Here is a 270,489-nt window from a genome sequence, read left to right on the forward strand (position 1 = left end):
AGTAAGATTAATGGCATGGTGGATCCTCACTTCTGTAACACTGAAATTTCTTCACAACGTAATAGCTCTTTTGTAATTTTTAAACATGTATATCTGGAAGCAAAGAAAGAAAAAAGGAAGGAAGGAGGACTAACATTTGCTTAGAATCCTCACTAAGATCAAAAAGAACTACATTTGAAAAATAGCCAGGAATCATAAGGCCTTTGTTTTATTTGATGTCTTCTAGACTTGAGCTTATAGGGAAAGCTCTCTAGGCCATTGAGCACAAAGGTTCTTGTAAAGAGCTCAATCCCTCCTAACAGAAAACTCGTGTGGTTTTATGTTGTCATGCTAGTGATTAGGGCATCCCACACCCCTTGGGGAGAGAAGAAAGTGTGACAATTGCTTTAGCCCTTGAAAGAAAAATGGATTTAAATGCAAAAGGAAAATTTTCTCATTTTTTCTTATGTTAATTATTTGAATATATACATATACATGTACATATACATGTATGTATGTATCAGCAGGAACTATCTTCCCTCAGCCACACATGAGAATGTATCCCCAGTTGTCAGAGGTTGCTGGCCAGATCCTTGCTATTCCCAGTGTCTAAAGTTAGGCAGATAAGGGGCCGTGCAAAGTTATACTGAGAATCTGAACAGATGAATGATCCAAACACTGAAAGAAGAGAAAAGGCCAGGGTTCTGGTGGAGGGTTGAAGAGGCAGCCTCTTTTTGCCTCCAACTCCAGACTATGTGACCATCTCATTGTTAGACCTATGTTTCTCATAATATGTCTTGAGGGAAAAAAGTCTAATCTCATCTTAAAGACGAGTATCCTTCTTGGTAAGACTATAATAGTGTATTCAGTCAGCACCCTGACCTTTCTTGCCTTCACCTAGCTGAAATGTGTAGTTGTATAATTAACCAGAAACCAATTAATTTATGCAACTCTTTACCATCACTTTCATTTTCATAATGAAGACCATTCCTACCAATTCTGACCCTCACAACGGCAATAATCAATATTAAAATTACACGGCTTAGCCTGAACAAAGGATGAGAAAAATAATGAAATAAATAAAAGTTAACAAACACCAAAAAGCACAACTTATGTTGTTACAGCCATATTTCTTTATATAACAAGAATCATTTTCAGAATAGCAGAGACTACAGTTTGACAACCCCTTGTGTGAGCTATTGGCCTGAAAAACACAGCCTTGTAATTATTTAAGGGAAAATGGGCATGGAATTTAGACAGAAGGAATGTCCAGATAAGTCCATATTTGGAGAATAAAAACAAAATACTAGATTACACTGTGTAGGTATGATAGACCCGTACTTACCTGGGAAAGGTAATAAAAAGTTGGCACAAATAGGATGCCAACAGCGTAGTGTATCTCAACAATTCTGGAGGCAGGAAATCTTCACAAGGTAATATATTTGATTTGAGCTTTTTCATCAGCTGTACTAAGTGAAGAATCATTACTTGTGCCCAATCATTTAGGAGTCTGGAGTCTTCAAAGCTCAAGGAGTAGGGGTTGGAGGCCCTTTAAATTCTTGCTAATGTGTGATCCCCAGACTAGTAATATAAGCATCACCTGGGAGGTCATTAGAAATGCAGAATCACAGCCCCCATTCCAGACATAAATCAGAATCTGCGTGTTAACAAGGTGCCCAGGTGATCTGAGATGTGCTGCTCTGGATGTTAGCTGGGAGTTGCACTTGCCTGATTTCAAGCACCAGAGCCATGTCTCCAGTAGCTAAATCCCAGCATCTACCCCTATTCCTAGTCTGACAGCCAAACTCTTAGGAGATAGAAGTGCACAATGGTATTAGCTGATGGTCTGATCAACCAACATTTATTAAACTTCTACTGTGTACCCAGCCAAGGGTTAGGCCCTTAGAGAGACAAAAGATGAAGCCCCCTATTTTCAAGAACTGAATCTTCTTGCTGGGGGAAGAGAAGAGAGGCATATCCATATGCCAATCCACTTCCTCACCTTCTCTCCCTTTCTTTCTCCTATTCTAGCCACAACAGAACTGATCCCTGTTCTCCAAACGTGCCCTGTGCTTTTCTGCCTTCGTACTCAATATTCTGTCCACCTGCAACTTTTCCTGTCCACCCCATCTTCAACTACATACACCTCAAAATCCAGCTCCTGCCTACCCTAAATTACTCTGCCTACCATCCCCCCAGAGTGCATTTCTATATGCACCTTCACCATTATCCGGTTAACACTTGGCTTCAAGCTAGCTGAAAAGATTGACGTTTTTTGAAGCTAAAAAGAAACTTCAGGTGGAATTTCCCATTCTCCCAGCTAAACATAATAACCCTCTTAATGCTTGTACTTAGGGTGATCCTAGAACTGTCTCTTCTTCCAAAATGTTTCAGTTCATTGCCAAAGCACTGTTGAGGTTAAAGATTGTTAAAATGTCTCACCTAGCTTAAAATCAAATTTTAGGACTTCATCAAAATTTGAAATGTTTTATTCAGGGATCAAAATATTGGTCCCCAAACACTGGGCTTCTCCCAAAATATTTCTCACTCCCCTACATGGCTTACACAAAGAAACAAACACACGAACACACACAAACTCAGAGGCCCAAAGCAAGTCACCTGCATTGTCAAACACTGGGTGTAATTCTCAGTGAATACTCTAGATGGTAGCATTGTGCATTTTATTCTCCTATTCTTTTCATTGATTTTTCTAATTCATCATTTTATATATCAGGAAAGACATGTGTGGAGGGGGAGAAAGGTCAAATATTAATTTAATATTAATATGAATCTATAATTAGTTGAAAATTAATAACAATATTAAAAACTTTTCCAACATTTTGTTGCCTCTTAGGCCAATTTCCTGACTCCCTTTTCCCTATTGCTCAAATTCTTGGTTGACACCATTGACTGACTCCACTATCTCATATCGCACTCACTTTCCAACCCTTTGCCATCTTCCCTACCCAACCCTTCTAAAATTATTATTTCATTAACCTCCCCAGTGATTTCCTACTAGCTAAACCCAACTGCCTCTTCTTAGGGCTCATCCTAATTCATTTCTCTGAAACATTTGCGAGGTAATTAACTTTCTCCTTTTTTTCCTCGCAATTTTCCCAACTTCTTTATTTTGAAATGTTTCAAACCTACAAAAAATTGAAAGAATACCACAAAGAGCAGCCACATACTTTCACTTAGATTGACTATTTAACCTGTTACCATACTTCCTCCATCCTTCTTTCATTCTCCCTTGCTCCCTCTCCCTCCCTTTCCAACTTCCCCTCTCTCTTTCCAGATATCATGGCACTCTAGATACTTCAGCATACGTTTCCTAAGTTGCAGATATTATTATACTTGAACCTTAAGTTCCTCAACATGCATCTCGGGAATAAGTACATCCTCCTACGACACCTCCTTCTTGAAATTCTTTACTTTCCTTTCCTACCATTGATTCTTCTTCTACCTCTGACAACACTTTTCTAGAGGCCTAAGGTAGAGAGGGTGGAGCAGGGCAATGAGTCTGGCCCTGGTTTAGCCAAAAATCAACTCTGTGATTTGAAAGAAAAAAAAATTTGCTTAATTATAAAAATAACACATGTCCGTTGTAGAAAACAGGGGAAATACAAAGTTTAAAGAACATAAAAACCATCTAAACCTACTATCTAAAGATGATTACTCGAAAAACATTTTTTTAGTCTTTCCCAAAGCATAATCTATTTTATACAGTTGAGCTGGTATGATAAATACAATTTTCTATCCTGTTTTTTCACTTAACATTGAAAATAAGCATTAAAAACTTTCCATAAAACATTTTTATTGGCTGAATATTATTCTATTATTTTGTTCAATGTAATCTTGAAGAAAAGATGAAACTTCCATTTTAAAAATGAGCAAAAGGCTTAAAGAGCAATTCATAAATGAATACAAATGGCCAAAAGTTTATGAAAAAAGTATTTAACTAGTAATAAAAGATAATTTCAAGCTAAAATGACACCATTTTTATCTATCAAACTGACAAAAAATGTTTTTAAAAAAGAAATAATAACCATGGTTGGAAAAAATGAGAGGAAACAGACAAATACTACTGATTAGAATACAAATTAGTATTTTTTTTTGGATAAAATTTGCAGTGCATAATTTTGAAAACCTTAAAAATATACATACACTTTAGCAAATATGTTTGTAGGAATTCATTCTAACAATATAATTGGGCCATTGCACCACAATACATGCACAAAGATGTTCATAACTGTGATTTATTACAGATTGTTTCCAATCTATTGCTAAATAAAAATAATATGAAATTAACTAAGTAGATTATCGCACAACCATACAACATAATACTAAGCAGCCACTAAGCATATTGTTGAATAATAAAATTACAAGAAAACTATGGGCTCGGATGGGTGGCTCACGCCTGTAATCCCAGCACTTTGACAGGCCAAGGTGGGCAGATCACGAGGTCAGGAGATCGAGACCATCCTGGCTAACACGGTGAAACCCCGTCTCTACTAAAAAATACAAAAAATTAGCCAGGCGTGGTGGTGGGCTCCTGTAGTCCCAGCTACTCGGGAGGCTGAGGCAGGAGAATGGCGTGAACCCGGGAGGCAGAGCTTGCAGTGAGCCAAGATCGTGACACTGCACTCCAGCCTAGGCGACAGAACAAGACTCTGTCTCAAAAAAAAAAAAAAAAAAAGAAAGAAAACTATGATTTTTCTGTTACATATTTCTATATTCCTTGAGGTTTTTCCAATAAACATGCATTGCTTCTGTAATGAGTAGAAAACAAAGATTTTTAAATATTGTAGAAATATTTATTAGCATGAAATATATTAACAATAAATTGATGATTGAATAAAACCATTTATAGAAAACATGCATTGTATGATGCTATTTTAATGGCTTTAATAATATAATTTACACACCATAAAGTTCATCCATTTAAAGTGAACAATTCCATGGTTATTAGTATATTTACGGAGCTGTGCAACCATCACCATGATCTAATTTTAAAACATTTTCATCATCGCAAAGAAAGTCCTCTCCCATCCTCCCATCCCCATCTTCAGCCCTAGACTACCACTAGACTACTTTTCATCTGTATGGATTTGCCATTGTAGAAATTTCATATACATGAGATCATACCATATGCAGTCTTGTGATTTCTTTCATTTAACAGTATTTTCAAGTTTCATCCATGTAGTATGTATCCGTAATTTAATTTTTTATGAATGAATGATATTCCATTGTGTGGATATAACACATTTTATTTACCCATTCATCAGTTGATGGACATTTTGGCTTCTTTTCATTTATCAGCCATTATGGATAATGCTGCGAGTTTTTGTGTGAACATGTTTTACTTTTTTGATAACTAGGAGTGGAATTGCTAGGTCATATGTTTATACTAGGTTTAACTTTTGGAGAAACTGTCAAACTGTTTTCCACAGAGACTGCACCATTTTACATACATACCAGCAATGTATGAGGGTCACAATTTCTCCACATTCTCACCAGCACTTGTTGTTATCTATCATTTATTATTGCCATTCTAGTATGTATGAAGTGGTATCACTTTATGATTTTGATTTTCATTTTCTTAATGACTAATGATATTGAGCATCTTTTCACATGCTATTGGCCATTTGTATATCTTCTTTGGAGAAAAACGTCTATTCAAACCTTTGCCTGTTTTTGTTTTTAAAAATTGAGTTGTCTTTTTATTACTGAGTTCTTTACATGTTCTGGATACCAGTTCCAAGTCTTATATATGACTTTACAAATATTTTCTCCCAGTCTGGGAGCTATCTTTTCACCTTTTCAATATCATTTAAAAGACAAAAATTGTAACTTTAATGAAATTCAGTTATCTTTTTTTTTTTAATGGCTGCTGTTATTCGTATCATATCTAAGAAAATGCTGCTTAACCCAAGGTCACAAAAAATTTACTCCTATGTCTCCTTGTAAGAGTTCTATACTTTTACATCTTACATGTAGGTCTATGATCCCTTTTGAGTTAATTTTTGTGTATGGTGTACTATGGGGTTTCAAATTTACTCTTTTGTATATGGGTATCCATTGTCTCAGCACTATCTGTTGAAAATGCTATTCTGTGTTCAGTGAATTGTCATGGTCCCTTTGTAAAAAATCAATTGATCATAAATATTAAAGCATATTTCAGCACTTTCAATTTTATTTCATTGATCTATATCTCTATACTATGCCAGCATCACATCTTGTTATCTTTAAGCTATATTAATGAAGAGAAAAAGACTGAAAATAAATGGATTAAATCATCAAAAATAAAATATTTTATTGCATGTACGTACCATATGTATTTAACTACTTTCCTCTTCGGGGGCATTTTAAGCTACTTACAGACTTTCACTCTGGTAAGTAACACTGTGATGAGCATCCTTCCACAAACCTGCTGTATTTCAAGTTACTTTCTTAAGATAGATTCCAATCAATGCACCCATTCAGTCAAGAGTAAGAGTGTTTTTAAGATTCTTTAGATATATAGATGAGAGAGAGAAAATGAGAGAAAGAACAAGAGGAAAGAAGGAAAGAAACGTGTGTGTTTGTATGTATACATACATGTCAAAATTAATTTACATATAATCTGTACCAGTTTACACCCCCAACAAGATGTATTACTTAGAGAAAGTCACCCATATTCTCTGTGTCTCAGATTTTTCATCTATCCAGTGAAAATTTGTTTACAAGAATGTTAGAAGCATCAAATAAAATCCTTGTTACAGTGGAGCTATAACAAGTTTTTAAAGTTCTGTAGACATATAGGGTATTGTTATTTCCATTTATTTTGTCCAATTATGATCAATATGCATTTAGTGAGCATCTACTTCCTGCAGAGAACTATGAGTGGCACAAAAATAAAGCAAAAATTAATTAAAAATTAATTCATTGACAAGATGGTAAGCTACTTGGAGACAGAAACCATATCTCATAGAGGATATAAGAAAAGCATTATAGTACAAAAGAATATGATAGCTGTTACAACAGATGTTACAAACACAATCATTTGGATTCACAGAAGATGAGGAGATTAATTTCAGCCAGGGAAATGAGAAAGACTTCCCAAAAGAGGTAGTATTTAGGGTAGGAGTGGAAATTTGATGGAGGTTGTCATGTTGGGTTGTCACGTTTCATTAAGAAGAACATTTCTGTAAAGAGCTAATTCTTATGTTTATTCTATTTTTTATTCCATTTCTGATTGGTTTTTCTTATTCTTATCTTTTCCCAAGGTTAAGATTTTATTTACCTAACTATAAAGTTAGGATTATCATGCCATACCTGGAGTGGTTAAAGATACCTCCTGATGATCAAATACTCAGAATACAGAGACTTCGTTGTGCCTTCCCCAGCAAGTGGACCCTAGGTTTTTATGCAATTGAAAAGGCCCATTTTTATAGTTTGATCTCATCCACCATATAAGGAACTGTCGAAATTATTGGCTCAGACTGATCAGATATGTTTTCATTTGTTGTGACCCTAGTCTTATTACTGTCATAATCAAAATATATCTGTTCTTCAATAATATTGACATTGTCTTGGGAAATAATTATCTATGGGTCTCACACATTTCTGTATCGCTTGCAAGCAGAGACAATGATTATTTTCAAAGATTTTTGTATAGCAAAGAGCCATGAAAGATGAGATAGTGTCTCTCTCTAGGACAAAGGGCAAATTTGCTTATTGTTCAGTAAAATATAAGTTTCCCTCCCACTCTGCTCCTGTAGATAAGGTCCCCTAGCCAAACAATCTTCCGTATTGAGGGGATAAGACACACAGTTTTTGCTTATCCCTGAGTGATTGGTTTCAGTTTCCTGCTATCTTTCAGAATTATTGAAACAAGTCAATCACATCCCCCACGAGAACTGGGGGGCACCTTATCCTCTTGATACTACAAAGCTTACCTTCTAAAGCCTCTGGCTGTTAACTCTATTCCCACATGTCATCCCATGTGGCCCTGCATGTCATGTGGTGTCCTTCTCCACTAGGCTGTGAGTATATATGACTAACGAACTGTGGTGGACCTTACCTGTCCAGTGTTGAGTGTTAAGTGTTTGGTCATCTTCGTAACCCTGGAGCAGGAATCCGCCTTTATCAATGGGTTAAACAGGAGGTGGTCAAGACATCCAGAATAATAAAGATAATGTTTCCTTTTAGAGTAAATGTTGAGCATATTTATATGCAGCCAGTTTTAAAAGATTTGGTTCCCTACGTTCAGGATCCCTGGGCTGTGATGCCACTGTGTTCACAGCCTCTATCTAGCCCCCTCTGCATCACCCTGTGGGAGTTAGAGGGGAAGGGCAAGGGGTGCTGACATGAACACAAAGCTCCTGCTGTTTGCTGTGCAATGAGTAATGAAATCCTTTGCCTCTGACCCAGAAGTTTCATATTTTCTCCGAGCATCCATAAAACTGGCATGCAAGTAGAGTAAAATCTCAGACCCTTCATAGTTCTTGACAAATTGTACAGCCTGATAAAATTACCTTGCAATTTTCTTGAGTGTCTCTTCTTTATTAATCAACCAATGTGTAAGTGCATTTTGCAGTGATTCTGAGTGGTGTTTGGTCTGTTTCAGTTTAAGTTAAAGCCTTTGGTCAATCTGGTTCACTGATATTACAAGTGTTCTTTCTTATGGATTATTAAGACCCACAATATTGACATCCACTCGTTTAAAAATATCATTGCTACCACTGGGACACCAATGAATGAACGAATGGATGAATGAATGAACAAGTCACTGAAATCATTGAATCGTTGACTGTTTCCTGTAGTAAAAGAGTCTTAATTAAATAAAGATGGAATTTTGGGGAATGTACACAGGAGTTCTTATTATTCAAATGTTCATTATCAAAGTCTACACAGTATGTTCCTGCAGAGAGCAAAAGTTTCCATGACATATAAAGTGTTTATTAATGAACTAGCCATAGTAAAATTACAGCCCATTTAAACATTCCTCTTTGACTAACACTAGTGTCTATCCCTTGCCATTGCAGCAATGATCTTTTCTTCCTGTAAATATCCAACATCGTGCAGTGAAAATTTGCAAAGTGAAACTGAAAATTTTGTAAAAGATGCAGAAGTATAAAGAAGATAAAAGATGTTGGAGAACTGCTCAAATAACTTACAAAGTCAATGACAAATGATCCCTCGGCAAAGTTAGATAAGTTAACAATTGAAGAAGAGAAAATGAACAAGGATGATGACAGCACTGACATTTCAAAAGAGGACTATTTGAATAATAAAAGCTTAAGAAAGGTCCTTGGAAAAAATGATGCAGCTCTCAAACATTTTTGTAAAAATGACCCTCTAATAAAAGTCAAAAGTGAAGTGAAGGATATTGTTACCATGCTATCACATAAGTTTGCCAGAGAATTATACCCTTAAAAACAACAATTCATTCTTCGTTTTAAGAATTAGAAAATAGCTGAATTAGAACCTATATCAAATGTAAGATAAAATCTCTTTTCATAATTGTTTCACTTTTGAACTAAAATCTCAACCAAATCTTTTATTTTTTCACTGTTTATTATGAAACACTCCCTGTTTCACATACATTCTCTTTAAGTGTCTTTTTTCAGTACTAGTTTGTCCTGCATAATGAGGACTCCCTGTGATTACTTTGCTATATCAGGCTTCCTTTAATCCTGGAGTATATATTCCACTAGCACAGTAATTCCTAAGGGTGGTATTCATACCACTGATAGTACACTAAATGATTTTAAGTAATTTGCAGATAGTCTTTTTTATTTTAATACTTATGCATTTATTTTAATATGTATTACCAAAAATATAATGTATTAATTAACCCAACTTCTCACAAACTATTATGGCTTAAGACAAAGTTAAATTTTAAAAGGCTAATAGATTTAAAATAAAAAATAAAATGTTAATTATCTTTTTTATGCAAATGGTAGGCATATGTGGCAAAAGTTATAACTCATAAATGACTCCAGTTTAGGAAGCACTGCACTAGCATAAAGGTACCAGGCACAAATCTCAAGCACTTTCAAAAGATGACATTTGGTGGCCAAGAATGTGTTCAGCAGGACAACAAAGCCTCACATTAGTGATAGGACAGGCCCCTTCACATCATAATTGTGGAACAAGTCCCTACTATTCAGATACACTTAAAATTCTCCAGGAACAATTAGTTTAAAATAATTAGGGACAAGTTTTGTCATCCCCCATCTCCTCCCTCTATGTGTCACTGCATCTTCCTCTACTTTCTGAACACCCTACCTGTCATCCATTTTTACCAATTTTTTTTTTTTTTGAGACGGAGTTTCGCTCTTGTTGCCCAGGCTGGAGTGCAATGGCGCGATCTTGGCTCACTGCAACCTCTGCCTCCCAGGTTCAAGCAATTCTCCTGCCTCAGCCTTCCCGAGTAGCTGGGATTATAGGCATGCGCCACCACACCCGGATAATTTTGTATTTTTAGTAGACACGGGGTTTCTCCATGTTGATCAGGCTGGTCTCGAACTCTTGACCTCAGGTGATCTGCCCACTTCAGCCTCTCAGAGTGCTGGGATTACAGGCGTGAGCCACCGCGCCCGGCCTATTTTTACCAATTGTTACCTGAAGGCTTGGCCCTATCCCACTTTCTATAGTAATCCAGGCTGGAGGCCAGAGTACTTCAAAAGCCTCAACATTGACCACCTCCAACACCAGGGAAGCATAATCCATTTCCCTTTCAGTGAAAGCATATGTGTGTGCACACACATTTGTGTGTGCGTTTGTGTGTGTGTGTTGTGGAGGGTATTATGGAGGTAATCATAGTAATGGCCTTCTATTTGTTGTCTCAATTCAAATATCTTTTTTAGTAAATAGTTTTTATTTTAATTGATGGAAGAAAGGGAAGCAGCATCTCAAACAGATATTCGTACACCCATGTTCATGTTCATGTTCATGGCAGTATTATTCACAATACTCAAAAAGCGGAAACAATCCAAATGTTCACTGATAAATGAATGGACTAAAAAATGTGCTGTACACATACAGGGAAATGGTATTCAGCCTTTAAAAAGACAGAAAGTCTGACACATGCTACAACATGAATGAACCTTGAAGACATTATGCTAAATGAAATGCAGTTGTCAGGGACTGAGGGAAGGCGAGAATGGGGAGTTACTGTTTAATGGGTACAGTTTTATCTTGTGAAGATGAACAATTTCTGGAGATGGATTGCGGTGATGATCGCACAACAGAGTGAGTGTATAAAATGATTCTGAACTATACACCTAAAATGGTTAAAATTGTTATGTTACATATATTTTGCCACAGTGATGAATAAATAAGAAGGAGAAAGAGAAGAAGAGGGAGAGTGAGGGAGGGAGAGGAGGAGAAGAAGGAGAAAAAAAGAAGAAAGTTGATTTACACTGGAGAACTCACAGGACCAGGACATACAGATACCAGAGTCCTCAGAAAACTAGGGTGAGACATGGGGCTAATATAGGGTGATAAGTTGTTGAAAGTCCATATATAAAGTGGTTGAATGACCACCAGAGATTCCAGGCAATTCACCCACAAACAAAGGTTTACTCTGTGGAGAAACTGAACCAAAACAGACCTAGGGTAAGGCAGGAATAGATGTGGAGTTGGAAACAGGTGGATAAAGTGAAAGTCTACACACTAAATGTGGAACCCCTCAACTCCTGTCCCCTCTCCCCTGCTCCCAGAATGCAAGACACCAAACATCTGCTCCCAAGAAGATTAATTTTCCTCTTGAGAAATGGAATGGCCTATAGAATACAGCCTTCAGATTTTGGCATTTCGGAATCACTCAATAATAACATCAGCATACCAAAAGATTAAAGAAGGAAACAATAAAAGGAAACAGGGAGAAATAGAGATAATGCAAGTAAAAGACTTTTTATCTTTATCATTATTTTTTCAATCAATAATATATTTATATGGTTCAAGGTCAAATAAATATAAATAGGGACACAAGATTGGTCTCATTCCTATCCCTTCTTCCTCATCCACCTTCTTTCCACCCCCCACTCCCCTACAGGTAATCATTTTATGAGTTTATTTTTGCCATTTTAATATTTATTTATGTAAATACAGGAAAATATGAATATATATTTATTTTCCTTTATATTACAAAAGATAGTATACTATATATTGGTTTTCATCTTAAAAATTTTTTTCACTAAAAAGCTATCCTGGTGATGTCTCCATATCGTACGTAATAGTCTTCATTTTTGTTGTTGTTTTAATTTTGGCTTTTTTGCTTTTAGGTTTTTGTTTGATTTTTGTTTGTTTTTTGCCTGACAGGGCACACTATGTATGCATGTCATGGTACATATGTAATTTTGTACATATCTATCCATAGGATATCTCTGGATAGATTCCTCAAAATTGAACTGTTACGTCAAAGGGAAAATAGATCTGTAATTATGGTATATATTCCCAGATTCCACTTCATAGTAGTTGTACACTTTTTCCCCAAGGCCTTATAAGTAGAGTATAAATTTTGGATTTTTTCCAAGGTGGTACATAAGAATTGGTATTTCACAGAAGTTTTAATTTGAGTGTTTCTTATTGTGAATGAGGTTGGGCATCTTTTCATATTTTTAAGAGATCTTTCCCTTTCTTTAAATTGTTAATGTCCCATGTCGATTTTTCTATTGGGTTGTTGGCCTTTTTCTTGACATTTTCTATGAGAGAGCAGCTCTTTGTGACACAAATTGCAAATATTTTATCAGTTTGTCTTTCTTTTTTTGCATTGCTTATGTTGCTTTTTGTCACAAAGACTTTTTTAAAATGTAGTCAAATGCCCTAATCTTTTTCCTTAATGGCTTCTGGATTTTGAATCATAGTTAAAAAGGCCTTCTCCCACTCTAAGACTGTAGAGGAATTGACCTATGTTTTCTTCCAGTTCTTTTGTGGCTTAATTTCTCTTTAAATTTACAACATCAATCTACTTAGAGTTTAGCCTGGTATATGGCATGAGATGTGGATCCAACTTTATCTTTTTCCAGTACCAATTTTTTTTTTTTTTGAGACGGAGTTTCACTCTTGTTGCCCAGGCTGGAGTGCAATGGCACGATCTTGGCTCACTACAACCTCCGCCTCCTGGGTTCAAGCGATTCTCCTGCCTTAGCCTCCTGAGTAGCTGGGACTACAGGTGCACGCGACCACGCCCGGCTAATTTTGGAATTTTTAGTAGAGACGGAGTTTCTCCATATTGGTCAGGCTGGTCTCTATCTCCTGACCTCAGGTGATCCACCCGCCTTGGCCTACCAAAGTGCTGGGATTACAGGCGTGAGCCACCGTGCCCCGCCTCCAGTATCATTTATCAAAAATTCCTTTTTACCACATTGATTTGAAATGCCCTATACTAAATTCCCATATCTATTTACGTCTATTTCAGGACTTTCTGTCCTGTTCCCCCGTCTCTTCATTCACCAGTACCATACTCTTAACTTTTGAGGCTTTACATTTTAATATATTATTTTTCATTTTTAATATATGATTTTTCAATTGCAAAGATTCCTGGCTATTTTTGCTTGCTTATTTTCCATATGAGCTTTAGAATTTCCTTTCAGAAAAGAAAAGATGGTAGTTTATTGGAAGTGCATTAAATTTATAAATTAATTTAGAGAAAACTAACATCTTTATAACGTGAGTCTTCCCTACTCAAGAATAGAGTACATCTTTCCATCTGTTCAAGTATACTTTTGTCTTTCAGTAGTGTTTTCCTCAGATTTTTTGCACATTTCTTCCTAAATGTTTTATCTTTTTTTTGTGGCTATTGCAAATAAGGTCTTCTCTTTCATTGTACCATCTAATAGATTGTTTATACGTGGTAAAAAATATTGATTCTTGTACATTAACTTTATATTCTACCATCCTACTGAATTATCTCTCACTCTCTCTCAATATACAAATGTGTGTGTATATTGGTGGGGGCAGAGAGAGAAAGAAAGATAATTTTTCAAAAAGAGTCTTTTTAAAAGCTATAATTAATATCTTCCGAGAGTTAAGAAATTATTGAATCCATAAAACAAGAGCAAGAGTTTATGGAAAAGGGACAAAGAACAAGAACACACTTTTTTTCAGATAAAAACACGTTTTCTTTTTGTAATGCCACATCATCTATCTGCTCATGTGTGCAAATCTATATATTATATATTTTTGTGAAATAATACATGTTGAGTTTCGCTATAGAAGAGGTAGAAAACTAGCTTAGAAAACTAATTCTAGGCCTGCTTCTGTTATTTATTACCTTTGTCATATTAGGCAAATGAATTATCACCTTTGGATCTTGTTCCCCCAACTGTAAAGTTGTACTCAATTATCTAATTCTATATGGTCTTTCTAAGGTCAATAAATCTATGAATAAATTAATCAGTAAATGATTTGTTTCTTTTAATTTTCATATGATTTTTCTCACTGAGAGTTGTAACAAGTTTGTGACAATAACCTGCTACTTTCACTATAATTTAAACACAGCCAGAGGTTTGAGGATGTTTTTGGCCTTTGAAGTTTGTGAACTGGAAACCGTTACAGAGTGTTTTGAATTCTCTACAACCTGCAATCCTACTCAACAGTATAGGCCACTTATAGTTTCACTTCTTTTTAAAATTTATTTTTATTGTATACATTTAAGGTGTACAACATGATGTTTTGATATATACATACACGTAATGAAATGATTACTACAAGTAATTGAGTTAACATATCCATCACCTTCCTTAGTTACCTCTTTTTTTGTGTTTGTGGTAAGAGCACCTAAAATCTACTCTCTTAGCAAATTTTTAATAAATAATACAATATTATTAACTATAGTCCTCCGGCTGTACATTAGATCTCTAGATTTATATATCCTACATAACTTCAAGTTTGTACCCTTTGAACTACATCTTCCCATTTCCTCACCCTTCCAGCCCCTGGTAACCACAGTCCTAGTCTCTGTTTCAATGTATTTGACTTTTTAAAAATATTTTACATACAAGTGAGATCATGTAGTATTTTTATTTGTGTGTCTGGCTTATTTTACTTAGTTTAATGTCTTTCAGTTTCATCCATATTGTTGCAAATGATAGCCTCTCCTTCCTTTTGTTTTTTTTTTTTAATTTCAGCTTTTATTTTAGATACAAGTGCGTACATGTGTAGGATTGTTACATGGGTATATCAGACCCAGGTAGTGAGCGTAGTACCCAATAGCTAATTTTTCAACCCATTCTCCCTTCCCTCCCTGCCCCCTGTAGTAGTCTGAAGTGTCTGTTGTTCCCATGTTTATGTCCATGTGAGCTCAATGTTTAGCTCCCACTTACAGGTAAGAACATGTGGTATTTGGTTTTCTGTTCCTGCCTTAATTCACTTAGGATTATGGCCTCCAGCTCCACCTATGTTGCTACAAAGAACATGATTTCATTCTTTTTATGGCTGCATATTATTCCATAGTGAATATGTACCACATTCTCTTTATCCAGTCCACCATTGATAAGCATCTAGGCTGATTCCATGTCTTTGTTATTTTGAATAGTGCAGCAACTAACATATAAGTGCATGTGTCTTTTTGCTAGAACAGTGTACTTTCCTTTGGGTATATACCTAGAAATGGGATTGCCGCATCAAATGATAGTTCTGTTTTCAATCCTTTAAGAAATCTCTAAACTGATTACCTCAGTGGCTGAACTAATTTACATTCCCTCCAACAGTGTATAAGCATTCCCTTTTCTCCACTGTCTTGCCAGCATCTGTTGTTTTTGACGTTTTAGTAATAGCCATTCTGACTGGTGTAATATGGTATCTCATTGTAGTTTTGATTTGCATTTCTCTGATGATTAATGATCATAAAAATGTTCTCACATTTCTTGGCCACTTGTATGTCTTCTTTTGAAAAATGTCTCTTCATATCCTTTGTCCATTTTTAATGGGGTTGTTTGTTTTTTGCTTGTTGATTTATTTAAGTCCTTATAGATTCTGTATATCAGACCTTTGTCAGATGCATAGTTTGTGAATATCTTCTCCCATTCTGTAAGTCGTCTATTTACTCTGTTGATGGTTTCTTTTGCCGCACAGAAGCTCTTTAGTTTAATTAGATCCCACTTGTTAACTTATGTTTCTGTTACAATTGCTTTTGGGGACCTAGCCAAAAATTCTTCGCCAAAACTGATATTAAGATGGGTATTTTCTAGGTTTTCTTTTAGGATTTCTATAGTTTGAGGTCTCATATTTAAATATTTAATTCATCTTGAGTCACTTTTTGTATAAGGTGAAAGTTAAGGGTCCAGTTTCATTCTTCCGCATGAATGAATGGGTAGCCAGTTATCTCGACACCATTTATTGAATAGGGAGTCCATCCTCTATCGCTTGTTTTGTTGGCCTTATCAAAGATCCAATGATTGCAGGTGTGCGGCTTTATTTCTGAGTTTTCTATTCTGTTCCATTGGTCTATGTGTCTGTTTTTATACCAGTACCATGCTATTTTGGTTACTGTGGCCTTACTATAGTTTGAAGTCATGTAGGGTGACAGTATCTCCTTCCTTTTCCATTCATCCACTGATGGAAACTTAGGTTGTTTCCGTATCTTAGTTATTGTGAATAATGCTACAATAGGCATGAGAGTGCAGATATCTCTACAAGGTGCTGATTTCATTTTCTTTAGTATATACCTAGCAAAGGAATTGCTGGGTCACATAATAGTTCCATTTTTAATCTTTTTGAGAACTTCCATACTGTTTTTTATAATGGCTGTACCAATTTACCCTCCTACCAACAGTGTGCGAGGGTTCCCTTTTTCCACACCCTTGCCAACACTCATTATGTCTTGTCTTTTGGATAACAGTCAACCTAAACAAGACAGTATGGTACTGGCATAAAGACAGACATGTAGACCGACATAATAGAAAAGAAAGCCCAGAAATCAATCCACACACATATATAGTCAAGGGATCTTCCACAAGGGTACCAAGACTACACAATGGGGAAAGGACAGTCTCTTCAATAAAGGTGTTAAGAAAACTGGGTATCCACATAAAAGAATGAAACTGGACCCTATCTTATGTCATACACAAAAATCAATGCAAAATGGAATCAATTCAAAAAAGCACATGTACTCACATGTTCATCGCTGCACTATCCACCACAGCAAACCACACTAAAGACCTAAGCGTAAGACTTGAAACCATAAAACTTATAAAATAAAACATAAGAACAAGCTCTTTGACATTGGCCTTAGCAAAGTTTTTTTTTTATGACACCAAAAGCTCAACAACTAAAGCAAAAACAAACAAATGGGACTACATCAAACTAAAAAGCTTCTGCAAAGGAAGCAAGCAATAAAAAGCCTATGGATTGGGAGAAAATACTTGCAAATCATATATCTGATAGGGAGTTAATTTCCAAAATTAACCAAGAAACTCACATAATAGGAAAAAATCATAACTTATTAAAAGATGGGCAAAGGACCAGAATAGACATTTCTCCAAAAAAGACAATAGGTATTTTTGAAAAATGTTCAACATCACTAATCATCAGGGAAATGTAAATCAAAACCACAATGGGATATCTTCTCACACAGTATCATCTCTTTACGCTTCTAATATACTTTGGATATTTGTCTCTGCCCAAATCTCATGTTGAAATGTAATCCCCAATGTTGGAGGTGGGGTCTGGTAGGAGGTATTTGGGTCATGGAGGCTGATCCCTTCCTCATGGTCTGCCGTTGTTCTCACAATAGTCAGTGAATTCTTACAAGATCTGGTTGTCGTAAAATGTGACACCACCCCCAACCCTCTCTCTCTCTTACTCCTGCTTTCACCAAGTGACCTTATTTTTCCCCCTTCGGATTCTGCCATGAGTAAAAGCTCCCTCAGGCATCCCCAGAAGCTGAGCAGATGCCTCACCGTGCTTCCTGTACAGTCTGCAGAACCATGAGCCAATAAAGTGTCTTTTCTTTATGCATTACCCAGTCTCCAGTATTTCTTTCTAGCAATGCAAGAACAGCCTCATACAGCTTCCTAAAATGAGATAATTTAAGACATAATTATACCTTAAGCATGATTACCACAGGTTAAAACGTGGAAGAGAGGTCAGATTTTTGTTTTGGAATGCAATCAGAAATATTTATTTTAGAAAATAGTTTTAGCAGTTATACAACATTATGATTTTATTTATCCAAGATGCATTAAAATAATCTTTTTCTTAGTCCTCCTTCCCCATTTTGATTCTAAATCAGACTTACTTATCATGATGACAACTAATATTTATTAAATGTGTATATGTACCAGGCACTAGTCTAAGTAATCTCCATGCAATATTTTTTTGCTTTTATATCAACCCTACAAAGCACAAAATTTTTCTTTAATCTCTATTTCACAGAAACGATAGCAGAGATTTAGAAAGCTAAAGTGATTTGCTCAAAGTCATACAGCTAGTAAAATATAGGCATATAAACTTGTCAGTCTGTCTCTAAAGCCCATGCTCTGAACCACTACGTTTAATTTCCTTTAAAAGAAAAAAGGAAATGAAAAAAAATGTACCTTAAGCGGTACAGCCTGATGAATCAGACTTCCTCAACTTTTAAGTCATTTCATAATGTCCAGATTCACAATCATGACCCGTTACAGACAATAAAAAGTGTGATGTTGGGAACAAAAAGGTAATGGGATATTTTTCTTAACATAAGGCATGAAACTTGAACTACAATAATGTTATCCAGAATTGAGTGAAATTCTTGTGGCAAATGGGTTAGAATTTGGATTCGTTTTAATTTCAGAAACATAATAAAGTATGCATAATATTTACTATATAGCACCATAATGTTTCATCAGCATAAATTGTGAATATTCACATTAAGTGGCATAAACAAAGACTCTAAATAGCATTGTGTTGGTTCAGGTCAGGATTTACAATAAAATTAGTTATAAAGGAGTTTTCCTTTATAGAGCTCTATATATTTTGGAATTGTGGATAAGAACTCATGGACCTACACTTCTCTAATTTTTTTTCTTTTTTAAAAATTTTAATGTATTGTGGTAAGAGTACTTGCCAAGAGATCTACCCTCTTAACAAGTTTTAGTTGTACAATACAGTTTGTTAACTATGGGGACAATGTTGTACAGATCTCTAGAACTTACTCATCTTGCATAATTGAAACTTTATGTCCATTTGACTATTTTTGATACATCATATAAGTGGAATTATGCAGTTTTTTCCTCCTGTAACTGGCTTATTTCACTTGGCATGTTTTCAAAGCTTTCTCCATTTTGTCACATAAGGCAGAATTTTCTTCTTTTTATAAGGCTGAATAATATTCTATTGTATGTATATAGCACATTTTCTTTATCCATTCATGTCAATGGACATAAGATTGTTTCCACATCTTGGACATTGTGAGTAATGCTGCAGTAAACATTGAAGTGCTAATATCTCTTCAAGATCCTAATTTCAATTCTTCTGGAAAAATACCCAGAGGTAGGATTGCTAGATTATACAGTACAATTTTTTTTAGGCACCTCCATACTGCACAAAGCTTCCAATTTCTCGATCTTTGCCAACACTTTTCTTTTTGTTTTTTTTGTTTGTTTGTTTGTTTCAGTTTTTCTGTTTTTATAATAGCCATCCTAACAGATGTGAGGTGATAGTTCATTGTGATTTTTAGTTGCATTTCCCTGATGATTAGTGGCATTGAGCACATTTTCATATACCTGTTGACCATTTGTTTGTCTTCTTTGGGGAAATTTATATTCAAGTATTTAGCCCATTAAAAGCTTTTTAAATTATTATGGATACATAATACTTGTACATATTTAGGGTTCATGTGTTATTTTGATACAAGCATATAATGTGTGATGATCAAACCAGGGTAACTGGGATATCCATCACACCCCAAGCATTTATCATTTATTTGTGTTAGGAACCTGCCAATTCCACTCCTTTGATTATTTTGAAATCTACAATAAATTATTTTTAACCTTGTCACCCTATTGTGCTACCAAACACTAGGTCTTATTCCTTCTAACTGTATTTTTGTACCCATCCACCATCTCCTCTTTCCCCCATACCCCTACGCCACCCCCACTATTCTTTTCAGCCTCTGATAACCATCAATATATTCTCTATCTCCATGAGTTCATTTTTTTATCTCCCACATATGAATGAGAACATATAATAATTATCTTTCTGTGCCTGGTTTATTTCACGTAACATAAGGTCCTCCAGTTCCAACCATGCTGTTGCAAATGACAAGATTTCATTCTTTTTTGCTTAATAATATTCCATTGTGCATATGTACCACATTTTCTTTATCCATAAATTCATCGATAGTCACTTAGGTAGATTCTACATCTTGGCTTATTAGTTTTGGGGTGTGTTTTTTGTTATTGCGTTATAGAAGTTCCTTATATATTTTGGAAATTAATCCCTTATCAAATATGTGGTTTGCAAATTATTTCTCCCATTTCTAGTTTTCCTTTTTCACTCTATCAAGTTTTTTTCCTCTGCCGTGCAGAAGCTTTTTACTTTGACCTGGGCTCACTTGTCTATTTTTGCTTTTGTTGCATATGTTTTTGGTGTAGTACCCATGAAATCATTGCCAAGACCAGTATCAAGAAGTCTTTTCCCTATGTTTTCTTCTAGGAGTTTTACAGTTTCTGGTATTATGTTTAAGTCTTCAATCCATTTTGAGTTGATTTTTGTGTATGGTGTAAAACAAGGGTCCAATTTCATTCTTTTTTATGTGCATATCCACTCTTCCCAGCACCATTTGTTGAATCTTTTTCCCATTGTGCATTCCTGGAATGCTTGTTGAAGATCTGTTGACTTTATACAGGTAGATTTATTTCTTGGCTCTCTTTCCTGTCCCGTTAATCTGTATGTCTGTCTTTATGCCAGTATCAAATTATTTCATTTACTGAAGCTTTGTAACATATTTTGAAATCAGAAAATGTGATGGCTGCAACTTTGTTCTCCTTTTTGAAGATTATTTTGGTTATTTGGATCTTTTATGGCTCCATATGAATTTTAATATTATTTTTTCTGTTTCTATAAAAAGACTGCCATGAGAATTCTGATAGGAATTATATTGAATCTGTGGATCAGCTTGGGTAGTATGACATTTTAACAGTATTAAATTTTAATAAGATTGTTTTCCTAACTTCCTTTTTAGATAGTTCCTTGTGTGTTTTTTTCTTCAACTTTTATTTTAAGTTCCAGGGTACATGTGCAGGATGTGCAGGTTTGTTACATAAGTAAAGGTGTGCCATGGTGGATTGCTTCACAGATCAACTTATCACCTAGGTATTAAGCCCAGTATCCATTAGCTATTCTTGATGCTCTCCCTCCCGCTACCCCTCCAACAGGCCCCAGTGTATTTTGTTCCCCTCCATCTGTCCAAGTGTTCTTACTGTTCAGCTCCCACTTATAAGTGAGAACACGCAGTATTTGGTTTTCTGTTCCTGTGTAGTTTGCTGAGGATAATGGCTTCCAGCTCCATCCATGTCCCTGCAAAGGACCTAATCTTGTTCCTTTTTATGGGTGCATAGTATTCCATGGTGTATCTTTTTAGATAGTTCATTGTTAGTGCATGCAAATTCAACTGTGTTTTTTATGTTAATTTTGTAACCTGTAACTTTGCTGAATTAGTTTATTAGTTATAACAGTATTCTGGAGTGTGGAATGTGTAGGGTTTTCTACATGTAATAACCTGTAATCTGCAAACAGGGACAGTTTTACTTCTTACTTTCTGATTTAGATGTATTTTATTTCTTTTTCTTGCCCAATTGCACTGGCTACGACTTCCAGTACTATGTTAAATAAAACTGGCAAGAGTATTCATCCACTTGACATGTTCCTGATCTTAGAAGAAAAGCTTTCAGTTTTTCACTGTTGAATTTGTTATTAGTTGTAGATTTTCGTATATGGCCTCTATTATGTTCAGGTAACTTCTTTCTATTCATAGTTTGTTAAGAGTTTTTATCATAAAAAGGTGTTAAATTTTGTCAAATACTTTTTCTGCATCTATTGAGATAACCATGTGATTATATTCATTATGTTAATGTAGTGTATTACAGTCATTGGTTTGTGTATGTTGAACCATCCCTGCATCCCAGTGATAAATCCCATTAGGTAATGGTGTATGATTCTTTTAATATGCTGTTGAATTCAGCTTGCTAGTATGTTGTCAACGATTTTTGGGTCTACACTCTTCAGTAATATTTGCTAGTAGTTTTCTTTTCTTATGGTGTCTTTGTCTGACTTTGGTATTAGGGTAATGTTGGCCTCATAAAATGAGTTTGGAAGTGTTCTCTCTTTAATTTTTTGAAGAGTTTGAGAAGAATTGGCATTAATTCTTCCTTAAATGTTTGGCAGAATTTATCAGTGAAGCCACCTGGTTCTGGGCTTTTCTTTGTTGAGAGGTTTTTTATTACTGATTCAATCTCCTTACTAGTTATAGGTCTGTTCAGACGTTCTATTTCTTCAGGATTCAATCTTGATAAATTGTATGTTTTTAGGAAATTATCCATTTCTTCTAGGTTATCCATTTCCCCTAGTTTGTTGACATATAATTGTCCATAGTAGCATCCCATGATCCTTTTTATTTCTGTAGCATTAGTTACAATATCTCCTCTTTCATTTATGAATCTATTGGTTTGAGTATTTTCTCTTTTTTCCTTACCTCCATACCAAAAAAAATTTGGTATAATTTCAATCTTAAGTTTATTAAGTCGTGTTTAGTGACCTATCATGTGATCCATCCTAGAGAATGTTCCATGTGTGCTTGAGAACTTAGTGTGCTCCTTACTTAGTCTAGCTAAATGTTTATCAAATTTTATTGTTTCAAAAAACCAATTCTTAGTTTTATTTTTTTCTAGTTTTTATATGTTCTATTTTTTTCTTCTCAAATGATTATCATTTTCTTCATTTTCTTCTTTCTGCCAACTTTGGGCTTAGTTGTTCATCTTTTTCTATTTCTTAAGGTGTATAGTTCGATTATTCATTTGAGATCTTCCTTGTTTTTAAAAATGAGTGTTAAGCACCTGTAGTTCCAGCTACTTGGAAGGCTGAGGCAGGAGGATTGCTTGAACACAGTAGTTAAAGGCTGCAGTGAGCTACAATCACACCACTCCATTCCAACATGCAGAGTGACAGAGTGAGACCCTGTTTAAAAAAATGTTAAAAACAGGCATTTGTCACTACAAACTTCCCTCTTAGGACTGCTTTTCCTGCATCACATGGTTTTGGAATGTTGCATTTTCACATTTATTTGTCTTACTCCCTAATTTCCTTATTGAATTCTTCCTTGACTCGTTGGTGTTCAAAGGTGTGTTGTTTAATTTCCACATACTTGTGAATTTTAGTTTTCCTTTTGTTATTAATTTCTAGTTTCATTGTGTTTTGGTCAGAAAAAATATTTGGTATGGTTTCAATCTTAAGTTTATTGGGTCCTGTTTTGTGATCTATCATGTGATCCATCCTAAAGAATGTTCCATGTGTGCTTGAGAAGAATGTATCTTCTCCTGATGTTGGGTGAAATGTTCTGCATATGTTTGTTAGGTTTGTTTCACCTACAGTGTTGTTCAAGTCTGCTGTTTCCTTATTGATTTTCTGTCTGAATGTTCTATCCATTATTGAAAGTGGGGTATTGAAGTCTCTTATTATTATTGTATTGCTGTCTATTTCTCCCTTCAGTTCTGCCAATGTTTGCCTTATATATTTAGGTGCTCTGATACTGGGTGCATATATATGTATAATTGTTATGTAATTTTCATAACTTCCTGGAGAATTGACCCTTTTAACATTACGTAATGTCCTTCTTTGTTTCTTGTGACTGTTTTTGACTTTAACTCTATTTCGTCTCATGTAAATATAGCAAACCTCTGCTTTCTTTCGGTTGTCATTGACATAGATTATCTTTTTTTTAATTCCTTCACTCTCAGCTTATGTGTATCCTTAAATTAAAAGTGAGTTTCCAATAAGATACCATCTCATGCCAGTTGGAATGGCGATCACTAAAAAGTCAGGAAACAGATGCTGGAGAGGATGTGGAGAAATAGGAATGCTTTTACACTGTTAATGGGAGTGTAAATTAGTTCAACCATTGTGGAAGACAGTCTGGTGATTCCTCAAGGATCTGGAACTAGAAATACCATTTGACCCAGCAATCCCATTACTGGGTATATACCCAAAGGATTATAAATCATGCTACTATAAAGACACATGCACACGTATGTTTATTGCGGCACTATTCACAATAGCAAAGACTTGGAACCAACCCAACTGCCCATCAATGATAGACTGCATAAAGAAAATGTGGCACATATACACCATGGAATACTATGCAGTCATAAAAAAGGATGAGTGCATGTCCTTTGCAGGGACATGGATGAAGCTGGAAACCATCATTCTCAGCAAACTATCACAAGGGCAGAAAACCAAACACCACATATTCTTACTCATAGGTGGGAATTGAACAATGAGAACACTTGGACAAAGGGCAGGGAACATCACACACTGGGGCCTGTTGGGGGGTGGGGGGCTGGGGGAGGGATAGCATTAGGAGAAATACCTATTGTAAATGACAAGTTGATGGGTGCAGCAAACCAACATGGCACATGTATACCTATGTGAAAATCCTGCACATTGTGCACATGTACCCTAGAACTTAAAGTAGAATAAATAAAAAAAATTAAAAGTGAGTTTGTTGGAGACAGCATATGGTTGAATTTTTGATTTTTATCCATTTAGCCACTCTATATATTTTGATTGGGGGATTTAATTCAGTTACATTTAAAGTAATAATTGATGGGAAAGGATTTACCATTGCCATTTTGTTAATTGTTACCTGTTTGGTAGCTCTTTTCTTCCCATTTTTGCCTCTTGCTGTCTTCTTTTATGTTTCATTGACTTGCATTGTTGTTACTGATATGCTTAGATTCCCTTCTCTTCTTTGTATAATTCCCATAGATATTTTTTGTGTGGTTACCATGGGACTTACATAAAGTATTTCATAACAGTCTATTTTAAGCTGATAACAACTTAATTTCAATCACATACCAAAACTCTGCATTTTTACTCTTTCTACACACACACACACACACACACACACAGAGACACACACACTTTGTTATTACTGTCACAATGTACATTCATTTATATTTTGTATCCTAACATATGTTTAGTTATAGTTACTTTTAATACTTTTATATTTTTGTACTACCATTAAAAGTAACTTTGCCCATCACCATTAAAACAGTAAGTTGTTCTATAGCTGTCTATATATTTACCTATACTAATGAGTTTTATACTTTCTTAAGTTGTCGTGTTACTTTTTAGTGTCCTTTCATTTCAACTGAAAGAACTCCCTTTCTCATTTCTTGTAAGGCAAGACTACTATTGAACTCCTTCAGCTTTTTTTTCTCAGGGAAATTCTTTACCTCCCCTTCATTTTTGAAGAATATTTTGCCAGGTATAGTATTCTCGGTTGACAGTTATTTCTTTTGGCATTTTGAATATGTAATTTCGTCCCCTTCTGGCCAGAAAGGTTTCTGTTGAAAAATCCACTGATATGGGGAAATCCGTTATATAAGACAAGTGGCTTTTCTCTTGTTGCTTCCAATATTCTCGTTGTCTTTTACTTTGATGATTATAATGTATTTTAGTGTGGGCATCTTTGAGTTTATTTTACCTGAAATCTTTTGGGCTTTCTGCATCCGGATGTCTATTTCCTTCCCCAGATTTGGGAAGTGTTCGTCCACTATTTCCTTGAGTGTGCTTTTTCATGATTGTTTGGGGGTTTTGCTCTCTCTTCTCCTTCCAAGACTCCTATTTTGGTTGGCTTAATGGTGTCCCACAAGTCCATTAAGCTTTCTTCATTCTTTTTCATTCTTTTTTCTTTTTGCTCCTCTGACTCAGTAGTTTCCAGTGAGCTGTCCCTGAGTTCACTAATCCTTTCTTCTATTTGATCTAGTCTGTTGTTGAACCCTCTAGTAAGTTCTTCAGTTCGGATATTGCATTGTTCAATTCCATGGTTTTTGTTTGGTACTTTTTAAATATACATTTTCTATTTCATGGTTGAATATGTTGAGAATATTTTTGAAATTCTCACTTTGTTCATGCATTTTTTCTCCTGATCTTGGTGAGCATCTTTATCATGTTATCCATGAAGAATAAAGAATTTTCCATGAGGTAAATTCTATAACTCAAATTTATTAGAGTTATTTTCTGAATATTTACCTGTTCCTTTGTTTAAAACATATTTCTCTGTTTCTTCATTTTCCTTGAATCTATGCCTTGGTGTCTATGCATTATACAAAATATCCACCTCTTTCAGTCTTCACAGATTGGCCTTATGCAGGAGAAGAACCTCAATGATAAGCCCAGTCAGAGATTTGAGGGCCCTTTTCAACCTTCATACTATCCAATCTATGTTCTTTGTTCTTAACAGCCACCAGGCATCTAGCTAGAGTATGCTAATTCTCATTAGCATGTCAAGACAAATTGGTCAAAAGGCAGTTTCTCAGGCAGCCTCCCCAAAACTTGGATCACCAAATGTTCTCTTCAACTTTTTTCCTCCTCAGAGAGAAGATGGGATCTGGGGGTTTTCACCTATTTTTTCTGTACTGAGTCAGGGGTGTGGGGGTGGATGTGGCAACTAGTAGTGTGCTAGATCAAATCACCATCCTTGTTTTCACCAGCCCCCAGGCATCTAGATTATGCCAGGTCCCATCAGAGCTCTGAGATATGCTAGACAGAAGGCAGTCCTCTGGGTAGCCTCCAGAAAAGTTTAGGCATGTGACATGTGGCCCACCTCTTTCCCTCACCAGGGAGAAGCTGAAAGCTGGGGGTTTTGATCGTCTGCTTGCTCTGTGCTGAGCTGGGGGGAAGGACTGTGGGTCGATGGTGACTACCATCCCAAACTGCCATCTCTGTTCTCATTAGCCCCAGATAGCTAGGTCATGCCAGGTCCTGTCAGTGCTCCAAGATGAGAAAAACAGAAGCCAGTCCTCTGAGTAGGACATGGAGAATTTGGGGTATTAGATGTGTAGTGCATCTCTTTCCCTTCCCATAGAGAAGCTGAGCGCTGGAGGTTTTTTCTTAATCATATAGCACTATGACAGAGGTAGGTATTATGGAAACAGGGTTTTATTATTATTATTATTATACTGTAAGTTCTAGGGTACGTGTGCACAACGTGCAGGTTTGATACATAGGTATAATGTGCCATGTTGGTTTGCTGCACCCATCAACTCATGATTTACAATAGGTATTTCTCCTAATGCCCAGCCCCCCACCCCCCAACAGGCCCCAGTGTGTGATGTTCCCCACCCTGTGTCCAGGTGATCTCATTGTTCAATTCCCACCTAAGAGTGAGAACATGCGGTGTTTGGTTTTCTGTTCCTGTGTTAGTTTGCTGAGAATGATGGTTTCCAGCTTCATCCATGTCCCTGCAAAGACATGCACTCATCCTTTTTTATGGCTGCATAGTATTCCATGGTGTATATGTGCCACATTTTCTTTATCCAGTCTATCATTGATGGGCATTTGGGTTGGAACCAAGTCTTTGCTATTGTGAATAGTGCCACAATAAACATACATGTGCATGTGACTTTATAGTAGCAAGATTTATAATCCTTTGGGTATATACCCAGTAAGGGGATTGCTGGGTCAAATGGCAATTCTGGTTCTAGATCCTTGAGGAATCACCAGACTGTCTTCCACAAAGGTTGAACTAATTTACACTTCCACCAACAGTGTAAAAGTGGGAAAGAGCGTGTTTTAAATCTTCTTACTGGCTTTGATATAGGTAGTTTTGTGCTCACCTGGGGTCCAGGAGCTTCTCAACTGTTTCTGCATTTCTCACAAAGGTAAGTTTCCCATGAACTACAGTGTATGTGAAGAGAAGAAAGGTCCAAGGCTTCCTATTATGCCATCTTGCTGATGTCACTAAAGAGTACACTTTTGAAAATTTTTTTAATAGTGATAAATAACATTCATTTTTAGTATCTTTTTTTATACTTTAAGTTCTGGAATACCATGTGCAGAACGTGCAGCTTTGTTACATAGGTATACATGTGTCATGGTGGTTTGCTGCACCTATCAACCTGTCATCTACATTAGGTATTTCTCCTAATGCTATCCCTCCCCTAGCGCCCCACCCCTCAACAGGCCCTGGTGTGTGATGGTCCCCCCACTCCGTGTCTATGTGTTCTCATTGTTCAACTCCCACTTATGAGTGAGAACATGCCGTGTTTGGTTTTCTGTTCCTGTGTTAGTTTGCTGAGAATGATGGTTTCCAGCTTCATCCATGTCCCTGCAAAGGACATGCACTCATCCTTTTTTATAGCTGCATAGTATTCCATGGTGTATATGTGCCACATTTTCTTTATGCAGTCTGTCATTGATGGGCATTTGGGTTGGTACCAAGTATTTGCTACTGTGTATAGTGCTGCAATAAACATACATGTTCATGAGTCTTTATAGTAGAATGATTCCTAATCCTTTGGGTATATACCCAATAATGAAATTGCTGGGTCAAATGGTATTTCTGTTTCTAGATCCTTGAGGAATCACCACACTGTCTTCCACAATGGTTGAACTAATTTACACTCCCACCAACAGTGTAAAAGCGTTCCCATTTCTCTACATCCTCGCCAGCATCTGTTGTTTCCTGACTTTTTAATGATCACCATTCTAACTGGAGTGAGATGGTATCTCTTTGTGGTTTTGATTTGCATTTCTCTAATGACCAGTAATGATAACAGGTAACATGGCTGCCTGTGTAAAAAATTAAAAGAAGGGCAAAAAACCTCCTGTCATGTGACATGATGGCGCCCCTTTGCCTTTGGCAATGATCAAAAGATTTCTGAGGTCCTCACCTAAAGCAGATGACAGCACCATGCTTCCTGTAAAGCTTGCAGAAATGTGAGCTAAATTAAACCTCTTTTCTTTATAAATTAGCCAATCTTAGGTATTTCCTTAAAGCAATTCAAGAACAGACTAATACAATGTGCATGAACAGGAAGGCTTGATATTGTCAAGATGTCACTTCTTCCTAATCTCTTCTATAGATTTAATGCAATCGCAAACAAAATCCTTGCAACTTATTTTATACATATTGACAAACTGATTTTACAGTTTATATGGAGAAGCAAAAGACCCAGAATAGCCAACACTTTTTTTTAACCTTTATTTTAAGTTCAGAGGTACATGTGCAGGTTTGTTACATAGGTAAACTTATGAGGGTTTGTTGTACAGGTTATTTCATCACCCAGCTATTAAGAGGGTATTCATTGGTCATTTTTCTTGATCCTCTCACTCCTTCTCCCACCGTCCAACCTACAATAGGCCCCAGTGTGTGTTGTTTCTTCCCATGTGCCCACGTGTTCTCATTGTTCAGCTCCCACTTATGAGTGAGAACATGCAGTATTTGGTTCTCTGTTCCCGCATTAGTTTGCTAAGGATAATGGCCACCAGCTCCATCAATGTTCCTGCAAAGAACATGATTTTTTTTAATTTAAATTTATTTATTTATTATTATTTTTTAAATTTTACTTTAAGTTCTGGGATACATGTGCAGAATGTGCAGGTTTGTTACATGGGTATACACGTGCCATGGTGGTTTGTTGCACCTACCAACCCATCATCTAGGTTTTACCCCACATGCGTTAGATATTTGTCTTAATGCTCTCCCTCCCCTTGTCCCCCAACCTCCAACAGGCCCCGGTGTGTGATGTTCCCCTCCCTGTGTCCTTGTGTTCTCATTGTTCAACTCCCACTTATGAGTGAGAACATGCCGTGTTTGGTTTTCTGTTCCTGTGTTAGTTTGTTGAGGATGATGGTTTCCAGCTTCATCCATGTCCCTGCAAAGGACATGCACTCATCCTTTTTTATGGCTGCATAGTATTCCATGGTGTATATGTGCCACATTTTCTTTATGCAGCCTATCATTGATGGGCATTTGGGTTGGTTCCAAGTCTTTGCTATTGTAAATAGTGCTGCAATAAACATACATGTGCATGTGTCTTTATAGTAGAATCATTTCTAATCCTTTGGGTACATACCCAGTAATGGGATTACTGGGTCAAATGGTATTTCTGGTTCTAGATCCTTGAGGAATCACCACACTGTCTTCCACAGTGGTCGAACTAATTTCCACTCCCATTAACAGTGTAAAAGCATTCCTATTTCTCCACAGCCTCGCCAGCATCTGTTGTTTCCTGACTTTTTAATGATCACCATTCTAACTGGAGTGAGATGGTATCTCATTGTGGTTTTGATTTGCATTTCTCTAATGACCAGTGATGATGAGCTTTCTTCCATATGTTTGTTGGCCTCGTAAATATCTTCTTTTGAGAAGTGTTTGTTCATATCCTTCGCCCACTTTGTGATTTTTTTTTTCTTTTTGTAAATTTGTATAAGTTCCTTGGAGATTCTGGATATTAGACCTTTATCCGATGGATAGATTGCAAAAATTTTCTCCCATTCTGTAGGTTGCCTAAGAACATGATTTTATTCTGTTTTATGGTTCCATAGTATTCCATGGTGCATGTGTACCCCATTTCCTTTATCCAGTCTGTCATTGATGGGCATTTAGGTTGATTCCATACCTTTGCTATTGTGAATAGTGCTGCAATGAACAAAGCATGCATGTGTCTTTATAATACAATTATTTATATTCCTCTGGACATATGCCTAGTAATGGGATTGCTGAGTCAAATGGTAGATCTGGCTTTTAACTCTTTCAGAAATCACCAAACTGCTTACCACAATGGTTGAACTAATTTATACACTTACCAACAGTGCATAGGTGTTCCCTTGTCTCCACAACCTGCCAGCATCTGCTATTTTATGACTTTTTAAAAATAGTAATTCCCACTGGTGTGAGATGGTACCTCGTTGTAGTTTTTATTTGCATTTCTCTAATAATTAGTGATGTTGAGCTTTTTTCATATGATTTTTGGCCACATGTATATCTTCTTTAGAAAAGTTTCTGTTCGTGTCCTTTACCCACTTTTTAATGGGTTTTTTTTCTTGTAAATTTTTTTTAAGATTCTTATAGAGGCTGGATATTACACCTTTGTCAGATACATAGTTTGCAAAAATTTTCTCCCATTCTGTACATTGTCTGTTTACTCTGTTGACAGTTTCTTTTGCTGTTCAGAGATCTTTAGTTTAATTAGATCTCATTTGTTGATTTTTGTTTTTGTTGCAATTGCTTTTGGCATCCTCATCATGAAATCTTTGCCCATGCCTATGACCTGAATGGCATTGCTCAGGTTGTCTTCTAGGATTTTTATAGTTTTGGATTTTACATTTAATTCTTCAAATGATCTTGAATGAATTTTTGTATATGGTTTAAGGAAGGGCTCCAGTTTCAATCTTCTGCATTTGGCTAGTCAGTTCTCCCAGCACCATTTATTGAATAGGGATTCCTTTTCACCATTGCTTGTTTTTGTTAGATTTATTGAAGATCAGATAGTTGTAGGTGTGTGGTGTTATTTCTGTGTTCTTTATTCTCCAACACAATATTGAAGAAGAATAAAGTCAGAAGACTGACACTACCTGAATTCTTGCTTGCTATAAAGCTACAATAATGCAGTAAGTGTGGTACTGGTGAAAGAATAGATAAATAAGCCAGGCACAGTGGCTCACACTTGTAATCCCAGCACTTTGGAAGGCCGAGGCGGGTGAATCACGAGGTCAGGAGTTCAAGATCAGCCTGGCCAACATGGTGAAACCCCGTCTCTACTAAAAATACAAAAAATTAGCCTGGCGTGGTGGCGGGCGCCTGTAATCCCATCCCAGCTACTCAGGAGGCTGAGGCAGAGAATTGCTTGAACCCGGGAGGTGGAGGTTGCAGTGAGCCGAGATTGCACCACTGCACTCCAGCCTGGGCGACAAAGTGACTCCGTCTCAAAAAAAAAAAAAAAGAATAGAAAAATAGATCAAGTGGGCAAAATACAAAGCCCAGCAAATAGACCACAAAAAAATAGTCAGCTGATGCTTGACAAGGGAGCATAGGCAATACAATGGAGCAACGATAGTCTTCTCAACAAATGATGCTGGAACAACTAGACATCCACATGCAAAAGGAAAAATCTAGACAAAGACTTTATACCTCTCATAAAAATTAACTTAAAATGGATTATAGAGTTAAATGTAAAATATAAACTACACAACTCTGGATTATAACATAGGAGAGAACCTAAATGACCCTGGATATGGCAATGACATTTTTGATTTAGCACCAAAAGCATAATCCATGAAAAAAAAATTGATAAGCTGAAACCCATTGAAATTTAAAACTTCTGCTCTGCTTCAGACACTGTTGAGAGAATGAAAAACAAGCCAAAAACTGGGAGAAAATATTTGTAAAAGACATATCTGATAAAGGATTATTATCCAAAATATACAAAGAACACTTAACCTCAACAATAACAAAAAAACCCTGATTTTAAAATGAGCAAAAGACTCAGACATCTCATCAACGAATACATGCAGACAGAAAATAAACAAATGAAAAGATGCTCAACATCATATGTCATTAGGTAATTGCACATTAAAGAATATGGTGGGATAGAAGCCTCCACTGATTGTCCACCATCACCCCACCCGAAAGGACATCAATTTAATAACTATCTACACCAAAAAAGCACCTTCATAAGAACTGAAATTCAGGCGAGCATTCACAGTACCTGCCTTTAACTTCAAATTGCTGAAATTGACACTGAAGAGGTGGGAAAAACAGTCTTGAATTGCTGATGCCACCCCTCACTGACCTCCCAGCCAGGCAGCAGCTGTGTGGTGCAGAGAGCATTTCTCGCCACTGTGGGAGGGAGAGCACAGCAATTGTGCTACATTGAACTCAGTGCTGCCCTGTTATAGCAGAAAACAAAACTGGACCAATATTAGCTGAAACCTGCCCACAGAGGGAAGATTTAAACCAGCCCTAGCCAGAGGGAAATTGCCAATTCCAGTGGTCTAAACTTGAGTTTGCTCAAGCCCCACCACCACTGCAGGCTAAAGTACTCTGGGGCTCTAAATAAACTTCAAAGGGAGTCTAGGCCACAAGGACTGCAACTCTTAGGTGAGTCTCAGTGTTGAACTGGTCCAGAGCCAGTGAACTGGGCAGCATGGGACCTACTGAGACACCAGCTGGGGTGGCTAAAGGCGTGCTAGCATCACCCCTCCCCATTCCCAGGCTGCACAGTTCATTGCTCCAAAAGAGACCCCTTCCCTCCACCTGAGGAGAGGAGAGGGAAGAGTGGGAAGGACTTTGTCTTGCATCTTTGATACCAACTCAGCCACAGCAAGATAGGGTACTGGTCAGAGTCATAAGGTCCCCTTTCCAGGCCCTAGCTCCTAGACTGCATTTCTAGATACACCCTGGACTAGAAGGGAACCTGCAGCTTTGAAGGGAAGTACCCAGGCCTGTCTAGATTTATCACTTGCTAACTGAAGAGCCCTTGGGCCCTGAATAACCAGCAGCAATCCCCAGGTACCATGTTTAAGGCCTTGGGTGAGACTCTGAGACTTGCTGGCTTCAGGTAAGACTCAGGACATTCACAACTGTGGTGGTATGGGTCAAGACTTCTGCTTAAGAAAAGAGGGAAAAGTAGGCCGGGTGCGGTGGCTTATGCCTGTAATCCCAGCACTTTGGGAAGCCAAGGCGGGCAGATCACAAGGTCAGCAGATTGAGACTATCCTGGCTAACATGGTGAAACCCCGTCTCTACTAAAAATACAAAAAAATTAGCCAGGCGTGGTGGCGGGTGCCTGTAGTCCCAGCTACTTGGGAGGCTGAGGCAGGAGAATGGCGTGAACCCAGGAGGAGGAGCTTGCAGTGAGCCGCGATCGTGCCACTGAACTCCAGCCTGGGTGACGGAGCGAGACTCTGTCTCAAAAAAAAGAAGAAAATAAAAAAGAAAAGAAGAAAAAGTAAAGGGGACTTTCTCTTGTACCTTAGACATCAGCTTGGCTACAGGGAGGTAGAGCACCAAGTGGACTCTTGGAATCCTAGATTCCAGGTCTTGGCTTTTGGATAGCAATTTTGGACCTGCCCTAGGCCAGAAGGGAATGCTGTGCCCTGAAGGGTGAGTCCTAGGCCAGGCAGCATTCACAAGCAGATTGAAAAGCCCTGTGGGCCTTAAGGTAACATGGCGGTAGTCTGGCAGTACTCCCTGTGGGCTTGTGGTGGTGGTGGCCAAAAATTGAGATTCATCTGCCTTTGGAAAGGAGAGAGAAGAGTGGGAAGAACTGCATCTTGTGGTTTGAGTGCCAGCTCACTCTCAGTACAATAGATCACGAGGTACACTTCTAAGGTTTTTCACTCTTGTCCCTGGCTCTCAAATGGGAACTCTTGACCTGCCTGGGGCCTGGGGGAACTCACCACCCTGAAGGGAAGGCCACATGCTTGGCTGGCTTTGCCACAAGTTTATTGTAGAGAACCATGGCAATGAATGAACATAGGTGGTAGCCAGGGAGTGGTTACAGCAGGCCTTGAATGAGACCCAGTGCTGTGCTGGCTTTAGGTCTGACCCAGCATAATCATAGTGGTGGTGGCCACAGGGGTGCTTGTGTCACACCACCCTTAGCTCCAGAGGAATCAGAACAGAGAGAGACTCAGTTCGTTTGGGTGAATGTAATGGAAGAGAACAAGAGTTTCTGCCTGTTAATCCAGAGAATTTTCCTGAATTTTGTCCAAGACCATCAAGGCAGTACCTCTACAAGTCTGCAAGAAGTACAGTGTTACTGGGCTTGGGGTGTCTTCTAAAGCAGATACAGCTTAGATCACAGCAACCAAGTCCTTTCTTTCTTTCTTTCTTTCTTTTTCTTTTTTTTTTTTTTTTTTTTTTTTTTGAGATGGAGTTTTGCTCTTGTTGCCCAGGCTGGAGTGCAATGGCATGGTCTTGGCTCACCGCAACCTCTGCCTTCTGGGTTCAGGCAATTCTCCTGCCTCAGCCTCCCAAGTAGCCAGGATTACAGGCACGTGCCACCACACCAGGCTAATTTTTGTATTTTTAGTAGAGACGGGGTTTTCCATGTTGGTCGGGCTGGTCTCAAACTCCTAACCTCAGGTGATCCTCCCACCTCAGCCTCCCAAAGTGCTGGGATTTCAAGTGTGAGCCACCATGCCTGGCCAAGTCCTTTCAAATATCTTAAAAACCTTCCCAAGAGGGGCAGACATAAACCAGCCCAGATTGAGAAGAGTAAAATAAATGCCTAACTTTTCAATGCCCAGACACAGACTAACATCTACAAGTAACAAGATAATTCAGGAAAACATGACCTCACCAAATGAAATAAATAAGGCACCAGAGACCAATCCTGGAGAAAAAGAGGTATGTGTCCTTTCAGACAGAGAACTCGAAATAGCTGTGTTGAGGAAATTCAAAGAAATTTAAGATAACACAAAGAAAGAATTCCAAATTCTATCATATATGTTTAACAAAGTGACTGAAATAATTTTAAAAGAATCAAGCAGAAATTCTACAACCAAAAGATGCAATTGGCATACTGAAGAATTCATCAGAGTCTTTTAATACCAGAATGGATCAAGCAGAAGAATGAATTAGTAAGCTTGAAGACAGGCTATTTGCAAATACAGTCAGAAGGGAAAAAAGAGAAAAGAATAAAAAAACAAAGAAGCACATCTACAGGATCTAGAAAATAGCCTCAAAAGGGCAAATCTAAGAGTTATTGGCCTTAAAGAGGAGGTAGAGAAAACGATAGGCATAGAAAGCTTATTCAAAGGGATAATAACAGAGAACTTCCCAACCCTAGAGAAAGATATCAATATTCAAGTGCAAGAAGGTTATAGAACACCAAGCAGATTTAACACAAAGATGACTACCTCAAGGCATTCAATAAGCAAACTCCTAAAGGTCAAGGATAAAGAAGAGATCCAAAAAGCAGGAAAAAAAAAAAAAGAACCATACAATGGAGCTCCAATACGTCTGGCCACAGACTTTTTAGTGGAAACCTCACAGGCCAAAAGAGAGTTGCATGACATATTTAAGGTGTTGAAGGAAAAAAAAGCGTTTACCCCAGAATAGTATATCTGGCAAAAATATCCTTCAAATATGAAGATAAATAAAGATTTTCCCAGAAAAACAAAAGCTGAGGGATTTCATCAACACCAAACTCATCCTAAAAGAAATGCTAAAGGGAGTACTTAAATCAAAAAGAAAAAATGTTAATGAGCAATAAGATATCATGTGAGGTACAAAACTCACTGGGAATAGTAGGTACACAGAAAAACACAGAATATTATAACACTATAACAGTGATGTGTGAACTACTCTTAAGTAGAGACTAAACAATGAACCAATCCAAATAATAACTACAGCAAATTTTCAAGATATACATAGTACAATAAGATATAAATAGAAACAACAAAAGGTTTAAAAACAGAGGGACAAGACCTAGAATCTTTATTGGTTTTCTTTTTGTTTGTTTCTGCAAACAGTGTTAAGTTGTTATCAGCTTAAAATACTTGGCGATAAGATAGTGCTTGCAAGCCATGTGGTAATCTCAAACCAAAACATACAAAACATACAAACATGTGGTAACCTCAAACCAAAACATACATAAATAAAAAATAAAAAAGCAAGAAATTATACCAGAGAAAATCACCTTCACTAAAAGGAAGCTAGAAAGAATAGAAATGAGGAAGAGAAGACCACGGAACAACCAGAAAACAAATAACAAAATGGCAGGAGTAAGTCATTACTTATCAATGATAACATAAAATGTAAATAGACTAAATTCTTCAATCAAAAGACATCGAATGGCTGAATGGATGAAAAAACAAGACCCAATGATCTGTTGCCTATAAGAAGCACACTTCACCTATAAAAATACACAGACTGAAAACAAAGGGATGAAAGAAGATATTCCATGCCAATGGAAACCAAAAAAGAGCAGGAGTAGCAATACTTATATCAGACAAATTCCATTTCAAGAGAAAAACTACAGAAAGTGACAAAGACGGTCACTATATAATGATGAAGAAGTAAATTCAGCAAGAGGATATAGCAATTTTAAATATATATGATCCCAACACTGGAACACCTGGATACATAAAGAAAATATTATTAGAGCTAAAGAGAGAGATAGACCCCAATACAATAATAGCTGGAAACTTCAACACACCATTTTCCACATTGGGCAGATCTTTCAGACAGAAAATCAGCAGAGAAACATTGGACTTAACATGCACTATAGACCAAATGGTTCTAATAGATAATTGCAGAACAATTCATCCAACAGCTGCAGAATACATATTCTTTTCCTCAGCATGTGGATCATTCTCAAGGATAGACATATGTTAGCTCAGAAAACAAGTCTTAAAACATTCAAACAATTTGAAATAATATCAAGCATCTTCTCTGACCACAGTGGAATAAAACCAGAAATCAATAACAAGAGGAATTTTGGAAACCATCCAAATACATGGAAATTAAACAATATGCTCCTGAATGACCAGTGGGTCAATGAAGAAATTAAGGACATTGAAAAATGTCTTGAAACAAATGATTATGGAAACACAATATACCATAACTTATGGGATACAGTACCCAAAGTACCCAAAAGCAGTACTAAGAGGGAAGATTATAACAAGTGCCTATATCAGAAAAAAAGAAAATTTCAAATAAACAACCTAACGATGGCTCTTAAAGAACTGGAAAACCAAGAGCAAACCAAAACCAAAATTAGTAGAAGAAAAGAAATCATAAGGATCAGAGCAGAAATAAATGAAATTCCCATGAAGAAAACAATACAAAAGATCAGCAAAACAAAAAGCTGATTTTTTGAAAAGTTAAATAAAATTGACAAACCTTTAGCTAGACAGAAAAAAAAGAATATCTAAATAAATAAAATCAAGGCAAAAAAGAAGACATTACAGCTGATACCACAGAAATTCAAAGCATTATTAGCGGCTACTATGAGCAACTATATGCCAATAAACTGCAAAATATAGAAGTGGACAAATTCCTAGACACATGTAACACACCAAAATTAAACCATGAATAAATCCAAAACCTTAACATACCAATAATGAGTAACAATATCCAAGTTGTAATAAAAAGTCTGCCAGTAAAGAAAAGCCTGGGACCTGATGGCTTCATTGCTGAATTCTACCAAACATTTAAAGAAGAGTGAATGCTATTCTGAAAAAAAAGGAAGAAGGAATATTTACAAACGCATTCTACAAGGCCAATATTACCCTGATACCAAAACCATGCAAAGACAATTCAAAGGCCGGGTGCAGTGGCTCACACCTGTAATCCCAGCACTTTGGGAGGCCAAGTTGGGCAGATCACCTCAGGTCGGGAGTTCAAGACCAGCCTGGCCAACATGGTGAAACCCCATCTCTACTAAAAAAAAAAATACAAAATTAGCTGGGTGTGGTGGCACATGCCTGTAATCCCAGCTACTAGGGAGGCTGAGGTAGGAGAATCGCTTGAACCCAAGAGGCAGAGGTTGTGGTGAGCTGAGATCATGCCATTGCACTCCAGCCTGGGCAACAAGAGTAAAACTCTGTCTCAAAAAAAAAAAAAAAAAGACACTTCAAAAAAAGAAAACTACAGGCCAATATCTCTGATGAATATGGGTGCAGAAATCCTCAACAAAATAGCAGCAAACAGAATTCAACAATACATTAAAAAGATCCTTCATCATGACCAAGTGGGATTTATCCCAGGGATGCAAGGATGGTTTGGCATGAGCAAATCAACTAATGTGATACATCATATTAACAGAATGAAGGAAAAAAACATATGATGATTTTAATTGATGCTGAAAAAGCATTTGATAAAATTTAACATCCTCTCATGATTTAAAAAAAAAAAAAAAACTTGGCTGGGCATGGTGGTTCACGCCTGTAATCCCAGCATTTTGGAAGGCTGAGGTGGGCAGATCATGAGGTCAGGAGATCAAGACCATCCTGGCCAACATGGTGAAACCCTGCCTCTACTAAAAACACAAAAATTAGCTGGGCGTGGTGGTATGCACCTGTGGTCCCAGCTACTTGGAAGGCTGAGACAGGAGAATCACTTGAACCCAGGAGACAGAGGTTGCAGTGAGCCGAGATGGTGTCACTGCACTCCAGGCTGGCGACAGTGTGAGACTCCATCAAAAAAAAAAAAACCCTCAAAAAGCTGGGTACAGAGGAAACATACCTCAACATAATAAAAGCCATATATGACAGACCAACAGTGAGTATCATACTGAATGAGGAAACACTGAAAGCCTTTCCTCTAAGATCTGGAACATAAAAAGGATGTCCCCTTTCACCGCTGTTATTCAACACAGTACTGGAAGTCCTAGCTAGAGCAATCAGGCAAGAGAAATAAATAAGGGACATCCAAATTGGAAAGGATGGAGTAAAATTATCTTGTTTGCAGATGATAAGATCTTATACTTTGAAAAATCTAAAGACTTCACAAAATCAATCACAGCTGATAAATTCAGTAAAGATGCAGGATACAAAATTGACATACAAAAATCAGTAGCATTTCTACATGGCAACAGTAAACAATCTGAAAAAGAAATAAAAAAGTAATCCCATTTACAACCACCACAAATAAAATTAAATACCTAGGAATTAACTAAACCAAATAAGTGAAAGATCTTTATAATGAAAACTATAAAATGCTGAAGAAAGAAATTGAAGAGGACACCAAAAATGGAAAGCTATATTCCATGTTTATTAATTGGAAGAATCAACATTGTTAAAATGTCCATATTACCCAAAGCAATCTACATATTCAATGCAATCCCTATCAAAATACCAAGGATGTTCTTCACAGAAATAGAAAACATAATCCTACAATTTATATGGAACTACAAAAAATCCAGAATAGCCAAAGCTATCCTAAGCAAAAGGGATAAAACTAGAGGAATCACATTACCTGACTTCAAATTATACTACAGAGCTATAGTAACCCAAACAGCATGGTACTGCCATAAAAACAGATGCATAGACCAGTGGAACAGAATAGAGAACCCAGAAACAAATCCACACACCTACAGTAAACTCATTTTCAACAAAGATGCCAAGACATACACTGAGGAAAAGAAAGTATCTTCAGTAAACGATACTGGGAAAACTAGATATTCATATGCAGAAGAATGAAATTAGACCTCTCTCTCTCTCACCATACACAAAAATCAAATCAAAATGGACCAAAGACTTAAATCTGAGACCTCAAACTATGAAACTATTATAAGAAAACATCAGAGACTTTAAGAAATGTAATGTGGAGAGGGAGGAGCCAAGATGGCCGAACAGGAACAGCTCCGGTCTACAGCTCCCAGCGTGAGCGACACAGAAGATGGGTGATTTCTGCATTTCCATCTGAGGTACCGGGTTCATCTCACTAGGGAGTGCCAGCCAGTGGGCACGGGTCAGTGGGTGCGCGCACCGTGCGCAAGCCAAAGCAGGGCGAGGCATTGCCTCACTTGGGAAGCGCAAGGGGTCAGGGAGTTCCCTTTCCAAGTCAAAGAAAGGGGTGACGGACGCACCTGGAAAATCGGGTCACTCCCACCCGAATATTGTGCTTTTCAGACCGGCGTAAAAAACTGCGCACCACGAGATTATATCCCGCACCTGGCTCGGAGGGTCCTATGCCCACGGAGTCTCGCTGATTGCTAGCACAGCAGTCTGAGATCAAACTGCAAGGTGGCAGCGAGGCTCGGGGAGGGGCGCCCGCGATTGCCCAGGCTCGCTTAGGTAAACAAAGCAGCCGGGAAGCTCGAACTGGGTGGAGCCCACCACAGCTCAAGGAGGCCTGCCTGCCTCTGTAGGCTCCACCTCTGGGGGCAGGGCACAGACAAACAAAAAGACAGCAGTAACCTCTGCAGACTTAAATGTCCCTGTCTGACAGCTTTGAAGAGAGCAGTGGTTCTCCCAGCACGCAGCTGGAGATCTGAGAACGGGCAGACTGCCTCCTCAAGTGGGTCCCTGACCCCTGACCCCCGAGCAGCCTAACTGGGAGGCACCCCCCAGCAGGGGCACACTGACACCTCACACGGCAGGGTATTCCAACAGACCTGCAGCTGAGGGTCCTGTCTGTTAGAAGGAAAACTAACAAACAGAAAGGACATCCACACCAAAAACCCATCTGTACATCACCATCATCAAAGACCAAAAGTAGATAAAACCACAAAGATGGGGAAAAAACAGAACAGAAAAACTGGAAACTCTAAAAAGCAGAGCGCCTCTCCTCCTCCAAAGGAACGCAGTTCCTCACCAGCAACGGAACAAAGCTGGATGGAGAATGACTTGGACGAGCTGAGAGAAGAAGGCTTCAGACGATCAAATTACTCTGAGCTACGGGAGGACATTCAAACCAAAGGCAAAGAAGTTGAAAACTTTGAAAAAAATTTAGAAGAATGTATAACTAGAATAACCAATACAGAGAAGTGCTTAAAGGAGCTGATGGAGCTGAAAACCAAGGCTCGAGAACTACGTGAAGAATGCAGAAGCCTCAGGAGCCGATGCGATCAACTGGAAGAAAGGGTATCAGCAATGGAAGATGAAATAAATGAAATGAAGCGAGAAGGGAAGTTTAGAGAAAAAAGAATAAAAAGAAATGAGCAAAGCCTCCAAGAAATATGGGACTATGTGAAAAGACCAAATCTACGTCTGATTGGTGTACCTGAAAGTGATGGGGAGAATGGAACCAAGTTGGAAAACACTCTGCAGGATATTATCCAGGAGAACTTCCCCAATCTAGCAAGGCAGGCCAACGTTCAGATTCAGGAAATACAGAGAACGCCACAGAGACACTCCTTGAGAAGAGCAACTCCAAGACACATAATTGTCAGATTCACCAAAGTTGAAATGAAGGAAAAAATGTTAAGGGCAGCCAGAGAGAAAGGTCGGGTTACCCTCAAAGGGAAGCCCATCAGACTAACAGCGGATCTCTCAGCAGAAACCCTACAAGCCAGAAGAGAGTGGGGGCCAATATTCAACATTCTTAAAGAAAAGAATTTTCAACCCAGAATTTCATATCCAGCCAAACTAAGCTTCATAAGTGAAGGAGAAATAAAATACTTTGCAGACAAGCAAATGCTGAGAGATTTTGTCACCACCAGGCCTGCCCTAAAAGAGCTCCCGAAGGAAGTGCTAAACATGGAAAGGAACAACCGGTACCAGCCGCTGCGAAATCATGCCAAAATGTAAAGACCATCGAGACTAGGAAGAAACTGCATCAACTAACGAGCAAAATCACCAGCTAACATGATAATGACAGGATCAAATTCACACATAACAATATTAACTTTAAATGTAAATGGACTAAATGCTCCAATTAAAAGACACAGACTGGCAAATTGGATAAAGAGTCAAGACCCATCAGTGTGCTGTATTCAGGAAACCCATCTCACATGCAGAGACACACATAGGCTCAAAATAAAGGGATGGAGGAAGATCTACCAAGCAAATGGAAAACAAAAAAAGGCAGGGGTTGCAATCCTAGTCTCTGATAAAACAGACTTTAAACCAACAAAGATCAAAAGAGACAAAGAAGGCCATTACATAATGGTAAAGGGATCAATTCAACAAGAAGAGCTAACTATCCTAAATATATATGCATCCAATACAGGAGCACCCAGATTCATAAAGCAAGTCCTGAGTGACCTACAGAGAGACTTAGACTCCCACACAATAATAATGGGAGACTTTAACACCCCACTGTCAACATTAGACAGATCAACGAGACAGAAAGTCAACAAGGATACCCAGGAATTGAACTCAGCTCTGCACCAAGTGGACCTAATAGACATCTACAGAACTCTCCACCCTAAATCAACACAATATACATTTTTTTCAGCACCACACCATACCTATTCCAAAATTGACCACATACTTGGAAGTAAAGCTCTCCTCAGCAAATGTAAAAGAACAGAGATTATAACAAACTATCTCTCAGACCACAGTGCAATCAAACTAGAACTCAGGATTAAGAATCTCACTCAAAACCGCTCAACTACATGGAAACTGAACAACCTGCTCCTGATTGACTACTGGATACATAACGAAATGAAGGCAGAAATAAAGATGTTCTTTGAAACCAACGAGAACAAAGACACAACATACCAGAATCTCTGGGATGCATTCAAAGCAGTGTGTAGAGGGAAATTTATAGCACTAAATGCCCACAAGAGAAAGCAGGAAAGATCCAAAATTGACACCCTAACATCACAATTAAAAGAACTAGAAAAGCAAGAGCAAACACATTCAAAAGCTAGCAGAAGGCAAGAAATAACTAAAATCAGAGCAGAACTGAAGGAAATAGAGACACAAAAAATCCTTCAAAAAATTAATGAATCCAGGAGCTGGTTTTTTGAAAGGATCAACAAAATTGATAGAACGCTAGCAAGACTAATAAAGAAAAAAAGAGAGAAGAATCAAATAGACACAATAAAAAAATGATAAAGGGGATATTCCCACTGATCCCACAGAAATACAAACTACCATCAGAGAATACTACAAACACCTCTATGCAAATAAACTAGAAAATCTAGAAGAAATGGATAAATTCCTCGACACATACACTCTCCCAAGACTAAACCAGGAAGAAGTTGAATCTCTGAATAGACCAATAACAGGAGCTGAAATTGTGGCAATAATCAATAGTTTACCAACCAAAAAGAGTCCAGGACCAGATGGATTCACAGCCGAATTCTACCACAGGTACAAGGAGGAACTGGTACCATTCCTTCTGAAACTATTCCAATCAATAGAAAAAGAAGGAATCCTCCCTAACTCATTTTATGAGGCCAGCATCATTCTGATACCAAAGCCTGGCAGAGACACAACCAAAAAAGAGAATTTTAGACCAATATCCTTGATGAACATTGATGCAAAAATCCTCAATAAAATTCTGGCAAAACGAATCCAGCAGCACATCAAAAAGCTTATCCACCATGATCAAGTGGGCTTCATCCCTGGGATGCAAGGCTGGTTCAATATATGCAAATCAATAAATGTAATCCAGCATATAAACAGAGCCAAAGACAAAAACCACATGAGTATCTCAATAGATGCAGAAAAAGCCTTTGACAAAATTCAACAACCCTTCATGCTAAAAACTCTCAAGAAATTAGGTATTGATGGGACGTATCTCAAAATAATAAGAGCTATCTATGACAAACCCACAGCCAATATCATACTGAATGGGCAAAAACTGGAAGCATTCCCTTTGAAAACTGGCACAAGACAGGGATGCCCTCTCTCACCACTCCTATTCAACATAGTGTTGGAAGTTCTGGCCAGGGCAATTAGGCAGGAAAAGGAAATAAAGGGTATTCAATTAGGAAAAGAGGAAGTCAAATTGTCCCTGTTTGCAGACGACATGATTGTTTATCTGGAAAACCCCATTGTCTCAGCCCAAAATCTCCTTAAGCTGATAAGCAACTTCAGCAAAGTCTCAGGATACAAAATCAATGTACAAAAGTCACAAGCATTTTTATACACCAACAACAGACAAACAGAGAGCCAAATCATGAGTGAACTCCCATTCACAATTGCTTCAAAGAGAATAAAATACCTAGGAATCCAACTTACAAGGGATGTGAAGGACCTCTTCAAGGAGAACTACAAACCACTGCTCAAGGAAATAAAAGAGGATACAAACAAATGGAAGAACATTCCATGCTCATGGGTAGGAAGAATCAATATTGTGAAAATGGCCATACTGCCCAAGGTAATTTACAGATTCAATGCCATCCCCATCAAGCTACCAATGACTTTCTTCACAGAATTGGAAAAAACTACTTTAAAGTTCATATGGAACCAAAAAAGAGCCCGCATCACCAAGGCAATCCTAAGCCAAAAGAGCAAAGCAGGAGGCATCACACTACCTGACTTCAAACTATACTACAAGGCTACAGTAAACAAAACAGCATGGTACTGGTACCAAAACAGAGATATAGATCAATGGAACAGAACAGAGCCCTCAGAAATAACGCCGCATATCTACAACTATCTGATCTTTGACAAACCTGAGAAAAACAAGCAATGGGGAAAGGATTCCCTATTTAATAAATGGTGCTGGGAAAACTGGCTAGCCATATGTAGAAAGCTGAAACTGGATCCCTTCCTTACACCTTATACAAAAATCAATTCAAGATGGATTAAAGACTTAAACGTTAGACCTAAAACCATAAAAACCCTAGAAGAAAACCTAGGCATTACCATTCAGGACATAGGCATGGGCAAGGACTTCATGTCCAAAACACCAAAAGCAATGGCAACAAAAGACAAAATTGACAAATGGGATCTAATTAAACTAAAGAGCTTCTGCACAGCAAAAGAAACTACCATCAGAGTGAACAGGCAACCTACAAAATGGGAGAAAATTTTCGCAACCTACTCATCTGACAAAGGGCTAATATCCAGAATCTACAATGAACTCAAACAAATTTACAAGAAAAAAAACAAACGGCCAGCCGCCCCATCCGGGAGGGAGGTGGGGGGGGTCAGCCCCCCGCCTGGCCAGCCGCCCCATCCGGGAGGTGAGGGGCGCCTCTGCCCGGCCGCCCCTACTGGGAAGTGAGGAGCCCCTCTGCCCGGCCAGCCGCCCCGTCCGGGAGGGAGGTGGGGGGGGTCAGCCCCCCGCCTGGCCAGCCACCCCATCTGGGAGGTGAGGGGCGCCTCTGCCCGGCCGCCCCTACTGGGAAGTGAGGAGCCCCTCTGCCCGGCCAGCCGCCCCGTCCGGGAGGGAGGTGGGGGGGGTCAGCCCCCCGCCTGGCCAGCCACCCCATCTGGGAGGTGAGGGGCGCCTCTGCCCGGCCGCCCCTACTGGGAAGTGAGGAGCCCCTCTGCCCGGCCAGCCACCCCGTCCGGGAGGGAGGTGGGGGGGTCAGCCCCCCGCCCGGCCAGCCGCCCCATCCGGGAGGGAGGTGGGGAGGTCAGCCCCCCGCCCGGCCAGCCGCCCCATCCGGGAGGTGAGGGGCGCCTCTGCCCGGCTGCCCCTACTGGGAAGTGAGGAGCCCCTCTGCCCGGCCAGCCGCCCCGTCCGGGAGGGAGGTGGGGGGGTCAGCGCCCCGCCCGGCCAGCCGCCCCGTCCGGGAGGTGAGGGGCGCCTCTGCCCGGCCGCCCCTACTGGGAAGTGAGGAGCCCCTCTGCCCGGCCACCACCCCATCTGGGAGGTGTACCCAGCAGCTCATTGAGAGCGGGCCATGATGACAATGGCGGTTTTGTGGAATGGAAAGGCGGGAAAGGTGGGGAAAAGATTGAGAAATCGGATGGTTGCCATGTCTGTGTAGAGGGAGGTAGACGTGGGAGACTTTTCATTTTGTTCTGTACTAAGAAAAATTCTTCTGCCTTGGGATCCTGTTGATCTGTGACCTTGCCCCCAACCCTGTGCTCTCTGAAACATGTGCTGTGTCCACTCAGGGTTAAATGGATTAAGGGCGGTGCAAGATGTGCTTTGTTAAACAGACGCTTGAAGGCAGCATGCTCGTTAAGAGTCATCATCACTCCCTAATCTCAAGTACCCAGGGACACAAACACTGCGGAAGGCCGTGGGGTCCTCTGCCTAGGAAAACCAGAGACCTTTGTTCACTTGTTTATCTGCTGACCTTCCCTCCACTATTGTCCTGTGACCCTGCCAAATCCCCCTCTGCGAGAAACACCCAAGAATGATCAATAAAAATAATAATAATAATAATAATAATAATAAAAACAACCCCATCAAAAAGTGGGCAAAGGACATGAACAGACACTTCTCAAAAGAAGACATTTATGCAGCCAAAAAACACATGAAAAAATGCTCACCATCACTGGCCATCAGAGAAATGCAAATCAAAACCACAATGAGATACCATCTCACACCAGTTAGAATGGCAATCATTAAAAAGTCAGGAAACAACAGGTGCTGGAGAGGATGTGGAGAAATAGGAACACTTTTACACTGTTGGTGGGACTGGAAACTAGTTCAACCATTGTGGAAGTCAGTGTGGCGATTCCTCAGGGATCTAGAACTAGAAATACCATTTGACCCAGCCATCCCATTACTGGGTATATACCCAAAGGACTATAAATCATGCTGCTATAAAGACACATGCACACGTATGTTTATTGCGGCATTATTCACAATAGCAAAGACTTGGAACCAACCCAAATGTCCAACGATGATAGACTGGATTAAGAAAATGTGGCACATATACACCATGGAATACTATGCAGCCATAAAAAATGATGAGTTTATGTCCTTTGTAGGGACATGGATGAAATTGGAAATCATCATTCTCAGTAAACTATCGCAAGAACAAAAAACCAAACACCGCATATTCTCACTCATAGGTGGGAATTGAACAATGAGATCACATGGACACAGGAAGGGGAATATCACACTCTGGGGACTGTGGTGGGGTGGGGGAACGGGGGAGGGATAGCATTGGGAGATATACCTAATGCTAGATGACGAGTTAGTGGGTGCAGCGCACCAGCATGGCACATGTATACATATGTAACTAACCTGCCCAATGTGCACATGTACCCTAAAACTTAAAGTATAATAAAAAAAAAAAAAAAAAGAAAACATCAGAGAAATCTCTAGGACATTGGTCTGAGTGACGATTTCTTGATTAATACCCCACAAACACAGGCAACCTAAGCATAAATGAGCAAATGTGATCAGATCAATTTAAAAAGCCTCTGCACAGCAAAGGAAACAATCAACAAAGTGAAGGGACAACCCACAGAATGAGAGAAAATATTTTCAAGCTACCCATCTGACAAGAGATTAATAATCAGAATGTATAAGGAGCTCAAACAACTCTATAGGAAAATATCTAATATTCAGGTTTTTAAATGGGCAAAAGATTTAGATAGACATTTCTCAAAAAGACATACAAATGGCAAACAGGCATATGAAAAGGTGCTCAATATCACTGATCATCAGAGAAATGTAAATCAAAACTACAATGAGATATCATCCCACCCCAGTTAAAATGGCTTATATCCGAAAGACAAATAATAACAAATGTTGGTGATGATGTGGAGAAAAGGGAACCCTCACACACTGTTGGCGGGAATGTACATTAGAACAACCACTATGGGGAACAGTTTGGAAGTTCCTCAAAAAACTAAAAATTGAGCCACCATATATTCCAGCAATCCCACTGCTGGGTATATACTCAAAAGAAAGGAAATCAGTATGTAGAAGGGACATCTGCGGTCTTATGTTTGTTGCAGTACTGTTGACAATAGCCAGAATTTGGAAACAACCTAAGTTCCATTAACAGATGAAAAGATAAACAAAATGTGGCACATATACACAATGGAGTACTATTCAGCCTTAAAAAACAGTAATATCCAAAGATTTGCAACAACATTGATGGAACTGGGAATCATTATGCTAAATGAAATAAACCAGGCACAGAAAGACAAACATCAAATGTTCTCACTTATTTATGGAATCTAAAAATCAAAACTATTCAACTCATGGAGATAGAGAGTAGAAGGATAGTTACCAGAGGCTGGGAAGGGTAGTAGGAGGTGGGTAGGAGATGGGGATGGATAATGGGTACACAAAAAATAGAAAGAATGAATAAGACCTAGAATTTGATAGCACATGGTGACTATAGTCAATAATAATTTAATTGTACATTTCAAAATAACTAGAAGAGTATAATTTGATTGTTTTTAACACAAAGTATAAATGCTTGAGGGGATGGATACCCCATTTTACATGATGTGATTTTCACACATTGCATGCCTGTATCAAAACATTTCATGTAAACCATAAATATATATACCTACTGTGTACCCACAAATATTAAATATTTTTTAAAAAGAAAAGAAAAAGAAGTAACTTTTTTAAAAAAATAACAATGAGAAACCACTGTACTACATCTGTTAGAAAAGCCCAGATCCAAAGCACTAACAAAACCAAGTGTGGATGAGGATGTGGAACAGCAGAAACTCTCATTCATTGTTGGTGGGAATAAAAAATTGTAGAGTCACTTTGGAAGACAGTTTGGCAATTTCTTACAAAACTAAACATACTCTTACTATGAGATCCAGCAATTATGGTCCTTGGTATATACCCAAATGAGTTGAAAACTTATGGACACGCAAACTCTGCACCCAGATAGTTGTAGACTCTTTATTCATAATTGCCAGAAATTAGAAGCAGTCAAGATGTCTTTCAGTAGATAAATGGATAAATGGACAAATAAATTGTGATACATTCAAACAATGGAATATTATTCAGCAGGAAATAAATGAGCTATCAAGCCACAAGAGGACATAAAAGAATCTTAAATGCATATTGCTAAGTGAAAGAAGTCACTCTGAAAGGGATACATACTGTATGATTCCAACTATATGTAATTCTAGATAAAGCAAAACTATGAATATGGTAAAAGGATCAGTGGTAGCCAGGGGTTAGGGAGGAGGGAAGGATGAATAAGTGGAGCACAGAAGATTTTTAGGGCAGTGAAAATACTATGTTTGGTACTATTATGGTGGATATGTGTCATTAGGCATTTGTTAAAACCCACAGAATGTATCACACCAAGAATGAACCCTAATATAAACTATGGACTTTGGGTGATAATGATGTGTCAATAGAGGTTCTTCAGTTGTAATAAATGTGCCATTGTGGTGTGGGATTTTGACAGTGGGGAAGGCTATGTGTACATAGAGGCAGGGGGCATATGGGTAATCCCTTTACGTCCCACTCAGTTTTGCCGTGAATGTAAAACTTCTGTAAAAAATAAAATCTATCTTAATAAGATAGCAAAAGCAAAAAGATAAAGATATGGAAAATGGAAGAAAAAAGATAATAAAATTTGAGGATCAATCCAGGGGTATAATATCCACCTAGTTTAGAAAAAGAAAAAAATGTACGGGATGAAATTATCAGATAAACAATGTAAGAAAATTTCCCAGAACCAAAGGATGCAAGTCCACAGATTTAACGGGCCTACCTTGTGCTCAGCAAAATGCACACAATAAAAGACTGACCGTTCTGAAGTGATTTGAGTATTGTCAATGGGAGCTGATCTGCAGCAAGATTATGTTATGAAATATGTTGTTCTTTTTCAGTAGCTCTAATTTAAGGCTTAGGAATACATCAAAGTCACTTCAGTGGAGTTTTCATTAGAATTACTTGGCTGAGGCCATTCGATTTATTCTGTTTCTTGGCTAGCCTCTTAGCATTGAACATGAAAGAGGCTGAATGAGAAAGTACAGATGGGTTAACACAAAACCATCCCCAGTATAAGAAAAAACATTCCAAGTACCTGGCCTAGCGGGAAGTTCTGTATCTTCATATATACAAAGCAGCCTCCTCATTTTAGATAACCAAAATGTGCATAAATTATTTTATATAGTGGGTTACTACCCACACCCTAGGCTGGATTTAGGTTTTGAAACATTCTCTGGAAAAGGAAATGATTGGGTTTTCTGTGTTTTTGGTGGTTTCCTAGTCATCTTTATTCACATAAAAATTCAAGCAAAAGCCCAAAAGTAATTTTTCAGGCCAATATTTCCAGGCAAGCAAATTTTATATGCCAGTCAGATTTATTGTAATAGGAATAGAATGAATTAAGTCAGCTGCTTCTAGATGATGTTTGTGATTGATTTTCCAGAACACCTTGGAGACTGTCCGTTTATCTCCTCCTGTTCTCAGTTTTTAAAAAAATTGAAAAGTTCTTTGGCCAGGCACATGCTATTTTCCACCTATCCTCCTTGGCACCTACTACTGCACAGCGCCACATGTTCTTTTCACCCAAATTGCTTGACTTTACCACGTCTCACTGAAGTTTTTTTTTCTCCCCACAGTTACTGCTCTTATGTCAAATTCTCTTTGAATGATATATTTCTTTTCTTGTCTCTCTCTGTCTTTCACACTCACATTCTAATGACTCTTTTGATAATATCCAAGGCGCTTATTTAGAAAGAAAGAAGATCAGCAGGAAGAAAAACATCTTCTCTTACTCCAGATTTTTTCCCATTTTAAAATACGACATTCTATTCATCTTGTAGAATTTTTTAAGTTTTCAGAAGTGAATATTAATCAAGTCACAATGTGAGGCATTGAAGGAATCCATTCACCTATCTGACTCAATCTTATCTTTTATAAAAGGCAGTCACTAAATTGCCCAGAGCTTATACCTTTTGAATAAGTAACTTCTTTTTTTTTTTTTAATCCACTGCTTTCTCATTGGTCTCTGCTTAAGCACTCTGAGTGGAGTCATCCCCGTAAAATGAAAAACTGAGGGAAAAAGCCTCTCCATGATTTGATGAGGGTCACATGGCTGGTCTGTGACATTAAGAAATAGCCTGGTAAACTCAGTACACCGGACAATCTTCCCACTCAATTGTAAATCATTTAAACTCAGATTTAAGTATAATACCTTGCCTTGGTCTCAGTGCCACAGTGGTCATTTTATTGTTTCTGGCAGAGAAGGGAGGAAAAAATGAAAAGTAATATAGTGGTTGAAAGCTAAATCTCTTTAACAGACTAAGCTTTTTTAAAAAAAAACTCACTGTTTTCCTCCAATTCCTTCCTTTTGCACCCCAGACTTGGTCCCACTTCAAGAATGTATAAAAAATTATGAGTTCATCTTCTCTGGGAATAACTATCCCTACCATAAGTGGGAAGAGCCCTGGAAAAGGAATCGTGAGACCCAGGCACTTGTCCTAGCTGAGCCACTAATTAGCTGTGTTACTTTGGGCAAGTTGTTTCATGACTCTGACCTTCAGTTTTTCTATCTGTAAAAATAAGAGGGTTGGAGGAGAAAGTTTCTAAGGTCGTTTTAGTCCCAACTTTCCTTGATGGTGTGGTCAATAAAAGAAAATACACACTGTGAATATACACATGAAGTAAAGAGTGAAGTAAGAAGAGACTAATTGGTCCGGGCAAAAGGCAATGCACATGTACACACACACACACACAAATCCAAAGATGCATGAAGCTGAAAAGTATGAGATGGTGTTAGCAATTTAAGAAAGGATTTAGCTACTGTTTGCTATCATCCATTTTACAGAGAACTTGAAGCCTTGGGTTAGATGGTCATTTTCCACCTCTAAGCTGTCCTTTCTTTTATAGGTTGATGCAGTTGTTAATCCAAAGGGATATAGGATGGTGTCTTAGTTTGGATTGCTATAGCAGAATACCATAGACGGGGTGGATTAAACAACAAACATTTATTTCTCACAGTTCTGGAGGCCAGGAAGTCTTAGATCAAAGTGCTGGCAGATATGGTGTCTGGTGAGGGCCCACTTTGGCATTTATAGACAGCTGTCTTCTGATGGCAGAAGGGGTGAGGGAGCTCTCTGGGGTTTCTTTTATAAGAGCTTTCATCACATTTATGAGGACTCTGCCCTCATGACCTAATCACCTCTCATAGGCCCCACCTCCAAACACCATCACATTGGGAATTAGAATTCCAACATATGAATTTTGGGAAGACATGAATATTCAGTCTATAGCAGACAGGCTGAAAGTAAGGAGTCTTGACCTTGAAAGATGAGATTGTATGGAAGGATGGAATCTGACCAATGAAAGGCATTAGCACCATTCAGTAACCTATAGAGAATGAACACCATTGTTTCAGCCAGACACAGGAGACATCATTGGTAACATAAGGGAAATTTGGCAAACATTTTATGTGGCTGTGCACCCAGGTACGGAAATGTAGCCAAATAAACTCATGCTCAGTGTTTCTTTTAGGTAGGTCTGTTCTCTATTACATTAGGGTAAATGAATGAGCTTAAATAACTGTTAGATGATAATTCTTCCAGAACCATGTTTCTCAAATTAGGTATGCATAAGAATTATCTGTGGGAAGTTGTTAAAATACAGATTCCAGGGTACCATTCCTAGGATTATAATTCAGTAGGTCTGTAATTATGACCACCAATCTGTATCTTTAAAAGTACCTCTGGTGCATTCTAATCCAAGTCAAAGCATTCATTGTAAAAACACTGAGGTAGAGAGAATAGATCAGGCCTCTTCTACCTGGAACCTGCTCATATATGGCCCATTAGAAGAACTTCTTTCAAGCAAAAGAGTTCCCTAGAGTGAATTTTTCACCACATCAAAAGGCATAAGCAGTACATAGAAAATTCAGATATAATCCAAATCTAAAGCTATTATGTATTTGGTCACTGAAAAAAATATATAGGCTACTGATTATCTCCTCTGCCTCTAACATCTTACCATCACCTTTATTGGTTTTGTCCCATGAGTGTTTTAGCACAGTAATCTACCTCAGACATTATTTTAATAAAATTCTCAGAAGCAATTATAGTGTTGCTTTTTCTTTTTCTTTTTTTTTTTTTTTGAGATGGAGTCTCACCCTGTCACCCAGGCTGGAGTGCAATGGCACAATCTCAGCTCACTGCAACCTCCACCTCCCACGTTCAAACGATTCTCCTGCCTCAGTCTCCCCAGTAGCTGGGATTACAGGCATCCGCCACCACGCCCAGCTAATTTTTGTATTTTTAGTAGAGACAGGGTTTCACCATGTTGGTGAGTCTGGTCTCAAACTCCTGACTGCAGGTGACCCGCCCGCCTTGGCCTCCCAAAGTGCTAGGATTACAGGCATGAGCCACCACGCCTGGCTGCATTTATAGCATTTCACAGCCCTCAGATTACTGAATATTTCCACTTTCTTGAAACCCTTTCTTCCCCTGGCTTCCATGACACCACGCTCCCAATATTTAATGTCTACTATTCTGGCAGTGACATATCAGTTTCCCTTGTGAACTTTTCTTTCTATCCCCATTCCTTATTGGATATTGATTTCCAGAACTCTGTTCTAGGTCCTCTTCTTATTCTAAACACCTTTTTGGGGCAAAGTCATTATTTCAAGGTTTTTAAATTACCATCTCTATGTTAACATCCACTAAATCTGAATCTCCATCCCAGATTGTTCTTCTGACCTAGTCAACCATCTACTTGATTTCCCACTTGAATGATGCCCAAGCACCTCTAAATCAAGATGGTTCAAACTGAATTTGCAAAACCCAGGAGATCTACCACAGGATCTATCCAGCACAACTATGGAAGGAAGAAGAAGAAGGAGGAGGAGGAGTGGGGGAGGGAGGGGGAGGAGAGAAGGGGAGGTGGATGGGGGAGGGGGACAGTGGAGGAAGAGGGAAGAGGGAGAAAATAAGGAGAAAGAGAAGGAAAGGCAGAAGGGGAGGGGAAGGGGGAAGGGGAAGAACAAGGGGAATGGGAAGAGAATGAAGAGGAAGAGAAGAGGAAGAGTAGGAGGAGAAATAACAAAAGGCACCAGGTTGGAAAGGAAGAATTTAAAATATATTTATTTGCAAACGACATTATCCTATAGTGAAAAATCCTTAAAAGTCCACTAAAAAATAGAAAAAAATAGTGAAGCCAATAAACAAGTTTAGTAAAGTTTCAGGATACAAAATCAATTTACGAAACCCACTCATATTTCTATATACTATCAATGAATGAATCAGACCTAAATAAATGGAAAGACATCCTGGGTTCATAGATTGGGAGACTTAATTTGTTAATAAGGCAACATTAGCAAAATTGATCTACAAATTCAGAGCTATCATATCAAAATTCTAACTGACTCATTTGCAGAAATTGACAGGCTGATCTTAAAATTAAGATGAAAAGGCAAGAAACCTATAATAGGTAAAACAATCTTGAAAAAGAAAAACCAAGTTGGATGACTCATTCTTTCTGATTTCAAAACGGTACAGTAATCAAGACAGTGTTGCAATGGAATAATACAGGCATATAGACCAATTGAATAGAATAGAAAGCCCAGAAACAAACCTTCGTGTATATGGTCCAATAATTTTTGAGAAGGGTACCAAGATCATTCAATGGAAAAAGGACAGTCTTTTCAAGAAATGGTGCTGTGAAAACTAGATGAATGAATTTGTATCCCTACCTCACACACCATATATAAAAACTAACTCGAAATGGATTAAAGATCTAAATGTAAAATCCAAACCATAAAACTCTTAGAAGAAAACACGGAGGTAATCATTCATGACCTTGGATTTGGCAATGAAGTCTTAGATATGACACCAAAAGTACAAGCAACAAAAGAAAAAAAAATATGTAATGTGGAATTCATGAAAATCCAAACTTTTACAGATCAAAAAACATTATCAAAAAAGTGAAAAGGTCACCTATAAAATGGAAGAAAATATTTACAAATTAAATGCATGACAAGGGACTTTATCCAGAACACATAAGAAAACCTCTTACAACTCAATAATAAAAATACAAATAACCCAATTTAAAAACTCAAGAGATTTGAATAGACATTAAGAAGATATACAAATGGCTAATAAGCACATGAAAAATGCTCAACATAATTAGTGATTAGGGAAACAAAAATAAAAACCACAATGAAATACTACTTCACACCCACTAGTATGGCTATTATATATATGTATATGTATATGTATATGTATATGTATATGTATATGTATATGTATACATTTAGCTTTTCTTTTTCTCCTTAAAAAGAGAAAAAGGCTGGGCACAGTGGCTCACATCTGTAATTCCAGCACTTTGGGAGCCCGAGGCAGGCGGATCACCTGAGGTCAAGGAGTTCATGACAAGCCTGGCCAACATGGTGAAACCCCATCTCTACTAAAAATACAAAAAAAAATTAGCTTGGCATGGTGGTGTGCGCCTGCAGTCCCAGCTACTCAGGAGGCTGAGGCACGAGAATCGCTTGAACCCAGGAAGTGGAGGTTGCAGTGAGCTGAGATCGTGCCACTATACTCCCGCCTAGTGGACAGAGTGAGACTCTGTCTCAAAAAAAATAATAGTAATAATACAAGTGTTGGAAAGAATGTGGAGAAATTGGAATGCTTGTACATTGCCAGTGGAAATGTAAAATGGTGCAGCCACTGTAAAAAACAGTTTGGTGGTTCTTCTAAAAGTTAAACATAGAGTTATCATATGTCCCAGCAATTCCATGCCTAGGGATATACCAAAGAGAATTTAAAAACATATGTTCACACAAAAACTTGCACTCAAATGTTCATAACACTCAAATGTTCATAGCAGTATTAGTCTTAATAAGCAAAAAGTGGAAGCAAGCCAATGTCTAGCTACTAATGAATGATTAAACAAAATATAGTATGTATATCCATACAAGGGGATATTGTTTGGCAATAAAGAAGAATGAAATGCTTATACATGATACAATATGGATGAACTTTGGAAACATTATGCTAAGTGAAAGAAGCCAAACACAAAAGGTCACATACCATATGATCCCATTTCTATGAAATGTCCAGAATAGGCGAATTCATAAAGACAAAAAGTAGATTGGTGGTTGTCAGGGACTGGGAAAATGGAAAACTGAATCATACATGTTTAAATGGTGAATTTAATGGTATGTGAACTATATAGCAATAAAAAGTAAATTAAAAAAACAACAGAATTGGGCTGGGCATGGTGGCTCACACCTGTAATCCCAGCCTATTGAGAGGCTGAGGTGGGCGGATCACCTGAGGTCAGGAGTTCAAGACCAGCCTGGCCAACGTGGTGAAACACCATCTCTACAAAAAATACAAAAATTAGCTGGGCGTGGCAGCATGCATCTGTAGTCCCAGCTACTTGGGCTCAGGAGGCTGAGGCACAAGAATCACTTGAACCAGGGAGGCAGAGGTTGCAGTGAGCCAAGATTGTGCCACTGCACACTCCAGCCTGGGTGACAGAGTAAGACTCTGTGTGAAAAAAAAAAAGAATAATAGAATTGGGCAAATGATATCAACAGGAAATTCACAGAAGAAATATGAACAGGTTTGCAATTTCAATGAGATGTAATTTTTTTCAGCCTCTCAGATTATCAAAAGTGTTAAAAATAGATAATAAAGATTGTTAACCCAACCGAAAGAAATAGAGCAATATAGGTGCTGTCATACACTGCTGAAATAGGCGTGCATTGGTATAACCTCTTGGAGGGCAATATAATGATATTTATTAATGTTTCAAATATGCACACTTAATAGCTTAAAATTTCCTTATGTGAAGATTTGAAATGTGTTCAAAAATATATGTGGAAGTCCTATCCTCCCACCAGGACCTGTGAATGGGACCTTACCTGGAAACAGTGTCTTTGCATATGTTATCAAGTTTAGATGAGGTCATGCTGGATTAGGGTGAATCCTAAATCCAATGACTGCTGTCCTTATAAGTAGAGGAAGATTTGGATATACACAGATTTACACACAAAGAAGGCCATATGAAGATGGAGGCAAAGATTGGAGTGATGCAGCTACACACCATAAATGCAAGGATTGCTAGGAGCCACAAGAGCTAGGAAAAGGCAAGGAAAGATTCTTTTCTAGAGCCTTCAAAAGGGGCACAGCCTTGTCAACATCTTGATTTAGGACTTCTAGCCTCAGGAACTGGGAGATAATAAATTTCTGTTGTCTTAAGTCATCAAGTTTTGGTAATTTAAGATAGATTCTTAGTAGGATTAAAACATCCTACTAAGAATCTATCTTGCAGAAATGCTTGTGGAAGTGGACAAAGATATTTACAATGTACTAGTGGGCTCATTGCAGCAACCTTTATAATTTATAATTTCAAAAAACTAGATATAACCTAAATGTTCATCAATAGGTAACTGGCCAAATAAGTTATAGTACATTCTATTGTATATGGACCTTTATTCAGCTACTAAAAATGAGTTCTCATACTAACAAGGAAGGACATCTGTGATATATTTCTAAATGAAAAGAGCAAGTAGCAGACAAACACATGAATGTGTCTTAGTCCATTCTGGTTGCTATAACAAAATGCCATAGACTGAGTGGCTTATAAAAAACAGAAATTTGTTTCTCACCTATGAGAAACACACATTCACCTGTCCAAACCCAAAAAATGGACTCAGAGACATGTAGAACAGTGGAAGTGAGACTTTTAATGGTGGTCTTGCAAGATCGGATATCTGGTAGGCAGGCACACTGGGGGCAGTTACAGCAGGTAATTTATCTCCTAGCATGCAAGCCCCTCCCCCAGATCCTCATTGGTCAAGTACTATGGGGTTACAATCTTCCCTGACATCCCCTAAGTTTCATTACCCCCTTATAAGGTTATACTCCATCCCCTTCCCCACTTTAGTTTCAATTTCCCAATAACGAAAATTTCTTCCCTTTTATGGGCTGACCCCTCTTCTACATTCTGTTCACTTATCGTGACCTTCTAGGTGCATGAGCCGTACAGTTTGTTACATTCACAGGCTGACTGCCAGTACTTAGATTTATTATGCCTTGAAAATGGACCATTTAAAATTCCCTCCTCTTTTCTATTTACTTCGTTTGGTCTCATTTTCATCTAAACCCTTTTTGTTTTTGAATCACTTTAGAAGTTGTTTACTTTCTTCGTCATAGGAAAGTGAGTTTAATTTGGTTTCTAATAGTAGCAGGTTATTTTGCTGGTAAGTTACGGGCATTTGTTTATTAATAGCTGTTTTAATTAATTTCTGTGCTAGTCCCCTCATACGAGGGGTAATATAACATCCCACTGCTGTTAAGACTCCTGCCACAATTATGAGAGATGCAAGGATTGAGGCTACCATGCCTTTTAATTTTTTAAACCAACCTTCTAGCCAACCCATAAATGAGTCATTAATTCCAGCATTTTCTGTCAGTTCGTTGGCTAGAGTTGTCAGCCCATGTAAAGCTTTTGGGGCAGTATTTTTGGGAAAGTGCAACATTTCCCACCTAGCATAACACATACGCTGCCTTTTTCTGCTAGTATTATGTTCAGCGCAAGTCTGTTTTCCCAGGCCATTTGGCTGGTGGCATTTAACTGTTTAGCCACCCCTTTGAGGGCATCCCAAGTATAACTGATGAATCTCTGTTGATTATAATAGATGCAGTTAATCTAATTCACGTTTTTATTAATAGCTGACCACCAGAAGAGTGCTGACTCAAACCCAGCAGCTATTTGGTTTCAGGCCTTAAATTCATTAGGCACCCCCCCCCCCCCAACAGGGACTCCTATTGAGTTAACATATATATTGGGATTAAAAGAATTTGTCAAATCCCTCCAATTTTGGTGGCCATATGTATTTTCGAGTGTCTTATGGAATGCCAGGATGAAGGGAATGGCCAATTGGACTAAAGCACAAGTCCCGGTCCAATTGGATGGTAACAAGTTATGGCGGTTCCTTTTCCCACAATACTACCAGACATTAGCCCGGAGTATATGGAGAGCTGAGTAATTGCCACTGCCTGACTCACCAGTGACATTTAGGATGTGGGTACAAGTCGAGAGTACTCTTACGGGCTTATTGAACTCTGCCCCCTGCCTAGAGAGGCAAGAGGAGTGGTTCATATTCCCTATAGAGAACGAGGGGATTGCTTGCGGGAAAGAGCAATGACAGACTCTTACAAGTCTCATTTCCCCATGTATTTTTGTCTTGGTATAGAGCCAACATGCAATGCATTCCTGCAGGTTTGGTATCCTATCCTAGGGGAAAAAGAACCACCTGTGCCTGAGGTCATCCCACAGCACATGTGTAGCAGTTACACTTGTTGAGGGCTTGTACTGAAAATTTGACCCATTTGACCCAGGCATTTACATTCTTGTACCCTGTCTCAATTTCTAAGGTTTGCCTTAAATGCTTTACCTCAATTATTTTTACTCTTTTAGGGTTATTATTTGGTGGACTAAAGTTTTTATTAGGGTTTGGGGTTGGAGTAGTCCTAGGCAAATGGCAGGTTGGGTTCTTGGTTAGTTTGAGAACAAATCACCCAAGGGGGTCCTTCTCTGTGATGTTTGCCCCTAACACATATACCCAAGATGCTACTTTTGGTTTTTGATTTAGAACAGCTGGATTTGTTAATGGTGATGAGTACAGGATTGCATTTTAAATTCTGGCAGTTATTTGGCGGGGAGCCCTTGGACAGATGTAGTTTATTCTTTAAGGGTCTTCAGCTTGGAGTTACCCACCCCCTGTTTACTGTCCAACCCTGAAATTGGGTAGTCCACCATACATCATCCCAGTTGGGGCAGAGTAATGCCCTACTGTAACCTGTATCTGGTTTAGGGCAAAGATATTTATCCACCTGTGAGAGCTGTCTTTGATTTTCCAAATTTCCACAAGGTAAGACCTGGCAGGCATTAAATTTTATGGTTTGGGATGCTACCATCTCGGTTACATTAATTACTACCTGATGGGTAGGGAGGAGTACCCTGCCAGTTTCCATTTTGACCTTCTGCTCTTTGTATAGTAGCCCATCCTAACCATATTAACTTCCAAAAATGAGGCCAGCCCATGTTTTTTTTGTTTTTTTGTTTTTTTAGATTTTTCTCAGAGTTAACTTTAAGGGTTTCTCAGGTGACCCGTGCACTTTCCACTGGTCTTTTTTCTTCCCTTCTGGGGTCTCTTTTACTAGTCCCTTGACTGGAATATAGTGAGTCCACCCCCATTCTGCTGTTCACACGGCTGTCTTAGTGATCAGAAGCACTTGATAGGGACCTTCCCGGCTTGGGTGGAGCTTGCCTTCTTTTCAAGTTTTAATTTGCACCAAGTCACCAGGCCAGAAGTGGTGAACTGTGAACTCAACAGGCAGAGTTTGAGTCAGGAGTTCTTTTAACCTAAGGGGTGACAGGGTGGAGGATATGGCCAGTATATAATTTCTTAAGAAATAATCCTTGGTTTGGCGGGGTGCGGTGGCTCACGCCTGCAATCCCAGCACTTTGGGAGGCCGAGGCGGGCGGATCACGAGGTCAGGAGATTGAGACCATCCTGGCTAACATGGTAAAACCCCGTCTCTACTAAAAATACAAAAACAAAATTAGCCAGATGTGGTGGCAGATGCCTGTAGTTCCAACTACTCGGGAGGCTGAGGCAGGAGAATGGTGTGAACCCAGGAGGTGGAGCTTGCAGTGAGCCAAGATCACACCACTGCACTCCAGCCTGGGTGACAGAGTGAGACTCTGTCTCAAAAAATAATAATAATAAAAAATAAAAATAAAAAATAATAATAATCCTTGATTTCCATAGTAGGGAGATCTGTAGCTCTGCCCAAATATGGGAGCCCATATAATAACTCGTAGGGGGACAATCCCAAGTCTTTTCTTGGGGCTGTCCTAATCCTAAGGAATGCTACTGGGAGACATTTGGTCCAAGGCATTTTAGTTTCTAAGATTAATTTGGTGATATGCTTTTTGAGAGTTTGATTTATTCTTTCTACCTTTCCAGAAGAAGGGGGATGCCAAGGGGTATGATAATTCCATTTAATTTGTAAACCTTCCGTAATTCCCCTTAACACCCTTGAGGTAAAGTGGCTCCCATTATTTAAATTAATATTTTTTACCAGGTTAAATCTAGCTACAATCTGTTTTAATATTATTTTGACTACATTCCCAGGGGTGACTGTTGGAAGGGAAAGGCCTTCACCCAGCCGGAAAGGTGATCTATGATCACCAATAAATATTTCAGTCTTTTTACTTTGGGCATTTCTGTGAAATCTACTTGAATGCTTTGAAATGGTCTTAGTCCAGGAGGTCTTCCTTCCATGGCCTGTTTTCTAATCACCTTTTTGATTATTCTTTGACAAGTTACATAACTTCCACATACTTGTTTAGTGAGGGTATAAATCTTTATACACCCATAATTCCTAAGTATTGCATTACACAGAGCCTGGGGCCCCCAATGACTCCCTTTGTGTAATATAGACATTAGTTATCTCATCAAGAGTTTACTTATTATTTCTCTTCCATCAAGAAGCACCTATTTCCCATCTTTAGTTTGAGTGACCTTTATCTTGTCTAATTCTTCCTTCTCTTCTCTGGTAAACTGGGGCCTTAATACTACCTTAGGGATGTCTGGGATCAGGCTAAATCGTTTAATTTCTTTCTCTAGGGAGGCTTGCTTAGCAGCTTTATCTGCAAGCCTGTTTCCTACAGCTTCTATAGTGCTCCCCTTCTGATGACCATTTACATGAACTATGGCTAGCTCTGCTGGAAGGAGGAGGCTTTCTAAAACCTGTTTGACCAGTTCCCCATGTACCAATTATTTTCCCCTGCTATTTATTAGGCCCCACTCTGTCCAGATTTTTCTAAAAGTACGTACCACTCCATAGGCATATTTAGAATTAGTATAGATATAGTGCCTTCTTGGCCTTTAGGAGCTTTAGGGCCTGGTTAAGAGCATATAATTTACAGGTTTGGGCCAACCAGCCATTAGGTAGTCTACTTTTCTTACATAAGGAGTGTTTATTTCCATTAATGACAGCATAACAATTATGTCTTTTGCCATTTATCACTCGGGATGACCCCTTTACAAATAGCCTTATCCCATCATGTAGTGGAGCTTCCCTAAGGACCGATTTAACTTTGGTTTGGTATTTTATGATATTTAAGCAGTTATGATCTGATGTTTCTTTTTTCTCCTCTTTTTTCCATAGGAAATTGGGTGGATTCAGGCAAGTATTTATTGTTATGACCAAATTATTTTTTTCTAGTAATATGGCTTCATATTTTAGAATTTGAGAATCTGTTAACCATTTACTGGCTTTTTGATTTAATATATTCCTGACCTGGTGTGGAGTGCTTACTATTAGGGCCCCACCAAAGGTTAGCTTTCAACTCTCTTCTCTTTTTTTTTTTATTATACTTTAAGTTCTGGGTTACATGTGCAGAATATGCAGTTTTGTTACGTAGGTATACACGTACCATGGTGGTTTGCTGCACCCATCAACCAGTCACCTACATTAGGTATTTCTCCTAATGTTATCCCTCCCCTAGCCCCCCACCCCCAAACAGGCCCCAGTGTGTGATGTTACCCTCCCTGTGTCCATGTATTCTCATTGTTCAACTCCCACTTATGAGTGAGAACATGTGGTGCTTGGCTCTCTTCTACCAGCAGGGCTGTGGCAGCTACTGCTTGCACACATTCTGGCCACCCCAAGAGACAGGATTGAGAAGCTTGGAGAAAAAAGCAACAGGTTGCCTCTTCCCTCCCCAGGTTTGAGTGAGCACCCCAAGGGCCATGCCCTGGTCTACTGTTACAAACAGATGGAATGGTTTCTCTAAAGATGAGAGGGCCAGGATGGGGACTGTAATGAAGGCCTGCTTTAGCTCTTTCACTGCCTGAATTTCCTTTGGGGACAATTGCAAAGGATTGGGTTCTTCTAATAACTTGAGATACAGAATCTTTGTCTTTTGAGCATATGAGTTAATCCATAACCTAACCTACAGTAGCCAGTTAAACCTAAACATTTTTGGAGTTCTCTCTTTGTTTTAGGCAAAGGTAGACCCACTATTCCTGATATTTTCTCTGGCTTTATTCTTTGCTTCCCTTCACTAATCAGGTGTCCTAAATATTTAACTCCTTTTCCTAGAAACTTCAATTTGTTCTTAGAGACTCACAATCCCTTTTCTCCTAGAAAATTAAAGCAAGCTTATGGTGGTTTCTGATATCACCCCAGAAATTAAAAGATCATCTACATATTACAACAACTAGTTTCCCCTGGAAGGTTGGAATTCCTCCATGACTTTTTCTAAGATTTGACCAAATAAGTTTGGGGCTTCCATGAAACCTTGTGGCAGCACAGTCCAGCGGTACTGTTGTTTCTCCCAGTTATAGGATTTTCCCATTTAAAGGCAAAGAGGTCCCTACTCATAAAGTCTAGGGGACACACCCAGAATGCATCTTTTAGATCCACCACACTGAATCACTTATGTTCATAGAGTATCTTTCTAAGGAGGGTGTAGGGGTTAGGCACTACAGGGTGGCAAGTCTGGACAATCTGATTTATAGCTCTTAGATCTTGCACCAATTTATATGATCCATCAGGCTTTTTGACTGGGAGAATTGGAGTATTGTATGGTGACATGCAGGGTTTTAATAGTTCATCTTTAATTAATCCCTCTATTACCGGTTGGAGACCTTTTCTCCCTTTAATAGAAATGGGATATTGTTTTCTGCAAACTACTTCCCCTGGTTGTTTTAGTTCAATCTCTAAGGGTGTGATTTTTAGTCCTCCCCTGTGCCTTCCCTAACCCACAAAAGAGGATTAATTTTTCTCTCCTCCTCCTCTGTTAGGAGGCCCATTATTACTTTTATTTTTCCTTCCTTTATTTCTAATCCTAAGCCCAATCTCACAATCAGGTCTTGACCCAGGGAGTTAGTTCCTGCTTCAGGAAGATATAAGAGTGACCCCTCAATTTCTTCTGGTCCTAATCTAATTAACATTTTCTTGAATATTGGAACCTGAAATCCCTCCGCTTTTACCCCTAATGCTGTTGATTTTTCTGTAGAGAGTTCTGTACCCCTTGTTTGGTGAATTAGGCAGGAGCGAGCCACCCCAGTATCAACCAAAAATGTTGCTGCTTCTCCTTTGGGTCCCAACTTCAAGATCAACAGTCATGAGGGGGATCACCTTTTCTGCTTTTTTCCATTCAGGACATTTTCTCTTAAAATGCCTAGCTTTTCACACTTGTAACATCCACTCATAGCCTTAGGAGTTTTTCCCTGCATTTCTCTTCTTTCTCCGTGTCGAAATTTGTCACTCTCTTGTCTCCTTTGAGGAGGATTTTGATCTAACCTTTTTTTGACTACATCTTCCACAGTGGAAACCATGATTTTCGTTTTTTGTTTCTGTTTCTCTTCCTCTCTCCTTACAAAGACCTTCTGAGCTTCCCTCAGTAATTCTTCAATCATTTCTTATTCCATCCTTTAATCTTTTGTAGTTTTTTTTGGTAATGTTAGGCCAGCTCTTCTTACAAAGTTAACTTTCAAAAGGCCTTGCCCTACTGGGTCCTCTGAATCTAATCTGGAGTATTTGTTCATCTGATCTCTGAGCCTCTGCAGGAATGCAGAGGGAGTTTCCTCTTTTTCTTGTTGAATCTTGAGTGCCTTTGAGACAGTTTGTATCTTAGAAGTGGACTCCTTGATTCCTTTAATTATTAGTTCCTTGAAGTCTTGCATTTGGGCCTGGTCCCTGGGACATTATTATCCCATTTGGGATCAACATTCGGAAATGTTTGTTTGGCTGGCAAGACTTCTTGCCCGGGAGGGTGTTGCCTCTCCCAGATGGTCATGGCCACTCTCCTAATCATTCCCCTTTCTTCTCCTGTGGACAGGATATTTATGATAGACATCAATTCAGCCCAGGTATAAAAGCTGGGTCCCAGGCCAGGCACAGTGTTTCACACCTATAATCCCAGCACTTTGGGAGGCCAAGGTGAGTGGATCACTTGAGGTCAGGAGTTCAAGACCAGCCTGGCCAACATGGTGAAACCCCACCCTTACTAAAAATACAAAACAAAAATATTAGCCAGGCATGGTAGCAGGCACCTGTAGTCCCAGCTACTCAGGAGGCTGAGGTAGTAGAATCGCTTGAACCCAGGAGGCGAAGGTTGCAGTGAGCTGAGATTACACCACTGCCCTCTAGCCTGGGCGATGGATCAAGACTCAGTCTCAAAAAAAAAGGGAAGAAAGAACCTAGGAATTGGTCCAGCTGGTCCCTGTCCCATGGGAACTTCCCTAAGAAGGAACATGCTAGATGCCCACTATGTGGAAGGGATAGGGAAGTTCTCAGTATCCCTCTTACACTGTTCTAATTCTTTTTTCTTTTCTTTTTTTTTTTTTTTCATTTGGATAAGGATTTAAAGGAGCAGTTGGTTCAGCTCCTCCTTGGTCTGCAGGTTTTTCTTCCTTTAACCCTCCTGCTGCCCATTGATCTTTCTGTCCCTTATTTTGTGAGACACGTGGAGGGGGCAAGCATAATAGGGGGTCCCAGGGCTTTTCACTGGGCAAAGACTTTTTTTTTTGAGACGGAGTCTCGCACTGTCTCCCAGGCTGGAGTGCAGGGGCACAATCTCGGCTCACTGCAAGCTCCGCCTCCCAGGTTCACGCCATTCTCCTGCCTCAGCCTCCCAAGTAGCTGGGACTAGAGGCACCCGCTGCCACACCCGGCTAATTTTTTGTATTTTTAGTGGAGACGGCAGGGCAAGGGCTTTTCACTAGGCTCTTTTTCTTCTTTGAGGGGAAACATGGGGGCTAATTCCTTGATCCAGCAGAGTGTAACCTATCTTTTCTTGTGATTATGGGGTTTTATCATTTACATAGAGAATTAAAGCTTGGCACACTCAGTCATCATCTGAGCCAAACTTAGGCCAAAAGACGGAAGGCTTATGAATGGGGTCTTTGGGCCAGATAAAACAGCAATATATTATTATCTTTTGCTTTTCCTTGTCCCCAGTTTGAGGGTCATCCCTCCAAATCTGCAGCATTCTCCCAAAGGACTATCCGGGGAAATGTCAGAGGGAATCTCTTTGGCTCCCTCTTTTCTTTGTCCCCTAGGCCTAGAATTTCTGTTTCCCATTTTTGGTCAGTCTCTGTATCTGAGCTTTTCTCTGTGTACTCGGCCCCCACACTGGAGGTTTCTTGCACACCCAGAGAATCGCTTTGTCCATCTCCAACCATCTCCCTCACAGGAGAACAGAACCACGGATTGGGACTCCACACTCGCTTTGTATCCAGGATACGTCTCAGTCACACACACTCAACCTCCGAAAATGCCCAACCACCAAGGCGGTACTTATAGTCCAATTTTCCTACCTTGACTTGTGCATGAGGTTGCCTGGTTGCCACAGTGCCTGCTTTATTCCCTGTGTCGCCTACGCTGCCTCCTGAATAACAGTCTTAGGTTTGTCTCTGGCCTCTGTGGGGAGCCAGGATGCCTGGACAGAGCAGGCCACCTAAATCAGGTGGGACGTGTCTCCCCTATTGGCTGGGGTCCCACTCCACACAGGCACAGAGATCCCAGACGGGCCCCCATGTTTGTGAGAAACACACATTCACCCATCCAAGCCCAAAGAATGGACTCAGAGATATGAAGAACAGTGGAAGTGAGACTTTTAATGGCAGTCTTGCAAGATCAGGTGTCTGGTAGGCAGGCACACCCAGGGCAGTTACAGCAGGTAATTCATCTCCTAGCATGCAAGTCCTTCCCCCAGTTCCTCATTGGTCGAGTACTATGGGGTTACAATCTTCCTGGATATTGTCCAAGTTTCATTATCCCCCTTACAACATTATACCCCGGTCCCCTTCCCTGCTTAAGTTTCAATTTCCCAATAACAAAACTTTCTTCCCTTTTATGGGCTGACCCCTCCTCTACATTCTGTTCACTTATCATGACCTTCTAGGTGCATGAGCCATACAGTTTGTCACATTCACAGGCTGGCTGTCAGTACTTACATTTATTGTGCCTTGAAAATTGACCATTTAAAATGTTTTCTCACATCACCCTATTGGAGGCTGGGACCTAGAGCAAGAAACTGGCAGATTCGGTTTCTGGTAAGGACTCAATTCCTGATTTATAGACGGTGCCTTCTCATTGTGTCCCTACATGGTGGAAGGGAGTCACGGGGTCTCTCTAGGATCTTTTTTTTTTTTTAATAAGGGTACTGATCCTATTCATAAGGGCACCACACTTATGACCAAATCACCTCCCAAGGTGCCACCTCCTAATGCCATCACTTTGGGAGTGTAAATTTGGGGAGGAAATAAACATTCAGACCATAGTAGAATGTTTTTGTAAAATAATATATTTATAAAAACCAGTTACTAAAGAAAACTACACACACACACATACACACACACGTGTGTGTATTTTCATAAGAATAGTAAAGGATATGAAATAAAACTCATTAAACTGTTAATAGTGGTTTATATTGGAAACTTGGAGGGGTGGGGAACAATGCTGATTTTTTTTACTTCCTACTTTTGACAGATTATTTACCAGTGAAGGTATACTTCTTTAGTAATGGAAAAAATTTAAATAATCCTACCAAACTAAAATCCTTCCAGTTGCTCAAACATTTCATTCTCCTTCACATTTCAAGGTTTTGTTCATGATTTTCTCAAAACTGGAACACTGTCTCTCTGACACCTTCACCTGGCTACTCATCTTGTAAGTCTTGGTTTCTTTATTACTTTCTTTCAGAAGCCTTCCCTGAGTACCCTTCTTCTCCCTATAACCTTGCAACTGAGTTAGGTGCCCTCCTCTGTGTCCCCTAGCACTCTGTATTGCCCTAAGATAACACTTACCTCACACTAGGTTGTGATTGTTGGTTCACATGTCTTCCCCCCTACACTGTCTTATGCACTGCAGTATTCCCAGTCAGTATTCAATATGTATTGAATTTATTAATTGATTTATAGACACAACATTACTGAAAATCCTATTCCTTTTATTCCAAAGGGGAAAAAATGGAGAAATATGGAAGACAGTAAAGAAGGGAGAAAAGAAAGATAATTCAGAGATTTTATTAGGCCCAAATGAAAAGCTAGATGGAGAGGCAGAAGGAAGAAACAAGGCAACCTGGAGAAGAAGAAAGTAATCTGAGTAACACAGTCTGTCATATCTTCATCTATCTCATGCGATCAATATTCCACTCATACTAGACTACTCACTCTGCTACCCCAAATACATACTTATACACCTGTATGACTTTGCTCATGTTATTCTTGCAGCCTAGAATGCTCTTTCACGTTTTCCTCCACCCAACTCCTACTTTTCACAGGATTTTGACCATGCAGAAGCTTTTGACAACAGTTCACCACTGCCTTCTTTGTCAAACGAACTCCATTTCCCTGGCCAGCTGGCCAGCTCCTCTTTTTCTGTCACCTGACTTCTAATGCTAGAATTTCTGCAATACAATACAGCCAACCAAAGGATGAATGGGAAAGGCATGGTTAAAGGACCAGTGTAGCCCATGATGCCAAAAGACAGTGAAGCAATATCAACCAAGTCCTGAGGGAACAAAAGTGTGACCCAACAATTTTATATCCTGTCATTTTGCCCTTCAACAGACAGATATCTTCAAGCATGCAAAAGGTCAAGAAATACAACACATGTGAGTGCTTCTTTTTAAAAATACTAGCAGATGATAAAATCTAGACAATCAAAATATGTACCAAAAAAAGAACTCAGGAATAAAGAAGCTTTGAGAGAAGGACTAGTGGTAAGTATTGAATTAAGTTGGACACAAGAGCAAACAACTTAGAGAATTTCAAGTGGAGAACAGAATGTAAGTGTTATAAACTGTGAGAAGGCACAAATAATAATATAGCTAACAGAAATCAGGAGATGAGAGGGGAAGTGCAGGGGTTACATTTCCTCATATTTATTATGACAGTTTACTATGTGCCACGCACTGTGCCAAGTATTTTACAAGTGTTAACTCATTCGTTCCTCACAACAATCCATGCAGTAGGTACTTTTTTTCTTAAGTAGGTACATTTTAATTCCTTTCCAGAGAGCAAATTGAGGCACGTAGAGATTAAATAATTTCCCCACCTTCACATAGCTAGTAAGTGGCAGAACTGACTTGAACTCAGGCAGGCTATCTCCAGAGCACATGTCCATAAACATAGAAATCAGTCAACACTATCAAAAATTGAGACCCGGAGATAAAAATATGAAGACTTCAGCCTCTTTATATTTTTTAAATCTTTGATCTTAACTTTAAAATAGTCTTTCAGAAACTACTATTCCTTGAGGGGGAAGAAGTTTACCAATTCCTTGACTCACACTTTGATTTAATTTTCTTTGTTCAATTCAGTGATTCTTAAAACATAAATAATGTGTTAAAATTTGCCTATCCATTTGTTAATCCTATATAATAAAAGTGATTTCCAGAATAATGCTCATTAATCTTAAAACAGCTACTGGTTATTAGGTGTTCACTATCAAAGTAAGCACTTTATTTATTTATTTATTTTTATTTTATTTATTTATGTATTTATTTTTTATTTTGAGACAGAGTCTCACTTTGTCACCCAGGTTGGAGTCCACTGGCGTGATCACGGCCCACTGAAGCTTCAACCTCCTGGGCTCAAGTGATTCTCCCAACTCAGCCTCCCAAGCAGCTGGAACCACAGGCACATGCCACCATGCCTGGCTAATTTTAAAAGTTTGTAGAGACAGAGGTCCCCCTGTGTTACGCGGGCTGGTCTCGAACTCCTAGGTTCGAGCAATCCTCCCACCTCAGCCTTCCAAAGTGTTGGGATTACGGGCATAAGACTCCATGCCAGGCAAAATAAGCACTTTAAATGGATTACCTCATTAAGTTATCACAACAACCTATAGGTACTGTTTGTATCCTCCTGTTTTTCAGATAAGAAAATTGAGGCACAATAATGGCTATTCTTGGTTGGTGCAGATTTGAAGGGATTTTTTCTCTTTTTTGTATTTTTATATTTCTCCATTATTTTTATAATGAGTGTGTATCTTTTTTATAAAATGAAAGCCATTGTGAAAGCATGTCTCAAAATAAATAACTGTGAAGATTCCCTGGGGCTCAGTCTTGAGCTCTTTTCTCCTTTTGTCCTGAACTCTCTTCCTAGACCATATCATAGACTCCCATAGGTTTGAATGCCATCCAAAGGCAAATGGCCCCCATATCTATATTTCCATTCAAGCACCTGTTTTCCAAGCTCCAGACACATTTGCCCAGCTGCCAACTAGACAACTCCTGTTGGATACTTCATAGACTGTTCAAGTTTAACATGTCCAAAACTATGCTCATCACTTACCCCAGACTGGTCCTCCTCAGTGCTTCCTAATCCCAGTGAATGGTGCCACTGTCCACCCAAAGGCACAAACCAGAATCTATGTTATTTTTTGTTCTTCCCTTTCTCTCATTCTCTATATATTCAATCTATCACCAAGTATATGCTTTACCTAAAATATGTCCCAGATCTGTTTACTTATTTCCATCTCTGCTACCACTTCCTAGTCCAAGCCACTATAATCTCTTTCAGTTACCTCCTAACTGGTCAACCTTTTAAAACTCTTGCCCCCTTACAATTCATTCTTCTCACAGCAGCCAGAGAGATTTTAATAAACATAAAAGGAATTCTACTTAGAACTTTTCAATTAATTCCCATTGTTTGTAGAATAACTTCAGTTGAGTACACGGGCACATGCCTGTAATGCCAGCAACTTGATAGGCTGAAGTAGGAGGATCACTTGAGTCTGGGCCAAGTCCAGCCTGGGCAAAATAGCAAGACCCTATTTCTAATTTTAAATAAATAAACTTCAAACATTTACCATGACCTTTGTGGCAGAAATTATAAGTTGCCTACTCAATATGTTTCCCCCTTCTATATATACATAAAAAGATATTATTAAGAGTGGTAACAGGCTCAGTTGAAAATAAAACCTCCCCAGACCCCACTATAAGTAGGAGTGGTCATCCAACCCAGTTCTGGCCAATAAGATAAGCAAAAATCTACAGGACAGGGCTTCCAGGAACACTATTACTTTCTTAATGGAAAGGGACAAATTTAGCTGCCACATGTTCTTTTGCCCTTTGCTATCCCCCCTTTATCCTGCCTAGAGGTGGAGCAGCCATCTTGGAAGCATGATGATGGAGGCCATGCTCAAAAGATCACAGAACAGAAAGATGGAAGCTTGGGTCCTTGTACTTGAACTAGCCCTGGACTGCTGACTTTGTGACTCCCATTATGTGAGAAAAATAAACCCTTCATTTGGTTAAACTGCCATAACTTGGTTTCTATTACATACAGCAAAAAACAGTCCTAGCAGATGCAACTCTGAATATGTCTCCTGCCTACCTCTTCAGCCTTATCTCAAGTAACTCTCCTCCTCATTCACTACATCACAGCTACACTGACTTTCCTTTTATTCTCTAAATAATTCAACCCCTTTTTTGCTTCAGGATATTTCCATGTGCTGTTCCTTTGGCCTGGAATAATCTTTTCCCCACTCATTACCAGCTAACTTCTACTCATTATTCAGGTCTTAGCTTAAGTGACAACTCCTCAGCATGGATTTCCCTCACCCATCCCACCCAATCCAAATTAGGTGCTTTAAAGCACCTGCACTTTTCCTTCTTAGCATATATCATCATTTATGTACTTTTATTTACAGGATTTTTTTCCTTTTAGTTTAATGTCTGTCTACCCAACAAGACTCTGAGCTCTATAAAGGAGGAACTGTGTTTGCTTGTCTACTACTGAATATATATCTAGCTCCTATAACAATGCCTGCCACATAGGGGACACTGAATAAATACATGCTAATCAATGAACAGTCTATTGAAATGCCATGTCCTTTGTGCCATTTTTCCTGCTTTTCTGAATCAGAATTAATCACTCTTCCCTCTATGTTTCCATGGAATATTGCTTTGACTCTTGGTTTAATTCAATCCTTTTAACAAGAAAGGCATGTTTTAAAAGATCTCAAAGTCTATTCAGGAGAGGAACACATAAAAAAGAATTATAATACAGCATACAAAGTATAACGGTTGAAGTATGAGCAAGATACAAAAGTAGAGCAAGGGAAAGGGTAATTAACTTAACGAAGTGGAAGAGATGAGACCAGGAAAGGCTTTCAGGGGGTGATAACATCTAGGCAGCATTTTGAAAGCCAAATGGGAATTTTCCAGGTAAACAAGGGAAGGCAGAAAACTCCAGGCAATGAATATAGCATGGGCAAATGTCCTACAGTGTGAAGAAGTAGGGCATGTTCATTAATAGGGTGTACAGTGTGAGGCAGGCATCAGAGGCATAGTGTGAATAACATCACTGAGGGGAACCATCTGACCCAATAAACATAAGTTTCTCCATGAGACTGCTCTTGTGGCTTTTCTTTTTTCTCTCTTTAAGCTTGACCAAAGAATTGTAGAACATATAGAATCGTGACATATTTCATAATTTATGTAATCAGTTTAATGCACAATCATGTATCCAACAATTAGAAAATTATTTTCCTTGAGACATTAGGATGTGGAGGTAGTCATATGTACATGCCCCATTTTCCTGCCCAGCTGCGACCTCCCAGTTGGCTCCATCGCTGTAGAAAAAAATTGTCCAAAATCAAGACTAGAGAGTTGGACAAAGTCGAGATCATTAAATGCCTACTATGTCACAATAAGTGGCTTGGATTTTATAGACAATGAATAGATACTAAAGGATTTTAAGCAAGGGAGAGATTATCCTCAAATTTGAGTCTTAGAAAGATCACCTTGAAGACAATGTATGAGAGACAAGGAAAACAGAATTCTATTGCAATAGTAAAAGTGACTGAGAACCTCAACTTAAACAGTGGTGATTGACAATGGAGAGAATAGGATTGCAGAGCTAATTCAGAGGCAGAATTAACTGGACTTAATAATTGATTAGCCATGGGGATGAACAAGACAGGAAGAAATCAAGGATCATCTGGAAGTTTCTATTCTAGAGACTGATTATTGTGTCATTTAGTGAGAGAGGTAATACCAAAAAAAAAGTGCATGTTTGAAAGGAGAGATAACTAATTCAGTTCGGGATATATGGAATTTGAGGTGTCTGTTGGGTATTGTAGATGTCTAGCAGGTTAGATGGACATATGGATGTGGAGCTCCAAGAGAACAGCCTGGGTAAAATATATGGATGTGAAAGTTCTCAAAAAGGATGACAAACTAAACTGGGGTGTTAGCAGTGAGCACAATAGGAAAGAACAGCTTTCAAAGATATAAAAATTTAGAATAGATAGGATCTAGTGATTGATTGGAATAGATAGGATCTAGTGATTGATTGGATAAAGGGAATGTGAAAAAGAGACAAAACCTCAGATTTTTGGTTTGAAAGACAAACCTCACATTTTTGGTTTGAAAGACAAACCTCAGATTTTGGTTTGAAAGACTGGGTGCGTGACAATTCCACTATTATAAGCTAAGTTATGTTCCCTCAAAATTCATATGTTGATGCCCTAGCCCCCAGTATTTCTATATTTGACTGTATTTGGTGATAGGGTTTTTAAAGAGGTAATTAAGGTTAAGTGAAGTCATATGAATGGGACCTTATCCAATATAACTGATGTTCTTATAATGAAAGGAGATTAGGATACAGGCATACATAGAGGGAGAATGTCATGTGAATATGGAGATGGTCATCTACAAGCCAAGGAGAGAGGACTCAGAAGAAGCCAACCCTGATAACACCTTGATCTTGGACTTCTAGCCTCCAGAGCAGTAAGAATATAAATTTCTGCCATTTAAGCTACTCAGTCTGTGGTATTTTGTTATGGCAGCCCTAGCAAACTAATATAGCCACCAACTAAGGTTGGGAATATGAGGGGAAAAAGTAGGTTAGGAGAAGGTGTTGAAAGAAGACTTTGATATAGAACATGTTGAGTTTGAGATTCCTGAGGTATATCCAGGTGGAGATGTTCAAATGGCCTTGAAATTAAAAGATATAACTGGGTTACAGGTACAGATGTGGAAATCACTGATATGTAGGTGATATTTTCAACTGTAGGAATGAATGATATCATCTACGAAGTCTGTGTAAAGTGAGAATGATCATCAAGAAGAGAACCATAAGGCATGTGAACATTAAAAAGCAGACTGAGGAAGAGGACCCAAGAAAGGAGAAAAATCAGAGACAGAAGATGAAGAGAGAGAGCTTAGAATTAGTCTTTATTTTATCCTGTTTTCATTATAATTAGTTAAGTACATATTGATAGCACCATTTAAAGAGCTTTAACTTAGTGAAGGAGGCAATATCTTATTCATTTCTGAATCTCAAACACCAAGCACAGTGCCTGACATTTAATATCCCTGCAATAAATATTTGTTGAACCAAATGGAATCGAAATTAGGACTTCATTCCCTTCTTTGTTTTGTTTGCTTATTTCTGGAGTGTGCAGCATGTATTGCCACTGATATTTTAAGTTCATAGTGAAAAATCATTTCAATGTGTTCTAGGCTTGGTCCCCTTCCAACCCAACCCCCAGGACAATAGTTTTCATTATAACCTTCTGTCTTTGCCATTCTGGATGGAATTCTGTGCACAGAAGTTATATACATATATGGGTATATCTATGTAACAAATCGCAGCACAGGAGTCCCCTGGGCTCCCTCAGGCTCTGGTATGACATATTTGAGCCATATAAATTCAGCTTCTCCTCTGGCATCTGTTAGCCGACTCACTTGCAACTCCACCTCAGCAGTGGTCTCTCAGTCCTCTCAAAGCAAGGAAAGAGTACTGTGTGCTGAGAGACCATGGCAAAGAATCCTCCAGAGAATTGTGAAGACTGTCACATTCTAAATGTAAGTTGATTCATATTTTTTCCCTTTTGAGCAGAAGCATGGTTTCACAGATTTATCATATTGCAAAGTGAACATTAGAAAGTGGAATCAAAGGTGACTTTGAATTATGGCTTGCTTATTGAGATTTATTGTGTATTGTTTTATTCTCTCTGTTCTTTGGTTAGGCAGAAGCTTTTAAATCCAAGAAAATATGTAAATCACTTAAGATTTGTGGACTGGTGTTTGGTATCCTGGCCCTAACTCTAATTGTCCTGTTTTGGGGGAGCAAGCACTTCTGGCCGGAGGTACCCAAAAAAGTAAGTAAATACACATCATAATCTGATGCTTCTGTTCTGAGTTTGATTGAATTTAATTAGTAGGCATATAAATTATTCTGAAAATGAAAATCATTAAGTCTCTTTTGTGTTTATTTTCTGGTGGTATGAAAAACTGAATCAAGATTTTTCTCTCCTTCATTTGCCTAATTATTTTGGTAAGGGAAAAAAATTTATCTTCTATATTTTGGTTAGTAATGATAGGGTGTAGAATTACCCATTCTTCTATAATGCTTATATTTAAGGAGTTAAGACTCCTCCTAGGAGCAAAGTTTTTACCTTAAGAAAAAATACTTTTAATCTTTCTTTCAATTATCTGGGCAGAAACTGATGGAAAAGTAATTAGACCACCACATAAGGAGAAACCACCCAAAGTGGCAGCAAAGGATTTTCAGGGATTATGTTTCTGACTTAATGCATCTGCAGTGAGAACAGGCAGCAAGCTGCTTTTCAGGAGGAGCAATTCTCATACCTGACTTCACATTTATTTATGACTTTAAAAAGAAACTAGAGCTTTTCAGCTCCTTGCCAGCTGCAATCATCACTGTCCCACTGAGATAGCAATGCCACAAGGTAGAAGCATGCGACACCAAGTCATTAATCACAGATAACTCAGAAAGCTTCTGATACTGGGGTCATTTGGTGAAGCTTGGCTAGCCACTGTAGTTTATATTTCTGTACCTTAGTGTTATTGTTATTCCTGGGCTCATAGGCAATGGGCAAGTTTAGATATAAAATAAATAAATAAAACCATAGTCCCAAATAAAACCATAGTCCCTTCATGCTCACAATTTCCATTTGAAAGATAATCAACAAATATACAAACTACAAGTTGTGAAGATAGTTTTCTGGCTTTGCCATGTTTTTCTGTTGGTGTGTGGATTGCTGCTGAAGTTATTGTTATTACTGTTGTTAATTGGTTGTCATAAGATGCTCATTTCTATTTGGTAACAGATGTAGGGAGAAAAAAGCACAAATCCAGGAAGGAGGATGATACAAGAAAATGGGTTGGCATGGACCGTTAGGAGCCAAAGGAGCAATAGGAGCAGAGAGAAAAAAATATGGGTCAGTGGGGAGAGAGAGGCAGAGCAGGAAAAGCAGAAAATAAGCTGGCTAAGTGTCTGAAAGATAACAGAGGTATAAAGCATAACCACCCTTGGGTTCTCCACCTCTGCTGTCATACCCACTTTCATTTAGTCCCAAAGGATATCTTATCAGGTTTAAGTAGGAGGGAGAGCAAGCCAGCCTACTTTGTTTGCCTTTTTATTTATACTTTGTTCCAGAAAAGATTTCAGGCATCACCCAATGCCTATAGTTAGCCCTATCCCCTACTCCTCCTCCCCTTACTGCTCCTTGCTTCTGAACTACTTACCGTTCAAATGTCCTTCTAGAGAAGCCACCTGTGTTCAGGCTGGCAGGGTGGGTAAAGCAATCGAGATCAGGAAGGAAACAGCAAATTAATAAGAGAGCCAAAATGCATTCCAATACAATTCTGGTACCACTTAGCTAATTCCCAAGGTGATATGTCACCCCACAAGTTGAACCTTGGATCCTCTTGAAAATTATCCATGAGTTAAAGGGCCATAAATCCTTTGTTCTCCACAGCCATAATGTACTTAACTGGGCATGGTGGATAGCTAGTCCTTTTGACCACCCTTAGATGCTTGCCTAAATAAGGGGCCAAATGGCCTTTCTTGTTTTATTGTTGTCATTGGTACTGCAAATGCTATTCCAAAAGAGTATATGTGTTTTTATAAATTTACAGTGCTATTTGCCTCAACGCAGCTATAAACGACTAGGTGGAGACCTTGCCTTTTTATTGCAAAGTGTCAAACTCACTTGCAGCTTCATGGTCTCCTCTCTTTCCCTATTATATCATCTTTACATCTCATTCTAGTTCTGTTTTTAATGATTATAAGGAGCAATCCTATGATACCTCAAACCAAAATAAAACTTGGTCAGTGCATGCACAGAAGAGGTGGGATATGCTGCTGAATAAAGTTTATCAAAAATCAAACCTCTTGTGAAGTAATCCATTTTGGGATGTCATTTTCAGCAAAGGGACTCTCAGAAATGAACAAAGCTATTATGAAGTAATCCAGATAAAGACAACAGGTGTCCCCTAGGGCAAGTTTCTCTACCATGAACAAATATTGTTGGTTTTCCATTCCAGTGGGGAGTTATGATTCATTGTCTTTGATATTTAAGTCATGGCCTTCATAAGACCAGGTTTGGTTCATTGAAAACTAAGAAATCAGCTGGAAATGAGGATGCTTTACTTAGTCCACTACTACCTTCAGGTCCCAGACAAAGATCTCAAGAGACCATCTATGTTTCCAATGGGTACGCCTATCAACAAGCCTGCCTTAGAGCAGACTTAAGAATTCTGGGAAGAGACTAGCAGTCAGATTAGTCTTGGAAGAGTTGCATAGGAAAGGGACACAGGCATCTTACATAAATTAAAGACTCTCCCCTTAATGGTATGGCCTAGCAAGAAACAACAGCAGATTAAAATCCAGGCTCTTTGGGCTTTCCTTAACAAATCTATGAGACTTGTTGGGACTCTGTGGCCCTTGGTAGAGAGAGCTGTGCATGCAACTGTGCTTATTGGTGGCAGTGATTTGTTTGCAGTCCTGGGATTTCCTCCAAGCTCTTAGTGTTTGCTCTCCTAGCCTCCACCACGCCTCCTTTTTATTTTGTCTTTCAACATCTGTGTATAATAAACAGTATTTATTTAACATCCCACATCTGGTGTTGACATTTCCATGCCAATAAGTCCTTCTCCTCACTCCCGCTTTGGTGTGTACAAAAGATCCAGATTCCTGTATCCAAATTGAGAACAAGCCATGCTTGACCTCCTCCCCTCACATACCTCAGGTCTGCGTGCACACAGGTGTGCACACGCACAGACTCACACACACACAGACACACACACACACACACACAGACCAGAGAGAGAATGAAATCAAAATAAAGTGAAACAAGGACGACTAACTCTGGGTGAGCTGCTGCATTTTCTTACAGGTCCCAGGCCCCTGACCCACAGCCACATACAGGAGCCACCTGAGCTAAATGAAAGCCAGGTCCATCCAGCTCTGAATTCAGCTTTCTTAAACAAGCAGAAGAGACCTATTCAGTCCCAGCAATTTTGAGAAAGCATCGTAATGAGGCTCCCCTTCTAGGCAGTGACTGCCCTGGGATCATTGAAGCAGAATCACCAAAGAAACATTCTTGCTTAAAGCCCCCTGTATTACACATTTTACTGGAAACAGTCAGAAGCCAACTCCTCAGCTAATTAATCCAACATGAAGCAAACAAATCAGAAAAATCCTAGCCCTTAAACCAACAGTTTAGAAACTTAGCACAGACCTTGTAGCCCATCCCTGCCAATCCTTTGTGGAGCGAGGCAGAAGAATCATACATTTAATAAATGAAAGAGTGTCCTTACTGCCTTACATAGGAGCTGCCTGGTGACTTTAGGGTTGTTTGAAAGCCATCAGGACCACAGTAATCAATAGATTCGTGAGGATGTTCCTTCAACTTCTATATATTACCAGAGCAATGAGGAGTGGTAGGGATAAGCGGGCACTTTTCTGCCCTCCTGCCACACCTCAGTTGCAGGTGATCACTAAAACAGTCTCCCCCAGCGTTGTGAGTCCACTATCATTCTAGGTTGAAAATCCTTTGCTCAGAAGAAGCACTTTCTTGACGAGTCTGATTGCAACATTTTGTGCGTGCCTATTTCTTGGCACGCACAATTGGGCATTAGCCCAATATTAACTTTTTTCGCTCCTCTCTAGGCACACAAGGAAGACAACTTTTTTCTCCAGGTCCCCTGGGCTTTCCTACACCACAGTCCGGTGGGTGAAATGTGGGTCTAGAGAAACATTAATATACCCTCAAGGAAAAAGTTGAAGGAGTAGCCGGAATATTTTTGGCAGGGAGACTGAGCTTTACCAGATGGTGCCATGTTGGCATTTTCAAAAAAAAAAAAAAAAAAAAGACCTCTCTTCATTTTCCTCTTAAAGCATTGTGAGACCCAGGTCCACCCTTGTACAACTCTCACTGGGCCAGCTCTTATTCTGGGCTACTCAAGGGCAGCTCCCAGCAATTATGTGGAGCCAGGCTGTGGCTGTGATGGGCATGTTCTTCTTAGTCAGTCTCTTCATTCTCCTAAGGCAGCATTTGCTGAACAACTTATATGACACCAGGATGAAGAGCCTGGGCCTTCAAAGACAGCTGTTCTGGAGTGGTTGAGAGTGGAATTGGGGCTGTGGAGGAAGTAGCCTGGATGATCAACAGATAGTGGCAGTAGGCGTAGTCCAGTGATCAACCTGACAGGTTGATCTGAGCAAATCTCAGCAGACTTTGCTAACTATCTAACATTACAGATGAAAAGGGGTAAAGGATTAAAATAGGAACTGAGTCCCTAGAGACACTCAGTGATTTGCCCAAAATCACACAGCTTGTAAGTGGTGGGGTTAAGGTTAGAACTAGAGGCTAGTCTGAAGATTCTTTCCACTATTCTTCAGCTGCATTTAAGAATCAGGGATGGGGATAATGGGTAGGAGAAAAACTTACTGGTCAGCTCAAGTCTGTAGATAAAAGAAGTAGCTTTTTCTTGTTGAAAAAGAATGTCTGTGCTGCTTATGCCAATATTTTGCATATTGCCAAATGGTGATTGAAGATGCAGAACTCTAACTTTGCATAAGGAACAATCTGTCTGCTCTGTGTTGGTAAAGAAATACCCAGAGGCCCTTTAATTCCCCCAAGTTAGGTTAATAATAATATGGTACAGTGCATTCTCTTCCCTTCCTTCCAGCCTAACACCTGCTAGCCAGCTATTCTGAGCATGTATTTCACCTTTGGAGAGTGTACCTCATAACAGACAGTAAGGGATGAAGATGGAGTGAAGAGCAGCTAGATTAATCACAGGCTTCAAAAAACAAACCTAAGCCAAATGTCCTCAAATCCCTGTCAGGACAGGCTAAAGCTTCTTGCCCCTAAAACAGATCCATCACACTGAGGTCTGAGATAGCTTTACCTTTTCTAAATAGCTTTCTTTTCTGATCTCAGGGACTGCCACAGAGGCAAGAAAACAAGGAAAACTGTGAAAGAGGGATGTTAGGGCTCATTTGCTGCCTGAATGGAGGATTTAACTGGACTGAAGACAGAATTCCTGGGCAGGGAAGAAAAATGGGTTGTGTCCTCTACATATTTTGTCAGTGTGGTCTTCTTACACTTCTCACTGCCTGGACTTAACCACATATCTGTCTCATTTCACTTCTGATTCCTATTCCACTCCATTGGCTTCCTTGTTCCATTCCAGTGTTCTGGTTCTTATAGTTAAGGCCAGCCTTATGTGTGGGTGGAGTAAGAGCCCATTTGAGTGGTGCTGGAAAGATGCCCTTGCCCCCAAATATCTCCCATTCCTCGTGCCACTGTGCCTATTAGATTGGTGCAAAAGTAACTGTGGTTTTAGCCATTGAAAGTAATGGCAAAGTAATAAAGTAATAAAATCCACTATTAGTACTTCATTCCTCTGAGTGAAGTATTGCACTCAAATTTTTAAACAGACAAATATTCATCACTAATATCTAAGTGTGAAATCATGGGTCAGATTGATTTCTTCTTTGTCATAAGGTACCTGAAGCACCACGAGATTCCTAGATGTCTAGACAGGAGACAAAGGGACAGAAATGGGAAGAGAAAGGGGAAGGGCTATGAGGGTATAGAATGAACAGAATATGAAAATAGAGCAGAAAAGGAAAGCTAGAAGCACCAAAAATTAACTCTCTCTATTTTCCAATTGGGCAGGGGTGTACTCCTCATCATATTCTGTCCTTGCTCTATCCTCCCTGGAATAAAGCTGAGTTGGAGGCAGCTGAGATGAGCTACTTGTAGCCCACTCACACCTCTCTTCAGGCCAGTCATCCTGTCTCTGCTTTAGCTTGCTCCTGGAGAGGACAAAGCCATTTATTCTTTCATCTCCAGAAAGACCTTCAACCCCTGAGCCAGGAAGCTTAGTAGAGAGCAAAGTACTTGTGATGCCAAAGGCATGAGCTCAGTCTTCATACGGGCCAGTGAAGCTTGCATAGCCATTACCCAAGCAATGTGCTCCACAGGGACCCAGGCGAGACAGTGTGTCTGGATTTGCTCATACCCATCTCCAAACAGTCCAAAGTGGGCCACCAGCATCATCTTCCTAGACGAAGAACAGTCTGTTCCAAAAGGACACCTTTGATAGTGGAATTCTGTCTGGGTGAATATATAGCTCCCCACTCCTACCCCCTACCAAGGATTCACACATAAACGAAGTCATTCTGTTCCCACTCTAGTAACTTATCATTACTAACATAAAGCCAACAAGTTGGTTAATGAACACAATCAGAATGGACCCCTTCTCCCCTACCAAAAAAACTCTTTGCAGGAATGTTGAAAATAATCAAGATCTGCTGAGCTTGGCAGTTTCCAATAGTTTTCATCTAGCAAGGTGTCCAAGTAAAGTGCATTGCCAACAGTGCAGGAAAACTCATTCCACAGAAGCACACTGAAATTCTAAATGTCACCAGTAGGTTCCATAGTCTTCTACCAGTGATTGAAAATACAGCCTGTATTTTCTCTTTCGCCCAGGTAGGCAGTGTTCCAGCATCCCCTAGTCTCTAACCTCATTTTTCCATACAATAATCCATCAGTGGTGCTACTGATGAAATAAACACCCCACCGCAGCCCCCAATGGCTAGTGGCATCAACATTTGTCTCAAAAATGGATAGTATTTCTAACAAAATTCCCCCGTTGGGAGAGCTGACAGGACTGGATCTGAAGTGGATGCCTCTCTTTTCTACTTAGGTCAGACAGACTGAGAGCTCAATTTGTTGCCACAGGTAGAAGTTTCTCTTCTCAAGCTGGCTGCAGAGCTGGAACTGAGGACATATTTATTGCTAGAAGCAAATAACAAACCTAAAGGAATTTGCTACCTATCACAAACCAGGCCAGACTTCCTGAGTTAACTCTGCAGTTGCCAGAGAGTTCTAAGTATTGTTTTTCTTTCACTTTTAAAATGGTTTTTTTAAAAGACCTTGCCAATACTCAAAAATGTCTCTTTAGGAAGATAAGGATGTGCCATTGGTGGGGACAACTTATTCAACAAATACTTAGGTTCCAACCATGTCCAAAGCACTGTAGGGCTACCAAGAGGTAAATGACATTGTCTCTTGTTTTTCTCTTCAGCAGCTACATTAGACTTGTCACCCTTGAAGTAACACTTGCTTCTACAAATGGTTCCAATTTGTTTTTCTCTAGTTGAGTTGGTGAATATTTCACCAGGTTAAACTAACATTCAGTCAATGGCATCAGCAGAGACTAAAAAATGACCCAACCTGGTGTAAGTTCTCTATAAGGCTGCCACTGGGAACCGTATCATTAGAAAGCAATGTGGGCTCTGAAGAAGACTTGCTTTTTCAGGCTTTTAGTTTCCCAGATTTTTTTCATAAGGAAAAATGAACATGGAGAAACTCGATAAACAAAGGTCTCCTAATGACAGAGATAAGATAGACTTCCAAAAGGCATCATCAGGTCTGGCCTGGTTTGTGACAGATAACAAATTCCTTTATGCTTATTTGCTTCTACCTATAAATATGTCCTAAAACTATAAGTTATGGGCTTACTCCTAAACTGCAGTGCCATATGGGACTGGTCCTCTTGGTCTTTAGAAATACAATTGCCTCTTTTAGAGTGCAGGAGAAAATCTGGGGTTTTGTTTTAGCCACTCAAGAAAGACCTGATGAGCAGTCTTTCTTCTTGGGAGGCTCCATGTTACTTAATGCAGGACACTTGGCTCAGTTGGCTTAATTCCATATACACAAAAGAATCCGTAGAACTTGAAAACAACTGAATATGGCTTGGGAAACAGAACCCAGGAATAAACTGGGTGGGGTTGGTTGCCGTATAAAGAGAAGGCTAAGGGAAGGCAATAAATGTTTCCTGGAGTTTAAGGGGCAAAAGGAAGCAAACAGAGCAGGGTAGGGCTCTAATATTGGCAAGGAGAAAGTCTTCAGATTCTAAAAGGAATAGACTCAAGGCTGTTGTGGCAATATTAAAGCCCTGGATAAATAAGGAGACAAAAAACACTTAACCATTTTAAGTGTATTCAAATCTCTTTCTAAGCCCTAATGAATTTCACGGGTGAGGGGCGGGGCAGTAAGGGGGGGGTCGTGATTACTTAGCACTTGGAAAGGGAAGTGGTAGCTTAAAGAAGCAGCATAGGTTTTAGGTGATCCCTCAGCTTAACACAAGGGGAAAATACTTTATAGGCTGGTTTGCAAACTATCATTTGCTGTTTAGTCAAGGCTGCCAAGAAAACTGTTGGAATTCTTAGTAATTAGCTCAGCAGCTTGGCTTGAATTCAAAATACCAGCTCTGAAGGGATCCCCATATCAGCTCCAGCGCCAAAAAGCACCTCACTTTAGGGACACACTGAGTATCTTAGAGATTGTTTTCCTCTGTTCTCCCAGGCCTATGACATGGAGCACACTTTCTACAGCAATGGAGAGAAGAAGAAGATTTACATGGAAATTGATCCTGTGACCAGAACTGAAATATTCAGAAGCGGAAATGGCACTGATGAAACATTGGAAGTGCACGACTTTAAAAACGTAAGTTGGATGTTTTCCTCCTAAGGCTTTCCACTTAAAATATTAGAGCAGTTGAGTCAAGTTAAAAATAGCCTCCATCTAAAATTTGAATTCAAATGGAAAGCTAGCCTCCTCTAGCTTTCCATTTGAATTCAAATTTTGCTAGTCTGGGACCCCAACAGATCATGGAACTTACTAATAGTGGCTCTTTTGGGAAGCTTTATTGTTGTTTTGTCTGTTTTATAGGGATACACTGGCATCTACTTCGTGGGTCTTCAAAAATGTTTTATCAAAACTCAGATTAAAGTGATTCCTGAATTTTCTGAACCAGAAGAGGAAATAGATGAGGTATGTAAGAAGAATAATTGTGGTGGCAAAAGACATCATTTATTGGATGCTAGCTATGTGCCAAACATTGTACTAAATGCTTTACTTTTCTTTGATTCTCCAACAACCTTATAAATAGATACTATTGTTATCATCATTTTCAGATCAGGAAACTAGAACTCAGAGCCAAAAAGTGACTTGCTCAAGGCCACACAGCTAGTGAGTAGCAGATTGGGGTCTTGAACTTAGGCCTTTCAGAAAACTCAAGTGCATAATTTTAGGTGCAATGCTATACTCTTATACCCGGGCACCCATTAACATTATGTTGATTTTCTCTGAAACCAAAGATTTCTAGTAAGAGGGATGAGCCAGAGAAACAAAATCAATCTTGCCTCAGATAAAGCGTTTTTAAAAAAGAAAGTTCCAAAGCCACCTGGGGTTCTTGCCACTTTTGTCACACTTCAGTATTCACCTATTTTAAAGATTGTGGTTCATTCACCTTACCATTTTATGCTGGGCTGCTAATGGAATAATTCACATTTAACCTCAGTAGGAAAGGCAAAAGCAAAGAAGGTGAACACTGCAATGGGATACAAATTCTCTGAAAACACCCTGCTAGACCAAAGTAAGGCAACCTAGGGTGCTGGTGAAATCACTGAATGGCCCTTTAAAACCTAATGGGAGATGGATGTTATTGCCTAAAATACAACGATCTGTAAGGCCCTTGAGGCTCTTTATTGTTCCCTGATATTTTGTCTATAATTACAGTATGGTTTTATTAGTGGGAGGAGAAGGGGGACCTCAGTTAAGGTCATATTGTGACAGCATATCCCCACTATAGCAAGAAAAAACAAACATTGGTTTGGTTTGGTTTAGTGCTTAGTTGCCAAATCTAAAGTGGAATTATGGCAATGGCAGAATGATCTTTCTTCTTCTTCTTCTTCTTCTTTGTATTTTTAGTAGAGACGGGGTTTCACCATAGCCAGGATGGTCTCAATCTCCTGACCTCATGATCCGCCCGCCTAGGCCTCTCAAAGTGCTGGGATTACAGGCATCAGCCACCGCGCCCAGCCATGGCAGAGTGATCTTTCTATAAACTATAAAAACCTCTTTCTTTCTTTCTTTCTTTCTTCTCTCTCTCCCTGTTCTTTTTCACTTTTCTCCCACCCAGCTCCCTCCATCTTGATTCTCACCAACCCATTTATCTTTTCCTTTACCTTTTTCTTTACCTTTTTCTTTATTTGGGGGCGGTGGGTGGGGAGGACTATTTTTCTTTCCCTTACCCAAGTCTTAGAGCTGTCATTGGCTCCCACTTTACTCTTTCATGCTACTGGTCTCCTCGGGGCCAGAGGAGTTACAGACCCTTGTTACTAGAATTTGCAAGAAAAAAAAGAACGTTCTCCCAAAGATGATGCTCTGCTCCCAAGGTCTACGGTAGTGACAAAGTTTGGAGACTTTTTTTAAAGTAAGCATAAGTTAGATGCATCTGAGGAATAGATCGACGTTCAGGATATTAGGAATGACTATAGAAGGCAAAGGTAAGATAAAAGGAAAATCAATAGGATTAAAAAGCTACTATACACAATAACATATGCTGATTACATACAGAAAATAATGTAAGCATTTGAGTAGGCCACTCAGCAATGAGAACCTGAAGTGATATAATAGGATTTATTTTTTTGAAAGATTAAGGCAAAGGAGGCGGGGCACGGTGGCTCACGCCTATAATCCCAGCCCTTTGGGAGGCCGAAGAGGGGGATCACTGGAGGTCAGGAGTTCGAGACCACTCTGGCCAACATGGTGAAAACCCATCTCTACTAAAACAAAACAAAACAAAACAAAATTAGCCGGGCATGGTGGCGTGTGCCTGTAATCCCAGCTACTGAAGAGGATGAGGTGGGAGGATCACTTGAACCCGGGAGGTGGAGGTTTCAGTAAGCCGAGTTTGCGCCACTGCACTCCAGCCTGGGTGACAGAGCGGGACTCAGTGTCAAAAAATAAATAAATAAACAAAAAATAAAGGCAAAGGCTCATAATGTCTCATTTTGGCCCTAATTTAGTCTTCAGTTAATTTCACCAAATATTTTAAATAACGCAAATTCATTTCATGATAGTAAGAACACTGTACCTTCAAGTAAATCTTGTTTTTTATATTCACGCCACAGATTTTTTTTTAATGAGACAAATTTGTGGTCCTGAATGACAAAAACCTTCTTCTGTAATTCCCTCCACACTGTATCCATGGCATGTGTATTTTAAACATGCAGAGCAGGTATATAAATAGCCCTGATTTTGCTAACAAAGCTAGTCAGCATACCAACCTCATTTTATACAATTCCTTTCAATGCATCTCAAGGTCGTTACAGACTCAAGGACAAAGGTGCTAAGACTTTAGAATTGTAAATGATTCCGGGAGAAATTAGTAAGAACTAGGTATACAACACAATTACCTCAATACTAGAAACTGAAGAGAAAGTGGCATCCTTCACAATATAAAAAAAGCTGCTTAAAGGAAAAACACTCTGTGAGATAAACTCTAAGCATTTACAATGAAAGGAATGCAATAGTAGGAAGGCCAGTGAAGTCATAAACTGGAGACTTGCCTTTAAAACATAAAAGGAAATCTTTTGTACTATAACTAGCTACCATCAACAGGCAAATCTTGTAAAACCAAAATATTAGATTACATTGTTATTGAATTGATCTCACCAGTTTGGATTATAGGAGTTTTGTCAGCTTCGGGTCAAATCCTGCTTGCCACCCAAGATGCAAACCTAAAATAAGGCAGGCTAATAAAATGTATTTATAAAAAAGAAAACAAATGTAAATCACTTAGGGTTCCAGAAGCTCAAGTTAAAACATACACAGACCCAGGGCACCCTGAAAATAACGAAGCCCCTTTCTGACTTTGAGTGAAATGGTAACAGAGAAGGCTCCTACTTTAGTAAGCAGTCTTGCTGTTAGACCCAGGAAGGAGGAAGGATCAGTTGTTAACTCCCCCAAGGGCACCCACTGAATGCAAGGCACAGAGCTAGTTCACCAGCAGCCCTAGGATTAAAATTGTTACACTCAAAATATATTGCTTTCCAGCATCCCATAATGTCTCACTTGTTCTACTAATTTCTCTGCCAATCCCTACCCTAAGCTACTTTCTTCTTTCAGAATGAAGAAATTACCACAACTTTCTTTGAACAGTCAGTGATTTGGGTCCCAGCAGAAAAGCCTATTGAAAACCGAGATTTTCTTAAAAATTCCAAAATTCTGGAGATTTGTGATAACGTGACCATGTATTGGATCAATCCCACTCTAATATCAGGTATGACATTCTTATCCTCATCCTCCTCCTATTTTCTAAGACAGTAACAGGTTAATGTTCCCAGCATTTAGAGGCTACATTTCTAGGAAAACAAATGATCGGTTTATATCTTCTTGGATGAGTCTATATATGCTGACTGCCAGTGAGGAGGGAATTTTTCACAGCCAAGTTATAAATCAGATAAATTAATGTTGACAGGCTTTTAAATATCCCAGCAAAGGTAACACCACCCTAATGTGACTAGTGATAGCAAAAAACTAATCTGTCTCTCTTTGCACATCTATATTCATTGCAGTCGGTATGCCAGACTATTGCTCAAACCACTGTGGGTCCAACCCAAGAATAGAGGAGAGAAGGGCAAAAACAATGCTCTGCTATCAAGAAGGATTCCCTATGTCAAATGGTGGCATTTTCCTTAGAAGATAGGACAATCACTGCAATACAAATTTCTTTGTTGCTGTTTTAGGAATTACTATAAAAATAGTTGAGGGCTTGATGTCCAGAGTAGAAGAGTCCAGCCCTCAACTTCCAGTCAGCCCATAGAGAAGGTAAAGGCCCCTGGATGTCTTAGTCTGTTTAGCTAACATGGAATTTGGCCTCCCTCATTCTGCACAGCATAGATTACTCTATTACCCAAGAGAGGTTATTCTCACCAATGTAAGCATCTGTGGGTACTCTTTAGAGATATTAAAAAGGTGACTAAATGCAGTGTGGTATCCTGGACTGGATGCTGGAACAGAAAAAAACATTAGTAGAAATACTAATGAAATCTGAATAAAGTCTGTAGTTTAGTTAATAACATTGTACCAATTCTAACTTCTGATTTTTGATCATTGTACCATGGTTATGTGAGGTAACATTAGGGGAAACCGGGTGAAGAATATGTGAACTCTGTACTATTTCTGCAACTCTTCCATAAATCTAAGATTATTTCTAAACAGAAAGTTTAAAAAAAATTTAAGACAAGAAACATAAGGGAAGTGGGAGGACAGAGGATGTCAAATCAATTCAGGCAACCAAGAAATATTTATTGAGCATCTACATGGGTAAAATCATCATTGTAGGAGATACAGAAGTCCCTTGTCCTCAGTTTTTAATTTAGTGTGCTATTAAGTCAAAGCAGTAAATGTTTGATGCCAAAGAAGCAAAGAAGTTTGTGTATGTAGAAATGATCAGGCTTGTTTTGGAAACTACTCTAAAATATCAGCTGAAGGAGCTTGGAAAAGTGGTCCATGCCTAAATGATGCCAGTTAGAAGACACAATGAAAATCTCTATCCCCAGCTGCTATTCTCCCAAGCACTTCTTTCAGGAACATTTGCAAAGCAGTTGCATCACAACTTTGCATTTATTATCTTAGTTTCTGAGTTACAAGACTTTGAGGAGGAGGGAGAAGATCTTCACTTTCCTGCCAACGAAAAAAAAGGGATTGAACAAAATGAACAGTGGGTGGTCCCTCAAGTGAAAGTAGAGAAGACCCGTCACGCCAGACAAGCAAGTGAGGAAGAACTTCCAATAAATGACTATGTGAGTTATGTTTATGTAAACTCTTGATAGAGGAGGAAAAAAGAGCCCTCACAAAACTTACTACCCCTCAGATCACAATCATTGGAAGGAGAACGATCATGGCTTTAACAAAAAAAAAAAAATGTTTAAGAAACTTGGAATCTCCAGGAGGCTCATTCAAAATCAATCTCGATCTCTGTAGATATATCTCCATGATCAGGCTAAGGAGCTTAATTTCTCACAAGCCCCCAACTCATACAGTCTTCTAGTTCTCCCCTGCTTGGTGAGAACTCTTGCTAGTGAACCTTCCTCTCCCACCCCCAACACTGGCTTCTTCTTCTTTCAGACTGAAAATGGAATAGAATTTGATCCCATGCTGGATGAGAGAGGTTATTGTTGTATTTACTGCCGTCGAGGCAACCGCTATTGCCGCCGCGTCTGTGAACCTTTACTAGGCTACTACCCATATCCATACTGCTACCAAGGAGGACGAGTCATCTGTCGTGTCATCATGCCTTGTAACTGGTGGGTGGCCCGCATGCTGGGGAGGGTCTAATAGGAGGTTTGAGCTCAAATGCTTAAACTGCTGGCAACATATAATAAATGCATGCTATTCAATGAATTTCTGCCTATGAGGCATCTGGCCCCTGGTAGCCAGCTCTCCAGAATTACTTGTAGGTAATTCCTCTCTTCATGTTCTAATAAACTTCTACATTATCACCAACAGCCTGATTGCTGCTGAACACACTGGGTAAGTGTTTGCTGAGAATATTCACAGCAACTGAAATGGAGCAGACCCGTCAAACATAGATGACTATGCTGAGGCTCAGAAAACAATGCCCCAAAATGAAAGCCTCAGAAGCAAAAGTTTTTCTCTGACCTTCTCCTACCTGCCAGTCTCTCAGTCCCATTCTCCCCCGAGGCTAGCCATAAAAGCTAGAATCCCTCTTCCTCAAGGCGTGTCATATAAATCAAAACCCCTTTTTTCCAAAGCCAGCCTTAAACCTAAAAATATCACTCTGATTTTTCCTCTGCTTTTCTGTGTAAAAGCTGGCCATAAGGAAATTATCTGACCTACCTTGTTTGACTGTAGGTCATAAGACTCCCTTTCCAGAGAGGATCCAACACAACAGGTTTGGAAGTAGAAAAGGGCAAAGCATAATGATACCTAAATATCATATTTTACTCTGCTGTATTAAGACAGTGGAAATAAGGAGCTGATGATAAAATGTCTCCATAACTGATGCATTAAAAACATATCCTTTTGTGCATAGCCCCAGTGTTTAATTATATGAAAGATATATTGTGAACTTCCTTAAGTATCAATTAAGCTGCTGGACAGGCAGTGAGTCATAGCAGGCCAACACTAAAATATTCCAAATGTGCAGACTCAGCAAAGGAGAAAGCTAAACTAGCAAAAAGGGTCTCAGGCTCTCCTCCTATAAACAGGAACTCAACTTAGGACAAATTCAACATTCCATAGCCTTCACATCTGGCTCCTCTTTATATCAGTGTTTGATTAGATACCTTTCCAAGGCAATTGTCTAAAAAACAAGAACCCATAAATACCATTCACAGAAACAGGCATCATAGGAAATTATTGAGATGAGGAATCAAATGGGATTTTCCCTCCCAAATCACAGGGAGCTAGCAGTATACCAGTTTCTGAAAGAAAAGGTAAGGGCATACTTCCCAATCACTCCATACTTTGCTTGGGAAAGGAAAAGAGGGCAAAGGGGAAAGAGAAAGAAGTGGTTAAAGGGTAACGTTAACCTTGATGTCCCAGACAGTTTCAGTTTCAAAATTCATGCTCTACCAATCTGTCACCCCTTCTAGTTTCATTTGAAGGTAGCATATACTTCATTGCTCAACTTCAAAGTTATTGTGTCATGAAAATGTCTGTCTGGAACTTTCTATCAGAAAAATATTTTCAAATAAATTCTTCACCAAGATGCCTGTGGGCCAGCAGTCATTTTCTCCCATTTAAGAGTTGAGGAAATCCATAGAAAATGGCTTTGCCCAAGGTTGAGTTGTGATTAGCCAGTCATTAATTGGTAATTAGCATATATGCCATACTTAGATTACCAATTTTCACAGAAAGAGAGCACAATAAAATATATCTAACAATGCACATTACTGAAAATATTTTTAATTGATGATTTAGAAGACATCTGATTGTTTTAGAGTACTTCGATTATCATAACAAGCATTAATTTATAGTTGAAATAGAAAAACGTCAAAGATAGGAAATTACTTTGAGGTTATATGAACTTTATGATGTTTCTATCATTGTTTTTTAATAAGACTACTCATTTTTAACATTGCTTTTTTAGATCAGCCAATAATTTTATTATATTTAATTTTTTCTATTTTTTATTTATTTTTCCATAGGTTATTGGGGTACAGGAGGTATTTGGTTACATGAGTAAGTTATTTAGTGATGATTTGTGAGATTTTGGTGCACCCATCACCCAAGCAGTATACACTGAACCCTATTTGTGGTCTTTTATCCCTCGGCCCCCCACCCCACCATTTCTCCCAAGTCACCAAAGTCCATTCTGTATTTTTTTTTTTTTTTGAGACGGAGTCTTCCTTTGTCGCCCAGGCTGGAGTGCAGTGGTGCGATCTCTGCTCACTGCAAGCTCCGCCTCCCGAGTTCACGCCATTCTCCTGCCTCAGCCTCCCGAGTAGCTGCGACTACAGGTGCCTGCCACCACGCCCGGCTAATTTTTTTTTTTTTTTTTTGTATTTTTAGTAGAGACAGGGTTTCACCGTCTTAGTCAGGATCGTCTCGATCTCCTGACCTCAGGTGATCCACCCGCCTCGGCCTCTCAAAGTGCTGGGATTACAGGAGTGAGCCACCGCGCCTGGCCCATTGTATCATTCTTATGCCTTTGCGTCCTCATAGCTTAGCTTCCACGTATCTGTGAGAACATGCAATGTTTGGTTTTCCATTCTTGAGTTACTTCACTTAGAATAATAGTCTCCAGCCGGGCACGGTGGCTAAGCCTGTAATGACAGCACTTTTGGGAGGCCAAGGTGGGCGGATCACGAGGTCAGGAGATCAAGACCATCCTGGCTAACACGGTGAAACCCCGTCTCTACTAAAAATACAAAAAAATTAGCCAGGTGTGGTGGCAGGCGCCTGTAGACCCAGCCACTCAGGAGGCTGAGGCAGGAGAATGGCATGAACCCGGGAGGCGGAGCTTGCACTGAGCCGAGATCGCACCACTGCACTCCAGCCTGGGCGACAGAGCAAGACTCTGTCTCAAAAAAAAAAAAGAAAGAATAATAGTCTCCAATCTCATCCATGTTACTGCAAATGCCATTAATTCGTTCCTTTTTATGACTGAGTAGTATTCCATCATACATATGTGTGTGTATATATATGCGTATATATGTATATATGTGTATATATGTATATGTGTATATGTATGTATATATTATATATGTATGTGTGTATATATATCCGTGTATATATGTGTGTATACGTATGTGTGTCTATATATGTGCATATATATATGTGTGTGTGTGTATGTGTGTGTGTGTGTGTGTATATATATATATATATATATATATATATAAAAAACAGTTTCTTTATCCACTGGTTGATTAATGGGCATTTGGGTTGGTTCCATGATTTTGCAATTGTGAAGTGTGCTGCTATAAATATGCGTGTGCAAGTATCTCTTTCGTATAATGACTTCTTTTCCTCTGGGTAGATACCCAGTAGTGGGATTGCTGGATCAAATAGTAGTTCCACTTTTAGTTCTTTAAGGAATCTCCACACTCTTTTCCATAGTAGCTGTACTAGTTTACTTTCCCACCAGCAGTGTAGAAGTGTTCCCTGATCACCACATCCATGCCAACATCTACTGTTTTTTGATGTTTTGATTACTGCCATACTTGCAGGAGTAAGGTAGTATCGCATTGTGGTTTTGATTTGCATTTCCCTGTAGATCAGCCAATAATTTTAAATTCCTGAGACACTCAAATTTATGCAGTCTATAGTATACTATATATACCATGCTCTATGAGGGATATAAATGAAGTAGAAAATATACTCCCTATTTCCAAAGAAAGATGAGACACCCAAAATACATAAGCCCTAACATAGGAACTTATACACAACTCACTACAGTTGTATATGCTGTGTGCATGTGTGCGTGCGCTCACACACACACAGACACACACTCTAAGAGGTATAGACAATTTCGTATCACATTTTAGGACTCAGAGTTCCTACTCACATTCTTTTAATTCAGGAAGCATTTCTTGCTCAAATGAGATACCTCAACCTCCAAATAATTTCACAGTGGGAAATTGTGATCCTCTTAATGAGCCAGAATGAGTTAAAAAAAAAAAAAAATACAAGGGCATGCTTAAAGAAATATTCAAGGCTGGGCACGGTGGCTCACGCCTGTAATCCCAGCACTTTGGGGGGCCAAGGCAGGCGGATCACAAGGTCAGGAGTTTGAGACCAGCCTGGCCAATATGGTGAAACCCTGTCTCTACTGAAAATACAAAAAGAATTAGCCGGGCGTGGTGGCACATGCCTGTAATCCCAGCTACTCAGGAGGCTGAGGCAGGAGAGTCGCTTTAACCCGGGAGGCGGAGGTTGCAGTGAGCCGAGATGGCGCCACTGCATTCCAGCCCAGGTAACAGAGCAAAAAAAAAAAAAGAAAAAGAAAGAAAGAAGAAGAAGAACAAGAGGAGGAGGAGGAAGGATTCAAATTATCACATGCTTAGAAGAGGGGGTGCGGGGAGAAGGGAACAGCACAGCAAATAAACAAATCCAAACACACTCGTCTGTCACTTCAATTTAGGCCCAGGCTAGGTTGAAAAGGAAAAAGTATAATACCTCTCTCATCACAAATTTTTACCCCTCATGTGAATCCTGTGTAGAGATTCCTTATTTCGTGCCTTACACTTCCCTCACATCGACCCCACTGAGGCTAGAGCTGCCACTCTTCCCTACACCCTTCCCTAAGCCCAGCCTCCTCAAAGAGCAACATCAAAGTAACTCTGACGTCCCAAGCCAGAGACCTTGCAGTAATTATAATGTATCCCTGTCACCCACTCCAGCTCTTTTGTTGCCAAATCTTTTCTCTTCTAAACCTTCCCCACCGGATTATTTCTTAGATCATTTGTTACAACTTCCTCCCTGCTGAAGTTCCCAGGTTGGAGATGGAAACTAACATAAAATGCTTATAGACAAAGTTTGTTTTTCACTCACAGATTTCATTAATGCCATTTCCTTTCCTGAGAGTCTACAATAGCTACTTACTTACTACATTAAGGATCAGGCCTAAGTCGCATTCAAAACATCCTGATTCAAACCACCTTAAACTACCACCTTGTATCTCTTTTCTCCTCCCACTACCCTACCTACCACTCTTGCTTTTCTCAGGCATTTTAGTTTCATGCTCTGTTTGTCCAGTCATCCCATCTCCTTTACAGACTTGTCTCTCACTGATTTGAAGACATTTTTCAAATCCCATTTTCCTCTTGCCCAAACATGGAATCTAAATTCTCTCTACTTCATTCTATGCCTGTATAAATTAATACTGTCGTTCCTTGGTATTTGTGGGGGATTGGCTCCAAGACCTCCATGGATACCAAAGTCCTCGAATGCTCAAGTCCCTGATATAATATGAAGTAGTATTTGTATATAACCTACACACATCCTTATTTATACTTTAAGTCATCTCTAGATTACTATTTATAATACCTAACACAATGTAAATGCTATGCAAATAGTTGTTATATTGTATTTTTTTATTTGTATTATTTCTTATTGTTGTATTATTTTTTGCAGTGGTTTTTCCATATGCTTTTTATCCACGGATATGGAGAGCTGACTGTATATCACTCAATGCACACACTCATTACACATGATTTTAACGTGTTAAGTTCTAAAAGAAAATGGCCCATATCCTCTCCCATTTTGCTCTGTCTAGAACCTGGCACCGTATCTAAAGCATATATGTGGCCTTTAGATGTTGTGTGTGTGTGTGTGTTTTAACTGAGGCCAATGAGAAAGAAGACGGGGAAGAAGACAGAAGAAAAAGAAGAGGCTGTAAAAGAGCACAGTTACAAAGCCCAGTCAGAATATTATTACAAAAAGTTGGCCTTGAGTTCTGTTCAAATTTAGGATACAAGTTCTCATTTTACTTAAATTCATTTTTTTATTCCTCATCTTTTGACACAGTTGAATTCCATAAGTGTAAGGAATTCCTCTAATCCCAGAATGATCAAAAGCATAGATGATTGTCCACAGCTCGATTATTTCCATTATATGAATGCAGACATTTGGCATTTTCATCTCAATTTTCAATGATTCTATGCATAAAAAAGAAAAAATGCCAAAAAGCACATCTGCCATGAAATCACAAGAAATACCATATTACCTTTCAGATTCTTTGGGGATCTAAATTCCAATCAAGAAAAGTCAGGTAAGGCAAAGCCATCCATTGCTCCCACTCAGCATAAGGATACTATGCATTAGTGTGCTCAGCACCTTCCTGCACACCTAAAATGGCTCTTTGGCAGGAATAGGGGCAAGGGAAATCTATTTTGAGTCTTTATATATAAGGCTCACTGTCTGGCTGAGTCCAAAACTGTCACTTTGGCTCCTAGAGTCTAACGCTGAAAGCTTACTGAGATAAATATGGACCTTCTCATTCAGGCTGTCAGGAAATGCGTGGATCTATTTTATTTATACCCTTAAAAATGATTTCATTTTGGCTTTCCTTCTTTGAAGAAGTTTAATTCTGGGGCTTAATTTTGCTGACAGAATGCTGTTCCCTAACAAGAAAGAAAAGTATTTCCATATTAAAAAACAGGTATAAATGTATACACAAAAAATACTGTCCCTGGCATTCCAAAGTCCTGCTCCTAAGTCTCCTCTACTATCTTTAATCAATTTGCATGAAAGCTCCTTACCCAATGACTACATCGATCATTTATTTAGATCAATATTCAGTTCTGGCATTTGTAACCCAATGACTGGATAGTCACTTGTCTACTTACTGTTTTGAGATTGGCATTCCATTGTCTATCTTCTCTTCCATTCTCTTAACTTCACACTCAGGCCTATCGTCCTTGCTAAAGGGGGTTCAGAAAGAGAGAGGCAGAATGAACCAAAGGAAATAGAGCAAGCCACAATAAATTCCTCAACCAAAACAAACTAACAACAACAAAAAAACCCAGCATCTCCATAGTCCTGAGATGACCTCTGCCTGACAGTGATATTAATATATTGTTTATATTTATCCTTCTCTGCTGATGCTATCATTTGCCATTCTGAATGTTCCACTGACAGCAGTAATTCTACTGGTCTTATGGAGATGTTGCTTTCTAAAACACAATTCAGGCTCACACTCATATCAGTCACCAGTGAGCCAAAAGCAAGACACCTGCCAAGGGCAAGGGATTTAGGGTACAGGCCCCAGCCATAGTTGAGCTGCTGAAGTAGAGAGTAAAAAAGCAGCAGTGCGACTATTTAGAAATAAAACACAAGGATTTGAGCTTGTTTATTTTGCAAAGGATCCATGTTGCCTATCAACTCACAAATTCACTGTGTCCACTGAAATTTGTTCTTAAGGATGGGGGTTATCTCTACACAGCAATATTGTTCCAGCCTTGTGTATCTGGTGAGCCACCGTAATGTAAATCTTCCATGTTCCCAATAATAGCTTTCAATGTTTGGGTTATGCTAAATCATATCATGCTGAAATCAGAATGGTTTGTGGTTGACCTTTTCATATTTCCTGTTCCTCCAAACTACTTCTCTTTTTGAGAGTTTCTTCTTACCAGGGCATGTCAATCTAGGGTAACTGTTAAACTAACATGATCAACAAGATATGAAGAACCCAGAAACCTGCTAGAAACTATGGCATGACAGATGGAAAATAGGTTATCCTCTTTGTTGTCTAGGCATTTACAAAATACTTGGCATGATAAAAACTGTGCTTTGTAAACAATTAAGAAAGTGTAAGACAGAATTCTTTTCAGGATTCAGGAGAACAAGAATTCTTCATATGCTCTCAGAGACCAAGAACTTCTGTCCCTCAAAAACCAACAGTGATGGTTTTCTCAGAATCAGCCTATCAGTTATATCAACTCAAAAATCTGCAAAGCCCTGATTTCCCAAAGATATTAGTCTTACTGTTAAAATCAAGTTCAGCTGCATATGAAAGGAAATCCTAAAATGATGTAACTTAAACAAAGTAGAAGTAGATAATCTAGGTTGTCCAGTCAACTGACCCATGTACCTATCTTTCTGTTCTTCTATCCTCAGTATGTAGTTTTCATCCTCAAGGTCACCTCATGGTCAAGGATAACTCTAGTTCTAGCCATCGTGTCTACATTCTAGATTGGCTTCAGAAAGAAGCTGGACACCACAAAAGCACACCCCCTAACTTTTAGGGAGACTTCCACTTACACGTCATAAGCCTGAACTTAGTCATATGGCCAAACATAGCTTCAAAGGAGACTGGTAGCATTCTTTGTTCTGGGTGCATTATCACTTCAAATGAAATCAAGATTCTGTCACTGAGGAAGAAGGCGAGAAGACATGCTGGAGGAGGTAATTGGCAATCTTGGCAACATCTAGTAACTTGTCACAGGATCTAGGATCCCTACTATTAAAAAGTTAATGCCTTTTGTATTAAGTTGCTGTCCCTCAAATTCTCGTTAAATGTAAATATATTACTCGGAAAGTGATAAAACATTAACAAATTAAGGCCCATTCTCATACGATCACAAACCAATCGATGAGATGAACATTTTCTCTGAAGAATGAGAGCATAAATAAAGAGAACTAAAAACCCTACTTGAAAAATAAATAAAGGATAGGTTAAAGGAAAGCATCTAGAGGACTCTGTAAAATCAAGACACTACAGGTCAAAAGGCTAAGGGTGGGGAGGGAGCCAAAACCAATTTTGCTTACATCACAATTTTGCTGCAGACAGACCCCACACTTCTGGGTTGATATAATGGTACGGAGTTGCTACAGTCTGCAGATAATACCCAAAGATATTATATCACAAGGCAAACAATTCCATTTATTATCTTTTGCAAGATTTTTGTTTTTCATTTTTACCAACCAAGAGGGAAAAGTGGTACTAGGAGATGTAGGGCTGGTTGGAAAAAGGAAAGAAAAAAATCTTTCTAATAACTATAGCTCTTGCTCTCGAATCAAAATAGAGCACCATTTTGAAAAAAAGTATGACAGGTTTTTCTTTTCAAAAATCCTCGTTAGTTTTTGGAGTAAGACCTTTGTAAAATGAATATTATTCATCAAAGGGATTTTGATTTGACAGACTTAAATTGACTAGAGAAAGTTCAAGTTCTACATTATGGGGAATCAAAATGTCTCTAGCAGAACAGAGTAAGTTTCATGACACATCATACACTAAGCAGATGTGAGAATCTTAGGCCAGTAAAAACAAGTTCTATTTTACTGTCACCCAGGGAAATTTCCCTTTTCTTTTGAGTAGACAATAATCCACACTTATTTTTCTAAATCTTGATTTTTTGCACTATCAGTGGATCCCATCAGTCATGGCAATGAATATGGCTTTGGAGATAATAAAAGGCTGTAACCAATTTATAGACCAATCCCAAGAGCGTAAACTTTTATATTCAGAGAAACTACAATGACAATTTAGGCCACCAGAGAAAAAATAAAGAAAAAAAATATTAGTTTGAAACTTGTTCACAGTTTTCAGGCCAATGAACACAGACTGATTCCCTACAACACATTCATTCTGAGCACTCAATAAATATTAACCAACATTCCCCAGTGTTTTGACCCAATATTACATTTAGGCATCTTAAGAATGAAGCCCACTTTAAGTACTGAGAGATTGCTTCACAGAAATTTTATTTGTCTTGATATTCGATCAAATTATTTTTATGCTAAACCTTCTTTACCCAGTGTCTACATTTTATTAATCAACTGGTCCTTCACTTTAAGCTTATGAGAAGTTGTACAGAAAACACTGAGAAAAGTTTTCTTTCATTTGAGGGTATTATTATCATGGTCGCAGATATTTTGACTTTGGGGACTTGAGGGAAGGTAAGGGAAAGCTAATCCATGTTTCAGCTTTTCCCCAAAGCCTCCAAACTATTGCCCATCCAGTTTCCTTTTAGATGATAATTAAGCAGTCTGCTGGAGCTGAGAAAAAAACACCTCAAACTGCAGAAAATTGAAATCTATCTTTTATCAGGCATGCAAGTATTTCCCTCCAGGTGTCTAATTCCACATTCCAAAGCACGTTGTTTTCAAAAACAGAGTAATTCAACATCTCACAATTTTTCTTACACATTTCTGTACATTTCACACCCTGTTCCAACGTGTTCAATTGGAGTGCAGGTTACTCATGAAAGAAGTGCTCTATTTCATTTCATGGAGTGACATGTCTAGGAGACCATATTTTTCAGTTATAGAAGTTTTAGATGGGTTTCATTCTATGTCATCTTTGAAAAATGAGTAATCCCACCCCAAGGGTCACATTCCTACCCCACGCAGAAGTAGCCCTTGTCTCTAATTATCCAACCAGAAGGATAAGATTTCCATATCAAAGAGAAAAAAGACCATCACAGACTTCTTTGTTATACAAAGCTTAACATCAATAGACTGACTGTGCTCTCTACTGGTAAAATCAAGAGCTACAACTAGCATCAAAATTTTACTTTATGAAAACCTTATGGAAATAGGAATTCAAAAATTGTTTACTGTGCCCAGAAATAGGATTTCTTGCCAACTGAGTTCAAAAATTACAAGAAAAGATTATTCTTTAGCCTGAGAGCAGAGGCAAGTGTAGTCAGAGCAGCCCCAGGATCAAGGTGAATACAGATTCATATACTAGTACCATTTGATATCATTGTCAATGTGTTACTAGTTGCTTAATGTGTTCTGACCAAACACAATGGTCCAGTGGTTCTCAAATTTTAGTCTGTTATCAGAAGCTCCTGGGTTGCCTGTGAAAAATACACAGACTTAGATCTGAGGTACGGAAATTCTGATTCTGCAGCTTTGGGATGAAGCTCTGGAATTTGCAGTTTATCAATTCCTCCCTCCCCTGGTGATTCTGGTGCAAGTGGCCCAAGGAATACATTTTGAATAACATTGATAGATTTTGCAAAACATAGATTTTGCAAAACACCCTTGTCAGATGTGCCTGAACCACAGGAACTCCATCTTGAATAGGGACTGTGTAAAATAAGGCTAAGACCTGCTGGGGGGCATTCCCAATAAGTTAAGGCATTCTTAGCCACAGGATGAGACAGGTGGTCGGCACAAGATACAGGTCATGAAGACCTTGCTGATAAAACAGTTTGCAGTAAAGAAGCCAGCCAAAACCCACCAACACCAAGATGGCGACGAGCGTGAACTCTGGTCTTCCTCACTGCTACACTCTCACCAGTGCCATGACAGTTTACAAATGCCATGGCAACATCAGGAAGTTACCCTATATGGCCTAAAAGGGGAGACATGAATAATCCACCTCTTGTTTAGCACATAATCATGAAATAACCATAAAAATGGGCAACCAGTAGCCCTTGAGGCTGCTCTGCCTATGGAGTAGCCATTCTTTATTCCTTTACTTTATTAAACTTGCTTTCACTTTTCTCTATGGATTCGTTACAGGAAAGGGGTCCTAATCCAGATCCCAAGGGAAGATTATTGGATCTTGTGCAAGAAAGAATCCAGGCGAGTCTGCAGTGCAAAGTGAAAGCAAGTTTATTGAGAAAGTAAAGGAATAAAAGAATGGCTACTCCATGGACAGAGGAGCCCCAAGGGTGGCTGGTTGCCCATTTTTATGGTTATTTCTTGATGATATGTTAAACAAGGGGTGGATTATTCATGCCTCCCCTTATTAGACCATATAGGATAGATCCTGACATTGCCATGGCATTTGTAAACTGTCGTGGTGCTGGTGGTAGCGTAGCAGTAAGGACGACCAGAGGTCACTCGCGTCGCCATTTTGGTTTTGGTGGGTTTTGGTCGGCTCCTTTACTGCAACCTGTTTTATCAACAAAGTCTTTATGACCTGTATTTTGTGTTGACCTCCTATCTCATCCTGTGACTTAGAATGCTTTAACTGTCTGGGAATGCAGCCCAGTAGGTTTCAGCCTCATTTTACCCAGCTCCTATTCAAGATGGAGTTGCTCTGGTTCACACTCCTCTGACAGACTCGTCTCAAATTATTTATTGTGCGAGATCCAAGAACTCTCTTGGGGTCTAGATCAGGACCCCTTTCCAGTAACACCCTAATAGTGTGGTCAGAATAATTACAAACTAGTATGTCAGCAACACCATCTTCAGAACTATGATCTCTCTGGCGGGACTGGAGGAAAGCCTTTGGTTTCCTTGCTCTCATAGGTGCCAGCTCTCTGCCTCCACCTGTCTTACTGACTCCTGTTTGGTGTTTGAGTGAAGGAAAGTATTTTTAATTAATAGTAATAATAAAAGCTAACACTTACTGAATGCTTACTATTTGCCCAGTACTAAGTGCTTTTCTTATATTAATGTAATCCTTATAGCAATCCTATGAATGAGGTAGAATTATTATTATTCCTATTTTACAGATAAAGAAACGGAGACATTGCCCAAGATTACACACCCTGTTAAGTAGCAGAGCCAAGATATAGAAGGCAAGCAGGTCTGCTCCAGAGCTCATGTACCTAACCATTCTCTATACTAACTATATACATTTCAATGGGAAAATACGAGCCTTCTTTTCTTTGTGATTATATTTTGACTTTACCCACTGAGGTACAAAATTATTGAGTAGAAAAAAGGTTTTAAAATGTAGTCCTTTATCAGTGGCTTACTTGATCAAGTTCCGTTTCCCTGAATAGTGTGTGATCACAGCAATATCCACTATTTCAGAGGCATTCAAACCAGAATAACTCCATCTTGAATAGGGGATGGGTAAAATATGACTGAGACCTACAGGGCTGCATTCTCAGGAGGTTAGGTAGTCTTTGTCACAAGATGAGATAGGAGGTCGGCAGGACTGGTATCCTGCTGATAAAACAGGATGCAGTGAAGAAGCCGGCCAAAACCCACCAAAACCAAGATGGCAACAAAAGTGACCTCTCGTCGTCCTCATTGCTCATTATAAATTAATTATAATGCATTAGCATGCTAAGAGACATTTCCAGCAGCACCATGACCGTTTACAAATGCCATGGCAACGTCCAGAAGTTACCTTATATAGTCTAAAAAGGGCAGGACTCGGTTCAGGAAATTGCTTGCCCTTTCCCTGGAAAACTCATGTATAATCCACCCCTTGTTTAGCATATAATCAAGAAATAACAGTAGGTATAGTCAGTCAAGCAGTTCATGCTGCTGCTCTGTTTATGGAGTAGCCATTCTTTTGTTTCTTTACTTCTCTAATAAACTTGCTTTCACTTTACTCTGTGGACTCGCCCCAAATTCTTTCTTGTGAAAGCTCCGAAAACCCTCTCTTGGGGTCTGGATCAGGACCCCTTTCTGGTAACAGCTACAATGCTTTTATAATGCTTTCTGTGTTCCCTGCAAATTCATTGCCTCACTTAGATTTGGAAACTGACACATTAAGCAACTTTTCTGAAGTCACTAAGGAGTTGATGGCAGCAATGAAAGAACCCAGGGAATTTCACTTTGAAATATGTCACCCTGGTGTGTTGATTATTTTAAATTAAAGGCCCTTGAAGGTCAGTAGATGCTAGAAGAGGCTTTATTCCTTCATCCGAATTAAGACAGGACCGGCAAAAAAGAACATAATTGCCTTCCAGTTCTTCCCTGAAATTTCATTATCTATCCCAGAAAAGAAGACTGAGGAATACAGCCACACCTGGACAGACTTTTTCACAAAATATCTGTTTCTCAGGCTCATTCAAATTCCAAAGAATCATTTACAAGTTAACTTTTGTCTCCCAGGCTCATTCATTCTCCCTAATAATTATTTACTACCCCTCAAAAGAATTGCCTATGTTCCCCATCTCCTCCTCCCTTATAAAGAAGGGTATATACACCTCCGGGCCTCATAGGTTATTGGGTAATCACATTTCGGTGATTTCCCCACCCTCTCATGCATGTTAAAGAAATTCTATATGACCTTTTCTCCCATTAATCTGTCTTTTGTCTGTTCATTTTCTGTGGCCCTTCAGATGGCTTTCCCTCTTCAACCCTACAGCTGTGTAGTAAGACCTCTACTCATCCTCCATGTTGGCCCTCCCCACCCAATCCCTGCATGCTCACCACTCAATCCCTTTACATACTGGCTTGGTTTAAGTAGCATAATATCCATAGCCTAGGAATGGCCATATATGAAAGATATAAAAGAACAAGCTGTGTATTACACAAACTTGTCGTGGCTTTTGGAAACCATGCTAGTGCCCAAAAGACAAACAACATAATTGAAGACGTCAGCCTAGACAAAAGAGGTGTTCTTTTTACGGTTGTCATAATAAATCTCTCTCTCAACTTTACTTGGCATTTAGGTATATTAGGCCTTCAAGTGCAGACCTTTAATTTCTTCCCTGTCTTTTTAAACCTCACATTAAATATCACTATTTTCTTCTCTATATCCCCCTCATAAAATACTGTTAAAGCAACTTGGACACAACAATATCCTTCTCCTGCCCTCTACAAACAATTCATGAGCCCAAAGCATGTGCAGTTATTTCTAGTTGCAACTATGAAAGAAAAAGGTTAGCAGTAGCTAGCTAAAATGTTTGTGAGCAACTGTAAGTTCCAGCCAGGGTTTACCAATGCCCCAGAGCAATTTGCAAGAGGGGGCTGCATTTATATCCTGAGTCATCATGCTAAATCCCAAGGTGTAGAACTTCATCCTTCCATCAATTGCCATGAGTCTTGAGAGTATGAAGTTACCCAAATTCATGAAACAATGGTAATAAAAGGGATTGATTGATACCTTTATCCCCAGACTGGTTTTTACAAACCACTGGAAAAACCATGTTGGTAACAGGGTATGCTCTGTGATGATCCCCACATCTAAAACCGTTTTTTTCTCTCCTCTTGCTGTAGCAAAGCCTCAATTCAAAGCAGTTTTCAAATCATGTGTAAGGTAAATAGATACCCTTATCTTAAGGTAAATAAGTGAATTAATGGAATAAGGCACTATTTTATGAACTATTGAATTAGCAAAAATTAAGAAGATTTTCAGTGTTGGTAAATGTATGTGAAGAAAGACACTTTGATATAGTAGTAAGAGGAGTGTAATTAGTGTAGCTATCTTGAGGGCAATTTGGCAGTATCAGTCAAAATTAGAACTGCATATACTCTTTGACCAGCTGTTCTTCAATTGGGAATCTAATCTAAATATATATACTTTTAATATATAAAAAATATAATTCAAAGGGTATTCGTTGCATTGATTGTGATATGAAAAAAATTGGAAAAAACCTAAATTGCATTGATTATGAAAGAAAAAAAATCTCAGTCTAATAATAGGGCATGGTTAAATAAATTATGTTGTGTCCCTACTCTGGAACACTACATTAGATCTGCATGACCTGGTATTAAAAAAAATGTAAGAGGCATTTTTAAATGAGGAAAAACCAAGGTAAGGAACGGCTTGTATAATAAAATAATAGCTAACCAGGTGAGACTTCTGGAATGGCGCAGTGAGGATCTCCGTAAATCCACTCCTCCATAAAATCAATGAAAATGCTGGGAAAATTATAAAAATCAACTTTATTTTTTTTTTTATTTTTTTTTTTTTTACAAATCTGGAAATTAACCCAAGGTCTAAAGCAATCTGAGGAGCATTTATTCAAGAAAAACCACAGCACCTATGTAAGAAAACTACATTTTTAACTTGGCCTACTCCCATGTTTCTCTCCCCAGCTCCACAGTTCCCTTGAAAACCAGCCAACTCACAGCCAGAGGAGCTGTAAAAACAAAACAAACAAAAAAATCAAAAACAAAAAAAGACAGCAGCTTTACAGCCACTAGAGGGGGCAGACTGGGTTTGGAGCTCCTCAAAAAACTTCTATCCCACAGCATTGTTACTGTTTGACTTGTCGCATACCTCTCTGGGAAAGCCCCATTTATACAGTGCTTTCATATGTGACCTGACTCTGAGCTTGCTCGACAAGAAAAGCCCTATCTTTAGTGCATTTATCAAAAATAATCAGCTGCAATTGTTTAACATCACAACTGCCTGAGGTGATTATACACGTTTGGGCAAGCCAGGGCCTGTCCAAAAACTTAAAAGAAAGATCTAAGGAATGCAATGTTTGTAGTGGGCTTTAAAGAACTTGAGACCAGCCTGGCCAACATGGTAAAACCCTGTCTCTACTAAAAATACAAAAATTGGCCAGGTGTGGTGGTGCACACCCATAATCTCAGCTACTCGGGAGGCTGAGGCAGGAGAATCGCTTGAACCTGGGAGGCGGAGGTTGCAGTGAGCCAAGATCATGCCACTGCACTCCAGTCTGGGTGACAGAGCAAAATTCTGTCTCACACACACAAAAAAAAGGGTTTAAAAGATGCAAACAGAAATTACAGAAATTATGGAGTTGCAAAATACAGTAATTGCAATGAAAGATTCACTAAAATTGTTCAATAGCAGATTTGAGCTGGCAGAGAAAAAGAATCAGAGAACCCAAACATAGGTTAATTTAGGTAATTCAGTCTGAGTAATAGAAAGCAAAAAGAACGGTGCTTTGGAGACCTGTAGTATACCATCAAGCATACCAATAGACATACAATGTAAGTCCCAGAAGGAGAAGAGGGAGACGTAAACAAATAGAAAGAATACTTGAAGAAATAACAGCCAGAAATTTCCCAAATTTTATGAAAAACTTTGCTCCTCATAGCTAAAAGTGCAACAAACTTCAAGTAGGGTCAACACAAGGATATCTACATCCAGTCACATCATAGTCAAACTGTTGAAAGACAAAGACTCTTTAAAGCAGCAAGAGAAAAGCAATTCGTCTCTCAGTGAGATTAATAGTGGACTTCTCATCAAAAAGGACAGAATGCCTTCTTGCCTTCATGGAAGACGGAATGCATTGGGATGGCATCCTCAAAGTGCTGAAAGGAAAAAATTGTCAACTAAAAATTCTGTATTTGGCAAAACTATCCTTCAAAACTGAAAGAGAATTAACACATTTCCAGATGAACAAAAACTGAAAGAATTTTTCACTAGCAGATCTGACCTACAAGAAATACTAAAATAAGTCCTTCAGTCTAAAATGAAAGAACTACACAGTAATTCAAATCCACACAAAGAAATAAATAGTACCGGTAAAGGCATATACGTAGGTAAACATAAAAGACAGTATAAATGTAGTTTGATAACTTTTGTCTCCTCCTACCTTATTTAAAATATAATTGCATAAAGAAATAGTTGTAAAATTGTGTTGATAGACTAATAATATAAAATATATAATTTCTATGACAATAACAGCCCCAAAAAACAGATGGAATGGAGCTATATTGGAAAATGATTCCATATACTATTAAAATTACATTTCTATTAATCTGAACTAGATTGGTTTGCTGTTGTTGTTGTTGTTGTTATTGTTGTTGTTGAGACGGAGTCTTGCTCTGTCGCCAGGCTGGAGTGCAGTGGCGCGATCTCGGCTCACTGCAACCTCCACCTCCCGGGTTCAAGCGATTCTCCCTGCCTCAGCTTCCCAAGTAGCTGGGATTACAGGCGCCCGCCACCAAGCCCAGCTAATTTTTGTATTTTCAGCAGAGACGGGGTTTTGCCATGTTGGCCCGGCTGGTCTTGAACTCCTGACCTCAGGTGATCTGCCCACCTCGACCTCCCAAAGTGCTGGGATTACAGGCGTGAGCCACCGCCCAGCCTAGATTGTTTTAAGATAATAATTGTAATCCCCAGAGCAACCACTAAGAAAATAACACAAGGGATATATGGTAACAGAAATGACAAATTAATTAAAATAGGGCATTAGAATAGGCCTACATGTCACAAAGTAAGGAAGTAATGGAAAAACAGAGGTACAAAAATGATATGACATACAGAAAACAAATAGAAAAATGGCAGATGCCAGTCCTTTCTTTAAAATCAGTAATTACATTACATTTAAATGGAGTAAACTCTCCAATAAAATGTAGAAATTGACATAGTGGATAAAACAAACACAATTCAACTATATACTGTCTATGAAAAAACTACTTTAAATTTCATATGGAACCAGAAAAGAGCCCGTATAGCCAAGACAATCCTAAGCAAAATGAACAAATCTGGAGGCATCACACTACCTGACTTCAAGCTATACTACTAGGCTACAGTAACCAAAACAGCATAGTGCTGGTATAAAAACAGACACACAGACCAATGGAACAGAATAGAGATCTCAGAAATAAAACCAAGATGAATTAAAGACTTAAATGTAAAACCCATAATTATAAAAGCCCTAGGAGAAAATCTAGGCAATACCATTGAGGACATAGGCACAGGCAAAGATTTATTGATGAAAATGCAAAAAGCAATTACAACCAAAGCAAAAATTGAAACACGGGATCTAATTAAACTAAAGAGCTTCTGCACAGCAAAGGAAACTATCATCAGAGTAAACTGACAACCTACAGAATGGGAGAACATTTTTGCAATCTATTCATCTGACAAACATCTAATATCCAGTATCTACAAGGAATTTAAACAAATTTACAAGAGAAAAACAAACAAACCCATTAAAAAGTGGGCAAAGGACATGAACAGACACTTCTCAAAAGAAGACATACATGAGGTCAACAAACACATAAAAAAAAAAGCTCAACATCACCAATCATTAGAGAAATGCGAATCAAAACCAATCAAAACCACAATGAGATACCATCTCACACTCGTCAGAATGGCGATTATTACAAAGTAAAAAAACAACAGAGGCTGGTGAAGCTGCAGAGAAAAAGGAATGTTTTTATGCTGTTGGTGGGAGTATGAATTAGTTCAACCATTGTGGAAGACAGTGTGGTGATTCCTCAAAGACATACAGAAAGAAATACAATTTGACCCAGCAATGTCATCACTGGGTATATACCCAAAGGAATATAAATCATTCTATTATAAAGATACATGCATGCATATGTTCATTGCAGCACTATTCACAATAGCAAAGATATGGAATCAACCTAAATGACCATCAATGATAGACTAGATAAAGAAAATGTGGTACATATACACCATGGAATACTATGCAGCCATAAAAAAATAACAAGATCAGCCAGGCGCAGTGGCTCATGCCTGTAATCCCAGCACTTTGGGAGGCTGAGGTGGACAGATCACGAGGTCAGGAGATGGAGACCATCCTGGCCAACATGGTGAAACCCCGTCTCTACTAAAAATACAAAAATTAGTCCGGTGTGGTGGTGTGCACCTGTAGTCCCGGACACTCGGGAGGCTGAGGCAAGAGAATCGTTTGAACCTCGGAGGCAGAAGTTGCAGTAAGCCGAGATCGCACCACTGCACTCCAGTCTGGCAACAGAGTGAGACTTTGTCTCAAAATAATGATGATGATAATAATAATAACAATAATAATAATAATAATAATAATAATAATGAGATCATGTCCTCTGCAGGGACATGGATGGAGCTGGAAGCCATTATCCTCAACAAACTAACGTGGGAACAGAAAAACAAACACTGCATGTTCTCACTTATAAGTGAGAGCTAAACAATGAGAACACATTGACACATTGGGGGAAACAACACACTGGGGCTTGTCGGGGGGTTGGGGGAGGGAGGGAGAACATCAGGAAGAACAGTTAATGCATGCTGGGCTTAATACCTAGGTGATGGGATAATCTGTGCAGCAAATCACCATGGCACCCGTTTACCTATGTAACAAACCTGTACATCCTGCACAGGTACCTCGGAACTTAAAATAAAATCGAGGGGAAAAAAAGAAAGCATTCTTATTGTCAATTATGAAATCGTCAAATATATCAAATATAAATTATATTTTTCAGATGAATGTCAAACAGAACATGTAACATGTATAATGTAAAAAGGGTATATGAGGAAAATGAATAAGTACCACTTTTAATAAATATACTGATTTTAAAAATAGTGTGAGACTAATTACCTTAGAAAACAGAAAAACAATAAAAATCAACAAAATCCAAGTTGACTTTCTGAAAGGATCAACAAAAGTAATAAACCTTTAGCTAGACTGACCAAGAAACAAAGATTCAAATTGCTAAAACTATAAATGAAAGAGCAGGCATCACTACCAACTTTAGAGAAATAAAAACATTATAAAGGAATACTATCGACAATTGCATGGAATCGAATTAGATAATCTACATGAAATGAACAAATTACTAGAATAACTCACAAACTACCAAAAGTAATTCAAAAAGAAATACAAAATCTGTATAGCTTTATGACAAGTGATTGAATTGGGAATCAATAAACTTTCCACAAAGAAAAACACAGGCTCAGATGGCTTCACTGGTTAATGCTATCAAAAGTTTAAACAGGAATTAATACAAATCCTTCATAAACTCTTCGGAAACTGGAATGTGAGAAAACACTTCACAACTCATTCTATGAGGCAAATATTACCCTGAAGCCAAATTAAAACAAAGACATAATGAGAAAGCTACAGACCAATATCCCTTATAAACATATGCACAAAAACCCTCAACAAAATATCAGCAAGCCAAACCCAGCAACATAAAGAAAAATTTATACATCATAACCAGTTGGGATTTATTCTGGGAATGCAAGGTTGGGTCAACATATGAAAATCAGTCAACATAAACCTAAAATGATCAATTAAAATATTTTAAAAGACAAAAACCACATCATCATTTCAGTAGACACAGAAAAAGCTTTTGACAATGTACAATATCTTTTTATGATAAAAATGTTCAACAAACTAGGAATAAAAGGGAACTTCCTAAACCTGATAAAATGTATTTACACGGTGGCTCACGCCTGTAATCCCAGCACTTTGGGAGGCCGAGGCGGGCTGATCACAAGGTCAGGAGATACAGACCATCCTGGCTAACACGGTGAAACCCCGTCTCTACTAAAAATATAAAAAATTAGCCGGGCGTGGTGGCGGGCGCCTGTAGTCCCAGCTACTCGGGAGGCTAAGGCAGAAGAATGGCGTGAACCCGGGAGGCGGAGCTTGCAGTGAGCCGAGATCGCGCCACTGCACTCCAGCCTGGGCGACAGAGCGAGACTCCGTCTCAAAAAAAAAAAAAAAAAAAAAAAAAAAAAAAAGTATTTACAAAAAAACCCACAGCTAAAATCAGACTTAAATGTAAAAAACTGAAAACTTACCCCTAAAATCAAGAACAAGACAAGAATATCTGTGCTCACCATTTTTATTGAACATTGTACTGGAGGTTCTATCAGGAGAATTAAGCCAGAAAAAGACATATAAATCATCCAGATTGAAAAGGTAGAAGTACAATAACTCTATTTGTATATGACATAATCTTGTATATTGAAAATCCTAAGGAATCCACAAAACAAAACAAAAACTATTAGAAGTGCACCAAGGCCACAGGATATATGATCAGTGCATGAAAAACATTATATTAGAGCTTCATCTCACACCATACAGGAAAATTTATTCTGAATTTTTCGTAGACTTAAATGTAAGAGCTAAAAACAATAAGATTTTTAGAAGAAAACATAGGATAAAATCTATAAGACCTTAGGTTAGGTAAAGGTTTCTTAGATATGACACCAAAAGCACAATCCATCAAAGAAAAAAATTGATAAATTCAGCCTTAGGAAAATTCAAAACTTCCACACTTCGAAATGACGCTATTAAGAGAACAAAAAGACAAGCAACAGACTGGAAGAAAATATTTGCAAAACACATATGCAATAAAGGATTTCTATTTAGAATACAGAAAGAACTCTTGCAATTTAATAAGCAGACAACCCAATTTTAAAATGGACAAAAGCTACGAGCATACTTTTCATCAAAGAAGATCTACGAATGGTTAATAAGCACATGACAACATGCTCAACATCGGTCATTAGGAAAATGCAAATTAAAACCACAATTAATACCATTTTGTACCCGATAGAACGAGAATGAAAAGTAAAACAAACAACAACAAATGTTAGTGAGAAGGTGCAAGAATGGAAACCCTCATGAAATGCTGATAGGACTGTAAAATGGTACAGCCACTTTGAAAGCAGTTTGGCAGTTCCTCAAAATGTTAAACATATAACTTCCATACAACCCAGCAATTTCATTCCTAGATATCTATCCAAGAAAAATTAAAACATATGACTACACAAAGACTTGCATGGAAATGTTCACAGGAGCATTATTCGTAGTAGCCATATATTGGAAACAATCTGAATGTCTATCAACTGACAAATGGACAAAGTGCGATATAACAGAATAGTACTCAGCAATAAAAATCACAGACTACTAACACATGCTATGTCATGGATGAACCTCACAAACATTTTGTAAAGTGAAAGAAGCCAGGCAAAAGAAACCACGTATTGTATGATTCCATTTACATGAAATTTCTATAAAAGACAAATATTTGGAAATGGAAAGTAAACTAATGCTTGCCTAGGGTTGGGGGTGTGAACAGAGATAAACTGTAAATGAGCAAGAGGGATGTTTATTAGGAGAGTGAAAATGTTGTAAAACTCATTTATGGTGATGATTGTACCACTCACTAAAATCACTGAATTGCACACTTAAAAGGGGTGAGTTCTCGAGACCTTCCTGGCTAACACGGTGAAACCCCGTCTCTACTAAAAATACAAAAAATTAGCCGGGCGAGGTGGCGGGCGCCTGTAGTCCCGGCTACTCGGGAGGCTGAGGCAGGAGAATGGCGTGAACCCCGGGGGCGGAGCCTGCAGTGTGCCGAGATCGCGCCACTGCACTCCCAGCCTGGGCGACAGAGCGAGACTCCATCACAAAAAAAAAAAAAGGGGGGGTGTGAATTCGGCTGGACACAGTGGCTCATACCTGTAATCCCTGCACTTTGAGAGGCCAAGGTGGGCAGATCCCTTGAGCCCATGAGTTCGAGACCAGCCTGGGCAACATGGCGAAACCCCGTGTCTACAAAAAATACAAAATATTAGCCGGGCATGGTGTCACGTGCCTGTAGTCCCAGCTACTGGAGGGGTGAGGTGGGAGGATCACCTGAGCCTTGGAGGTCGAGGCTGCAGTGAGCCGTGATCGCACCACTGCACTCCAGCCTGGGTGATAGAGTACGACTCTGTCTCAAAAAAAAAAAAAAAAAAAAAAAAAAAGAGCTGAATTTTATGATATGTAAAATATATCTCAATAAAGACCCTTTAAATATTAGACTGACACATAACGCTGTTTTAAGTGTCTGGCATATAAGCAACTCATTTAATCCTTATAACAGCCCTATGAAGCAAGTAATATTATTTATCTTTTCATAAATGAGGAAACTGAGGCACAGATAGATTAGGTGACTTGCCAAAGAGCTCACAACCAGTAATTGGTAAAGAAGGAACTCCAACCTAGCCAGTCTGGCTCTAGAGTCTGTGATCTTAACCATGGCTTCCATTTGTGGGAAGAAAAATTTGTACAGATACACATGTATATGGCAATGTGTGGAAGGAATCATAAGGCACTTTAATCAGTGATCCTCTCTGGGCAGTGGGAGTGAGGGTGGGCAGCAAAGCAAGACTTTCACTTATTACTTTATACTTCTTTGAATTCTGAATTTTTTATACATTTTCTAATAACTCATGTATTCATTTTGTAGATAAGAAACTTCTACTTTTAAATCAAAACATTGGTTATCTTTGATTTGTTACATTATACACCTTTAATTTCCCTGAACATTTTTACATTTTCCATGTTCTTTGGGATATGTGTGTCTTCGGGCCAAGTTCTCAAATAATTACCATGACATGTTTTCTGCTACATTTTGTCTTGCCAGTGTCAGAGTCCCAAGATGGGGCTGAGGCCAAGAAGGGTTGGGTAGGAGGCTACGGAAAACTTCATGAAAGAAGGGCCTGTATTGCTCGCTCTGCTTGGGCAAGACTGTGATTGGGCTGGATTCAAGGCTGTCCTGAGCTGCAGTGTGCAGCTCTGAACTCCCTGGATCCCCTGGGGCACTCTAAGGGGGGCTGGCTGCTTCAGAAATTGCTTCTATTCTGTAGGGGAATAGATTATCTGCATGCATGTGCACATGTGCGAACAAACCCATTTAATGAAAGCAGGAGTTTGGACTTGTGCCTGAAGAGTAGGAGTGATTCTGCCCTGATGTGTGAGTGTGTAGCATGGGTGTTTTTGTTCTTGTTTGTTTCACTTAATATTTAAAGATACTCAAATGGGACTATGTTATGAAAGCAACTAAGTGTTGTGGAGTGTCTTTACTAACATAGGAAATAATAGTTTGTAAACTTTAGGAAGCATTAGACTGTTGAGATGCTTAAAAGAAAATGGAAAGAGTTGATGTTTAGACTGCGATTAACTCTCTTTGTAATCATTCCCTTGGTTCGATGATGTTGTGGAGCTGAGGAATAATAACAAGGTTGGTTGGTTTGTTTTTAATATGTACTTACTGTATACTAACACCCTACAAAGGGCATATTGTGAGAGAATAGGATATTCTTTTTTTATTATTATACTTTAAGTTCTAGGGTACATGTGCACAATGTGCAGGTTTGTTACATATGTATACATGTGCCATGTTGGTGTGCTGCACCCGTTAACTCGTCGTTTACATTAGGTATATCTCCTAATGCTCTCCCTCCCCCTTCCCCACACCCCACAACAGGCCCCGGTGTGTGATGTTCCCCACCCTGTGTCCAAGTGTTCTCATTGTTCAATTCCCACCTATGAGTGAGAACATGAGGGTTTGGTTTTCTGTCCTTGTGATAGTTTGCTGGGAATGATGGTTTCCAGCTTCATCCATGTCCCTAAAAGGACATGAACGCATCCTTTTTTATGGCTGCATATTATTCCATGGTGTATTTGTGCCACATTTTCTGAATCCAGTCCATCATTGTTGGACATTTGAGTTGGTTCCAAGTCTTTGCTATTGTTTATAGTGCCGCAATAAACATACATGTGCATGTGTCTTTATAGCAGCATGATTTATAATCCTTTGGGTATACACCCAGTAATGGGATGGCTGGGTCAAACGGTATTTCCAGTTCTAGATCCTTGAGGAATCGCCATACTGTCTTCCACAATGGTTGAACTAGTTTACAGTCCCACCAACAGTGTAAAAGCGTTCCTGAGAATAGGATATTATTTCATGAAGGTTTTCTCTTTGAAGATTTCATATTCAATAAGGACTGATTAAAAGATATTTGGACAGGTCGGGCGCAGTGGTTCACACCTGTAATCCCAGCACTTTGGGAGGCTGAGGTGGTCAGGAGTAAGAGACCAGCCTGACCAACATGGTGAAACCCCCGTCGCTACTAAAAATACAATAAATTAGCTGGGCGTGGTGGCATGCGCCTGTAATCCCAGCTACTCAGGAGGCTGAGGCAGGCAGAATTGCTTGAACCCGGGAGGCGGAGGTTGCAGTGAGCCAACATCGCACTACTGCACTCCAGCCTGGGCGACAGAGAGAGACTCTGTCACACACACATGCGCGCACACACACACACACACACACACAAAGAAAAAAAAAGAAACTGAAGGGGGGAAATAGTCTTTTCAAATGGCCTATCTTCTCTTATATGCCACTTTTTTTTTTTCAGACGGTGTTTTGCTCTTGTTGCCCAGCCTAGAGGTGCAATGGCGTGATCTCGGCTCACCACAACCTCTGACTCCCGGGTTCAAGCAATTCTCCTGCCTCAGCCTCCCAAGTAGCTGGGATTACAGGCACGCACCACCACGCTCCGCTTATTTTGTATTTTTAGTAGAGACGGGGTTTCTCCATGTTGGTCAGGCTACTCTCGAACTCCCGACCTCAGATGATCTGCCTGCCTTGGCCTCTCAAAGTGCTGGGATTACAGGCGTGAGCCACCGCACCTGCCCTTATCTGCCACTTTCCTGCTGAGGAAGTACATGGCCTTTCTGGACAGGAAAATGTGTCCAGAATCTCTTACGCTGTACCCTAGGTTGCCCTGTGTACATAATGTAGCTACTTTACCTTTCTAGTTATGATTCTGAGTAATTGTCTACCCTGCTATATATGCTGTATATAGCCATTGGTGAATTGTCTATATCCAGGCAAGTGCCACGTCAGTTTGATTTGCTTTGTGGACATTGCTAATAGGTTTGTGTTTTCCCAGAAAAAAAGTGGTGAGAAACTGGCTGGAAGAAACAAGAGCCTTACCAACTCACCACTTCATTTTTTTTAATGAAAATTTTGAGGATATGGTAATGAGAACACCATCAGATGAAGCATGACAATCCCAAAGAACTGATGTGCACTTGATAAATGCTTGTGGTTAGAACAGCTGACCCATTTTCCCCAGTTTCCATAAGCCATGTCATCCCTGATTAAAGAGCCAGGTAGGTCAATGTCAAATAAGTACTTACTCTTCCATTTGCTAGATGTTATAGGAGGAATATTTAAAAATTTTTAAGTGTTCAGAATGCTACTAAACTTTTAGGTATTGGAGAGGGGTAGGAATATAAGCAAGCTGCTATGACCAACACACAACTAAAGTGCATGTCCCAAGAATAAAAGGTTAGGCCTGATGATCATGTACTTTAATTCCTCAAGGTAAGGTCGGCATAATCTAAGAGCAAAAAACCAAATACAAGCCCTTGGGGTCAGCCACACTTGAAAAGGAGGAGGAAATTCAAACAACAAAGTAAACTAGAAAGAGCAGTAAAAGGGAAGAAAATCAGGATGTTACACAGTCAAAACAAAAAAAGAAAAATATTTTTAGTGGTACCAAATGCAACAAAGACTTCAAGAAAGAGAAGCAGCAAAAAGCGATTTGACCAGGAGGAAGTTAGCTGTGGTTTCCGAGGTTAAGTGGTTTCTGACTGGGCAGGTGGTTTCTATTATATAAATGGTGGCTTACATAGAATGAGATGTTGAGATCATCTTATTTCACACAGAACATTAAAGGACCATTATAATTAGACTCACTCATTCATTCATTTATTCCATTAGCATTTACTGTGTTCTTACAAGTGCCTGATGCTACTAAGCTCCATGGGGTCAGGGTACCTAATAGAAAAACCATAATTAAATCATAATGGCTTCTCTCTCACAAGCAATCCGGGTGAAGTTTTAAAGCGATGACTTAAAAATGAAAGTCTTATTTCCCTATAGCTGTTTCAGTTTATATATTCATTTCTGACACATTAGCCTTTTGTTTTCCTTTTTAAATTAGTAAGGTTTGGTTTGCCGCATCACAAAGTTTCAACCTAGAAAAGTAGCAAACTTAAAAAAAAATCAAATCTCAAATTATCTTATATATGCTGTGAGGAAAAGTAGAAATGGCATTAATATCTTAGGTTAATTTTTTTCCCTGCAAACACAAACAAAAACCCTCACAGAATAGTCCAAAGGAACCAAAGTTTACTGTTTCATGAGAAAATGCATATATTGCTTTGTGTCTCTTTTTTATTTTATTTTATTTTATTTTTTTGAGACGGAGTCTTGCTCTGTCACCCAGGCGGGAGTGCAGTGGCGCGATCTCGGCTCACTGCAAACTCCGCCTCCCGGGTTCACGCCATTCTCCTGCCTCAGCCTCCTGAGTAGCTGGGACTACAGGCGCCCGCCACCATACCTGGCTAATTTTTTTGTATTTTTAGTAGAGACGGGGTTTCACCGTATTAGCCAGGATGGTCTCGATCTCCTGACCTCGTGATCCACCTGCCTCAGCCTCCCAAAGTGCTGGGATTACAGGTGTGAGCCACCGCGCCCGGCTCTGTGTCTCATATTTTAACAGGTTTGTTTGGGTGCATCACCAACTTGGATTCTGACAGGAGGTTGAAAACATCAAGTCTCAAAGATTCTTTTGTGAGCTCTGAGGAAAACCAGAAATGGTATTTATACCTTGTATTAGGTATTTATTTCCACAAAAGTTTGATGCTTACAACATAAACCCAACAACCCACCTGGAATAGGCCATGGAAATCTAACAAGCTTTTCACACTTAAGATATACCTAGAGATTTCTGCTTCTCAAAATGTCACCTTGCAGTGAGCAACCTGGTGCCTGGAAATAAGGCAACCCACATCAATTTTGGGACATCAAAAATGAATTATTTTAAACATAGATATATAGTGAAGTAAAATGTAAAATTCTCCAGATTTCTATAAAACAAAACTTAAAAGCTCAAAACCCCCAGCCTGTGCCACTAAGGGAAACTCACTCCCTCTGCCATTAGGATTGTCACCATGGAAATGAGCAGACCTACTGCCTCCAGTGGAAACTGGATCTCTCTCTCCAATCTAGTGATCCCTCTTTCTAACCAGCTAGTCTAATTAGCAAACTATTAAAGACACGTGAACTTTCCTTTGTACCAGTTATCATTAGGTGAAATGTTTCCTCATTACTTTCAGAATTAAGTATACAATTCAGTATGCACAAGCACACATCAGCTATAAGGGCGTTTTCTAACTGGCTATCCAAAATAAACCCATCTTAAAAATAAACAAACCAATCCACCTGACGAGTGATGTGTGGTGTTTTTCCTCTTTCTACATTCTATATTTTAATTTTCTATAATTTTTCCTTTTTAATAATGAGGGAAAACTTTTTTTTTTTTTCTGAGATGCAGGTTCACTCTTATCGCCCAGGCTGGAGTGCAGTGGTGTGATCTCGGCTCACTGCAACCTCTGACTCCTGGATTCAAGTGATTCTCCTGCCTCAGTCTCCCAAGTAGCTGGGATTACAGGTGCTTGCCACCACACCCAGCTAATTTTTGCATTTTTATTAGAGACGGTGTTTTACCATGTTGGCCAGGCTGGTCTAGAACTCCTGACCTCAGGTGATCCGCCCGCCTCAGCCTCTCAAAGTGCTGGGATTACAGATGTGAGCCACCATGGCTGGCTGAGGGAAAACTTTTTTAAAAACTCTAAATATAACCTTAAAACATTCTTCAAAACCACTGCAGTGAAAAATATGTATTTGAAAATTGCTGATAATCCTTTAAATATTTGCTTCTTTAATCTCAGTAGCCAAAAATCTGATTTGCTGTACTTGAGTCACTATTTTTCAACTTAATTTTCTTATCACCTTATCCTATGTCAAAAGTCACACATCAAATGTTCTAATGGAGAATATCATTTTTCTGCAATAACTCCAAGCATTTTAAAACACATACTCAAAATTCATGATCATTTAACTAGTAGTTTTTGCCCAGGTTTTTTTCTAACTGTAACTGACTCCCCCTTACCATCAATTCAAGGACTGTGGCAATCAGACTAGACAGGTTCTACTAATGGATGTATAAAGAGACTCAAAACCAAAGAAATAATTCCCTGACTTCAACTCAAATTTTAGTAATTATTATTTTCCTTATTAATTTCCCTATTATCCTGAAGATACAGGTTACATCCCTCCCTGTACAACTTTTTAATGCAAACTATACAATCAAAAAAGTCTGATCTCTAGGAGAACACTAGTCATATGCTACTTTATAACATGGAATATAATTTTTTTCACAGAGAACAGTTTTTTTTAATATTTGCACTTTAAGATTTTTTTGTTTACATTAAGTTCTGGGATACATGTGCAGAATGTGCAGGTTTGTTACATAGGTATACATGTGCCATGGTGGTTTGCTGCACCTATGGGAACAGTTTTTTTTAAACAAAAACATTTTTTTTAATACAGAGTTAAGGCCGCAGGCTTATATTTCACATCTAAAAACAGTACTCTGAATAGAAATGTAGGGCTTAGCTTTCTCAGTGGAAAACAACAACCATTCCAGCAGATTTTCTACAAGTTAATTTAAACACGATCTTTTTAGAGGAAAGCAGTATTTATTGTATAAGAGTTATACTTATTAATCAAAGGCACAAACGAAAACTAAGACTTAAAGTTGACCATAATATTGACAAGTCATATCAACCTGGTACCAGCTAAATTTAATGAAGATAAGTTCCACTGAATTCCTAAGGAAAATACAACAATTCCGACACCATTTAATAATTAGAAACTTTCAAACAAGAGGGAAAGTATGAACATCATAATAAATGCCTCAATTTGGAGGCAAAGAAATGTAAGTTGTGTGCTGAAACCTGATGTATCACAGAACATCAGTAGTCCCTTCCAGTCGTGGATGCCTTAGACCCAAGGCCTTACACTGTTATCACCATCTGGCAACCCTGATGAGGGATGCCATCTATTGACTGACTGAAATTAAATTACACAATGTGACTCTCTGCCTGTCAGCAGAACAGAGAGTCATAAAACATTTTAACTTCTTGGTGCAAATTATACAATCAAACCAGATAACCTTGACTGGGAAGGAGCCAGTTCAGAGGGGTGAATTTTCTATCACACTACATCAATAGCAAAGTCAGAGGAATCAATTTTCCATCTTGTAACACTACATCAAAATAGCAAATTCACAGTGCCTTCCAAAGGCCCCCTACTAAGAAAAATAACAGTCAAGAGGAACACAGTATTACTTCATTTACAATTTACTAGCTCTTCCAGTGTTTCAGAGGGATACAGGGTTTCAACGATCTAACATGAATGGGATAGAAGGTGGACTTAGAACATAGCAAACATACATCTTGATTGAATCAGCCCACTGCGAGCACGGATCTTGATTGAATCAGCCTATTGGTGTAGTTTTAGGTCTACATACATCTTGATTGAATCAACCTACTGGTGTAGTTTTTTGGTCTATCAGTAAGTAGTGTTGTCAGTTCTCCAGCCAAGCAACTTTCTAATTCACAGGGGGGACCCTAAATGTCCTAAAATTAAAGAAAAAAAGTTAATGTACTTGTTACCCAAATTTCAACATCTGTATTTGCTTACATACATTCTAATCTATTCCTGCTAATGAAGACCTTCCTATGTGTTCCTAGTCAGTGGCTCAAGTAAAATGCAAAGTGTGCCCTAGGGATCAATTCAGCCAACAACAGTTCTCACAGTATTTTACCAGTCAAATACTAACGCCATTGAAACACATGTCTTCCCAAAATCTGGTTCCTTATTAGACCAGATGAGTTTACGGTTTTAACAAAAGCCCACCAAAAACATCTTTTTACCAAGAAAGCCACACTCTCAACAACTGATTAAGATTGTGGTAAATGAAAACTACGAAAAGGACTAAGGAAAATGTCAATATTGGTGAGGAGCAGAGTGCACCTGCCAGGGAACCTCACGAATAAGGTCATTCTTGGGATTCTTTGTTTCTCCTCTCTCCAGGCCAAAACATGTTAAAAAAGGGACCACTTATGATCTTTAGGCTGACATGTGTATGTAAATATATAAACCCACACGGGGAGTCTTCTGTTGCATAACTGTAGAGAGCATGCATAGATAAGCTGTAGCTAAGTCATTACTTTCTGACCATGCCCTGTGTATAGAGACCTAACCTGCCTACACAGGGTTTACATAGCACCAGCTAGATTTAAATATATTACTAGACAAGACGTTCTTGGCAAACTTAGTCCATGCATCACATACACAGGCTAGAATAAATATCAACACTAACAGAGCTGAGGACCAAAATGAACGCACCTTAAAGGTAGAGAGGAATAGGCCCACAGATACATTGGGTTACACTATCTCATACTGGTTATTTGTTATGGCACGAGAGAGGCAGTAGGCGAGAAAGATTCCAATCAGCTAGAAATAAAATAGGAACAAAATTAAATACATACACAAAAGAACTTGAACACCTCAGACTATATTCTCCTCTCACTTGTAATTCGCTTATAATTTTCGTCCTTGAGTTTTTCTAGAGTTATGTTTAATACTCTGCAGCATCTAGATCACATTCAAAGAATCTAAGTGAAGTTTTATTGCCACTGTGACCCAGAATTTCACAACTCTCACCAAAGGAAAATCCAGCAAACTCACTCAAGGAAAATTCAGTCACGAGTTTTGAAGAAACTTTTCTTACTCTCATTTCCCAGAAAAAACAAATACATGGTTTTCAATAAGTATCTTAACAAGTGAAATCTCCATCAACGAGGGCAGAGATTTCCCTGGAAAGATCCACAGCAATGCTACAATAATGAAAATGTTCTAGAATCCCTGTACTGTCCGATATAGTAGGCAGCAGCCACATGGCTACTAAGTATTTCAAATCTCCAGCAAACTGAGGTTTTAATTTTATTTAATAATTTATAACAATTCAAAGGTGGCTAGTGGCTACTGCATTAGCATAGATTTAGATATAGCTTTGCTTACTACTTTAAAAATATATTAAGACGAAACTTGAATTAGTCTTATTTCTAGTGTTTAATATAAAAAAAAACGTTCAGAGCCACAAAACAAACTTCATGCTACAGTGGGAAACACAACTTGGGAAACACAATTTGATCTACAACGTGGAATCAACCCCAAACAACTGGTGCATAAGGAATGTGGGGGTGGCATCATCTAAATTTTAATAGGTTGGAACTTGTATACAACTCATCAGGCAGTTGCAGCCCAGAAAAGATCCTAATAACATTTTAGAATCTTGACTGACCGCAGAGAGAACCAAGGTTCCTATCTAATGTTTTGTTTCATGAGCTATGATACTGGAAAGTTGCCATAACTAAGAGGGCACTGAGTCTTTCCACAGTTAACTGCTTTCAAAAGATATGCACTGCTACAAGTTAATTCTAAATCTTACTTTTTTTCTTCTTTTTTTTAATTATACTTTAAGTTCTGGGATACATGTGCAGAACGTGCAGGTTACATAGGTATACACGTGCCATGGTGGTTTGCTGCACCCATCAACCCATCATCTACATTAGGTATTTCTCCTAAATAAAGTATTTTTATACTGTGACCAGTAACTGAGAGTTTTGTGAAAATGCGACTTCCCTAAAAATGTCCTCACTATCCAGTCCCCTGAAGCAAAAACTTATAAGCCTTAAAAGTGAAAATCTCGCTGCATGCAGTGGCTCACGCCTGTAATCCCAGCACTTTGGGAGGCCGAGGAGGGCGGATCACTTGAGGTCAGGTGTTCAAGATCAGCCTGGCCAACATGGTGAAACCCCAACTCTACTAAAAATACAAAAAAATTAGCCAGGCATGGTGGCGCACACCTGTAATTCTAGCTACTCAGGAGGCTGAGGTGGGAGAATCGCTTGAACCCAGGAAGTGGAGGTTGCAGGGAGCTGAGATGACGCCACTGCATTCCAGCCTGGCAACCGAGCAAGACTCCATCTCAAAAAAAAAAAAGTGAAAATCTTCTAGCTTACACCTACAAGAGGGATGAAATATTTCCTAAGTAACTACAAAAACTTACTTGGAAGCAAGCAACTCCAAAGGAAATTCCTGCAACGACTCCCATTTCTGACTCTATAATGGTCATCACCTTTATAAAACAACCCTAATGGGAGGAAAAAAACAAAGATTAAATACAGCACAAGCAGCCTGTGCTTTTCTTTATGGTAATAAATACTTCGATCATATAACTCTGCAGAAAGATATATTTATGGTAATAAATACTTTGATCATATACCTCTGCAGAAAGATGTATGTATCATAGCCTTTGATTGTCATTTTATTGAAATCTATTCTCTTCCATATGTTCTCAACAGAACAAATAATTATTCCCAATTATTTCCACCTTCTGGATTATATATTTAAAAGTGTTACTTCACTTGAACCCAGGAGTTCAAGGCTCCAGTGAGCTATGATCACAACACTGTACTTCAGACTGGGTGACAGAGAGAGACACTGTCTTTAAAAAAAAATACTAAATAATAAATAAACAAAAAAGTGTTACTTGCTGGCCGTCTGAACTCAATTCTTACCCGCCCTATCTATTTCAGCTTATATTTAAAAATTAAAAACTGGCCAGGTGCAGTGGCTCACGCCTGTAATCCCAGCACTTTGGGAGGCCAAGTCAGGTGGATCACAAGGTCAGGAGATTGAGACCATCCTGGCTAACACAGTGAAACCCCGTCTCTACTAAAAAATACAAAAAATTAGCCAGGCGTGGTGGTGGGCACCTGTAGTTCCAGCTACTCGAGAGGCTGAGGCAGGAGAATGGCGTGAACCTGGAAGGCGGAGCTTGCAGTGAGCCGAGAACGCGCCACTGCACTCCAGCCTGGGCGACAGAGCAAGACTCTATCTCAAAAAAAAAATTAAAAACTGGGTCAATTTTGCATTCAGTTAAGTCTTCAAATATTGCCAAATAGAAAATTTTAAAAGGCACCTTACTTCATTGTTTACTTTGTCTGCATCTCTCTGTGGAGTACAATCTTCAAGTTTACAGCAACTCTTAGGAAATCCTTTTTCTGAGTAATAATTAGTATCTGTCCAATCTCTATAATCGGTGACACCACAACAATGCAACTGAAAAACCCAACAAAAGCATTTACAGTTTATATTACAACTTTGTAGTCAAACATTTAACCTAATATCCTCTATTGCAATTTGTGCTCAAAACATTTACTAATCTCAATGATCTCTCTCCTCAATTGATTCAAGAGATGAGCACTGGGTCCCTGATTAGCACCATGCATGACAGTTTTGTATTGGCCTTACTTTCCTGCTATAGTTGGTACTAACTGTACCTGGACTATGATGTAAGTGGGGAAGGAAGAGAACAGGTGCACATGTGAGGAAAATGAAACACGTCACACTTCTTTCCCCTACAGGTGGATAACATCTAGTAGCCAGACTCTGCTCTTTTCTCTGAGGCAACAGGGAATGTGTTCCCCTCTAGGTGGTGGTTACCACTTACCGTATTTTGGATCTTGTCTACTGCATGGCTTCTATAATCTCCTGTAGAGTTATACTGCTTCAAAGCCTTCTCATAATTATTCTTAAAGCTGTTCTTAATCTATAGCAAAGAAACACAATGTCAGTAAGAAAATCCTCTAGAAAGTTTTTGGTTTCAGGTCAAATAAGTTCTCGAATCTGACCAATGGTCATATCTTTGACAGCAGCAACATGTATAGTAATTAACTTCCATGGTACAGTCCTGTCCTCTAAGGGGTATAGGTTAGCTGAGGGGACTACTAAGCAAAACATTAAAATATATGATGAGAACCACTACAAGTTCAAAGTGCTGTGGGAATATGTATTTATCTGAGTGGCAATGCAGTATTGCTGTATTCTGCACCCTGCTAATTTTTCTCCACTTTAAACTGAGTTCAAATTCGATGCCTATGGAATTTGTAAGCTACAAAACCTTACTTTGGGAGGCTGTGCTACCACTTTATGAGAACTCTCATTAATGAGCCTTTGCTACTCACCGAATGTTATTTGAACAACCCCAAGTTTACCTGTTTTCTAATTCAGTATTAAGCTTTTTTTTTTTGAGATGGAGTCTCGCTCTGCTGCCCAGGCTGCAGTGCAGTGGCGCGATCTCGGCTCACTGCAAGCTCCATCTCCCGGGTTCATGCCATTCTCCTGCCTCAGCCTCCCGAGCAGCTGGGACTACAGGCACCTACCACCACGCCCGGCTAATTTTTTGTTTTTTTTTGTATTTTTAGTAGAGACAGTTTCACCGTGTTAGCCAGGGTGGTCTCGATCCCCTGACCTCGTGATCCACCTGCCTCGGCCTCCCAAAGTGCTGGGATTACAGGCGTGAGCCAACGCGCCCGGCCCAATATTAAACTTCTGATGATTTGCATTAAGTATATCCAATCTTTTCAAAATGCAAGGCATAAGAAGGTTATCAATTTTGTGCTTTGAATATTTTCCTATCAGCAAAGTTATAAATTGTACTATCTCCGTTTTAATAGGTATTTATACACAGAAAAACGACAGGGAATATAAGTAAGTAATTTTCTTCTGGTGACTATCAGTCTTTACAATTTTCTAAATTTTCTTTTAAATTAGAAGTGGACCAGAATTTTTACAAGAAGGCCATTATTGTCAGCTACAGGTTTAAATACAGAGGTCTGACTCTTCTACTTTAATAAATCCATTTTTATCTCTCAGAGGATAAATGTAACATGCTAAGCTTCCCTAATTCAGGCTTACCTCATGTCTGAAAACAAATCCTACGATGGCAGCGACCAGTTCGACCAAAAAAACGAGAGTCAGAAACATTGCATACTGCAGGATAAGAAAGAAAGTCCAAGTCAGCATAAATAAGATATAGCACAACTGCAAAGGGAGTCAAAGAAAAAATAATGGTCGTCTTCTCAATTAGTTCATCATGTTTTCATTGAAAAGGGCAGGGAAAATAACAACATGTCTATTTTGAAAGTGGAAACTGGCAGCTGAACTGTTACTTGATAAGTTTCCATAAGGAACAGGAAAAATTGTAAAGGGCCATGGCCAGTTCCAACAAAGGAATTCTATAACATACAAAACTTTTCTAAAACCAAGAATCAATTCTAATGAAAACAAGGACTCACCAGTTTTAGCATCCATGCAGAAGCTCGGCAGGTAGCAAAACAACCAAAGGTGCCCAAAAGAATAATGACGGTACCAGTAGCAATGAGCACGAAGGGGACATTGGTGGCCTTCTCATTTAAAAGAGAAAAGTAATTCTCCAGGCTCACCTTGCCCCAAATGCCAACTGCAAGAAGGATAACGCCAGTGATCTATGTGGGAATTCAGAGAATACAAACAGTTACGCACTGTGTACAGCAGCATCTTCAAATCACAACGCATGAGGTATTTAAGGCACAATAGGTGTAATATGCTGGGATACGGCAGACAAGGGGGAAGAGTAGAAGGGGTTAGGGGGGGATCTGCACACAAGAGCAGGCTGTGGACCAGGTATCTTATCAAAATTCTTAAAATTCATCTTTTTGTGTGTAAACACAAGCCCATGGCATATTTGCCCTAGGGATCAAAACTTCCTTAACTATCTTACTCCAACCTTAGGAAGAAAACCTTGAAGGGGAAAAAAAAAACGTGATTTTATGAGTTCCAGAAACTTCCCCCGTCCTCTCCAGGTAGGGATGGGCACAGGGTACAAAGGACTGGTACACAAAAGCAAGCCCAAGGATAGACTGGCGGGAGTGGAGGCATACCATACTTACCTGCGAAACACTCCTCTCTTACGAAGCAGTGAAAAGAAAGACACTATTATGCAAGTGAGCCCTCAAAGGGGCCGGGCAAGCCTTGCTTGCCTTTGCAAAGGTCCAGGGTCACCGTCTGCGTGCTCTGGGGGCTTAAGGCCCCACCTCGCCTCCCGTATCGAACTCGAACGCTGGTACGTCTGGGTCCCAGCTCAGCCTCTCGGCTGCCTTCGTCCCGCACTCCGACCCCAGCGCCGGCGAGATGCCTGAGCTCTTTGTTCGGGGCCCAGTCACTGGTCGCCGGCGTCGGGGTCCCAGGCGCGATGGCCGCCCAAACCCCACACCGTTCCCGACCTGAGCTCCCGCCGCTCAGGGTCACACCCCCCACAACTAAAAGCCCGGGATCCCCTGCCGGCCCCAGGCGCCTTCGTCTCTCACCCAGAAAATAAAAGTGTAGATTAGCAGAACGCTCTTGAAACAAGTAATGACTGGTTTAGTCTGCAGTCTCCGAGACGGGGACGCCATGACTAGCCCGAGACCCTGCACCACCGCACCGGGCGATTGGAACACAGAGAGCGAGACGCGGAGTCCCCGAGTCTCCCCGGAAACTGCCGAAAACTTACGAGCGTCCACAACTGAGAAGGGCCGGAAACACTGTACAATTTTGTAGAGGGTAAAGTATGGGAGGCTGTCCGGAAAGTGGCAACAATTTCAGAGCGCCCCCTGCCGAAGGTTACCGAAAACTATATACAAAGGTTCTAGTGTCGGAAATTTCATAGGTCTTCAAGTGGAGCTTTCTTCATTGTTTTTTTTCTATCCTAAGGAATCTTTCCCGCCCCCCACCCCTCCCCTCTCCTTATAACTTCACCATATTGTTTCTATCACCAGCAGAGCCCGCAGCGCTCTGAGATTGGGCCTCCCTGGCCCCTGGTGCCCTAGAGAGAAGGAAAAGAATGAAGAGGTTAAAAGCGACCTAAGAAAATACATGGGAAAATACCCACAAGAAATATATTTGCAAAAAGAAAGCGGATTGCAAAGCAATACATACAGTCACGTGTGCTTAGACAAAAACTGAAAGGAACAGTGAAATTTACCTCTGGTGGAATTAGGCTGATTTTTTTCTCACTTGTGTGCTTTTCAATTTGTGAACATTGTTTTATGGGTTAGGAAGGGGAGATGTGAATGGAGGAAAATAATCACCACTTGTTGAAAGAATTTCTAAGCTAGGTATTAAAGATAATAATGACTTTAGAATTTACCTGCAGGACTTTGCAAAACCCCAGTATTCCTCTCCTTTTTTATCCCCTAAGTAATTGGAAAGTTGAGGGAAAGTATTTTTACATAATAGTGAAATGTAAGTTCAGCTATTCGCTGTAAACTTTTAAAAAGAGAGAGTGCAATGGAAAAATCCCTGGTGAGTGTGACCTCCTCTTAAATGTTAAAACAGAAAGGCACTGTACATTCCAGCCACCTGGTTTTTCCCATCAAAACCCAGCTGATTACAGAGAGATTAAAACCTAATGTTATATATTGTGAATATATTGGTCTATGTTGTTACAACACAGGAGGTGCGTTAAGGTCTGATTTCTCAACTAAAGCGTCAGCTCTTTGAAGGCAGAGACTGAGTGTTAAGTGAGTTTGTGTTATCTCTAGAGGAACGGGGTTAGAAGGCTGTATCAGTTCCCTATGCAATCCAACCCTTCATCATTGACACAAGCTTAATATCACAAGTGGCTATTTACTCTATTGCCATTGCAAAAAGACCTGCATTTGTGGAGGAGAGATGAATACTCAAACTTTTCTGCTTGAAACGTTGCTTTAAACATACACCTCAGGACCAGAACACAGGAAAGTTCCATTGACTTGGTCACACAGAGCTTCCCTGTGCTTCGAATATTGACCTAGGACCAGTTCCTATAACATCTTGCCAGACGTCTGAGGTGCAAGGCAGCAACTGTTGGAAAATTAATTATTGCATTGCCAGGCTTTATACTAAAATTTTTACTAAAATTTGAAAGGCCTAATACACAAATACATGGAGAGAATGGATAAACGATACATCTACATACACCTTCAAACACTTTGAGGTAAAGTCGTTAGGAAATACCAAATATTCAACATGGTGGAGGGGGGTGTCTAAGTATATGCAAAGATTTCTCCCTAGGCTAAATGACCCCAACTGAAGGGTTCTTATACTAAAAACAAGGATCAAGGGAAGTCTTGATAACTTCTTGTCATCTTAAAGAGAAGTTTCTCTGAAACTTAGATATGTACTGAAAGGGATTTACAGTGTGAGCCCAAGAGCAAAGAAATATGTCTGTAGCTGAAGAAAAAACAAAATAGCAAAGCAAAAGCCACATCTTATTTCCAAGAATGTGTTGACTTTCCTCCTCTCCCTTCCTCTACCACTCACAACGCTGCTTTGTTTGAATAACACTCGGTGCCAAATTAAACCAAATGCTGACATGGAAATTCATATTCCTATGGCTACAACACCTTGCACCATTGCCTCCTACTCTGCTACACCCACTTCCATCTCCCCACCCCCACAATGCCACCAAACCGAGAAATTCAATTTAGTTCAAACCTAGGCCTGGGTTTGGGTACAAACCCAGACCAAAGGGGCATCTAATCCCGTTTAAGGCAATTTAAGAAGTATTTCCCTAGGCCACTAGATAAATGTATTCTTTAAAGTATTAATAATGACTGTGATAATAAGTATTGACTGTATACCAACCACTATTGCTAAGAGCTTGATACACATTACCTCGTATGCACACATCACAAGAACCCTATTATGAGGTTGACACACCTAGCACCTTCATTTTACAGATGAAGAAACAGGTTGAAAGAGACCAAGTAAGCTGCCTAGGACTAAACCTGGGCAACTTCTGTGTCTTTCATCAGAAATGGGGCCCACTTTGTGATGAAACATAGCTGCTGTTGTACGTACAGCTGCCTCTGCGCAGAGTAACCTGAGTAAAGACTGCTGTTGCACAGACATTTAACCTAAAACAAGGACTCCTCGGAGCCTCTGAAGCTTAAGAACCTCAATGATTGCCCCAATTCTGCCTTGCACTTGGGGTTTTTTGGTTGAGTTTGGCTTTTGCCTTCACTCCAATAGCCCAGCCACCTAGGAAGTAACCCTACCTGCCCCAGAGTGGTAAGGCAGAGAGTTCAGTACTTTTTCTTGTTCAACCTCTTAATTTCTCCCTCTTTCTGAGCACAGAAACACAATTTGATGCCAACAATGTAGGAAAAAAGGAAAATACTTTAAGTATTGTTACTGCTTGTTTTACATGGAACATTTAGTAGCCCCCCTTCCCAATTAATTTCCTGTAACCTTCAAGATTAGGTGTAAATGTTTTTCATTGCTAGACATCAGGCAAGGGAAATGACATAAACAAGGGCTCACTGTTAAGTCAGACCTCCCTTGTGCCACCTCCAGCCTCCCTCCATCCCTACCAAGCCCCTCATCCCAATACAATCTCAACTGATTTCCTACTGCTTTTCCAATGTGAATTTTCTGCTCTGTACCAGGTCAGTATGATCAACCCCCCAATTAAACAAGTCCTATTCCCTAGTCCCTGCCCACCCTCAACTTCACTCATACTTTCTGCTTCTACTGAATATCCAGTTCAATCCCAACTCAGTAAAAAGTCCCTCCTTCCTCACCTCTTTCTCTAACACCATAACTGTCTTAACTACACACTCACTCCCATTAACCCAGCCCTTTAGTCAATTACTGCAATATCTGCTTTGCATTTCTACTTACCTATTCTACATCCTACCGTCTAGATGTTCAGAAACTACTGAAGAGCTAGTGTGGCAGGGCCCCTATGCCCCCTTTTATACTCTCCTCAGTACCCTAGGACATAATGCCCAATTGATGAGTTCATTTTCTGCTCGGCCAATCCCTGTTGAGCTGATTGCTCATTGAGGTCATAACTGGTCTCTGGGAGCAACCACATAGTAATTACTCAGGATTGATTGTTGAAATTAAATAAAAAATTAAATGTCTAAGCCATCCCAGTATCACACTATAATAAAACAGAAAAAATTAAATTGAGTACCTAGATAATGTCTTGGGACATTCCTCTCTCTCTCAGGAACCACTAAAATAATAACAACAACAATAATAATAATAATAAACTGTATCGCTGAGTGTACATCTTATCTCTTATTCACATAATAACTTTACCATTTTCATTTTCTAATCCCTTTTCTAGCATCCCTTCAATTACCTTTGGCTAAGTGCCTATCATAGAATTTAAAGGCGCATCCTACTTATTTTCTTAATATCTCATATTTTATGTTACAGCCATCAGATACCTCATTATTTAAACAGTTAATTCATATGTACAGTTTTAAAAATCCATTTCGTTAATGGAATATCTCTTTATTTCTATTGTCTCTTGTGCATTCCCATTCTCCTTCTCTGAAATTCTATTCTTTGTCTATTTTTATGCCCTTGTTTTCCATCCACTCCTTTCAGATGCTCTGTGAAACCTTTCCTCCCTTTCCATCCCTGATCTTGCCTTCTTCAAAAAAGCTCATAATATACAGTTTGGGACACATAGACATGATAAATACTTTTTTTTTTTTTGAGACGGAGTCTCGCTCTGTCGCCCAGGCTGGAGTGCAGTGGTGCCATCTCGGCTCACTGCAAGCTCCACCTCCCGGGTTCATGCCATTCTCTGGTCTCAGCTTCCCGAGTAGCTGGGACTACAGGTGCCCGATACCACGCCCGGCTAATTTTTTGTATTTTTAGTAGAGACGGGGTTTCACCGTGTTAGACAGGATGGTCTCGATCTCCTGACCTTGTGATTCGCCTGCCTCGGCCTCCCAAAGTGCTGGGATTACAGGCGTGAGCCTCCGCGCCCAGCCATAAATACTTTTAAATGGTATTAAAATTGACAATTCTATGTCCATTTTCTAAGAAAGTTGTTTCTAGTCTAGCCTTGTTGAGCTTTCCTGAGATCTCAACTAGGGAAGTCAGTTTCCATATCTAATATTTCGTAAAACAATACCTTATTTACTGCTGAGGGGCTTCATATTAAAAGTCTTAAAGTTGAAAATGGTACTGAACTTTAAGAAACTTAAGAAATTGAGTATGCCTGGATGCTGTCAGTCTCCTTATCCACCTTTGTCTTATCCTCCCAACCAAACCATAAAGAGAGGTGTTTTATTTTACTTTGTAGCCTCACAGTATCTAACGTTGTGTTTTACACACTGAGTATGTGCTGCAGAAACATTGGGGTTATTATAATTAACCTCACTTGTTTTGGGTGAGCTCTTTATATTATTAATCCCAATGCTTTGCAAGAATGCTGTCTCTCTCTTCTGACATATCCCCTTACTTTGATCTCCCTATGATTTCCATATTCTCCCCCTTCACTTTCTTCTTTAACCTCTCTCTGGAACCCTTCTGTCCCACTGCTTCCAGCTTTCAGTGGGATTGAGGCCTTACGCAGCATCTTCACCCTGGCATGTGCTAGGCTTTGTGTTGGATGGCTGGGGATATGAAGAAGACTAGGATAAGGTTCTTGCCCTTATAAGCACTCATAGTCTAGTAGGAGTCAGAGATAAGTAAAGAACAATGCCAATAAGTGTGAAAAGTCCTAAAATTGAGATATGTACAAAGTGCTGTGAGAGAAAAGGAAGGCAAAGTTAACCATCTTGGGCTGGGATGGGCTGGGGGAAGGTTCCTAGCAGCAAGGGTGGGTAGAGTTCCAACAAGCCAAGAAAGGAGGGAAGGGACCATGGAGCAGAGTGAACACGTCTGTGCAGAGGCTCCAGGGTGTGAAAGGAAGAACAAGAAGCTCAAGGAAGAGCATGAGGCAGAGGGTGTCCAGAATGAGGAGGCATGGGGTGAATGCTTAAAACTAGGCTAAGGACATAGGTGGGGTTTGCTTGTGAAGAACATGGTATGCAATGCTAAGGAACTCAGACCGTACACTATGCCAAGAGGGAGCCAGTGAGGGGGGTCTAAGAAAGAAAAAACTCTGGTAGAATGTATTACTTTGCTTGTTCCCTCTCTCTCTCATATTCCTCTCTCTCTCTCTCTCTCTCTCTCTCTCTCACACACACACACACACACACACACTCTCACATACTCAAACACACAGACACACACATTTAATATATTCACTATTTTCTCACACACGAGTTTAAAATAAACTCCTATATCTGATTTTCTGGCCCTACCCTATTTATTCAGCTTTGTTTTCTATCTTTCCCTGAAACCTCTTAGCAGTTAGCCTCTCCCTCCTCTGACCTAAAGGTGAACTCTTGTTGATGGCATTTCCTTTGCCTGAGGCTAGACCAAGGCCCACCTCTTCTCAGGTGACCCCCTCCTCTGACTTCCTCCTAGCGTCCTTAAAGTCTGTAACACAGCTTTTGGCAGTCTATTACGGTAGGGAGTTGTATTGTTTTCTAATTGATTGTGTCCCTCTTCTCTCCCCTACTAAACATAAACTCTGGGAGCTGGAGAGTAAGCTCCATAAGATCAAGAATCACACATTACTTGCTCACCACTGTATCTGCAGTGCTTAGCTTATAGTAGATGACCAGTAAAGATTCCCTAAACACACACAATTGTAATTAAGAACATGCTTGTTTGATGTCTGTCTCCTCTGTTCCATGAGGGCAGGGATTTTTGTCCATTTTGTTCACTGATGTTTCTCAAATACCTAGAACCATATGTGGCACATAATGGATGCTCAACAAGTATTTGTTGAATTAATTATGGATTACAATGCCTGGGATTTTGTCTGTCTTGTTCACCACTACATCCACCACTCTTGACATGGTAGATACTTGATAAATTTATGGAATGAATAAGGCCATGACGATCACGTCTTCTTCTTCTTCTTTTTTTTCTTCTGAGACGGAGTCTCACTCCCTCGCCCAGGCTGGAGTGCAGTGGCGTGATCTCAGCTCACTGCAACCTCTGCCTCCTGGGTTCAAGCAATTCTCCTGCCTCAACCTCCTGGGTAGCTAGGATTACAGGCGTGCACCACCACGCCCGGCTAATTTTTTTTTGTATTTAGTAGAAACGGGGTTTCACCATGTTGGCCAGGCCGATCTCGAACTCCTGACCTCGTGATCTGCCCACCTCGGCCTCCCAAAGTACTGGGATTATAGGCGTGAGTCGCCGCGCCCAGCCACATCTTCTTTACGTAGCTATTACACTGTTAAGCAAATGGTAGACACTCAATACATATTTGTCACAGGTGAATTGGAAATGAAGCAGGCTCAGGCTTGCTTTTGAACTTTGTATTCTCATAAGTACAATTCTTCCCCTTATGACTGAGAAGGGGTTACCAATTTGCTTGCATACACAGGAGAAACACCCTTTCTACAACAGCTTAAAATTCTTCCTTCTATAACCACTGATTTTCCAAGAGATGGAAATGTCAACCGTGAGGGGAGGGAGATTGTAAGTAGCTGCTCTGTGCTATGGCAGAATAGTCTCATTATCAGATACTAAAATGAAAAAATCTTGCTGAGTGAAATGTAGCCCTCCATCAGAGACCACTGGGAAGCAGCTAGATTTGCTCAAACAGCCTCCCAGTAAAGCCTCTCCAGGCATGCTTTCCCTCCATTCTTAGTGTGGGAAATCAGTCTTGATCCTTCGGGCAAGAAGTACATGTTTTTTGTTTTTTGTTTTTTGTGTTTTTTTTGTAAACAATATAATCTTAACAGAAACTGAAGTCCAGAGAAGTTAGGTCACTGGCATGAGGGTTTCAAAGCGTATCTGACGTGATACCATATAGATTGCAAGACAGTTCAGAGTTGGGAGTCTAAGGAATTACAGGAGAAATCTTAGGGAATGTCAAAGTCAGCTACAGTCTTCCCCTCTCTTTGGTGTTTGTGAGTGTTTATGAAATTCCTTTTCATTCAATTCTTATGTCATGCTGAGTCATAAAAAGAAGTGTTCTTCAGTGCAACACATCTCTGGAGGCCGCTTAAGCCAGCCTCTGTGTTAGTCATCACTATATTCACAGGCTTGGAGCCAGTGCCATTCACACTTCCCCCTCTTCTGCAGCAGACGGACTGAGTTCCTCTAATCCCTGTGTTCCTTCTCCCCCATCTTTCTAAAACCCTTCTCTGAGAGAGGAATAACTATAGCTTCAGGGATAATATAGCTTTAAGGAAACTTTTGGCAGATGTGGACGTCGTAACATCTGGGCAGTGTTAACAGAATCCCGGAGGCCGGGACAGACCAGGAGCCACTCGTTCTAGGAATGTTAAAGTAGAAGGTTTTTTCCAATTGATGAGAGGAGCAGAGAGGAAGGAGAAAGAGGAGGAGAGAGAAAAAGGGCACAAAATACCATAAAACAGGTAAGATCTGCAACTAACCCCTCCACACTCCACTACCCCAATTCACAATTGTGAAGGGGATAAGGAGACCCAGAACTTGGGCAACATGGCTGGGGGTGGAGGTCGGGGGGAAGTTCTTTTATGAAGCTGGATCATATGCTGCTTTTCATTTGTGCCGTGACCTGACTGCAAACACATGTTCCCAGCAACTTCTCAGCCCACAGCAGAGGGATGGGATGGTTGACTCTGGTGAGTCAAGTATTAAGCCTGAGATTGGGGAGAAGCTGGGCAGGTACGAGGTCACAGGTTCAGGGATCTGAAAAAGGAATGCCTCTGCTCCAGAACGAAGGAACTGGATGGAGGCTAGATGTGGGAGAGGGGTCAGTGATTAGTTATCTAATGTTCACTTCCTGGACCTCTCTTTAATCTCCTCTTTCTGCTCCTTTTGTTGCCTCTTTCTGCGTTTATCTATCTCTTTCCTTCAGCTCTGTCAGATTTTCTTTCCTTCCTTCCCACATCTTTCTACTTCCCTTGCCTCCTTCGTTTACTCTCACTTTTTCTCCGTCCTGCTTCCCTGTCACTTTCTAGACAAAATCTGAAGCCAAGTAGCAATGAACTAAAAAATACACTTTTCCCTTTCTTGGGCTTTGCATGTCCCTTAGGGACTCTGGCCAGAATCTACCACATTTTTGTTTCTCTATTTCTAGGACTGACTCCTCCCCTGAGCATGGCATTTCATTGAAAGCCCGTGAGTGAATGGGTGCTTGCTGAAATGCCCAGTGGCCAATTTATACCAATGGGCAGCAAGTTTTAATACTGTCATTTACAAAGTATTTGCCCGCTGGGAACCACAAAACTCTCGTCCCATTAGGGTGAGGACAGGGGAGGAAGTGAGAGGGCAATTGGAGCTTGTTCACCCTCTCCTCATGTACCTCAGCAGGTCCTCCTCTACCTCGCTGACTTCCTGCTGGCTCAGCAAGGTAAAACTAGAGGGTTAGGCTGGACTTGAAAGCCAGAAGCCACTACCAAACCACCAAGCCTTAAAACCCAAAGCTAAGAACAGAGCCAGAGTCCAGTTACTGCCTGGGACACTAGAGAAGGGAAACATTCAGTCCTGTCCAATACAAAGTTGGTAATAATATTGTCTAATATATAAATTACTTCCCTATATGACAGACAATAATCAATTCATGAGGTAGACAGTATTATTATTCCCATTTTATAGATGAGGAAACCGAGGCTTAGAGAAGTTAAAAAATTTGTCCAAGACCCTATAGCTAATAGGTGACAGAATTGGATTCACATCCAGACCTGTGTAACTTCAGTGTTCAAATTCTTAGACCACATATGCTAACGCTTTCCCAGATTAGTGGCTAGGAAATGTTAGTTGAATGAATGAAACCTAATGGCAGCCTTTAGGTCACCAGGTTCCCTCCTGGTTCTGTGTAACTTCATGTTGGCCTTTTCCTGGTCTCAGTACTTCAATGTCCCTCTCTATAACTTGGACCATGAAGCATTTGCATCTGATCCCACCAGAGTCAGATGAAGATTGGTTGTTTTACATCCTCCTCCTCCTGGGAGGAAAAGGGACCATAAATAACAAACAGAGTCTTGTTATTCTATAACATGAAAGATCCTTATGAGGGAGATAATATAAAAGGCATTCATTAATTATAAAATCTCTCTTCTTCCTCACAGATCCCATATTTCTGCTTCCCCTCACTTTTAGAAGTTAATTGATGGCTGACTTCTGAAAGTCACTTTCCTTTGCCCTGGTACTTCAGGCCATATACATCTTTTCTTGTCTCCATAATCCTCCCTTTCAAGGATGGCCAGTCAGCTAACTCAAAGAGGAGCTCTCTTTCTGCTGTTCTTCCTAACTCCGGCAGTGACACCAACATGGTATGCAGGTAAGTTCTAGGAGCTGTTGCCTATTATTTCCAGGAAGGATAGGTCCTAGACCAAGACTTGGAGAAGGAAGAGTTAGACTACAAAAAGAGACACTTATTTTCTATACAGAGAAGTATTAAAGGACAATAAAGATGGTTAAACATGGCAACAGACTACCAAGGGAGGCTTTTAAGGCAGCCTAACAAGAGCTATTTGAAATAGGTGAAATAGGCCACACTAGTACAAACATGAGAAGGTTGGACATCACCTTTGAGGCCATTGTCTCACCTGCTTGTGCACTTAGCTTCCTGAAAACCATTTTCTAACATGAAATCCTTTATGAGTCAAATCTTTATTAATATTAATTCTTTTATGAGTCAAATACTCTTGTCAAGACCACAAAAATGGACTTAGACCACATACCTCATTTGGAAAAAATAAGGGGGGCAGGCAATCTATTCAAGTGAAATGAGAATCCATCAGACTTCTTCCCACCCTCTCTGATCTTATTTATAAAATGAGATTTTTTATAGCCCTTTTATGCCAAAGCTGTTAGTGGCAATACAGATCACATCCTTTTAATCAGGAATTTCCCAGTTTCTTCTCATTTGTTCTTTACTTCAGAAGGGATGGAGATTTCTGGATTCCTGAATATTTCACTCTTCACCCAGAGAGCCAGAGAACAAACTCAGTGAGAAGAGGGAAAGGGGAGGGGGAAGGGATGAGGGCAGGATAATGAAGTGGCATACAGAGGTTTTATATGGGGCCCAGCTGGCATTCCAAGTGCTAAGAATATTCTGTGGCCTGCAGTGTCTGCCCTCACAGGGGCCCGTGGGGAGTAGTGGGGGAAGGAGACAGACCCAACCAATGGGGTTAGGAAAATATCCAGAGATGAGTAAATAACAAACTGCTCCCATCACAGCCACAGTCCCTGCAGCTAAAATTTTCCACATGCCCTTAGCTCCTGGTGGAGGCCTTTGGCAGTAGCTCTGTTTGTCTGGAACAGCTGCATCAAGCTTTCAAACAAATATGCAAACTTCTTCCCCTTTTTGGCTTAACCTGGCTTTGTAGGGGGTGAAGCACAAGGACTGACATTGAGATGAAAAAATTCAAGTCAAGCCCTTGGCAGAGCATATCCTGTTTGGGGTTAAAGGTGCCTCAAGTCTCCAGGAGATAAATATGCAACTGTCCTCCCCAACCTCCCCTTGCTTCAGTTCATTTACAGAGACCAAAATCCAGCCAAAGACCACAGGACTAAAGGAGTGGAGATTAGATGGCTCGAAGCCCAATTCTGAACACCTGTATGAAACCTCATGGCATGCAAAGGTCTTTACCTTTCCCAAAACAGAAGCCTGAGCTGTTGGAGGCGTGAGCACAGAGCAGTTTTTTAAAAGTTAGATTCAGTTGAGGTTCTCAAAGGGCTATTTGCAAAGGTGGAACACCCCACTTCCACGTGAATCACAAGTCACCACTCCTGAGAAGCTCAGATTGGTGAGGCCTCTGCCAGCCCTGCAATTCCACTCATTCTTCCCTCTTCTATCCTTAGGAGGCCACATGATGAGAGACATTTCCCCTACACTGCTAGCTCAGCTGTTGGGCTTGCCTTCATGCCTTTGTTCATTCATTCCTTCAACAAATATTTATTGAGGACTCTTTATGCATCCAGGACAGTTTTGTTTACTTGTACAGCCTTGTCTTCAAATGGGCATGGCACAGAATAGCAGCCAAATGTGGATCCAGGGCTAATCAGAAAAAGGGTCCAGGAATAATCAGCAGTGGCTGGGAAAAGTTAAGAATATAAATAAAGCAAAGAATGGGTTAAAAGTGTGTTCTGGCATATCTGTGCAGCCCAGAAAGTCAGACTGTATTTGTCATCATAAGCCAAGGATTAATATGAATCTTAAGATAGTCTTTTAACTATCAATTACATGTCTAACTATACTTTTGTGAAGGGCAGTGCTTAGAGGGCCTGACTGTACTATGGAGGTTGGAGGAACCCAGTAACAGACCACACAGTAACCAAGCACTGATTGATCTAAAGGAACTGAGGAATGCTCCCCAAGTCCTTCCCCCAGGGCTGAAGAGGGACAAGCAGACAGAATAATGTAGGAAATGTTCCCCTTTAATTTCATTCTTATACCCATCTTAGTATTCCACCATTTGCAAAAAAGAAAAAAAACTCAAAGATAGGCAAAGAGGGGAAATGGGAAAATGGAAAGGTTTAAAGTGGCAAGATGGTCTGAACCCTTTCTCCACACAAAGCATAGTTGGCACTGGTCCAGCTACTTCCGCACCCTGATGGAGACTGTAATTATCTTATTGAGTCTTCCCCACAGTTTTCCTACATCCCTTGTAATTCTGGAATGATGTAAAATGCTTGGTGGCCTTCGATCCCACACACACAGTAAAAAAGCTGGATTGCAAAAGAGATTTTGGACTTTTACCCCAGTTGGACATTATCAAAAGCTCTTCCCTAATCACCATCTTCAGTGGAGTGTCTGAGTTTGGTATCTAGGGGGTCAAGCAGACCTGGGCTGGAATGCCCACTCTGCTGCTTACTAGCTGGGAGACCTTGGTTCTCTTGGTTCCTCAAGCCTGTTTCTTCGGCTTTATATTGGAGCACATTAGTAGTACCTACCCTGCTGACATGTTATGGTGACATAATGAACTAACATATGTAATGTGCTTAACACAGAATATGAGCTGAGAGATGTTAGCAGTCATTGTCGTAGTTGTTCTTGTTGTTGTTACTGTTACCAAGCCACAGGGCTCTGACACTCCTGACACTCCTGTTTTCTCTTCTGTTAAACAGTCCTTTGCTCCCTGCTGAGCATGTCTTCAAAAGCTGGCTCTGTAACCGGAGCAGGAAGACCTAATACTTTAGGGAATCACCCACATCTGGCCTCCTGTTTACAGGACCTATAAAGCTTTGAGGCTAATACTGAACTGAAACAGCTGACAAAAATTCCATGACCCGCCCCCCGACTCCCCCGCACCCACCAAAGAAACCTCCCATTATGGGAAAAAAGAGAGCAGGGGAGATGAGGTCTGAGAAGAAATCAACGGAAGCCAGAAGAAGAACTGAAATGGGAAAACAGAAAAAAAGAAAAAGGGGAAAAAGAAAAAATGAACTCTTTCCTCTGGAATGAGGGCAAACCAACGAGGACATGATTTCATAAGGCAAACTTTCAATTGATTCATTCCCTTGTTCACCAAGTTGGACTGGTTTCCCAATACCTCACCTCCCCCACCCCTAGTCTGGGCCTGTGGGGAATGGAGGAGCTTCATCATCTGGCCCTCTGCTCCGCCCTTCAGTGCAGGGGGCCCTGTGCCTCTTCCCAAGAGGAGGAGGCGAGCTTGTGGCCTGAGTATTTACACAGGCCAAAGGGCTCCAGCACTAAAACCCAGCCCTGTCCTGGAAGCACACCCTCTCCTGGAAATAGGGAATTGTCTCTTGACTCCAAAACAGCTGGCTACCCTATTCCTGTGCATGCATTAGGGCTCAGGGAGGCTGGAAGGAGGGCTTCCGGAAACTTCACTCCGGAAAGGACCAAGTTGTTTTCCAATTAGTTCGTATTCATGACCGATTTCCTGCCGTCTGGTGGAACATACTGTTTAGTCTCCCAGACAGCCGCAGACCTGCCTCCACTAGGGACTGGGCCACTTAACTGGATGGAGATAGATTAGGAATGTTCTCTAGCTCAGCAGCTCCCTGTTAAAGTTCCTTCTGATTAGAGAAACAGGAAATTTATCCGAAGGACTCTGCCTTCTCTGTTCTCCAAACCAGGGCAAAGTGCTCACAAAACTGCTTTCATTTCCTCTTGCCTTTTAAGTCATCCCTCTCGGCCTTGGCATGCCACCCCCAGCAATGGTAATCCGGTAATCCGATGACAAAAAGGCCTGTGCCCTGTGGGCTAGTGGAAGCCTGAGTAATTGTTTTTTTTTGAGGACCATAAGCAGGGCTGTCACTAGGGGGAAGACACAGGTTCTGTTTTTGCCTCCTATCAGGGACCACAGTCCATTCTCAGAGATTAGTCCCCAGTGTCTTACCAAGACTCATGTGTTGCTTCAAGGAAATGGGTCATTTATAGTCCAGATTGACAGGATTGATGTATGGTCAGGTTCAATTTTTTTCTTTTAGATGGAGTCTTCCAGTGCTCGCAGTAACTGGCCACCACAACTATGAGCCTGCCCTCTATGCAACTGAGGTGCTGAGATTCACCCACAGTAGTTCTGCTGCCTTACAATGCAGGATTTCCCCCACTAAATATCCACCTGGCTCCCCACCCATGGAATGCCATGTCCTAAGGAAGTGACAAAGTTGGATGAGAGGGGGAAGGTTGGGAAGGAATTGAGTGAGAAATCAAGACACCATTTTGATATTGTCTTCCTTATTCTAGGTTCTGGCTACTATCCGGATGAAAGCTACAATGAAGTATATGCAGAGGAGGTCCCACAGGCTCCTGCCCTGGACTACCGAGGTAATCTACCCTGCTTCTCAAGCCCAGAAAATCTCTTTTCTGGCCTCAGACCTAGGCCCTTCCCTGAAGCATCCCCATCAGGCTTGGCTCACATGTGTCAAAACTGTAGCACAGGGAATCAGGGGCTGTGATTTCTCATCATGAACTTGGTTACTGACTTACTGTGTGACCTCACCTCTCCAGCCTGAAGGTTCTCCATGTATTATTAATCATTAAGTATTGACTAGTTACTCAATGCCTAATCCTGTGCAAGGTAAGCCTGTGGGTAATACAAGGTCTCAGATAGGGTTTTGTCCCCATCATGTAGCTTATATTCTGTTGGGGGTGATGGGGGGGTATAAAGTTAGCACATGTAGGGCAAGTAAGTGTGAAGCTATGTCATAGCAGTAAATGCAATAGGGTTTAAGAAAAAGAAGTCAGGAAAAGGGTCATGAAAGATGACATTTAGGCTAAGCTTAGAATGATAGGTGGGATTTTGAGAACCAGAAAGGGGAGGGGAGAGCATTCAGCAAAGCAGATGGCTAAAAATACGGAAGTAAGAACAAACCTGGTAGAGGAGGGAGCTAAGAAGAAACCAGCCTGATTGGAGGAAATGGAATATGGAGGGAGTAGTATCAAAGAAGGTTAAATATAGGCCAAGTGCAGTGGCTCATGCTTGTAAACCCAGCATTTTGGGAGGCCGAGATAGGTGGATCACTTGAGGTCAGGAGTTCGAGACCAGCCTGGCGAATATGGTGAAACCTCATCTCCAACAAAACTACAAAAAATTAGCCAGGCATGGTGGCATGTGCCTATAATCCCAGCTACTCAGGTGGCTGAAGCAGGAGAATCACTTGAACCTGGGAGGTGGAGGTTGCAGTGAGCCGAGAGCTGAGATGGCACCACTGCTCTCCAGCCTGGGTGACAAAGCAAGGCTCTGTCTCAAAAAAAAAAAAAAAAAAAAGTTAAATATAAAGAGTGAGACCAAATTAGGAAAGACTCCATGATCTAGGGACAATACTAATGAGAAGCATGAAAATTATCTGTGATGAATGCTGCATAGTGAGTAATTCCTGCATTAAAAGGGAAGTTAGGCCAGGTGGTATCTAATATCCCTTCTATTTCTGATTCTTTGTTTCTTTGCTTTGCAAGCCATGTGGAAGAGTTTAGCTGTTGTACTAGGATCTATAGGGAGCCCATCACATGTTTTTGCACAGAGGCATGACACAGTAAATTGTCATTTTAGAACATTAACCTGATTATTCTATGCAGAAATAGGGGTTCAGTGGTTAAGTCTGAGTCAGGGAGACTCTCCAGGAACCAGCTACAGTAATGTTGGCTAGAGATGACTGATGGTGGTGGCAAAGAAATGGAGGGTACAGATGAACCCCATAAATGTTTCAAAGAAAGAGATGACAAGACTTAGTACAGACTTGATGTACCAAGAGGCTAAGAAACAAACTGATGTCTGAAAGCACTCAGTCTGTACACCTGGAAGAAATAAGACCCCTCTCAGAAAGACAATGTCAAAAAAGAAAACTGGTTTGGTAAAGATGCCCTACAGGCGGCGGAAGGATGAAGTTGTGTGAGTCATCAGCTTAGATAGATGGGTTGTCTGAGGGAGCAGAAGGCCAGGGTCAGAGCTTTAGAAGACATCTGTAGACATGAGTAGGAGAAGAGGAACCAGCAAGGGGAAAAAAAGAGAATTAGTGGTCAGTCATGTAGGAAGATATCTGGGCAGTACCTGTCATATTACAGAAGCCACAGGAGAAGAGAGTTTTAAGGAAAGGAAGGGGTAAGAGATAAATTGTGTCAAATATTGCAAAGAAATCAAATTGAGGGTAAAGGAAAGATGTTATCTGGCAAGAAGGAGGTAAATGGTGACCTTTAAGAAAAATAGTTTCAACTGAGAAATTCTCAGAGCTTTGAGCTCCTCTGAGCATCTTTGTAGCTACCTTCTACGCACGTTCTTCTCCCTGCCAAATGGTGCATACCCACTGCCTCTCTCCTCAGCACCCACTAACTCCTAAACTCTCTACAGTCTGTTTCTCGCCCACTCACAAATCTACAACCTGAAATGACATCTCTTGAAGAAAAAAGTTCTCTCCCATGAGAGAACCAATTCCCATGACCCTTTCTTGAGCTTGTCTCTCAGTCTCTCCAGCAGCAGTGAGCACCTTCCTTTCTTCTTAATCCCCCTTCCTTGGTCTCCATGGCATTTCACAATTCTGGTCAGAGCTGAAACTGGGAAAGGAGGTGGACTCTCTGGTGGTGACAATAGAGAGAATGAGACTGGGATCTGAACTTGGGTCAACCCTGACCTGTCTCCTGAGCTGGTGGACTACATCTCCAACTGCTGCTACACACTTCCATTTGGAGATATCTAAAACAAAAGTATTTCCTCTCTCCTGAAAAATGTTCTACCTACTGACCTTCCTACTTCTGATAACACTACCATCATTCTCTTAGTTACTCGGACTTCAAAATACCTCAATGTCACCTCTAATAGGTCCTGTCACCTTTAACAGCCCCCTTTTCCTCATCACTTCCTGCCAGTCAGTCACCAAGACCTGTCATTTCTTTATTAATCCATGGGATTAAAACTTTGACCTCACACATGGATAATACAGTTGCCTCTAACTGGATTATCTGACTCATGTTTCCCCCTCCCCCAAACCTACTGGCCCACAATGACCATTTTAAATCAGAATCTGGCCTTGGTCTAGCTTCCCAGACTGACAACTTCCTACCTGTTCTCCCCACATGAAATCTGTGCTTTGGTCAGGCTGTGTTCAGTACTGTGTTCCCAACTGCTTTAGCCCACACTGAGCTTTCTCTCGCCCATTTATTCTTTCATCGAATATTTATTGAATACTTATTAGGTACCTCTTCTGAAATAAATGTTTACTGTCTAGACACACTCATTTGGCCTTCATTATGCACTGCCTCTTTGGTTAACTTTTTATTACCCTCAAGAAAATAGTTCTGTATTTAACTGTATTTAGCTATATTTCTGTATTTGACTGTATTTAACTGTATTTGTGTATTTAACTGTTTTTAACTGTATTTAACTGTTTTAACTGTATTCCTGTATTTAACTGTTTTTAACTGTATTTGTGTATTTAACTGTATTTAAGGAATCATGTGTGTTACTCTCACAGAGCCATGGTAAAAAGTAGATGCTGACCACTAGCATCCTGGGAGCAGAAGCCAGATTATGGGAGACTATAGTTTGGAGAGGTGGCTAGTAAAAAGCAACAGATGCAGAAGGTACTTTCATGGAGTCTGCAGCCCTATTATTAACATTAACCTTCTTCACTGGTTCTTCTTAAATGAGCAGAAAGCCCTTTAGAGAAATACAAGCTGCATAAGGGCCTTTGGTTTGGAGGTGTAGTGTCTCATAGCTCTTTTTAGGACTTAGTCTCAGGGCATAAAATGAATTGAGTGAAGTTAGCAATGATGAGGGGGAGGGAGTGGCCAGGAAAAGTACAACCTGAGGCCCCAGCCTCCCAGGTAAAGTCTTTGTGACCTTATAATCAATAGGTCTGCAACTGTAGTGCTAAATGACTTCCCGTAATTTGAAGATGGTGTCTCCAGATGGCAGTAGTGTGTCTCAGTCACATGCTCAAAACGAATGCTGGGAACCACAGCATGTTGCTGCTTTAGGAAAGATGGGACACTGGCTCAGACCCAGACACTGACTTAGGGAAAATCATTCACAGGGTTGAATATTTTACACATGAAATTTCATTTGGTTCTCACAACAGCCCTATGGAACGGTTTATTATCCCCCATTTTACCAACCAGGAAACTAAGCTCAGGGAAGTTTTAGATTCAGAGAGTCACAGAGAATTTAAACTCAGATCTGTCTGACTCTAAAGCCATGCTTAATTCATCTCTTTCATCAAAAATTAACTCATTGTTCTAAAAAAGAAGACCAGAAAAAAAAGAACAACCAAATCATTATTTTAGAGCAAATTGGCATGTCATTTGCTATCATTTTCACTCATCTTGCACTTTCTATCATTCCCTTATCCCAACTCCTAGCTTGGAGTCAGCTGGGGCTGCTGCTTTCCTTGCAGCTTGCCTCATCCCTGAGCAAGCTAGTCACACTGCCTGGGTTATCTGAAGATAATAGAAGACAACAGAGAAGGCCCTTTCAAAACTCTCGTCAGCACTTTATTTTCTGCATACACCTTAAAAAGAGATAGACAGATGAATAGCTACAGAAAGCGGAGACAATGGGCCTGAGTTCAAACCTCCGCTTCTCCCCCTTCCAGCTCTTGGACTCTGGACAAACACCTATTATGTGCCAGTCACTGTGCTATGTATTTTATAAATGTTATTTCATTTAAATAAATTGCACACTTGCTATGTAGTGATATGGAAAGATCTCTAAATACACTGTTAAGTTTACCAAACAAGCAATGGAGGGAAGAGTGGGCATAATATGCTACTCTATGTATTAAAAAGGAAGGAAAAATAAGAAGCTATACCAACATTTGCTTTATAGGCACAAAGAAACTATTAAAAGTAGTTATTTGGGAGGGGACTAAGTCGGGGTGGGCATGGGAGCAGGGGTTGGGGGAAGACATTTTACTTTGTAACTTTTTATACTTTTGAGGTTTTGAGTCATGCGGATATATTATCTATTCAACAAGGTCAGTGTTTACTTCAAAATAGTAGCCTATTTTATATCTGCAGTGGCAGACACTGCAATTACATAGGACATGGAGTTTGGAGCAGACAAAGCCTGGGTTCAAATTTCAGCTCTACCCCTTACTTGCTTAGGGATCCTGGGCAATTTACTTCCTCATCTGCAAAAGAGGGATAAACACCTGCATACCTTACAGGGCTGTTGGGAGAACTGTATAAGATGATATATGTGAAAAGGAAAACATGTAGCATGGTGCCTAGAACACAGGAGATACACAATAAAGACTTACACACTTCCTACCAGACAATTTTGCTATACAGTATTTTTGGGGTTTTTTTAGGTGGGGTGGGGGAGTTTTTTTTTTTTTTTTTTTTTTTTTAAGACAAAGTTTCGCTCTTGTTGCCCAGGCTGGAGTGCAACGGCACAATCTTGGCTCACTTCAACCTCTGCCTCCCAGGTTCAAGCAATTCTCCTGCCTCCGCCTCCCAAGTAGCTGGGATTACAGGCGCACACTACGGCACCCGGCTAATTTTGTATTTTTAGTAGACCCGGTTTTACCATGTTGGACAGGGTGGTCTCAAACTCCTGACCTCAGGTGATCCGCCTGCCTCGGCCTCCCAAAGTGCTGGGATTACAGGGGTGAGCCACCACGCCCAGCCAGCCATACAGTATTTAACCACATTCTTTTTTCTTTTATTGGTACATAATACTTTACATATTTATGGGGCACATGTTGAGTGTCACACGCATAGACTGTGGACTAATCAAGTCAGGGTATTTGCGGTATCCATCACCTTCAGTATTTATTATTTTTATGTGTTGGTATCAAGTCCTCTCTTCTACTTACTTTGAAATATACAAAACATTGTTGCTAAGTATAGTCACCCTATTCTGCTATCAAACATTAGAATTTATTTCCTCTAACTATAGATTTGTATCCATAACAAAACTCTCTTCATCCCCTCTGCCACCCACTTACCCCTCCCAGTCTCTCGTATCTATCATTCTATTCTCTATGTCCATGAGATTAACTTTTTAGCACCCACAATTAAATGAGAACATGCAGTATTTGTCTTTTTGTGCCTGGCTTATTTTGCTTAACATAATGTCTTCCAGTTCCATCCATGTTGCTGCAAATGACAGGATTTCATTCTTTATTATGGCCAAATACTATTCTATTATGTATATGTACCACATTTTATTTATCCATTAGTCCACTGATGGATACTTAGGTTGATTCCATATCTTTGCTATTGTGAATAGTGCTGTGATAAACACACGAATGCAGATCCCTTTGATATCTTGATTTCTTTTCCTTTAAATAGGTACCCAGTAGTGGGACTGCTGAATCATACGGTAGTGCTAGTTCCCTCCCTCCCTTCCTTCCTTCCTTTCCTTCCTTCTCCTTCCTTCTCCTTCCTTTCTTCCTTCCTTCCTTCCTTCGAGATGGAGCCTCATTCTTGTTGCACAGGCTGGAGTGCAGTGGCGCCATCTCGGCTCACTGCAACCTCTGCCTCCTGGGTTCAAGCGATTCTCCTGCCTCAGCCTCCCCAGTAGCTGGGATTACAGGCACCCGCCACCACGCCCAGCTAATTTTTGTATTTTTAGTAGAGACGGGGTTTCACCATGTTGGCCAGGCTGGTCTCGAACTCCTGACCTCAGGTGATTCACCTGTCTTGACCTTCCAAAGTGCTGGGATTACAGGTGTGAGCCACCACGCCTGGCTAGTTTTCATTTTTTAAGAAATTTCCATACTGTTTTCCATAGTGGTTATATTAATTTACATTCTCATCAACAATGTATGGTTCCCTTTTCTCTGCATCCTGGCCGGCATCTGTTATTTATGTCTTTTTTTTTTTTTTTTTTTGAGACAGAGTCTCACTCTGTCCCCCAGGATGGAGTGCAATGGCATGATCTCGGCTCACTGCAACCTCTACCTCCTGGGTTCAAGCAATCCTTCTGCCTCAGCTTCCCAAGTTGCTGGGATTACAGGTGCCCACCACCATGCCCAGCTAATTTTTGGATTTTTAGTAGAGACGGGATTTCATCATGTTCGCCAGGCTGGTCTCAAACTCCTGACCTCAAATGATCCGCCTGCGGAGGCCTCCCAAAGTCCTGGGATTACAGGCATGAGCCACTGTGCCTGGCCTTTTTAATAATAGCCATTTTAACTGGGGTGAGATGATATCTCATTGTGTGGTTTTGATTTGCATTTCCCTGATGATTAGTGATGTTGAGCATATTTTCACATATCTGTTGGCCATTTGTGTGTCCTCTTTTGAGAAATATCTGTTCATGTCCTTTGCCCAATATTTTGTTTTTGTTTTTTGTTTTTGTTTTGGAGACGGAGTCTCCTGACCTCGTAATCCGCCCACCTTGGCCTCCCAAAGTGCTGGGATTACAGGCGTGAGCCACTGCGCCCAGCCCCTTTGCCCAATATTTTAATGGAATTATTTGTTTTTCTACTGTTGAGTTGTTCGAGTTCCTTGTATATACTGGACATTATTAGTCCCCTGATGGATAAGTAGTTTGCAAATATTTTCTCCCATTCAAGAGGCTGTCTCTTCACTCAGTTGTTTGTTGTTGTTTTGCTGTGCAGGAGCTTTTTAGTTTAATATAGTCTTCCTGGTCTATTGTTGTTTTTGTTTCCTGGCTTTTGAGGTCTTAACCATAAAATTGTTGCCTAGACCAATATCCTGAGGAGTTTTCCCTATGTTTTCTTCTAGTAATTTTATACTTCTGGGTCTTACATTTAAGTTTTTACTCCACCTTGAGTAAATTTTTGGATATGAGAGATGGGTGTCCAATTTCATTATTCTGTATAAGGTTATCTAGTTTTCTCAGCACCATTTATTGAAGAGAGTGTCCTTTCCCCAGTGTATGTTCTTGATGGCCTTGTCAAAGATCAGTTGGCTATAAATATGTGAATTTATTTCTGGGTTTGCTATTCTGTTCCATTGATCTATATATCTATTTTTATACCAATACTGTGTTGTTTTGGTTACTATAGCCTTACAATATATTTTGAAGTCAGGTAATGTGATGCCTCTAGCTTTGTTCTTTTTGCTTGAGATTGCTTTGGCTATTCTGGCTCTTTTTTAGTTCCACATTAATTTTAGGATTGCTTTTTATATTTCTGTGAAAAATGATGTTGGTATTTTGATAGAAAGTGCATTGAATCTGTAGATTGCTTTGAGCAATATGGTCATTTTAACAATATTAATTCTTCTGATCCATGAACACGGGATATCTATTTTTGTGTCCTCTTTAATTTCTTTCATCGATGTTTTATAGTTTTCAGTGTAAAGGTTTTCACTTCTTTGGTTAAGTTTATTTCTAGATTTCTTTGTAGCTATTGTAAATGGAATTGCCTTCTTGATTTCTTTTAACCACATCCTCGTTTCAGTTTCCCATGGGCATTCTTTGGGTACAGTTGCTCAGCCACTTATGAATTTTTAACCATATTGTCACCTCTCCTGTATTACATCTCATCCACATCAATGACATGAAAAGCATTGTCACATGCCTCACTTACTTCCACATAGTGTATCCACCATTTCCCCTGCTCTACCAGTCTGGTGACCCTACCCAAACAGGAAATTAGGTCAGTCTGGAATTACTTGTTCCAGAGGGTTCCTGGAGATCACTATTTCTCTGGGTAACTGCCATACGCCTTATGTTTAAATATTCTAGAACACTATGCTATCAGTGCTGTCAGTGTCACTAGGCTATAGTTCCCAGAGACTTCTTCCTTATTTGAAAACAGATTGTGTTTGCTCTTCTCCAGCCTTTCAACGTTTTTGTCTTTATGCCAGGATTTTTTCTGGGTCGGAAAATTTGAACTTATTTACAATAGCTGGGGCCTCTCCTACTGTCTCAGCATTTAGACCGACCTTTATATTTCCCTTTACCATTCTTACTTATTCTACCGATTCCAATCTGATGTGTATTTTCCTTGACAGACTATGGGAGCGATATAGAATGGGAGTGATTGTTGAGGTCCCAGCCTGCCAAATAAGGTCTTTGTGATATGTGTTGTGGCCTTATAATCAACAGCTCTGCAACTGTAGTGCTTAAAAGACTTTCTGTAATTTGGAGATGGTGTCTCCAGATGGCAGCCATGTGTCACTGCCACAGGCTCAAAAGTAATGCTGGAAGCCCCAAGAGTAGTGTTTACTGAAGAAAAGATTTCTCACTGTCATCTGTCTTCATTCTCCAGTTGCACTCAGAAAGAGGCTCTAGCCTTTCTTTGTTCCTTTGGTGTCTCATCTACTTCTTTTTTTTTTTTTTCAAAGCTTTTTTTTTTTCCCCCTTAGGATGTGGGAACTGAGTCAACTCACATGGGGCTTTAGCCTTCCCAACCCTAGGCCAACAGACCCGTGCCATGCTGTGTGTGTGCATCCTTGGGCAGGCGGCCCTCTGCTTGTTTATATGTGCCCCTTTAAACTCTGAACCCACTAAAGAGTCATTTATTTTGTATAGCCTGTGAGGCATCTTTATGATGCCTTTATGATTTAACAGCCTTATAACCTTTTGTGCTCAGTACTGAACTGGGATTGGACTTTAATTCCTAAGAAGCCTTCTTCCTTCTTTGATGTCACATTCCCTTCCTCTCTCTAGTTTACATTTTTGTATTATCCTTTAAATTTTTATTTTAAACATACATACAGAAAAACTCACTCTTTTTGGTGTACAGTTCTGTGAGTTTTGACAACTGCATAGGGTCACATAACTCCCACCACAGTATGAGACAGTTCCATCACTTCAAAATCTTGCCCAGTGCTTCCCCTTTGATGTTATTCCCTACCTCTACCCCTAATCTCTGGCAAACACTGATCTGTACTCTGTCACTGTATTTTTGCCTATGTCCCTATATTTTTGTTATATAAATGGAACTCTACAGTATGTAGTTTTTCAAGTGTGGCTTCTTTCACGTCCCAAAATAAATTTGAGATTGATTGATGTTGTTGCATGTATCAGCACTTCATTCTTTTGTATGAATACACCACAGTTAGTTTAGCCATTCACCCATAGAAAGACATTTGAGGCTGGGCGCGGTGGCTCATGCCTGTGATCCCAGCACTTTAGGAGGCCAAGGCGAGCAGATTAAGAAGTCAAGAGATCGAGACCATTCTAGCCAACAAGGTGAAACCCCGTCTCTACTAAAAATACAAAAATTAAATACAAAAATTAGCTGGGCGTGGTGGCAGGCGCCTGTAGTCCCAGCTACTCGGGAGGCTGAGGCAGGAGAATCAAGCTTGAACCCAGGAGGTGGAGGTTGCCGTGAGCCGAGATTGCACCACTGCACTCCAGCCTGGTGACAGAGGGAGACTCCGTCTCAAAAAAAAAAAAAGAAAAGAGAAGAAAGAAAGACATTTGAGATTTGAGTTGTTTCCAGCTTTTGGCAATTATGAATAAAGCTACTTTTAACTCTCGTGTACAGGATTTTGTGTGGACACAGGTTTTTATTTCACTGGCATAAATACCTTTAAGTGGGATTGCAGAGTCGTATGGTAAGTGTACCTTTCTTTATAAGAAGGTAGGTGTTACCTTTATAAGAAATAGCCAAAATATTTTCCAAAGTGGCTGTATTTTTGCATTTCCACCAGCCATATATGAGAATTCCAGTTTCTCTCCATCTTCACAAACACTTGGTATTACCAGTTTTTTTTAAGGATACCCTCCCTGATGGATATATAAGTAGTATCTCATTATGATTTTAACTTGCATTTCCCAAATGATTAATGATGCTGAACATCTTTTCATGTGCTTATTTGCCATCGGTGTAGCCTATTCAGTGCCATGTGTGCTTATATCTTTTGTCCATGTTCTAACTGGATTGTTTGCTTTTTCAATGTTTTGAGAGTTCTTTCTATATTTTAAATACTAGTCCCTTTTATGGCTTTGTCTTTTCACAGAGCAATTTTTAATTTTGACAAGGTCCAATTTGTTAATTCATTAATTTATTTATTAAAATTTAATTCTTCTGGCCGGGCGCAGTGGCTCACGCCTGTAATCGCAGCACTTTGGAAGGCCGAGGCAGGAGGATCACAAGGTCAGGAGATCGAGACCATCCTGGCTAACACAGTGAAATCTCGTCTCTACTAAAATACAAAAACTTAGCCAGGCATGATGGCAGGCGCCTGTAGTCCCAGCTACTCAGGAGGCTGAGGCAGGAGAATGGCGTGAACGTGGGAGGCGGAGCTTGCAGTGAGCTGAGATTACGCCACTGCACTCCAGCCTGGGCGAGAGTGAGACTCCGTCTCAAAAAAACAAATTTTAATTTTTCTTTTATTAATTCTGCTGTTGGTGTCATACCTCAGACCACTTTGCTTAGCCCTAAATCCCAGTGACCTTCTCCTGTTTTTTCAAGTCCATGATCCCATTTGAGTTAATTTTTGTATAAGGTGTGAGACTTAGGTCGAGGTGGGGTTTTTTTTTTTTTTTTTTTTTTTTTTGCATATGGAAGTACAAGTGCTCCAGCACCGTTTGTTTGAAGGCTATCTTTCTTCCACTTAATTGTTTTTGCACTTTTGTCAAAAATCATTTCAACACACCTGTGTGGGTTTACTTCTGGGCTCTCTATTTTTTTCCATTGACCTATTTGTCTTTTCACCAACACCACACTGTCTTGATTACTATACTTCTAGCTTGCCTTTCTTCTATTGCTACAGTCCCCCGATGGTGTTATACATTAAATATCCAGGATGGAGAAGCCACATGCTACTCACCGAAGGGAGGAAATTATCACAGCAGCCTGGGCACGCGTTGTGAGCTCTCCTGTGACCGGGGCTTTCGATTGATTGGAAGGAGGTCGGTGCAATGCCTGCCAAGCCGTCGTTGGTCTGGAACTGCCTACTGCAGGCGTAAGTTGTGTGTGTGCATATGCTGATGTATGTATGCGAGAGAAGCCAGCCAGCCAGCTGCTGAGGGTATATGCCCGGAGGTGTTACTAATATGCCCTTCTCTCAAGTACAAATTGAGAATATTCCATAAGCCCCCCAGCAGGGCCTTTCCCCATTCTAACATTCGAGTTCCATTTCTCTGGGTTACTGCCCAGGCAATATGAGCATTTAACTAGCAACAAGCTCTTCTGTCTCGGGGAGCCCAGGAGTGCACAGCCAGAGCTAAGGCTTGGGCCTGAGGTCTGTTGTGGACCTAGATCTTCTTCTGGAGCTCCTAAGGATGTGTGGTCTTAGACTCTTTTCCACTTGTGGTCAACTGCTGTAATTCCTGGCCTGTAGCCTTAGAAGACCTTGGCAGTGGAGCTGTGAAACATGTGCTATTCTTAATTTTCTTCTGGAAGTCAGAAGAAAAATCCCTAAGTCTAGAATGTGAAAGTGCTGATATACACACATTCCAAATCACGTCCCCCTTCAGCTTCCAAATCTCTACCTCTTACTCAAGTTCCATAGCCTTTTAGCAGCTGAACTTTTCCTGTCCATATGTCCATGGCAGAACACCACTTGTAGGACACCCATGTATGCGCAGCCCTGTATTGGTCACTTCCTGTGTTACTCAATTCTTCAAGTACTCCCAGGCTGCTTATAGATGAATGGGATAGAAACACAAATGTGTGCACATCAGTGTGGTGTAACTGGATGCAGAAGTGCTGAGCATTCATATAGAAATGGGGCTGGTCAGAGAAGACGCTGTAGACGAGAAAAGAAGCTTGATAGCCAGAAAGCAGGCAGTCACCACACCCCTCTCGGTGACTGGAATTAAATTGTTTCAGGACTTAGACCCCAACATTTTCAACAGGAATTTGAATCGGTCTGACACAATTGAAAAATATAGGTCTGTAAAGTACAAGTGAACACAAAACCAATTAAAATAATGGTGACATACATATTTCCAGGTGCCTACAATGAGTCAATTACTACATTTGAGCACTGAATCTAGCTTTGACTTTCCTCATAAGAGACAAAAGGGCAAATGCTTTGGATCTATCATTTTTCCTGTCATATGATACTAAGCAAACACATTCATCTGAAGAGACAAATCTTTTGCCCTGATTTCAAAAAGGTCATTTTTGCATAGGTCTTTACAAAGGGACACTGGAAAACAGAAAATGCAATAATCTTTAAGTCTGGTTTGCCAAGCAACAAAATGAACATAGCTTATACAGATCTTTATTCAAAGCTCCAACAATTGAACTTAGGCAGGACTAGAAGTTAGACAACCTAAAGGAATATATGGCCTCCTTCTCTCAAGTATCAGGTATCTCCAACAATACTTTGGCAAGCATAGGCTCACAATTAATCCATGGTGACAGGCTCCACCTCTGCCACACGTGGTGTCCAAGGCACATGGATTCCTCTTTTACCAAATACCACACCTGGCCCTCCAGGCACTGGTCTGACTTGTATTCTTGCCCAGACAGAGAGTCAGCCCAAGTTGGCATGTAAGTGAGCCTCAGCTGAGCAGTACCTATGGGAGCCCCAAAATTATATTGAGTATGCCTGGAGGAGAAAAGAAGCTTTGAACGTGCTCAAGGGCATCTAGCATTTGAGGAATAAGAGACAAAAATTAACAGTTGCTAAGGCCCTAAATGAGCCCAGAGGATATATGCATTGTCTTTTTTAATTTATACAACAATCCTATGAGGTATCCACATTTCACTGAAGAAAACACTGAGACTCAAAGAGATGAGGCAACTTCTTAAAGTTACAGAGCTAGTAAGAGGTAGAACTGGGATGCAAAGTCAGGTCTGATTTTTTTTTTTTTTTTACTCTTGATAAGTTGTTTTCCTTCCCCCTCTAAAATAGATTCTATTTGTTTAGAGAAGTTTTAAGTTCACAGCAAAATTGAATGAAAGATACAGATATTTCCCATTTATCCCCAGCACCCACACATGTACAGCCTCCCCTGTTGTCAACATCCCCCACCAGAGTGGTACATTTTTTACAGTTGACGAACATAAATTAATACATCATTGTCACCTGAATTCCATAGATTATATTAAGGCCCACTCTTGTTGTATATTCTATGGATTTTGACAATGTACAGTGTTAGGTCTGATTTTGAAGTCTATATGCTTGGACAAGTAATTTACTTTTTTGACACCCCCCTGCCCAAGGGTGCTGCTATACTTTATGAAAATACAAAGACAATTAGGGAAAAAGGCAGTTAGGCACAAAAATGTAAGGGCAGTTCAGGTAGGGTTTCTGTATTTTCTGCTCTTTCTGATGTTTCTCCCTGTGCTAGATGCCCAGGCATCACCTCCAGATAGTCGCACAAGCCACTGAGCTTGCCACTTGGTTTTCTCTTAGAGATGAGATGCCACGCACTACCATTCATCACTAGTGGCACTTACACCTGCACAAATGGAGTGCTTCTTGACTCTCGCTGTGACTACAGCTGTTCCAGTGGCTACCACCTGGAAGGTGATCGCAGCCGAATCTGCATGGAAGATGGGAGATGGAGTGGAGGCGAGCCTGTATGTGTAGGTAAATGCTGGTTGCTCCCAGTTGTCCTGGTGCAAAGAGCCACCCCAGCATTATATCGACAAAAGATGTGGAATTCTCACCACAGAAGGCATTCCTCTTAGCTATGAGGGTGGCACCCTGGGTATTTGCTAAACAAAATGATCTTCTCCCCTGAAGTTGCGCTTCCTTCCCCAGTTTCCTTGAGCACCTTGAACTTTTTATCTACCCAGTGGTGTGTGGCATTGCTTCAGTGGATTCCCTCCAGGGAAAGCAAGGGGCCCACGAGTCAGCACTTGATTTTTCATCTTGGCAGACATAGATCCCCCCAAGATCCGCTGTCCCCACTCACGTGAGAAGATGGCAGAGCCAGAGAAATTGACTGCTCGAGTATACTGGGACCCACCGTTGGTGAAAGATTCTGCTGATGGTACCATCACCAGGTGAGCCTGAATAATGGATGCCCCTTATGCCTTCCCTCGGCTTCTCTCAGTCATTCAGGCTGGTCACATTGAAACTGCACAGGCTAAGGTGACAGTGGGGATGTGCCTCAGACTTCAATTCTAAGGGTCTCTTTCCTCAGTGTTTATTTCACCCTGTCCCATGCAGGGTGACACTTCGGGGCCCTGAGCCTGGCTCTCACTTTCCCGAAGGAGAGCATGTGATTCGTTACACTGCCTATGACCGAGCCTACAACCGGGCCAGCTGCAAGTTCATTGTGAAAGTACAAGGTCAGAAAGAATTATTTAGTTTCCATATTGTTCATTAATCCTGCTCTACCCTGACCCACCCCATGTCTCTCCTCTCTATGCCTGGAAGAGACACACCTCATTTATACTGGGAGAGGAGAAAAACAAGTTCACCAAACAGGCTTATTTAGGAAGCCAGCGTTACATGTGCATACATATGTTTCTGAAACCTTGACTCTCCAACAAGACTCTCATCAACAAGACTCTCATTATCCTAAATCCAGATAAAATCCACAAGGATATTCTTTATCCATTTCTTTTCTTAGACTTCAAAATGATCACATGTAATCAGCCATCATTCTGTCGTTCACCTCTGATAAAACTGGTGGTGTTGGCTGCCTGATTCTTCCTCTTTGCTTTGTGTTGTATTGTTTTGTTTTGCTTTTCTCATTATAAAAATAATTCATGCTTATTGTTGAACATTTGATAAATAAAGAAATATATAAAGGGGGAAAATCTATTACCCCATCATCCAGAGGCAACTGCTATTAACTTTTTGGTATTTTCCTTCCAGTCTTTTTTCTATACATACTTTAAAAAATATATAGTTGAGATTGTACTGTACATCCATAAATCATCCTTTTCACTTTTCATTAACAAAGTAATTTTCCCATGTTATTTAAAAATTCTTCAGAAATATTTTTAATGACAGCATAATATTCTACTCTAAAAATATATCGTAATTTGCTTAACCCTTCTCCCACCAATGAACATTTAAGATTCCTCCAACTTATTTCTGTTATTAAGAGGAATTCTGCAAGGTAGTCATCTTTACACAGCATGTCCATAAAGTCTGGAAACAGATGGTAATATTTTCTTTTAAAGATTGTCAGTCTTTTGATAACAACATGTATATTCACCTGTGTTTCCAGACTTTACAAACCTTTGTCTGCATTTCAGATTTAATTCCTTAAGAAAGGAAAATTCCAGCTCTATCCCCAGCCAGTGGAAATACAGAAAAGCCATTTTTCTGATCATCCTAAGTCTTCTGATCTAGAAAGCCCAGCATGGGCACCCTCTTAGCCTTTCCTTCTTATAAGAAACACCATAACTTCTAACTTGAGCTCCTCCCTGACAGTGAGACGCTGCCCAACTCTGAAACCTCCGCAGCACGGCTACCTCACCTGCACCTCAGCGGGGGACAACTATGGTGCCACCTGTGAATACCACTGTGATGGCGGTTATGATCGCCAGGGGACACCCTCCCGGGTCTGTCAGTCCAGCCGCCAGTGGTCAGGTTCACCACCAATCTGTGCTCGTGAGTGAAACCGGGGAATGGGGCAAGTGGATGTGGTGATCAGGGGAACTTTGGAGGATCTTCCTCATGGACAGGGGTCCAATAACAATGTATATGATGTGGGAAAGGGGGGTTCTGGGATGTGTCTAATTTAAAGGCCAACATTCCCCCGTAGACTACTCCTACCCCAAGAAGAAGGGTTTAAAATCTCTAAGTGTTCTTTTAGGATTTCCCCCAAGGGATGGGAGAAACAGCCAGAGAGAGGTAACCTGAAAGACTGGAACACCTCAAGATGTTAGGTTACCTAAGCTGGGATGGAGGAGAAAGCCGTACTCTGACTGGTCACCTGCTTCTGCCCTAGCTATGAAGATTAACGTCAACGTCAACTCAGCTGCTGGTCTCTTGGATCAATTCTATGAGAAACAGCGACTCCTCATCATCTCAGCTCCTGATCCTTCCAACCGATATTATAAAATGCAGATCTCTATGCTACAGGTAAGGCCCACTCCCCTAAAGAGGGCTTAGCTCCTGTAAATTATCCCTTACCTTTTCCAAATCAGAGTTGTTCTCTGCAGCACAAACCTTACCTACTTCCTGAAACTTTTTGTGGATAGCATTTGATCAGTTTTACCATAGACATATTTAGCACATTTAAAAAACTGTTTTTACTGAAAAGGCAATAAAGTCACTGGAGTGGTGGCTGTGACTTGCAGGGAGCTGGGTGAAAGATGGGAAGGGAGTGTGGCAAAGCACTCTGAAGAGACTTGCAAGACAGCTATGATCAAATGTAAATGTTGGGAATTAAGTACATTTATGTTTTCAAGGAATAACAGCGCTAACAAACACTTATGCAGTAAGTGCTATGTAGCTATCCAGTACTGATCTATGGGTTTTACACATATTCATCCAATTCTCACAACAACCCTTTGGAGGTGGATACTATCGTTATCCCCATTGAATAGGTGAGGAAACTGATGCATAGAGATTAAGTCACTTGCCCAAGGTCACTAGCTAGTAAGTGGTGGAGCTGGGATTGAACACAGGGAGTCTGGCTGCAGAATCTGTCCTCTTAGCCACTACCAGTAGCAAAAAAGAAGGAAAAGCGTTATGATATCTCAAAGTAAAATGAGAGAGTTGCATGGCAGTTTTTAACATAAGAGATACCTAGCCAAAGCCACTGGTAGGGAGAGGTCGATAGGACAGAATAAATATGATTATGGGGACTTATAAAAGAACAGGCTAGGTTACTGAAGATAATTCAGGATGTGCTGACAAGACTAAGAGAAGCAGCTCTGGGGAGCTACAAGGGGCTGGATACCCACGTGGGAGAAAAAGCTACTTAGGAGGCTTCTAAAGATTGAATCTTAGAAGTTGCCTAGTGAATATTCAGAGGCCCAGGATGGAAGCAGTTTTACAAAAAAAAAAAAAAAGAAAAAAAAAAAAAAAAGGACCCTGGAGGGTCTAGACCAAAAAGAGGGCCTTATTCATCTAGAGATCCAAAAAGACTGACAAAGGCAACAGTTCCTTTGGAAGCAAGGGAGTAAGAACAAGAAAAGGAACCTGTCAGCAAGCATAGTGACTCTGAGGGTAAGGACTAGAGGGGAAGCCCAAAGATGAAACAGAGGTGGGGTGCCGGGGAGTATTCAAGGCCTCTTTAAACCTCACCCTGGTAAATGGCTAGCAGGTGATCCTGCAAGACAAGGCAGGACAGAGATCTGGGGTAGGACTGCAAGCTGCACTGCCCAGTGCAAGGAAGGTAACAAGGGGTAATGAAAAGAGCACTGGGCACAATTTTGGAGAAATCCTGGAGACCGAGCGAAGGCCCTGGCCAGGTAGCCTATTGGTAAAGAGCACACGCTTGGGCAGGGGGCATCAGTCCTCAGTTTGAATCTTGGCTCAGCATGTTATTGTCACCACCTGGCTTGTGAGGGGTGTTGTGAAGATTAGATTATGTCTACAAAGCATTAGGTTTGTGTATTCAATAAACAACAGCCATTATCATATCACATTGGCTATCCATCAAGAACTTATGTAATTTAAAACCTATGCAAAGCTAAATGATTATGTTCCTGCAATTTACTCATTGCATTTCTCTTCTCTACCCCACTTTGTGTAACTGGTTTCAGTAGAATGAAGGAAACACTGTTGGGGCAAGTACTTCAGGAATGACAGAGGGAACAGGTTGTTGTAGACCCCACAGTGTGATTGCGTGATCATTGGGGGAGAAGGAGCTCCTTTCCCACACTGCTTCATATGGTCCCAGGAGGAATCAGCCAAGTAGCCTTAGGTTTGAACGCACAGCTCTGTTGCATAAAATGTTCTGTCTCCCTCCCAGCAATCCACCTGTGGACTGGATTTGCGGCATGTGACCATCATTGAACTGGTGGGACAGCCACCTCAGGAGGTGGGGCGCATCCGGGAGCAACAGCTGTCAGCCAACATCATCGAGGAGCTCAGGTCCAGGCTGGGAGGCTGCCAAACTTGGGGGGAGGGGGGGCTGGGGCGGGGGGAGAAACCCTAGGCAGGACACTGGCAAAAGCGGACTATGGGGAAACCATCAGACACTACTCTCTTGCGGCACTTCTTGCGTTTGAACTCTTATGGATGCATTAGGTAAGACCAGAGAGTAGTTTCTTTACTTTGGTAGAACATCAGAATCAAATGAGGGCTTAAAATACAGATGACCAGGCCCCATCCTAAACCACCTTAGGAATGTGCTTTTACAAAGGCACCTGAGGGGACTCTGAAGCACAGCCAGGGCTGAGACAGTAAACCCAAACTTGACTCAGATAAGCCCCTGCTCTTGTTTTCTGGCCTCATCTCTTTGCCTTCAGTCTCCAAAGGAGCAAAAGCCATCTTTTTTTTTTTTTTTTTTTTGAGACACAGTTTTGCTCTTGTCGCCCAGGCTGGAGTGCAATGGCACGATTTCAGCTCACTGAAACCTCCACCTCCCAGATTCAAGTGATTCTCCTGCCTCAGCCTCCCGAGTAGCTGGGATTACAGGTGTGCACCACCACACCCAGCTAATTTTTGTATTTTTAGTAGAGACAGGTTTCGCCATATTGGCCAGGCTGGTCTCAAACTCCTGACCTCAGGTGATCTGCCCACCTCCGCCTCCCAACCTGCTGGGATTACAGGCATGAGCCACCATGCCTGGCCGCAAAAGGCATCTTTAAGCACTGAAATCTGAGTAAGATCTATCAAATCCTGGGGAAGAGAACATTAGAGGTGACAGGTGATGGAAGAAGTGGGTCTTTCTCATTATCTATCCAGTATCACCCTTCTAATGCCTTCACATATATTCAGGGCCAATAAAGCCATCACTGCTCTGTTTTAGAGCAGTGCCTCTAAATGATAGAGAAACTATACCTGCCTCTAGGGCACAGTCTCAGTGGGGACAGAAAGATTCAGTCCTAGTTAGAGAAGAGACTAGAAAACCCTCAGAGGGAGACTGCAGACTTGCAGCTACAGATGGAAGAGTTAACCAGAAGGTATTTATCAACCTAAGGGCTGCCATGTATGATGTGCATACACAGCACAGTCTCTGCAGCGGGTGGCCCCTGGAGTCACCCTGTGCAGCCTGCACAGCAATATGTGATAGCCCTGCTTAAAGGGGCCTACAATGAAAGCACCGCCTGTTAATAACAAAGTTGTTGCAGCTGAGGTGAGGAAGGGACAGCTTAGCAGAACTAGATGCATAGAGGCAGCAAGAGTAGAATCTGAACACAGAAAAACAAAGCGACTTGAGACAGGAAGTAGAGGGAATGGGGACCAGGGATGAGGTGGGGAAGGAATTAGTCCATGAGTGGAGCTGCAAAAAGTCAGAGGGTAGTAGAGCCTGTGGGGATGGGTGCCCAGACAAGGTCTCATACCTCCCTGGGCTGTTCTCTCTAGGCAATTTCAGCGCCTCACTCGCTCCTACTTCAACATGGTGTTGATTGACAAGCAGGGTATTGACCGAGACCGCTACATGGAACCTGTCACCCCCGAGGAAATCTTCACATTCATTGATGACTACCTACTGAGCAATCAGGAGTTGACCCAGCGTCGGGAGCAAAGGGACATATGCGAGTGAACTTGAGCCAGGGCATGGTTAAAGTCAAGGGAAAAGCTCCTCTAGTTAGCTGAAACTGGGACCTAATAAAAGGAGGAAATGTTTTCCCACAGTTCTAGGGACAGGACTCTGAGGTGGGTGAGTTTGACAAATCCTGCGGTGTTTCCAGGCATCCTTTTAGGACTGTGTAATAGTTTCCCTAGAAGCTAGGTAGGGACTGAGGACAGGCCTTGGGCAGTGGGTTGGGGGTAGAAGTTCTTCCTTTCCTAACCCGGGCCCCTGCCCAGCTCTCCAAAGTCTTTCAGAAAAGTAAATCCTAAATTCAGTGATGAACTGGCTGTTTTAACTGGTTCCTCTACCCTGAGGTGACAGCAGAGGGCAGCACGAGCACAACAGAAACCAGCTTACACTTTAAGCAAGTGTAGCTGGATTTTCCTTACAGGATGAGGGGTGGGTAGCAGGGTACAAAACATCCTTTTTTTTTTTTTTTTGAGACGGAGTCTTGCCTTGCGCCCAGGCTGGAGTGCAGTGGCGCGATCTTGGCTCACCGCAAGCTCCGTCTCCTGGGTTCATGCCATTCTCCTGCCTCAGCCTCCCGAGAAGCTGGGACTACAGGCGCCCACCACCACACCCGGCTAACGTTTTGTATTTTTAGTAGAGACGGGTTTTGACCATGTTAGCCAGGATGGTCTCTATCTCCTGACCTCGCGATCCACCCGCCTCGGCCTCCCAAAGTGCTGGGATTACAGGCGTGAGCCACCACGCCCAGCCCAAAACATTCTTGAACTTGTTTGTCATTTCCCCTTCTAGGGCACTGGGCAGCAAATGTTATCTGAACCATTGCTTCACTGTTAGAAAAACCCTGCAGTGGGAGAGAGCTTGGTAAGATGTATCCAATCAGAGCAGAATGTTCTCTGGGGCCCTCCAGCTGGCTCACGGGCAAGAACCCCTTCTTCCTGAGGCCTCCCGTTTCTGTAGCAGAAGGCAAACGATTCTCTCCCTTCCTCAGAGGAGTCCCCAGCTTGTTACTTAGGAAACTTCAAAACCACCACTGCAGGTCGTAGGGAAAGAAAAGAAAAACAGACTCAGCCTCATGTATTAACTTCTTCAGATACTTGTCCCCTTTTGAGAGATGAGCACAGAGCAGGTGGGAGCTATAGCAGCACAAAATCAAGCCTTACCAGGCCTAAAATTCGAGGTGGAGCCACACACAGATCCCTGCTCTGACTGCAGTCCCTCTCAATGGTGTGCCAGTGTCTGAAAGACAAGTGTTCTCTCCCTTGCTGCTGAGAGCCTTCTTTCATACAGTCATGGAACCCAGAGTCATAGCTAAGACTCAGCAGCCTCTCTCCTTCAGCTTTACTCAGGGGGTCATCAGTGGATGACTTGAGGGGAGAAGGAAGCAGGCTGGGTGGGGAGGCAGAGCTCATAATGCTCAAGCACTATGTGCCAGGTGCTGTTCTAAACACTCTACTGATTGACTCCGAAGCCTTCACAAGAACCCTATGAGGTAGGTACTGTTATTAACCCCATTTTACAGATGAGGAAATTGAAGCTGAGTGAGATTAGGTAATTTGCCTAAGATCAGACAGCTAGTAAGTGGCAGAGTCAGGATTTCAACACCAGCAGCCTGGCTCTAGAGGCAATGTTCTTCTTAGACATTATGCCATCCTGACGCTACTTCTTTTCCTACTTTCCATTTAAAGACAACTGAAAGCTGTAAGCAAGGAGAAACTTTCCATGTTCTATAATCCTACCCAGACACAAGGCTCAGAGTGGGCTCAGGAGGAAAGAGGGAAATGGAAATGAAAGGGTCTCAACCTGAGAAAATTCAGTCTTGAAAGCGGAGTGATGGGACATAAATCATGAGCCCAGAACAAATTGGGGGAGCAGTGAGTCAGAGAGAATCTCCTTCCACTGGGATTTTAGTGGAAATCTCATTTTTAAAATGCAATATAAAAAATTAGGGAGTTGCTGGGTAGAATGGAACATGGAGGAAATGTTCAAAGTTGGAGCAAAAAGGTCCCTTCTCCCTCTTCCCTCCAGGGAAATATGGGAACTGTGAGAGGCAGCAGGCAAGTTATGGGCAGAGGCAGATACAATGAGTTCATGTGGGAAATTTCTGGTCAGACTAGCTCTGTGGTTCCAAAGGCAAAGACTGCACCTTGGGCGAGATGAATGCCCTTCGTTGTCTTTATCACTAACACTTCAAATGGGGCAAGCCAGGACATACTAGCAGGTCAAAGGCCCAAACAGCGGAGGCCTACTACCTCCTGAACAGAGCTCCACCTGGACCTGACTCAAGGAACATTTATATGCAACTGAGGAGCTTTTGTTTCATTTCATTTTGAATAGTCAAGTCAGTCTTGCTTTCTTTAGGTAAAGTTTTACAGTAACCTCCTTTGTAGTCCTTTGAAGATGAGGATTTGAGAAATCCCAACTCCTAAAGTAGGGGAGAGACAGCAGCAGAATATGACCCACAGCCAGACCCAAAGGGGCTAGCCCGACCCCTGTATATATTGTACCTCTCTCTCTGCCCACCTCTCCCCCACTTCTCCCCACTGCCCCATTCTCTCTTATCCTGCCTATTCCTCTCCCCTATTTCTCTGTCTCTCTCTCTCTCACATACACACACACTCACTCACAAGCAGTACAGTCACTAAGTTGGCTAGGTAATATCCAAAGCATTCTGATTGTCCTACTTTTTGTAAATTGAACTTATTTAAGATATTTTAGAAGAGATGAGTCACGTCTTCCTTTGACCCTTCACCCATAACACACATACCATTCTCACAGGAGGCCACATGGTGCAGTAGAGTCAGACTTTGATTCAAAGCCCAACTCTGTCACGTGACAGTAGGCTTGAGTTTCCTCATCTGTAAAAAGGGAAGATTTCCTACTTCATAAAGTGGTTGGAGAAATTAAAGAAATAGTATATGAAGCCTTGCACATAAAAAGCATTTGATATATATTAATGCCCTTTTGCACAAGAGGTCAAGAATTGCTTGGGTTCTACCTAGAAATCAAGAGCCTTATTTCTGAGCTGGGTTACTTGGCACCTGTGTTATTTCTCTCTCAAAACTACATAATGGTAGGAGGAGTAAAAGAAAAAGTCCCCGCCTCCCAGAGAAATTGAAGGATCCAGAAAGAAGTGCTTATAGCAGGGAATGTCTCCCCTCACCTCCTGTATGAACATCTCTCTCCTTCCTCCAGTATAGGAGGGTCTGCAAAGCTAAAGGAAGAGTTCCTTTGTTACAAGATAGAAAAGTGGTGCCACTTTAAAGATGATTTCTCAGTGTTCTCCTTAGATACCAAATACAAAGGACGAGGGATCAAGCTCAGCGAAAGTATCAGGCATTTAAGGTATCAGGCAGCAATGCGGGGAAAGGTGAATTTTCTTCAATCAGCATAGGATGGTTAGGGAAGAGCATTTATCACTTTGGTTCTTATCCTTCAAGCCAGGGGAAAAGCAACAGTGAGGACATCAGAGACAAAAGCATTTATAGAACTAACAAACACAAACGTTTGACAAGTGAGAAAGCTTTATTAAAGCACACATACATGTCAGGGGGGTGGGAAACAAAAGAGCAAGTTACAGCCCGGGATCCCAAGTTATGCCTTCCATTACAATTGCAATCCACACCAAATCAATCTTTGAAAACATTCCTCCATTCGGTTCATACATACAGTAGAAACCACTGTGGCTGCCCTTAATCCAGTGTGCTTATAGGAAATCAGTTAGCAGCTGACTCTGTTGAAAGGGATTTCCTCTCTGCTATACACTCCTTCCACACACAACTTTGGGTAGAAACGCTTATGAGAATAGAAAGGTCAGTTTGATCAATGAGTACCAGAAGATGAAACTTAGCTCACTAGACCCTTCTTTGAAAAGCCTCAACACACTACACCCATGTAATATGTAGGTCAAATTTAGGAAACAATAGCAAAAACAGGAACTGAAAGCTCATCAAGCAGGAAGTCAGAATAACAGGGAGACTCTGTCTACATTCCCTTAGAGCCCTTAACAGTCCCCAGCCTGGAGAAACACTGGGCCAATTGAGATAACACTTGGCTCTTCTGGTTGACACAGTGGGATGTAGACCATGCTCTGTTTGATAACACACCCCAGACGCAAACACTAAGACAGATGTGGTACATGAGGATGAATATATCTCATCTTTCATTCGAGAAATGAGGAGCTCTCTCTCCAATGACTGCAGTATCAGTTTAAAATGCAGAAAATTCAGCATGGGCTGTGAGACACTTTACCCTCAGTCACTCTGGTCCTCTGAGATCAGCTAGAAGCTCTCACTGGGCATCCTCGTGATTTAGTCAAAATACATTATCTAATTAAAGTGCTTTTCAAAAGCAGCTCCATTATAAGAGTCCCCCAAAGGTCTAGTAAAGATATCTAGAACTGGAAAAAGCTTGGGAATTCTGTTAGCATTTCAAAGAAAAGCATTAGACCAAAGCAAGGTGGAAACTGCTTAAAAACTAGAAAAGTTAAATTTAAAAGCCAAGTTCCAGAAGTTTATCCAGGTAGAAAATAAGTTAAAAGCATAAATTGGAGAGGAGAAAGAGGAAGGAACTACTCACCTCTCCCCAACATTCCTGTCTTTACTAACCAACCCTGCTTCCCAGAGCCTTAAAACCCAGACTGGTCCTAATGCGAAAGGTAGCCAGGGCTTCCTAGGGAAGTAGGAACAATGATAGCAAGACAGAAGATAAAAAGTTGTTTTAAAAGCTGTTTTTAAGTTAAGTGAACCTTATAAAGACATAAGAAAAAATGGACTCTGAAAATAAACTAGATTATACACAGAAACATTTTAAAGAAATGCTTATTCTTGAGACTGCTTTAAAAAGAAGAACAAGTCTGCATCACTCTAGCCAGCATAATGAGATTTGCAGAAAATACATGTTTGTACACATACACACACACACACACACACACACATACACACATACACACATACACATTAAATTATAAATCTTTGCTCTTGATTTCTTCACTTCCTCTGACCTGCCCTCGCCAGGGCTGGACCTGCAGAAGAGGACAGGGACTCATAAACCCAGCTTCTGCTTGGCCATTGAGGAACGGAGCTGCAGAGTCCCTTCTGCCCAAGACCCTGGGTACTGTCGCATCTTCTGCCACAGGCTCACTTCTTCCCCAGTCGAGTCCATCCAGTCCACCACTTCCCCATTACTGATCCCTGAGGAGAAACACCAGAAGAGGCTAAAGAGGGGCCCCACTCTCAGCCCACCAGGGAAGATGGGTTGTACAGCAAGATTAGCCACCCCATAACAGTTTCCTACGAAGATGGGCTAATGGCCACAGCAGTCTGGGAAGTGCTCCCTCACCTGTATTCCTGAGACTCTGTCAAGAGACTCTGGGTTGATGAAATCAGACTCCAAATGGCACACAGTCACTAGAGACTTCTTATTCTGAGGCTGTTACAGAGTTCTAGTGCCTGACAACTCATGCCAGAGCTATTGCCAACTGTACTTAAACATTTTTCTTTTATTATTATTATTAATTTGAGACGGAGCCTCGCTCTGTCGCCAGGCTGGAGTGCAGTGGCACAATCTTGGCTCACTGCAACTTCTGCTTCCTGGGTTCAAGCGATTCTCCCGCCTCAGCCTCCAGAGTACCTGGGACTACAGGCCTGCGCCACCACGCCCAGCTAATTTTTTTGTATTTTTAGTAGAGACGGGGTTTCACCATGTTGGCTAGGATGGTCTCGATCTCTTGACCTCGTGATCTGCCTGCCTCAGCCTCCCAAAGTGCTGGGATTACAGGTGTGAGCCACCGTGCCCGGCCAACTTTTTTCTTTTAAAGCTAAACACCTCTCCTCTAGCTGCAGACTCCAGGTCAGAAGTGAGGATCGTATGTGGCCCCATTCATATTCTCTTATATATTCATCCATTAATTCAGCAAACATTTATTGAGTGCCTACTGTGTGCCAGGTACTCTTCTAGGCTCTAGAGACACTAGTAAACAAAGCAGAAAAAGTCTCTGTCCTCAGGCAACTTTCATTTGAATAGGGAAGACAGAAAATATACAAGCAAACCAATAAGAGTATTTCAGACAGTGAGGTTAACATTATGATGTAAATAAACAGGGTGATGTATAGTGACTGACTCAGGAACTACTGTGCAGATGGAGTGGTCTGAGGACTCTCTGAGAAGGTGACATTTGAGCCAAGACCTGAAGGATAAGAAAGAACCAGACTTTCCATTCAGAGAAAACAATAATTGCAAAGGTTCTGAAGTGGGAATGAGCTTGGTATATTTGGAGAGCAGAAAGTCATTTTGGTTGAAGCATAGTGAGCAAGGGGAAGAGTGATACAAGACGGATCAGAAAGGAACAGAGGACCCAGGTTACACAGGGGCCTGTAGGCATGTTAAGAACTTTGGATTGTTTTCTAAGCACAACAGAAAGCCACTGAGGGGTTTTAACAGGGGACTGACATGAATTGGCTTACATGTGTAAAAACATCAGTCTATATGCTTCATGTTAAATATTCTGTGTGATTATTAATATATAAGTATATTAATAGACAAGTGCAGAGACTAGGGAGAGGGCAAAGAAGAGGATCCGAGACTAAGCTCTGCCAAGCACCAACATTTAGAGTTTGGGTATAGAATGCAGCACCTACAAAGAAAACTGAGAAGGGGTGAGCAGTGACTTAAAAGGGAATCAGAATGCAGTGTCAATAGAAGTTCAGCGTTTCAAGCGAAAAGGAGTGATCTAGCATGTTAAATAGTGCTGAAAATTCTAGTGAGATGAGAACAACACTTTGGCAAGAGCAACTGCTCAGCAGAGTGGTGGGACAAAAGCCAGATCACAGTGAAGGAGAGCTGAAGGAGAGGTGAGAAGTGGAGACAATTCTTTCTAAGAAACTAGAAGGGGAACGTGTAGTCAAGGAAAGGTTTGTTTTTGTTTCATAAGATTGGAAATACCAGAGCATATCTGTATTCACCCCTGGTAGGTAGGGAGGATGAAACTGAGAGATGACGATTATAGAAGTGAGGTCATCGAGAAGGGTAGGGGGAGGTGGCCCAGAGCACTTGGAGAGAGCTTGGCTTTTGCTAGCAATGACCCTTCTTTCATTATTAACAGCATGGAAGATGGAATGTATAGGTACATACATATAGGTAGGTTTGTAGATTTTTTTGGTGGGAAGATTATGAAGTTCCTGGCAATCAGGGTCACATTTATCTGTGCACATATCAGTGCATGAGCTCAGCCTTCCCCTAGTCCTGGCACATAGTAGGCACTCAATAAGTATTGGCTGAATGTTAACTGAAAGGAAAGAAGACAACTGTCATCACAGAGGAGCTTTGTGTTGGGGGGCGGGAATGGTAATAGGAGTAAAATAGACAAGAAGCCTTCAAACAAGTGAGGATGGGGGAGGGGATCTCACCAGTGCCAACACCCAGCCTGACCCCTCCCAGGAAGTCATTGCTGGCCAGGGGCTCCCGGTCCCACACAGTCAGTTCCAGGCACATATGCTGTAGATCTTCCAGCCTCACACCATTGTAGACAAATGTATGGTTGTAGTGAGGATTCAGGGTCTTCTTCATCACAGGAGTTTTACGTTTACTGGCCTTGTTCCTCATGGGAAGGAGGTATCTGGCAGAGGGCGGGGAGTAATCAACAGCCTACTCAAAGCGGACAGTTATCTCTCTAAATTCCCCTTTCCCCTACCACAGGCCTAGCCCAAGAAGATGAACCCACATCCAGATCCTACTACACACGCCCCTCCTTGAATCTGCTGAAGCAGAGTTCCCACTACCTCTACTAGATCATTCACCTGATTCAATTCCTTTAACCTAGAGAGAAAATGAATATAATAGTATTAGTGAGGCTATTCTGTGCTCCACTGAAAATGGGTTTTAAATATTTGGCTTTGTTTCTACTAGACAATTTATCTCTTTAAATAAAACCAATAGTAATATCTATAAACTTAGCCAAACATGATTTCTAGATAAATTAAGTCAGTAGGTAATCTGTAATTTTCGGAAAGCTTAAAAACTGTGGGAAACAAAGCCCTGAGTTCCCAAATCTAGACAGTCAGAAGACACAGATTTTCACCCAGAATTAATTAAGAACATGAGTCAGACAAAAGTCAGAACCTGTCTGCAGCCCTCCTCTTTGGATTATCAAGTCTACAGCCCAGACCAGTGCAAAGGTGGTGAAGGTTTTGTCATTACCTAATTTCAGGAACAAATTTGGTTGCCGGGAGTGGTAAGACACACTGGATAATATCCACAGAGAAAGTTAAATTCTTCTCTTAGCTCTCTTGTTCTGAAACTGGTTAATTTGGGGCTGGTCTAGGGACTCACCCCTTGACAAAGCTGTCTGAAGTCCCTCCTGCTTTGGCAGCCGTCAAGTTCTTGGCTTCTTTGATCCACACCTGGAGCTCTCCCCCTTCCCCACCTTTACCTGTAAGGGATGTCAGCCATAGCAAGTGAGCCCCTTCCACCTCTAGATTTATCTTGAGCTTTGTTTATGCAGCACTTTCTTTGCTTGCTCCTAAAGGCAGCGAGCTCCATAACAGAACCGTGCCTGTCCTGTCTCCTCAGTGCCTAGCACAGTGCCTGCCAGTAAGCAATAGGTGCTGTATTAATAACAACCACAATATTAATAAATGCCTATTGAAAACTGGCTATGTGCCAGATACCATGTTAAGCATTTAATTCTCAAAACAACCCTAGGAGAGTCACACTATTTTTGTCCTCATTTTGTACATGAGAAAATTGAGGCTTAGAGACATAAAGTTGCCTGATATTTGTTCAATGATTTAAAAAAGAGGGAACTCCTCCATCTGAGTTCTCGATTCCACCCCTACTTCACAGGACTCTTCAGACATCATCAATTTCAATCCTCACCTCCCAATTTAAATATCTCTTTCTCCACTTGTCCCTTCCCCTCAGTCTAAATATATACTAATCTCATCTCTTTGAAAAAGTACTTCTAAAAGAAAAGCTCCCTTTAACCTTATCTCTTCTTCAAGCTATTCTCCATGTCTCTACTTTCTTTCACCATCAATTATCCTGAGGAAAAAAAGTCCACACTTACCACCTCTACTTCTTTGCCCATTCACTCAGCCTAGTTTCTAGTGAAATCTGGTTTCTGCTTTCACTGATCCACTGAAAATGCAATCTAATGCCAATTGGCCATGTCTTCTCAGACCTCATCTGGTCTGACCTCCCTGTAGTATTTCAATACTGTTGATAACCTCCGCCCCTTCTTCTTGAAGCTCTCTCCTGATAACCTTTTACTTCACTGGTGTTTCTTTCTCTCTTCATCCTTTAAAATGTTGCTGATCTCTCTGGTTCTATACTTGCCTCTCTTCTCTAGTCATGCTACATACCCTCATTGGGGATTTCATTGATTCCCCCAAACCTTCTAGATGTGACTCTGCCAAAGGTATATTTTTTCAAAGAACGTAGGCCACACATTGCCAAGGGATCAAGTGAAACTCTTTATCATTAAGTTCAAGGCCCTCTTCAGTCAGGCTCCCACCTCATGTCCAACTCCAGCCCCACACCTACATCTAGTGTACCAGAACTCCAGTCCCACTAAAATAAGGGACACACTCACATACAACCCCACATTACCATGCCTTTTTAAAACCTTTGCGCATGTTATCCCCTCTTCTGAAAATGCTCTTCTCTCCTCATCCTGCTCCTTTTCTGTCTGGTAAAGTTTTAAGATCCAGTTTTAATGTTACTTCTTCAAAGCTCTCCCAAATGTAACCAGACATAATTCACCACTCCTATATCTGTGTCCTTTTAGCACATGACTGTCTTTCTTGCAAAAACTTAAGCTCCTCAAGGGAAAGCAAATATGTTTTACTCATCTACACAACCGTAGTCACTAACACAGCAGCTGGCATGTTGAATTACTCTTCCCCAGCTTTCAACTTCCTGTCCTTCATACTTTACCACCTCTCCCAGCCACCCTTCTCAGCCCCAAAGTTTCTGTTCTCTTCTGCCCTCTTAGTAGCTTGCCACAGCTGGACCAAGACCAAGTCCATTTAATAGCCTAAAAAAAGAAAAGAATGCCAACCCTAAGGCATTCCCTTCTGTTTGAAAAAACGCAGAGAGGCTTCCTTAGTAAAGGAATCTCCCTAGCAGATCCAGGGAGCATCCCAATTTGGTCTCTCCAACAGTGCTAACCAGTAGCCAGCACCGGCCTTGCACAGATCCTATGCAGAAGACTAAGCTACATCCAGGACCCCAAAGAAAACTCACTCTTTTTCCGGTCACCTCCAACAGGGGTTTTGGAGGCTGGGATGTATTTCAATGAAACCACCAACTCGCCTTTGTGTGATGGCAAGCCAGTCGGGGACTCAGCACTGATCTGAAACACAGGGAAACCCAACAGGTCAAGCTGGGCTTCTCAAGAATTGTTGGGACTTCTCTCTGAAAAAAATTCTAAAATTACCCCCCAAGAACAGCATCAGGGCAAAAGAGGATCCTTCTTCATATGAATATAATCCACCGTCCCTAGGCCATGGCAGCCACAGGTTTCTATGGCAGTTTCTTTAGAAGGAAATAGGGCAGAACCAACAAAGAGTCTTCTGCAATACCCACTATTATGCCACTTTGGGGGCATAGTTACTAGATTCCAAATACTCTCAAAGATCTTCAAGCAAGGTTGCCATACAAACTCACGAAGGACTGACAGCATGACAGAGAATCTTGCTACCAGCATTGTTAGTAATAGCCAAAAAGTGGAAACGACCTAAATGTCAATCACTATAGAAAGAGTTAAATGAATAATTGTAGTGTCCTGGTATGGCATATGGCATGCAGTCATCAAAAAAGAATTCAGTGAATCTGTACATGCTGACATGGAAAGATATCCAAGACATAGGGTTAAGTCAACAAAGCAAGATGCAGAAAAATGTTCCACTTATATTAAAATATATTCATAGTTGTACATGTGAATATAAATGTATGTAAATAACGATTGCCATTATCACTTATGTTAGCCCTTACTATGTACTAGGCACTGTTATAAGTACTTTAGGTGTATCATTTTGTTTGATGACTGTCTCTATGAGACAGGTACTATTAACTCCATTTTACAACTGATGGAAGAGAGGAACAGAGAAGCTAAGTAACTTGCCCAAGGTCACACAGTTAGTAATTGGCAGAGCTAGGATTCAAATTCAGACAGACTGGTTCCAGAGTCCGTGCTTTTAAACATTATACTACACTGCATAGAAAAACCCAGGATACGAACAAACTTATCCTCGTTTCCTCTAGGGAGGGCAACAGAATAGGGAAATGAAAGACAACTTTCCCTTTTTTACTCCATATTAACTTTTAGTGTCCTTTTAATGAGAATAGTATATATCATTTGTATGGTTTTTAAAAATACAAAGTATTTTTACAAGGTATTTTTAAAAAGAAGGCTTGCAGGGGAAAAAAAAAAAGAGGGCTTTCAGTCAGGTGCAGTGGCTCACATTTGTAATCCCAGCATTTTGGGAGGCTGAGGTGGGCAAATGCTTGAGTCCAGGAGTTCGAGACCAGTCTGGACAACACAGCAAAACCTTGTCTCAACAAAAAACACAGAAATCAGCCGACGGGGTGGTGTGGGCCTATAATCCCAGCTACTTGGGAGGCTGAGGCATGAGAATCACTTGAACCCAGGAGGCGGAGGTTGCAGTGAGCCAAGATCGCACCACCGCACTCCAGCCTGGGCGACAGAGCCAGACCCTGTCCCTCCCCCCAAAAAAAGAAAAAAGGAGGGCTTGCAAAGATTTGAGGGCTAGGTGAAACTCTGTTACACGAATTTGGATTTGCCACAATTATAAATTTTGCATTTAAGTTATCTTTGATCAATGTCTGTCTCTAACACTGCAGCCGAAGTGCCAAGAGACAGAAATCAAGCCTATTTTTGTTCATCCTAGTATGCCCAACACTTAGCAAAGTATCTGGCACATAGTAGGTGCTCCACAAATATTTACTGAATGAAGGTAAGAGTGAACGAATGAATGTCTGAGATGAGCAGCAGGTGGCCTATTGTCTTTGGCTTTGATTGGCAGAACTGCTTCACTCGATTGGCTCTCTCGGCATGACTTTGTTCCTTGTGCTTTAGTATCCAGAGCATGAGCTGGTGCAGACTAGAGGTGCCCTTTCACCTGCCTGTATTTTTTTTTTTTTTTTTTTTTTTTTTGAGACAGGGTTTCATTCCCAGAGCCCAGGCAGGCTAGAATGCAATGGCGCAATCTCGGCTCACAGCAACCTCTGCCTCCCAAGCTCAAGTGATTCTCCAGCGTCAGCCTCCCGAGTAGCTGGGACTACAGGCGCACACCACCACACCCAGCTAATTTTTGTAGAGGTGGGGTTTTGCCATGTTGCCCAGGCTGGTCCAGAACTCCTGAGCTGAAGCGATCCACCCACCTCAGCCTCCCAAAGTGCTGGGATTACAAGCAGGAGCCACTGCACTTGGCCTTGCCTGTGTTAATTGGGGTTCCTCTAACTTAGGTCCTTACCAATGCTAGGAAGGCATAATCCCCATAAGTTTGGATCAACATACCACATACCCAGAACACACAGTTTAATATATGTGAGAGAGACAAAAGAATCGGGAGGTAGATGCAGGCAAGGGAAAACTGAATAGGAGCAAATGGATTGCTAGGGAAAAAACAAAAAACAAAAACAAAACCAGAAACAACAAATGTAGAAGTTAAAATCGATATATAATATGGGAATGGTCTTTCTGTTGTTTATAAAATGTCTACACAATTTATTAATTTCTAGAAAATTATTTTTTAGAAAAGTTCTGTGAACTTCAGTGGACTCTTAAAAATTGGAGTTTAGCATTAGCTAGAAACTGGCATATTTGTTTTAGTAGCACATTCTTATTCTGGCTCCAAATATTTACAAAGAGCAAAGACCTCCATGTTAATGTGGTTTCTTCTCTTTATATAAAAGTTTTATTGGCAGTAGTTCATGATGGTTTACAGTGACATTTCCAATATAATTATATTGACCGTAGAGAATGACTTGGGTGCCAAATGGTTAAAAAATTCTAAATTTGTAATAATATGTTATACTTTGGTAATAATTTCTTTCCTGTCTTTTTATTGACATATAATATTTGTATATATTTATGGGGTACATGTGATATTTTGTTACATCCATCATTTTGAACATTTATCATTTTTTTGCACTGGAAACATTTCAAATCTTCTAGCTATTTTGAAATACAAATATTTTTGTTGACTATAGTCATCCTACTGTGCTGTTGAACAAATTCCTGTTTTTATTAGTATTTAAAGGGACAAATTTAATGTTGTCACTATTTTTTTTTGCAAGGGCAACAGCTATCAAAATATTGGATTTATATTTCCTTTCACTCAGCAATTCCACCAACAGGAACTTCTCTGACAGTTACATTCACAAAAGAAGACCAAGATATATTACAGCATAGTTTTAAGAGCAAAAAAGAATTCAAACAACTTAAAGGCCTATTAGTGGGGGAATGGTAAATAAATTATAATACAGGCACATGAAAAAATACTATGCAGCAGCAATTAAAATGAGATAGATCTGTAAGTGATGGCACAAAAGGATGCCCATGATAAATGAAAAAAAAAAATGTGTACAATGAGGTCCATGTGAACCCATTTGTGTAAAAAAAGAAAAAAATACATATAAATACATGGATGCATATCTGTGCTGCTTAATACAAAATTTCTTTCTTTCTTTTTTTTTTTTTTTTTTTTGAGACAGAGTTTCACTCTTTTGCCCAGGCTGGAGTGCAAAGGCGCAATCTCGGCTCACTGCAACCTCCGCCTCATGGGTTCAAGCGATTCTCCTGCCTCAGCCTCCCAAGTAGCTGGGATTACAGGCTTGCGCCACCATGCCCAGCTAATTTTTTTGTATTTAGTAGAGACGGGGTTTCACCATGTTGGTCAGGGTGGTCTCGAACTCCTGACCTCAGGTGATCTGCCTGCCTCCGCCTCCCAATGTGCTGGGATTACAGGCGTGAGCCACCATACCTAGCCATAAAAAATTTCTAGAAGGATACACAAGTAGTGTTAACACTGGTTATTTCTAAGGAATGGAACCTACTTTCCTTTTAATATACTTTATGTTGTTTTAATTTTGAATCATGTGTACATAAGTCCATTTTTGCTTAATTTTCTTAATATGGTAAAAAGTTCAAATGCTTAAAAAGGGGATATAGAGAAAACTAAATATTCCTTCTACCTCAGTCTCCATTCCTAGAGGCAGCCACCATGACTAGTTTCTCATCTAACTTCCCAAAGTCTATGGACCATGTAAAACCATCCCACATTTAAAACGCTAGTGTAAAAAAAAATAAGATGAACTTTGTCATGTCATTGTGTAGTTCTGATAATCAAGAAGTTGCTGAATAAGTCCTCTGTTTTAGCTATTTCTTCTTAGCCAGATGATTTCCCTACATTATTTTGTAGTTAAGTGACTCATCTAGTTGGCAAGTGACAGAACCAGGATTCCAACACAGGTCTGCACTCAGATCCCAGGCATGATTATGCCATACTGCTACACTGTGGCCCGAGGTGCCATCTCCAAAGTAATATTTCCCTGGCCTCTGTAACCAAGAGCATAGCAATTGGAGCTCCATGAATTGCTTTACTTCCCACTTGGAAGTAAAGCAGTGGCTTGGCAAAAGGGTACAGATTAGGATATACACAGAAGGTTAGCTCGGAGAAGAGGTGCGAGTTAGGATGTTAGGATACACCCAGATTCTGGAAGGTTAGGAGACAAAGTTTGGTACACATATGAAAATTTTTTCAAAGCAAAACCATGGCTTCACACTTTGCCTGGTTTACACAGAACTCACACTTGATAGACAAATGCCTCTGAAATTGCTGTCAAACTCAGAAACACCAGCAGGGGGCACTAGAACTCCAGAGAAGACTACATTCAAAGACGCTACCAACATAGACCAGCAGAGGCTACTGCAGACAATTCTACCTCAGATCCAAACTGCAGGAGTTGTTAAAGCAGACTACCTTTCCATGTAAAGGGAGGCAATGATCCAGTTTCTTATCAAGCTTCCAGGAATCCATCTGGATCTCTGCCTCTCCAAGGAAAGTGTTTCTGCCAAAACGACCATGATGCCAAACTGAGAACTGCAGGGTCCTCTGGGCCAGGAGAGATTCTGGGATCTCATACTGTGAAGGGAAAGTAAAAGCCCAAGATGATTAGTTAAGGGTAATTCTTCAGACAAGATTATTCCAAAACCTGAGCAACCATTCCTGAAGTCACTAGTCCTGAATACCAAATTACTTTATGTTCCCTGAGCACTTTGAGTTTCCTCACTCAAAGCCTCAACTTAACTCATTTTATAAAAACCTACCATATTCCATAGGAGGACCTGGAAAATTCATTTTTTCTTAAGTGGATGAGATAACACTGGATTGTCCAAAAAGAACTGCCAAGGAGACTCCTTATCTCAAATGTCTTTTTTACATGAGATTTGTGGCCATGTGAATCTCAAACTTCACATCAATCCAGGAAAGGCAGATCACCTTTGTTCTCTTCACTGGGAGATCAGGATGTGAACAGATACCCAATGTATCCTCAGACACAGACATGGCCCACTGAAGCCCGTGTCACCTGGTCATGTTGCAGAGGAATAGCTACAGCTTAGGGCACAAGACAGAACAAGTTCTCCTACCCTTGAGGTCTAGATACTTACCCTCAGCGTCTCATCATATAGTGGATTAATAGTGTCCCGCTTGATGCTGGTTTTTCTTTTTCCTTGGCGGGACTTGTCAGGCAGAAGGTAAGTCTTCACATATCTAGAAACCAAAGACAGCACTGAGTAATTTGCTGGCCTTTCTCAAGCCTGCTTTTCACTTTCCTCCTCTCCATATAGATATGCCATGGTGACATGTGATGTCAAAAATGTCACCTCAAGCCCTCTTAGACATGCCATTCTTGCTTTTTCCCAATCCTGGTTCTTTTCCTACATTACACCTCCCTGCTCCCCCAGAAACAGATAAGCTCTGTTCAAGAGTGCCCGGACAGATGCCGGGGTCTGGTCTCTGGTCTCAGAGCATCAGTCAGGTTCCAGAAGCACTCACGGGTTAGAGCGCTTCTTGGCTTCATCAGCATAGGCCAGCTGATGGCACTCCTTCACATGGACAACCAGACTCTGGGTTTGCTGCTCATACTTCAGGGAAAAGGCAATCCTGCCAGTCACAAAGATGTTCCCGAAATCACCAGCTTCACTGTAGATGCTCATCATGCTGCCGATCGTACTCTGAAGATAAAGCACCCACGAACATCTGGGGAAGGCACACTCCCCCGCCCGCATTGCTCACATCTTCCCTCATGATAAAACCACAGTCACTGAACAGAAGTTTCAGAAGCCCCTGCAATAAGCCAGTGCTGCTGACATTCCTTGACCCAGAGGGTAAGAGAGAACTACCAGCACTCAAAATTGTTCAGGTGAATGAATCAGCTCATGGCTCACCTAGCCTCTTAGCTTCTCTTCCTCAACTCTTTTTACAAATTTTAGTGTTCATTTTCACCTGCCCCAGGAGGTGGGCAGGGAGCAGAGGCAAGGTGCAGTTAAGTCCATCTGGGGAATGTGTTATATACACTAAAACACCAGCTAGAAGGGGGTTAGTTACTAACTAAAACAAGGTGCCTTAATTATCTGTGGGTTTCTCTTATCCACCTTATGTCTTATCAGGGCCTACAGAGAAAAGAGATTTGGCCAGAACTGGGAGTGAGTGGGAGGGAGGAAACCCCACCAGAAGTGAAAAGGCACCTTCCTTTCTGGTAGTAATCGGTCATGCGAGCTGACATTCTCTTCCTGTGTGTGAGTGTGAACAAATTCTGTTCACCCTTGTTCCTGTTTCCCTAAATATCAATCTTCATGCTTATGACAGAACCAGGCCCTGATTCTTAAATGTTCCCTTTAAATTCATTATCCTGACTGGTATTATTGCTTGTTAACCATACCCTGATGTCGATCAACCCTGCCAGAGCCCCTCTCATGACACTCACTTTCTTTTAATGTTGAGAATTTGGAATGGGCTATGATGAAGAAATCTGATCTTGCTCACTTCATAGCCTGGGTACCCCTTTAGAGGATAAGTTAAGGTTATTGTTCACAAAGCTGTGATGAAAAATGTCCCAAGCTGTAATGTAATAATCTCCAGGTGGGGGCTCAGGAAGTCACCTAGATGTACACTAAGCACCTATAGTCTAAATTGAGGATAGGAACAAACAAATGATCTTACTTACCTGAAAAGAGTGACTAGGATGGTTTCCCCAGGTCCCGAATCTGCTCTAGGGAGGTGCTTCTTTTCTTCCTAGTACCCCAACATGCCTGTAACCACAGATCTAATAGAACTTACCATGGAGGAGCCACTTTGCATGCTGCTTCTGGCTAGCTTCTGGCGATGTAACTTCACTAGGTGGTCAATGTCTTCTTCTTCTTCTTCCTCTTCCTGGAACAATAAATATAAATTCAGAGTTAATAAAAGAAAGACTTTTCTTTAGCTTCAAAGACTAATATCTTTCCTTTAAAGCTCCAAGTTGCCATGTGTATGTGTACGCACACATACTTCTTTTTTTTTTTTTTTTTTGAGACGGAGTCTCACTCTTGTTGCCCAGGCTGGAGGGCAATGGCGCAATCTCAGCTCACCGCAACCTCCGCCTCCTGGGTTCAAGCAATTCTCCTGCTTCAGCCTCCAGAGTAGCTGGGATTACAGGCACCCGCCACCACACCTGGCTAATTTTTGTATTTTTAGTAGAGACAGGGTTTCTCCATGATGGCCAGGCTGGTCTCAAACTCCTGATCTCAGGTGATCCGCCTGCCTCGGCCTCCCAAAGTGCTGAGATTACAGGCATGAGCCACCATGCCTGGCCTCATATCCTTCTTTTTACATGTCTTCCCATTTCAGGGTTCCCAGCTCTATTCCAACCATCCTTCTCATATCTCAAAAGAATAAGATAAGAATATTTAATGTTTTTCATAGAAGCTATAACTCTTTTCCATTTGACTTTCCCCAACCCTGTTTACATTTTAATCAAAAGAAGTATTTATTTGAGCCCCAGCCATATATCCAGCAATTTATTAGAAAATAAAAGAGATGGTCAGGCGTGATGGCTCATGCCTGTAATTCCAGCACTTTGGGAGGCAGAGGCGGGCGGATCACTTGAGCCTAGGAGTTCAAGACCAGGCTGGGAAATACAGTGAGACTCCCATCTCTCAAAAAAAAAAAAAAAATTAGCTGGGTATGATGGTTCATGCCTATAGTCCCAGCTACTCAGGAGGCTGAGGTGGGAGGACAGCTTGAGCTCAGGAGTTCAAGGTGGCACTGAGCTATAATTGTACCACTACACTCCAGTCTGGGAAACAGAGTGAGATGCTGTCTCTTAAAAAAAAAAAAAAAAATTGGGAGGCCGAGGCAGGTGGATCACCTGAGGTCAGGAGTTTGCGACCAGCCTGGCCAACATGGTGAAACCCCATATCTACTAAAAATATAAAAAATTACCCAGGCATGGTGGCGCACACCTGTAATCCCAGCTACTCAGGAGGCTGAGGCAGGAGAACTGCTTGAACCCAGGAGGCGGAGGTTGCAGTGAGCCGAGATCGTGCCATTGCACTCCAGCCTGAGAAACAAGAGCGAAACTCCGTCTCAAAAAAAAAAAAAAAAAAAAAAAAGAGATAGCAAAGACAGTCCTTTCCTTTAAGCAAATCAGGAACCAGATTTACTTTAGAAACTTGGGGGTATCAAGTTTCATGTTGCCTTTTCTTAAAGAATTAAATAGGTTGACTGAGAATATCAGGTACTAAAGCCAACTCCAGATAAGTAAAATTTCATATAGTGACCAAGTAAAATATAAGGGCACCTACCATATCCACATTGAGGCCTGGGACGGATTTGCTTCTGTCTCCCAAGGAGCCACTTTCATGTACCACATCTTCTGGGCGAAGATCTATCACAGATTTAGTGTACTCTGAGGGGAAGACCAAAAAAGCCAAATCAAAGAGACCTATTCTTCTCCATACCAAGAGCCCATCAAGGGTACTCAGAACTTCAGTCCTGAAAGACCAGTAAGGGAAACCAGTTACCTGAAGGCCTGAGGATTTTTCTGGTGTTCTTCTTAAATATCATCTCACCCTCATCCACAAATACCACATTTTGACCTCCAGGCTGAGTTTCCTAGGAAGGAACAAGGGCAAGAAAATGGAAAAGAACAGATGGATAGGTAGAAGGAGTGAGTAAGGAAGGACAGTCTTAAGAAGAATAAGGCTCAGATTTTCGCTAAACTATGACAAACTTAAAGGAAAGATTAAATGCCTAGAAATAGTACAAAACCTATTTTCTCACACATTTCAAACAAAACTTCAGAAAATGCTCCCAAGTGAATTTGAACTGAAATTTGTTTAGTTGAAATTCCTGATTTAAATTCTGCCTAAGAGAATGGAGGGAGGGAGGGAAGAAAGAGGAAGAGAAGAGTGAGGGGGAGGGAGGGAGGGAAAGACGGAGGGAGACAGGAGGTAAAGGAGAAAGGGAAGGAAGGGAGGGGAGGAAGGTGGCTCAATAACCTGAAGCTTACCTTTTCTACTTGAGATTTGGGAGCAGACATCTTCTTCCATTCTGGAAAGAGGCCAGATTTATCCAGAGAGTCTCTCCTGGAGGTAGATTCAGAAATTATAACTAAGTCACCTCCTACCCTTCCCCTTCTACCCAGGGATCAAAGCTCTATGGAAGGAGAGCCAATGGCTTGGGTCATCGTAATAACCAAATTCAGAAGGTACACTTCGCATGTGATTTACCTGGAAGGAATGCAGAAGATCAGATAGGCAACTTTGCACAAACACAAACACTCACACCCTCATTCTTAAGGGACAGCAGCATCAGTTGCTACTGGGCTAAGAAGAATACTCCAAGATACTGGGGGAATTGACTAGAGATGTCAATGTGTTCCAGGAAGCTGTGCTCAGAGCCAAATCAGTAGACGTGCTACTGAAAAGACTTCTGTTGAGGACAGAGAAAATACTTCGTTCAACTTCCTGAGGACAGAAGTCAGGAACACTGATGCTGCAGAACAAAATCACAACTTGGGTTGAGAGGAGATGAGGGAAATGGGGGGAACCCCACCTGGAGGTGCTATCCGAGTCAGCTGTGAAGCTATCCAGACTCTCACTCTCAGCTTCCAATGCACTCTTTCCACTTTTCAGCTTTGGCACTTCAAATAGCACACTAGAATAAAAACCAAGAGCCAATATTGAAAGGAAGCAGGTTCTCCTGCCTCTAGTCAGGCCTCTTTCCAATCCATTCACAATCGTAGCCTGAGTGATCTTTCTAAAATAAATATGAGTATACTTTAAACATATAATAAATTAATTAATTAAGAAATAAGGTCTCGCAATGTTGCCCAGGCTGGAGTACTGTGGCTATTCACAGGTGCCATCATAGTGCACAACAGTCTCTAACTCCTAGGCTCAAGCAACCCTGCTGCCTCAGCCTTCTGAGTAACTGTACCATGGTGTACCAGCTGAGTACAGGCATGTACCATGGTGCCCAGCTGAGTATACTTTTTTTTTTTGAGACGGAGTCTCACTCTGTCTCCCAGGTTGGAGTGCAGTGGCGCGATCTTGGCTCACTGCAAGCTCCGCCTCCTGGGTTCACGCCATTCTCCTGCCTCAGCCTCCCGAGTAGCTGGGACTACAGGTGCGTGCCACCATGCCCGGCTAATTTCTTTGTATTTTTAGTAGAGATGGGGTTTCAATGTGTTAGCCAGGATGGTCTCGATCTCCTGACCTCGTGATCCGCCTGCCTCGGCCTCCCAAAGTGCTGGGATTACAGGCGTAAGCCACCACACCCGGCCCTCAGTATACTTTTAAAACTCTTCAGTGGTTCCCCATTGCTGTTGGGATTTAGCTGAAACTCCTTAGCATGGCAAGAAATCCTCATGATTTGGCCCCTGCTCACCCTCTCCAGTCTCATTTTTCACCCCCTACTCCTCCTTCAAGCTTTATATTTTAGAAAGACAAAGTTATTTTGTTTCTCTGAATATCCTGAAGCTCTCCATCTTCCCTCTTTTATCTGCCTAAGATATTCTTTTCACAATGGCCACTTTTCTTCACCTGCCTCAATCTACTCCTGCTTCAGGTCTCTCCTTATATGTCAATTCCTCCAGATCTCTCTGGCCATGCCCCCACCCTAAGTCTCGATTAGTAACCTTCCTCTGTGCTCCCATAGCATCCTGATTTCCTAGTAACAGTCACCACATATGTAACTATTTATGTATTTTAAACAAATTATTTATTTGGTTCAATAATTTAAACAAATTATTTAATGTCTTTCTCCTCCATTCGACAAAGTTCCATAAGATCAGTGACCACGTATCTTATTTACTGATGTGTTCTCAGTGCCTTGAAGAGAGACTAGCATAGAGTATGCACTCAAGTATTTTTATTGACTGAATTATTGAATAAATGCCCTCAGTGGGACTGAGATATATCCATAAATAAGCAGTATGTCTAGAAGACAGTATTCAGGTGACCAGAATTCTTTTTTTTAGCTTAATCGCCTTAATGAAGGATGACTCTGGGCATTCAAAATACCAGTTCTCATCTTTCAAGGGAAGGATACGGTTCCTCGGCCCCTTACCTCAAAGAATTAGTGAGAGCAGCAGGAAAAGGGGGAAAAAACATCGATTCTTCCTCAAATATCTCAAATAACTTCCCTTGGCTCCCCGGACACCACACTCTCCTGGTTTCCTCCTCCAACCTCACTGGCTGCTGCTTCTCAGTCTCCTTTGCTAGTCCTTCCTCCTCCCGTAGACCTCTAATATTTAGATTATGTCCAAACTTCTTCCTTGGGCTGCTCCTCCTCTCTATCTAGAATTATCCCTAAATGATCTCATCTAGTCTCATGGCTTTAAATATCCTCAATAAACTAATAACTCAAATATATTTATTTTTATTTTTTATGTTTTTTGAGATGGAGTCTCTGTCACCCAGGCTGGAGTGCAGTGGCACAATCTCGGCTCACTACAACCTCCACCTCCTGGGTTCAAGCGATCTCCTGCCTCAGCCTCTTGAGTAGCTGGGATTACAGGTTTGTGCCACCATGGCTGGCTAATTTTTTTATTTTTAGTAGAGACAGGTTTTCACCATGTTGGCCAGGCTGGTCTTGAGCTCCTGACCTCAGGTGATCCATCCGCCTCAGCCTCCCAAAGTGTTGGGATTACAGGCGTGAGCCATCATGCCCGGCCTCAAATTTATCTCTTACTCAAACTCCAGACTTGTTTTTCCAATGGCCTCCTCAATGTCTCCACGTGGATGTCTCAAACACAGCAAGCCCAAAACCAAAGCCCTAATCTTCCCCCAAAACTGCTCTTCGCTCTGTCTCATCAAATGGCAATTCCCTTTCATTTCTCAAGTCAAAAACGCTAAGAATCATCGGTTACTCCTCTTTTTCTCACAATACAAATCAAATCTGTCAGCAAATCCTCTTCAATGTATACCTAGACTCTGATACGTTCTCACTGCCTCCACTGCCATTACTCTGGTCCAAACCACCATCATGTAGCTCTTGGATGGTTGCAGTAGCCTCCTAACTAATCCTGCTTCTTCCCTTGGCTTTGACTTTCCCTCAACAGCCAAAATGAGCTTTTAAAATGTAAATCAGGGATAGAACTATCATATGACCCAGCAATTCCATTCCTGGGTACCTACCCAACAGAACTAAACAATATATGTCCACACAAAAATGTTACATGAATGTTCATAGCAGCATTATTCCTAATAGCCAAAAGATGAAAACATCCTAAATGTCCATCAATGCATGATTAGACAAATGAAATGTGGTATATTCATATAATGGATTATTCATCAATAAAAGACAATGAAATTCTGATACATGCTGCAACATGGATGAACTTTGAAATCATTATGCTAATTGAAATAAGCCAAACACAAAAGGCCACATATTGCATGACTGCATTTATATGAAATGTCTAGATTAGGCAAATCCATCAAGACAGAAAGCATATTAGGGGCTGGGGTAAATGGAGGTGGCTACTTAATGGCTATCGGGTTTCTATTTGGGATGGTGAAAATGTTCTGAAATTAGATAGTGGTGATCTAATTTCACAACATTCTGAAAGTACTAACAATCACAGAACTTTATACTTTAAAATTGATTAAAATGATTTTATGTTATGTCAACTTTACCTCCATTTTTAAAAAGAAGACAAAATAAGGCTGTGCCCCTCAGAGCCATCCTTCTTACTTGGAGTAAAAGACAGAATGCTTACAAGTGCCACCAAAGTCTTAACATGATCTGCTTCTCATCCCATCTCTGTCCTCAACTCCTTCCTCAGCCTCCCTTGCTCACTCAGTTTCAGATTACTCAAAAGTGCCAAACAAAATCTCACCCTAGGGTCTTTATACCTCCTTCTTTCTCTATCTACATGCTCTTCCCCCAGATACCCTAAGGGTTTGCTCCCTCATTTTTTTCATATCTTTGCTCAAACGTTACCCTGTTGTTAAGACTTGCCCTGGCTATCCTAAACAGTATATGTACACACATTCATTCCTGGCACTCCCTATACCTTTGGTCTACTTCATTTTCTCCACAGCACCTGTCAACATCTGATATACCATACATTTACTTGACTATCTTTTTATCTCCCACCCCGGAAATCTAAGCCCCACAAACAAGAGGCCTTGTATTCACCAGTGTATCTCAGGGTCTAAAACAATGCCTGGCACATAGTAGGCATTCATAGATATTTGTCAAACAAACAAACTAATAGATGCACAAAGAATGAGGTAACCAAAATCTATAATGTCTTAGCCAGTAAAGAATAAACTCTCCAAGTTGTCACATGATGTTTGACAGTTCTGTGAAAACAGACAGCAGGGCTGAAATCCTAGTACTTACAAGAGGTGAAATGTCAGTCATTCCTTGAAAGATGTATTACTTGTATAGCACAAGACATAGCAGGGGGGCTTGATTTCATTTTTTACTTTAGAATTGTCCTTTTTCCCCTTTTGTCCCCACCCCCACCCCCGCCAAAAAAACCCAAGCAGAACCATTCCTCCAGAGAGGTAGTTTTAACAATGGTCCATGGAGAGTGGTTTTTCCTTTTTTTCCTAAAGATTAATACATACCAATCCACAGCTAATACAAACAACCCAAGGGCAGAAAAGCAATTATTTGACATCTGTGCAGTAAAAAATAGACTAAGAGATGGGAGCCCTGGGCTCTAACTATCTGTATGATCTCAGGTAAATCACTTATCCTGCTTTCTTTTCTGCAAAAATAGGGTGGTTGAATTAAATTATCTCTGAGGCTCCATAATTTCATGGGAAAGATCATTTATGGTCACTTAATCTGTTTTCATGTTTAGGATAAATAAGAGTCTTCTGGGTCCAATGAGACAAGAGATCACAGACAACCAGAAGCAATAGGTTTCAGAAATTACATTCTGACTGATGATGTCAGATGTGTTAATCAGGTTCAGCAAATAAAAGCCATTCTTATCCTTAATCCACAAAGAAAAAAGGGGGCCTCATCACCTGGAACGGATGAGTCACCCACCCAAGGCTGTGTAGATAAAAATCACAGTCCATATATACAATGAAACATCATACAGATGTCAAAAGAATGAAACAGATCCTTGGTGCTGACACAGAAAGATGTTCATGTTATATCCTTCTACAATTTTTTTCTTTTACGCTTTGAGTAATAACTGACATAAATAAGCTGCACATGTTCAAGTGTGCAACGTGACATTTTGACAAATGTAGACATCTGCGAAACTATCACCACAATTAAGTTAATGAACATATCTTTCACTCCCAAAGGTTTCCTCCTGCCCCATTCTAATCCCTCCTGCCCTTCCTGTAAGTGTTGATCTGCTTTCTGTCACTGCTTTCTAGTTTGTATTTTCTAGTTTTTATACAAACAGAACCATACAGTATGTACTCTTTACTGCTTGGCTTCTTTCACTCAGCATGATTATTTTGAGATTCATTCATGTTATTGCGTGTATCAATAGTTCATTTCTTTCCATTGCTGAGTAGTATTCCACCGTATAAACAAATCAGTTTATCCATTCACCTGCTGATGAGCATTTGGGTTATTTCCAGGGTTGGGCTATTACAAATAAAGCTGCTATGAACATTCACGTAGAAGTCTTTGTACAAACATACGTTTTCCCTTCTCTTGAGTAAGTACCCAGGAATGAAATGACTTAATCACAAGGTAGGTGCACAATGAACTTTTTAAAATACTGCTAAACTGCTTTTCAAAGTAGCTATGCCATTGTACATTCCCACCAGCAGTGTATAAGAATGCTAGTTGTTTATAATAGCAAGGAGGAAATGTAGAAAAGAAAATTTTTTTTAAATCCAGTTGTTTTACATCCTCACCAACAATTGGCATGGTCAGTCTTTTTAATTTTAGTCATTCTAATGGGTATGTAGTAGTATCTTATTGTGATTTTTAGGTCAAATTTATTTAATGACTAAAGATGTTGAGCACCTTTTCATGTGCTTATCTGACATCTCTATATTGTCTTTGGTGAAATGTCTGTTCAAATTTTTTGTGCATTTTCTATGGGATTGTCTGTATTATTGAGTTTTTAAAGTTCTTTTTCTTTCACTTTTTTTCACTTAACATGTTTATAGTATCATCCTTTAAAGAAAAAGAAATTAAAAACTTAGGAACCCAACCCATATATGTATATTTAGACAGCTTGGTAGTCCATATGCCAAAACTATTCACAACTATTAACGATAATTATCTGGGGAAGAAGCAGTGAGGTTACTGGAGGACTTACTTTATACATTTCTATGCTGTTTTTCAACAATCATATGAAACATGATAAAGTCATTTCCCTTTGGGTGAGTGAAAGTTAGGGGAAAAAAAAACCACACACACACCATACAAAAGCTAAAAATTCACCGCCACAACCAAATGAGTCAAAAATAAAGCCTCAAGTCACAGATTTCAAAAATCGCACCTAAGAAAACAGAAGATTTAATTCAGCAAAGCTCCTTAACTAATCCTTTCCAATGTAGCAATTTGCAGATTAAGTGAGTGAGTAGTCAAGAAAAACAGAAGTCCTCAAGATTTATAGCCCCAGGTACCACTGTAGAACCTCAACAGAGACAGACAAGACTGATGCAAAATGTCATCTCCCAGGGCACTGGTATGAGCTAGGGGATTAACCCAGATCTGGGACAGGTAAGCCCTGAACCAGGACATTTAAGAGAATTTCATGAGACCAAAACTCAGGACTCCAAGTTGCCTTCTGCACCTACCCCTTCAGGTTACAAGGAAAGAAATATAAAAAGCAATATTCAGTCCTTAAACTAAAGTACAGCTGGGAATGGGGAAAAGATAAATTGTTTCAAGTTAAGGTGAGAAGAACTCACATATGCTATATCAGAGGAAACAAAAGATACAGACAAAACTTCCCATATTAAAGTTCAGTAAAATGAAATAATAGTCTGGCAGATATATAAATAGCCATGAAGTGGAGAGAAATGAAAACAATTTGCAAGATGGATGAAGAACCGAGTCTGGAGAAGAATTTAACCCTAGGAAAACAAGTAGGTTTCATGTGAGTGCTTTACACTACAGGGGAACTAATAATATAAATTCAATAAAGTGCAAGAATTCAAATACAAGATGATAAAACAAAATGAGAGAAAGAAGATTAGAGCAAAGAACAAATCAAAACCTAAATAAGATAATTTACTCAAATAATTAAATTAGAAGCAGCAAAAAGTAAGGAAGGGAGGGGAAAAGGGGTAGGGGAGGGAAATAAACTGAAAACCAAATTAATAGCATGGAGGAATGGGTTGGGCTAATCACAGTTAATTGCTTTCACCATTTTTCCTATTCCATTCGCTAGTAAAAGAAAATGACAAAAATAGAGGATAAGAAAATCCAGTATCTCTGAGGTGGAGAACTTAAATAATAAAACAGAAAGAAAAAGAGTTCTGAGACATGATACAGAAAAATTTTCCAGCAATGAAGAAAGAACTCATCAAGGATATATCACATATAGGGAAAAATGATACAGAATGATCACCATTGAGTTACAACCTTGTTAAATTACTAAACTTTTTTTTTATTTTTTATTTTTTGAGATGGAGTCTTGCTCTGTTGCCCAGGCTGGAGTGCAGTGGAGCAATCTTGGCTCAGTGCAAGCTCCGCCTCCCGGGTTCACGCCATTCTCCTGCCTCAGTCTCCCCAGCAGCTGGGACTACAGGCGCCTGCCACCACGCCCGGCTAATTTTTTTGTATTTTTATTAGAGACGGGGTTTCACCGTGTTAGCCAGGATGGTCTCGATCTCCTGACCTTGTGATCCGCCCGCCTCGGCCTCCCAAAGTGCTGGGATTACAGGAGTGAGCCACTGTGCCCAGCCCTTAAATTACTAAACTTCAAGAAAAAGAAAAGAAAATTTTCAGGCAAGTCCAATCTCTCTCCCTTTCTCTTTCTCTTTCTCTCTCTCTCTCATCCATAAGAAAGAAAGACAAGGGCCAAGATGTCCTCAGACTTCTTCACAGTTACATTCAATGGAAGAAGACAATGGAACAATGTCTACAACATTCTGAGGGAAAGAAAATGTGGCCCAAGAATATAATATCCAGCCAAGATACCATTCAAGTATAAAGGCAGCTGGCAGACATTCTTAACATGTAAGAATACAATAAATATAGCACCTGCAAGCTCTTCTTGAAGGACCTCCTCAATGATGAAATCCAGAAAACCAAGAAATAAATCAGAAATAGAGAAGTTGTGGTATAAGGCCTGGTTGTAAGCATACAATCCTTTTAAGTATAAAACTAAAAGGAAACAAACAGATAAAACAAACAGATGGTTTATGGTTATATAAGAGAATGTAAATATTATAAACCCTGACAAAGGAAAAATAATTTGAGTAACAAATAGTGGGGATAGAAGAAAATAACCGGGGGGAAGTGTAAGAAAGCTAACTGCTTCCTCTTTCACAGCAAAGCGCCCACTGATAATGTTAAATATTGAAACAGGCAGATTTTTAAAATGACGGCTAACTCCAAAGTATCCACCTTAGAAAAATGAAAACAGGCCAGGCATGGTGACTCACACCTGTAATCCCAACATTTTGGGAGACCAAGGCAGGTGGATCACTTGAAGTCAGGAGTTCAAGACCAGTCTGGCCAACATGGTGAAACCCCGTCTCTACTAAAAACATGAAAATTAGCTGGGCTTAGTGACGCGTGCCTGTAATCCCAGCTACTCAAGAAGCTGAGGCAGGAAAATCGCTTGAACCTGGGAGGTGAAGGTTGCAGTGAGCCGAGATGGCGCCACTGCACTCCAGCCTGGGCAACAAGAGCGAAACTCCGTCTCAAAAGAAAAGAAAAGAAAAAGAAAAGAAAAGAAAAAAGAAAAGAAAAGAAAAAAAAAGAAAAGAAAACATACATCCACACAAAACTCTTAATGAATGTTCATAGCAGCATTACTCTTTTTTTTTTTTTTTTTTTTTTTTTGAGACGGAGTCTCACTCTGTTGCCAGGCTGGAGTGCAATGGCGCGATCTCGGCTCTCTACAACCTCTGCCTCCCAGGTTCAAGTGATTCCCCTGCCTCAGCCTCCCGAGTAGCTGGGACTACAGGTGCGTGCCACCACACCTGGCTAATTTTTTTTTTTTTTTTTTTTGGTAGAGATGGGGTTTCACCATGTTGGCTAGGATGGTCTCGATCTCCTGACTTCATGATCCACCCGCCTCAGCCTCCCAAAGTGCTGGGATTACAGGCGTGAGCCACTGCGCCTGGCCCAGCATTACTCTTAATAACCAAAAAGTAGAAACAACCCAAATGTTCTTCAACAGATGAACAGATAAAATGTGATAAATACATATCATGGGGTATTATTTGGCTATAAAAAGGAATGAAGTTCTGATACATGCTATAACATGGATGAACCTTGAAAACGTTAATGTTAAGTGAAAGAGGCAAGTCAAAAAGGACCACATATTGTATGATTCAATTTACATGAAATACCCAGGATAGGCAAATACAGAGAGACAGAAAGTAGATGAGTGATTGTTTAGGGATCAGGGAGGGTGACAGCTAAAAGGGTAAAGGGTTTCTTTTTGAGGTGATGAAAATTTTCTAAAATTGATTCAAGGGATGGTTGCAAAACTCAGTGAATATACTAAAAACTATTGCATTGTACACCAAAAATGGACAAATTGTATAGTATGTGAATTATATATATCTCAATAAGGCTGTTACCAAAAAAACTCCACTAAAAAAGTGACCAACTGCTCAATGGCTTTCATAATATTTTTTCTTAAGCTTAGAGGAATGTTAACAACTAATATCTTTTACTTTAAAAAAACATTTGTCTGAAGATTAGCTATTCTTTCATTTTATTTCAGTGTTTTATTCTGTTAAATTCAAGTAAAATTAAATAGGATGATTTTAATTTATTATACTATGATCTAATATTAAAAAGATTTTTCAGTTTATCCATCCAGTCAACCCGTTATGTATATACATAGAAGATATACGAAATAATTTTCACATAATGTGAAAACTGGGGTAGTAGGAATGTGGGTGATTTGTTGCTTAATAATGAGCATGTGTTATTTTTATTTGTCTTCAAATTGTTCGTATAAAGAACAAACTATTCAACCTGAGAAAGCGAATGCAAACTATAAAAAATAAAGAACTAAGTAAATATACCAAAATGTTAATGTCTACATATGAGTAGTGGGATTAGGAATGATTTTTTCCCTCCTTTACTATTTTCTGTACTTTTCAAGTTTTCCTATAATGAACATCTATTATTTTATAAACAGAAGAAGTAAAAAGAATAGTAAAAGAATTAAAGGGATATTGTAAGCATTTCTTTAAACAATTACTTGATTCTTACCTGGGCTCCTTCTGCCGCTCCTGAATGATCTTTCTTCCTGGCCAGATGTCACCCATCTGTGTCTGATGAAGGAGGGACTGTCCCACTGTCTCTCTTTTACTCACTTCAAGACAAAGAAAAGTATGCCAGGGTGGTGGTTATGAGTAGGGGAAAAAGGAAACAACCCTCATAGCAAATCCCCTGAAATACACCATGCTTGCAGAAGGGATGACAATACAATCTTCTATTCTCCACTAACTGGCTGAGCCCATGGAGTTAAGATGCTACCAGTCAGAATACACTAGGATTCCATACCAAGAACCATCTCTAGACAGGTCCAGTACCTGCAGGTTTGTGGCGCAGGGACATCCTGATTATCTCACTACCTGTGCGGTAAGCAAAGCGATTCACTTTCTGGTCATAAAACCAGTCCCCAGTTGCTTTCTTCAACTCTCTGGGAAGAAATAAAAGAAAATGACAGATGGATAAAGAATGGTTCTTGTCTAATAAAGGCTGAGGAAAGAAATTCTCACCACGGCCAAGGCCTCGCCCCCTCTCTACTCAGCCATAGGTGACACTCACATTTCCTTGGCGCACACCTTGCACCTCCAGGTACCATTGCTTTCCTGTATGCGGCAGTCCCGACACACCAGGTGATTACAACCCCGACAAGTATTGGTTTTGGGACTCAAACGGCCCAGGCTCTCCTGGCACCGGGCACAGGTCCGATCACTGTAGTGTTGGCTGCCCCTCTTGGCCCCTTTCCTTTTTATCTCCAGTAACTCATTCTTTAGTCGCCTGCCAAGACCCAAAACAGAAGCGTAAGTGGATTCAGGATATGCATAGATTGGATGGAGAGGGGTTGAGAGGTAAAGACAGTAAGACTATTTGGTTCTGTGGAAGCAACAAACTCAGAGCCCAGCGTGACCCAATAAGTAGTGGTAAACATCACATATACAAATTCCTATGAAAGTCAGGTGGGAGACATAAGGAAAAGCCCAGACATCATTGGTCAAAGGCCTGGGACCCCATGCGTTTTGGGGAACTCTTACCTAATCCTTTTCTCATCTGCTTTCCGGACCTCTTCATCTCGCTGTAGAACACTGAGAATCAAATCCTTTTCCTCCTCAGACAGAAAAGAAAGGTCCAGTAACTCCGACATGATTTACTCAACTTTTTCTTCTACTCTTCTTTCTTCAAAACAACCAGACAAGGAGAGCTACCAGAGTTGCCTGAAATGACAAAAGAACTAATTTCACACAGATGATTTACTCAAGAATAGGCCCACAGCCCTAAACCCTTTCAATAGGTTCCTTTCCCCTTGAGCCAAGCTAAAGAGACAAAGTAGAAGTATCTGACCTATTTAGTCTTCCTACTCCCATCCGAAACATGCCCTGAAAATGAAGAGTCCTTGATTTTTCAGAAAGAAAAAGTTATTCGTGACTCTGGGAAAAGGATTGGTTATTCAGTATATGCATCTTAGTCTGGAAAGAACATAGAACAGCTGAGTCAATCTCCCCCTCCACCAAGTGAGTCCTCAATCATCCAATTTTTAATACTTTAAATGTTCTCAAATCTCAAGCCTATTAACCCAAATAACCAGGCAGCTGGTCTCTGCAGTGAAGGAGAAAAGCACATGAAGGCTCCTGCCAGTTTAAGCCCAGTTGTCTATTCCTAACCAGCTTCCATTCTCCCAGGAGTCAGTCAGCTTTCTGCTATACTTCAAAACTTCCACCCCCTACTCTATCTCTCAAAGTTCTTATCATACTAGCACTCTAGCACTACCTCCAGGATATCTTTCCCAAATTCATGAACACTTGTTGAGCACTACGCTGACAGGCATTGTGTAAAGTGCTGGGGATACAAAGATGAGTAAGGCACAGTTCCTACCCTTATGAAAATCACAGAGTAGCAGGGGAGACAGACACACATAAATACAGTACAACGCATTAAGTGCTATCAGAGGGATTATAAGGGACTATAAATTAAGTGCTATGAGAACTTAGGGAAGAAAGCAACTCATTCTATCTTGCATAGAGAGAGGAAAGAGAGCAGTATACATGGGAAATTTCACAGAAGAGGTGGATTTTGCCTTATCAGAGGACAAATTTCCTGGTAGGGAAGAATGGTAGGAAAGATAGTTTGGGACCAGATTACATAACTCTTAAAAACTTTTTTAAAATTTTAAGAATTTTGGCTCAGCATGGAGGCTCTCACCTGTAATCCCAGCACTTTGGGAGGCTGAGGCAGGAGGATCTCTTGAGCCTAGGAGTTCAAGACCAGCCTGGGCAACACAGGGCGACTCAGTCTCTACAAAAAGAAAAATCAAAACTTAGCTAGCCATGATGGTACACGGCTGCATTCCCAGCTACTCGGGAGGCTGAAGTGGGAGGATTGTTTGAGCCTGTGAGGTTGAGGCTACAGTGAGCTGAGATCACGCCATCACATGTGGCCCACTCTAGCCTGGGCAACAAAGCAAGATCCTGTCTGGAAAAAATTTTTTTTAATTTTAAAATTTACTGCATAGACAATAGAAATCCACCAAACATCTCTGATGTTGCTTTTTGATGCTGGGAAATCACATGATGAAATTCACTTTACAAAGACATATTATAGCTATATCGCTCTAGTTATAATATGAAAGACTGATTTAGAGGACAAATCAGAGGACAATTTGGTAGTACATACATTTAAAATAGGCATATACTTAACCAAGCAATATGACTTCTAAGAATTTACCTAATAGAAATATTCATACAAATGCACAAGCAAGAGTATATGCACAAGACTATTACTGCAACATTATTTGTAAGAACAGAAACAGTTATTTAACATAGGAATCATTAAACAAAATAATATGTCCCCATAATGGAACATTATGTCGCCATTAAAAATGTGGTAGATACACACGTACTGACATAAAAATATGGCCATGAGTGAAAAAGTAGTTGTAGGACAATAAAAAATGATCTTTTATAAAGAATTTATCTAAATATTTGTATATGCAAAGAGAAAGGTCTAGAACAAAAGCCACTATCATTGGTTTCCCTTGGGGAGTAGAATTGGGAAGGGGCAACTTTCACTTTTTACTTCACATAGTTCTAATTTGTTTTTACATATATCTTCCATTTATATCTCAAAAAAGAAAACAATACAAATGAGGCAGAGATATTATTACAATACTGCAGCAAAAGACAATCTAGATTTACTAACTGTGCCTCTAAACAATTAGACCAGTCATTTTATTTTTCATTTCATTTTATTTTTCATTTTTAGAGACAGAGTTTCACTATGTTGCCCAGCCTGGACTCAAATTCCTGGGCTCAAGTGATCTTCCTGCCTCAGCCTCCCAAGTAGCTGGAACTATAGACAGAGCCACCGTGCCCAGCAGAAGTCATTTTATTTCTGACTCTTTGGTTTCTCATCTACAAAACGACCCACCTCAAACGTTGTTTAAAAAATTAAATAATGTGTGTTAAAGGGCCAATCACAATGTTTGGAGTACAAATACTTGCTGAATCTTCTAAAATGATAAAGGCCTGAGCCAGGCAGCAAGAAAAAACAGAATAGGTTTGAGAAGTAGAATTGACAGAATAGGGAGACTGACTGAGCAGAGAGGATGAAGAAGGTGAAGTCAAAGATGCCTAGTTCACAGTCAAGATTAAACAACTGACTGGCTAGTGACAGCCCTCATAGCAATAGAAGATGTAAGGAAAGAAACAGGTTTGGAAGTAAGGCAAAAAGTTTTGTTTTAACCCTATTAAGTTAGTGTTGCATACTTGATATCCAGGTAACTGGGCCCAGGAAATAGTTGGAGACACAGGGCTGGACCTCAGGAAGAAAAAATGTATCTGATAATATACACTTGGTAGTCATGGGAGTCAAAGAGCCCAAGGTAGACAGAGAGTGAAAAAGGAAATGAGAATCACACTTACCTTCTCTCCTCTCCTTTGAAACTAGACAACACGCCTCTTTCACTTTATTTTTTCTTTTTCTTTTTTTACTAGTTCCCTACAAAACAGTGGAGAACATAAACAACACGGCAAAGCTATACAGGTTCCTGAAACCTCAATATTTCCTCAACTTGTATATTTCCTGGTCTTTATTGAACTATAAGATGTTAAGCCTCTTGCACACACCCTTTCTTAGACAGTCTTGAGGAAGTGTTCTTAGTTCTTATCCCCAAGGAGAATATATACCCTCCATGAAAACAAGGACTTTTTCAATCTTCTCCTCTGTATCTGCCCTAGCACTTAATGCAATATCTGGTACGCAATTTTGCATATGCTGCCAATATTGCAATCACTGTCATTGTCACCCCAACAGTATCTTTTATTGAGAATTGACTATACGCCAAACAAGTACCTAACATATATTAACTAATTTAATCCTTGCCACAATACCAAGAATGAGTGACTATTATTACCCCCATTGTATAGATTAGGATTCAGGAGAGGTTAGGCTAACTTGCCCAAGAATAAAGAGCAAGTAAGTGAAATTGCAGGGATTCAAGCCCAGGCAATCTGATACCAGAGTTGGTGCTCTACAGGCTCAGTCTAGGCAGAATTATAACCAAAGCAACTATAAAGTACTAAACAGACAAATCAAAAGCATTGTGGAAATGAATTCCCATATGTGTGATTACGGCTGAAACACTGCGCAAAAAAATCAGTGGCTCCTGGATAAAAGAGGTATTATCAGTTACCTGTCAGCTAAAAAGCAAGGATAGCACAGGCACACTAGAAATGAGAACCATATCAGATTTAAAAACTGGTGCTTGTGGAGAGGCAGCAGAATATTGTGATGAGAAAGGCACGTTGGCATAATAATGAGACCAAGTAATATCAAAATCCAGGGAAGTAAGAAGATCCTTGAGGAAATAAAGATAGTATCTTAAGAAAATGGAACTACCAATATTGTACATCTGCCCTTTCTTTTTCATTTATGGACCTGACCAACCAGAACTGCCCCCTCTGAAATCTTAAATTCAAGAATTCCCACTTTCCAACCACAGCTCACTCCTGCTCTATCTGTTCTTCAACTTTATCAAGACCACAGTCTCTTGAGCCCCACATTGTCTCTTGGTCCACTTGCCTTCTGCTGATCTATCTTCCCCCCATACCCATCCTGGACTCCAGATGGCTCAACATTTGAACCACTCTCACCAGTACCTTCCATATCCATATACCTTCATCCCTCTGCCACAACTGCCCATGAAAATCCCAAACCTGTGCTAATGCTCTAGCCTGCCTTGTCTGCTCCTATACCCAGGTTCTACATAATTCCTGGTCTACAACCTCAGCTGAACCCTCATTGTCACCCATAAATTCTGTTACTTATGCTTGTTCAATTCCTTTACCTAGTCCCTTTGGGTTCTATTCAAGCCTTCATTCATCTCACACTCCCACTTCCCTTCCCTCCAGTCCCATCAGACATGCTTGTCTCATACTTGTAAAAAGGTTTTTGTAAGACCATCAGACATGGACTCTATCAGCTCCCTGCCTCCTCTTCCCCATCACTTGCCAATCTGACTCCTTTCAGAAAAGCCATATCCCACCCCAAGCCCCACCTTCCACCATAGGTTGCTGTTGTTTCCAACACTAACCCTGTTAACAGCCAGCTTGTTTGCAATGGGATCTTGCAGAATCAGTAATGAGGAGCAGAAAACAAATTAAGAACAAAAATTAAAAGGCAAGAAGACAAAGGTAAGTGCAGAAAAAACTGAGACAAAGAGAAAACAAAAGGTAAAATGGTAAAAACAAGTTCAAGTATATCAATGAATATGAAACTCATATATGAGCAAAATTCACCCTTTGAAATACAGGAATTAACAGACTGGATAAAAGGAAAAAATCCAGTTATGTGCCATTTATGAGAGACACATCTAAAACATAAATTGAAGGGAAAATTGAAAGTAAAAAGATAGGAAAAGATATACCAGGTAAATGCTAGCCAAAAGAAAGCTGAGGTAGCTATATTAATATCTAAAAGTAAAAAAGACAATAAAAGCTTTATAAAGGTTAGATAAGATCACTACATAGAGATAATAAATATGCACCCACTAATAAAACATCACTAAATATACAAAGGAACAAAAGAGAGAAATTGAAAAATCAACCATCAAAATGAGAGGTTAACATATACTTCTTTGTTGTTGCAATTATGAATGGTACAAGCAGATACAAACTAGTAAATATATAGACAAGTTGAACAACAAAATGAGCTTGATTTAATAGGAATACAAAAAAAGTCTATATCCAACTGGAGAATTACATTATTTTCAAGCACATATAGAATATTTACTCCCAAAACTGACCATGTACTAGGCTGTAATGCAAGTCTGCATAATTTTTTTAAAAAATCCTTCCCATACAGACCAGTCTCTGACTTCGAGGAAATTAAATTAAATAAGAAATCAATTTAAAATAAGGTAATTTCTTATCACAATACTTTTTTTTAAAATTTATAAAGACACTTCTAAATAACCCACATGTCAAAGAAGAGATCATAATGGTACTAAATCTATCCTTAACATCTTAGAGGAAAATACCTGCCTCCTACCTCACTACCATCACTACTCCCCATACTATGGCATAGAATGTTCTCTAGAAATTCAAAAAGGAAAATATGAAAGAAAAATACAGCTTTCATATGCAATAAACCAAGTGATATATTTTTATGGTAAATAGTACATCATATTTTGAAAACTAGAACTCAGGAAAATAATGGAGGCACAAATACAGTTATAATAAGAAAACCAGATAGATGTGAAGTTAGAAAAGCTATGACTAATCGGATACTCCCAATTTATGGCTACTAGGGTTTAATAGAGAAACCAAAGCCCAAGAAAACTTAAGACCCTTCATTACATTCAGTCCCAGGTGTACAGTCAAAAAGGCAAGATTATCTATTGAGAAGACCACGGCTCAGGTAACATGAGTGTCAGAATCTGAGCTCAGATGGACAACTTGTTCTGTGTTAGTCCTGAGGTGTCAAGACTCAGATGAAGTATCTTAATATAGCATCCTTGTGGGACCCATGCCCATAAAAATATATTTTAGAAAAGGTGGTTTGTATCATTCTCAGCAAACTATCACAAGAACAGAAAACCAAACACCGCATGTTCTCTCATAAGCGGGAGTTGAACAACGAGAACACATGGACACAGGGAGGGGAACATCATACACCGGGGCCTGTCGGGGGTGGGGGGCTAGGGGAGGGATAGCATTAGGAGAAATACCTAATGTAGATGACGGGTTGATGGGTGCAGGAAACCACCATGGCACGTGTATACCTATGTAACAAACCTGCACATTCTGGTATCCCAGAACTTAAAGTATAATAAAAAAAATTAAAAAAAAGAAAAGATGGCTTACTTAGCAATTATACATATTTACTACTAAAAAATGAGGATAATATGTTAATGCAAATACTTACAAAACCAAAGGAAAAACTAAATCTACCATAAAAATGGGAAGTTACCATACCTCTCTCAATTACTGATAGTATAACAGATGAAAAATTAGTAAATATGTAGACAAGGTGAACAACACAATAAGCTTGATCTAAAGGACATATGTAGAATTCCATATCCAACTAGATATATCCAGTCTATATCCTAATCCTAATGATTGAGAAATAATAACAATGAATGAAAATAAACACTAACACAACTGGTTTTCAAGAAGGGGATGGGTGAGCTATCTCAAATTATTTCAAATTCTAAAGACCAATTTTAAAAATGAAAAGCTAGGCAAAACTTGACAGGAAGCATAGAATAATGAAAATAGTGGTGAAAGACAGACTTGGGTTCAAATCCTAGCTCTGCTATTTTTAGCTATATGACCTTGGGCATGAGACTAGAATATTAAAAAGATGACTAAAATATAGAATTCCTTGTAAGAATAGTACTCAGATTAAAAGTAATCATTGGTGTTCCCAAAATGAAAACTGATGTGAATTAGGAAGACACAAGTAATGTCCCTGCCCTGGACAGCAAATACAACAGATTTTGCTGTGTTGCATGCAGGCCACACATAAAAGTGAAGATGGTAATATATGGTACTTATGCTCAAACTAGAAACATCTACCAGACGTAACCTCTTTGAAGGTAGGTACTATATCTGGATATCATAGCCCCAGGAGCTTGGCACAGTGTGTGACACACAGTATGAGTTCAACAAAAGTCTAGTGAATGTCTTTACCCAGAAATCTATCTGTGTTTACATGTTTAAACTTAAACCCATGGAAATTGAAGAGCTGTAATAGAGCTGAGAGAAAAATGTTTTTGTTTTCCTGAGGCAGTGTGTGAGCTGTGGTTAAAAGCTTGGACTCTGGGCCAGGTGGGTGGCTCACACCTGCAATCCCAGCATTTTGGGAGGCTAAGGCGGGTGGATCACTTGAGGCCAGGAGTTTGAGGCCAGCCTGGCCAACATGGTGAAACCCTGTCTCTACAAAAAATACAAAAAAAAAAAAAAATTAGCCAGGCATGGTGGCTTGCGCCTGTAGTCCCAGATACTCAGGACGCTGAGGCAGAGAATGGCTCGAACCTGGGAGGCGGAAGTTGCAGTGAGCCAAGATGGTGCAACTGCACTCCAGCCTGGGCGACAGAGTGAGACTCTGTGTCCATAAAACAAACAAACAAAAAGCTTGGAATTGAGCCAGACTGCCTGAACTTGAATCCCAACTTCCACATTTACTAGCTGTGTGACCTTGGGTAAGTTACTAATCCTCTCAGTACCTCAATTTCCTCACTTGCAAAATGAAGATAAAAATTGTACCTATCCTTTGGGGCTTGTTTTTATAAAGATTAAATGAGTTTTTAAAATACGTAAAGTGCTTAAAGTAATGAGAACACAAAGAATGCTAAGTGTTACCTATTTTTGTCAGTTTGTATATGTTCATTTGTGCTTTCGGACTTAACTAGGTCTTAGAAAATGACATTTATTTTCTTTTAAAGAATGCAGATGAATTGTGAGTTAAACTGTCTAGACGTCAGTTAAAGTTTCAGGCTATTGTTATTGTTCTTTAAATTTTTTTATTTCAATAGCTTTTGGGGTACAAGTAGTTTTTGGGTACATGGATGAATTTATAGTGATTAATTTTAATGCATTAATCACAGGCCACTGTTTTTGAAGTGAGGAACCATGCTGACAGCCTTATAGATGACAGAAGATTTTCTTAAAAATTGACCCATGCTCAAGGGCCAAAAGGCTGAACTGATATTAAATTATTCTCTAAAGTTATAAGTAGTAATTATATGATGGTTTTGCAAATACATTCTAATGGATTATCATATCCTGCCAAAGTGATGTAATAAAAGTATTTTGCTGTTTAGGCTAAGGACAATGGACAATACCTCACTGAACATGAAAAAGTGAACCAGAGTCTTTCAAAATATATTCATTTAACCAAGAAGCCTGAATTAAACTGCTCTTTTTAAAATGATACTATGTTTTACACCGAAACTGATCAATGAGTTTTATACTGATGTGAGATTTATACTGCTGCATGCCAGATTCTGTATACTTTTGAACATGGGTATTCAGAACTGATTTAGCTACGTCAAGAAATGTGATGGTGTCTACACTTTTTTCGAAAGATGAGAATTTAAATTGGGCTACAAATTTTAATTGGTCATAATTGGAGATTATAAAATGTCAAGGTGGAATGAATTTCCACCCTGCCTGAAACAATAACAACAACAACAAATGTACCAAATACATGAAACAATGGTTTTCAAATCACTGAACATCAGGCAATGAAGGATTATGATTTCTGAGATGGAAAACACATAAGGTGAGCCCTTTGATTTTCCCAGCTTACTGTCTTAAGAGAATTTCCAGATAATGGTACAGAAAGGAAGAACCCAGGTAGAGCCTAGTGAACTCCCTGAGTTCTGGAGACAGAGCTGAGAGTCTGGGAAAAAAACCAGGTAGCTGGAGTTCATAGGACAGAGGACCTGAGAGAGCTCCACAGAAAGAGAAAGAGATCTTCAGAGGCCTGCAGAAGGTTTCACTCAAGTGTTTAGCAAAGGACTGATTAGCCCATGGTATGCCTGTGAGGAAATTACTCTAGGCCAGGGAAAGAACTACCTGAAAGGATTCAAAAGAACAATGCCTGTCACTCACACAGGGCTAAGAATAGTGCCTGTTTCCGCCAGCCAAATTGGAAAACGTCATGATTCACGGGACACTAGCTGAAGGACTCAGAAGGGTCTTGCCTCAGTAGTGGGAAATAGCCCAGATTATGCACTGCTCTGGTCCTGCCTAACAAATCTAAACAGCAAAACCTGAAAGGGTCACTCTGTATCCAAGTAATTTAAGGGCATCCCAGAACAGAGAGCAAGTATACTTATAGTAATACAAAAATATGCAGTACTCAACAAGGTCAAATTCATAATATTTGGTACCCAGTAAAAAACTAACAGGCATGCAAAAAAGCAAGAAAATATGATCCATAATAATGAGAAAAATCAATCAAAAAGACCAAGAACTGACACAAATGTTAGAATTAGTAAACAAAGTCATCAAAGCAGTTATTATAACTGCATTCTATATGTTCAAAAAGCTAGGCAGGGGACATGGGAGATGTAAAAAGACTCAAATCAAACCTATGGATAAAAGGTACAATGTCTGAGATGAAAAACACACTCGTTGGGATTAACAGCAAATTGGACATTACAGTAGAAAAGAGTTAAGAACTTGAAGACATAGCAATAGAAATTATTCAAAATGGAACACAGAAAAAACTGAAAAAAAGAAAAAGGAATTAATGAGCTATGGGACAACATCAAGCTACCTTCTATACATGTCATTGATGTCACCAAAAATAATGGCCCAAATTTGGTGAACACTATAAACTCACAGATCCAAGAAGCTCTATGAACATAAAGCACCAGAAACATAAAGAAAAATATACCATGTGGCACACCATAAATTGCTTAAAACCAGAAACAATGGGAAAATCTTAAAAGAAGCTAGAGTGGTGGGGTGGGGTGGGGTTGGGGTCTTGGGGAAGGACACATTATATATATACAGATGAACAAAGATAATGATAAAAGCAAATTTATCATTGGAATCAATGCAAGTGTAAAGACAGAACAACCTCTCTAAAATACTGAAAGAAAAAAAACAACCATCAACCTAGATAGAATTCTACACCCAGCAAGATATCATTCAAAAACAGAGGTGAAATAAAGACTTTTTCAGACATGCAAAAGTTGAAAGAATTAATCACCAGCAGACCTGCACTATAAAAAGTGTTAAAGGAAGTCCTTGAAGCAGAAAGAAAATGGTACTGCACAGAAATATAGGTTTACAAAAAGGGATACAGAGCACATGCAATGGTAACAATGTAGGTAAAAATACTTTTTTCTTATTATTTAAATCTCTTTTAAAATATAATCGACCGTTTAAAGGAAAAATAACGATATATTGTGAGGTTCAAAACATATGGTAGAACAAAGCGGAAACTTAACCTGATTTTAAGAGACACTATAAATCCACAGTAATCAAGTCAATGTGGTACTGGGCAGGAAGACAGACAAATAAACGAACAGAATAGAGAGTATGGAAATAAGCCCTCATGTTTATAGTCACTTGATTTTTTAAATAAAGGTTAAGGGAAGTTTAGTGGAGAAATGGCAGTCTTTTCAACAAGTAGTGCTGGAAAAACTAGATATCCATATGAAACAAAAAAAGCAAGCATTTCTGACATGACACGTAAAACGTGATCCAGAACTTGATAAATTAGGCTTCATCAAAATTTAAAACCTCTGCTTTGTAAGAACTTTATTAGAAAATAAAAAGATAAGCAGTATACTGGAAGAAAATATTTGCAACTAGTATATCTGATAAGGACTTATATCCAGCATATATAAAGAACTCTCAGAACTCTACAATATTTTTAAAAACACAAATTTAAAAAATAGACAATGATATGAATAGACAAAAGATATGAATAAACATATCACCAAAGAAGATATACAAATAGCAAATAAACACATGAAAACATGATCAACATCATTAATCATTAGGGAAATGCAAACTAAAACCACAATGAGATATCACTACATACTTATTAGAATGACCAAAATTTAAAATGCACCAAATGTTGGCCGGCATTTGAAGCAACTGGAACTCTCATACACTACAGTGGGAATGTGAAATGGTATAGCCATATTGGAAAACAGCTTAGCAGTTTCTTAAAAAGTTAAACATATATCTCCCATATGACCCAGGCTTTCCACTTTTGGTATTTATCCAAGAAAAGCAAAAGCATACGTAGGCCGGACGTGGTGGCTCACACCCACAATCCCAGCACTTTGGGAGGCCAAGGTGGGCGGATCGCTTGAGGTCAGGAATTTGAAGCCAGCCGATCAACATGGTGAAACCCCGTCTCTACTAAAAATACAAAAAATTACCCAGGTGTGGTGGCAGGCACCTGTAATCCCAGCTACTTGGGAGGCTGAGGCAGGAGAATAGCTTGAACCAGGGAGGTGGTGGTTGCAGTGAGCTGAGATCGTGCCACTATACTCCAGCCTGGGCAACAAGAGGGAAACTCCGTCTCAAAAGAAAACAAAAACAAAACTTAGCTGGGTGTGGTGGTGCATGCCTGTAATCCCAGTTACTTGGGAGGCTGAGGTGGGAGAATCGCTTGAACCTGGGAGGTGGAGGTTGCAGTGAGCCAAGATTGCGCCACTGCACTCCAGCCTGGGCAACAGAGTGAGACTTTGCCTCAAAAGGGGGAAAAAAAAAAGCATATGCCTACACAGATTTGCATGGAAATGTTAACAGCATTATTGGTAATAGCCCAAATCTGGAAACAGCCCAAATGCCTACTAAGAGGTAAATGGATAAACAAATTGTAGTATACCCATGCAATGGAATACTACTTAGCAATAGAGAAGAATGAACTACTGATACACATAGCAACATGAACGAATCTCAAAATAATTATGCTGACTGAAATAAGTCAGGCAAAAAAAAAACACTGTATGATTTCATTTATATAAAATTCTAGAAAATACATAGTGTCAGAAAACAGAATCAGTGGTTTCAGGAGTTGACGGGGGTAAGGAGGGTAATAGCACACAGGGACAAGAAGGAAGGATTACAACATGGCACAAGGAAACTTTTGGAGGTGATAGATGTTCAATATCTTAATTCTGGTGATAGTTTCATGGATATATACAGATGTCAAAATTTGTCAAATTGTATACTTTATATATAATTTGTCTATTGTAGTTCAATAAAATGTTTTTAAACATTTTAATATTAAATGTAACTAAACTTTCTTCTTGTAATCATGTTTTCCAATCCCAGAATACCTACAAGACACTAGGAGCCTTTAAATTAATTGAAACACTAAAATATTTTATGTCAAGATTTTTTTTTTTTTTTTGAGATGGAGTCTTGCTGTTGCCCAGGCTGGAGTGCAGTGGCACGATCTTGGCTCACTGCAAGCTCCGCCTCCTGGGTTCACGCCATTCTCCTGCCTCAGCCTCCCGAGTAGCTGGGACTACAGGCACCCGCCACCACACCCGGCTAATTTTTTGTATTTCTAGTAGAGACAGGGTTTCACCGTGTTAGCCAGGATGGTCTCGATCTCCTGACCTCGTGATCTGCCCACCTCAGCCTCCCAAAGTGCGGGGATTACAGGCGTGAGCCACCGTGCCTGGCCAAGGTTTTTTAATAGAGAATAAACAATACAGAGTAGGTTTGAAATATTTCCCTTACTACACAGTTTTGTTATCTAAAAGATGTTTCACGTTTTAACTTTTCAATTTGTCAAAAACATAAAAGACAGCAGGTTCAGGAACAGCAATAAAATGTTTGCATAACTGGTGCCTGGAACTGTAATATGAGTATGATTATTTAGTAAGTGCATCCAAACAATATACTTCTTTTATTTTAAAATGTATATACTTTGTGAGGCATCAGTCATTAAAATCAAGTATAAAAATAAACAGAAGTTAGAATCAGATGTTCAAGTAGCTGTATCATAAACCAAAATTTTGTTTAAATGAAGCACATTTAATGTCACTGGCCTCATCAAAATGAGAGCAAAGGTTATTGTACCATTAATAAATATTAGAATTATTTTTTAAAAGTTCATTTAATCTCTCATCCTTCTTTATTTCCATTTTTGTGCTTTTTCTTTGAGACAGAGTCTCACTCTGTCACCCAAGCTGGAGTGCAGCGGCACAATCGTAGCTCAGTGTAGCCTTGACCTCCTGGACTCAAGCAATTCTCCCACCTCAGCCTCCCCAGTAGCTGGGATTGCAGGCACAAGCCACCACACCTGGCTACTTTGTTTTTATTTTTTGTAGAGATGGGGTTTCACCATGTTGCCCAGGCTGGTCTCGAACTCTTAGACTCAAGTGATCCTCCTGCCTCGGCCTCCCAAAGGGCTGGGATTACAGGCATGAGACACCACACCTGGCCTGTGCATGCTTTATAATATATGACCAATACAGTGGTAAATAATGTAGTTTATAAATACTTATTTTAGGAGTGATAAAAATTTGGGGTGATAAAGGTGAGTAATCAAAAAAGCTAGGAAGTCCTTTACTTAAAGGCTGGTTAAGGGAAACTATTCTACAAATTGCCATATATTTTCATGATTCTGCTTGCATAGAGATATGATGTATGTTAATTAGGAAAGAATAAATCATTCTGATGATTGTAATGCAGTTGCTCTTATGCAAGTAGTACAGCATAATGAATAAGAATTTTTGCTGTCATAAGACACATTCAAAAGTGGACTCTAGGCTAGGTGAGGTGGCTCATCCTAGCAATTTGTGAAGCCGAGGTGGGAGGATCTCTTGAGCCCAGGAGTTTGAGACCAGCCTGGACTACACGGTGAAACCCCATCTCTCTACACACACACAGACACAGACACACACACAAATTAGCCAGGTGTGGTGGTATGTGCCTGTAATCCCAGCTACTTGGAAGGCTGAGGTGGGAGGATCACCTGAGCCCGGGAGGTCAAGGCTACAGTGAGCCAAGATTGGGCCACTGCACTCCAGCCTGGGTGACAGAATAAGACCTTTTCTCTCTCTCTCAAAAAAAAAAAAAAAAAAAAAAGTGGACTCTATTAACTAATTGTGACAAAGGCAATGACAGCATCTAAAGCAGATCAAGCTAAAGTACTGTCAAAACTAATACGTATTATTTGTGTGGGTTTCCAGAACATGGGTGAAGCATAGCCCTAAAAGGTAGCAAAATCTAGTACCGATGGGCGGGGGACTAGTTATTTGATAATCTAAAGGTAAAAGAGTTGATTTGGCCGGGAGCGGTGGCTCACGTCTGTAATCTCAGCACTTTGGGAGGCCGAGGCGGGCGGATCACCTGAGGTTGGGAGTTCAAGACCAGCCTGACCAACACGGAGAAACTCCGTCTCTACTAAAAATACAAAATTACCCTGGCATGGTGGTGCATGCCTGTAATCCCAGCTACTCGGGAAGGCTGAGGCAGAAGAATCACGTGAACCTGAGAGGCAGAGGTTGCGGTGAGCTGAGATCACACCACTGCACTCCAGCCTGGGCAACAAGAGCAAAACTCCATCTCAAAAAAAAAAAAAAAAAAAAAAAAAAAAAAAAAAGTTGATTTTAGAGCACGGAAAAATGAAACCAAATCCAGAGTATATGGTGGTCTGCAAAACTTAAAAAAAAAAAAAAAAAAAAGAAAAAAACTCAAGTAGAAAAGAAAGCTTCCAGGGATGCAGGGCTTCCTAAAATCCCCTTGTCTGGATCCAGCCACCTATGCACAAAAATACCAATGGATAACATCTTACTGGTAACATTTGCATGAGCATACAACATTGCTTACAGTCAATAAAATAATTGCTTTGGGATATTGTGTTGGTTATTGTATCAACTGCCCCTTTCAATTTTAGGGTGATGTCTCTCCTAGAAAACTATAAATATTCTTATTAAAATGTAACTGTCTTAGATACCTATTCCAGGCTACTCAGACAAATTCAAGGAAGTTTCAATTTATAAAGCTGCTAAGTCTGGCTTCTTAGAAGTTTCAAAGTTCCCTTTGGATTCAGACCCCAGCTCCCATCTCCCCACATCCTTTCTGGCTCTTGGGTTAAATAATGTAAATTACCTGGCCCCAAAGATTTTTCTGCAAGAGCTCCTTCTGCTGTCCTGGTAATTATCTTTGAATGTGTGCACAGTTTCAGGCCTTCCAAATCTTACTTCTTTCCCTGTCCTAGAGCTCTGTATTCTGCACTGTTACAGAATGCTCACTAGTTAGGAGGGCCAACTATGTGCTAAGCGGTACACTAGCTGGCTAAGAAGAAAAGAACAGAGCTAGTCCATGCCCACAGAGTTCACAGTTTAGTAACAGAGACACTTAAATAATCCTAAAAAAAAAACATGGTAACCAAAGAAATATATGCATGAGATATTATAAGAATACCAAGGGAGGGCACATAATTCAGCTTGGGGAAAGGGAACTAGAAAGAGAATATCCAGCAGTAGCACATGAACTGATTGTAAATTAATGTTTTTCAGCTGGATAAGCAGGAGAACGAGGGCTTTCCAGGCAAAGTGCGTAGCACTTACAAAAGCATGGAGGCATAAAGCAACGTGGTATGAGCAAGTAATACAATGATGCTGGTTGGTTTAAATTGTAAGGGAGAATGCGGAAGAGGCAGGTGGGGAATCACATCATGTGTGGCTGGCGGGTGCTCCATATGCTACGCGCAAAAACACGGCTAATTAGCCTTTGACAACAGAAATCATTGAAGAGTTTTATGTAAAGCAAGGACTTGTTAGGGCACACTGACAATTTTGCAGACTATGGATTTGAGGAGGCTGTGGCATAAATCCAGGGGAAAGATAACAAGAGCCAAGAGTAGAGGGCAGTGGCACTAGAGATGGAAAGGGGCATATTAAAGACATTACACGGAGAGAAAATCTGCAGGACCTGTGAATGTTCTGTAACACAAGTACGGCCTCTTATACTAGGACTTGGAGTTCTGATGTGCTAGATTTCTAATTAAGGACAGTATAGCATAGAATTGTGCTTAAAAGCACTGGATCTGAGCTGCCTGGGTTAAAATCACAGCTTTGCTTTTTCCCTGAATTAACTTTGGGCAAGTTATTTAACCTCCTTGAGTCTGTTTCCCCATTTGTAAAAATGAGGATTAATAATAAGAGCTCCTGCCTATGGCTTTGAGGATTCAAGCATGCATCATGAGTAAAAGGCATAGCATAGTGCCTGGCCTAGAGTAAGCACCCAATATTGGTAGCTGTTTAGTTTTAATTATTATTAACCATATGCTTTGGAAAATATATGAGCATATGGCAGTTTTGACATCTTTCTATGAAATTTGAGAAATCTAATCAGTATTCTTGCCTAGATGGAAGGTCACCGTACCTCTCTGCATGGAGGGAGGCTGACAAGCATAAATATGAAGCAAATGTTAGTAATTAGATATGATCAGTTTAAAGGATATTTATTTATACACTGTTCCAGACAGGATTTAAAGTGACTTACAAAGATTCATAAAACATCAAAAAATATCATAAATTTTAAAAATAGGATCAAAAAGAAGAAAAATAGGAGTGGAGACAAACTGGTAGAGTCAGTATCAAGGCTCCAAAACCAAAGGGCAACTGAGGCTTCCTAGGAGTCAGCTGGGGTCTAGACCCTCACCTGTCCATCCATGGAGCACATCTATGCCTCACATAAAATCCCCTAGGGCCTGCCTTCACAAATCCATTCTCAAAAGTTGTATGGGAGCAAAGCTGTATTTTTCCCTAACAATGAGAAATTTACAACTAGCTCTTAATTTTACAAAATTCTGATTTTGCAGTAAGGTTTTGGCTCCCTACGATCCTTTTCAAAATAGATTCTACAAAAGTAGAGTTTGCATGTGCTGAGGCATTTTGTGCTTTTCACTCCTTTTTTTTTTTTTGTGTGAGATGGAGTCTCACTCTGTTGCCCAGGCTGGAGTTAGGCAGCGCCATCTCAGCTCACCTCAACCTCCGCCTCCTGGGTTCAAGGGATTCTCCTGCCTCAGCCTCCCAGTAGCTGGGATTACAGGTGTGTGCCATCACACCCGGCTAATTTTTGTATTTTTAGTAGAGACAGGGTTTCACCATGTTGGCCAGGCTGGTCTCAAATGCCTGACCTCGTGATCTGCCCATCTCGGCCTCCCAACGTGCTGGGATTACAGGCATTAGCCATCTCACCTGGCCGGTTTTCACTCCTTTTAAGATATCCACCAACTGATGAAGATGATGACAATGATAGTTAACACTTCTATAATGTTTATTATGTACCATGCACTCTTCTAAGCACTTTATTTAGTCCTCACAATCACACTATGAGGTAGGTACTAAATTATTATGTCCACTTTACAAATGAGGAAAGTGAGGCACAGATTGAGCAAATAACTTGCTCAAGGTCACATGCCCTGTGACAGTCTGGTTTTTGGACCCAGGCCGTCTGGTTCCAGAGTCCAAGCTCTTAACCGTTACATTACATTATACTGTCTCTTCATATTCTGGCAATATTGCTCTATATGGTGATTTTTGGAAAAGGGAACATCAACCTCAGGAACTTGAGGTGGGGTTTCTAAAAGTCTTCAGCTAATAACAAACACAATGTTTGAGAGGCCCTCAGTCTGGCTTACTTTCCCAGACCCCTGACCTCCTCCTGCAATATGTGTAACACGCCAGAGCAACTCTAGCTCAAAGCAACATTATACACAAGACAATAACTCATTCCCCTCATCCAGGACATCCATCCTAAAAGATGGCAGGTGCATAATGGTGGGGCAGGGGGTGGGGGTGGGCAGCAGGGTGGAAGAAGGCAGTGGTAGTAACTAAAATGCCTCTTTTGTTAGCTCTTAGAATCATATGTGGGGACAATTTCCTCCAGATGGAATCCACATAGCTACCTTTCAATACCAACAAATTCTGTTCATAAATGGTTTGTAGAAATTCCCACTTAAAATAATATATACAACTCTAAAACAAGTCCCAGAAGGAAGTCAGATATCTTAATACTATATATTCATTTCTCCTGCAGAATGGTTGTTTTGGATATGTGGAAATGTGGTCCTTCATGATTCTACACGTTTGTCCCCTGCTCCTCAGCAACTCTAGAAGGTGCCTTAAACCCACCACCAATCCTAGAAGGCAGATTTCCATAAATGTGATACATAGAAGTAACTCTAAAATATTATAAAGACCATGTGTCCAAACACCCTACTTGGCAACAGGGAAAATACATATATTAAAACAAATCCCATTTAGCTTTCCAGCTTTCAAAATCTACATTTGAAGCTTCCTCTAACATGAGCCAGACACAAGAGCCTCATAGGCTGATGGGTGCAGGATGGCCAGTTTACCCTCTTCTCTGCCAAAAGCCCCTTCCTTGACAGCCCCATTTTTTAGATTTTTAAAAAATCTAAAATCCCCAACTAAAAGAATGGACTGTTTTAAAATCTAGGTCATTTATATGTACAAAACATTTTTAAGTCCAGTGAGAGCTGACACATTGTTATTTTTCAATAAGCCTCATCACCTCCCACGCAGAACACTATTATCTTTCCTTAGTCAACAAGCTTTGATAATGCAGCACCCCCGCAGGGAAGACCCTCTTCTCCTGCTGGGATCACAGATGGTGGGGATTTCTAAACTGAACTCTAACTGGCATCTGATTATTTCTTGCAGACCATGTCACCTAAAAATTACCCACACAGTCCCCTTAAATGTGAAATCATCATGGTTCATGACTAATCCAGCCCATGCTCACACATAACTGTGATTTCATGCATTTGGTTTCTTTTTAATTTTAGGGATGCTGTGATCTGGCTATGGCCACAGAAACCTTAAAACAATAAAAAATAACCTGTAGTTGAATTTAAATTGAATTGCATACGTGGCAGGTAATTTTAAAGTGTTACTTGAGGCCTATAAGATGCCAAATAAATGCTTATTTCTTTCAAATAAAATATTAATAAATATATACATGACCATATGTACATTAAAAGGTAGGTATAAATAATAAAATAAATTGGAGAATAATATAAAAATAAACATAAAATATTAACTTATTACAAGCCCTCTTTCCCTCCTAAACTGCTTAACCATAATTACTTTACACATTACATCAAATCCCTAGAGCAAGATTAGTACATGCATTATCAACATCTGGTCTACAGCTTGAAGCAATATCCTAATATTTTTAAAAAATACAGTATAAAAAATTAAAACCAATGAAATATTCAAATTAGATTTGTATATATTTGTTTATTTTCAATACTGACATAGTAAGTAAAAATACCTTAAAAAGTTCTAAGGGGAAAAGAGGTATGAGTTTTCATAATTCAGTAAGTATAACTTGAGATAAAGCAAGATACTCAAAATGCCTAGATGGACCTTCTTAGCCCCCATATATGTAAATATTTGATCCTGGTATTATCATTAGTTACAAATAAAGCTACACATACAGGAATCAGCACATCAATAAGGATGTTCTTTTAGTTTATAAAAATAATCTCCCCCACTAGATTGTAAGCTGTATGACAGAAGGGACTTTGTTTTGTTCATTTCTGTACCTTTGGTGCCTAGAGCACTGCCTGGATCATAATATGCACAAAATAAATATTTGTTGAATGAATGAGCTGGCATCAAGAATACCATATATCATATTCAGCCACACCCAAGAGCTTATCATCTAGGACTTCTCCACCTTTGATATCACTGATTCAACACCCCCTCTCTGACCACAACCTGCTGTGCTTCTAGCCTATTCAGCCAATGAGCCCCCCAACTAGCCCCATTCCTGTTCTCAGATTTCTTGGATGGGGGCAGTCTTCCATAGACCCTTCTGCTTTCACCTCCTCAGCTCCTTCCCATCTTTACTTCCTTCCCAATAACATTTAAATTTTATTGTTTCTTTCTCTTTTTTTTTTCTGAGACTTTTTCTCTATTGCTCTGGCTGGAGTGCAGTGGCATGATCTTGGCTCACTGCAACCACTGCCTCCTGGATTCAAGCGATTCTCCTGCCTCAGCCTCCCAAGTAGCTGGGATTACAGGTGTGCGCCACCATGCCCGGCTAATTTTTGTATTTTTAGTAGAGATGGGGTTTCACCATGTTGGCCAGACTGGTCTCGAGCTCCTAACCTCAGGTGATCCACCCGCCTCAGCCTCCCAAAGTGCTGGGATTACTGGTGTGAGCCACCGCACCCAGCCAATTCTATTGTTTCAACTGCACTCTTGTCAATATCCTCAATAATGCATAATTTCACTGCAAATATCTGATTTAAAAAACCATAGCTCTTCTAAGCCCAACTGTTATACTTTATGCATGCACAAGGACTCCTGAGATCTACTGGAGAAAAAAAAATCACACTCTGGTAGATTATTATCCATATGAATTCTTGGTCACCAAGCTCATCTTAACCCTGCCTGGCACTGCAACTATGCTTCCCTAGGCTGCTCTCCTGTTCTCCACAATAACTATTTCAAACCTTCTTCAAATACCACAAATATCTAACTCAAACCTTGTCCCATCTTAACCCCTGCTCTAAGAGGTTGGCCTTAACTATTATATCATAGAGAAATAGAAATACCATCAGACAAGTTCCTGCCGCCAAATCTATGAACCTACTTTCATCTATGCCTATTGAGGATAATCCTCTACCTCAATCTGGATCCCCTCCCATCTGGCATAAGGACTTTGCCTTCCAAGGATTTTGCTCTATTAATTAGTCCCTCCTTCCCACCAGCCTTTAAAGGAACTCAAGTCCTTCCTAAATAAATAAATAAATAAATAAATAACAGGTCCTCAATCTCAACTCCTTCCTTGCTACTACCCTTTCTCTGCTCTTCAAAGCCAGACAGATTTCTCTAAGGAATTGTACATAATCACTGCCTTCACTTCCTCATCTCTCCAATCATTTCTCAACCCACCATAGTTTAGCTTTCTGCCTCACAGTTCTCTGAAATTGCTCTAAGGTCACCAAGAACTTCCTAAATCCAATAGACAGTTCTTGGTCTTCCTAGATTTCTCTGGATCTTTAGTACCACTGACCATATTTTTAACATAGCCATTTCATTTTGAGAAACTTATTCTGCTGATATTCAAGTAAATTCACAAATATATATTCTGAGGATGCTCAATATTTGAAACAGCAAAAAAAAAAAAATTAAAGAACATAAACATCCATCAAAGGAAACTGACTAGTTATTGTACACACATATTAGGGAATATTGTGCCTTTGTTAAAAAGAAGAAGGTACGGTCTCCCTCTGATGCAGAGGTGAAGCTGGACTGTACTGCTGCCATCTCGGCTCACTGCAACCTCCCTGCCTGATTCTCCTGCCTCAGCCTGCCGAGTGCCTGCGATCGCAGGCGCGCGCCGCCACGCCTGACTGGTTTTCGTATTTTTTTGGTGGAGATGGGATTTCGCTGTGTTGGCCGGGCTGGTCTCCAGCTCCTAACCACGAGTGATCCGCCAGCCTTGGCTTCCCGAGGTGCTGGGATTGCAGACGGAGTGTCGTTCACTCAGTGCTCAATAGTGCCCAGGCTGGAGTGCAGTAGCGTGATCTCGGCTCACTACAACCTCCACCTCCCAGCCGCCTCCCTTGGCCTCCCAAAGTGCCGAGATTGCAGCCTCTGCCCGGCCGCCACCCCATCTGGGAAGTGAGGAGTGTCTCTGCCTGGCCGCCATCCCATCTAGGAAGTGAGGAGCGCCTCATCCCGGCCGCCATCCCATCTAGGCAGTGAGGAGCGTCTCTGCCCGGCCGCCCATCGTCTGAGATGTGGGGAGCGCCTCTGCCCTGCCGCCCCGTCTGGGATGTGAGGAGCGTCTCTGCCCGGCCGCCCCGTCTGAGAAGTGAGGAGCCCCTCCGCCCGGCAGCCGCACCGTCTGAGAAGTGAGGAGTCCCTCCGCCCGGCAGCCACCCCGTCTGGGAAGTGAGGAGCGTCTCCGCCTGGCAGCCACCCCGTCCGGGAGGGAGGTGGGGGTCAGCCCCCGCCAGGCCAGCCACCCTGTCCGGGAGGGAGGTGGGGGGTCAGCCCCCGCCAGGCCAGCCGCCCCGTCAGGGAGGGAGGTGGGGGGGTCAGCCCCCCGCCCGGCCAGCCGCCCCGTCCGGGAGGGAGGTGGGGGGGGTCAGCCCCCCGCCCAGCCAGCCGCCCCGTCCGGGAGGTGAGGGGCGCCTCTGCCCGGCCGCCCCTGCTGGGAAGTGAGGAGCCCCTCTGCCCGGCCAGCCGCCCCGTCCGGGAGGGAGGTGGGGGGGGTCAGCCCCCCACACGGCCAGCCGCCCCGTCCGGGAGGGAGGTGGGGGGGTCATCAGCTCCCCCGCCCGGCCAGCCGCCCCGTCCAGGAGGGAGGTGGGGGGGGTCAGCGCCCCGCCCGGCCAGCCGCCCCATCCGGGAGGTGAGGGGCGCCTCTGCCCGGCCGCCCCTACTGGGAAGTGAGGAGCCCCTCTGCCCGGCCACCACCCCGTCTGGGAGGTGTACCCAACAGCTCATTGAGAACGGGCCATGATGACAATGGCGGTTTTGTGGAATAGAAAGGGGGGAAAGGTGGGGAAAAGATTGAGAAATCGGATGGTTGCCATGTCTGTGTAGAAAGAGGTAGACATGGGAGACTTTTCATTTTGTGCTGTACTAAGAAAAATTCTTCTTCCTTGGGATCCTGTTGATCTGTGACCTTGCCCCCAACCCTGTGCTCTCTGAAACATGTGCTGTGTCCACTCAGGGTTGAATGGATTAAGGGTGGTGCAAGAGGTGCTTTGTTAAACAGATGCTTGAAGGCAGCATGCTCGTTAAGAGTCATCACCACTCCCTAATCTCAAGTACCCAGGGACACAAACACTGCGGAAGGCCGCAGGGTCCTCTGGCCTAGGAAAACCAGAGGCCTCTGTTCACTTGTTTATCTGCTGACCTTCCCTCCACTATTGTCCTGTGACCCTGCCAAATCCCCCTCTGCGAGAAACACCCAAGAATGATCAATAAAAAGAAAAAAGAAAAAAAAAAAAAGAAGAAGGTACTGTAGTTCTATATATACTGACACTGAAAGCATATTAAATTAAAAAAATTGCAAATCATATATATTATGATTCCATTTTTATTTGTTTACATTTTAGACAGATTGGATCATGGATGAATGGAAAAATGTCTAGAAAGAAATACAATCTTAACATTGTTACCTCTGGAGAGTGGGATAAGCAGGAACAGAAGATTTATATGTTACCTTTTATTGAGTCAAGTAATAAAAATGTAGTCCCATCCCTAAGCACAGCAACACTTCTAGGTAAGAAAAAAATTTCACAGGAGATCAAAAGGGAATGGCCGTAGAGACTAGGGGAAAATATTTTAAGGTCACCAGGGCTAAGAGAGAAAGGAGAGAAGTGTAGCTAATGGTTTCAAACATGGAATGAGAGATCTATTAAAAACAAGAAGAGGTAAGTATCCAATAGACAGAGAGCGTGAATAGATAATTCTTAAAGGGGAAAAATCACATGGCCAATACACATCAAAAAGAAAAAGTTTCACTCTTACTGGCAATAAAGATTTTTTTATGTTTGCTTATTAATTCAGCAAAATTTCAGAAAGACAATTTTCAGTTTTTAAAAAGGATTTAAGAGATATTCTCATATTTTGTTGGCAAATGTAAATTAGTAAGGCCTGTTAAAAAGCAATGTGACAATCTGATTTCTAAGAAAACTGAACTTCACAGAACTTATCACAATTGTAATTAAAAAATTATGTGATACAATATTTAATATACACTTCCCCTGCCGAAATAAGTTCCAGGAGAAAAATGGCCATTGTCTACCTTCTTCTCAGCCATACCTCAAGCATCTAGCTGGGTTGATGGATGGATAGATGGATAAATCTACATTGTAGGATCCTGACTGTAGGCTCTCAGTTGGTGCAACGTAAATCCTCAGTAAATCAACACAGAGCATGGCACAACATAGGCCCTCAGTAAATCAAATCACGCTTTCTGATGAGTTTAAAGACACTGATACTAATGGTATTCTGATGCCTGAATCGATAGAGCTACAAACAAGAAGCAGTGTAGATGCCATGGAAATTTTCTACTTCTTAAAAATTACTCAAGGTCAAGTTAGGTTTAGATAGTCACAGATATGAATATGAAAGCCACAGTGGTCCATCATTTCAACTATTCTTCTGCCAGGGCCATCCAATCTCCAGCCCTCTCCCTATTTCTGTCACGGCCACCCGGAAAAAATTCCCCATACTAGATTGTCCACACTCTGTTCCTGGTCTGATGAGTGCTGCCAGACAGAATGGATACAGGGTTCTGCGACTTGAGGCAGAGACAAATTCAAGTTACCCAAGCCATTTTAAAACTTTTTTCCAGTTTTATGGAGGTATACTTGACAAAAATTGTGTCTATTTATGGTGTACAGCATGATATTTTGAAATACACATACATAACCTGGATGATATGCCCCTAAAGAACTCCTCTTTTCGTCTCTCTCAAATGCTATTCCAACCCTTCACCATTCTTGCCTTCTTTACTCTCTGGTGAACCTTTCACTCTCTTGTTGGGGGCGGAGGGGCTCTCTCAAAATCCTGTCCCTCCACAGGTACTTCCTTCTCCATAGTTTTTACCAAGAGGATTGGTGAATCCTCTTGTTTCAATGGAAGAGCCACCACTTTTTCTCTAAGGCTAGTCTTTTCTCCTCTTTCACTCTGGCACTCCCACCCTCTGACTTTCTCGGGGACCTTGCATCATCAAGCTGTATGCCATCTGCACATAAATGGGCTCATCTATCTCTTATATTTAAAGTAAAACAAAATTAAATAAAACAGCCTTTTTATCCCCTGTGCCTTACTGTCTATAAGGAACACTCTCTCCTTCCCATCATAGCCAAGCTTCTTCAATGTATATACTACATGTTTTTAATTATATAAATTTATGGGGTACACATGCAATTTTGTTACATATGCAGTGGTTAAGTCAGAGACTTTAGGGTATCTATAACCTGAATAACATACATTGTACCCATTAAGAAATTTCTCATCATCTACCCTTCTCCCACCCCTCACCCTTCTGAGTCTCCATTGTCTATCATCCCACTCTCCATGTCCATGTGTATCTACCATATTTTTTATCAGTCCTTCTCAGTCCTCACTGCCCAACCCTCTACGATCTGCCTTCTCTCCTCCTGCTGCACTGATGTTGTCATTGGCCTCCTAATTGCCAAATCTAATGAACGTGTTTTTTAAATGTTTTATAGTGGGTTTTATCTGATTACGAGAGGGGTACACATCATGAACAAAGTTATGACATATGACAGACTAGAGAGAAAAAAACTTGCACTATATAATAGGCAATGGGTAAATATAACTAATAAATATAGTGTTCTTACAAACAAATCAAATATATAACCCAAAAGATAAATGTGCAAAGGATATAAAGGAGCAAGTCTTGGAAAAATACAAATAGCTAGCACAAATGAAAAGATGCTCAGCCACACTAGTGATCAGAGAAATGCCAAGTTAAATCAGTTAGATACTATTTTTCACCTATCAGATTGGAAAAAATTAAAAGCGTCATCCATCCTCAGCAAGGGCAGGAGGAAAACCACTCGCAATGGTGAAAGGGTAAACCCTCTTAGATGTCACTCTGGTGATGCCTATTTAAATTGTTTAATGTATATGTCCTTTGACCTAACAATTCTCCTATTAGAAAGCTATCCCACAAAAATACTTGTGTATATATATATCCTTGAGCATTATGCAAGAATGTTTGTGGCAGACGTGTGGTGGCTTGGACTAGGGTGACAGGCAGAGGAGATGGAGACGTGTGGCAGAACACATGATACAGTCTGAAGATCAGGTCAGCAGGACTCCCTCATGAATTAAATTGGGTGGAGAGCAGTGATAGAAAAAGAAGAATCAAGGGTGATCTTAGGTTCTTGGTTTGAGCAACTGAATGGATGATGGTGACATTTTACTGAGACAGGGAGTGCTGAGGGAAGAGGGTGGGAATACAAGGGCAATCGGGAGTGCCGTTTTGGCCACGTTACATTTGAGAGGTCTATCTGATAGGCAAGCAGAGATGTCAAATAGGTCATTGGATATATGAGGCTGCAGCTTAGAAGAAAGGCCTGGGTAACAAACATAAATTTGGGAGTGACAACAGTCTAGACAGATGTTCTTCAAAGCCATGCAGCTGGATGAGAGCCTCTGTGAAGATTTTAGATGGAGAAAAGTCCAGGGACTGAACCCCAGGTCACTGCAATGTTCAAAGGCTGGGGAGACAAATTTAGTAGAAAAAGAAGCTGGTCAGCTTTTTGTACAAATTTGAGTTTCAAATAAGTTAACATATATTAAATGATGAGAATCACATATTTACCACCTTTTGAAGGGCCCAACTCCTTCCAAGTCTGTCTTCTAAGAGATTCTGGCCTCTTCCTTTCTGAACATTTCAAAACACTTTTAAACAGAATAGCACTTTTTTCTTTTATGTTACACAGTGGTTTCTCCAGACTGCACAGTCATCCTGGTAGAAAACTAGTTAAGTACAACACAAATAGCACTCAGCTACGGCTTTTCCATAAAGTTCCATAATCCAATAACCACCTCATACCTAAAAGGCTATGGGTAACTTGAAACCAGAAGCCTAATTTGTGCCATCCGTTATTCTTTTGAGCTGTTCACTTCCCCATTGCACAGTAACTTTCTCCAGCCTCTTATTGATCTTGCGAGAAGCCTGAAAAGCCTCAAGACATCTGACAATCCACACCCCTTCCTCCCAGTGCAGTCCCCCTTCCTACCAACAAGAAGCACAACATTTTTACATTTCCACTTTTAAACTTTAGAGATTTCCACCCAGAGACTCATACTTTTAAAAAATAGAGAGGCCAGGAGCGGTGGCTCACGCCTGTAATCCCAGCACTTTGGGAGGCCGAGGAGGGCAGATCACGAGGTCAGAAGATCGAGACCATCCTGGCTAACACGGTGAAATCCCGTCTCTACTAAAAACACAAAAAGCTAGCCGGGCATGGTGGCGGGCGCCTGTAGTTCCAGCTACTCGGGAGGCTGAGGCAGGAGAATGGCATGAACCCAGGAGGCAGAGCTTGCAGTGAGCCAAGATCGCGCCACTGTACTCTAGCCTGGGCGACACAGCGAAACTCTGCCTCAAAAAAAAAAAAAAGTAAGAGAGAGGAAGTACTTCCAACTAGGTCAAAGTTGGCATCAGGAATGCAATCTCAAAGCAAAAATCAGCAGAAGTAAAGCTGAGTTTTGGGCCTGGGGCAAACTTACACCTGTAGGGCGACAAACTGGGTAGGCTTAGTTTCAGGTCCAGGAGTGCCTAACTCCAAGAGTGCCAAATTCCTAGAATGGCAATGCCATTAATTCATTAACAAATATTAGTATGCACCTATGATGTACCAAGGACTGTTCTGGGTCCAAGAGTCTACTGGTGAATACAACAGACAGCAATCCCTGCCCACAGGGTGTTTATGTTATGGTGGGTGAGGGAGTGGGAGGGCAGACAATAAGCAAGAACAATGTAATAAGGTAGGGAAAGGGCATATGGAATGTTCAGGGAAGGGATTACACGTTTAAATAGGGTGGTCAGGGCAAATTCCTAGCTGTGGTATTTCAAGTGCCTCAGGAAGGTGTCTTCTGTACCTCAACCCCACCATCACTACACCTCAGCCCCTTGAAGGAATGGCATGGTATGTCCGGTTACTGGCACAAATATTTGCCAACATCTTATATTTAAGACAAAGGGAGCTCCGAGATCCAGACCTTGCCCTTAGAGAACTTACAGCCTTCCAGGTGGAAAAACAACTAAGCAGTGTTAAGGGCTTTACTGAGGTGTAAACAAAGTGCTTTAGGACACAGGATAACTGGCAATTCTGCTTGGGGGAAGAAGTATGTGTTCAGTAAGGCCGTTCCAAAGGAGGTGACTTTAGAACTCAATCTTGAGGGATGGATAGGAATTAATGTCAGGGGAGGGGGAATGAGGGAGGAAAGTTAGCTTTTTAGGAAGAAAAAAAGGAACAGTTTGAGCAAAGTCCCAGAGATGGGAATAGGGAGGACATTTTCTTCCTATCCTTGTCTATGGTACTCCATCCATCCCATGACAAAACTAGCACACGATCACCCTCAGGCTCTCTGGTATGGCTGTCAGGAAATCCATATCACTTACCACTCCCTCATTTCTCCCCTAGCCAGCAGGAGAGGAAGAAGTTGAGTCAGGCACACATCCCTAGAATCCAGGGTTACCCTCCCCTAACTTCAGGACAATTACCACAGAGCTGAAAACCCGGGAGATTTCATTCATCTAATTACACTCAGGGATGTGTACTTATAGTGGTAACGTGGCAACTGGCCCATGTTGGAAATGAAGTGGGTAAGACATCAGTAAGGTAAGTAGTCCATAGTCTCGGCAGTGCATCTAAGGTGGAAGCAAGGAGAAAAACATATACTTGGGCTTGGAAGACAATTTTTTAATCACTTAGTCCTCATCCATGAGCTATTCAGTGTTCCCAACATCTAAGACAACAGAGGTGGTGTGACAGGATAGGAACACAAGCTCTGCCTCCGAGATTTTGAGGGCAAGGCACTTAACTTCTCAGTCTCTTTTTCATCATAATATGGTTATAACTGTAGCACCTACTGTATAGAGTTATTGTGAGGATTGCATTTTTATGTAAAGAACTTATCACAGTGTCCAGCTCAATGGAGCCTAACAACCAGAGCCTAACAAGCTCAGAGAGCCAGAATGCTACATATACTCACAGATCAATTACCCCAGAACAGGCCTCCAGCTCCATTTCACTGCTCTGACCAAGAGTGAGACACCTGAAATTGTGTTACCAGAAATGTTCATCCTCTGCCCAAAAAGGGCCTCACAAGCCAAGTTGGTGGTGCTTTTCTACTAGGGTGCTAAAAACCAAACAACCAAAAACGCAGAAAACTTCATCAAGGCCACGTCTCTGCATTAAACATTGTTCCCACAGCGACAAAAGTCTTAAGTCATTAATACCTCAATATTAATAGATTTATGAGAGGTGGGGGTGGGGAGCTTAAAGAGCAGAAAATAAGCCAGTTAAATATAGGAGGTCCAGGATGTACAGAAGACTCATTTTTGCCACAAATATACAAGGTCTAGGGTCAACCCTGCCAAGCACAGTACTCTGGAATTTTACGTCCTCTAATCCTGAAGAAGCAGGGTACTGGGGGAAGAAAAGCTTGATTAGAAAGTCACCACTTTTCAAGCCACCAGAATTCTAACCAAATGATTTCACCACCCCAAATCCCACCTCATTCAATGTTAAGGGTTGGAGGAACACCTTTTTCTGCCCCATTACAAACCAACACAGGAGACAGAAGCATTCTGTGCCCCTTCTGAGATCTCGGGGACCCTCCTCCAGTACCAGATCTCTCACAGCCTGCTTGAAGAGCGGCAATATAAAGCAGCTCCACAGCACACAGCCAGGTCCCCAGCCCCAAGCGCAGAGGGAGCCCACTGAGGCAGGACTCCAGCCAACCAGCCTCCAGCCTTTACCTGTGGCTGACTGGCCAACGCCAGAGAAGCCGCGATGTCGTAGGTCCGAAGAGAGTGCGGGTTAGCGACCCCGCTCGACGGCCGAGCGCTGTGAGAGGAACCCACGAAAAGGTGACTGGACGCCTTGGAGGGCGCAGTTCCCGCTAGGAGCTCGGCCCCGCCCCCGCCCCCAGGGCCAGCTCTCGGGAGGGGCACCAGCTCGGGCTGGCGGGAAAAAGCCCGGGCACTCCCCGCGAGGGGAGCCGAAGAGGAGAGGGGAGGCGGCTCCCAGAGGGGCACAGACCGCATTAGTGCTGGGTGGGTCAGGGAAGGGGCCAGAAGAAGCCCTGGAGAAAGAAAAGTGGCCGGGAGGGACCGCCCAAGCAGACGGGAGTCCAAGCCTGGGGATGCGGTCGGGAGAGGCGGACGGGGAGAGGGGAGACGCGGTCAGCTAGGGAGAAGGAAAAATTGGGGGACCAGAGAGCGGGTAGGGAAGACGCACGACCCCGAGATGGGGGTGGGGGCGCTTCAGCAGCGAAAAGGAGCTGGGGGTCCAGAAGGAGCACCGGACCGAGGGCGAGGGGCCGGCCGCTGGCTGTTGACCTACCTGTCACTTGCAACAGGTGCCTCCAGAGATCGAGAAGTCCCAGTGCCGGTTTCAAGGGAGGGTCTCCGGCTCCGGGAAGATCGCAACCCAGCTCCGGCAGCCGGCCCTTCTCACCCTCCCGGGAGGCGGAAAAAGCTGCAACTTTCCCTGGAGCGGGGAGGAGCTGGACTCTTAAAGGGGCCGCACAGCGCCCCGGGCTCCTTAGCAGGGGGCCACTCAGCCCAAAAGGGAGCTCTGGGACCCAAAGCCTTGAGACACAAGAGGAATGTCCTTCCAGGTTAGGAATGGGAGCCTGGGGACTGAGGATAGGGGTCTAACACTAGACGTGCCTCCTCACCCACTTACTTCCATCTGTTGGTCACTCTCTTAGACGGTGAAATCACCTGTCTCTTTCGTTCAGCTGAGTCAAAAGTTGTCAAATTGTCTCACACTTCTAAGAAGATAAAAGAGTATGAACTATCTAATTTGAGTAAATAAAATATAATACCATTCTGATCCTTTGACTTGTGGCCTTTTATGGCAAATAAATGTCTGTCTAAAATAGAAACGTTTTGGGCAAAAGCGTAGACTAAATTCATACATACACACTCAAGGACACAACTGGTTAAAATATCCAACTCACTAGTAATCAAAGAAAAGCAAATTAGAACAATAATGAGATTCTTTGGCAAAGATATTTTTTATTTTTTAATAACACTTAATGATGACAAAGTAGCCACCAAACAAGCTGTCTTAATTGCTGATAGCAGCATATGTTGGTTAAAAACCCTTTTAGAAAGCACGTGAGCAATATGTATCAATAGACTTGAAAATGTTTATACCTACCCAGTAATTGCAGATTCCTCTCCCTGCCTCTCCCATCCCTCTCCCCCTCATTTCACATCAGCAATTAAACATGCTCAAGTATCTACCATCTTAAAAAAAGAACCTCCCTACACAGGAGGTCCCTCTTCAGGTCCTCTTTATGGGCAAATGTATTGAAAATGTACTTCACAGGTGAAATTGCAATTTTTATTCCCTTACTTCTCATTCATTTCTTAGCTCTCAGCAGTCTGGCTTCCTTCCCCCACTGAAACTTCTCAATGAGATACACAAACAATGACCCTCAGTGTCAATAAATCCATAAATAAGTAAGGTATTTTTGGTCCTTATTTTGCTTGACTTCTCCCCTACATTTAACACCGTTAACCATTTCCTCGTCCTTGAAACTTTCTATGGCATCTATGACATTTTACTCTTTTGCTTTTCCTCCTACTCCTTTGCCCTCTCCTCAGTGACCTTTGTAGGCCACTCTTCTGCTATCTGACCTCTGAAAGTCAGACATTCTCAGGGCTAGGATACATATACTCCCTCCCCCAAATAATCTTTTTCACTCACTTGGCTTTAATTACCATATATATGGTCACAACTCTAATTCTATAACTCTACCCAGACTGCTTTATTGAGTTCTGTGTTCTTGACATCTCCACTTGAATGTCCTGCAGACACCTCAAATTCAACACATCCAAAGTTAAACCTACCATCTTTTCTCTTAAATTTGTTCCTCCTCCAGTATTTCTTATATCAGTAAATGACAACATGCCACTCAAGGCAATGGATTCACCATTCTAGATGCCATTAAGAACATTCATGATTCAACGGAGAAGGGCAAAATATCAACATTAACAGGAGTTTGGAAGAAGTTGATTCCAACCCTCATGGATGACTTTGAAGGGTTCAAGACTTCAGTGGAGGAAGTCACTACACATGTGGTAGAAATAGCAAGAGAACTAGAATTAGAAGTTGAACCCAGAGGCCAGGCACAGTGGCTCACGCCTGTAATCCTAGCACTTTGGGAGGCCGAGGCGGGCAGATCACGAGGTCAGAAGATCGAAACCATCCTGGCTAACACGGTGAAACCCCGTCTCTACTAAAAATACAAAAAGTTAGCCAGGCGTGGTGGCGGCCGCCTGTAGTCCCAGCTACTCGGGAGGCTGAGGCAGGAGAATGGCGTGAACCCAGGAGGTGAAGCTTGCAGTGAGCCGAGATCCTGCCACTGCACCCCAACCTGGGTGACAGAGCGAGACTCCATCTCAAAAAAAAAAAAAGTGGAACCCAGAGATGTGACTGAATTGCTGCAATCTCATGATAAAACTTGACTGACCAAGGAGTTGCTTCCTGTGTGAACCAAGAAAGTGATTTCTTGAGATGGAATCTACTCCTGGTGAAGATGATGTGAACTCTGTTGAAACAACAGCAAAGGATTTAGAGGCCAGGCACGGTGGCTCACGCCTGTAATCCCAGCACTTTGGGAGGCCGAGGAGGGCGGATCACGAGGTCAGGAGATTGAGACCATCCTGGCTAACACGGTGAAACTCCGTCTCTACTAAAAATACAAAACATTACCAGGCATGGTGGCCAGCACCTGTAGTCCCAGCTACTCGGGAGGCTGAGGCAGGAGAATATAGCGTGAACCCGGGAGGCGGAACTTGCAGTGAGCCGAGATCCCGCCACTGCACTCCAGCCTGGGTGACAGAGTGAGACTCCGTCGCAAAAAAAAAAAAAAAAGGATTTAGAATGTGACATAAACTTAGTTGATAAAGCAGCAGCAGGGTTTGAGAGGATTGACTCCAATTTTGGAAGAAGTTCTACTGTGTGTAAAATGGAATCAAACAGCATCGCATGCTACAGAGAAATCTTTTGTGAAAGGAAGAGTCAATCAATACAGCAATCTTCATTGTTGTCTTATTTTAAGAAATTGCTACAGCCATCCCAGCCTTCAGGAACCATCACCCTGATCAGGCAGCAGCCATCAACATCAAGGCGAGACCTCCCACCAGCAAAAAGATTACAACTCACTGAAGGCTCACAGGATCATTTGCATTTTTTAACAATAAAGTTTTTCTTTTTTTGAGACAAGGTTTCGCTCTGTCACCACCCTGGAGGGCGGTGGCACAATTGTAGCTCACTGTAGACTCTATCTCCTGGGCTCGAGCCATACTCCCACCTCAGCCTCCGAGTTGCTGGGACTATAGGCACACACCACCATGTCCAGCTATATATTTTTAAAAGTATTTTATTAGAGACAGGCCTCACTATGTTGCCCAGGCTGGTCTCTAACTCCTGAGCTTAAGTGATCCTCCTGCCTTGGCCTCCCAAAAGTGCTGGGATTACAGGCATGAGCCACCGTGCCTGGCCTAAAGTATTTTTCAATTAAGGTCATTGGTTTTTTAGACATAATGCTATTTCACACTTAATAGACTGCAGTATAGTGTAAACATAACTTTTATATTACTGGGAAACTAAAAAATGTATGCGACTTGCTTTATTGTGGTGGTCTAGAACCAAACCCACAATATCTCCAAGGTATACCTGTATGCAAGAACTTTTATTAAAATATTGATAGTGGGCGGTGGCTCACACCTGTAATCCCAGCACTTTCGGAGGCTGAGGCAGGCGGATCACGAGGTCAGGAGATCGAGACCATCCTGGCTAACATGGTGAAACCCCGTCTCTACTAAAAATATAAAAAATTAGCCGGGCGTGGCGGCATGTGCCTGTAGTCCCAGCTACTCGGGAGGCTGAGGCAGGAGGATGGCATGAACCCGGGAGGCAGAGTTTGCAGTGAGCCGAGATTGCGCCACTGCACTCCAGCCTGGGCGACAGAGCAAGACTCTGTCTGAAAAAAAAAATAGATAGATAGATATATAGATAGATAGAAGGATAGATAGTGGGTGTCTCTAGATGATGGAACTAAACAAATTTTTAGTTTTGCTCCTACTTTTCTGTCTTTTTCAACTTTCTTTTAATGAGCATGTATGGCTTTGATAATATTTTTTAAATATTCTTGAAAAATCTTCAAAAGCTAAAAAAAAAAAAATTTTAATTCTAGCAGACAAAACAGTAAAAATCCGTCTCCCAGGCTCTACCCAGAGTTGTTTTTTTTGTTTGTTTTTTTTTTATGCTTTAGCCCTTCAATACACTGCCCCACCCTGAAGTGTGAGGCCACTTTGAAAAGGAAATCCTTAGCCTAGATGATAGATTGATAGGTGCAGCAAACCACTATGGCACATGTAAACCTGCACGTTCTGCACATGTATCCCAGAACTTAAAGCAAAATTAAACAAACAAACAAACAAACAAAAAAAACGGAAATCCTTTTGTTCTGTCTAGCTTTGCTAATTCAGCTCTCCCTCCAGAGCCCTCTAGTCAGCCTTGGACTTTGAATGTGTTCCGCCCCCCAAATCTGGCCTGTGGGAACTCATACCAGGCACTTCTCTGCTCCTTCTTTGCAGGTGGTGCTTGGCAGGAGCTGGAAACACTTTCAGCCAGAAGTAACTTTGGAAACATTTTTTCCAACTCCCTTATTCCTCAGCAAAATTTTAAGCTTTACTTCTTTATATGTGTGCAGTTTCTCACTGTCCAAGGTACCCCTCACTAAAGAGGATGTGAGGATTTGACCCCTCTTCTCTAAGACAGTCTTACTGACAAGCTTCAAATGCACAGAGAGACAAACATAAATAATGAACCCAAGCAAAGTTAGTCAGTGGCCTGTTTACATACATTCTGTGCTTTGCAGACTGCTGCCCATTTCTGTTTTATCCTCCTCGTCTGCCACAAGTTCAAATTCTTATACTAAACATTGAGAGAGGTCTAATGAGAGCAAACCTAGGCACTATCCTGGCAAAAATGTAAACAGGAATGTATGGATTACCACCCCATGAATAGTATATGATCTCCTGACCCATTGTGAATGATTGACTTCAATGAGTCGATTTCGCCACGTTGAGAGAATTTGGACCAGTGCAAACTTTAAAAGATGAAGATTTTCCTCAGTCCCAGGTGACAGGATACCTCAGTATTGAGCAATTACTCTTTTGAAACAGTTTTAAATATTTCAAAAATATGTAAACATATAGAGAATAATATAACAACAAGGACATGCACACTACCCAGCTTATGAAGTAATGCATTACCAAAACAATCGAAACTCTCTGTGTCCTCCTCCATCCTAAGGCTTTCACAATCTCAGATTTGGTCTTGATTATTTCCATGAAATCCGATTTTGCCACACTGAGCAAGTTCTGACCAGTGCAAACCTAAAACGATGGAGATTTTCCTCAGCCCCTGGTGACAGGATACCATGAAATTCCTTGTATGTCTATACACATTTACTAAATATGTGTTTATCTCTAAACAATATGTAGTACTTTACAGAAATATTATCTTTCTGTATGTAACTTCTGCAATTTGCTTTCCTCACTCAATATTATTCTTATGAGATTTATCCCTGTTGATAGGGATAAATTTATTTTCACTGCTATAGAGCATTCCAGGGCATAACAAGACTGCAATTTATATATCTGTTTTGCCATTGATCAGGTAGCTTTTAATTGCCAAAGTTTTAATTCTGGCTGCCAGGACACTCCCTTTTCATCTCATGTTGAGTTTACTTTTGTAAAAATCAAAATTAAAAAAAAAAGGCTTCCTAACACAGCAAAGTTAGTACACCAGTGGTCTACAGTAAGTATAAAGTGTAAAAAGTAAATTCAAATCTCTCATTCTGTCAAGATCGAGGTTTCTCAATCTCTACACTATTGATATTTTGGAATGGATATTTCTTGGGGTGGGGGGATGGTGCTATCCTGTGCACTGCAAGATGTTTAGCAATGTATCTGACCTCCATCCACTAAATGCCTCTATCCACTAGATCACTTTCCAATTTGTGACAACCAACAATGTCTCCAGATATTGACCAATGTCCCCAGTTGAGAACCACTGGTCAAGATGTACTGAGTACCCACTACATGTGAAGCACTTTAATAGGTACTATGAGAAAATAGATGAACAAACACTGGGGAAAAAAGGCCATTCATTCAAATATAAATATATCGTGCTACTTAGGCACTGGGGTTTTGGTGACTGTTTCCTCTGGGAGTTCACAGAATGGGGTAGGGGAAGGCAGGCAAACTAAAAACATAAATTTACAATACAGTATGGAAAGTGCAAAGCTGGGGAGATGCTCAGGATATGGGAGAATGCCTCAGAAGGCCATTTACATCAGCCTGATTGGGGAGTGGTCAGTGAAGGGTTCCTGGAAGAAGAAATTGCTTCTCTGAATCTTAAAGGATGAGTAGGAATTAGCTAGACCAAAAAGGTGGAAAGGCATTCCAGGCAGAAGAAGAGCATAAGCAAAAACAGAAAGGCTAGAAACACTGGATATGTGCAAAGGGAGTGCAAAGAAGTTGCTGGAGCATAAGGTTAAATGAAAAAGTGATGATAGGTGAGGCTAAAAGGATGATGTATTAGTTTATAAGAAAGTACCAAAAACTGAGTAGATTAAATAACAGAAACTTGTTTTCTCACAGTTCTGGAGGCTAGAAATCTGAGATCAAGCTATCTGCAAGGTTGGTTCCTTCTAAGGGATGTGAGGAAAATCTATTCCATGCCTCTCTCCCAGCTACTGGTGCTGTGCTGGAAATCTCTGGTATTTCTTGGCTTGTAGAAGCATTATCCCAATCTCTGCCCTGATCTTCACATGGCACTTTTCTTGTATATGTGTCTCTGTGTCCAAATTTCCCCTTCTTATGAGGATACCAATCATGTCGGATTAGGGTCCATCCTAATGACCTCATCTTAACCAATTACATATGCTATGACCTTATTTCCAAATTAGCGTACGTTATTAGGTGCTGGGGATTAGAAGTTCAACAGATGAATTTGGGGGTACACAATTCAACCCATAACAGGTAGGTAAGTACTAGAACAACAGAGGCCTTGGGAGTCATGTTAAAGAATTTGAACTTTATCCAGTAGCTAATTACAGCCATTTGAGGAGCCCTGAGATTCCCTACTCTATCATTTTGGTGACATCACTCAAATAATTTTTCATCCTTTTGTGACTAAATAATATTCCACTATGTGGATATACCACATTTTGTTTATCCACTCAAAAGTTGACGGACAATTGAGATTTTTCCATGTTTTGGCTACTACAGATAATGCTACCATAAACATTCATGCAGAGGTTTTTGTAATCATATGTTTTCAAAATGCTTGTGTATCTACCTAGGATTGGAATTGCAGATCACGTAGTAACTCTATGTTTAACCTTTTGAGGGATCGCCAGACTGCTTTCCAAAGTGACTGCACCATTTTACATTCCCATCAGCAATACGTGAGGGTTCCAATGTCTCCACATTCTCAACAGCACTTGTTATTATCAGTCTTTTTGATTACAGACATCCCTGTGGGTGGAAATTGGTATCCCATTGTGGTTTTGATTAGCATTTTCCTAATAACTAATACTTTTGAGCATCTTTTCATGTACTTGTTAACCATTAGTAGCATACCTTCTTTGAAGAAATGTCTATTCAGAACCCTTGTCCATTTTTAATTAGGTTGTCTTTTTGTTGCTGTGTTATAAGAGTTCTTTATATAGCTCATTTATACTTTTGAAAAGAGAGGTGAGTAGGAGGAAAGGAGAAGGACATTCTTAGGAGGGGAAGTCTCATGGAGTTGTATGCAGACATAAACAGCAGGTTTTATGGTTTGATTCAAGAGGAGAGTCCAAGTCAGGGGAAAACGTACTAAGTTGCATTGAGGATGTGTCCTTTATGGTTAAGGCCAAGTACGTGCAGGACTGGTTTGTTCTTTGGAGGTTGGTAATGCAGGGCTGAAAACTTTTAAGGCCTATTTTCAAAGATTTATTCTGGTCGGTAATTCATTTTAATAAAAGCATCTTTCAGGGAAAGAAAGCCAATATTTACCAGGATATGAAAGCAAAAATTGGGGCTGCTTGTTAGACAATGCAATGACAATTTTTTAGTTTTATTTTCCTTTCATCCTCTAGCAATGTTTGACACCATTGCCCACGCCTGCCTTATTACAATCTCCTCTCCTGTGGTTTCTGGACATCATGACCTCCTTGTTCTCCTATCTCTCCGACTGTCTTTCCTAATATTTTTGGACTCCACTTTTTCTGCCAGTATCTTAACACTGCAAGACTTAAATGTCATATTAATTTATTCAGGAAAAATCTGAGGTCACTAACATTTACTAGTGCTTGTTATATGCACTGTTTTTTAGGAGTTAGAAGTATAGCAGTAAAGTCTTGCACACATGCAACTTATATTCTAAGTCAGAGAAAAATAACAGCACTAATAGCAAATGCATATAGCACTTACTACTATCCTAAGGTACTAATCTAAGATATACAAACACAAGCACACACATGCACACATGCACACACACACACACACACATTTAGTCCTCACAAAAGTCCTATGATGCAGATACTATTATTACACCCATTTTACAGATAAGGAAACTAAGTCACAGAGAGGTCAAATGGTAAACTCAGTATTTGAAGCCAGACAGTGTGGCTTCAGATTCCATAGTCTTAACTAGTACTCTGTGTTGTCTCTCAGCAATAAATAAATAAATATATCATATTCATGTGTGTGTGTATATAATACATATACACACAAGATATATATTTGTAAGTATATGGGGTTATGTGTATATTGCTACATATATTTGGAAAAGGATGTCAAATGGGACTTTTTCTGTTGTTTCCCAAAGTTTTGACTGAGGCTTCAAAGTTAAAGACATACATACTAGGGGTAGTCATACATTCTAAAGAGGGATGTTAGACAGATTCCCACAGGACTTGCTAAGAGGTAACCAAACTGGTATTTCAATTACTAATCCCCACCACTCAACTCCAGAATTATTATAAGATAATTCTAGAGATTAATTGAAGCAACAAAGAGGATTTTTTGAAGGGAACTCATTGGAGTAGAAAGCACTATGGTTCCCCTGCTCGAGCGAAACAAAAAAGATCTTAAGTAAACCTTTTGAAGAGAGACTGACATCTCACTCCCAGGCTGGAGGCTTGCTGCACTACAGAAACTTTAGCCTTTGTTGCTACTGAAACAGGATGAGTTCATGAGAGAACCTCGCATATGTCCTCTAGTGCTATGAAAAGATAGAAACTTATACTTGACTTTTACCTAAAATCTGAAGGCAGAAGCCTGGTTTAAATTGCTCATAATGGCAGAGCAAAGAAAGAGATCTAGACTTCCAAGGGACCATGTTTGCTGTGGACCAGGTAGTTTCTTTTGAGCATAGCTGGCAACTCCGCATAAAAATGAGGATCCCATGAATAGAAAGTTGTGGGGGCAACAGCCAAGGGGGAAGAGGGTCAGATGGTACATTGTTCCTATCAGGGAATAGTGTAGGGAAGAGATCCCTGCTAGCAGGAAGAGGAGTTAGAAGGTCCCTGAATAAACCAAGAAGGAACACTACAAGAAAAGGCAGTATTTGGGCATCTATGTCACAGAGGATATTCATAGCCAGATTACACCAGCACCAGTCAATTCAGCTTCTCACTGTCCCTTTAAGATTCCCCTCTCCATACCCACCCCACCCCTAAGCCCTGGAGGAGACAGAAGCAGTAGAACAAGTAGGGGAGGAGGTAGAGCAAGAAGAATAAAAGAACAGACCAAGTCACTTTTCTCACTAGAGATCTGTGGGATTGCCAGTCAAGCTGCACTGGAGGTTGGGGACTGGAGGAGAAGTTTTAAACTGGATGTGAGATGGAAGTTTTGATTTGACTGAACTTTTAAGTGCCTACAAATTAAACTATTGTAAATATCTGAGAGTAACCAAAAAGCGAGTGGGTTAAATATATAACATAATATGGGATAGTGAAACGTTACCCAAAAAATCAAAGGAATAGAGTAATATTTTATATATGTTAGTCAAGCAAAGCCTCTCAAAAGAGGTGACACTAACAAAGTACAGAAGCAAGCCATGGGAATGTCTTTGGTCCTCATCTCTCTTCAGTATATTCATTCTCCTTGGATGATCTTAGAATAGAAGCTTGTAAGATAGACAGGGAGCAGATCATGAAAGTCTTTCTAAGTCATGTATGTATAAGACTCAATTTTGAGAACCACCGAGAGCCACTGAGTTTCTCCGTGATCCGATTTGGATTTGGGGAAGACTACTTTGGCAGTGGTATGGAAAATAGATTGGAAGTAGGGTAACTATCCCAATGACTTCAATTTCCCCCTGTTGACTCTCAATCTTGTATCTCTACCCTACATTTTCTCCTGATTTTCAGACTCGTATGTTTAATGGCTACCAGCCATCCCCACCTTAATGATCACAACCACCTCAAATTCAACTTTTCCAAACTTAAACTTCATCTTCCTTACAAATCTTTTCTGTCCCCAGTGTTTTCTATCCCAGTGAATAGCACTACCATCTACTTAGTAGCACAAAACAGAAACCGTCCCCACACCTAACTAGTCCCTAGATCCTGTTGTTCTCATCACCTAAGTAGATTTTAAATTCCTTCCTACCGTCACTGCCTTAACTCAGGCCATAATCATCTCTCTCCTGAACTACACAAACAGCCTCCTGACTTGTTACCCTAATTCCAGTCTATTTTCCACACCACTGCCAAAGTAGTCTTCCCCAAATCCAAATAAATAGGATCATGGAGAAACTCAATGGCTCTCGGTGGTTCTCAAAACTGAGTCTTATACATGGCTTTGAAAGACTTTCATGATCTGCTCCCTGTCTGCCTTACAAGCTTCTATTTTACCATTCTTTGTCTTGACCATTCTGTTTCTAGGCAACCTAAATGATTTTTATTTTCCTCCAAACACCAAGTTCTCTCATGGCTCTTCCATCCTCCTTTTATCTTCTCCAGGCTAAGCCTTACTTATCCTTTGACTCAGATATGATCTCTTCTGGAAAGCCTCTCCTGTACCTTGCTAGTGTGGGTGTACCTCCCCTATGCTCCCATTGTTCCATAACACTCTTTATAAAAATTTCTGACATAGTACTCACTACACAGTATTTGCATTGTCTTTTCAAGTGGTTGCCTTTACCACTAAAACATGAGCTCTTCGAGATCAAGATCTATGTCTTATTAACCTCTGTATTCATAAGGCCTGCATATGAAATAGGTTCCCTTTTAAAATCCAAACTGTTCTTCTGCCCAGACTCTTCTTTCCTTCACTCCCCCTTGCACTTTGAATTCCTAGTCACTCCTACAGATTCAATTTATCTACCCCATAGGGTGTTTGTATGCCAAACAACTAGCGGATTTATTTCTCCTAGGGTTTATTCTCAACCAAAAACAATATTGCTTCCCCCTGCCCAGGGGACATTTTTGGTTGTCACAACCAAAAAGAGAAGTGCTACTGGCATCTAGTGGGTGGAGGCCCAGGATGCTATTAAACATCTTATAATGCACAGGACAGCTTCCCACAACAAAGAAGTGTCCAGCCCCAAGCTCAGTAGTTCTGAGGCTAAGAAACCTTGCCCCTTAGCTGTGGTGCACTTTTCAGCCTTGTTTCTCTTGTGCTGAATTACAGCGTTTTCTGTGAAATTCAGTCCTGCATTCTGGAGTCCAAGATAATGACAAGAGGAAAAAGGAGTCATAAAGATAAAATTCTTGTGGGCTGGGGTTTCATTTGGTCTTGCTGATGAGCAAAACACATTTGCACACATGCTAAAACCCATATTTGGGAAAACATTCACTTACAGAGAGATGGGCCATTTGTAAGATGGGGCTTTAAATTCAGAGAACACTTTAAAGCCACTTTTTTGACTCAAGCTAAGCACATTAGACAAACTCCTATACAAGTGGAAAAAGAGAGGAAAATAATTATTTGTTGAGCTATTTCTATAATGTATCATCTCTTTTAATCATCACATTAGCACTATAAATTAGGCACTATTATTATCTCCACTTTACAGATGAGAAAACTGTGGCTCAGATAAGTTAGGTAACACATTAATGTTAAATGAAGAAACAGGGGCTTAAATCCAATGTCTTCCTATTATACCACACAAGGATGATTCAGTGTTCAAGGCACAAAAAAATTAAAATGTTTTCTAATGCTTGCAACATTTTGTTTGTGCTGTCAAACTTAAAAAAAAAAAAGCAGTTTGGCATTCACTCCAAGTCCAGTTAACCCTCTGTTTGAGTCTCCTCACTTGAGTAGGACGCATCTGCCTTTGGTATATTTCCATCTAGGGGCACTGTAGTTCAATAGGATCTTGCCTGGGCTGGGAATCAGAAGATGTGAACTTGTTCAATTTTTTTTTTTAAATGACTGTGGCAGTTATCTCACTATTCCTTGGTTTCTCATTTGCAAAATTATATTTCATTATGATAATAATATACTATGATAAATATGATATATCCAACATATAGGCCTTTTTTTTTTTGAGATGGAGTCTCACTCTGTCACCCAAGCTAGAGTGCAGTGGCGCGATCTCGGCTCACTGAAAACTCCTCCTCCCGGGTTCAAGCAATTCACCTGCCTCAGCCTCCCGAATAGCTGAGATTACAGGCGCTAGCCACCAAGCCCGGCTAATTTTTGTATTTTTCATAGAGATGGGGTTTCACCATGTTGGCCAGGCTGGTCTCGAATTCCTGACCTCGTGATCCACCTGCCTCGGCCTCCCAAAGTGCTGGGATTACAGGCGTGAACCACCGCGCCCAGCCACATATAGGCCTTTCTAATATGCAACTTCAGGGTCCCTTTTCAGGCCAAGACTCCCTAGCCAAAGGTCCCTAGGATTCAGTCTTCTTTTCTCTTTCCGAAAGTACTGCCACCCCCTCTATCCTTTTGGGCTGCTTCTCAATAATCCTTTTCCCCCATTCTGTGAAGTGGGACATGGTCTCAATGCTCCAGAAGACAATCACAGGAATTCTTCTACTGTAACCAGTTACAGCACTACTAAACTATTTTTCCCTTACAAGGAGTAACTATTGCATTAGCCAGATTCAGAGAAAAACATGGACTGTGCAACTTTTCTGTTGTTATTAGGAATACCATCAAACACTGCTCTAGCACCATTCATAATGCTTCACAGGAATGGTGGTCATTGTAATAGGAGTGTACATATCTTATAATGCCTCAATTACACAATTGTCAACAGCTGCCTCAATGCAAAGGGCAGTTTGGGCTGAGGCAGCGTATAAGCAGAACATTGCACGCTATAATTTGCATTAATAGCCTTTCCACCCACTATGCTTGTATCTACTCTAATATCACAAGCTTCATCTTCAAGGATCTTGAAGTCACATCTCCACTACCTTGCTGTTGCCATTCCATTTTTCATAATGCAGCTCAAAATTTCTCTCTTCAGACTTACAAGGAGGAGCTATCTGCAAATCGCTTCATCTGGGTTTAATCCCTGCTTCCTTTTCCTAAAATTTTCTTTATTATTCTTCTTGCACTCTTACTTGACAATCTTAAAATTGTTCTTACTGTGTATCCAAAGGTATGTAAGAATGAGGCTTGACACAAATAAACTGCAGTAAGATGTGAAGGCAGTTACTAGGGAGCTTCTGCAAATTTGTCGAGTCCTGGCACTCATTTTAAGCAAACAAACAAGTTTATTGAGAGTTCACCCTGCCCAGATACCTTTCTATTTGAAGCTCAGTAAATGTACAACTACCTCACCTCAGCATGAACTGAAAAGGTACAACAAGATTTCCAAAAGAAAAGTATTTGACAAGCAGAGTTAAAGTGAAAATTAGTATTTTCTTTAAAAAAATAAGAAGATTGGGTTCCTCTGTGCTCCAAGTCCTATGATTGTTCTTTGACAAATTTTTCACATTGTTATCTCTTTTGTTAGATCTTCAAAAAAGCAGACTCCCAAACAGGATGTTTTAAAAGTGAAAACCATGGGCTTGAAAAATAATAGAAAGAACGAGCAAGAAGAATAGTGTCCAAATTCCATCCTTCTGTTGCTACTGCTAACTGTCCAGAAAGGGGAAATGGTAGACAGTTGATGTTTCAGTTGCTGTGAAGTAGTGAAGTAAATAATAATACGGGAGGCCTCTAGGAAGAAAGACTATGTGTTGACACCAAATCAGCCAGCATAGAGTAGCCTCCACTCTGTATGTCTCTGCCTGTACAAATTCCTTCTCTCTGGAGGCTATTTTCCCAGCCTAATTTATAAACATCATGACAAAAGAGTTGGTTATTTGGGGTCAGCATAACACCGGGCAGTGGAAAAGCAAATACAGAGAACAAGATGTTCTACGCGTACATAATAGTGTCATTTCTTTTGAGGAGACACAGGAATCAAATAACAGGGATTTTTGGCTCTTCGGATTCTGAAGGAAAACAAAATGACCTTGGCATCTAGCAAATAAGCTCGAATTCAGAGGATTGAAGTTATTACCCAAAATAAGATTAGATTCTGCCCTGTGGGGACACATTTGTATTTCACAGTCAATTTGGGATTAACCTTTTCAGGGCTGGTGGAGAATTAATTAGTTCTTTACTTCTCTCTCTGGACTGCCTCAGGCTCTAGAGGTTTCCATGTATTCTAAAGGAGATTTGTGCAGGGCAGCCAGCTGTGCAACTGTGACTTATTTATTCATGCTTCTGGCATAGATTCCTCTGAGTGTGAGAACTGTAGAAGGCGCCCCTCCCAAAGAGCACACAAGCCCAACCCAGTGTAGCAGGACTTTGTGTGGGTGAGGTCCATCCAGTGCATCAATTATGACAGTCCAGAAAGGGACTGATCTGTGAAACCTCCCCAGGTCTGTTTCCTCCTCCACGGTGTTTCTCTTTTCTTCAATTGCTCCTGCTTTGTCCACACTACCACAGATGGGGCAGTTATGGTAATTCCAAAAGCCCAAGAATTCAAGCTGGCACTGCCTCAGCAACTGTGTGTTTTTAAAAGAAGCATACAAGTTCAATATGCATAGTTTAAAAAAGATGTCCGTCAAAATGTTAACAGTGATTATTTCTGTGGAGTGGGATTACTGAAAATTTTTGTTTTCCTCTTTGTGGTTTCCTAAATTTTCTGTTTTGATCATGTATTATTTGTGTAGGTTTTTCAATTTTCTTCTTTTAAAAAGGTAAGCTTCGCAGATGAATCATTTGTATTTCCCTAGTGCTCTATCTCCAAGCACTGTAGAACAGCCCTGAAAGTGTACAGAAAAACACCCAAGTGGGGAGTTTCACTTCCAGCATTATTTTTCTTTAAAATCATGGAGATAAGGCAAAGGATGAAGATATGAACACATGTTATCAGTGCGGCCTCAGCAGAAAAATAATTCACTCCAAATGGCTCAAATGAAGAGAATTTGTGAAAAACCATTTATAGGAAGTGGTCAGGGTTATAGACCTTGTTACAGAAGAAACAAGGGATAGTGAGGTTTGAGTGGGAAACTGTTACCACCCCTACAGCCAAGGGATAAGCGAAGAAACAGTTACCAGAGGCCAGCAAGTGCTGAGTCTATGGAGGAGGAGTTGGCCAGTGGGTGCTCTAGTTGTTTAAGAATGCAGCTACTGCCAGGGATGCAGTGCACAGCAGAGAGTGTAGGGAAGAAATATCCCTGACGCCTCGCTCCTTCACTCTCTGATCTCCTATTATTTTTAACCCTTTACCAAACCCAATGCAAGCCAAGGCAAGGGAACCAAGAATATGCAGTCCATAGGAGTAAACCTCCTAAGACATAAGGAGGGACTAGGAAGAGTAAAAACTGGATGAAGGTAGGAGATAAAGACCATCTAGCAGTCTACTCCTTTTATTTGAAAAACCACTTTATTGAGGAATAATTGACATAAAAAATTATACATATTTAATGTCTACAACTTGAAGAGTTTGGAGAAAAGTATACACACCTGAAAAAATAACCACAATCTATGTCATAAACACATCCATCATCTCCAAAAGTTCCCTCCTGCTCTCTTCATTTATTATTTTTTATAAGAACACAACATAAAATCTACTCTCTTAGCAAATTTTTAAGTATATAATACAGTATTGTTAACTGTAGGCACCATGCTGTACAGGAAATGTCTCGGACTTATTCATCTTGCGTAACTAAAGCCTTCCCATTTCCTAATACCTTCCCATTTCCTCCTCTCCCTAGCCCCCAACAACCACTATTCTACTCTCTGCCTCTATGAGTTTGACATTTTAGATTCCACATTAGTGGTATCATGTGGTATTTGTCTTTCTGTGTCTAGACTATTTTACTTAGTATAATGTCCTCCAGGTTCATCCATGTGTTACAAGTGGTAGAATCCCACTCTTTTTAAAGGCTGAATAATATTCCATTTTATGTATATGCAGTAGTCCCCCCTTATCTGTGGTTTTACTTTCCACAGTTTCAGTTATCCCTGGTCAACTGTGGTCCTAGAATATTAAATGGAAAATTTCAGAAATAAACAATTCATAAGTTTCATGTTTTGTGTCATTCATAGTAGTATGATAAGATCTCACGCTGTCCCACTCAGTCCCACCCTGGATATGAATCATCTCTTTGTCCAGTGTATCCACGCTGTATATGCTCCCTGCCCATGAGTCACTTAGGAGCCATCTAGGTTATCAGATCAACAGTGGCAGTATCACAGTGCTTGTGTTAAAGGAACCCTTGTTTTGCTTAATAATGGCCCCAAAGCACAAGAATAGGGATGCTGGCAATTCAGATATGCCAAAGAGAAGTTGTAAAGTATTTGCTTTAAGTGAAAAGGTGAAAGTTCCTGACTTAATAAGGAAAAAAAAATCATATGCTGAGGTTGCTAACATCTATAGTAAGAACGAATCTTCTATCCACAAAACTGTGAAGAAGGAAAAAGAAATTCGTGCTAGTTTTGCTGTTGCACCTCAGACTATAAAAGTGATGGCCACAGTGCATGTTAAGTGCTTAGTTAAGGTGGAAAAGGCATCAAATTTGTGGGTGGAACACATCAATAGAAACATGTTCTGGCCAGGCACAGTGGCTCACGCCTGTTATCCCAGCACTTTGGGAGGCCTAGGCGGGCGGATCACCTGAGCTCAGAAGTTCGATACCAGCCTGGGCAATATGGTGAAACCCAAACTCTACTAAAAATACAAAAATTAGCTGGGCATAGTGGTGGGCATCTGTAATCCCAGATACTCAGGAGGCTGAGGCAGGAGAATCGCTTGAACTAGGAGGCAGAGGTTGCACTGAGCCAAGATCACACCACTGCACTCCAGCCTGGGAGACAAAGGGAGACTCTGCCTCAAAAAAAAAAGAAAAAGAAAAAAGAAAAAGAAAAAGAAAAAAGAAACATATTCTGACTGGCAGCAATGTATTGCTCCAGAAAGCATTGAGTCTATACAAAGACTTAGCAAGAAATCCCCTGAAATGAGCAAGCCATTTACTGTAAGTAAGGGATAGTTATACAGATTCAGGAATAGGTTTGGACTGAAAATATATAAATTACTGGAGAGGCTGTGTCTGCCAATGACGAAACTGCTGCCACATGAGTACAGTACAATAAGATATTTTGCGAGAGAGACCACAGTCACATAACTTTTATCACAGTATATTATTATAATTTTATATTTATTATTAGTTATTGTTGTTAATCTCTTATTGTGCCTAATTTATAAGTTAAACTTTATCATGGGTATGTATGTATAGGAAAAAACAGCATATATAGGGTTTGGTACTATCTACAGTTTCAGGGATCCACTGGGGGTCTTGTAAAGTTATCTCCTGAAGATGAGGGAGAGACCACTATACCACGTTTTCTTTATTCATTTGTCCATCCACAGACATTTAGGTTGCTTCCATGTCTTGTCTATTGTGAATAATGCTGCAATGCAATGAACATGGGAGTGCAGATCCCTTCCAGATCCTGATTTCAGTTCTTTTGGCCATATACCCAGAAGTGGGATTTCTGGATCATCTGGTAGTTCTGTTTTTAATTTTTAAGGAAATTTCATACTATTTTCTACAGTATCTGTACCAATTTACATTTCCATTAACAGTGTTCAAGGGTTCCCTTTTCTCTACATCCTCACCAACACTCGTTTTTGTTTTGTTTGTTTGTTCTTGTTTTGTTTTGTTTTGAGATAGAGTCTTGCTCTCTTGCCCAGGCTGGAGTGCAGTGGCGCAATCTCAGCTCACTGCAACCTCTGCCTCCCAGGTTCAAGAGATTCTCCCACCTCAGCCTCATGAGTAGCTGGGACTACAGGCATGTGTCACCATGACCAGCTAATTTTTGTATTTTTGTAGAGATGGGGTTTCACCATGTTGGCCAGGCTGGTCTCGAACTCCTGACCTCAAGTGATTCGTCCGCCTCAGCCTCCCAAAGTGCTGGGATTACAGGTGTGAGCCACTGCACCCAGCAATACATTATCTTTTGTTGTTTTATAATAGCCATCCTAACAGGTGTGAGGTGATATCTCATTGTGGTTTTGATTTGCATTTCTCTGATGATTGGTGATATTGAGCACCTTTTCATATATCAGTTGGCCATTTGTATGTCTTCCTTTAATAAACGTCTATTTAGTTCCTTTACCCATTTTTTTAATCAGGTGGTTTTTGCTATTGAGTTGTATGAGTCCCTTATATATTTTAGATATTAACCCTTTATCAGATGTATTGTTGGCAAATATTTTCCTCCTTTTCATAGGTTGCCTTTTCACTCCTGCTTGTTTCCTTTGCTGTGCAGAAGCTTTTTAGTTTGAGGTAGTCCCACTTGTTTACTTTTGCTTTTGTTGTCTGTGTCCTTGGTGTCTTGTCAAGAAATCATTGCCAAGATGAACGTCAAAAAACCTTTTTCTCTGTATTTTCTTCTAGGAGTTGTACAGTTTTGGGTTTTATGTTTAATTCTTTAATCCATTTTGAGTTGATTTTTGTGCATAGTGTAAGATAAGGGTCTATTTTCATTCTTTTGCTTGAGGGTATCCTATTTTCCCAACACTTTATTATAGAGATTGTGTACCCCTTTTGTCACTCAGGAGCCATTCTTGTCCTTTGTTCAAAGGAAGAACTCTCATCTACAATACAGAGGAGACACAAAATTCTATGAGCTACTGTATCATCATGAGGTGGTGTTGATTTAATTACATTCCTATCTGGAACCTAAATTATAATATTAGCCACCATCAGACTGTTCATCAAGGAAGCAAGAAGAGGGGAGTGAGAAAAAGAAATAGTTGATTAACATAAAATATGCATAGCTGTTACAGTACCCAGTTGCTGAAATGAGGAATGAATTCCCTCATCTCCCTCCCCCTACGCACAGGGAATCAGCCCTCCTCAGCATAAAATCTTAAATAAACACCCCTAGGGCAGTTACCAGGCAAGCTAGTGTTGAGCTTTTTCTGGATCCACACTCTCATCTGCTTCAAGTCCATGTGGAGAGTTAGACCCAACAATAGCATGAATTACAAAAGAACAAGGCCTGGCCCAAGAGAGAGAGCTTTTATCCCAAAAGAGACCTAAGACCTCACCAGTCTGTATTGACTGGAGCACAGGAAGCATGTTCAGAAGTGAGTTCTAGGGGTATGAGTGAGATCAAGGAGGAAAAAATACAAGACTTGATAGAGGTGAATTCTTCAGCACAGGTGTATTCATCCAGAATTCAAAACTTAAAATTCAAGCACTAGGGTATGTTGTAATGGTATGTTAAATTGGCTAATTAAAACCTGGACCCAGTGATGGCCTGCAGTTATTGAAGTTAAAATGCCTGAACTTCTCTGATGTCCTGTGGAATACGGAGTCCAAAGATTCAGGGTAATGGATATAATGAAATGGATCTATGTACAAACTGTTTAGCTACGCCCCTAGGCATCCCTCCTGGAAACACACAGAGGACACTTCCTTCACCAAGGCATTTAGAAAAAGGCATCGATGTCTTTCCTCTTTCCTCTCATTCCTGGGAAATTTAGTCTGAAAGCCATTAGGTGGAGGCAGAGCAATGGAGGCATCTGAAGGGCAGAATGTTAAGTCTGAGTAGAGTAGAAAGGTGTGGTATAGGGTTACGGAGATGGAGCTTAACCAGAGTATGAGGACACCCATGCACGTATGGAGGGCATCACACATAGGAACAGCCTGAATAGAGTGGCGAAGCCCAAACAGGGAAAGGAGGAATTTCGTGAAGAGGGGTCGCCTGGCTTGGGGGTATAGCACTCAAGAAGGATTAGGAGAGTGTCCACACTACCGGACAGTCAAGCATGAGGAGTCACAGCCAGAGCAGAGGGAGAAGGACATCCCTAAGAAGAGGTGGCTTTAGAGTCTGAAGATGGTGAGGAAAGCATCCACATGGATTAAAGGGGAATGCCTGGTGTGGGGAATCAGAGCCCAAGCAGAGTGAGGAAGGCATCCTTCAAGAATGGAACAGGGTATTTCTTTTTTTTTTCCTCTCTGTTTTTTTTAATATGCTTTAAGTTCTAGGGTACATGTGCACAACATGCAGGTTTGTTACATAGGTATACCTGTGCCATGTTGGTTTGCTGCACCCATTAACTCGTCATTTACATTAGGTATTTCTCCTAATGCTATCCCTCCCCCTGCCCCCCACCCCCCAACAGGCCCCAGGGTGTGATGTTCCCCGCCCGGAACAGGGTATTTCAAAGCCTAAGTGAGGTTAAAAGAGTGTCCATACTGGAGCACAACCCAGCATGCAAAGTCAGTGCTGAGCAGAGTGAGGAAGGCATTCACACAGAGATGCAACCTGGCATGCAGTATCTGAGCCCAAGTGGAATGAGAAGGGTGTCTATGAAGGCAGGCAGACTCATACAGGGCAACAGATCCTGTGCCAGGTGAAGAGTACCTCAATGAAATGAGGTGGCAGCCTAAAGCAGGGTGTCAGAACCTGAGCAGGGTGAGGAAGGCATACATGCAAGGGTAAGACCTAGAATGGGGTGACAGAGTCCAAGGAGCGTGAGAAGGGTATCCATGAAGGGGAGAGACTTCCTGGTGCAGGGTCTAAGAGCCCAGGTGGGATGAGAGGAAGGCTTCCATGCAGGTGAAGGACAAGTCTAGAGTGGGGAGTTTTATCCAAGCAGAGTGAGAAGGGTGTCTCCAGGAAGAGGATCCCTGGTGTGGGGCATCAGAGCCCAAACAGTGTAAGAAAAGCATCCATGTGGGAAGAGGGGCAGCCTGGCATTGAAGGGTCAGGGCCTGAGAAGAGCAGGGTGAGGAGGGCATCCTTGGAGAGAGATGCCTGGCGTGGGGTATCAAAACCCATAGTGCAGTCAAGAGGATATCCACACAGTGGAGGTGAGGTGGGGTGGGGATGGGCAGTGTACAACATCACAGACTGAGTGGGACAGAACGAGAATCCTTACCAAAACCAGTATCCTGGTATGGCACATCAGTAGCCAAGAAGGGTGAGGAAGGCATCCATGCTGAGAAGTGGCCTGGCAATCGGGTGTCAAAGCCAAAGTGGGGTTAGGAGTTATCTTCATAGGTGAAGGGGTGGTAAAGACATAGATTAACTACATAAGGGGAGGGGCCTAATAAAATCATTAAGGATAACTGAAGTCATGTTTCTCATCGTCAAAGAAGGGAGTTACCAATATGGTAAGGGAAAAAAATAAAATAAACCTTATGGTATCCGATTGGAATTGGAGGTCCAATTAGAACTTGTCATTTTAAATATAAAAATATAGATGTAGGCCAGGCGTGGTGGCTCACGCCTGTAATCCCAGCACTTTGGGAGGCCGAGGCAGGCAGATCATGAGGTCAGGAGATCGAGACCATCCTGGCTAACACGGTGAAACCCCATCTCTACTAAAAATACAAAAAATTAGCCAGGCGTGGTGGTGAGCTCCTGTAGTCCCAACTACTCGGGAGGCTGAGGCAGGAGAATGGAGTGAACCAGGGAGGTGGAGCTTGCAGTGAGCTGAGATGGCGCCACTGCACTCCAGCCTGGGTGACAGAGCCAGACTTTGTCTCAAAAAAAAAATAGATAGATAGATAGATAGATGTAAATGTTTGTATGTATATATACATATTTAGATAGACAGCTAGATACACACACACACACACACACACACACACACATATATATATATGTATGTCCTAGCTCTATCTGCTGAGATGGCCTGGGATTAATGACATCCCAGTAGCAACAATCACACTTAGCACCCAGATCTCAGTTTCTAAATACCATTCTTGGCTAAAAGAAGCCAGAGGTCCTTGAAGAAATGACTGATTACAGAGCTGGGACAGAAATTGATAAGATGAGCCTGGAACACCCTTTTGAGCTAGAAAGCAAGGAAGTGCTCAAGAATGACTGAAGGCATGTCAAAAGAACATATAAATCATCTTAAAGTGAATCCCTTTGGCCAAATTAGTGACAATTTGAGGATCAGATTAATGATAGTAACAAGTTATTGAATAAAATAAGGAACTATGAGTCCATACTGGTACAGATACTGCTAGACTTCCCATGGGTTTACACCCCGATAAACCCATTGTACACTGAAAATATCATGGGTCAAAAATACATTTAATACACTGAATCTAGCAAAATCATAGCTTAGCCTAGCCTACTTTAAATGTGCTCAGAACACTTACACTAGCCTATAGTTGGGCAAAATCATGTAACACAAAGCCTATTTTATAATAAAGCATTGAATATTGTACACAATTGGGCATTTTATAGACAATAAGATGTGAAAACACAAAACACAATATTCATGTAATGTTTTCAACGTAGTCCACTGTAAAATATTGGTTGCTTACCCTCGTGATCTCATGGCTGACTGGGAGCTGCCATAGTCCAGCATTGCAGAAGAGTACTATACTGCATTTCACTAGCCTGGAAAAAGATTAAAATTCAAAATTTGAAGTACAGTTTCTACTAACTGCATATTGCTTTCACATCACTGTCAAACATCATAAGTTGGGGACCATCTGCATGTGTATATATAGCCGCAAATGTATTCTTAACAAAATAGGGAGGAAATACTCATGACAATTATAATCCGTGTTTCTGTAACTGGTCTTGTGGTTGTAGCTGGTATTTATAACTATGTTCTACTCCCATTCTATATTCCTTTTTCCTTCAAAAAGCACCTTAGCTGGTTGTGGTTCTTTAATTGGCATGGTGACCCAAACATTTATTTCTGAAGGGTGTGGGTCATTTGTACTCCTGCCTGAGTTGGGTTGTTGCAGTTTCCCATTAACCTTAGCCAGAAGGCATGTTAATATTAAGAGATGCCCTAAGGGATCCCTTGTATTCTAAACATACTCTTTCTTACCTCCTTTGTAGAGAACTAATCCAATTTCCCCTTGGTAGTCTGGATCAGTCACCTCAGCTAACACTGTAACTCTCTTCTTAGCCTGTTGACTCAGAGTTATGAGGAGCCCAAAGTGGTCAGGTGGCAGTTTTAACTTCCAGTTCAGTGGAATCATTGTTATGTCTCCTGGTGGAAGCATTTCTCCCTCTGGAACTAAGACCTCCAGGTCAGCAGAGCATAAAGTCATAGGAACAAGAAGCAAAAATGTTGCTTGTTTGTGGGTCACTACAGGTAATGGTAAGTGGTGTCATTCCCATGTCCACCTCTTGATTCCTGGACCTGTGCATCATAACCATGGGAGATACAGTACCATATATTAGACACTGATTAAGAGCAGAAAGAGCCTTCCAAAGAACCTTGCCCGGCCCTGCAAAGTACTGTCATCTACCTGCTACTGTAACTGTGTCTTCAAAAGGCCATTCCATACTACACAGCCATTAAAAAGAAAAAAATTGTATGGTTTGCATCAACATGGATGCAGCTGGAGGCACAGACATCTTCACAGTTTTTGCTAGTTCAGATGTCCATCCACATACCTCTTCCCCATATTTCTTTGTCATCAATTTCCCAATCATGTTCCTTGCAAGTCCCTGACCATGTAGCCAATCCACTGGTCACATTCCATGAATTGGTCTATAATTACATGTCTGGTTCTTTCTCCTTTCAAGCAAAGTGAAAAGCCAGGTGTATTACTTCGTGTTCTGTGCACGAGGAGGATTTCCCTTCACCATCGTTCTTTAGGGACGTCTCAGAAAGGGGCTGTAGTGCTGTAGCTGTCCACTTTCTGGTGGTGCCTTCATATCATGAAGAACTATCTAAACCAGGCCCAAGTGTTCTCTTCCTCTGTCAACTGATCAAGATATCCGCAAACTAAGTTATGACATAGGGCTACAGGGCTGATATACCCCTTCACAGGCAGAACAGTGAAGGTGTATTACTGGCCTTTTCAGCTGAAAGCAAACTGCTTCTGATGGGCCTTATGGATAGGGATGCAGAAAAAGGCATTTGCCAGATCAATAGCTGCATATCGGGTACCAAGAGCTGTGTTAATTTGCTCAAGCAATGAAACCACATCTGGTACAGCAGCTGCAATTGGAGTCACCACTTGATTAAGCTTACAATAATCCACTTCATTCTCCAAGATCTATCTGTCTTCTACACAGGCCAAATAGGAGAGTTGAGTAGGGATGTGGTAGGAATCACCATCTTTGCCTCTTTCAAGTACTTAATGGTGGCACTAATTTCTGCAATCCCTCCAGAAATGAAGTATTGCTTTTGATTTACTATTTTCCTGAGTAGAATAGCTCTAATGGCTTCCATTTGGCCTTTCCCACCATAATAGCCCACTCTCCATAGTAAGGGAACCATTGTGGGAATTCTGCCAGCTGCTAAGTATGTCAATTCCAATTATGCACCTTGGAACTGGGGAAGTAACTGCAGGATGCATTTGGGGTCCCACTGAACCCACTGTGAGTTGGACTTAAGCTAAAACTCCATTGGTAACCTGACCTCCATAAGCCCCTACTCTGAGTGTAGGGCCACAGTGATGTTTCGGGTCTCCTGGAATCAATGTCAGTTTAGAACAAGTACTCCCTGAAATATCTGATTTTTCCCCTCAATGCACAGCTACCCCGGTAAAAGGCCACAGATCCCCTTGGAGAAGGCTGGGACAAAGATTAACCGTAAATATTTTCAGTAGTGTACCAGGGTTTTTCCTTGAGGAGACCCAGCCTCCCCTTCATTCAAGGGATTCTGGGTTTGTAAACTGGCTCAAGTCTGAGAATTGATTGAGGGACCATGATTCTCTGTTTTTATGATTTGGGTTAGACTTTTATTGATTTGACCTGGAAGTTTTCTGCTCACACAGATTAAGTAAAAATTTAGTAGGCTACCCCAGTATTACCCTAATACCAAAACCAGGAAAGGACATAATAAAAAAAAGAAAATTCCATACCAATATCCTTGATGAACACAAATGCAAAAATCCTCAACAAAATATTAGCTAACTGAATTTGACAACATATCAAAAAGATAGTACACCATGATCAAGTGGGTTTCATACCAGGGTTGGTTTAACATACACAGGTCAATAAATGTGATACAACACATAAACAGAAGTAAAAACAAAAATCATATGATCATCTCAATAGATGCAGAAAAAGCATTTGACAAAATCCAGTATCCCTTTGTGACTAAAACCCTCAGCAAAATTGGCATAGAAGGGACATACCTTAAGGTAATAAAAACCATCTATGACAAACTAACAGCCAACATTATACTGAACGGGGAAAAGTTAAAAGCATTCTCCCCGACAACTGGAACAAGACAAGGATGGCCACTTTCAGCACTTCTATTCAACATATTACTGGAAGCCCTAGCCAGATCAATAAGACAAGAGAAAGAAATAAAGGGCATCCAAATTGGTAAAGAGGAAGTCAAACTGCCACTGTTTGCTGATGCTGATTGTATATCTTGAAAACCCTGAAGACTCATCCAAAAACTCCTAGATCTGATAAATAAATTCAGTAAAGTTTCAGGGTATAAAATCAATGTACACACATCAGTAGCACTGCTACACACCAACAGCAACCAAGCTGAGAATCAAATCAAGAACTCAACCCATTTTACAACAGCTACAAAAACAAAACAAAACAAAACAAAACAAAACAAAATGTAGTAATATACCTAACCAAAGGGGTTAAAGATCTCTACAAGGAAAACTAGAAAATACTAGGCCAGGTGTGGTGGCTTACACCTGTAATCCCAGCACTTTGGGAGGCCGAAGCGGGTGGATCACGAGGTCAGGAGATTGAGACCATCCTGGCTAACATGGTGAAACCCCGTCTCTACTAAAAATACAAAAAATTAGCCGGGCATGGTGGTGGGCGCCTGTAGCCCCGGCTACTCAGAAGGCTGAGGCAGGAAAATGGCGTGAACCCAGGAGGTGCAGCTTGCAGTGAGCCGAGATTGCGCCACTGCACTCCAGCCTGGGTGACAGAGTGAGACTCTGTCTCAAAAAAAAAAAAAAAAAGAAAGAAAAGAAAAAAGAAAAGAAAACACTGCTGAAAGAAATCACAGGTGACACAAATGAATGGAAACACATCCCATGCTTATGGATGGGTAGAATCAATATTGTGAAAATGACCTTACTGCCAAAAGCAATTTTTTTTTGAGCACAGATCTTTTTTTCTTTTTTCTTAAATTTTATTATTATTATACTTTAAGTTTTAGGGTACATGTGCACGACGTGCAGGTTTGTTACATATGTATACATGTGCCATGCTGGTATGCTGCACCCATTAACTCGTCATTTAGCATTAGGTATATCTCCTAATGCTATCCCTCCCCCCTCCCCCCACCCCACAACAGTCCCCGGTGTGTGATGTTCCCCTTCCTGTGTCCACGTGTTATCATTGTTCAACTCCCACCTAAGAGTGAGAACATGCAGTGTTTGGTTTTTTGTCCTTGCGATAGTTTGCTGAGAATGATGGTTTCCAGCTTCATCCATGTCCCTACAAAGGACATGAACTCATCATTTTTTATGGCTGCAATAGTATTCCATGGTGTATATGTGCCACATTTTCTTAATCCAGTCTATCGCTGTTGGACATTTAGGTTGGTTCCAAGTCTTTGCTATTGTGAATAGTGCCGCTATAAACACACGTGTGCATGTGTCTTTATAGCAGCATGATTTATAATTCTTTGGGTATATACCCAGTAATGGGATGGCTGGGTCAAATGGTATTTCTAGTTCTAGATCCCTGTGGAATCACCACACTGACTTCCACAATGGTTGAACTAGTTTACAGTCCCACCAACAGTGTAAAAGTGTTCCTATTTCTCCACATCCTCTCCAGCACCTGTTGTTTCCTGACTTTTTAATGATTGCCATTCTAACTGGTGTGAGATGGTATCTCATTGTGGTTTTGATTTGCATTTCTCTGATGGCCAGTGATAATGAGCATTTCATCATGTGTTTTTTGGCTGCATAAATGTCTTCTTTTGAGAAGTGTCTGTTCATATCCTTTGCCCACTTTTTGATGGGGTTGTTTGTTTTTTTCTTGTAAATTTGTTTGAGTTCATTGTAGATTCTGGATATTAGCCCTTTGTCAGATGAGTAGGTTGCAAAAATTTTCTTCCATTTTGTAGGTTGCCTGTTCACTCTGATGGTAGTTTATTTTGCTGTGCAGAAGCTCTTTAGTTTAATCAGATCCCATTTGTCTATTTTGGCTTTTGTTGCCATTGCTTTTGGTGTTTTAGACATGAAGTCGTTGCCCATGCCTATGTCCTGAATGGTATTGCCTAGGTTTTCTTCTAGGGTTTTTATGGTTTTAGGTCTAACATTTAAGTCCTTAATCCATCTTGAATTAATTTTTGAATAAGGTGTAAGGAAGGGATCCAGTTTCAGCTTTCTACATATGGCTAGCCAGTTTTCCCAGCACCATTTATTAAATAGGGAATCCTTTCCCCATTGCAAAAGCAATTTATAAATTCATTGGACTTCCCATCAAAATACCATCATCATTCTTCATAGAACCAGAAAAAATATCATAAAATTCATATGGAACAAAAAAGAGCCCGCATAGCCAAAGCAAGACTAAACAAAAAGAATAAATCTGGAGGGATCACATTACCCAACTTAAAACTATACTATAAGGCTATAGTTACCAAAACAGCATGCTACTGGTATAAAAACAGGCACTTATACCAATGGAACAGAATAGAGAACCCAGAAATAAAGCCAAATACTTAACAGCCAACTGATCTTCGACAAAGCAAACAAAAACATAAAGTGAGGAAAGGACACCCCCACATTCAACAAATGGTTCTGAGATAATTGGCAAGCCACATGTAGAAGAATAAAAATGGATTCTCATCTATCACCTTATACAAAACAACTCAAGATGGATCAAAGACTTAAATCTAAGACCTGAAACCATACAAATTCTAGAAAATAACATCGAAAAAAATCTTTCTAGACATTGGCTTAGGCAAATACTTCATGACCAAGAACCCTAAAGCAAACACAACAAAAGCAAAGATAAATAGATGGGACTTAGTTAAACTAAAAAAGGCTACTTCACAGCAAAAGAAATAATCAGCAAAGTAAACAGACATCCCACAGAGTGGGAGAAAATATTCACAAACTATGCATCCATTAGACAAAGGATTAATGTCCAGAATCTACAAGGAACTCAAACAAATCAGCAAGAAAAAAACAAATAATCCCATCAAAAACTGGGCTAAGGACATGAATAGACAATTCTCAAAAGAAGATATACAAATGGCCAACAAATATATGAAAAAAAATGCTCAATATCACTAATTATCAGATAAATTCAAATCAAAACCACAATTCAATACCACTTTACTCCTGCAAGAATGGCCATAATTAAAAAATTTAAAAAAAAATGTTGATGTAGATATGGTAAAAAGGGAACAGTTTTACACTGCTGGTGGGAATGTAAACTAGCACAACCACTATGGAAAACAGTATGGAGATTACTTAAAGAAGTAAAAGTAGAACTACCATTCGATCCAGCAATCTCACTTTTCTTCTGGGTAGAGGAAAAGAAGTCATTATACAAAAAAAAAAAAAAAAACACTTGGACATGCATGTTTACAGCAGAACAATTCACAATTGCAAAAATATGGCACCAGCCTAAATACCCATCAACCAACCAGTGAATAAAGAAAATGTGGTATATATACCATGGAATACTACTCAGCCATAAAAAGGAATGAAATAATGGCATTCGCAGCAACCCGGTTGGAGTTGGAGAGGATTATTCTAAGTCAAGTAACTCAGGAATGCAAAATCGAAGATCATATGTTCTCACAAGTGGGAGCTAAGCTATGGGAATGCAAAGGCATAAGAATGATATAATGGGCCAGGCATGGTGGCTCACACCTGTAATCCCACCACTTTGGGAGGGTGAGGCAGGTGGATGACTTGAGGTCAGGAGTTCAAGATCAGCCTGGCCAACATGGTGAAACACCATGTCTACTAAAAATAGAAAAATTAGCCAGGTGTGGTGGCACATGCCTGTAATCCCAGCTGCTTGGGAGGCTGAGGCAGGAGAATTGCTTGAACCCAGGAGGTGGAGGGTGCAGTGAGCCAAGATTGTACCACTGCAATCCAGCCTGGGTGACAGAGCGAGACTCTGTCTCAAAAATAAATAAATAAATAAATAAATAAAACGATATAATGGACTCTGGAAACTTGGGGGGGAAAGTGGGAGGTAAGGGATACAAGACTACACATTGGGGTCAGTGTACACTGCTCAGGTGATGGGTGCACCAAAATCTCAGAAATCTCACCTAAAGAACTTACCCATGTAACCAAACACCACCTGTTCACCAAAAACTATTGAAATAGTAATAATAATAAAAATAATTTTAAAAAAGAATGTAGTAGGCTTCCCATCTATTTCACTTCTAAGAACACCATGATTAATTGGCCAATGCCGTAGTCTATACAAGTCAGAGTATTCTGATGGTTGCTCTGACTCTGCTGTTCATCATAACTATGCTCACCATGCCTTTGGCAGTTGAGTGCTGCCACTTGACCCGTGCTGCCACTTGACCCATGCTACCCTGGGATCCAGTTACTCCCACGGAATTTAATTTTACCAATTGAGTGACTGTGGTTCCTACAGCAAGGTCTGGCCTACAGAGAAGAGCAATCACAGAGCTTTTCAAGGATGTTGGGGCTCCACTTGGAAATCTATTTCTTAAAGTATTGGCGAAGGTTATGTCTCCTGAACTCTCCCAAAGTGGGTGACTAGGTCTTAAATGGCAAATCTTCCCTAACTACATTCCAATCTCCTTAAGCCTCTCAAGTTCTTCCTGTATGTTAAATCAAGAGATAATAGGCATCTCCAACTTACCCATGAGCCATCTTTTGATCCATCTTTCAGCTAAACACCCAAACTGTTAGAGCCCTAACTCCCTGAGTTGCAACATTAAATGAAGGCTGTTTGCTTAGTAGGTCAATATCAATAAATTCAGCCTGATCCAACTTTATATTCCTTCCAATACTATACCAAACCTTCAATATCTATTCCAACGCATGTTCCCCAGATTTCTTCTTGTATAAATTGGAAGATTTTCAAGTGGTTCTGTTGGAATGCAGTGCACCTCCTCATGGGTCACACTTTGTACCTCACCTTTAGGGGCCTGCTGGGGCTTCAGTCTAGTTATAAGTCTAGAAGCAAAGAGGGGTGGTGGATAGGTGCTGAGAAAAATCTGAATTGTCTTGCTTGACAACTGCCTTAGGAAATGCCATTACCATTTTCTCAGGCAATGCAAAGTTAATCCCCTCAGACAGAGGTGGAAAGGCAGATGCTGCTGTGGGTCGGGGTTGGGATGACACTGCTGCTAGGGGTGAAGAAGCAACTTCCACTGGCATAAAAGACTCATCCAAATTTAGGAGTTCAATGTCCCCAACTTCATCAGAGTCTTTCCACACATCCACATCCAAACTTACAGGATCCCATTCTTTCCCAATCAATGCTCTCACTTTAACAGTAAATACTCTGCAAGACTGGGAGCTCAACTTTTATTGTAATTCAGCCAATTATATAATGAAAATTTGTGTTTGGTTTTTAGCAGTTTTATCCCTGTGGCTACAGGACATAAGATTCTCCCTCAGGATATACCTAGAAACTCTAAGGTCATGTATGCATTGCTTGAGCCTAGAATTTGAATCTCTGAGTTCATCCTTTTCTTTCATCACTTTGTCCAGTGACATTAGGAGCAACCAACCGATATCATTATATTCCTTAGTTTTCTACAAATGTTTGAAAGTATCGTATACAGGGTCACTAAGTTATTTGCCCTCTTATAAGTGGTTAATTAGGTGTATACAATGCAGACATTTCGCTTATCTCTATAAACAGTTCATGCCATGGGCTATTAGTGCTTTCTGTACTATTGGAAATAGAGTTTTTAGCATTTTTAAGTCTAATCGGATTAAAGAGCCAATTCCCAAAACCAATTCAGGAGACTCATCCTTAAAATTCTCTTCCTCTACAACCACTCTTGGTATCAAAATCTATATTAGTCAGAGTTCTCCAAAGAAACCAAACCAATAGAACGGATGGATAGACTAGACAGATAGATACATAGATAGATAGATAGGTAGATAGATAGATAGATAGGAGAGGAGATTTAATAGGGGAATTGGCTCATATTATTACAGAGGCTGAGAAGTCCCACAATATGCTGCCTGTAAGCTGGAGAACCAGGGAAGATGGCAGTTTGGCTTAGTCCAAGTCTGAAGGTTTGAGGACCAGGGGAGCCAATGTAACTCTCAGTCTGAGGCCAAATGTCCAAGAACACAGGGAACCAGTGCTACAAATCCAAGAGTCCGAAGACCAGAGAATCTGGAGTTCTGATGTTCAAGGGCAAAAGAAGATGGGCGTCCCAGTTCCGGAAGAGAGAGAGAGAGCAAGTTCACATTTTCTCTGTTTGTTGTTGTTGTTGTTCTATCTGGGTCCTCAGATGATTGCATGATACCTCCCCATATTGGGTAAGGACAGATCTTCCTTATTCAGTCCACTGATTCAAATGTCAATCTCTTACTGAAACATCCTCACAGACAAATCCAGAAATAATGCTCTACCAGCTATCTGGGTATCCTTTAATCCAGTCAAGTTGACACCTAAAATTAACCATCACCATATGTCAAACAGTACTTTAGTAAGCTGACTATCTATTCTATTTCTAGTTACCCGGTGATCAATTAGCCATTGCCACAGATTCTTGTGGGTCAAAACATTCAGATTACCATTCTGTTCCTGTGTGCTACTGTGATAATGGTCCCTATCTTGTCCACCTGACCTTTACCACTTTGGGATCCCATTGTTTCTATTTGAGGTCAGGGGACCTAATTGTATTGCAGTATCCCTCACCATTATTTCTGGCCTTTAGAATATAGCCACCACTGAGCTTATCAAGGATGCAGTTGCTCTGCTTATCAATGCATATTTTTATTAATTTTTTTTATTTTGAAGCAATTACAAGTATACAGAAAACTTATGGAAAAGTGGTAAATACAAATGACATTTTTTTCTGAAATCTTTTTAGAATAAATTGCCAACCTGCTGCTCATTCACCCCTAAATACTTAAGTGTGTATTTCCTCAGATATTTAAGTGTGTATTTCTGACAAACAAGGACATTCTCCCATATAATCACAAGCCAACCATCAGTATCAGGAAATTAACACTGCTACATTATTACCATCTAATCCTCAGACCCCATTCAAGTTGTGACAATTGCCCATCAGAGTAAAAGGATTCAAGACAGAATTATAGGTTGCATTAAGTTGTAATGTATCTTTAGTCCCCTTTAGTCTGGAATGTTTCCTCAGTCTTTCCTTAACTTTTATAATCTTGAAACTTGTGAAGATTACAGTTATTTTGGAGACTGTCCCTGAATTTGGATTATTCTAATATTTCTTCATGATTAGATTCATGTTATGTATCTGTGGTGGCTTTAATATTTGTCAACAAGTTAGGCTGAACTGCATTTTCCAGAATTCCCTTTTCTCTATGCTTCTTGTTAGGGTGGGCCACAAAAGATTCCTGTGAGAGATTTGGAGGATGGAAGTGAAGCAATAGCCGTTTTGCAGCTCACACATTTGCTGCTTATCTGCTGGCTCACCTTTTTTGTATGGAGCACATCTGGGCCTACAACTGCTCCACCTTCCCCTAGGTCCTCCTTCAACTCCTTCGACTCCTGAGCCAGGTATGTGTTTAACTCTGAGGTGAAGGGCCTGGCTTCTGCAGGATCTCCATACCACTAAGGTCAGAGGCAACAAGAACTGCCAGCTTGGGCTTGCGTGTTGCAGCGGAGGTTGCAGTGAGCTGAGATTATGCCACTGCATTCCAGCTTGGGCGACAGAGCAAGACTCCATCTCAAAAACAAAAATAAAAAAGATAAGAGTAGTTTAAGGCTGGGCGCGGTGGCTCACGCCTGTAATCCCAGCACTTTGGGAGGCTGAGGCGGGCGGATAACGAGGTCAGGAGATCGAGACCATCCTGGTTAACACGGTGAAACCCCGTCTCTACTAAAAAAAAAATACAAAAATTTAGCCAGGCGTGGTGGCGGGCGCCTGTAGTCCCAGCTACTTGGGAGGCTGAGGCAGGAGAATGGCGTGAACCTGGGGGGCGGAGCTTGCAGTGAGCCGAGATTGTGCCACTGCACTCTGGCCTGGGCGAAAGAGTGAGACTCCGTTTCAAAAAAAAAAAAAAAAAGAGTAGTTTACACATCACAGTTATCACAGTTACAGGGTTGTAATATTCTACTGCTTTTCTGAGTACTTACTGTTATCAGTGAATTTTGTACTTTTAGGTTTGGGCATTAAAGAGTTAGGTATTTATTATAGTCTTCACAGTTTAGGCTTGTTTGTACCCATCCTTCTTGGACAGATTTCCAGATATTCAAAAGGACTTGGGTGTTGTGATCTAAGCTTTATCTACTTTAGGGGGCACCCCAAGCTCAGTAACACTGTAGTTCTTGCAGACTCAGAGGTACCACCTTGATGGTCTTGGACAAGATCTGGGAGAATTCTCTGGATTACCAGGCAGAGACTCTTGTTCTCTTCCCTTACTTTCTCCCAAACAAACAATCTCTCTCTCTCTCTCTCTGTCCTGAGCCACCTGAAGCTGGAGGTTGAGTGACACAAGCACTCCTGTGGCCACTATCACTATGATTGCATTGGGTCAGACCTGAAGCCAGCACACCACTGGGTCTCACCCAAGGCCTGCTATATCCACTCTCTGGTTACCACCTATGTTTGCTCAAGGCCCTACGGCTCTACAATCAGCAGGTGGCAAAGCCAGCCAAGCCTGTGTCCTTCTTTTCAGGGCCATGAGTTCCCCCAGGCCCCAGGCACATCCAGAGGTACTGTCTGGGAGTCAGGGACTAGAGTGAAAAACCATAGACATCTATTTGGTGTTCTACCACACTGGGCTAAGCTGGCACTCAAACCACAAGATGCAATCCTTTCTACTCTTCCCTCCCCTTTCCAAAGGCAGAGGTTCCTACCTCATGGCCACCATGGGGAGTATTGCCAGACTACCACTGATGTTCACTTAAGGCCAAAGGGCTCTTCAGTCAGCTTGTGGTGAATGCTGCTTGGCCTTGGACTCACCCTTCAGGGCAGTGGGCTCCCCTGTGGCCCAGGGCAGGTCCAGAAATCCCATCCAAGAGCCAAGTCCTGGGATCAGGGACCCTAAGAGCCCACTTGGTGCTCTATTCCCCTGTGGCTGAGCTGGTACCTAAGGTGTGAGACAAAATCCCCTTTACTTTTCCTCTGCTTTTCTCAAGAAGGAGTCTCAAAGAGCAGTCTCCATTCCATAGCCATCACAGCTGGGAATGTGCTGAGTCTCACCTGAAGCCAGCAGGTCTCAGAGTCTCACCAAAGGCCCTCAATGTAGTACCTGGGTATTGTTGCTGGTCATTCAGGGCCCAAGAGCTCTTCAGTTAGCAGGTGATGAAGCCTGCCAGGAGTGGGTCCTTCCCTTTAAGGCAGTGAGTTCCCTTCTGGCCCAGCATATGTCTAGAAATGTTATCCAGGAACTAGAATCTGAAAAGAGGGCCTCATGGCTCTGACTCATGCCCTGTCCTGCTGTGGCTGAGCTGGTACCCAAGATGCAAGACAAAGTCTTCCCTACTCTTCCCTTTCCTCTCCTCAAGTGGAAGGAAGGGGTCTCTTTTGGAGCCACAAGCTGAGCAGCCTCAGGTTAGGAGAGGAGTGATACCAGTACTCCTTCAGCCACCCTGACTGGTGTCTCAGCAGGTTGCATGCTCCCCTGCAGTCCACTGTCTGTGGCCCCAGTTAAGCACTAGGGCTTTCCTAGGAGTTATAGTCCTTGAGGCCTAGACTGCCTTTCAAGATTATTTAGAGACCCAGAGCACTTTAGCCCACAGTGGTGAGGCTTGTGGAGACTAAAGTTCCAACTGCTGGGATCAGAAATTACCCTCTGGCTAGGGCTGGTTTAAATGCTCCCTCTGTGGGCACACATCAAGCTGAGTTTGGTCTGGTTTTCCTTTCTGCTCTAAAAGGACAGCACTGAGTTCAAAACCTCACAATTGCTGTGTTCTTCCTCCCCCAGCACCCAGAGATGCTCTCTGCACCACACAGCTGCTGCCAGGGGTTGGGGGAGGAGTGGCATTGGCAATTCAAGACTGTTTCTCCTATCTCTTCAGTGCCTCTTTCAGCAAAGGAAGTTAAAACCAGGTGCTGTGAGTGCACATCTGATACTTGGTTCTTATGAAGGTGCTTTTTCTGTGTAGATAGTTGTTGAACTGGTGTACTTGCAGGGGGGATGATTGGTGGAGTCTTCTATTCTTCCATTTTGCTCCACCTCCCTCCTCTGATCTCTATAGGTATTTTCTTTGTGGTTGCCATTGTAATTACATAAAACAGCTTAAAGTTATAACAATCTATTTTGAACTTATAACAACTTAATTTCATGACACAAAATATCTCTTTAATATTGCATACCATTAACATAGATTTAAAATTACCTTTTCTGCTCTTGTTTTTAAATGCTAGATAAGATTTTTAAAGTGATTTATGTATCTACATTAAAATACTACCTACAGGATTCTACATTTATCTACATATTAACCTTTACCAAGGAATTTTATATTTTTGTATGGTTTCACATTGCTGTTTATTGTCTTTTTTCTTCAACTTGACAGACTTTCTTCAGCATTTCTTATAGGACAGGTCTAGTGTGATTAACTCCCTCAGCTTTTGTTTATCTCAGAAACTCTTCATTTTGCCTCCATTTTTGAAGGACAGTTTTGCCAGATATAATATTATTGAGTAGCAGTTTTTTATTTCAGAATTTTGAATACATCAGTTCTATCCTGCAAGGTTTCTGCTGAAAAATCTGTTGACGATCTATTAGAAGCGCACTTTTAAATGACAAGTTGTTTTTCTTTTGCTGCTTACAAGATTCTCTCTTTGCCTGTGACTTTTTATAGTTTGATTATAATGTGCCTCAGTATAGGTCTCTCTATATTTATCCTAGTTGAATTTCTTTGAGCTTCTTGAATATGTATGTCTTTCTCTCCTCTGATATGGGAAGTTTTCAGCCATTAGTTCTTCAAACAGTTCTTCAAATTCTCTGCTCCTTCCTCTTTTTTTTCCCCCTCAAGGACTCCCATAATGCATATATTGTTACATTTGAGAGTGTCCCATAAGTCCTTTAGGCTCTGTTCAGTTTTATTCATTCTTTTGTTCTTTTGGCTCCTCTGTCTAGATAATTTCAATTTCCTGTCTTCAAGTTCACTGATTTGTTCTATCTGGTCAAATCTGCTGTTGGACTTCTATAGTGAGGTTTTCAATTCAGTTATTGTATTCTTCAGTTTCAGAATTTCTGTTTGGCTCTTCTTCATGGTTTTTATATCTGTTGATATTCTCATTTTGTTCATTTTCCTGATTTTATTTAGTTGTCTGTCTGTACTCTCTTTTAATTCACATTGAGCATCCTTATGGTGGTTATTTTTAAATTCTTCCTCTGGTAATTCACTTATCTTACTTCTTTAGGGACAGTTTCTGAATATTAACGTTCTTTTGTTGGGTCATGTTTCCTTGTTTCTTTGTATGCCTTGTTATCATCTGTTGGGACTTCATTCACGAAACAGCCACCTATTGCAGTCTTTGGAGTCTGGTTTCATACAGGGAGGACTTTCTCCAATTAGATCAACTAGAGTTCTGGAGACATATAAAGCTTTCTAAGGATCCTTCCTGTCTGGGCTTTTGTATGTTAAGCTCCCAGTTGAACTTTACTGGCTTCTACTCAGGAGCCCCACCTGGTGTCTATCTGTAGTACTGCAGCCTCGCTGGTGGTTTAATAAGACATAGCACTGGAGCGCCGCCTAGTGTCTATCTGTGATAATGCACTCTGGTGCACATTTAACTCTCTTTTTCTCAGCAGCCCCCAACCTGGCACCCCATTCTTATCAGTACTTAGCTTTAGCAAGACAGACACTAGTCCCATGGGAAGCCACCGCCCCCACTCCAGAAAAGTTAGAATGTTGGATATATTTTCCATTCTTCTTTCCCTACTCAGGGAGACTTTCCCAACTCAGGGAGTTGGGAGTTCTTTCCCAATCATGCCCGCTATTTTGGAAGAAAGGGCTCTGGCAAATGAATGTCGTGTTTTCTTTGTTACCACACTTCAATTTGGTTGGCTTCACACTAGCCTGTGATGCAGAAACTTATTTATTTATTTATTTATTATTTTAAGATCTGGGATACATGTGCAGAACGTGCAGGTTACATAGGCATACATGTGCCATAGTGGCTTGCTGCACCCATCAACGGTCATCTAGGTTTTAAGTCCGGCATGCATTAAGTATTTGTCCTAATGCTCTCCCTCCCCTTGACCCCCATCCCCCGACAGGCCCCAGTGTGTGATGTTCCCCTCCCTGTGTCCATGTGTTCTCGTTGTTCAACTCCCACTTATGAGTGAGAGCGTGCGGTGTTTGGTTTTCTGTTCCTGCGTTAGTTTGCTGACAGTGATGGTTTCCAGCTTCATCCATGTCCCTGCAAAGGACATGAACTCATTCTTTTTCATGGCTGCATAGTATTCTATGGTGTATATGTGCCACATTTTCTTTATCCAGTCTATCATTGATGGGCATTTGGGTTGGTTCCAAGTCTTTGCTATTGTAAATAGTGCTGCAATAAACATACGTGTGCATGTGTCTTTATAGTAGGATGATTTCTAATCCTTTGGGTATATACCCAGTAATGGGATTGCTGGGTCAAATGGTATTTCTGGTTCTAGATCCTTGAGGAATCACCACACAGTCTTCCACAATTGTTGAACTAATTTACACTCCTGCCAACAGTGTAAAAGCGTTCTTATTTCTCCACATCCTCTCTAGCATCTGTTGTTTCCTGACTTTTTAATAATCGCCTTTCTAACTGGCATGAGATGGTATCTCATTGTGGTTTTCATTTGCATCTCTCTAATAGCCACTGATGATGAGCATTTTTTATATGTTTGTTGGTCACATAAATGTCTTCTTTTGAGAAGTGTCTGTTCATATCCTTTGCCCACTTTTTGATGGGGTTGTTTTTTTCTTGTAAATTTGTTTAAGTTCCTTGTAGATTCTGGATATTAGACCTTTGTCAGATAGAAAGATTGCAAACATTTTCTCCCATTCTGTAGGCTGCCTGTTCACTCTGATGATAGTTTCTTTTCTGTGCAGAAGCTCTTTAGTTAGATTCCATTTGTCAATTTTGGCTTTTGTTGCCATTGCTTTTGGTGTTTTAGTCATGAAGTTTTTGCCCATGCCTATGTCCTGAATGGTATTGCCTAGGTTTTCTTCTAGGGTTTTTATGGTTTTGGGTTTTAAATTTAAGTCTTTCATCCACCTTGAGTTAATTTTTGTATAAGGTGTAAGGAAGGGGTCCAGTTTGTTTTCAGCATATGGCTAGCCAGTTTTCCCAGCACCATTTATTAAATAGGGAATCATTTCCCCATTGCTTGTTTTTGTCAGGTTTGTCAAAATCAGATGGTTGTAGATGTGTGGTGTTACTTCTGGGGCCTCTGTTCTGTTCCATTGGTCTATATATCTATTTTGGTACCACTACCATGCTGTTTTGGTTACTGTACCCTTGTATTATAGTTTGAAGTCAGGCAGTGTGATGCCTCCAGCTTTGTTCTTTTTGCTTGTCTTTGCTATACGGGCTCTTTTTTGGTTCCATATGAAATTTAAAGTAATTTTTTCTAATTCTGCGAAGAAAGTCAATGGTAGCTTGATGAGAATATCATTGAATGTATAAATTACTTTGGGCAGTGTGGCCATTTTTACGATATTTATTCTTCCTACCCATGACCATGGAATGTTTTTCCATTTGTTTGTGTCCTCCCTTATTTCCTTGAGCAGTGGTTTGTAGTTCTCCTTGAAGAGGTCCTTCATGTCCCCTGTAAGTTGTATTCCTAGCTATTTTATTCTCTTTGTAGCAATTGTGAATGGGAATTCACTCATGATTTGGCTCTCTGCTTGTCTATTATTGGTGTTTAGGAATGCTTGTGATCTTTGCACATCAATTTTGTATCTTGAGAATTTGCTGAAGTTGCTTATTAGCTTAAGGAGTTTTGGGGCTGAGATTATGGGGTTTTCTAAGTACACAACCATGTCATCTGCAAATAGAGACAATTTGACTTCCTCTCTTCCTATTTGAATATCCTTTATTTCTCTCTCTTGCCTGATTGCCCTGGCCAGAACGTCAAATACTACGTTGAATAGGAGTGGTGAGAGAGGGCATCCTTGTCTTCTGCCGGTTTTTAAAGGGAATGCTTCCAGCTGTTGCCCATTCAGTATGTTATTGGCTATGGGTTTGTCATAAATAGCTCTTATTATTTTGAGATATTTTATATATTATTTGAGATATTTTGAATCCTACTGAATTCATTTATCGGTTCTAAGAGTGTTTTGGACGAGTCTTTGGGGTTTTCAAAATATAAGATCATGTTATCTGCAAACAGGGACAATTTGACTTCCTCCTTTCCAATTTGGATGCCCTTTATTTCTTTCTCCTGCCTAATTGCTCTGGCTAAGACTTCCAGCACTATGTTGAATAAAAGTGGTGAAACTAGGCTTCCTTGTCTTTGTCCAGATCTTAAAAAAAAATGCTTTCAACTTTTCCTTATTCAGTTTGATGTTAGCTGTGGGTTCATCATATATGGTCTTTATTGTTTTGAGGTATGTTTTTCTCTATACCTAATTTGTTGATAGTTTTTACCATGAAGAGATGTTGAATTTTATTAAATGTTTTTCTGCATGTGTTGAGATGATTACATGGTTTTTGTCCTTCATTCTGTTGATATGATATATCACATTTATTGATTTGCATATGTTCAACCAGCCTTCCATTCCTGGGATAAATTCTGCTTGATCATGTTGTATAATCTTTTTGATGTGCTGTGGAATGTGGTTTACTAACATTTTGTTGAGCATTTCTCATCTATGTTCATCAGGGCTATTTGCCTGTAGTTTTCTTTTTTTGTTGTTGTGTCCTTGTCTAGTTTTGGTATCAGAGTAATGCTGGCTCTGTAGAATGAGTAGAAAGAATTCCTTCCTCTTCCATTGTTTGGAATAGTTTGAGGATAAATTATGTTTGTTCTTCTTTAAAACTTTGGTATAACTCAGCAGTGAAGCCATCCAGTCCTAGACTTTTCTTTATTGGGAGACTTTGTATTACTGATTCAGTCTAATTACTTGTTATCAGCCTGTTCATGTTTTCTATTTTTTTCAATCTTGGTGGGTTATATGTGACCAGGAATTAATCCATTTTCTCTAGGTTTTCCAATTTGTTAGTGTATTGTTGTTCATAATATTCTCTAATGATAATTCATATTTCTGTTTTATCACTTGTAATGTCTTCTTTTTTATTTCTGATTTTATTTCTTTGGGTCTTCTCTTTTTCTTTCTTAGTTTAACTAGTAGTTTTTTTTTTAATTTTATCTTTTCATAAAACCAACCTTTTGTTTTCTTGATCTTTTGTATTGTTTTTCTAGTCTCTATTTTGTTTATTTCTGCTCTGACATTTCTTATTCATTTCCTTCTACTAATTTTGGGTTTGGCTTGTTCTTGTTTTTCTAGTTCCCTGAAGTGCATCATTAGGTTGTTTATTTGAAATCTTCTACTTCTTTGACATAGGCATTTATTACTACAAACTTCCTTCTTAGTACTGCTTTTTCTGTATCCCATAGGTTTGGTATGGTGGGTTTCCATTTTCATTTCTTTCAAGAAATTTTAAAAATTTTCTTCTTAATTTCTCCCTTTAGCCATTGGTTGTCCAAAGGCATGTTTAATTTCCATGTATTTGTACAGTTTCCAAAGTTCCTCTTGTTATTGATTCCTAGTTTTATTCTACTATGGTCAGAAAGGATAATTGATATGATTTCAATGTTTTAAATTTTTTGAGACTTGTTTTATGACCTAGCCCATATGGTCCAACCTGAAGAATATTCTATGTGCTGATGACAAGAATGTGTATTTTGAAATTGTTTGATGAAATGCTCTGTAAATGTCAGTTAGGTCCACCTGGTCTAGAGTGTAGTTTAGCTCTGATTTTTTTGCTGATGTTTCTGTCTGGACAATCTGTCCATTGCTGAAAGTGGTCTGTTAAAAGTCCGCTAGTATTATTATATTGTAGTCTATCTCTACCTTTAGATCCATCAATATTTGCTATACATATTTGGGTGTTCAGGTGTTAGGTGCATATATATTTACAATTGTTATATACTCTTGCTGAATTGACCTATTTATCTTCATACGATGACTTTGTCTCTTTTTGCTGTTTTTGACTTAAAGTCTGTTTTATCTGATATAAATATAGCTACTCCTGCTCTCTTTTAATTTACATTTGCAGGAAGTATCCTCTTTTCATCCCTTCACTTTCAGTCTATGTGTGTCCTTACATATGAGGTGAGCCTCTTGTTGGACACATATATACAGGTCTTGTTTTTTTATCATCCAGTCATTGTATGTCTTTTAATTGAAGAATTTAATTCGTATACATTCAAGATTATTATTGATAGGTATGAACTTACTCTTGCCATTTTGTTCATTGTTTTCTAGAGGTTTTTTTTTTCAACTTTTTAGAGTCGGGGTACATGTACATATTTGTTACAAATGTATATTGCATGATGCTGAGGTTTGGGGTATGACTGAACCTATCACCCAGGTAGTGAGCATAGTACCCAATAGGTAGTTTTTCAGCCCTTTCCCCTCCTCCACCTGCTAGTAGTCACTAGTTTTGTTGCCATCTTTATGACCATGAGTAACTGATGTTTAGCTCCCGCTTGTAAGTGAGAACATGCAGTGTACGGTTTTCTGTTTCTGCATTAGTTCCCTTAGGATAATGGCCTCCAGCTGCATCCACGTTGCTGCAAAGGACATGATTTCATTTTTCCTTATGGCTGCATAGTATTCCATGGTGTCTGCATACCACATTTTCTTTATCCAGTCCACTGTTGATGGGTACCTGGGTTGATTCCATGTTTTTGCTATTATGAATAGCACTGTGATGAACATATGGATGCACGTGTCATCTTGGTAGAACAATTTATTTTTGTTTGGGTGTATACCGAGTAATGGGATTGCTGGGTCGAATGGTAGTTCAACTCTTAGTTCTTTGAGAAATCTCCAAACTGCTCTCCACAGTGTCTGGACTAATTTTTACATTTCCACCAGCCATATACAGGTGTCCCCTTTTTGCTGCAGCCTCACCAATATCTGTTTTTGTCTTCTACTTTTTAACAAAAGCCATTCTTACTGGTGTGAGATGGTATTTCCTTGTGGTTTTGACTTGCATTTCTCTGATGATTAGAGATTATGAGCATTTTTCATGTTTGTGGGTCACTTGTATGTCTTCTTTTGAGAAGTGTCTGTTCATGTCCTTTGCCCACTTTTCAATGAGGTTATTTGCTTTTTGCTTGTTGATTTAAGTTCCCTATAGATTCTGGATATTTCTAGTTGTTTTATAGATCTTTTGCTCCCTTCCTTTTCCCTTGCTTTCTTTCTTAGTTGTTTGATGGCTTTCTGTAGTGGTATACCTTGGGTCTTTTCTTTTTCTCTTTTGTATTTGTATTGTAGGCTTTTGCTTTGTGGTTACCCTGAGGTTTACACAAAACATCTTATACAGCCAGGCACAGTGGTGCATGCCTGTAATTCTAGCTACTTGGGAGGCTGAGACAGGAGGATCACTTGACCCCAGGAGTTCAAGGCTATAGTACACCATGATCATGCCTCTGAATAGCCACTGCACTCCAGCCTGGGCAACATAGTAAGACCCCATCTCTTAAAAATTTTTTTTTAATTAGCTGGCCATCAAATGCCCATCAATCAACAAGTGGATAAAGAAATTGTGGTGTGTGTGTATATATATATATGTATACACAATATATATATACACATATATATACATGTATATGATGGAATACTACTCAGCCATAAAAAGGAATGAACTAATAGCATTCACAGCAACCTGGATGGGATTGCAGACTATTATTCTAAGTGAAGCAACTCAACAATGGAAAACCAAACATCATATGTTCTTACTTATAAGTGGGAGCTAAGCTATGAGGATGCAAAGGCAGAAGAATGATACAATGGACTTTGGGGACTCAGGGGAAAAGGGTGAGAAGGGGGTGAGGGATAAAAGGCTACAATTGGGTTCAGTGTATACTGCTCAGGTAAAATGGGTACACCAAAATCTCACAAATCACCACTAAAGAACTTACTCATGTAACCAAATAGCACCTGTTCCCCAAAAACCTATGGAAATGAAAAATATAAAATTTTTAAAGTTAAAAATAAATAAATAAAATAAAAATTAGCTGGGCATGATGGCACACACCTGTGGTCCCAGCTACTTGAAAGGCTGAAGTGGGAGGATCACTTGAGCCCAGGAGTTCAAGCCAGCAGTGAGCCATGATCATGCCGCTGCACTCCAGCCTGGGTGATAAAGCAAGACCCAGTCTCAAAAATTAAATTAAATTAAAATTTAAAAAATAAAAACATCTTATACTCATAACAGATTAATTTATCCAATAATAACTTAATTTTGATTGCATACACAATACCTCCACTTTTACTCCACCTCCTCCCATGTTTTGTTTTTGATGTTACACTTTTATATCATCTTATAACATGTATCCCTTAGCAAATTATTGTAGCTTTAGTTGTTTTTAATGGTTTTCCCTTTTGAACTTTATACTAGAAATATAATTGATTTACCTACTGCTGTTACAGTATTAGAGGGTTTTGTATTTGTCAATGTACTTACTTTTACCAGTGAGTTTTATACTTTCATATGATTTAGTTACTAATTAGCATCCTCTTCCTTCAGGTGAAGAAGTTCATTTAGTTTTTGTAATGCAGGTCTAATGGTAATAAAGTCTCCCAACTTTTGTTTTTCTGAGAAAGTCTTAATCACCCCTTCATTTTTTGAAAGACAGTGTTGCTGCGTATAGTTTTCTTGATTGGTGGTCTTTTTCTTTCAGGGTTTTGTCTATATCATCCCACTCTCTTATAGCTTGCAAGGTTTCTGCTGAGAAGTCTATTTATATTCTTATGGAGGTTCCCCTATGATAATTTGCTTTTCCCTTGCTGCTTTCAATACTCTCTCAGTCTTTTAACTTTTAACAATTTGACTATGATGTGTCCTGGTGTGGATCTCCTTAGGTTCATCTTATTTGGTGTGCTATGGACTTCCTGGATCTGGCTTTCCAATTTCTTCCTGGACTTGGGAAGTTTTCTACCATTATTTCTTTGTATATGTTTTCTCTCCCTTTCTCTCTTTTTTCTACTTCTGGCTCTGACTCTGGCTATCAATTATGTGTAAGTTATTTTGCTTGATGGTATCCCATACGTCACTTAAGTTATCTTCACTCTTTGTCATTTTTTTCTTTTTGTTCCTCAGATTGAATGATTTCCAGTGTTCCGTCTCCAAGTTCACTGATTCTTTTGACTGCTTGATCTATTCTGTTGTTGAATCCCACTACTGAATTTTTCAGTTCAGTTATAATATTCTTCTGATCTATGATTTCCATTTGGTTCTTTGTAATACTTTCTATCTCTTTAAGTTATCATCTTGTTCTTCCATTGCTGCCCTGACCCCTGTTAGCATCTTTATGACCACTATTCTGAATTCCCTGTTGGGTAAATTATGAAACTCCACTACCTTTGGGTCAGTTTCTGGAGATTTATCTTGTTCTTTTATTTGGAATATAATCCTGTTTCTTCATTTTTCTTGATTCTTTGTGTTGGTTTCTGCACATTAGATAAAATATCTACTTCTCTCCATCTTGTTTGACTAGCCTTGTATAGAAGAAGGTTTTCACCAATCCATGTGGCCAGAGGTTTTAAGCTGCCTCTCTAATCTTTGTGTTTGTCCAGACTGCCATCTCTGTTTTGGATGGATTTCAGGAGCTTAGAATGTGTCACATCTTGTCAGTACCTTGAGACCAGCAAGGTTCTTTAAATATAGCTGGTAAGGTTGGGGTATTGGGCTAGTAGTGGGATTGCTGGATCAAATGGTAGTTCTACTTTTAGTTCTTTAAGGAATCTCCACACTGTTTTCCATAGCAGCTGTACTAGTTTACATTCCCACCAGCAGTGTAGAAGCATTCCCTGATCACCGCATCCATGCGAACATCTACTGTTTATTGATGTTTTGATTATGGCCATTCTTGAAGGACTAAGGTGGTATCACATTGTGGTTTTGATTTACATTTCCCTGATTATTAGTGATGTTGAGCATTTTTTCATATGTTTGTTGGCCATTTGTATATCTTCTTTTGAGGCTTGTCTATTCATCTCTTTAGTCCACTTTTTGATGGGATCGTTATTTTTTTCTTATTGATTTGTTTGAGTTGGTTGTAGATTCTGGATATTAGTCCTTTGTCAGATGTATAGATTGTAAAGCTTTTCTCCCACTCTGTGGGTTGTCTTTTTACTCTGCTGACTGTTCCTTTTGTTGTGTAAAAGCTCTTTAGTTTAATTAGGTCCCAGCTATTAATTTTTGTTGTTGCACTTGCTTTTGGGTTCTTGGTCATGAAGTCCTCGCCTAAGCCAATGTATAGAAGGGTTTTTCCAATGTTACCTTCTAGAATTTTTATAGTTTCAGGTCTTAGGTTTAAGTCCTTAATCCATCTTGAGTTGATTTTTGTATAAGATGAGAGATAAGGATCCAGTTTCATTCTCCTACATGTGGCTAGCCAATTATCCCAGCACGATTTGTTGAAAAGGGTGTCCTTTCCCCCACTTTACGTTTTTGTTAGCTTTGTGGAAGATCAGTTGGCCATAAGTATTTGGGTTTATTTCTGGGTTCTCTATTCTGATCCATTGGTCTATGTGCCGATTTTTATACCAGTACCATGCTGTTTTGATGACTATGGCCTTATAGTATAGTTTGAAATCAGGTAGTGTGATGCCTCCAGATTTGTGCTTTTTGTTTAGTCTTGCTTTGGCTATACAGGCTCTTTTTTGGTTCCATATGATTTTGGGAATTGTTTTTTCCAATTCTGTGAAGAATGATGGTGGTATTTTCATGGGAATTGCATTGAGTTTGTAGATTGCTTTTGGCAGTATGGTCATTTTCACAATATTGATTTTACCCATCCATGAGCATTGGATGTGTTTCCATTTGTTTGTGTCATCTATGATTTCTTTCAGTAGTGTTTTGTAGTTTTCCTTGTAGAGGTCTTTCAACTCCTTGGTTAGGTATATTCCTAAGTGGTTTTTTGTTGTTGTTGTTGTTTGGGTTTTTTTGCAGCTATTGTAAAAGGGGTTGAGTTCTTGATTTGATTCTCTGCTTGGTTGCTGTTGGTGTATAGAAGAGCTACTGATTTGAGTACATTAATCTTGTATCCGGAAACTTTGCTGAATTCTTTTATCAGTTCTAGGAGCTTTCCAGAGGAGTCCTTAGGGTTTTCAAGGTAGATGATCATATCATCAGCAAACAGTGACAGTTTGACTTCCTCTTTACCAATTTGGATGCCCTTTATTTCTTTCTCTTGTCTGATTGCTCTGGCTAGGACTTCCAGTACTATGTTGAAGAGGAGTGGTAAGAGCGGGCATCCTTGTCTTGTTCCAGTTCTCAGAGGGAATGCTTTCAACTTTTCCCCATTTAGTATTATGTTGGCTGTGGGTTTGTCATAGATGGCTTTTATTACATTAAGGCATGTCCCATGTATGCTGATTTTGCTGAGAGTTTTAATCATAAAGCGATGCTAGATTTTGTCAAATGCTTTTTCTGTGTCTATTGAGATGATCATGTGATTTTTGTTTTTAATTCTGTTTATGTGGTGTATCACATTTATTGACTTGCATATGTTAAACCATCCCTGCATCCCTGGTATGAAACTTACTTGATCATGGTGGATCATCTTTTTGATATGCTGTTGGAACTGGTTAGCTAGTATTTTGTTGAGGATTTTAGCATCTGTGTTCATCAAAAATATTGGTCCGTAATGTTCTTTTTTGGTTATGTCCTTTGCTGGTTTTGATATTAGGGTGATGCTGGCCTCACAGAATGAATTTGGGAGGGTTCCTTCTTACTCTATCTTGTGGAATAGCATCAAAAGGATAGGTACCAATTCTTCTTTGAATGTCTGATATAATTCTGCTGTGAATCCATCTGGTCTTGGATTTTTTTGTTGGTAATTTTAAAATTACCATTTCAATCTCACTGCTTGTTACTGGTCTGTTCAGGATATCTAATTATTCCTGATTTAAGCTAGGAGGGTTGTATTTTTCCACGAATTTATCCATCTCTTCTAGGTTTTCTAGTTTATGTGCATAAAGGTATTCATAGTAACCTTGAATGATCTTTTGTATTTCTGTGGTGTCTGTTGTAATATCTTCTGTTTCATTTGTTAGTGAGGTTATTTGGATTTTCTCTCCTTTTCTTGTTTAACCTTGCTAATGGTCTTTCAATTATATTTATCTTTTCAAAGAACCAGCTTTTTGTTTCGTTTATCCTTCGTATCTTTGTTTGTTTGTTTCGATTTCATTTAGTTCTGCTCTGATCTTGGTTATTTCCTTCTTCTGCTGGGTTTGGGTTTGGTTTGTTCTTGTTTCTCTAGTTCCTTGAGTTGTGACCTTAGAATGTCAATTTGTGCTCTTTCAGTCTTTTTTATGTAGGCATTTAGGGTTATGAACTTTCCTCTTGGCACTGTCTTTGCTGTATCCCAGAGGTTTTGGTAGCTTGTGTCAATATTGTCATTCAGTTCGAATAATTTTTTAATTTCCATCTTGATTTTGTTTTTGACCCAATGCTCATTCAGGACCAAGTTATTTAATTTCCATGTATGTACATCATTTTGAAGGTTCCTTTTAGAGTTGATTTCGTTTTATTCCACTGTGGTCTGGGAGAGTGCTTGATATAATTTCAATTTTCTTAAATTTATTGAGGCTCGTTTTATGGCCTATTGTATGGTCTATTTTGGAGGACGTTCCATGTGCTGTTGAATAAAATGTGTATTCTGCAGTTTTGGGATGAAATGTTCTATATATATCTGTTAAGTCTATTTCTTCCAAAGTATAGTTTAAATCCATTTTTTCTTTGTTGACTTTCTGTCTTGATGATCTGTCTAGGGCTGTCAGTGGAGTATTGAAGTCCCCCACGATTATTGTGTTACTGTCTATCTCATTTCTTAGGTCTATTAATAACAGGTTTTTTTGTTTTGTTTTGTTTTGTTTTGTTTTTTTGAGATGGAGTTTTGCTCTTGTTGCCCAGGCTGGAGTGCAATGGCATGATCTCAGCTCACTGCAACCTCCGCCTCCTGGGTTCAAGCGATTCTCCTGCCTCAGCCTCCCGAGCAGCTGGGACTACAGGCATGCACCACCACACCTGGCTAATTTTGTATTTTTAGTAGAGACAAGGGTTCTCCATGTTGGTCAGGCTGGTCTTGAACTCCC

At 40.4% G+C, this 270,489-nt stretch overlaps 4 protein-coding genes and 1 long non-coding RNA gene across 29 annotated transcripts, besides 8 other annotated features; 2 read left to right on the forward strand and 3 right to left on the reverse strand.

The window, feature by feature from the left end:
* TNMD (tenomodulin) lies at positions 74,907 to 89,856 on the forward strand. The gene is made up of 7 exons (NM_022144.3): positions 74,907 to 75,037; positions 75,202 to 75,333; positions 83,866 to 84,006; positions 84,232 to 84,333; positions 87,475 to 87,628; positions 88,987 to 89,153; positions 89,479 to 89,856. Exons 1-7 carry the CDS (start codon positions 74,990 to 74,992, stop codon positions 89,686 to 89,688), a joined length of 954 nt encoding a protein of 317 aa, NP_071427.2. The 5' UTR covers positions 74,907 to 74,989; the 3' UTR covers positions 89,689 to 89,856.
* LOC105373298 (uncharacterized) lies at positions 94,941 to 112,127 on the reverse strand. 2 transcript variants are annotated; one of them, XR_938469.2, is made up of 3 exons: positions 112,092 to 112,127; positions 96,165 to 96,239; positions 94,941 to 95,474 (listed from the first exon to the last, which is right to left on the reverse strand). It is a non-coding gene; the product is annotated as an uncharacterized LOC105373298 (long non-coding RNA). The 2 variants fall into 2 exon arrangements; XR_938470.2 differs by lacking the exon at positions 112,092 to 112,127 and adding an exon at positions 97,579 to 98,112.
* Positions 105,008 to 105,137: a silencer, noted in NCBI's record as "silent region_20914". NCBI's record gives its function as "represses an Ori minimal core promoter by ATAC-STARR-seq in GM12878 lymphoblastoid cells {active_cell/tissue: GM12878}" and the evidence as "EXISTENCE:reporter gene assay evidence [ECO:0000049][PMID:35858748]".
* Positions 117,079 to 127,075, reverse strand: TSPAN6 (tetraspanin 6). 6 transcript variants are annotated; one of them, XM_011531018.2, is made up of 9 exons: positions 126,764 to 127,075; positions 126,162 to 126,178; positions 125,529 to 125,717; positions 125,149 to 125,223; positions 123,902 to 124,000; positions 123,376 to 123,510; positions 122,456 to 122,539; positions 120,730 to 120,837; positions 117,079 to 119,957 (listed from the first exon to the last, which is right to left on the reverse strand). In XM_011531018.2, the coding sequence occupies exons 3-8, from the start codon at positions 125,538 to 125,540 to the stop codon at positions 120,769 to 120,771; spliced, it is 474 nt and encodes a 157-aa protein (XP_011529320.1). In that variant the 5' UTR covers positions 125,541 to 125,717; positions 126,162 to 126,178; positions 126,764 to 127,075; the 3' UTR covers positions 117,079 to 119,957; positions 120,730 to 120,768. The 6 variants fall into 6 exon arrangements, with proteins under 6 accessions (XP_011529320.1, NP_001265670.1, NP_003261.1 ...); NM_001278741.1 differs by lacking the exon at positions 126,162 to 126,178; NM_003270.4 differs by lacking the exon at positions 126,162 to 126,178 and having other exon boundaries at positions 126,579 to 126,777.
* Positions 125,741 to 126,356: an enhancer, noted in NCBI's record as "NANOG-H3K27ac-H3K4me1 hESC enhancer chrX:99890767-99891382 (GRCh37/hg19 assembly coordinates)". NCBI's record gives its function as "activates a minimal SCP1, AML or CMV promoter by ChIP-STARR-seq in naive H9 embryonic stem cells {active_cell/tissue: H9 hESC(naive)}" and the evidence as "EXISTENCE:reporter gene assay evidence [ECO:0000049][PMID:30033119]".
* Positions 126,357 to 126,972: an enhancer, noted in NCBI's record as "NANOG-H3K27ac-H3K4me1 hESC enhancer chrX:99891383-99891998 (GRCh37/hg19 assembly coordinates)". NCBI's record gives its function as "activates a minimal SCP1, AML or CMV promoter by ChIP-STARR-seq in naive H9 embryonic stem cells {active_cell/tissue: H9 hESC(naive)}" and the evidence as "EXISTENCE:reporter gene assay evidence [ECO:0000049][PMID:30033119]".
* On the forward strand, positions 134,170 to 165,759 carry SRPX2 (sushi repeat containing protein X-linked 2). Its single transcript, NM_014467.3, has 11 exons — positions 134,170 to 134,486; positions 136,164 to 136,375; positions 140,756 to 140,836; positions 152,147 to 152,338; positions 154,745 to 154,921; positions 155,214 to 155,340; positions 155,507 to 155,628; positions 156,725 to 156,904; positions 157,245 to 157,378; positions 159,219 to 159,340; positions 160,778 to 165,759. The coding sequence occupies exons 2-11, from the start codon at positions 136,294 to 136,296 to the stop codon at positions 160,956 to 160,958; spliced, it is 1,398 nt and encodes a 465-aa protein (NP_055282.1). The 5' UTR covers positions 134,170 to 134,486; positions 136,164 to 136,293; the 3' UTR covers positions 160,959 to 165,759.
* Positions 137,163 to 137,457: an enhancer, noted in NCBI's record as "tiled region #6756; HepG2 Activating non-DNase unmatched - State 6:EnhF". NCBI's record gives its function as "activates a minimal TATA promoter and a strong SV40 promoter by Sharpr-MPRA in HepG2 cells {active_cell/tissue: HepG2}" and the evidence as "EXISTENCE:reporter gene assay evidence [ECO:0000049][PMID:27701403]".
* Positions 139,823 to 140,117: a silencer, noted in NCBI's record as "tiled region #14263; K562 Repressive non-DNase unmatched - State 24:Quies". NCBI's record gives its function as "represses a minimal TATA promoter and a strong SV40 promoter by Sharpr-MPRA in K562 cells {active_cell/tissue: K562}" and the evidence as "EXISTENCE:reporter gene assay evidence [ECO:0000049][PMID:27701403]".
* Positions 164,462 to 222,092, reverse strand: SYTL4 (synaptotagmin like 4). Of its 19 annotated transcripts, none has more exons than NM_001370168.1 (20): positions 221,975 to 222,092; positions 203,271 to 203,388; positions 194,782 to 194,857; positions 193,064 to 193,156; positions 191,899 to 192,078; positions 191,429 to 191,644; positions 191,191 to 191,300; positions 190,868 to 190,970; positions 181,079 to 181,180; positions 180,534 to 180,609; positions 180,046 to 180,136; positions 179,827 to 179,930; positions 178,322 to 178,414; positions 177,038 to 177,216; positions 176,650 to 176,752; positions 175,961 to 176,122; positions 171,198 to 171,306; positions 169,284 to 169,383; positions 168,362 to 168,570; positions 164,462 to 166,147 (listed from the first exon to the last, which is right to left on the reverse strand). In NM_001370168.1, the coding sequence occupies exons 5-20, from the start codon at positions 192,006 to 192,008 to the stop codon at positions 165,999 to 166,001; spliced, it is 2,016 nt and encodes a 671-aa protein (NP_001357097.1). In that variant the 5' UTR covers positions 192,009 to 192,078; positions 193,064 to 193,156; positions 194,782 to 194,857; positions 203,271 to 203,388; positions 221,975 to 222,092; the 3' UTR covers positions 164,462 to 165,998. The 19 variants fall into 19 exon arrangements, with proteins under 19 accessions (NP_001357097.1, XP_016885455.1, XP_047298606.1 ...); XM_017029966.2 differs by lacking the exons at positions 194,782 to 194,857; positions 203,271 to 203,388 and adding exons at positions 168,087 to 168,240; positions 221,389 to 221,476; XM_047442650.1 differs by lacking the exons at positions 193,064 to 193,156; positions 203,271 to 203,388 and adding exons at positions 168,087 to 168,240; positions 221,389 to 221,476.
* Positions 175,736 to 175,785: a silencer, noted in NCBI's record as "silent region_20915". NCBI's record gives its function as "represses an Ori minimal core promoter by ATAC-STARR-seq in GM12878 lymphoblastoid cells {active_cell/tissue: GM12878}" and the evidence as "EXISTENCE:reporter gene assay evidence [ECO:0000049][PMID:35858748]".
* Positions 175,846 to 175,895: a silencer, noted in NCBI's record as "silent region_20916". NCBI's record gives its function as "represses an Ori minimal core promoter by ATAC-STARR-seq in GM12878 lymphoblastoid cells {active_cell/tissue: GM12878}" and the evidence as "EXISTENCE:reporter gene assay evidence [ECO:0000049][PMID:35858748]".
* Positions 258,711 to 259,005: an enhancer, noted in NCBI's record as "tiled region #15282; K562 Activating DNase unmatched - State 12:CtcfO". NCBI's record gives its function as "activates a minimal TATA promoter and a strong SV40 promoter by Sharpr-MPRA in K562 cells {active_cell/tissue: K562}" and the evidence as "EXISTENCE:reporter gene assay evidence [ECO:0000049][PMID:27701403]".

The sequence above is a fragment of the Homo sapiens genome, chromosome X (genome assembly GCF_000001405.40).
Source record: "Homo sapiens chromosome X, GRCh38.p14 Primary Assembly".
NCBI classification, from domain to species: domain Eukaryota; kingdom Metazoa; phylum Chordata; class Mammalia; order Primates; family Hominidae; genus Homo; species Homo sapiens.

Coding starts and splice junctions, on each gene's coding strand:
- SRPX2 (NM_014467.3), top strand. CDS start 136,294: ATGGCCAGTCAGCTAACTCAAAGAGGAGCTCTCTTTCTGCTGTTCTTC. Junction 155,629..156,724: donor GTTCATTGTGAAAGTACAAG/GTCAGAAAGAAT, acceptor CCTCCCTGACAG/TGAGACGCTGCCCAACTCTG. Junction 157,379..159,218: donor TGCAGATCTCTATGCTACAG/GTAAGGCCCACT, acceptor TCTCCCTCCCAG/CAATCCACCTGTGGACTGGA.
- SYTL4 (XM_017029968.2), bottom strand. CDS start 192,008: ATGTCGGAGTTACTGGACCTTTCTTTTCTGTCTGAGGAGGAAAAGGAT. Junction 181,181..190,867: donor GAGCGGCAGAAGGAGCCCAG/GTAAGAATCAAG, acceptor TTTTTATTCTAG/TGTGCTATTTGAAGTGCCAA. Junction 169,384..171,197: donor TGGAGGTGACCGGAAAAAGA/GTGAGTTTTCTT, acceptor CATCCCTTACAG/GTAAAGGTGGGGAAGGGGGA.
- TNMD (NM_022144.3), top strand. CDS start 74,990: ATGGCAAAGAATCCTCCAGAGAATTGTGAAGACTGTCACATTCTAAAT. Junction 84,334..87,474: donor CAGAAGAGGAAATAGATGAG/GTATGTAAGAAG, acceptor TTCTTCTTTCAG/AATGAAGAAATTACCACAAC. Junction 89,154..89,478: donor AACTTCCAATAAATGACTAT/GTGAGTTATGTT, acceptor TTCTTCTTTCAG/ACTGAAAATGGAATAGAATT.
- TSPAN6 (NM_003270.4), bottom strand. CDS start 126,665: ATGGCGTCCCCGTCTCGGAGACTGCAGACTAAACCAGTCATTACTTGT. Junction 125,718..126,578: donor TCTACACTTTTATTTTCTGG/GTGAGAGACGAA, acceptor ATTCCCACATAG/ATCACTGGCGTTATCCTTCT. Junction 125,224..125,528: donor CTGCATGGATGCTAAAACTG/GTGAGTCCTTGT, acceptor CTTATCCTGCAG/TATGCAATGTTTCTGACTCT.